At 35.9% G+C, this 288,358-nt stretch overlaps 1 protein-coding gene across 2 annotated transcripts; it reads left to right on the plus strand.

The window, feature by feature from the left end:
• The first annotated feature begins 2,234 nt into the window (after positions 1-2,234).
• Positions 2,235-220,613, plus strand: LOC150094024 (V-type proton ATPase catalytic subunit A). Of its 2 annotated transcripts, none has more exons than XM_090413195.1 (14): positions 2,235-2,308; positions 26,397-26,479; positions 44,615-44,743; positions 57,123-57,334; positions 62,030-62,167; positions 67,900-68,051; positions 80,682-80,844; positions 101,265-101,373; positions 104,018-104,140; positions 120,199-120,313; positions 130,997-131,204; positions 141,043-141,102; positions 152,187-152,453; positions 219,834-220,613. In XM_090413195.1, the coding sequence occupies exons 2-14, from the start codon at positions 26,404-26,406 to the stop codon at positions 219,924-219,926; spliced, it is 1,845 nt and encodes a 614-aa protein (XP_090269321.1). In that variant the 5' UTR covers positions 2,235-2,308; positions 26,397-26,403; the 3' UTR covers positions 219,927-220,613. The 2 variants fall into 2 exon arrangements, with proteins under 2 accessions (XP_090269321.1, XP_090269323.1); XM_090413197.1 differs by lacking the exon at positions 2,235-2,308 and adding an exon at positions 2,424-2,446.
• The last annotated feature ends 67,745 nt before the right edge of the window (positions 220,614-288,358 follow it).

The following is a 288,358-nucleotide window of genomic DNA, read 5'->3' on the forward strand; positions in this document are numbered from 1 at the left end:
TTTCCCACCAACTCAGCAGTACTGCAGTTTTGCTATTGTCCTTCTTCATGTACATAAATGATCTTCTCTTACTGACCTGAAATTATATTCTGGGATGATTCTTAAATCGATTCAAGATATAAGATGAATGCATTAGTCTGATCACATTGACTGTCTTTTGTGGGATGAGGAAAACCTCATTAACTTTAATGTTACCAGAGGAGTCCAGTTCGATCTCTTACAGATATTTAAGTTATCTGTCTTTTTCTTTGACAATATTCAGATCTAGGCCAAAATCACAACCCTCTATTTGACTGCTTGATACAATCCAGAAGAGAGGAAAATACAGTTAATAGATGGCTCATTTCTCAGACTCTCTCTCCAACTTTCTCACAGCTGTTCTGTTTCAGGTCTGATACCTTTTCCACAGTTATATCTAGAAGCAATCTTCTCTCTTTTATCCACTTGCTAACTTTGATGCATTGTAAATGATGCCAGACAGTAAGACATGGGTTCAAATCCTGTCTAAAACAAAAAGAATCGTTAACCATTCATACAGAGACGTTTTTTCCCACCTCTCTTCGGGAAACCCGTATTTTTCATATCGGAAAATAAGTAATCGCCCACAAAAACACACACCAATAAAAAGATATAATTAATTTACTTCACAGCCTTAGTTGATTCTGCCATAATTGAAAATAACCCTAACTCTTGCCCGTCATCTTCCTCTAACTCGTCATGAGTTTAATTTTAGCTGACTTTGCGAAAATTCTCGGATCTTACGAAACAGGTCTATTCCAGATTTGATCGAAAGTGGTGGGATGGATATTGTGGCCTGTTGAGGTGCTAGCCTGTTTGACACAATGACTAATTTCCGCACTACAACCAACAAGTGGACCAGTGTCTTTTGCATTCTAATATGCAGGTAACCGAGTGGATAGTGTCTATTTTCTAAGGAAAAGGAGGAGAGTTCTGATTTCATTGTAGGAATGGATATTTCTGAAAGCCTAGGGTGGTAGCTTATTGCAGTAGAAGTAACTTGAAAAAGTTCCTGCTGGGTCTTAGAGCAGATATTTCGGATTATCCAACTCTTACCACACTACGGTATTAACGTATTATAAGCTTATAACTTTTCATAGTGTAATGGGCATAAAAAAAGCAACCTGATCTCCAACTCTCTTTTCCTTCATTTGAGTGGATTGAGGTACAGTTTTCAAAAAATAAAATAAAATAAAATAAATAAATCAGCTAACGCTTCTCGTTCCCTAATAGTCCTTATCCTTATAAGGACTTGCTTAAAGGGGCAAAGCAGTTATTAAAGCTCTGATCAAGGCAGGAGGGTAACAGCAATAGCCGAACCTCAGTTAAAACTTCATTGGCTACAGCATTGCCATCCATTACCCTCCAAGGGTATTAATCACCGCATTTCACGGTCGATTTAATCGACCGTGAAATGCGGGACCGAGTGGGCAGTTCAATCCCCCCCCCCCCCCAGTAGCCAATCAGAGATAACTGGCTCATGTCTATCACTAATTATAGGCGGCTACTGATGAAGAGACCAGCAAACAAGTGCTGTCATATCTTGGTGCCTAGCCCTAACAATATGTTATTGTCTGAAATAATGTGGGTACTACGGTCGTTTTTCTTGAGTTTACTGGACGAAAAACCCGACTTTCCGGGAGGAAAAACCCACTTGCCCGTGCCAGAGATCGACTAACTCGGGAACCGGACGAAGATATTCTTAGAAAAGTTCCTCTAGTCGGCGACTAGACCTAGGTCTAACTTAGAGCGGCCAAGCGCAGAGGACGCAAGCGTTACTTCCACTGAGCTACACAGGCCTTAGTACAGTTTTCAGGAAAGCATAAATAATCGATTGAATAGTGAAATCTGTAAGGTCGTTTTCGATCAAGGAGAAGAAAATGACTTTTTTCTCCGGTTTTCGCTATGTTCAAATTATCCTTTTTCTAATATTAATTAGATTTAATACTTCAAATTTGGAAACTTTGTCTAACATGAGTAATGGAATGATGAAATTCAATTTTAAAAGTTACAGCAGCTTGGATTCGGAATTCTGTAGTTCTTGATCATTACGCTTCTTTCAATTAACGATGGAGCCCATTACGAAATGGAAAATTTGTCTAATAAGAGTTGGATAAAATTCAACTTTGAAAGTTACGGAAGTTCGATTCGGATTCCTGTAGTCCTCGATCATTGTCCTCCTTTTAATTTAACATTTTGCTTTGCGAAAGAAATATTTTTAAAGCGCCTTCTAGAAAACTATAGTGTGAGTAAAGGTATCACATGATTGTAGGTTGTCTTCTCTAGCGTGGTGAGTTTAACGTATTTGAAGTTTATTATAATGATCTGGTTTTAAGTGAATTGTATGGAAAACCTATAATCGGTTTGTGTTTTCATTACATATATCTTAATAGGAAGTGCTTTTTGGAAAAAATTAAGTTTACTACAGGTGGTATATCTATTTCTTGTTGACCGGCTATGTACGCCTTCAAGATCTGTCAACATTCTGAGGCGTAAACTCTCAGATCGCATGCAACTCGTGTATATAACTTTAGCAGTATTGATAACGTTTAGTAGTAGTCTCTCTTGACGTAGATAATTCAGTTTTAAATAACGTTTTTACAGAGATTTTAGCATTTCATTTACTATTGGTTTACAAATTTTTATTTCTGTTTTATGTTTGCTTTAATTTTTTTTATACTGAACAGTGTTTATACCATTGGCGTATCGAATTATAGAAAAATCGCGTAATTAAGCGAGTAATAGGACTTACAGGACCCACATATGTTATTAATTGACAGAACTCTTTGTTGAAACCGGTAATAAAGGTAAGAAATTTATGGCATTGGTGAGACTTGCTTGAGAGAAGCTGATATAGTCGATAGCGTAAGAAATTTTGTTTTCGGAGAAATCATGTAGAAGTATTGATGATGGTTGGAGACAGTGAATTTGAAACTTTCTAGAGTGAGATACAGGTCAACAAGGCGACATATATAGTCGGTTGATGCCATAGGCTTGGGGGTGCAAAATGTATGTAAATGGTATGTGTTGGCAAATTATTTCAGTGAGCATAGGAGCCTGCAATAGAAGGATGTTAGCACATGGTCAAGGGATGCTTGAAGAAAGAAGTATCAGATTGCATACCGAAGCTTAGGATGGATGAATAGCATTGTTGTTAAGTGCGACTTGTAAATAAAGATCTTGTGGGGGGGGGGAGGGAGATGAAATGTGAGAAGTAACTCATGAACAGTACAAAGCAAAGGCAAGATGGTGTACTGTTCATGATAAGGAAGGCAAAATCAGAACATGAAATTAGAAGAGTATGCCAAACGAAATTTCAGAGTTCTCTCATTGTAAATGTGTATGTAGTTAAATTACTAAGTGATTACTTTGTGAAGTTGTATCATCTGGGTTTAGATAATGCAGTGACATTCATTATTACATAACATCCATCGAGTCCCAGTACTTAATCCAGAAGGCTACTATACACAGCATAGCATTACATGATTTACCACCTATCCATCTACTACCCATCACATAGTATTTTTGTCATATTCTGTAGTATTTTTGTCACATATGCATGTTTTCTTTTGGTAATTTATCTGTTATGTGGGACAGAAAAAAAAACAAAAAAACTTAAGTTTTCAGGGAAGAGAAACTCACTGATTCTGTATGAGAACAGCTAACTCGCCTGTTGTCACAATGAGATAATTGTTCTTATTGTGACAAGTTAAACTCGGGTCATTCCAGTGAACAGCATATCCTATCATCCTTCCAACTGTGCTGTGAATAGCACTAAATATGACAGGCATGGATGTGAGAATAAAGATAGATGAATTGGAGATGCTTAAAATATTATGACTGAATTATAAGAACATGTGAGAGAATTAGCAATGTCACTGATTAGGCTGCTTAAGTCCTGGAACTGGCAGGGCTCCAAGAGAGCAAAAGGAGGATAAGATAGTTCCATTACATAAAGGGAGAATTTAAGACAAGTTGCAAATTATACCAGTAAGCAGGGCTCCAGAAATCCACTTATCAAAGACAAGTGGCGAGTGAATTTTCAGCCTTCTTCTGAATGCATTCAGAATATGTTATTTTCTTTACACATAATTTACACTTTTTGTCATTTTAAGAATCATCTCATTCACTTCGATTATTTGATTACAAGTGACGATGATGATTTATTAAAGCAGTTTAATTTCCAAAGAGTTGGAAATAAAACTTCTGCATCTGAAATCCTTAATTCGAACATTATCGCATTCTTTTCACTCCATGCATGCTTCAGCATTGCGCTTTCCGTTTTCATTTGAGTCATGAAACGAGAAAAATGACCTGCAATTATGTATTATAGTTATGGCTCGTTACCTAAAAATAATAAACCTGGCACACTTCGAGCATACGAGAAAATAAATTTTACAAAACAAGTAAGTTTTCATATCATATATGCATTTAAATTAAATTACAGCTGTCATTTTCAGGAAACTTTTAATCAAATGAATGCATTCATTTCATTCAGTGTTAATCCTGCATGTATACACAACACATTTAATAGACTATATATATATTTTTAAAATCATTATACTTTTCAGACAATATAATTAAAATGAACTGGTAATTATAAATGGAAAAATTAAGATGAATGTCATTAAATACAGGCACAATGTAATTATATATTGGAGTGCACCTATACATCTTATTCTTCCAACATCTTAAACCCTGAAGTAAGTGTGCATTATAATTATAATATGGTCTTGTATTAAACTTTTTATCACAGCTTACAACATGAATTAGCTTAATGTAATTAAATGCTTGAAAATTTTACATAATGCAGATTATTTTTAATACTGTCATTTAAAAAATACAATTATATTCAAAGACAACTCAAATACCAAATCATGCGACTGAATGCATTGTGAAAAGTTAGTTTGGCTTTACGTTGAGTGCTACCCATTATGTTTTCATGAATTTTGTTATATATTTTTCCTGTTAAATTATTCTTCATGGATAATTTATATAAATTCACCTTTCATTATGAACAGTAACCAAAAGAAAGCACAAACTGAGTTGTGATGAGCTGTGATGTGGAGTATGTTTTAAACCTACATTAAATGAAAGCATATTTCTGTATAATTGTGTTGATGTATAGTGAGAATTAAAGAATCTATTACTTTGGTTTGTCAACATAACATTAAAATTTTTTTAAATATCATCTATAACAATATATAAGGTAGACTGAGATTCCTTGGGCTAGTAAGATTTTTCTGTGGCTAGTAGATTTAAATCATATTTCTGGACCCTTCCAATAAGTATCTCAGAAATGGTGGTTAAGGTTTTGGAAAAGTTTGTCAAGGCCAGAATTTAAGATTGGGTAGATAGGAGTATGGTACTCCACTGGGAGTAGCATTGTGAAGAGGAAGTTCGCCTTAGCAGTTGACTAAGGCGAACTTCCTAAAACTCTTTCTAAAATAGTGGCAGTCAAGTTTGATGAGAGAAACAATGGCCATACTGTAATTTTGTTGGACTATGCAAAGGTAATCAATACAATATTGCATGGTAATCTGTTAAGAGAAACTGGAGCAAGTGAGAAGGATGTAAGCTGGAGACTGGGATAGGAGGGGGTTGGCTGACAGACATATCAATGTGAGATGTATGAAAGAGCAGAATTAAGGAGAAAGCAGATGATCAGCAGTGTATTATTAGGCTAGAGTATTTGGTCCATCATTGTGTAATTACATTAATGATATTGGATACATCACTAGAGTCCTATTATTAATATTATCTATTGGTTGTAAAATTACATTGGGAGCAACAACAAGTCTATGTATTATATATATATATATATATCTTCTTCTGCAGTTTCTCCCACTTAAGTGGGGTCACTGTTGATGATGAATCTGCTCCACATCCTTTTGTCTTGGGCTGTCACTACATCCAAGTTCTTCATCCTCAAGTCCTCTTCTACCAGCTCCCTCCATCTCTTCTTTGGCTGCCCACGCTTCCTCCTTCCTTGCACATCCATCTGCATGACCCTTCTTCCCACATATTCGTCCTCCCTCCTCATCACATGACCAAATCATTGCAACCTTGTCTCCTGTATCTTCGCTCCTAAGTTCGTAACTTTCACTGTTGCCCTCACATAGTCATTTCTCAGACGATCCTTTCTGGTCACACTGCACATCCACCTAAGCATTCTCATCTCTGCTACTTCCATCCTGATGATGTTATTTTTCCTTAGGGCCAGAGTTTCTATAGCATACGTCATAGCTGGCCTCACTACTGTCGTATAGATTTTGCCTTTCAGATTGATCGGCACCCTCTTATCACATAACACTCCTGGCTGCTGCTCACTGTGCAACACATATACTCTGTCTTACTTCTGCCCAGTCTCATACCTCTCTCTTCCATTACTTTTCTCCATCTTTCCAGTTTAGTTCCTGCTTCTTCTCTTGAATCTGCACACAGCAAGATGTCATCTGCATACAACATTGTCCAAGGTGCATCTTCTCTCACCTCCTCCGTCACCACCTCCATCACAATGTTAAACAGAAACGGACTTAATGCTGACCCTTGATGCAAGCCAACTGTTACTTGAAAACTTTCTGTCTGTCCCAGACAGGTCCGAACACTTGTCTTCACATTTCTGTACATCTCCTGCACCAATCTGACATATTTCTCTGGAACCTTCTTCTCCCTCAGACACCTCCAGACTTCTTGCCTTGGCACTTTATCATATCTTTTCTCCATAAATGCCAGATGTAGCTCCCATTGTTTCTCTTGAAACTTTTCCATCATCTGCAGTAACCCAAAGTTAGCATCTGTTGTTGATCTACCAGGCATGAAGCCAAATTGTTCCTTTGCAACCTCCATCTCTTCCTCAATCTTCCATCAAGAACCCTTTCTAGGATTTTCATTGTGTGGGACATCAACTTTATTCCTCTGTAATTTTTACAATCTTGTGCATCCCCTTTATCCTCGTAGATGGGGACAAGAGTACACTCACATCCACCTAAGCATTCTCATCTCTGCTACTTCCATCCTGATGATGTTATTTTTCCTTAGGGCCAGAGTTTCTATAGCATACGTCATAGCTGGCCTCACTACTGTCGTATAGATTTTGCCTTTCAGATTGATCGGCACCCTCTTATCACATAACACTCCTGGCTGCTGCTCACTGTGCAACACATATACTCTGTCTTACTTCTGCCCAGTCTCATACCTCTCTCTTCCATTACTTTTCTCCATCTTTCCAGTTTAGTTCCTGCTTCTTCTCTTGAATCTGCACACAGCAAGATGTCATCTGCATACAACATTGTCCAAGGTGCATCTTCTCTCACCTCCTCCGTCACCACCTCCATCACAATGTTAAACAGAAACGGACTTAATGCTGACCCTTGATGCAAGCCAACTGTTACTTGAAAACTTTCTGTCTGTCCCAGACAGGTCCGAACACTTGTCTTCACATTTCTGTACATCTCCTGCACCAATCTGACATATTTCTCTGGAACCTTCTTCTCCCTCAGACACCTCCAGACTTCTTGCCTTGGCACTTTATCATATCTTTTCTCCATAAATGCCAGATGTAGCTCCCATTGTTTCTCTTGAAACTTTTCCATCATCTGCAGTAACCCAAAGATAGCATCTGTTGTTGATCTACCAGGCATGAAGCCAAATTGTTCCTTTGCAACCTCCATCTCTTCCTCAATCTTCCATCAAGAACCCTTTCTAGGATTTTCATTGTGTGGGACATCAACTTTATTCCTCTGTAATTTTTACAATTTTGTGCATCCCCTTTATCCTCGTAGATGGGGACAAGAGTACTCTCACTCCATTTCTCGGGTATATTTTCCTGTTGGCAAACTTTCATGAACAGGTCCCACAGCAGGTCAAGTCTATATATATATATATATATATATATATATATGATTCTACATATAAACCTTATACATATTATATATATTATACATATGCATTTAATTATATATATATATACATATATAAAGATTATACATACAAACACCATGATTATTCATATACATTCCAACCAGTTGGTATGGGATAGTTTCTAATACTAGCTGAAGATTGCCTGGAGTCCTCAAGTATGCTGAATACTAAATATTAAGTAGGCTGAATGTGTGCATTCCAGATTCTTGGAATTTTCATGCCACCATTATTGTTGATATTTGAATTTTGCAGGTTTCCTTAAATTTTCTTTCATACCATTTTTTTGTATGGTGTGAAGAGCAGGTACTTTTCCAGTTGATTTGGTGTAAGGCGTTCAGAGCATGATCTGAGAGGCCTGCTTCACCAAAATGGTTATATTTAATGTGTCTTATGTGTTCTTTCTTACATATAGGGATTGTATGGTAGTTGTCTCCATAATTTTCCAAAATGTATTTGGATCACTGTGTAAGCCTAAAAGAAAGGAAACTTCCAAAGTTTCTACATTTATTTGACTTTGAAATAAAGTTGTATCTTTCATATCCACTGTTTCTATATATGATACTATACTGCCTATAAGGGTACTGCCTAAGCAATATACTCACTCACTCGCTTTAATAAAGTAACATTTGTTTTATGAAGGAAATTACTACACGATGATTCTGCTGGACTTGGAAAGGCATTTGAGGATATCACATGGAACTGTTACATATATTAGCAAAAAAACCTGAGCTGTAGAAAGTTGGAAATGTTCAGATAGAGAGGTATAAAAGTGTTACAGTGACTGCACTTCATAATTCAAACCATATGATCAAATTCCAGATGACTGGAGTAGAATTTTCATAGTACCCACTATATTATTATTTAAGCCTCAATGGAGTCAAGAGACTCATCATGGGAGGTCCTTTTTAGGAAACACAAAGTCCATCATACCACTCCTTGAACTCATTGACTGTTCTTCCTCTCACCACTCTCAGGCAATGCATTCCATGGCTCAACCGCTCTCTACGCAAAGAAACCACTCCTCACCCTCTTACTCACAGCTTCCTTTCGTAACTTCCATGAATGACCTCTTGTCATCGCTCCTTCCTGCTGTTCCAGCAAGCGAAAGAACTCCGCAATGTCCACCCTGGAACTGCCTGCCTCTCAGCAGTTTAAAAGTCTTGATCATATCCTTTTCCTTCTTCTATCCACCAAACTCTGCAGTTCACATTCCCTCAGCCAATCCTCATAACTGATATTGTGCAGTCCTGAAACCATCTTTGTTATCTGCCTCTGTACTCTTTCCACAGTTAATTCCCTTCAAATCCTGGGGACCAGATCTGAGAACAATAGTCAAAGTGTGGTCTGCTCAGAGTCTTATACAATGGAATGATAACTAATAATGATAGTCTCTATAAACATAACTGGAGGGAGACTGTTCCACAATACTTCAGTTGCAGGGATGAAGGAGGAGGAGGAAAAGAAACTTGTCCTGTTTGTTTCTAGGTGTGAAGGGATGTTGAGCAGCAGCTGCACATGTTCCAACGAGCTTAGTACTGAGGGGAGGAATTATTGATGTTATTTCAGATGAGTATTTCCCATGGAAATATTTGTAGAATATACATATTGCAGAAACCACACGTCTGTGCAAAAGTGGGAGGGATGAGTTAGTAAGAGATGGGTCATTAATGTGTCTAATTGCTCTCCTCTGTATTGAGTCAAGCATTTTGAGGGAGCTTTTAGGGGCCCCCCACCCCATATGTGGGAGCAATATTTGATAGCTGGGCAGATTTGTGATTTGTATAATGTTAATAGCTGTTCAGGGGTGAAGTAACATCTTGAGTGAAAGAGAAATCCTAGTTTTTTTTTGAAGCTGAGGATGCAATGGTTGTGAAGTGTTTATGCCAGGAGAGGTTTGATGTCAGGATAATTCCAAGAAGAGAAATCTCAAACTGTCTGAAAATTTGGGTATTGTTAAAAAGAATACTGGAAAAAAAAAGGTTCTCTTTTATGGGAAATAGGACAGAACTGGGTTTTATTAGCATTGAAATGGATGAGGTTATCTGAACCCCATTGGAGGATGGCTTTGAGATCAGAATTGAGGGTGGTGGTGGTTGAGGTGAGTTGTGTAGGGTAAGGTTTATCAAATGAAAGGGAGGAGTGTAATGTGCTGTTGTCTGCAAAGATGTGTATTGGATTGGAGGTCAACTGAAGTAAGTCATTGATATATAGCAGGAAGAGGGTTGGTGAGAGGACAGAATGCTGGGGTTGTGGAACCCCAGCATTAGTTGAATGGTGAGAGGATAGGGAACCATGCACCATCACGCACAGTGTGCATCCAAACAGAAAGCTGGAAATCCAACTACAGAAGTTCTGGGACAGATCAAACGATGGTAGTTTGCTTAGTAAGCCTTTGTGCCAGACACGGTCAAAAGCTTTGGAGATACCGAGTGCAACCACTTGAGATTTACCAAACTTGAGATTTGCCAAACGGAATCCATACTGGCAGTCATTTATTAGGTAGATGCCTTTAAGGTAGCATAGGAGTTGGGGATTGATGATTTTTTTTGTGGATGTGGCATTTGCACACCACTGCACTAGGCCACATGAAGGAAGATTAATTGGTTTCTTATCTATTCAGCAATTAGAGGAAATTTTTCTAAGCCTTTCTTCGACCGGTTCCCGAGTTAGTTGATTTCTAGCAATGGCAAGTAAGTTTTTCCTCCCAGAAACACAGGTTTTGTTCTGTAAGCTCAAGAAATTCGATAGTAGAACCTACACAATTTTAGACATAAGTGTATTGTGTTAGGGACCACGAGATGGCGGCACTTGTTGAGCCGTCTCTTCACTGCATGCTGCTTAATTAGTGCCTTGGGCCAGCTATCTCTGATTGGATACCAGTGGAGATTGAACTGCTCACTCGGTCTCCAAAAGTTAGATAGGGCTGAAACTGCCTTGCTTACTCCCTATACAGGAATAAAAAGCATTAGCTGATTTTTTTCTTCTTTTTTTCTTTTTTTGAAAGCCGAATTGGCAAAGATTAAGCAAGGGATTAAACGTATGAGGAATGAGCTGAGGAGAATTATGGATTTGCATGGGAATGTGAGGAAGAATGGGACGAAAGATTTGAAAGGAATATGGAATGATTTGAAAGTGGTAATGTGTGGAGATTCGATGATGAGAGGTGTGGTGAATGAAAAGGTGCACAAGGTCTGTTTTCTTGGAAGTAGAATGAGCAGGGTGGTTGAAGCAATGATCTGAATGGTAGCAAGAAAAATGTAAAGCAGGGATGTCATGAGGCTGTTCCAGAGAGTGAAAGATAACAGTGTGGTAGGTAAGGTAGTCATAGTGTTGCCTAGGTATGATGATGAGTTGAGAAGGTGAGTGAAGGTTTTGAATGGTATGCCAGCAGGGTTGTATGAGGAGAAAGGACTTCATTTTGTGAATGTGTGGAACTGTATCAACTCTATCAACACTACAATTTCATTGTAGTGTTGATAGAGTTCATTTGCCCAAAAATTGTTGGTATAAGTGAGACATGGTTGAACGAGGATGACATTTGAGGGGGGGGATAGAGCTGTATGAAAGAGAAGGGCTACATCTGAATGAATTTTGTGAGAGTCATTTGGAGAAACTGTTGCTACAAGAGAGAATGACTGAAGTGAGTATAAGACCTGAGGTATTCTGGAAGAGTGGGAGAGTAAGGTAGGCAGGTTTGTGAATGGAGAAGTGAGTGGAGAGAAGGAACACAAAGTTGGCAGGGAAACGGGAGAGATCAGGGTGGACAGGGGAACACTACATGAAAGTGTAGGTGAATGGTTTCAGGAGTAGATGTGTGGGTGTGCAAGAAAGGATCATCTGAGAAATGACTATGTCAGGGGAACAGTGAAAGTTACGAACTTAGGAGCGAAAATACAGGAGGCAAGGTTGAGATGGTTTGGTCATGTGATGAGGAGGGAGGACGAATATGTGGGAAGAAGGGTCATGCAGATGGATGTGCAAGGAAGGCGGAAGCGTGGGCGGCCAAAGAAGAGATGGAGCGAGCTGGTAGAAGAGGACTTGAAGATGAAGAACTTGGATGTGGTGACAGCCCAAGACAGGAAGGTGTGGAGGAGACTCATAAGAAACAGTGACCCCACTTAAGTGGGAGAAGCTGCAGAAGTAGAAGAAGAAGATTACAGAAGCAGAAATGAGCTAGTGTGTATGTTTACAAATGCTAGAAGTATTTGAAACAGGGGGAATGAAATTCATTTGCCCAAAAATTGTTGGTATAAGTGAGACATGGTTGAACGAGAATGACATTCTGACAGGAATAGAGATAGAGGGATATGTAGTCTTTTGCGAAGAGAGCAAAAAAGGGAGGAGGAGGAGTGTTAATGATGCTAGCAGAGGAGTTGTCCATCTAGTGTGGAAATGCCAGGAGAAAATACTGGCAGTGGTTTTGAAGCAGTATGGTGTGAAGTGGAGGTGGACAGGATGAAATGTTTAGTAGGGTGTTGCTATAGACCTGGTATTGTGGAAGGCAGTGAGAAGAAAATGTTTGGACAAATTGGTCTGTCTAATAAGAAAAGGGTAATCATTATGGGCAATTTCAATTATGGTAATATAGCTTGGAAGAAGCAGCATCAGGAACCAAAGAGAATGAATTTATTAAGTTATTACAGGATAATTACCTTAAGAAGTATGTAACAGAGGCCACACGTGGATCGAGGATCTTGGATTTGATTGTCTCATCAGAAGATGTAAATGGTCACATCATCCTCCAGTTGGTGAAAGTGACTATGAAGTGATCACTTGGGTGGTTGTCAGCCATATCAGAACTTATATGAGAAAGAGTTATATGTAGAACTATAAGGTGGGGCAATTATGGCCAACAATTATGGAAGCTTGTAGTAATATCAGAATGAGGAATTGCATGGGAAGGAAATCAATGTTGCTTGGTCTCTACTCAGGAATTATCTGGCAGAGGCAATGACTGAGTGTATTCCAAAGGTCAGGAGATTAAATAAGGTAGGTGTAAAATAGATGACCGAAGAGGTGAAGCATGCAGTCTGAAAGAAAAGGCATTGTGACTGCACAGGATGAGTGGAGATAATCAGTTACACGAGGAGTACAAAGAACAACCAAGGAAGGTGACTCACTGAGTAAGGATAGCAAAAGTGTGATGTGAGCAGCAGTTAACAAATGATGCTAAGGGAAATCCTAGGAAGTTTTTTCGATATGTAGCCAGTAGAAGTAAGAATGATTATGGGAGGATGATGATGTTCAGTGATAATGGGAGAATGATAAACACTGAGCAGGATATTGTAGAGGTTGTAAATGAGGAGTTCATTAAAATATTCCATCCTTGTGATTGTAATATAATGCAGAACTTGAGAGCAGAGGGGGAAGAACCACTGATGGTGAGTGAGCAGGAGGTATATGAGGAATTGAGTAAACTCGATGTCAACGAGGCCATGGGACTTGATGGTATATCACTGTGTATCTTGAGGGAATGTTCCAGGCTGTTAACAATGCCTTTAACACTCATTTTCAACATGAGTCTTAGATTAGCCCAGGTCTCAAAGGAATGAAACGATGGCAAAATTGTTCTGCTTCATAAAAGAGGTGATATCACTAATGCTTCGAATTATAGGCCAGTCTGCTTTGTCTGGAGTTATGGTCAAAATTCAGAACCGGGTGGACAGCAGTAGAATTCTCTTTAATGGACAGCATGAGTTTGCTGAAAGAAAGATCATGTTTTTGCAATCTGCTTACTTATTATAACAAGGTGACAAATACATTGGACAAGTGGAATGCATATACAGTAATATATTTAGATTTTGCAAAGGCTTTCGAAGATTACCACATAACAAACTAGTAGTTAAATTGGAACACATGGGTTGGATAGTAGATTAGTGCATTGATTGGATTGGAGATTGGTTGTCTGATAGGTATCAACAGGTTGTGTATTGGAGGAGTGATGTCCTAGAAGAAGAAAGTCACTAGTAGAGTCTGTTTTGGAGCCATTGTTGTTTAATTTGTATGTAAATGACATTGGAAAGGACTTAAATGGTGATATACAGTTGTTTGCAGATGATGCAAAGTTGGAGAGAGTTATGAGAAGTAGAGTAGATGTAACTTTGCAAGAGGACATAAATAGGCTGTCTGAATGGCCGAGTATATGTGTGTGAAGTGTAAGGTTTTAAAATTTGGGAAGCAAAGATGGGGATACACAGTATAGGATTGGTGGGGATATTTTGGAGGAGGTGGAGCAGATGAAGGATTTGGTGGTTGTGGTGGATAGAGACTTGAAATTTCATGGGCATTTTAGCAAAATATCCATTTTTCTAAAATGGAGAGAACAGTGACATATAGAAGTAAGGATATTTTTATTCCATTGTACAAGACTTTGATCAGGCTGTAGATGGATTACTGTGCAGAAATTTGGTTGTCAAGTTTTCAAAAGAATGATATGTTGGAGAGGTTGCAAAGGGTCCAAAGATGATTGACTAGGTTAATATGAGGACATATTGAGAGAATGCAAATTACAGAGCCTAGTGGATAGAAGGACATGATCGAGACATATAAGTTGGTAAGGGATAATTACCAGATTAACGTGGATGAGATTTTTCATAGAATATCTGGAGATGGGGAAGGGGGAGAAGAGGCTATCCCTGGAAGCTGTATGAGGTGGATATGAGCAATGGGATGAGGGGTAGATTTTATGCATGGAGAGTGGCGGATGATTGGAATACATTGCCTGAGAGTGCAGTTACAGTGAATGCATTTGTCAAGGTAAGATGAGCTGTGTATATGGTAGTGGAACCTCCCACAATGAGTCTCTTGATTCTGTTGACAATAATAATTATAATCTCAGCTCTACTTTATACAGATGATGTTATACTCTTCAATAAATCCAGTATAAGTCTGCAGATTCCTTACCTAAATTGAATAAGTGCTTTAACAAATTTGGTATAAAAATGAATAAAAAGATAGATTATGAAAGGAATTCAGGATGCATCCTGAATCAGGAATCTTGCATAAAAGGTAAAACATTTTAGCTGTTAAAGCATAATTTTAATGAAGAATACAAATTAAATATGGAAATAGAATTATCAGTAGCTGGTATTGGTGGGCCATCAGCTGAATAAATTTATATTGGAATAAAGGAAAGCCTAAACATAAAACCAGCATTATACAAGACTGGATAAACCAGTTTTAAATTATGGATCCGAAAGCTGGATTAGAAATAAAAATGCTTCATTGAAGACTAGAGACTACATATACACTGGTGTCCAAAAGCTAAGAACAAACAACATTTTTACCTGTATGTGAAAATGTAAATGTTGAATATTATAAATTTCATACAAATTAAATTACAATATGTTTTTGGCAAAAAGTTACTAAGGTTGGTTAATATTCTCACTCTCCAGAAGTATCTCCCACTGCTTGTCTACAATGTGATGTCACATTGTCATCCATAAAAATGAATTCTTTGCCTACAGCACCACCAAACAATTGAACATGACGTTGAAGAACTTTGTTGCAATAGCATTCACCAGTTATAGTCCCTTATGCCAGCACTTGTAGCTTGTTCATCCATTAAGGATAATGCCTCCCCCACACCACGACCCCAGCACCACTGTATCTATCCCTGAAATTATATAGTTGGTTTAATCCTTTATCCAAGTGTAAGCGAAACAAAGTTTGTGCCTCAAATATAATCAGGACTGAGGCAACTCGTATATAGAAGCTAATGACTTCACATCTCTTTCCTTAGTATCCTATAATGCAAAACACATATCCCGACGATATGTATAATGCTATGCATTATGGGAAGGGTCACTACCCAGACTTGTTTCGACCTTTATTGAGGTCTTGTCAGTGGGAGCCAGACTCGGAGATGATACTAAGGTTGAAGTAATGCCGAAGTCATATTTTTATATATGAGTAGTCAAAAGGTGTCACACCTTATTATTAAAATACTCTTGATTAGAAATAGTTGGAATTTTTTTCACTTGGTTATACTATAAATTAAAGATACCAAGAAATTATATACTTGGTTTAATCATTTATCCAAGTGTAAGCAAAACAAAGTTTGCACCTGAAATATAATCAGGACTGGAGCAACTTTTATTGGAATCATTAGAAGCTAATGACTTCATATCACTTGCCTTAGTATCCCATAATGCAAAGCACATATCCTTACGGGTATGTATAATGCTGTGCATTATGGGAAGAGTCACTACCCAGACTGGTTTTGACCTTTATTGAGGTCTCGTCAGTGGGAGCCAGACCCAGAGGTGATACTAAGGTTGAGGTTGAAGTAATGCCGAAGTTGAAGGTTGAAGTAATGTCGAGTTGCCCTTTCAAGAACATTCTTGTGATAGTAAGTAGTACCACATTCGCACAAGATCAAGTGTCGTCTCGAATCAGAGGAACAAATGAAATGACTCATCTGTGAAGAGTATCAGCACATTGATGTCTTATCCAACTTTTATGGATACAGCACCACTGAAAATGCTCTATGATGAGCTGTGGATAAAGGAACACAGACTACAGGCCTTTGGGCACATAGGCCTACTTGTTGCAGATGTCTTGCCACAGTTTGTCAAGATATCTGTGTAACTCTGCGTGAATGGGGCTGACTTGCAAGCTGACCTGTCGTGGTGTGCTGATTTTGTTTTGCTGTTATAACTACAAATCTGTCTTCATGCTTTGTGGTAGAGTGAGGTTGGCCTCTTAGCAAACAACTGGAACACATTCCATTGGCTTGTTTTCAAAATTTTCCATGTAAATCAAAAGACTCAGCCCCTCTCAAGCCTTCTGTCTGGCTAAGATATGTAAATGATGTGTTCTCTGTTTGGCGTCATGCCCCAGACACATTAGATTTCTTCCTCAGTCACCTCAAATAGTCTACAACCAAGAAGACAAAAATAACAATAGTTTATCCTTCCAAGACACCATAGTAACATGCCTTCCTAATGGTAACCTTTCCTTCACTGTATATAGAAAGTCCACTCACAGGCAGATACATTCATAAACTTTCCCACCACCACCACCCCTCTCAGCAATATGACATTCTTAAAACTTTGACCAATAGAGACTATAATCTTGTTCCAGTGAAACCTCCATTTTAACTGAACTCATGCTCATATACAATCAATGATCACATACACAGCACCTTTCTTTCCAATGGCCTACAGTGATTGCAGAATTAAAAAAATAATCAGTTCCTTCTCCATTCCTTGGCCATCCCATTCATCCATGGCACATCAGAAAAAATAGCCAGGTCTTTAAAAAAGTATAATCTCTACACAACTGGAAACTTGCTACCCTAATTCATTCTATCAATGATCAGCTCCTCCTCTCTCATTGCCTGGAGTATATAAAGTACACTGTTCCAAGTTGGCTTACTTCGGACTGACAGATAGATCAGCACCCATCTATTTAGAACACAAATTGTACATCTGCTATCATGACTATGGACAATCTGTCCTTGCAAACCTTGTATAGATACAACTCACAGGATCTCCCAGAAGAAAACCATCATGCTCTGCCATAGTAAATTTAAAAAGAAAAGACTTTTTAGAATTTACAGCAGCACTCAGAAATCAACCAAATTTAAATAAATGTGGATGCATAAAACTTCTCAAAATTTGGTTAAAAATAATTGTCAGGGGTCTCACTTTACATTCTAGGCCACCTATAAACATCCATTGCGGGCACGCTACCTAGATAGGACTTCAGTCACCCATGTGTTTCATTTAGTATTGCATGTGTGCAGTGGTGTAGCTAGAGCTGTTGCTGCCTGGGGCAGTCCTTGAGTTTGCCGCCCCTCTCAATACACACACCAAAAATACTACAAAAAGTCAAAATGACATATAGGGAAATCAATTAAAACACTATGTTTATTTTTGAAGTAAAATTTTAATTTCAACATTTTAAAATGTTATTTTTCTTGCTTTTCTGTTAGCAAAATTGTTGATGATATTGTAGGTAATTCTTAATCAAATTTTATTTAGATAAACGCCTCTAAATTTTCCTCACAACACTTACAGCAGTTGTGAGGAAAATTCGCAGTAGTATTACAATATTTGGAACCGAGTTCTCCAGACTGTATTTTAGAATTAACTGCAAAAGTTCAAAAAGATTCAAAGTGTTGTCCGGGGTAGACTGCCTCCTCTGACCTCCTCCCCCAGCTACGCCACTGTGTGTGTGTGTGTGTGTGTGTGTGTGTGTGTGTGTGTGTGTGTGTTACAAGTTATTTGTAATCCCTGACGATGTGTCAGTGACTGAAATGAAATATTGGAAGCACTAAAAGTAGTTTATAATCTTTTCTTAGTGCTGTAAATCTTCCATATACCTCCAGCATGATGTCCTCCTAGCACTTAAGCCTTAACACGAGGTTTCATAAGACTTCAACAGACACACTCACAGACTTTGCCAGAAATCATCCATGAAATATACCTCTACCTGCTTTCCAAAAGATGGATTCTAAAACATATGAATACCTGAAGTGCCTTTTTTTTATTTCATCCATGATATATACCTCTACCTGCTTTCCAAAAGATTGATTATAAAACATACGAATACCTGAAGTGCCTTTTTTTATTACAGCCTATTATGAAGCTAAATTCAATAAACCAACTTCAAAAACTTGGATGCCCAGTAGCATAACAGTATCAAAATGACATAAATTGTAAATAATTTGTGTCAGTTAAGATGTCATTAAATGAAATTAGTTCAGAAAAATCAAAGACTCTATTAGTGAGTCTTCTTGGAGATGCTCCTGAACTGAAATTTCAGTTCAGGTGAAACTCATTCAAAATATGAGAGGCATACATTTTTTTAAAATCTGATCCACAAATGAAAGGTCACAAGATCTGTGGCTGATCAGTGCCATGTGTAGGCAGAAGAAATTGCTCGCATGTAGGAGACATAAAAATGAAAGAAGCATTTGTTAACATAATTTTTGCCCAGAATTCATCTGCAGTGTATTTTGAAGCATTAAAAGTAATGGTTAGCAGGCAGTGAAAGAAAAGTAGCCTCTATAACATGCTGGGCCAGTGACAAAAATGAAGAGAGACATGCCAGATTATTGCACATAATTTGAATTTGGCTGTTTTAAATTCTGTTATTAAGGATGTGCATACTGTTTGTTACTTACATTGAAATAGTGATGGGGGAGGCGTGTGTGTATACACACAGACACCTTTTATTTATCACAATTCATACCATGGGCAAGTAAAAAAATTTTTTGTGTTGATTTAAGGGGTATTTCGGAGTCCTATATATATGTGTGGGTGGGTGTGACATAAGTATTAATTTATTATATGTTTAATATCATTAATCATTTAACACAGGTTATCCTTGTAGTACTTCAAAACAAGCAGTAAATAGTATCTGTTTAAATATATGTGATATCGTTACTTGCATACTCTTTTAAATGTTTACTTGCAAGTCTTATAGAAAATTCACAGCTGTGACCTGGAATTCACTTTGTTGCATCAGAACGTGTAGTTGCTTTCCATGAAAACTCCCAGCATGGCTTCTCTGTCTTTAGGATATTAACACCTGTTTATATTTTATTTAATATTAATGCCAAGTTTTAATACTATATATTTCTTGGTAATAATAAAAAAAAAACATAGTGTATATGTGTGGTATTGAGGAAAACATAGTTATTCTTCTCATATGTAGAATTATCTTAAATTAACTGATGAATAATCACAAAGATACTACTTCTGTGGATCAGCAGCCTTTTAGTACTTGGTGGTTGCATTCATATCATTTGGCTTCATAAAGGGATTGAAAGACACTATTACACGTCAGATTATGTGCATGCACATTTTAATCTAACACATAGATACATTTAATCTTATGTACAATTGTATTAAACATTATTGAGCAATCCTGTTAATTTACTAAAAGAAATTGAAATAATGCTAGATCTAATATCCTGCTTATAACATTATATTACAAATCTAATGTCATAATATATTTGTATTCAGGGCCTTTGCCAGATTAAATCGCGCCCTGAGGCAAACAATTAAATACCGCCCCTGATGAATTATAAGACAAAAATATAAGAAAATCTCCAATTGCTGTTTTTGTTTTTATTACAAGAGAAACATTAATGCAGAACAATTACATCATAATATCGATTAAACGTTTGCTCTACAAGGATATCACACAATAAAACTGTTTCTAAGCTCTTCTAAATTTAAATTATAAGCTACATCCACCTTTATCAATATAGTTGCTAGACCAACCAATCTTTCTTGGGTCATTGCTGTTCGGAAATAATTTTTAATCAGTTTAAGCTTGGAAAAACTTCTTTCCGCACTTGCTACGCCAATAGAAATTGTTAACAATATCCTTAGGGTGGTGGTTACGTTGGGATAAATTTCTACAAGATTTTGGTTATATATACATTATAAAATTTGGTAAGGACCACTTTTCCCTTGTATTATTTTTGAGAGAATTTTTAATTTTCAAATAAATCTATTGCATCTACATCAGATGTTGTAAAATATCTTGTTGCCATAATACGGCACCTACCGCAATATGACTGAACAAGCGCCCTTATTAAATGAGGCAGGCTGCCTCTATGCTACATTGACAGTACTGTTTGTATTATATATTCTGCTCTATGCTGCTTATTAAATGGAATTCAAAATCCTCATCAGAATTGAAGATACACATCTGTAATGAAAATGAAATTAATAAAAAATTAATGAAAAGTAAGTGGATATAAGCAGATGGATTCAAGAAACAGAATATTGATATCAGCATTTCATATTTGTTACCTATTAAATCATTCATACTTGCCAGAAACTATTAACTCTTTTCACTTTCCTTGTTTACAGTCTAATATTAATTTTTTAAGAAAATTAATATTAGATTATAATTTTTTTTTTTTTTTAACTACGCATCAAATTAAACATTGGAATGGGTTACACTTAATGGGAACTTTAACTGAAGTGTGTGTTTGTATTCATCCACTTATAAAGTATCTTTCTGATTATGCTTCTAATAATAAGTATGTAAAAGAACCAAGATAAGAATTATTTTTTTAGTGCAGTTTTCGGTAGTATTTTTGTGATGTCCCTTTTCACAGCATCATTTGAATCGAGAGCAGTTTTTACCATGCATATATACAGTTTATTCTCACTTGTAAACTAAAAATTTGTTATTATTTTACACATTTTGATTAATTTTTCCAAAATCTCACAACATAGTGAGATTTAAACTAGAATTGAGGTGAATCAAAAAAATTTTAGAGATTGTGGAAGAAGAGAAAAAAGGAGAGCAAGAGAGTCAAGATTGTAAGTCTGCTGTCATGTATAATACAGGTATGTTAAGGATGGCAAAGAGTGCAAATTACTCAATGCATAGGTTGTACAAATGAAATGGTGTGCTGTATGTAGACTTTAAGACCGAATTTAATGAATGGAATGACTTTTATAATGCTGATGGATGGCACTTAAATAGATTTGGAGTTAGATATCATGAGAATACGGACATGCAGAGTCAGGAAAATTAAAACTATAGGGTGCATACAGTGTGTGTGTGTACGTGCGCACATGTGCAGGCAGGCATGGTGATTGAATCCGTGAATAACCAAAAAATTCATTCATTTCTTTTTTAAACTCTAATCTTAACTGAAATATAACAACTAATTATAAATAGGGCTGTACATAATCCAGGATCTTAACTTTTTGCTAAAATGAAAAATGATCTCTTCAGTGACAAAATTGAATGGTATATCCAGTACAAGGTGTAAAGGTATTTGGTAGCCTAAAAAGATGTTACAGTTTGCATATACCAATGCCAGAACTAACAGGGATAAGGATGAAGAGTTTTTGCCATTGGTTCGTGCAGTCTTGCCAAAAGTTAAGAATTAGTGAGACTTAGTTGACAGAAATGTAGGTATATAATATTATCAGGGAGGTAGAGAATAGGATTAGGAGCTACTGCTGATAATAGCAAATGAATTGTAACCAAGACGGGGATTTGACAGTTCATGTGAGGCAATCTGCTTTAAGATAGAGGCTGATAGGACAAAATATACAGTTGGTTGCTATTGTGGGGGGGCAGGATGTGTGAAAGAGATGATGTGGGAGACATGTAATAGCAGATTAGTGCAATTCCAGATCAGATAATTATTATGGGAGACTTTATGGAAGGAAGATCATGTGACAGGAAGGAAATGGAATTTATTCACATCTAAGAGATAATTAAGCAGCATTCAATGGAAGGGACTCTGGGTTAGAGAGTGCTTGATTTGGTCAGATGTCTCCATAACCCAGGTAACCACATTGTCCTCTGATTGGAGGAAGGTGATCATGTAGTCTTTGCTTGGATGGATGGTTGTCAAACGTGGAATTTTCAGTTAAGAAGGGGTATATGTTGAACTGCAGTACAGATGTATGATACACTTAGGAGGCAGCCTGAAACAGTGCAATGGCATAAGAATCTGCATGGGCAGAATATAATGCCATGGCACTACTTCGGGTTGCTTAAGTAGTAGTGCAAAAGTGATATTCAAAGGATATCTGAAGGAAGCAATATATCCAAGTCAGGAGTATAAATAAGATAAGAGTTAGATGGATGAATAGTATCGTTAATCAGGAGCTGCAAAAAAGAAAGAATGTTGTGGAGGGTATATAAGGAGAAAGGTGATCAGCAAGCTAACAAGCAGTACAAGTCATAGACAAGAAAGTTGTCTAGATGGAAAGGAAGGCCAAATTAGATAATGAGAAGAAATTAATTGAGCATATTAGCAAAAAGTGACTATTGAGTGCTGATCATAGCATGATGACAGAAGCAAATCAAATAGTTAGTGACCACTTTGGGTCTGTCATCCAAGTGAAAAACTGAGTTTGAGAATAGAGATTGATGAATTGGAAGTACTTAGGATATTTTAGAATCTCATTGCATATACTGATATCCCATGGGATATCAGCTCATTTATTATGAGAATATACAAAGTAGTTTATATTGATTCTGTCTAGTCTGTTTAACTTAAGACTCGACTTTGATAAAGTCCTGAGAGGGAGTGGAAAGGGACAAAATAGTTCCATTGCATAACAGTTTACAAGATTGTAGTAGAAAGTTATAGACCAGGCAGCATTTTTTAGGTGTGTTGGTAAAGTTATTGGAAAAGTCAAAAACAGAATTCAAGAATGAATGAGTGAATAAGAATGTTACACTCTACGGGTGCACCATGGCTTTGCAAAAGGGCATGTCATGACTTGGTAATTTAATCACTTATAATAGTGATGGTGGAGTTGGATAAAGGGAGTAATTACAATTATACTTCTGGATTTTGCAAATGTGTTTGACAGGATATCAATTGTAACTGTTATAATTTGAAACAAATGGGGATGGCTATGGTATACTGGTGATATGGATATGAGGCTAGCTGATGGATGGGTACCAAAAAAACAGATCAGGTGGTTGGGCCACTGCTGTTTGTACATAAATGAGCCTTCAAGACTAGGAAATGATGTGTGAGGGTGTGTGTGTAACCACTCACAAAAGGGTGCAATATCTGTAGCACATCAGTGCTAGTTGTGGGGAGAAATCTGTTAATATCTTTTTGAACAGCTGAAGGTTGTAATCTTTGAGGAAGACCAAAGTGAGGGAGGTAGGATCTTCCAAAGAAGAGAGGTGGATGGAATGAAAGAGGAGGCAGAAAAGTTTGTTCAACAAGTTTGGAACTAGAGTGTAAATGGTTGTTGTCCAGTAGGTATTCTTGTTCTTATAGTTCTGGAGAATAGCATTCATGAAAGTGAAACAGGCATTAGGTGCAGGGGCGAATGCTGGTCTTGAAATTCACGCTTGCTCTTGTTATCATTCAGGGAGTGAGAGGTATGATTGAAGTCTGATTAGCGGAATAATAAATTACTGACCATTTAAAACTATATATTTAGAAATTTATATACATTTAATCATACAAATACAATATTTATTTTACAAACGATATTCTATCTTTTTCAATTTAGCTACTTGAATACAAATTCTATCCTACGGTTCTTCTTTATGAACTGGTCATTAACATCGTCATAAAAAGTTGGTTGTAACTTAATTTTCCCAAGCAACACGCACTTGTAAAGGCTGACTGAAGCTCACTGGCTAGAGCTACTTTGACTGCGTATGTCCTTGTGTTTAAGATGACGTGAAGGGAGCGGAAATGGCTATGTGCGTGCATGAAATCACAGTGCTGCAGCGAGGACCTGAAAGCTCCGACAACCGAGCAAGCCAAGGTAGCTTTGACTAGACGAGCAAGCATTGGCCTTCGATACACAACGCAAAGCTCAATTATTGCCGCACAAGCTTCGGACGTCTTTTGTCTACAAAAATAAAAGCCTAAATGGAATGCTCATAAATGCATGCATTTATTAACAACAAATATTACTTCTTTCTCACTTAATGAGCTTGCGCAGCAAGCATGGAGAATTCTCCACTGATTAGGTGGAAGTTGAACATTGTGAGAGGGATTGGAGTGAATCTATGGGAGATGGCTCATCAGTTAACTGAATTGTTTTCTGGATAGCATCAAATGATCTTAGAGAATATTTTGGTTAGCTACCTTAAATGTGTGAGCAGTATTTTATGGTTGGGTAGATTTGGGATTTATAAGTTAGCAGCTGTACAGGTGAGAAGTAATAACTTGAACAAAAAGGTGTGCAGAGTTTTTTTTGCAGCTTCAGAAGCTATGGCTGAAATGTGTTTCTGTCAAGAAAGGCTGAAGACATTGGCTAGTCCAAGAAGGAAACTCATATCATGTTTGGATATTTGAGGATAATCAAAAGTTTGGGGACAGTAAATGTAATATCTTTTTTGTGAGAGATTAGACAAGACTGATACAAGACATGTCCATTCAGAATTTACTACCAAATAAGATAATGTAGAGAAGTCACACATGCATGGTAGCAATAGTGGCTCATTAGCTAGCTGTTGACAATTTTACCTTCATACCATTATTGTTTGTAGTCTTATACAAATAATTTATAATTGCTGTGATAAAAAAAAAATCCCACCAATTGCAAGGTTCATAGTGTGATATGGATTTTGTTAGTGGAAAACAGTACTGCAGAAATTCACCAACAACTGTGTAAGGTTTACAGGTATAATGAATGACAGTAAAGTTAGACAATGGTGCCATTTGTTTAAAGAAGGGTGTAACAGTATTCATGATCAAGAGAGCAGTGACTTGCCAATTGTGGTGACAAATAAGTTGGTGTAAAGAGTGAACACGAAAATTGTGATTCCTTGCTGAAGAAAATCAACAAGGACGATCCCTTTTCTGTCCCAGAAGACATTGATCATCATTTTTTTGACTGACAGTGATGAATTTTTTTTGCTTTCAGGGTTGGTGAATGCTATTAATACGTTGATTGTTTTTTTGACTCAACATTTGTGTATGAAATCCATGTTTTGTCACCAGTCACAATATGAGAAAAAAAGTTTATCTCCTTCATTTTAGTAACACTCCAAATATTTTTGAGCTGATTACACTTTGTTACTGTTTATGTGCATCAGTCAGCATTTTTGGGACACATCTGTCAGTTTCTTATATCCCAGTGTAAAAAATTATAGTTGTCATCTGCACCATTGTAAAATTTTTCTTTCTTATTGTCTGGTATCTTAAATTCAACTGCGCTTTTATTTACCTTATATGTGCTGCACTCCCAGCACCCCGTGTCTATGCTACTTTACTCTTAATTTAACTTTAATCTGCTTAACATATATCTCACTGTTAATCCTACTTAATCTTATTCCCTGTTCCCACTGCCAACAAGCAAACTTTAGGTTATCAGCCTATCTATGATATACAGGTTACCAATTCTCACATTAATCAATTAGAAAAATATATTTTTGTTTAACAACTGCTCCATTCTAATTGAAATTGATATAGTTTGAGAATTAAGGTAAGGAACACAGACAAGATCATACTTAATACGCATAATTTCCTATAGCAAATTGTGGTGATTCTCAATCTAAAGTGCATGCAGGTTTGCTAGTTTTTTTTAAAGATTGGCAATTGATCAGGCAAAGGTAGTAGTAGTAGGCAATGCTCCTACCACTCTCCAAGCAAAAAAACCCTTACTACTTACACTTCCTTCTTGGAGCTCTATTCATCCTCACAGTGACTTCCATGTTGCTAAGTTCGTAGAAGAAAGAATACATAGGTTTGATTCTAGTCACCCAGTAGAGGATTTTGGGAGTTAATGAGAAACACTGAGGAGTGTATAAAGAAATTCTAGTTAGAACTAACAAAACCACCTCTCATGCATGCTGTAGGAATGTACTCAACATCAGTAAAGTTGTCATCATTTCTTCATTTTTGTGCAGAGAAATGACATCCAGTAAGTTGATACTAAAATTAGCCTATTTCTTTTGAGAAATAAAATGTTTTTATGATCTTTGCATGTAGTTTATTAGATATGAAATTATATATTTCAATACTTATTTTATCTAAGGGAAAAAATGTCCAAACTGAACAAAGTACAGGATGTGGAGAAAGAATCACAATACGGTTATGTTTTTGCTGTTTCTGGACCTGGTGAGTTAAAATTTATTAGTTAATTTTTCCTTCCAGTTTTCCAGAAAGATGTTTCAGTTTTAATTGTTTGTTATCCTAAACACATAATCTGCATTTTTTCGTTTGATGTCTATTGACACAGCTGAACGAGAGAATAAAAATCAAGTAAAAAAACTCAGTATGATTAATATTAACATCAAACCTTCATAAGGTAACTCATTGCTGGAGGTACACACACAGTCACACAAAGCTCATCTCATCAAACCATACCTTAAATTCATTAAGTGTGTCTGCATTCGCAACACACTCTGACAATGCATTCCACTTGCAACCACTCTCCAGTGATCAGCATCTAAACAATCCATAGTCATCTTTGAAAATTTTGCATGACTTCAACTAGAATTGCTAAAATTTTTAGCTTGCATTGTTGTTCTGTAGTGTGAGTTTTTTTTTTTTCCTGTAAATAGTATCCTTCAAAAAGTCCTTGAAGGAAATACCCACATTTGAAATATAATTATGGTGGCCATGACTATCCATATCTGAGACATCAGAAATCAATTTGATGTTGCTTATTCTCTAATAGATGCATTGAGAGCACACAGCACTAGTTCTGTCTTGTGTAGTTGAGCCTATCATGTTAGAAAAATGTTCTCTAAAAATATTTTTGCCAGTTCTTTGAATGAATTGTTCTTCAAAGATAGAGCTAAAATCTCTCTCCGCATTCCTCATCCCCCCCCTTTTTTTAATAAGTCCTATTCACGAAAGGTTGAAGATGTATAGCTTACATGAAAATTTTTTTCAACAGTAGCATTTGCTGAAATATCATGCTAAACTCATTTTTTGAGATGCAATAGTATCTTTTGTGTGAATTTTTAGCAGTCCAAACCTGTTTATTTCATTTGTATGGAAATTTGCATGATTAAATTTTTCTCTAAAAACCTCTGAAAGACCTCAAATGTCAGTTCTTTTGTCTTTATTGATATTGCCAGGGAATTGATACATTTGAATGTTGTATTAAAACTGTTTTACATTTACCACCCTGTGGATTGATGATTTTCTAGTATAGTGGTTTATTAAGCTGATTTTTTGGGGCTTAGCATCAATATCTACCAAACATGGACATATTTCAAGTGTTTTAACTATTGTTTGAACATCAACAAACACTCTTGCTGTTCACTAAGGCTTCTGTGAACAGCAAGAGTTTTCAAAGGCTTCTAAGGCTTCAAAACCTGTGTTTACTTCATGCCTGATCAGAGTTCTTTTGCACTTAAATTTCACTTTTTTTTATGATGCAACTCACACCCGTGAAAGGTTGAAAAACAGTACATTAGTACTGTGGAGAAGGGTTTATTTATTTTTATATTTATATTTAATATAAATATATTTATATTTATATCTTTACATAATCCCAAAACTGAACTAACTTTTTCAGGTTTTTCTGATTCGTGAGACAGTGATCTCAAACTGAATAATGGAATTCATCTCCAACATGAAGATATTTCACAAACATACATGCCCATTTTGGGGTGGGGAATAAATTCATACCCACAGCTATTTGTTTGTTGAGCAAGTGTACTAACCACTTGGCCAGTCAGGTCAGCAATTCATGTTGAAATTGAATATCATTTGAATTGTCTGATAACAGTATTTCACTATATACCATGTTGCTCATTTCACTATAACCAGTTGAATTGAAGGTGTGAAATTGCTCGAAAAAAATTCCATGTTTGGTTTCTTAAATAAGGTTTCTAGATCATCTTTCCTTTAATCAACCCTAATACTAATCTACTAAAGGTATACATCCTTTCATGGACAAGATTTCCTTAAAACTGGAGCATCTCTTCCAAAATACTCATACGTTGTTTAATGACAGGTGAATATTTATATATTTTTAACTTATTCTTAATTCTTTATCTATGATATTTTTAGTTAATTTAATGCAGTTGAATATTACCAATATTTTTGTTAAATTATTAACATCAGACCTCCATGGAGTCAGACTCATCGTGTAGGTACACACTATCACATACAAAACTGATCAAACTGTGCTTTAAACTTATTTACTGTGTCTGCATTTACAACACACTCAGGAAATGCATTCTGCTCCTTGTGCTTCAACTTTCTTGGTTTCCTAGAATCTCTCATTACAGATTAAAATAAATGGTTATGAAGTAAATTATATATTTTCTGCTAGTTTGGATTTTATAAGGCATTTTGAAGAAGATACTTTCACCATGATATTGCTGGACATTGCAAAGGTATTTGACAGAATACTGCATAGAAAACTATTACAAAGTTGGAGTAAATGGAAATGGACATGAAGCTGGCAGAATGACTGGGGTGGCTGGGTGGAGTGGAATCTAGGAGAATGAGGGTGACTAGCAGAGGGCCTCCAAGGCCTTATACTAGGACTGCTGCTCTTAATCTGTATATTAATGATTTAGGGAATGATTTGAAGGGAGATATTCAGTTTACTGATGATGCAAAATTGGGGAGGACAGTAGTTGATAAAAATGTTGTAGATATTCTGCAGGATGATTTAAATAAATTGATATTGTGGGCAAAGGATAATGATCGTCAACTTAATGTTGCAAAATGTAAGGTTTTGCACTTCGGGTTAAAAAGGTTACATGTTGTGTATCACATTGATGGTACGGTGTTGCAGGAAATTGATGAGACCAGAAACTTGGGAGTAATGGTGAACAGAGAGATGAAGTTCAGAGGGCATGTTGCAAAAGTTGGCAAAATAGTACAAAGGATTACTTAGATGTTGAAAAACATACTAATACAGTATTGCTCAAAAGTATTTTGACAAGGTAATATTTGAACTTGAATTCTTCAAACAATAAATTTCTCAGTCATAGGGAAGCATATGTTTCAGTACTAAACTATTGAGTTTAGTACTGAAACTCAATTTTTGTTATTTGTTGGGTTTATAAATATTTTAACAAGTTATTAACACATTTTATATACTGAAATATTGTTTCTTTAATACATATAATATTAGTTACTGTGAGTTTGAGAATACTAATTGTTAATAAGTCATTCCTGAGATAAAAGAATACTCTGCAGATGTTAAAGAAGCTGTAATTCATGCTTTGTAAGAAAGACGTGCACAAGCAAATGTTACACATGATGTTGATATATTCAACAACTTGTAAATTTTAGAATTTACTTTATAAGGCGAGAGGAGATGTAAAGAAGCCAATGAATGCCCTTGCCTAATAAAATTAGGCAAAGGCATTCATGAAAAAATGACTGGAGAAGAAAAACTTATTAAAAGGTTATCCAAGCAAGATCCTCAAAAGCCCACTATAGCTATTAACAAAAGAATTACATGAGAATTATGACTAAATATGCATTTTGACTATAAAATATCCAAAAGAACAAGGTTTATTAGGTTGTCAACAAAATTAGAAGCCACTTATATTGCAACAACTTGTAAATGTTTGGAATTGACTTTATAAGGTGAGAGGAGATGTAAAAAAGTGCATGAATGTCCTTGCCTAATTTTATTAGGCAAAGGCATTCATGAAAAACTGACTGGAGAAGAAAAACTTATTAAAAGGTTATCCAAGAACTGATTAAACTTTGCTAAGACTCATTGTAACTGGACACCTACCAAATGGTCTAAGATCTTCTTTAGCATTGAAAGCAAATTTAATTTGATTTCATCGGACAGGATAAAGTATGTTAGATGTCCCAAACATCAAAAGAACAATCTCATATATCAGGTACTTACAGTAAATGGAGGAGGAAACATCATGGTATGGGGATGCTTTTCTCATTAAGGAGTGAGCCCATATGGTGTAATGGGGCCCACTCTTTTATGAGAAAAGCATCCCCATACCATGTAAGTACCTGATATCTCAAAAGGAGTGGCCCATTCACCATATCAAAAGCAATGTGAATTGTTTTGTTTATCATGAAATCTTAGATAAGAAAATGCAACCTTATGCAAAGGAAAATATACCAAAAGAATGGATTTTTCAACAAGATAGTGACCTGAAACACTGATCAAGTTAAATGCAGGATTACTTTCATTAAAAGAATACAGTAGCAAACAAATTAATCTGAACACTCACGTTTTAAGGAAAAATTTTAATTTTGCAAGAAAATACAAAATTTTCTACAAAAATTGAACAACGACTTTACCTAATAATTTATATATGCTCCTCTGTTCCTAATAAGTTCAATAATTCACTTAGGCATGAACTCTACTGATGTAGAAGACATTTTTCTTATTTCTGCATCTCGAAACCATACTTTATAATGGATTATATTAAGTTATCCTTTATCACAATTTAATTTTCCAAGTCTTTTCTTCACTATGGCCCATGAATTTTCTATTGGGTTGATGTCAGGAGAGTTACCTGGTCACTGAAGCAATTCGATGTGATTTTTTGTGGAACTCTTTCACTTTTTTGAAGTGTGGCATAGAGTGAGATCCTGAAAGAGGAGTTCTTTGTCTTTATGGATGTGTGGGACCGCTCTTTTCTCAAATATTTTTATGAATTGGTTACTTTTCATCATACTGTCAACAGGCATAAGTGATTCTAGACCGTTATGTGTAAAACAACCACAGAACATCTTTTCAGCTGAGTGTTTAGGTTTAGGAGCCTTGTGAGAAAATTTCTGCACATCTTGTTGAAGATGTGCAGAAGTTTTCTCAGCCACTGATTTGTGAACATAGGGTACACTCACTCCTTTAACACAGAAATGGTTCTCATCTGAGAATATGACCTCCTTCCACTTCTCAATCGTTGTACACTTTGTCCCATCCCACTGGAGCCTCTTTTTCTGCATAGCTTTTATCAATAACTGTTTCTTTTTTGGTCTGTGGGCTGTCCTCCCTGCTTCTAACAATCTTCAACAGACTGCCATGTCAGAAACACTAATTCCACTAGCTGCCGTCTCTATTTAAGTCAAAGCCAGACAATCTTGGATTCATTTTGCTTTTCCTAACTGGTAAACGATCTTGAGTAAGTGTAGTTTTCCTTTTTCACCCACATTTTCCTTTTCTGTCAGGAGAAAAGCTACCTGTCTCCCTAAACCTCTTTAAAATCGCATTAACAGTACCCAAGCCAACACCATGTTCATTGGTAATTTGTCTTTGAGTCATGGATGTGTGCTGATGAAGGAGTACATATTTTTTAACACTTTCTTGGAGATATATCCATTTTATAGCTACACAATGAATGTCAACTTGTTTACACTATTAAAAATGCACAACACTATTAATAAACATCATAGAGATAGTTAAAACAATTAAAACACGCAGCACTCGCCCAAAATAGTGAACTAAACAAAAATAGTAAACAGAAACCAAAATCAAAATTATTGTTAACTGAAACAAAAATTAAACCAAACATTTGATGAAAATTCATCTTATTCGGATTAATTTGTTTCCTACTGTATAAGACTTTTAGATGTGTCTAGTGAAAGTTCTGACCTGAAACTTATACAGCACTTGTGGGAAGAGCTAGAAAAATGTTGCATGGTATGATGTTGTGAGAACTGATATATTCCATACAGGATGGATATATTCCATACTGAAATTTTTCTCTGCATAGTTTTCTGTAAGCACTATACATTAATTCTTTAACTACGTCCTTAGGAAATTTGTAACTTTTTGCAAACAATACATTGTAATTAATTGGAACAAAATTTTCAACATATTTTTTGTTTTAAATTTTTGTTAAATTTATATATCTTGAACACCAGCACTGGTGTCCAAAAGCTAAGGACGAAGTACTTTATCTGTATATCAAATTTAAATCAAATGTGAACAAGTTTTTCCTTTCCAGCCCACTATCCATACACGATATTACAGTACTATAAGTTGATTAACCAATCTCTTGCATATGGGCGCAACATAAAAATATGAAAAAATTTTCAAGACAACATCTAAATGTGGACATAAATTTATTGCCTGCATATTAATGAGTTATATTACAGAAAAAGTTTGTTATAAATTTTGTATGAATTAATTTAATTATAATGAATTTATTGTAAAAGTTACAAATTTCCTAAGGACGCAGTTGAGGAATTAATGTACAGTGTTTACAGAAAACTATGCGGAGAGACAATTCAGCATGGAATATGTCCAACCTGAACTGCGGTGCATCTCTCACAACATTTTAGCATGCTTACCACCAAGTGATTCAGGAGTTCTTGAGGTAAACTTGTCTACTCCTCTTTCTGAGCAAGGATAAGTCCTTGTTTATTGTTTGGAGGGGAATTTCGAGCAGCAATGCATTTCCCTGTTGTGTCCCAAATGTGTTCTACGGGGGTTGAGATCTGGGGAAAGCATGTTGGCCACTCAGTTTGATTAATATCCTCAGTTTCCAGAAGTATCTCCACTAGTCATGTACAATGTGATGTGGCATTGTCATCCATAAAAATGAATTCTTCGCCTACAGCACACAGAACAATCAAACATAACATTGAAGAACTTCGTTGTAATATCATTCACCAGTCATAGTCCCTTTTTCGAGCATTGTAGAATGGTGCATTCATTAATTATAATGCCATTCTCAAAACCTGATACATGCCGTATCCATCCCTTTCAAGGACATTCTCACAACGGTAAGCAATACCCTTTCATGCCAGATCAGGTGTCACCTCAAATCAAAACGAAAGACTAAAAGGACTCATCTGTAAAGAGTACATTAGCCCATTGGTGTCTTGTCCAATTTTTATCGATTCAAACCTACTGTAATCATGTTCTATGATGAGCTATGGATAAAGGGAGCAGACTACAGTCCTACGGCCATATAGGCCTACTTGTCATGGACATCATGCCACAGTTTGTTGAGATAACCGCACATACCTATGCTTGAATGTAGCTGACTAGCAAGATGACCTGCCATGGTGCATTATGTTTTGCTCCCATGGTAGAACAAGGGTGACCTCTTAGCAAACATCTAGAACACACCATTGGTCTAGAGTCTGGAGACGATACATGAAATTCCAAGCTTTCTGGCAATCTCAGTAACTCTGCGGCCTTCTTCAAACTTTCCAGTAATTCTTTCCCACGTGAAATCATCTAGTGATGCCTTTGAAACATTATAAGATATCCTGTAAAATCTCTCATGATATGTAACTATGTAACTTATCATGTTCACTTTTACATATTTTTTAAGGGGAATGTACTTAGAGAAATGTGAATTTTGTCTGTAATAATCTTGTGTTTGTAATAATTTAACCATGAGCGTTTGTTAAAATAATGTAATACATGACATCATTATGTAACGTTAACTCATGTCCATATGTGGCAACTTCAAAAGATGCACGAAGTATGACTCAAAGTTAATATGTGACTATATATGGAAGTGTCGAGAGACATGCACATGTACAATGGAGGTCCAGGCCTTTATAAGCCAAAACACCGAGAAGGAATTTTCTCTTAGGGTTTCACCTTCTCTTACCTGGTTCCACTGCCACGTGAGGTCCATTGTCAGTAATTGAAAGAGGAGCGTTGCAAGTCTTAGGATTTTCAATCTTCATTTACTTGGGTCCACCATCATGTTAAGGGTCCCAAAAGGCATAGAATAATTGATGACTCAAATGAAGAAATTTGGTGGGAAATCAAGAACAAGCCAGCAATAGTAAAGAGGAACAAAAAGGAGCACTTTTGTGTGAATAAAAGATTCATGTAAAAAGACCACGTGCTGAACGAGAATTGTAAGTACTTGTGCATGTGATAATTCCAAACATGAAGTTATATCAAGTTTGTCTGTTTATGGGTACAATAAGGTAATGTAAATTGATATTGAATTAAGTTTACTCAATGTATGCTTTGGTCAGATTGTGTATATATGACTGGCAGGGTATTCTAGATTGTGAATTAGCTTTAAAGAAGGAAGAAAATTATAACTAAGATTGAATTAGGAAGAAATGAAAATAACAAAAAATTTTAATGCTATTATATATATGTATATATATTAATGTGGATCAGACTGTAAATATTCCTTTTTGATTTAATTTAAATGGTTTGTAAACAACATGTTCGACTGATTCTGTCAGTGCACTATCCAAAATTTCGAAACTGCATAAGATTAAATTTAAGTGATCAATAATCAAGCCACAACTAATTAAAGGTAGAGATTAACATAAACGGGAAATGCAAACAATATCTGCTTTGTCCTTAGTTTAAAATCTTATAATCTTGCACTCAATACATATTCTTACTGGGTGCAGTTGTAAAACAAATAAATTTGTTAGACTATAAAATGTGAGAACATAAGATCTATTAGGAATAAATAAATGGTGGCAGTTGATAGTTAAGACATTCGACCATTTAAGTAAAGAAAATATAGACAAAGCAGGGTTGAGAAATATGTAACAGAAAGATAACAATCCAAGTTTGCAACTTTATTCCTTCATGAAAAGAGTTTTCTTCAATTACAGTTTTCTTAGCACAGTGTTTTATTCTGAGGGCTATTATGTGACCCTTTGTTTGCGATTTGAAAATTTGATTGTGTACCTGCTTTCTACTCAAAATCATCATTAATACAAATTGCCACAATCTGTGATTAGTCTGAATTTGCAGTTGTAATTTTCAGAAATAGTGTTGGTTCTTAGGTTTTGGATACTAGTGTATACACTCTCTAGTCAAAATATTATGCCAACCAACATAGAAGTTCAGTTTTTTCTCATACACTCTTGCTGATAAAACTGTTGCTACACATCATGAAATGGACTCTAAAAGACCTTTGAAAGTTGCAGGAAGTATGATGTACCACACTGTCAGTAATCCTTTCCATAGACATGTGAACATTCAGGGTGGACAATTTCAATGCTAGATTTCTTAACACACATAATCCCTGGAATGTTTTCCATGCTTTAAATCCGGTGAATCTAGCAACCATGGCAACATGTGGATGTTGCTGTCATGTTTGGCAAACCACTCTCAAATGATACTGGAAATGTGGCATAGCATATTATCCTGCTGGAACACACCTCTACCATCTGAGAAGCCAGCCACTATGAAGGGATGTACTTGATTAAGCACAGTATATAGGTACTTAGGCATTCATACTGTCTTTCAGTCTTCTAACTCACTTCTAATTACATCAATATGTCTACATTCTTGGTCTTCCTCTGGAATTTTTTTTTTTTTTTTTGACATGCTAGCATCAAAATTTGTTCTGCTAACCTTTGCTATCCCATTCTGTTTAAATGAATATAGCACTGGATTAGCTGTACTAACATAAGAATGCATTTGATGTTTTTCATGTTTCTGTTTATTTTCATAGTTCTTGGTATTTTATTACCAATTTTCATACCATATTCATATTTGTTACAGCAGATATTCAATTTTGTTAAAAATTTCTGAAGAATTGTACAATTTATTTAAGATTATAACGTCATTGGCATAAAGAGCCTGAGTTTGAATGTATCCAATTTTAATATTAGGTTTACACAATTTCAGGCATGGTCGATTGTAAATAATGAATTATACTGGAGATTGTGAACACCCTTTCCTTATAGTTTGATTTTATAGCAATCTATCTTTCTATACTATACCAAGTTGTATTCATACTACTGACTCATGACTTAAGTATAGATATGTATTATGCTATATAATGTCTATTTACACACTATAAATGCAGCATTTATTATTTTGGGTCTCCATGGAGTCAACTCATTGCATGAGGCTCATGTTAGGCAACACAGTCTATTATACTACTCAAACCCATGTATCGTCTGCACATTCACTACTATCAGGTGACGAATTCCATCATTCAACCATCCTCCACGCAATAAAGATTCTCACTCTCCTACTTGCCACCTCCTTTCACAACTTCAAGGGATGACCTCTTGTCCTTGCTCTTTCCTTTTCCTTGTTTTTCTACATGAAAAATCTTTCCTTTGTCAATGCTTTAAATTTCTCTCAACAGTTTAATACCAATCATATCATCTCTTCATCTTCTATCCACCAAACTGTCATTTGCATGGCCTCCCTAATAATTAACATTATACCATCCTGATATTATTTAGGTTATCCACCTCTGAACCCTTTCCAAGGCTCACTAATTTCTCCAAAATCATAACATCCAGAGAAGAAATACAAACTGGTCTATAGTTTGAACACCTGCATTCTGTCACACTCTTGTGCAATTCATTGGCCACTTTTCTAGTAGCTAGATTTTCATTGAACAGCTAGGAAATCTGTTTGACTTACTTGCAAGGAATTTTCAATATACCTTATTTTCTATGGCTGCCTATTGAATTTTTGTTCTGATTTTTTTTTTCTCTTCTTTCAGACAACTTTATATGCTGCCTATCTGGCTGAATTAGTCAATGTTATCAACGTATCTTCAGATTTTGCCACTGAGGCTTAGAGGTTTGATTCTTATTTTCTAATTGTTTTAAATTTTTATTTTTTCTTGGATACTATCAGTATACTTGGCTACAGTTCACCTCTCAAAGCTTGCTTGACTGATTCTTTCATTCATCACTGATTCATATTAATTTTTATCCTGCTCAAAACTGTGTGGTGATCACTGATATTTCAAATCCTCTATATACCTCTTGTAACCTGAACTAATGTAAGATATCACTATTAATAATGATGTGATATTTTTCATATGCTCTTTCTCTCTCTCTCTCTCTATGTGCAAATTTATGCACTGCTTTATGTTGAAACATAGTATTAGTAATAACTAGTCCATTTTCTGAATAGAAATCTAGCAGGTATTTAACCATCACTGTTAATTTTGCTTGTTACTAAAATTTTCTTAAAACATTTCTATATGTCTAGTATTAATTTTTTAATCTGCTATCTTGAACTCCTCCAATAAGAACCAATTATTCCTTTTTCTTTGTCAAGTGACCTCCCTAATGACTCCAAAAAAAAAAAAAAAATCATTTCTTTCTTCTCTGGGATTATATTTAATCCTGATTGCATTATTCTTGTATCGTATCCACAAATCAGTTTCATGATTTAACTTTCCATTTTGAAATTTGTCCACTTTGTTTACTTCTTCCTTTCACAGGTCACTACCACCCAAATATAACATCTTATTGGTTGTATCAGTTAACACCTTGATATATCTGTAATTCTTTTGTTAGTTCCATTCATTTTCTGTTGGGATTTCTTTCATTTATGGGGCCTATCTTCAATTTTTCCAATGCAGAGTGCGAGTTTGTTCCAGTAGCTGACTTTTTGTTGTTTGTCCTAGTTCCTTGACAAAAACAGCATAATCTTTGTTTATTCAAGTTACATCCTATCCAGCAGGACATTTTGTCATGTTGTACCATCATTTTGCTTTAGTTTAAATCAGTACAAATAATTTGGTCATCTAAGTTCTAGTTACTTGTTGGTTATGGATACATCTTCTGATGCTGTTATTAGATCCAAGGAGAGTCATGATAAATATTGTGCAGATAGTGTAGGTGTGTATCTGTTCTCTCGAGCAGGTTTCTGAATCTGAATAAAAATACCAAAAATAAATATATATATATATATAAAATCAATAAAAATAGAAAAAAAAAACCTTAACCCACCCACAGTATGAATATACTATATGTTCACAAATAAACTTTTCATTGATGAATGCCAGATAAAATAGACATTTACAGGGTATAATGATAATACTGTATGTGAAAAGTTTATGTCATTACGTCAACGATTTTCCTTCAAATTCATCTGTTATCTTTAAAGACTCCAATATCAGATCTTATACTTCGGTCATCTAAGGCAGTGCTTCCCAAACTTCTGGATGTCAGGGGGGCCCCCCCTTTGGAAAAATTAAAATATTTCACAGCCCCCTTGAAAAAAAATCGTAATATAGACATATATTATTATAATATTTATTGTATTTATAATATATATAAATACAATATATATAAATTTTGCAATATACAGCGAATATTGCAAAAATCAAATGCAAATATTACATTTTTAGCATCTTACACACACACATTTGACATGGCACATTATCTTATATTTTTATATAGATAGACAAATTGTTATTGTACATTTTCAGTACAAGCACATGAAACATAAAACGATTAGTAATAAAGAAAGAATTAGAAACAAAAGAAGTTTAATAACAATTTAATGTGATGGATGTGTTTCAATACTGCTACACCATATCAAGTGAAATATTGGTAACTGCAATTCTTAGATTTCTGCTTTGAAATGAAACTTATATGAATAAGCATATATTTACTAATATTCATTAAGCACCAAAATGAGCAGGAAACAAAATTTGTGAACCAATGTGTGATTTTTTCCATTAAAAGATAAAAAAAATAATAAAAATTAAATACATTTCTTTTAAGATAAAAAAATCTACTTAGTCTTAAAACATTTTAGTTTGTTTTCGTATAAATGGGACATTATATTGAGACATTATAATGGGACATTATACCTAAGGCCCCCAAAGGGGCCGCGCCCCACAGTTTGAGAAGCACTGATCTAAGACACTTCTTCTCTATCAATCCATCTAGATCTCGGTCTTATTCGTTTTTTTTTTTTTTTTTTTTTTTTTTCATTCTGGCAAAATACACTTGTTTTGCTAACCTCTCCTCTCTCATTCTGTTTAAGAATGGGAGAGGAGAAGTTAGCACCTGAAATTAGCTCTGCTTAATCATTCCTAAATTGTTATTAATGTCATGTGCCTTCCAGTATCCTCATTTTTAATATGATTATGCCATTGATGCCATGTGTTCACTCCCCTATGAAGTGTATCATTTCTACCCAGCTCTCAGACCAATAATTCATCTGTTATGTATATTTGGACACTGTCTTGTGTATTCTAGTTTGTGTTGATTAATTCCACTCTTATTCCAAATAAATTTATTCATTTGACTTCCTATCAATACCAACTAGAATACACAAGACAGTTGTGTATGTTTATTTCCTTATTAATTTTCCATCTTCATTAAAAATTGTGATAAATAGCTAAAATGATTTACTTCTTCACTAGGTTCTGCATTCAGAATACAGTTGATGTTTTCAGTGTTCCTGAATAGTCTTTTTAAAACTTTTTTTATTGCTGATTTTCATATGATTTTATTACAGCAGTTATTCAAATTTAGTTAGGGAATCCTGCACACTTTTACTGGAATTATTTAGTAGTATAACATTTTATGTATAAAGTAAAGAGCTGAGATTAATCTCTACAAGATACCAGATCTAATGCCAGTTTCCATTATAATGTGGACCATATTGATGAATGATAGTGGAGATAATGTGTGCACCCTTCTCTCGCACACTGGATTTTATGTCAAACCACCTTCCTGTACATCCTTCAATTCTAATAGCTGACTTACAACTCAAATATAGACTATATTTCTCAATATAATGTCCCATTTATGCCATATAATTGTAGCATTTTGAACAGGTCTTCTCTTAGTACCTTGTCACAGGCTTTTTCAGATCTATAGATTTTCTCAGGTTTTCTTAATTATTTATCTTAAAGCAAAAATCTGACCACTGTTTAGCTAGTTTTACATGTTGTTTTGCTTTCTTACATTTTTCTCTGTATTCTCTCAGAGTGCATTCTGATTTGCTTGGTAGGAACTTTTGATTTGCTTTCTTCTTTTCCTTGACTGCCTTCTTAACTTTCTGAGTGCACCATGGAGTTCTGAATTTTTTGTCTTTGCAGAAAACCTCATTATATGGTTCTCTGGCTAAATCAATCAATGTTTTCTTCACAGTCTGCCACTGAATCTTCAGGGTTTGTTTCTTGTTTTCAAACTGTTTCATTTTTTTCTTGAATATTTGTGTATAAAGTGCAATTCACTTCTGAAAGTTGCTTAATTGTCTTTTTTTTTTTAAAAAAAACTTTCTTATACACTTTTCATATTCAGTTTTATCCTGCTTAAAACTAAATGATCATCTTCAGTTTCAAATCCTCTATATAACTGTTGCCCCAAACCAGCATGAACATGTTACTGTCAACAGTAAGGCAGTGAGTCACTGAATTTATCCATATTTTCATGTCCTGAATAGAAATCCAGCAAATACTTATTTTGCTCTTTCTGTATATCTGATATTAATTTCTTCCTTTGCTGTTTAGATCTGCTACAAGGACCAACTTTTTCTTTATGTCAGCTGCCATTTCTAATGGCTTGAACAATTACTTCATTGTTGGACTTTCTGCAGGACCATAGGCACAAACATTTCTTGTTGTCATAAATTAAAGATGCCAAGAAATTATATTCTTGATTTAATCCTTTATCCAAGTGTAAGCAAACAAAGTTTATGCCTGAAGTCATTTCAGGACTGGGAAACTTGTATATAGAAGCTAATGACTTCACATCACTTTCCTTAGTATCCCATAATGCAAAGCACATATCCTTACAGGCATGTGTAATGCTATTCATTATGGGAAAGGTTTCGACACTATCCAGACTGGTTTCGACCTTTATTGAGGTCTCATCAGTGGGAGCCAGACCCAGAGTCCTGAAATTACTTCAGGTGAAAACTTGTTTGCATACATTTCGATAAAGGATTAAATCAAGAATATAATTTCTTGGCATCTTTAATTTATAGTATAACCAAGTGGAAAAACTTCCAAGTCTCGTTGGAAGTTTTTCCACTGGTTCCCTGATGGAAAAAGTGGTGTCCTTATTTATTCAGGCAATGCCTAGCTGTCATGAAATTCCAACATATTGTACTATCATTTTATTTTGGTTTAAGCCATTAAGAATAATACAGTTTGGTTGGCTAAATCCTAAATTGTGAGCCCATCCTCATTTGTTCGGTAGCTAGTTAGATACCTCCTCATTGGGTGCAGTATGAAATGTTTAAGATTAGACATTAGGTCAGTAGTCCAGGTTGACTCTCTACATTCCTTAAAAGGCTACCTGCAGTCCCCTCCCAGTTATCCAGATTTCATCCTTAAGTAATTAAGACCCTTATTTATTTTTAAATAGTTATTTTCTTTATAAAAATACTTAGGTTACCAAGAGGCAAGCTTAATCCAGCATTAGTAAGGTGGGGTCCCACACTAAACTTGTTTGTGCACAACAACAACAGCCTGTCGTCTATGGCGTCGAGTTACCAGAGGGGAAGCTATACTGAGGCATGACTGACTGCCACGCATTGTTAAAAAGTTATAGTCAATTTAAAATCTTTGGAGTCTGACACCCCACCTTACTAATGCTGGGTTAACAAAGCTTTTAAATACTGCATATTAAGTGTAAAGTTATCCATAATGAATACTTTGAATGTGATCATTATCATTTGAAAATTATATATGTTATATGATTTATAAAGGTAAGTTATTCTTCTAAGAATTTTTCTTTATATAGTAATACCTTGCAAAGTGCAATTTTGAACAGCACAAATTTCACTATAGCAAGGTTTATAATATTTAATACTTTAAATTTTTTTAAAAAACAGTTTTTAACAATAGTATGGTACTGTACTGCATTATTGGAGTTCCAACTTTATTAAAACAGTACTGTAGTGATTTAGCATACTGCAGTAACAGCTGTATTGATGCATGTTTTAGTATTATTTCAGCTTTTTTGCAGCAAAGGTCATGGCCACTCTACAAAATTTTTTATTACATATGAATACCCTTTTATATGTAATTATAAGTGAAAGAGGAAATGCAATGAAGCTTATGAACCTAACAAATGTAAATGGTTAATACAAGAAAAGAAACTTGAAATTATAAAACATCATGAAGAAGCATCATATGGTAAAATAGCATGTGACATAGGAATGAACAAGTCGTGTGTATGAACACTAATTAAGAAAAAAGATCAAATCAAAATCATGGAATAACCACAGCATCTTATAGGAAAGTAATCAGTAAACATAGCAGTTCTGCAATAGATAATATGGAATGTCTTTTAATTATATGGATTGAAGACTGCATCAGAAAAAAATTCCATTAAATCAGATGATAATTCAAGCTAAAACAACAAATCTCTGTAAGGCAGTAAAAGAAAATGGAGATGAAAAGGAAACTTTTTCAGTAAGTCGTAGTTGGTTTTATAGCTTTAAAAAGCGTATGGTCTCCATAATGTTTCAATTGTAGATGACAGTGCTAGTGCTGATAATGATACTTCTGCAATTAAGTTAAGGGGGATAATAAATCCCTCAGCATTTCATGCCGAAGAACTAAAGTTCTTCGGCATGAAACTCTTAGATCTTAGATTTCGATCTCCAAGTTTCGTGTTCTTCGGCATGAAACTCTTAGATCTTAGATTTAGATCTCACTTTAAAATAATGAGGGATTTATTATCCCCCTTAACTTAATTTACACCACTGGAAAAAAATAGCCTCTTTACGCTTTATTGATACTTCTGCAAATCAATGAGTTAAAAGAAGTGATTGAGAAAGGAGGCTACAAGGATAGGTTTAACAGAATTAAAGCAATCCTTGTAGGTTTAATTCTGTTAAACCTACCCCATCCTTCTAGGTTAAATTAAACCTTCTTAAACAGACCTAATAGAATAGGTTTGTTTAGGAAAGCAGAAAAGGAAGTCACAGCCAGGATATAAAATTTCAAAACACTGTCTGACACTTCTATTAAGTTGAAATGTTTCTGATAACTTTAAATTAAAGCCTTTGCCTGTTTATTGAGCTGAAATTCCATGGCTTCTTAAGGGGCATGCTAAAAGTTCTCTTCCTATAAAATGGTATTCAAATGAGAAAGCATGAATGACACAACAAATGTTTGAAGAATGGTTTACAACTTATTTTTGTCCCACAGTTGAGCATTACTGCAAAGAAAATTATATGGATTTTAAAATTTTGTTGTTGATAGCCAATGCACCAGGTCATACCATTGCTATTTTTGACTTGCACAAAAATGTTAGAATCCTTTTTCTGCCATCCAGCATATTATTATTGCAGCTAATGGTTGTGTTATTACTATTTAAGGCCTATTATTTGAAATGAACTTTTTCCTCAAGCCATAAAAACAACAACAGGAAATGGAGCCATAACTTTTAACAGATTTTTGGAAGTATTTTAATAGCAGAAATGTTGTTGAAAACATTGGTGAATCATGGCTTGAAGTAACAATATGAGAGCTGTGTGGCAATATGTTCTACTACATTGTGGGAATGGCTTCACTAGTTTTGAATTGCAAATTACAACTGTTTTTGAAGACACTGTGCAGATTTGGAAGAATTTCGAACTTTGGATTCTGAAATGTGTACAAATGCATTAATAAGTTGTATTCAAATGACCTAGATGATGAAACTTATATAGATGGATCAACAATGTTTATATGAGAAGAGGAAGATAAATTAGATGAAACTGTCGTTGAAGTGGCTACGAAAGGTTTCTCATTAAATGAGCTTTCAACTTTTATCATAAAAATGGATGATGCTTCTGATTTCATTATGGGTGCTGATCCTAACTGTTTGATCTCTTATGCTGCAGAAGAATGTTAATAGTGTCTTGGACAGAAAAACTAACAAACAAAAGTATCCCAGAAGAACTGAATATTCACACAAGACTGACAAACATAATTGAGAAGAGAATTGTGCAATATTTTGGACACATATGCAGAAGGGAAGGCAACTACCTGGAAAAAATAATCATCCACTGTAAACTGTGTGGAAAAGGAAAAAGAGGCCCCCTCCTCCAACAGATGGATTGATCAAATATCAAGAATATTTGATCAATTGAACTGGACTTAAACTAGAACAAGCAATAAGAGAAACACAGGGGAGAAAGAAATGGCGAAGCAGCATCAGAAAGGTTACGAGTCCTCAGACATGAGGAGATCCAAGAGAGAGAGAGCTTATCCAAACATTGAATGAAGCATTAAAGTTTGGTAAACAATGCAAAATGTTATTTGATGTTAAAAAGATATGCATACAGAGGGAGAGAGAGATAATGAAGAAAAAACTTATGCAATGCAAATTAAATTGAGTAAATACAAGTTTTTCAAATAAAAACTTCTGTTTGGTTACAATAAAAATATTTACTGTTTTTTGCTTTGTTTTAAGCCTTTTTAATTTTTCTGTGTGCATTAATTAGTGTTTTTGGTGAGTAAACAGGTTGTGTAATTATAATTTTTTGCCAGTACTGTAATTGTTTGGAAAGCATTACACTGTAACACATTATAAAAATTGTTTAAACAGTGCAGTTTACTTAGCATGGAACTGCTCTATACAGGATATTACTGGGCTTTGAAAAATAATTAAAAATGTAAAATTCTTTTGCAGTTGTCACGGCAGAGCGGATGGCAGGGGCAGCCATGTATGAGTTGGTACGAGTTGGACATGCTGCATTGGTTGGAGAAATCATTCGGTTGGAGGGAGATTTAGCAACAATTCAAGTTTATGAAGATACTTGTATCCTTTGAATGTTAAATACTACTCTTGATAACATAGATCAAGATGCAGTCATCCATTTCAGTAAAATTATGGAGATTACGACTGTGTTAGGAATAATTACATTAATTTCCTGATGTTTCAAATTTCGTATTAAGGACTTCATCTGGAGTACACACACACAAAGACAAGTTATATTATATTTCAAACAGTATGCCAAAATGAAAATGATTTGATCAACTGTTGTTCTACTGGCCTGACCTCTAGTGAAAAATAAATAAAACATCAAAGGTATATTCTATTTATAACATCATCAGAGAACAAATTCATATAGATAGTTTAATACAGCAAAAAGTGATGGCCTGATCCATAATTTAACATGAATGTTGTTTTATTACAGTTAAGATCCTGATTACTTAGTCATGATTATTATTATAATTAACTTCTAGACCAAAAGGTTATGTGGATAGAATATGTGCCAACCATATTCTTAGGATTTTTAGACCACCATTATTGTTAAGATTAGGATGGTTGATAAGAATTTCACAGGCCTCCTTAAATTTATGCTCATACCACGTTTTGGTGTGATGTAAACAACAGGTGCCTTTCCAGTGAATTCTATGTGGAGTATTGTGGAGTATTCAGGGCATGATCAGAAAAGATAGATTTACCATAGTTGTTAACTTTACTGAAATGAATGCTGATCACTGTGTTACACTAAGGAAAAGATTCAGTCGATTTATACAAATAGTTTCTGTGAAATAATTATTTTCCTGACCTCCATGGTATCACAAAACTCATCATGGGAAGTCAACACAAAGTATATCATACCACTTCTTAAAATCATCACCCTCTCAGACAGTATATTTCATGCTTCTACCACTCTCCATATAAAAAACTTACTTCTTACCCTTTTGCTCACCACCTCCTTTTGAAACTTCCAGGGATGGCCACTTGTCCTTGCTCCTTTCCCCTCGTTCTATATGAAAAATTTCCTCAGTGTTAATACAATAATTAACCTCTCAATAGTTTAAATGTCTTGATCATATTCCCCTTTACCTTCTATTCACCAAACTCTGCAGTCGGCATGTCTTCCGTCTATTCTCATTATCAATGTTATACAGTCCTGGTATAATTTTTGTTATCCATCTCTGCACCTTCTCCAAGGTTACTTCATTCCCTTCGAATCTGAGCACAAAAATCCAGATGTGGTCCGATCAAAGCTTCATACAATGGGACCGGCACACTTTTATCTCTCGTGGTCAGTGTTCTCCTCAACATTGTTGCATTTCTCTGAGATAACCTTTGCAGTATTTCGTCAGAACTTCAAATCTCTATCTTTGATTCATTAAGGTTGTTACTGTTTGGTTCTATATGTGTTAAGTTATTAATTCAAATCTCTATCGCCAATCATCAAAAGATCCCCTGCTTCTTTCACTTATTTCAGTATATCCACCGAGTATGAAGCATACATCTGTGAATCCCAAATTTTGAAACCTTTAGAACAACATTTAGTTGCATTAAAATGACATCCTCATTCATTTACCCACCCTTCCAGCTTATTTAAATCCTCTTGAAGAGCCAAAACATCAGCACTATTACTAATAGCCCTCCAAGCTTCACATCATTTGCAAACAATTGAACATCTCCCTGTAGTCCTGTGGCAATATCATTAACCACCTACTGGCCAGGATTTATACATGTCCAACAAAACCTGGATGTGATTCATACTACCTGTGGAAAGAACATGAATAAGAAGTGCAATTTGGCAATCATGTCCATTAGAAGGCATGATAATCCTTCATGCCGAGAAAACACTTAATTAGATAGCAAATGGCAATCTAAAATTCCAACTTAGATTGCCATTTGCTCGGCAATCTTAGTTGGAATCTTAGTTATATTAGACTAAATATTTACAAGTTATATTTGTTTTTTCTACTTCTTTTATCATATAATTATAGTTTTTAATGCTAGTGCAAAATAAGAGATCCTTTCATACTTTCTTCACTTAAATATTGTATCATTTTGGAAGACCAATGTTATCGATTTTATTCCTAATTATCTTAGTTGCCAATACATTTTATTCTCCCAGAACTTGAGTCAAGATTATTATTTTTGTCAAACAATTCTTTTATAAATTAATTAAAATTTGAATCGTTAAACAAAAATACAGCCCTCATCTGTTCCAAATTAAGTTTTCTTTTGTTTTTCTTTTTTTTATTATTCATAATCTTAGTTCACAGATTGTGTGAAGGTTCACACTTTTACGGTTTTGCTTTATAGAGAACTATACATAAATCTTGAATCATATTACATAATGAATAATCTTTATAACGTAATATGTGGTTCTTTACATTTTCTTGGATTCTCCAAAATGCTCATTACAAATTGAAATAGACTCTGTTTTGTACATATTTTTTGCTATTTTATATATTATGTGGCAGTTTTAAAGTAGCATACTTTCCATATAGTTTGTCATTCAAAACGTGTATAGGTGCATGTATCAAAAGTGAAATTTCATTTCCAAATTTTTCATAATAGAATTAAAATTGTATTTCTCCTTTCATAGCTGACCCCTCCCCCTCCCCAAACTATCACATGCACAAAACTGCTTGGTAACATAATTGCACTTTTTGTTTGAATTTATTTTTCCATAGTAATTGTAACAGATAGCTTTTAATTTTCCAATACTGAAATTAAATTATGATTATTATAAGTAAGCAAATTTCATATATTTTCTCATTTATATTATTTCCTGATTATAATAAACCAGAAGGGGTGCTTAAGGGTCAAAGCTGTATAACTGAGAGGAGACCTCCACATAGCCTTTAAAGAAATGCGGAGAACCGACCAGGGCTTCTGACCTAATATCCAATCCTCACCTTCTCGTGGTGCACCATGTTAGATATCTACCTGGATACTGAACGAACGACGATGGGCTGGCAATTTGGGATTTAGCCGAACAAATTGTATTCTTATTAGTTAAACCAAAATAAAAAATGATGGTACAACATGACAAAATTTCATGCCGGCTGGTGTGCCGCCCTGTTAAACAAGGCCCCTGTTGTTTTCACCACAAAACCAGGGCAAACAGCGAAAAGTCAGCTACTGGAACAAATCTGAAAACACACCCCAACTCAACATCACCAGAGTTAAAGATTGGTACTATCAACAAAAGAAGCCTGAATGGCAAAGAAATGGAGCTAGCTGAGGAATTAGATAAGTACCAGATCGACATAAAAGGGGTGACTGAAACAAAAAATACAAAACCTGGTGATATCTTTCTGGGCAATAAATACAAAATGTTATATTCAAGCAATGACAATCAAGGAAAAGAAGCAGTAGCTATTGTATTCAACACACAATACGAAGCTAATCTTCTTGAATGGCAGGCAGTCTCAAGTAGAGTGATGTGGACAAATATGAGAATGGGGAACTGGACAAAGAGACTTATTTGTGCCTATGGCCCTACAGAAGGTTCTACTAAGGTAAAAGTGAAAGAATTTTTTGATGCTTTAGAAAAAGTAACTGACACAATGAAAAAGTAAAAGTTGGTCCTTGTTGGGGATCTAAATAGCAGAGTAGGAAATGATTGTGAGATATACAAAAATATTTTGGGAAAATTTGGAGAAAAGAGCAAAGCTAATAATAATGCAAATACCTGTTGGATTTCTGCTCAGGACATGGACTGGATTTATTACTAACACCATGTTCCAACATAAAAACGTGCACAAATTCACATGGAGAGAAGAGGAAAGGAATAAGAAAAGTCTCATTGACCATGTTATTGTTGATAGTGCAGTTTTCTCCCTGGTGCAAGACACCAGAGTGTACAGAGGATTTGAAATTGGAAGCGATCACTAATCACTATTTAGTCTTGAGCAGGATAAAATTGAATTTCATATTGAAAAGAATAACATGTAAGAAAGTTTTAAAGCGAATAAAAGTTGAGCAGTCTCAGATGTGAACTGTAGACTAAAATACACAAAGATTATTGAAAAAAAAATTTAAAGAGTTTGAGAACAGGAACCAAACCCTGGAGATTCAGTGGCAAGCCTTGTACAAAACCCTTATTGATTCAGCCAGAGAGGCATATGGTGAGGTTGTCTGCAAAGATAGAAAAATCTGGACTCCATGGTGGACACAGGAAGTTAAAGAGGCAGTGAAGGAGAAGAAGAAATCATATCAAAAGTTCCTGGCAGATAAATCAGCTTTTGCTGTTAGAGAATACAGAGACAAATGTAAGAAAGTGAAACACTATGTAAAACTAGCTAAACAAAAGTCATGAAAGGACTTTGGCAAGAACATAGAAAATAAATATCAAGAAGATGGTAAGATATTCTGGAGGTTGTTGAAGCTTAGAAATGGAGGAAAGAGTGCTGTAAAAGGAGTTAGAGATGATAAAGGTGACATGAAAACAGATATTCTTGAAGTATGGAGTAATTACTTCGAAAAATTGCTAAATGAAACAAGCAGTGATAGCACAGTGGTAAAAAACACTCAATAGGCATACAGTCAGGAATACATATCCATACTTGAAGTGGATAAAACCATCAAAGGCTTGAAATGTGGAAAGGCAGCAGGAGTAGATGATATTCGACCAGAAATGCTGAAGTATGGTGATATAAAAGTCTTACAGTGGCTGCACTTTATAGTTCAGAAAGCCTGGACAGAGGGACTAATTCCCGATGATTGAAGTAGAGCTCTAATAGTACCCATATATAAAAAGGGAAATAAAACTGAATGTGAGAATTACAGAGGTATTTCCCTACTCAGTGTTCCTGGCAAGATCTATGCAAGTATACTTGAGAAATGGTTAAGAAAAATTGTGAAAGAAAAGCTTAGTAAAGAACAAGCTGGATTCAGTCCAAATAGAGGCTGTCAGGATCAGATCTTCATTTTACGACAAATAGTCGAGAAAGCATGGGAATATAACAAAGATCTGTATTTAAGTTTTGTCGATCTGGAAAAGGCATATGACAAGGTTCCAAGAGAGAAGCTATTCAATATGCTACAGTTATATGGTGTCAATGGGGCATTATATCAAGCAATACTTAGTCTTTATTTGAGTTGTAAGTCAGCAGTTAGAATTGAAGGAAGTACAGGGAGATGGTATAATGTTAAATCTGGTGTGAGACAAGGATGTACATTATCCCCTCTGTTATTCATTATCTGTATGGATCACATTATGAAGGAAAGTAGTATTAAACATGATATCAATATTGGAGATGTTAATGTTAGCTCTTTGCTTTATGCAGACGATGTTATACTTCTAAATAAATCCACTACAAGTTTGCAAGATTCCATGACTAAATTGAATAACTGCTGTAATAGATATGGTATGAAGGTCAGCAATAAAAAGACAAAGACAATGAAAATAGGCAGAATCATTGAAAATGTCAACTGTGTTGTGAATGGACAACCTGTGGAACAAGTAAAACATTTCAGCTACTTAGGCACGATGTTTACTGAAGATGGTAAATTAAATATGGAAATCGACACCGGAGTCATCAAAGCTGGTATAGTAGGAAGTCAATTGAATAAATTCATATGGAATAAGAGAGAAATTAGTCGCAACACTAAATTAGCTGTATACAAGACAGTGCTCAAACCAATTTTAACTTATGGATCTGAGAGCTTAGTCAGAAGTAAAACACTTGACCAAAGACTAGAGACCGCAGATATGAGAGTCCTGAGAAAGATTAGAGGCATGAACAGATGGGATCAATGGCAATATCATATTATAAATGAGGATATTAGGAAAAAACTTGACATTGTCGGCATCCAGGAATGCATTAGCAGAGCTAATCTCAGGTGGTATGGTCACTTAAACAGAATGGGCGAGGAAAGATTAGCAAAACAAGTGTTCTCTGCCAGGTTGGCAGGAAAATGACCCAGAGTAAGATCAAGATATAGGTGGAGTGATATGGTATAATGTCCTTAGACGATAGAAATATAAGATCTGATAATGATAATATTGGAGTCTTGACAAGTAATAGACTGATTTGGAGGAAAATTGTAGATAGGAAGTTAGTAATGGTGTAAATTTTTCATGTAGTACTATCGTATCCTGTACACCCCTTGAGGTTTCATGTCAGGAATTTGATGATGATGAATAAATCAGAAAATGATGTGATGTTGGATAATTGGGGAAACTAATATTTAAAAAACAGTGTCATCCTATAAACGCAATCATACAACAACAACCATTGGTTCAAAGCTCATAGGTGTCTGTTGCCATCTTGATGTGATTCCTCCATTGCATTCTATTTTGTGCAAGATGACTTTGTGTACAGAGTTTCCTTATCATTTGACAATGTCATCACCCCGTTCTCTGTTTGGTCTTCCTCTTTTGTTCTTTCCTTCAATCATCCCAAAGAGTAGCATTTTTAATTTCTTCTCATTATTTATTCTACCTATAGGCCAAATAGATGCAGTTTCTTTTTGATTATTTTCTGAATCAGTTTTCTTTTGGTTGTATTTGTCTATATATTTCCTTATTGTTCACTTTCTGGATCAGCTTATTCTCAAGATCTTTCTATAGCATTTCCTCATGAATGCTAATATTCTCTTTTCAGATTCTCTCAGGAGTACCCAGTCATCCATAGAGCATGAAGATACAGGTTTCCACAGTATGCAATTTAGTGTGTATCTTTATAGCTTGGCTCTTCCATATTTTGTCCATGGCTTTTAAGATAGCTGTTGCTCTGTCTATTCTAATTTTTACCTTTTCTTTGGGTCTAAGTCATGTGGCATCCAAGATATGTGAAGTGTTCCACATTTTCCAGTTGAAATCCTTCTATGATAACTTTGTTCAATAACTTCTGTTGCCTGAATATCATTGTTTTATATAAGTAAAGTGGATATTAGATCAACATTATTTAAAGCTGAATGTAGAAACCATGAAAGTTTCATAAAAATAAGTTGACCAGAGAGCTTACTGGAATACATTCACGAGTTGCTGTAGCACAGACTACTTTGAAAATATCGCTTCTCAAGCATCTATGTATTCACTTTCTATTAGTCTATTTTGATAAGGTTTCACTGGCCTGAAAGCTGTTTTGAACTGGTATCTCTTCAGAGACCAGACAGAAACCTCAAGAGAGCAAAAACTCTTGTTCAGTACTAAGGAACTTGAAATGTCAAAGAGGTTATTTTTTATAAGCTTGGGCAGTGTTTATATTTTCTAAGTAGTCCATGCTAAGGCAACTTGTGAATGATGGTGAGTATATTCCTGTAAGCTCTTTGATCAACTTGTTTTTATGAAACTTTCATAGTTTCTACATTCGGCTTTGAAATAATGTTGATCTAATATCCACTTATATAATTTTGCATTGCCAAACTGAAGCCTTTGGCTCTTTGTTTTAGTAAATCATTGTTTTAGTTTTTTCAAAATTGACATTTAGCCCATATCTTTTTCCTTCTGCGTATAGTGTTTGCAGTGTCCGTTCCAGCCTTGCTGCATCTTCTTCAATTAGGACTGTATCATTTGCAAAGCAGAGATAGTTTATCCTCATGCCATTTATTGAAATGCCTATACCTCCTTTAATCTTTTCTAATGTTCTTCCTAGATGTGTGATGCAGATGATTGGTTATGTTGGGTCCCCTTGTCTTGTGCCTTGAACAGTGGCAAACCAATCTCTAGTCACACCTGCTATCCTGACTATTGCTTCTGCTTGGCTCTTTATATCTTTCAACAGGCGGATCAATTTATTGTCCACGCCATAGGATTCCAAGACTGCCCGTGTTATATTTTGTTCAATATTATCAGACTTTTTTGGAAGTCCATGAAACAGCAGTATATCTTTTTGTTCTTTCTTTGAGCTTTCTCTGCTATTAGTTTAGACTAAAGCAGAGAAATTAGTCTAGAACCTGCCTGCACAACTTGATTGTCTTTGAGGGCCCAACCCAACTTGAACCACGTGACCAAGGGCCAGATCACTTCGGACCTTGAATCTTAGACTAGTCCACTGCAGCTAAACTTAAGTAAATTTGTTAGTAGGTCTACAATAAATACTAATTAATATGCATATTTAAATTATTTAGAGAGTTACAATTAAATTATAATCAAAATTATTTACAAACAGATATAGCTGCAAAATTTCTCAATAAAAACCACTTAAACATAAACACAAAGTTTACTAATAATTTCACTGAGAATATCACACTTATTCTCAATGAAATATCAGTGACTGAATGTCACATTGTGACATTCAGAATGTCACAATGTGACACATTGCATTTCTTTGTTGCCACTATTTTATCAAAGTTTGATGTTATGTTTGAAGTGACCATTCTTAATATGGCCTCTAAATTGATATCACTTAAAGATGAATGCTGTTTGGTTTTGTTCAAGTTAATGACCGAAAATGTTTGCTCACAAATATATGTGCTCCCAAACATGCACAATACCTGGTAGGCAGTATCCAACAAACTTTTAAATTTATCCTGATCCAGAATAGAATAAAACTCTTGTAAAGTACTCTCCCTATGCTTGACCCGATAGTTTTCAGAACACTGGAGATGAATAACTTCCATCTGGAGGTCGACAAGTAGATTTCCTGCTTCGACAGAAAATGTATCCTCAATCATTTTTATGTGGACTTCGTCTTCATTACTCAATGGCATTCTTTTCTGAAACTCCTCAGTTAGAAGTGATATGTGCTTCTTATATTTTCCACCCACCATTGAATGATGTTCTGATGGAATATTCTGTCGACAAGTTAAGAAATGTGACATATCCCCCTTAGCAAGTTGATTTTCAAACAAACTTAATTTCATTTTGAATGCCTTTATAAGAGACATTAACTGAAAAACAAACTTATTTTTTTCTTGAAGTTGTAAGTTAAGGTCATTCAAGTGACCCGAAATGTCACACAAGAAAAATAAATCTTGATTCCATTCTTCATCCATTATTTCTGGGAATTTTTCCATATCTTCTTGTGATTCCAAAAATTCAACTAGTTCATTTTTTAGAGCGACGAAGCGTGACAAAACTTTACTGTGGCTCGACCAACGTACATCAGTGTGGTATGGTAGATCCCCATACTCAGCATCATTTTCTTTTAGAAACGCCTGAAACATTCTGTGTTTCAAACCCCGAGCTCGAATATAGTTGACCAAAGCAAATACTACTTTAATCACATGATCAAACTGCAAAACCTTTGAACATAACACCTGCTGATGAATTAGGGAGTGAAATTTTGTCAATGGTTTACTTGCATACTGTTCAATAAATGTTACAGCACCAACATTTTATCCACACATAGATGGGGCACCATCAGTGCAAACTGCTACTAAATTCTTGAAATTTAAGGGATTCGTAAGAAAAGGATGATATGGAAGGAATGCTGTTTGCATATGGATGATGTCCGTTATGAATGTTATAAGCACTAGGCTAGAATAGTCACAACTGTTGTGTGGAAAGCAAAGTCTGATTATGAAAAGAAACTGGCTCTGCATGCTAAAGACAACCCACAAGAATTCTATCGATATGCTGCAAGTACAAGAAAGAATGAATATGAAAGAATAACTCTTCTAAATCTAGATGGTGTAAGGGTTACAGATGCCGAAGAGGTTGTTCAGTTAATGAGTGTTATAAACATCTTTACATTTTCTGCGATCTCCTTTCCTGTTGTTCTTCCTTTCATTGAATACAAACCAGCAAGTTCCTTTGTCACATCAAAATTCTTATTAACGCCTCTTACATATATTAAAAGCTGTGTAGTATCTTTCACATCAGTACTTTTATCCATAGCAAGCAAATAATAGATAAATTCACTAGCCGATTTTTGCAGATTCTCTTTAAGATCCTTGGCAATATCAGCCACCCTGTGCTGAACAGTTAACGGGACAAACGGATATTTTCAAAATTATTTTTATCAGGACACAATTCAGAAATGGTAATCATCAGACACTTCTTTATCAACTCTCCCTCAGTAAATGATTTGCCAGCACAGACTATTTCTTGTGATATTTTTATGCTTACCTTTGTTGCAACTTAATTTGCAGATGTCACTTTTTTAAAGGCTTGTTGCTCACTTCTAAGGACTTTCGGTAACTTTGCTGCTTTTATTTGCTTTTCACTTGTGTCCAACTTGCCAAGGTTAGGATGTTTCGATTCAAAATGACGTCTCAGATTGTACTGTTTGGGCACAGCGATAGGCAAACAATGCACACTATTTTGTCCTTTAACAATGTAAAAAAAATTTGTTTGTCCACTCATTGTTAAATGCTCGATGTTCCAAATCTATTTTATGATTTTTACTTAAGCTCATTGTGTCGAGATTGACAATATTAATTACAAAAAACTAATGATGAAAAACTCACAATAATGCAAGTTATGATAACAGTTATGTAATGTATTGCTCCAGCTACAACCAACCACTACACTGCCAAAGTCAGTCAAGGCACGGCCAACTTTGTGTAATACAATTCGCTCTCGTTCGTAGACATCAAGTTGTTATCACAGAGATGTAACTTTGAATTTCCCTGCAGCGACACTAGCACTAACAAAACCTCGAAGCGATTGTAATAATTTGTTATTAAATACGGCAGTGGGAATAACTCCAAATGCAATTTATTGTCAAGTTGAAAGAAACATGATTGTGACATTAATCGCATGAACGTAAACATGCAGAGGCTTAGTAAAAATTTAATTCAATGCTAGGAAAAAATCGTCTAATTTCATATTCTCCCATATGATTAAATAATTTCAATCAGGCAGATGGGCCAAAATAAATAGCATTGTGGGACATATCTGGCCTGTGGGCCGTATGTTGTGCAGGCCTGGTCTAGACTAAATTAGTCTAGACTGCTATTAGACAAGGCCGACCTGGGCCCCCTAAACCCTTCCCCAAAAATGTTTCTATTTTCAGCCCCTCTTTTATCTCTTTCCCACCCTACAAAAAAAAAACACTCTGCTCACTCTTAAAAATAATATATATATATATATATATTATATAAAAAAACCTTTTTTTTTTTTTCAAATTAATTCTCCCACATTATATAAAACCCCCACTTCCCTTTTAACACCATAACAGCAGCAGAAGTATGCACATCACAGAAAGAAGACAGGCAACAACATCCAAGAAAAGGTATGTGCAATTTTGCTTCTATCATGCTACATATATTTGTCCCTAAAATACATCTGCAATACTCTAAGAATTCTTGAGTAAAAAGCCAATGACATTAAAAAAAAAAGGGGCACTCCTAAATGAAAGCAGGCAATACTGTAAAAATAATAGTTTTTAAGAGGAGTAACATGGGAGTTTTCCCAGAAACCTATAAATGTTAGGATTTACAGGGTGTTCGGGATAAATTTGACATATTTATAATTAATTATATTTTTCCGTAAGTTACATGTATTAACACACACTTCTCTTCATTTAAAAGTTTGGACCCTTCTTCATTCATATACAAGATGTCAGAAAGGATGGATAGCTGGAACCCACCTGAATCATGGAAGAGAATAACTTGTATCATGATGATTCGTGCCCGCCATCAAAATAAGGATATTACGACTGCTGCCCAATGCTCCCTGAATACAGTAAAAACAATCAAGCATGAACTAGAGACTTGCAATGGTGACTACGAGGATGTAGCAAGAAGAAAGATCCCTAGCAGACGATCTGATTGCGTTCGTACAGCAGAATTCCTCGCAAATCTGCAGGAACAGGTGTTGAAGAACCCTGGCATTGGAATTCGGGCTTTGTTCGTGGAGTTGCTAACTGTAGTCAAGCCCTGGATAACAAGGGTAGCCAATGGTAGGCCGTATGTATGGCAGCAGGATTCGGCCCCTTGCCACACCTCTGGGAAAAGTCAAAAATGGTTGTCTGAAAATTTCTACGACTTCACCAGTCCAAATGTTTGGCCTCCAAACTCTCCAGACCTTAACCCCATGGATTATTTTGTATGCGGCGCAGTTGAAAAAGACACCAATCGCACTTCCAGTAATACAAAAGCCCAGTTAATGGATAAAATTAAAACAGTTTTTGCGGCCCTTCCCAGGGAGACTGTAGCATCAGCTTGTTCGAGGTTCCGAAGCAGAATTGAAGCTGTGATCGATGCTAATGGTGGTTATTTTGAGTAAATCTTGTTGATAGTATTGTAATCAACTCTGCCTGTAATGTTTTTTTGTCAATTCATTAAATTTAATAGATACAAAGAAGATTTTCTTTTTCCTTACGAAACTGTCAAATTTATCCCGAACACCCTGTATAGTATTTGGCTATAGTTCTTATGCAGTTTCTAATTTCTTAATTGGTCTGAGAAACTATGAGCATATCAGGGACAGTCCTTTCATTGGTAAGTAACACAATATTGTATATTTTATATCTGATATTTCTTGCATTTTTCTATTGTTATAATCATCAGATTTTTGCTTAAAATTGTAACACAGCTGGGGTAACTGTTGGTGATCCTGTGTTAAGGACAGGTAAACCACTTTCTGTAGAATTGGGTCCTGGAATTATGGGAAGTATCTTTGATGGCATTCAGCGGCCTTTGAAGGATATTAATGAATTAACACAAAGTATCTATATACCTAAAGGTGTAAATGTTCCTGCTTTGAGTCGAGATGCTTCATGGGAATTTTTACCTATTAATGTTAAGGTTTGTATATAAGATAATTTTATTTTCTTTCCCGTGATAATTTCTAATTTCTTTTTCATATACTTGTGTAGTCCGAAATGTTCTCAGCCTCAATCATAAATGGCAACACTATCGGCAAGATTTTTTCTTTTTTCTAAGTTGGTACATCTGTCATAAGCATCCATGTGAAATTGCAAGTCATTCTATCAAGTAGTTTTTTTTTATACAGCTGTTGGAAGCCAAAGTGTTGCTTGTATCCCTTAAAATGATTAAATTGAGTATCGTGCGGTTATAAAATTCTTTGTAAAAGAAGGTTTAACGGCAAAAGAAATTGATTTGAATTCCTTTTGGCACTCTTCTCCTTCATTTTCAACAATTAAGAAAATGGGCTGCCGAGTTTAAAATGGCTGTACCAGCCTTGAAGATGATCTACGGGAAGGACTTCCAAAAAGTGTAACAACACCAGAGATCATTAATCGGTGAACAATGTGGTATTGGATGACCGACGACTCAAATTGCGTGTAATTGCTGAGACTGTAGGCATTTCAAAAGAACATGTAGGATACATTTTGCATGAAGAATTGCAAATGAAAAAGCTTTGTGCAAGATGGGTGCCATGCAGATCAAAAATGCACTCGCATGAAAATCTCTGAACAGTGATTTTGTGCGTCGATTTATTACTGTGAATGAGACTTGGATTCACCAGTACACAACAGAATCCAAACAGCAGTCAAAACAGTGGACAGAAGCTGGTTGTTCAGTGCCAAAGAATACAAGGTCATGGCATCGGTGTTTTGGGATGCTAAAGGCGTTTTGTTTATTAATTATCTTGAAAGGGTAAAACAATACCTGGGGAATATTATTCCGATCTTTTAACCAGATGATACGAAAAAATTCGTGAGAAAAGACCTGGTTTGCAGAAGGAAAAAAAATCATCTTTCATCAGGACAATGCACCTGCCCACAAAAGTGTTTTGGCAATGGGAAATTTAAGGGATCTGCACTATGAATTGTTGGAACATCCACCCTATTCCCCAAATTTACTCCCTCTGACTTCTATCTCTTCCCAAAACTAAAACACTTCCTTGCTGGTCAGCGTTTTTCTTCGAATCAAGAGGCGATTGCAGCTGTAGAGGGGTATTTTGCAGATCTTACTGAGAACCACTACAGGGAATAAATGTATTAGTCTTAAGGAAGATTATGTTGAAAAATAAAAATAATTTTGAAATTATAAATTTGTTTTTTCATTGTTAGGCCAAGAATTTTTCAGACCACCCATGTATATATGTATGTGTGTGGAGAAATCGTTTAATTTCTTATTTTCATTTTAAAAAATAAAAGTATGTTATCAGACATTATTATTATTATTATTACCACGGGCTACTCCAGGAGTCCTTAGACTCATCGAGGGAGGCCCTAAACATCATGTTCACACAGCTGTTCAACATTCTCACAGTATCTATCATACCTTGCCTTGAACTCGCTCACTGTCATAGCACCCACAACAGACTCTGGCAGCTTATTCCACTCATTTACCACTCTAAAAGTAAAGAACCCAGCTCTAACACCCCTGCTAACCACGCTCTTGCCCAGCTTCCATGTGTGTCCCCTAGTTCTCCCACCACCAGTCCTGATCTCAAAAATATCATCTGAATTAATCCTATAGAATCCTTTTAGCAATTTGAATGTCTCAATAATATCTCCCCTTTTCCGCCTATCAACTAGTTTCTGCAACCCACAAATCTTCAACCTGTTCTCATATGGTTCATTCCATAGACCTGTTATCATCTTAGTCACTCGCCTCTGGATCCTCTCAACCTCCTCTCCATCAAGAAGGAACCGAGGTGACCAAATCTGGGCACAGTAGTCGAGATGAGGTCTTATCAGGGCTCGGTACAGAGGTACAATAACTTGTTTTTCTCTGCTCGTCAAGGTATTTTTCAACAACCAAGTGAGTTGATGAGCTGATTTAGCTACTTTCGCAATGTGTCCCCTAAACTTCATCTCCCTATCCACCAACACTCCCAAGTCCCTGGCCTCATCAATCTCTTGGAGTACAGTTGCACCAATGTGGTATACTGCTGCTAATCTTTTCACTCCGAAATGCATAACCTTACATTTTGTCACATTAAATTGACATCCATTCTCCTTAGTCCAGAACTCCAATCTATCTAAGTCATCTTGCAAGACTTTGACATCTTCTGCATTCACTATCGCCCTACCCAACTTTGCATCATCAGCGAACAAATGAACTGTCCCACTTAGACCCTTCCCTATATCGTTAATGAACAGATTAAACAGCAGTGGTCCAAGAACAGAACCCTGTGGCACACCACTAGTCACAGGCCGTTTTTTGGACTCTACTCCTGAATAAACTACTCTTTGATATCTCTCCATCAACCACCCAGCTATCCATCTCACCAACCCTATATCCATTCCCATATGTTGTAGTTTACGGATTAGAATTCAATGTGGTATCCTGTCAAACGCCTTTGCCAGGTCCAGCAGTATCACTGTAAACCCATTTCCCTTATCCAGTTCAGCCGTCACCTTGTTATAAAACTTGAGCAAGTTACTGAGGCATGATCTACCCTTCACAAAGCCATGCTGTCCTCTGTACAGTATCTCATTTTCATCAATCCATTCCTGTATTTTTCCCTTGACTACTTTCTCCAAGACCTTGACAACGACTCCTGATATGCTGATCGGTCGGTAATTTGCAACCATAGTCTTGGATCCTCCTTTATGCAGTGAAACTATTTTCCCCTCTTTCCATGCCTTCAGGACTAAGCCAGAGCTGAAACTCAGATTAAACAACATGGTCAAGGGCACAGATAATTCATTAGCCGCTTCATGCAAGACCCGTGCCGGTATACCATCCAATCCCACAGATGTATTCACATTAAGGTTCTGTAATAGACTATTCACCTCCACTTCATTCATCACAATTCCCATATAAATTAGTGGTTCCTTCATTTTTTCAACGTCACCACCTGGATGATATACTTTTGCAAAGTGCGCGCTCAGTAACTCCACTATATCGACTGGTTCAGTGAACTCTTTACCATCGTCATTCCTTAAAATCATTTTGCCATGTACAGTTTTTTTCTTGCTTGCAGCATATTGAAAGAACTGTTTGGGATTCTCTTTTGCTTGCATAGCTAGTTTCCTTTCATAATCGGCTTTTGCTGTTTTTACCACACTCGTTACCCTTCTGGCCTGTACTTTATACCGTTCGTGTGTCTGCAGGTCACCCCTTTCTTTAAATTCCCTCCATAGTTGTTTCTTTTTTTGCAGCTCAAGCTTACTGGTGTTATTCATCCATTTAACCCCTCCTTGTTTCACTATTCGGACCTTAGGTATACAATCAGCCATAACCTCCTGTAAATGCTCTTTGATCACTTCCCATGCTCTATCGACGTCCAGCCCTTGCAGTTGTACATGCCATGGCACTGATCCAAGCAATCTCCTAAGCTTGTCATACTTGCCAGCACGGTAATTCCACATATACCCTGTCTTAATCACAAATTTCACACCTTTAGCCACCTCCCAGGTCAAGACCTTATGATCACTCTCACCAATAGGTGGCAACATGGTCATATTCATTACAGTCAAATTCTCAGATACTATTACCAGGTCAAGCACTCTCACACCCCTAGTATTTTCCATTACATGCTGTTTCAGATAGTTATCCCTTAATAATTGAATAAAATCCATTTCCTTCCTTACATGTGTCCTCTCCTCCTTCCAATCAATATTACCATAGTTGAAATCCCCCATAATAATTACCCTCCTTCCACTCATTTCATCAATTTGTTTATACATACCATCTCCACCATCTATTCCATCACCTGGTCTATAGCAGCACCCAACTGTATATTTTATTCTGCCAGTATCAATCTCACACCAAATAGCCTCAAATGAGCTCCTTTCACTATCCTGCAATACTTCAATTCTCCTTGGCTGCAGTTCATCAGCTATCATCAATAACACTCCTCCCCCAATTTTATTCTCTCTGTCCCTCCTAAACATACTATAACCTACACATTCTATCCCATTAACTATATCATCTTCCGTCAGCCATGTTTCACTAATGCCAATAACCTGTGGCCAGGAAGAGCCAATCAAGGCCAAAAATTCTTCCTTCTTGTTCCTAATACTCCTGGCATTAGTATACATGAATTGCAGTGTTCCCTTTGTCCCACCCCTATCTTGATGCGTTATTCTAAATATCCCATTCCCATTTTTTGTCCTTATTGCTGGCTCAGGTACATTATATACATTTTTACACTCAACTGTCTCACTGATGTCTGGATATCCACTTCCCCCCCTCCTTGGTAGTTCTAGTTTCCCTGGTTCTGCACATCCATTTTCACTTCATTCAGCAACACTTTTTCCAGTCTCCGCACACCAAGTCCATTCAAATGCAGGCCATCCATCTTGTATAAGTCCTTTCGCCCATCAAACTCATTCCACACGTCCACAAATTCCACACCACACCGTCCGCATAACCTGCGCATAATATTCATATGTTCATAATGTTCATAAAGGATGTGTATGTATTATGAAAACTTCATTTTTCATAATACATGCATATCAATTAATCAGATTCAGTTACTTTTACTTTCCTTTAATTTTTTGGAAATATAAAATTGAATACTTAATTTTTGTCTCAAGTTTTTCACATTCTTAAATGCTAATTTAAATCGCACTTTAGGTTGGCAGTCATATTACTGGAGGTGACATTTATGGCATTGTGCATGAAAACACTCTGATTAACCACAAAGTCATGTTACCTCCAAGAGCCAGAGGAAAGGTTGTTTATATTGCAGAGCCTGGAAACTATGATGTTACAGTATGTATTATATTTTTCTAATTTGATATAATTAAATCTGCTTGTGGAAAGAAATTTAATTTTAAGTTGCTTGAAAGAAGCGTATTTAAGTGAAGAAAAAGCTAATAAATAAATATTTAAATGATGTAATAATTTATAAATATATATTTAAATAAAGTTAATGGTAGAACATCTACCATTAAAAGATTAGTAGCTCATCCTCATAACTTTAACTCTTCCATTTAGTGTTTTTCTATTTAGGTTTCTAAGTTATATGAAATCCAAATAAACAGAGTAGAATGGATTATTTCAATTTAAGTCAACATATGATTTTCTTGACATTACAATAATATGTCAGGAAAATTGCACGTTTCAAGAAGAATTACTCTAATATACTGTTAGTTCAGAAGAAATTAATTATAAGTAAAAATGCACGTAAAAAGAGAGAGAGAGAAAACAGTAATGTTGATATTTAAATACAGTTTATGGAGCACTGCTTCACAGCCTCATCAAGTTTCCATTAAGAGATGGTCATTATTATTATATGGGTATCTCCATGGAGTCAGAAGACTCATCGCAGGAGACCCAAGCTATCAAAACAATATCTATCATACCTCTTCTTGAACTCATTTACAGACGAAGCACTCACAACTGAGTCAAGCAATGCATTCCATTCATTAACCACTCTCCAAGCAAAAAATCTAGTTCTCACACCCCTGTTAACCACACTTTTCCTTAAACTTTTCCACACTTTTCTTTTCCTTAGTTGTGCATAATTTTTTCATTTGGTTCCAAAATAAATTATATTTGAGAAATTCTTGTTTGTAAGCGAACTTTACATACACTTTATAAGCAAACAGAGTGCATGCGAAATGTTTTCACAAATAGGCTTCTTGTATATAGAGGTTGTTGACTTCATATTGTTTGCATTATTATCCCATAATGCCTTTCTTTTATGGGAAACGCTACTACCCAGGCCAATTTTGATCTTTGTTGAGGTCTCATCACTGGGTCTCATTCTCATCAGACTCAAGAAGATATCAAGGTTGAATTAATGTATGTCATATTCTCCAAATTTCCATATATAAGTAGTAAAAAGGTCCTTATTATTAAAATACTCTGGATCAGAGGTAGTTGTAGAAAGTTTGTTTATTTGGGTACAAAATAAATTATATTTAGAAAGAAAATTATATTATTAAAAAAAACTGTATAAAGAAATTATACAACCAAATAAATTCTGGTACTAAAGTTTATATGTTGTCTCTTCATAAATACTTCTTAACGACATTACCACATATTTCTGAATATTAATTACAATAACGTTAATTAATGTTAAAGATTGAGAAAGTGTTTAGATATGGAGAATGTCACAGTACTATGGCAGATTCCAGAAATAGTCTCTCAAATTTATATCTGCTTCTGTATTGAAGGAAGATTCTCCCCTCATTGGGAGAATCTTCTTTCAATTGGGAGAGCTGTTCTTTGGACAACTGTTCAAAGTATTTTAGTCTGTAGGAGCAGTCACCTAGCACCCAGCTGATCTAGATGATAGAGAGGATCTTTTGGTGAAGTAGATAAGGATAGCTAATTTTTGGCATGTGTTATTTTTTATTTTATTTCTTAATTTGGGGGAGGGGATGTTGGCATTTTTTTAGTCAATTTCCCTTCACAAAATCAGCAGAACTCTCTGCTCTGGCTATCTCCTAACTCCCCTACCTCTACACAAATAATCCATTGCCATCCCTTACATCTGATGTGATGCACATAAAAAAATGGCACATATCTTGAAACCCAACATACAAACCTTACCAAAAATTGGCTGCCCTTTTCTACTCACAAAAAAGATCCTCTCTATCAAGATCATCCTAGTGCCTACAGTATCCCTTGCTCCTGCAAACTAACATATGAGGTGGGTCTGGAAAGTTCTGATAAACACCTGGAACAAAAATCATATTTGAAGCAACTGATATAACTACAAGGATACAAGAATACCCTAAATACAAGGATATAGGAACATAAGTTACTTTCATTAACTCTGCTACTAGTATGTTCTTTTTTGTGGCTATATCAGTGTTGCTTAATATTATTTTTGTCTAGGTATTTATCAGAACATTTCAGATCCCTCCCTCCCTCATAAACTTTACACAAACTGGAAAAACAGTTAATATCTAAAAGAACAAACTCTTCTTTTAGATATGTTCTGTGTTGCCAGACATGCCATGGATTCAGATCACCAAATCCAGTGGAAATATTCTGTATAAAAGCAAGGTATTTCCATCTGCCACACCACTACAACATTCTCCAAATTGAAACAGTTTGGAGAATGCCCAGGAGACCATCATTTTTAGACACCTTCAGTAAGAGCACACCCAGAGAAGGTGCCAGTTAGGATTGCAGGAACCTGCCTTTTTATACTCAGTCTGTGTTTACCTTGCTGCTGCTTGATGTGTCTGCAAGCACATGCTTAGTGTATTTCTTTGTGCCCCAGTTATTACACTAATATTTCACCTTATTGAAATATCGGTGTAATAATTTAGTAATTAAATAAATGTTTATTATCCTTAGACATGTTTACTTCTTTACACATAAAGTGTGATGAACAGCATGTAAGTATCCATACTTGATTAGTGTTTAGTGTTCTTTTACACATGTTTTTATTTATGCATGTGCATGCATACTCCTAGAATTATTGATGTGAAATATCAGCAGTTTAATAAATTATATTTATTTTGTTTGTGTGGTGTTGAGTTGTGTTCAGTTCTTTGGAAATTATTCATTTTGATGATGTAATATCCTCTGCTTGCTTTGTATTTAAACTACACTCATATTTTAAACACTGGAGAAATCTTCCTTTTCACTTTATTAATAATGGAAAGAAAGAGAAATTTTTATTAAAAAAATAAATACCAAATGCTCTCAAAGAACTGCCCCTTCCAATTTGCAGTACAGAAAGATTATTATTGTGCAGGAACCTCCATAAAGTCCAAAGACTCATCACAGGAGATGCATACCTCTCCTTGAACTCAACTGACTGACAGAGAACTCGCAACACACTCTGGCAATTCATTCTGTTTATTCACCTTTCTCCATGCAAAAATATAGTCCTTACATCCTTGCTAACCACACGTTTACTCAATTTCCAGTGATACCACTTGTTCTTCTCCACTAACCAAGTGCAGAAATTTCTTCTGCATCAACCTATAAAACAATTTAATAAGTTAAATGTTTCTTTCATATCAATCCATTCAGTCATTAGGGAGCTCATAGAATTACATTACTTAGTTATTGATGAACACATTAACAAGCAGAAATAAGCAACTGATCTTTTCTCTTTATAAGGTCTTGATAAGCCCACATCTGGATGTGCTCAGGTCTTGATTGCCTGAGTTTCTTAAAGATGAAAAAGTAGTGGAGTGGAATCAGAGGTGAGTGGCATGTAGAATGACTTCTGCAACCTCACTCTATCACTATAGAAGATATTCTACATACCACTCACATCTGATTCATCTACACTACTTATAAAGAGAAAAGATCAGTTGCCTATTTCTGCTTGTTAATGTGTTCATCAATTACCAAGTAGTTCTATGAGCTACCTTGGCCACCTTGCAGTGTGTCCTCTGAACTTTTACTTCCTATCCACCAATACTCAAATTTCTAGCATTATCAGTTTTCTGGACTACAGTTCCAGTAGTGTGGTAGTATAAAGCTTGTAATTTGTTTATCCCATGCACATAACTTTGCCCTTCTCCACATTAAACTGACACCTTCATGTAGGTACACCTGAGGCAACTCATGGTAAAGGTGGACCAAGCTGTCATCACTCTTTGTCTCTATCTCCCATAATGCAAAACACATCTCCTTGCAGACATGTATAATGCTATGCATTAAGAGAAGGACCACCACCCAGTCCGGTTTCGACCTTTATTGAGGTGTCGTCAGAGGGAGCCAGACCCAGAAGTGGCGATACTAAAGCAGAAGCAATGGGGAGATCATATTTACTTATAAGAGTTGCCAAAAGGTGTACCACCTTATTATTAAATTACTCTGGATTTAGAGAAAGATGTTGGAAGTTTATTTTCCACTTGGTTAGACTAAGTGGAAAAACTATAATAAATTTAGTTTAATCCTTTATCCAAGTGTAAGCAAACAAAGTTTGCACCTGAAGTATCTTTAGGACTGAGGCAACTCGTGGTAAAGGTGGACCAAGCTTACATCATTCCTTGTCGATATTAGGCATATCTGCAAGGAGATATGTTTTGCCTTATGGGAGATACTGAGATAGGAGTGATGTTAGCTTGCTCCACCTTAGCAACGAGTTGCCCGGTGTTGTACCACCTTACCCCAGTCCTGAAGATACTTTCAGGCGCAAACTTTGTTTGCTCACACTTGGATAAAGGATTAAACTAAATTTATTATAGTCTAACCAAGTGAAATATAAACTTTCAACATCCACCTTTGCAATGAGTTTCCCAGTGTTGTACCACCTCACCCCAGTCCTGAAGATACTTTCAGGTGCAAATTTTGTTTGCTCACACTTGGATAAAGGATTAAACTAAATTTATTATGAGACAAGGAGTGATGAGAGCTTGGTCCACCTTTACCAAGAGTTGCCTCAGTCCTGAAGATACTTCAGGTGAAAACTTTGTTTGCTTACACTTGAATAAAGGATTAAGATAAATTTATTATAGTCTAAGTGGAAAATAAATTTCCCAAAACTGACACCCATTATCTTTTGCCCTGTTTAAATCATTTTGCAAATACTCTTCGTTGCCTTGATTAACTATTAAACTTCCCAATTTTTCATCATCAGCAAATTAACTGATAATGTGAAACATTTGAATATTTCCCTTCAAATCATTTCCTATATCATTGGTTATCATTTATGAAATTAATTCAGGGACGATTGAGTGCTGACTCAGAAACATAAGCTTGGAAATGCAGTTAATGTATTTTTATGAAAATATTTTGATTTTCAAATGTAAAATGTAATTTCAATAGCTTATTATTGTATATGTCTTCATATTTTTAGCACATTCTTATGGGAAGCCTGGTTTTCTTCAGCATTGTTTATATATTTCCAAGGAATAATGATGTAGATATTTTTCAGAAATGTCCATTTATTTGAAAAATTTTTGTTTCTTATAGCAAAATGAATTAAGTTTTAAAGATATATCCAGTTAAGAAAAGCTTTCTCTATGCACTTTTGAGTGAGAATGTTTATTTCTTATTTTTCCTATATTGTACCTACTTTGTTTGTATTTAGTGTGTCAGTTAAATTCCAGTCAGCCAGAATAAAATTATTCTAATTTTGAATTGTTTTCCCCCTAAAAATGACCAGATTGAAACTAAGAAATGGTTTGACATATTTTAGCAGATCATAAATATTAAGGTTAAATCCATCCAGCAGGAGTGAGTATTCAAGGTTATTTTGAACTGAAAACACGAAAAAATGACTATACTGTTAAGTTACAGTTTGGAGTTATTTTCGACTTTTAACACAAAAATGCTCTGAATCAGAGTGCATCATGCTTATTTAAGCAATTTTCGTTAGTTAATTGTTTACCATAACACTTTAAACAGAACACAGCAATATTAGTATGCATGAATTTAATGTTGTAACGTGCATTAATTCTGGTAGATGAACATCTGGCATTTTTTTATTAATTTGCATATTAATAGGTTGTGCATTTCACGTTCTGTACCTAAAGATGTTAGAACATTCAGAAATATAAGATTTTTATTTTTTTGCTTAGGATGTTATTCTTGAAACAGAATTTGATGGTGAGAAATCTCAGTTCACGATGCTGCAAGTGTGGCCCGTACGTCAGATGAGACCCGTTACTGAGAAACTGGCAGCCAATCACCCATTGTTGACAGGTCAAAGGGTTTTGGATGCTTTATTTCCGTAAGTAACATTTTATTTAATCCTGGTATTCTAATTTGAAATAAATCTTGAAGTTAAATACAATATGTGATCATATCTTTGAACAATAATAGTACTGTTGTTATATATATATATTTTATAATGCGACTCCCACCCACAAAAGGTTGCAAATTGTTTTTGGTTAAGGAGTTTATTTTTTCAAATAATTTTATTTTTTAATGTTTCATTTATTTTCTTACATAATCCAGATCTCTCTCTCTCTCTTCCCCCTCAATATATAGCCAAACATAGAACTTTATCTTCAATAAAAAAAAAAATAAAAAAAAAATCAGCAGTCTAAACATTGGACAATGAAATTCATCATCATCAAATTCTTGACATGTACCCTCAAGGGGTGTACAGGATATGGTAGTACTACATGAAAAATTTACATCATTACTAACTTCCTATCTACAATTTTCCTCCAAATCAGTCTGTTACTTGTTAAGACTCCAACGTTATCAGGTCTTATATTTCTATCATTAAAGGCACTTTGTACCGTATCAATCCACCTATATCTTGGTCTTCCTCCGGGTCGTTTCCCTGCCAACCTGGCAGAGAACACTTATTTTGATAATCTTTCCTCCCCATTCTGTTTAAGTGACCATACCACCTGAGATTAGTTCTGCTAACACTTTCCTGGATGCTGACAATGTCAAGTTCATTCCTAATATCCTCGTTTTCAATATGATATTGCCATTGATGCCATCTGTTCATGCCTCTAATCATTCTCAGGACTCTCATATCAGCGATCTCTAGTCTTTGGTCAAGTGTTTTACTTCTGACCCAGTTATCAGATCCATAAGTTAAAACTGGTTTGAACACTGTCTTGTATACAGCTAATTTAGTGTTCCAACTCATTTCTCTCTTATTCCATATGAATTTATTCAATTGACTTCCTACCATACCAGCTTTGATGACTCTGTTGTCTATTTCCATATTTAATTTACCATCTTCAGTAAAAATTATGCTCAAGTAGCTGAAATGTTTTACTTGTTCCACAGGTTCCCTGTTCACAACACAGTTGACATTTTTAACAATTCTACCTATTTTCATTGTCTTCGTTCTTTTTAATGCTGACCTTCATACCACATATATTACAACAGTTATTCAATTTAGTGAGGGAATCTTGCAAACTTGTAGCGGATTTATTTAGAAGTGTAATTTATTCAATTGACTTCCTACCATACTAGCTTTGTTGATTCTGTTGTCTATTTCCATATTTAATTTACATAAAGCAAAGAGTTGACATTAACATCTCCAAATCTGATATCAGGCCTTCCTTCATAATGTGATCCATATAGATAATGAATAACAGAGGGGATAATGTACATCCTTGTCTTCCATCAGATTTAACATTAAACCATCTTCCTCTACTTCCTTCAATTCTAACTGCTGACTTACAACTCAAATAAAGACTAAGTATTGCTTGATATAATGCCCCATTGACACCATATAACTGTAGCGTATTGAATAGCTTCTCTCTTGGCACCTTGTCATATGCCTTTTCCAAATCGACAAAACTTAACTACAGATTTTTGTTATATTCCCATGCTTTCTCGACTATTTGTCATAAAATGAAGATCTGATCCTGACAGCCTTTATTTGGCCTAAATCCAGCTTGTTCTTCACCAAGCTTTTCTTTCACAATTCTTCTCAACCGTTTTTCAAGTATACTTGCATAGATCTTGCCAGGAACACTCAGTAGGGAAATACCTCTGTAATTCTCACATTGTTTTATTTCCCTTTTTATATATAGGTACTATTAGAGCTCTACTCCAATCATCGGGAATTCATCCCTCTGTCGAGGCTTTCTGAACTATGCAGTGTAGACACTGTAAGACTTTTATACCACCATACTTTAGCATTTCTGGTCGAATATCAACTACTCCTGCTGCTTTTCCACATTTCAAGCCTTTGATGGCTTTTTCTACTTCAAGTATGGATATGTATTCCTGACTGTATGCCAGTTGCATGTTTTTTACCACTGTGCTATCACTGCTTGTTTCGTTTAGCAATTTTTCGATGCAATTACTCCATACTTCAAGGATATCTTTTTCTCTCGTTTTCATGTCACCTTTGACATCTCTAACTCCTTTTACAGCACTCTTTCCTTCATTTCTAAGCTTCTTCAACCACCTCCAGAATATCTCTTGATATTTATTTTCTATGTTCTTGCCAAAGTCCTCCCATGACTTTTGTTTAGCTAGTTTTACACAGTGTTTCGCTTTCTTATGTTTGTCTCTGTATTCTCTAAGAGCAAAAGCTGACTTATTTGCCAGGAACTTTTGATATGCTTTCTACTTCTCCTTTACTGCCTCTTTAACTTCCTCTGTCCACCATGGGGTTCTGATTTTTCTATCCTTGCATACAAAATCACCACATGCTTCTCTGGCTGAATCAATCAGGGTTTTCTTCAAAGCTTGCCACTGAATATCCAAGGTTTGATTCCTGTTCTCAAACTCTTTCATTTTTTCTTCAATAATCTTTACGTATTTTAGTCTACAGTTCACATCTGAGACTGCTCAACTTTTATTCGCTTTAAAACTTTCTTACATGTTATTCTTTTCAATATGAAATTCAATTTTATCCTGCTCAAGACTAAATAGTGATCACTTTCAATTTCAAATCCTCTGTACACTTTGGTATCCTGCACTAGGGAGAAAACATCACTATCAACAATAACATAGTCAGTGAGACTTTTCTTATTTCTTGCTTCTTCTCTCCATGTGAATTTGTGCACATTTTTCTGTTGGAACATGGTATTAGTAATAACCATTCCTGCCCTGAGCAGAAATCCAACAGGTATTTGCCTTTATTATTAGCCTTGTTCTTTTCTTGAAATTTTTCAAAATATTTTTGTATGTCTGACAATCATTTCCTAGTCTGCTATTTAGATCCCAACAAGGACCAAGTTTTCCTTTTTCATTGTGTCAGTTGCTTTTTCTAAAGCATAAAAAAATTCCTCAACTTCTACCTTAGGTGAACCTCTGTGGTAGCATAGACACAAATAAGTCTCATTGTCCAATTCCCCATTCTGATATTAGCCCACATCACTCTACTTGAGACTGCCTGCCATTCAAGAAGATTAGCTTCGTATTTTGTGTTGAATACTATGGCTACTCCTTGTTTTCATTGATTGTCATTTCCTGAATATAACCTTTTTGTATTTATTGCTCAGAAAGATCTCACCGGTTTTGTCTTTTTAGTTTCAGTCCCCCCTTTTTGTCGATCTGATACTTATGTAATTCTTCAGTAGCTCCATTTCTTTGCCATTCAGGCTTCTTATGTTGATAGTACTGATCTTTAACTCTGGTGATGTTGAGTTGGGGTGTGCTTTCAGATTTGTTTCAATACTGACTTTTCGCTGTTCACCCTTGTTCCCTGGCAAAAAAAACAGGGACCTTGTATAACCGGGCGACGGCCTAGCTGGCATGAAATTTTGTCATGTTGTACCATCATTTTGTGTATTGGTTTAAGCCAATAAGAATACAATTTGGTCAGCTAAATCCCAAATTACCAGCCCATTCTCGTTCGTTCAATATCCAGATAGATGCTCAGCTGGGTGCACCACGAGAAGGTGAGGATTGGACGTTAGATCAGAAGCCCTGGTCGATTCTCTGCATTGCTTTAAAGGCTATGTGGAGGTCTCCTCTGAGTTATATAGCTTTGACCCTTAAGCACCCATGAAATGAAATTCATCTCTCACCTTAAAGACAATCACAAATATCCATGCCCATGGTGGGATGTAAACCTGCAGTCTGCTGGTTGGAGAATGGATGATTTGCCTACTTTTTTTTTTTTTTCAGTTTGTCTAATTAATTTTTATTTTACCAGCGTTCAAATTACTTCTTATTACTGTTATTGTTTTCTCTGTAAAGATGATGTAAAAGCAAAACTTTGTTATTATTCTTAATTGTATGAATATGAAAACTGGTACAAAAATTAATAACTTTGATTTTATATCATGAATCTGATGTAATTGGTACATTTATCCTGTTATTACACTGCACATATCTTTTAAACATTTAAGCTAAAATGAGGTGATGTTTATAAATTTTGGTGCAGAGTGCACCTATCTCTATATGTATCAACACATTTGAAACAAAGTGGCATTAGGTCTGATATTAATCTTAGGTCACTACTGTATGCAGATGATATCCTCTTAAATAAATAACACAAGTCTGAAGGATTCCTTAACTAAGTTGACTAACTTCTGTAAACGAAAAAAAGATTATGAAAAAAATTCCCATTCTGAATGAGAAACCTGTAGATATAATCTTGTGGGAATTCATTATTTAAACAAAATACATATGCGACAGTAAAATAAATATTATTTACTAATTAGAAATATTTCATTTTATGTTTTGTAAACTGAAGAACAGTAATAGAAATCTGAATAAATACCAAAAAAAAAAAAACATACATTATAGTAGAATTCTTCTAAACATGTAGTCAGAGTAGCTAGGATAAACGCAGCATGGGAACCACCTCTGGAGCACAGACCTTTAGGACGATAGAAGGAATGCTATCATAGAGCAAAAAAAATTTGAGCAAAATTCTTCTGATCTATTTTTGGTGAAAGGACACACTGAGCATTGAGTATAGAGTGCATGGCATGGTTGTGGTTGGGAGGATACTTACCAAAATCATTATTAAGAATTGGTGGAGAAGTAGGAAGCTAGGAGATTGGCTTTTTCTGTGGATGATGCTGCTATAGAGCCATCAGGATGCAACAGTGTTGAGCAAAAGTTGTGACCAGTGACTTTGACTGAGAGACCAAAATGCATACAGGATGCAAATTTCCTGCTTTTAGCTCTTACAAAGTCATTTCTTGATGTGTGGATAGTTTTCTTGCAACTGTTCTGGGCTTTGGTATAGATGGATGGACTTTTGGATGCAAGCCAGTTATAGTATGCTAAATTCTCCTTTTCTACAGCTTTGGCATACCTGTGGGAGAATTAAAGCTTAGATAAGGGAAACTTAGGGTGGAATGGGGAATAAATGTTTCCATGCCAATAAGAATTACTTTGGTGATATGTTCAGCATATATGTTTAGGTCGGATGGCTGGAAGCATTAATCAGTCCAAGGAAATGTGGCATAATAGTTACATAGATCAACCCATATGGCCTTTCTTGTAATGCCATACAATGCATGGATATAGGAGAAGAGATCAGCATGAGATTGTGATCTGTGCTACAAGAGGGACACACTGCATTAACAGTGTATTTGAATGGGTCACTAGTGAGAAAGAGGTCTAAGGTATTTGGAAAGTGGTAGGGGTTGTCTGATGGGCAGGCATGTGTACTATTTGTGTAAAGTCATTGGTGATGACCATTGACCGAGCCTCTCTACCTACTTGATCTGTGTAATTGGAGTAGGAGAGCCAGATAGTGTTGTGAACATTAGTCTCCATGGAAAATGGCTTTACTGTTAGGAAAACTGGATTGAGGAATATCGACTTTAAACGGAAGGAAATCAAAAAGTTCAGAATGGTTTGTGGCATTAGGAAAGGTGGTAGAGACAACAAATGAATTTGATGGAATGGGGTACAGAGATTTTTTAGCCAGAGAAGTTCAAAATTGAGAGATTTCAGATTCGACACTCTTTGACATGGTATGGCAGAGCAAACATATGCACAAACCACACCTTTGGAGTGAAAGGAGGCAAAGTGTGTGTAACTGGAAGAGTTGAGGTGAGTAGAAATTTTGAGTTTCATGTGGTTTTATAGATTCGAAATGGACATCATTGAGCTTTGAATGGAGGCCACTTATATTGGTGTAGCATATTAGGAAGGTTCTGCAAGGTTTGTTGTTGACTGCATTTGTCACACATGTTCCTTATGCAGTGATAGTTTGAGTTTCCGAGCTGGCTGGTGGTAGGACTGGATTTTTGCATTAGTACTTCTTTTTTTATATAGTTAATTGTCCATGCATTGTCTCCACTCTTTAGCTTTTCTTCAAGTTGTTGGCATAATTTTCTATTTTGTTCCCATTATGTGTAGGGGAAATCTGGCCAAGCTTGTATATGTAAATGGCAGTGCACCTTCTGACATGTTGTTCACAGTGTTTATGAACACCGGTCTGCTCTCTGGTGTATGCAAGTCACTTTGACTAAATGCGAGAGATTCATCTCATCACTCTGTGTGTTTGTGGTACCAAACTGGTGATACCTGACGATTTTCTTAGAGTAAAATCTGCAACATTCAGCTAGCTTGTAAGTGCCTAATTTAACATTGCATCTGTTTTGGAATGAAAGTTCATTGCAGTGGCATTATATTTTTTATTCTCTGCCTCCATAGTGTCTTGGAGTGACATGGCATACAATTGTCTTAAGATCTGCAGTTCTTTTACATATACTGCCGCACTGATCTTTAGGATGTAAAATTGGGTATTTCACTTTAAATAGCAGCTAAGTTAGAGAGCACAAGATCTAACCAGCATAGGTCAGAATTTGACACAGGGGTTAACTTGCCCACGAAAAAAAAACCAGAGGTGCATAAAATCCCACTGCTCTTGTGGCATTTGCTACATAAGCCAGACAGGACATTCTAGAGAGATCTGCTTATCAGAACATATCAAAGATGTTGAAAAGAAATGAAAACACAGATTGTGATTAACCTTACAGCTATCACCAGTCAGCAGATACTATGGGACAAATAGAAATGCCTTATGTTGATCACTTTGCTTGTTCTTCTAGTACATCTCAGAGGATTAGCATCGATCACCAAAGTGTAATCCGCTAGGTTCATTTCACATAGTGCAATGTGTATATGCATCTTATTAGATTTATTTTATTCATTTGACTGGAAGTTGTCCTAAAACATTTCTGGATGGATTTTGTTGAAATTTTATTTTTAGAATGCTTAAAAAAATTAGTCATTCAGACCATTTGATATATTGTACAGTAATAGCTCTCCTCTGACTGGATGGAGTACAATAAAATTTTGGTTTTATTTCAATAATTTTTTTTGACAAAATTATTCAAACACATTAGTGGTTCATATTATTATTACGTTGGAGTCAGTAGACTCATCGCAGGAGACCCGAACTATCAAAACAATATCTATCATATCTGTTCTTGAATTCATTAACAGACGAACTCACAACTGAATCAGGCAATGCATTTCACTCATTCACCACCCTCCAGGCGAAAAACCTCGTTCTCACACCCTTGTTAACCACACTTTTCTTTAATTTCCAGGGAGGACCTCTTGTTCTTCCATCACTATCACATAGCTGAAACATTTCCCCTGCATCAATCTTATAAAATCCTTTTAGTAATTTAAATGTTTTTATCATATCCCCTCTTCTTCACCTATCAACCAACCTCTGCAATCCACAAGCTCTCAATCTATTAATGTAGGGAGCATTTTTTACATCACTCACCAACTTAGTCACTCTCCTCTGAACCCTTTCCACAACCTCCTCATCTCCAAGGAATCCAGATAACCAGACCTGAGCACAGTAATCCAAATGTGGAAGTATCAATGCTTTATAAAGGGGAATAATAACCTCTTTATCTCTGGATGTTAGTGTGTTCCTCAATAACCAAGTAATGCTATGTGCAATCTTGAATACCTTAACAATGTGTCCCCTGAACTTCATCTCCCTATATACCAACACCCCTAAGTCCCTAGTCTCATCAATCTCTTGGAGTACCGTTCCATCAATGTAGTACACAGCTGGTAATCTTTTAATCCCAAAATGCATGACTTTACACTTTTCCACATTGAACTGATATCCATTTCCTTTTGTCCATTTTACCAGCTTATTTAAATCATCCTGCAAACTCTCAACATCAACTTGATTTTTTATTGCGCTACTACCCAACTTTGCATCATCAGCAAACACCTGAATATCTCCCTTTAAGCCATTTCCTATATCATTTATGTACAAATTAAACAACAATGGGCCCAAGCTCAGAGCCCTGAGGCACACCACTGCTCACCTGCCTCATCCTGAACTCTGTTTCTCCATACACCACCTTCTGGTATCTCTCCCTGAGCCATTCTCCTATCCATATCACCAGTTTAGTATCCATCCCCATCTGCTCCAATTTGCACAACAGTATTCCATGGGATATCCTGTCAAAAGCCTTAGCAAAATCCAGAAGTACCACTGTGTAGCCATTTCCTTTGTCCAACTCAGATGTCATTCTGTTATACTGCTAAGGCAGGATAGACCTTTAACAAAACCGTGTTGGCCCCTATAGAGTATCATATCCCGATCCACCCATTCTTGAATTTTGTCTTGAACCAACTTTTCCAATACTTTTACCACCACTCCTGAGATGGTGATTGGTATGTAATTAACTACTGCAGTTTTAGAGCCACCTTTATGCAAAGGAACTACTTTGCTTTCCTTCCACTTTCTAGGGACCATACCAGAGTTCAAACTTAAGTTAAATAACCAAGTAAGAGGCGTTGACAATTCCTTTCCACATTCACGCAACACCTGAGCTGATATTCCATCTAAACCTACAGCAGTGTTTGCATTTAAATTTTGCAATATACTAAGTACCTCTGATTTCTTAACTTCAATTCTCACATTAGTTATTTCTACAGGTACAGAGATATTCTCACTTGGATGATAGACTTTTGAAAAGTGATCACTCAGTAACTCTACTATTACATCTGAATTGGTCACCTCGATACCATCAGCGCCCACTAAGGTTTTCCTTCCGAAGTCGTTCTCCCTTTTACTTGCCACATAGCGGAAGAACTCTTTGGGATTACCCTTGATCTCCTTGGCTAAGATCTTCTCATAATCTGATTTAGCTTTTCTTACTATGCTGGTAACCTTCCTAGCTTGAACCTTGTACTGCTCATGGGTGTACTGATTGCCTTTCTCCTTGTAAATTCTCCATAACATTTTCTTTTTTTAGCAGATCAAGCTTGATACTACTACTACTACTACTCATCCATCTAACGCCTACCTTGTTTGTCTTCCTGACCATGGGGACGCCATCTGATATTGCCTTCCTCAGATACCTGCTGATTTTATTCCATGCACTGCTAACATCTTTCCCCTGCAATATGTTCTGCTATGGGACTGCTGCAAGCTCAGTCCAAAGCTTGCTGTAGTTCCGTATAAACCCCTTCTTAAGAGAGAAATCCACAAATTTTGCAACCTCCCAACTCAATACCACATGATTGCTCTCACCAATTGGAGGTAACGAGGACACCTTACTTATGCATATATTCTCTGAACCAATGACCAGGTCCAGCACACTCTCACACCACTTATCCCTTCAGTTGTGTGCTGTTTCAAGTAATATTAATGATTAATAAATTTTAATGAAGTGTCATCATTTAGGAGCACTGTTTAAAATTCAGTATCATATCATCCTTGGATGGCAGAGATGTTGGAGACCAAGATAGAGAGAGAATGGAAAGTCAATAAAAAATAAGGAGTATTAATTAAAAGGAAATCAAACTGGCAGAAAAATTGGAAAAGTACCAAATAGACATAATTGTACACCCTCTGTCCAAAAAGAAACCGAACTTTTCGAAAATAGAAGAAACTAGTGGCACCACTTGTTGTATCTTTTTGTTGCCGAAAGAAGCAACCTTCATTAGTGTTGTGTCAACTGTTTATGACATTTGTTTCATTAGAAGCCGAGTTATAGTGCCAAGAGTGACAGCTTGTTTTGACAAACAGTCGGAAAATGAGTTTCAAACAGAGAGCTACGATTGACTTTTGTGTTAAATTTGGTAAACGTTTTACAGAAACTCATCAAATGCTTCAGAAAGCAGACAGTGATGAATGCTTATCCTGTACTCAAGTTTAAAAGTAGTTTAAGCGATTTCAAAGTGGCCGTGAGACACTTGAGGATGATGAAATGCCAGGACGTCCAGAAACTGGTCTGAGTGAAGTTAACATCCAAAAAGTGCATGATTTCATCAAAGAAAACCTGAAATTGTCCATGAGATTGATTGAAGATCAATTGGGGATTCCAAAATGAACTGTGCACAACATTTTGACCGAGAGTTTAGGCCTTCGTAAATCGAATTCACGATTTGTTCCCCACAAGTTGAACAATGACCAAAAAATGTATCGCATTGAACACTGCATGGACCACATTAAAACCGCTTGTAAGGACTCAAACTTCCTTGAAGAGAGGCCACTACCAGAATTAATGCACGTTATAACATTAAATTCATGCATACTAATATTGCTGTGTTCTGTTTAAAATGTTATGGTAAATAATTAACTAACGAAAATTGCTTAAATAAGCATGATGCACTCTGATTCAGAGCATTTTTGTGTTAAAAGTCGAAAATAACTCCAAACTGTAACTTAACAGTATAGTCATTTTTTCGTGTTTTCAGTTAAAAAAAAACCTTGAATACTCATTCCTACTGGATATAAATATTATATCCAGTAGGAGCTCATAATATTTACCGGAACACCAGTTTATCGTTAATCCGTAATCAATTTAAAGCCTGCCAAACGTGATCTTGCTCTTCACAGTCATCATATTTCTGATCTTCGCACCTATATTTCCACAAACTTGGATCCACATCTTTCATACATAGTTCTAAATGTGGCTAAATGTTCTTCTCATTGCATTATTAGATACTAAGGCAACTGATGTGAAGTCATTAGCCTCTTTTTTTTGAGACATGTGGTGCGCAGACTTTTTGTGAGTGTATCTGCCAGTAAATGTGGGTTTTCAAAAGACGCTTGTAAATAAGGTACCAGAAGACATTCTAGTAAGGAGGATGTCCAAAAATGGTAAAGTACCAGAGTTTTCTTTTTCCATAGTGAATTGAATACTATGTTCTCATCCATTCATCCTCAACCATCTCTTTGGTACCGTTACGTCAATGATGTTTTTGCTGTTTGGCCACACACTGAAGATGAACTTTCCACTTTTCTACAATGGATAAATAACCTTCACCCATGCATCCAATTCACTATGGAAAAAGAAAACTCTGGTACTTGACCATTTTTGGACATCCTCCTTACTAGAACGTCTTCTGGTACCTTATCTACAAGCGTCGTTCGAAAATCAACATTTACTGGCAGATACATTCACAAAACATCTGCACACCACATGTCTCAAAAATTTGGCATTCTTAAATCTCTAATTCATAGAGCACATAAAGTTTGCTCTCTCCCAATAATCTTACAACAAGAACTTTCCATCATTTAAAAGTTAATGGAATCAAATGATTACAACTCCAATCAAATCCAAGAGATACTTGACTCTTATGTTCCAATACCTACAGTTTCTTCGACAGTCTGCAGAGTTCCTATTCCATACATTCCAGGAATCTCAGACCCTATAGGTAGAATTCTGAAAAAGTATCAATTGATTCCAACATATATTCCTATCAACAAATAGGAATTTGTTGATAGGAATATATGTTCTTCTTCTTTATTACCTTCTACAAAGGATAAACTGTCTTCTCTATCTTTGGCTGGCGTTTACCAAATACCTTGCGAATGCTATGTCTCTTATTTTGGACAAACTGGCCATTCTTTGGAAAGAAGAATAAAAGAACATCAATATAATGATATTGATTATAACAAACCTCTGAAGTCCAGTCTAGCACAGCACAGTATTGATTTAACATGGAATTTAATCAAGGGATAAGTGGCAATGTTTCTAAGACCACAATCAAACATAATATCCTCCTCCTCCTCCTCCATATCAGTCTCCAAAGTAGGTTAAATAATAAAGAAACACGTAAAAACAACAGTGATATCTTTAATTAGTAAAAGGACATATATTTCGTACTAAAATTAATAATATGTCTTCAGTGTCTGTTACAGTAATAGGAATGGAATACAAGCAAAATGTTCAGTGGATCACCTATTAAAATACAATTGTTGCTGCGTACTAGGAAATAATAGAAAATAACAAATTTAATCTATTAAGATAAAGGGTTTTTTACATAAGATAAAAGTCTCCCAGATCTTTGAGAGAGAAAGACCGTCATTTCTATTTAAATTCAGTCAGTGTAAGATAGTTTCACAACTTTCTTTTAATAAGCATTCATATTTGAATCTGCATCTGTGGAGGAGAACAGCTTTATCCCACTGGACACTATGAGTAGAATATGAATGCTTGTCGTTAGACTTAGCTTACAATGCATGAAATTTGTTGGGTTTGAATTGCTTATTTTTAATAAACTCCTTATTTATATTAAAATGTGGTCTCAATGTAAAATTTCCTACAGAACTGCTTAACCACAGAAACATACATGTACATTTCTCCACTTGTTTCAAGTTACAATAGCAGTCTCAACTTTTAGTGGCGAAAGGACATGAAAGTGAACCGCACATTAGCAGTGATTGCAAAGTTTCTTGTTTTGTACAGTTAATGTGTCCATGAATCTTATATTTTATAATATTGTGGTGATATTGTAAAATATAAAATTCGAAGGTTTACCAGAAGTCTTCTTCAAGAGGTAACCAAGTTATTCATCATTACTGCATCATCTATATGTTCAGAATACTTTTAGCTATTATGACACATTTCCAATATTATGAATGCAGTGTAACTATGCAAATTTGTTTAGTATTAGATTTTTTTAATAAAAATTAAGGGTAACTGAATGCCATGCACATATGATGATTATATCTGATTTTTTTTTATAGGTGTGTGCAAGGTGGAACAACTGCAATTCCTGGTGCTTTTGGTTGTGGCAAGACTGTGATTTCTCAATCTCTTTCCAAATATTCCAATAGTGATGTTATTGTTTATGTAGGCTGTGGAGAAAGAGGAAATGAAATGTCTGAAGTATTGAGGGACTTCCCTGAGGTAATTATATCTGGTAACATACAGTATATCTTTTTTATATGCATTCATTTGCATTTTTAATAAATGTAAGTAAAGATAAAAAAATTTCCTGGTAACAGGAAGATTTTTACAGAATAGGCTGAAATTGTGGGCATGGGAAAATGGATGTCAGTTCAATGTCAGTAAATGTTAAGCCATTCAGTTTGGCATGATTTAGATATCCAATGTCTTATTATATTGGTGGGATTATGTTAGAAGAAACTGAGGCTAAGGATCTTGGAATGGTAGCATATAGAAAGTTGAAGTTTAGGTGCCATGTAGCAAATATTGAAAATACAACTCAAAAGATAATTTCAATGCTGAAATGAACATTCACTTGTAAAGATAAGGATGTCATTTTTTGCCTCTTTACAAGGTGTTGATACGACCTCACTTGGACTATTGTGCGCAGGTCTGGTCTCCTGATTTCCATTGTGATTCTGATATAGTAGAGAGGGTGCAAAGGAGAGTATTAAAAATAATATCAGGGTTGTGGAATGCTGATTATGAAGATAGATGGAGAATTTGTAGACTGCAGACACTTGCAAACAGGAGAAAGAGGAGTGATATCATTGAGACTTACAAACTTCTGAAAGAGTCGTACAGGATTTCAATTGATGGAATTTTTCAATTTATGAAGGGTGAGGAAAGGACAAGAGGGCATCCTTAGAAGCTGAGAATGAATGCCTCTAAGAAGAGGGTGAGGGCTAGATTTTTCTCTCATAGGATGGAGTATGATTGGAATGAAATGCCATGGGATCCTGTTAGTGCAAGCATTGTGAATGATTTCAAGAATAAGTATGATTACTGGTACATGTAGTATGTGACCTCCCTCGATAACTCCCTGACTCCTTGGAGGTCTCTCTTAATAATGATATTCTATAGAGAGTTGCTGCTGCTGCTGTCTTCGTATTGAGGCAAACTCAAAACTGCCAGTATTAATACAAAACAAGTGATAATATTTCTTAAAGCATTGTGCAGTTATCTAATTTACACTCTATCCAAAAATAAATGAACTTTTGATAGAAAATAAAACACAGGCCAATTACAATTATTCAAATCATTTATTTCAATCAATATGCTCTCCATCAGCTTTGATACAGCGTTTGGCAGAGTCAATTAATTCGTTAAATGAGTTTTTAATATCGGTTTTTCGGATACTGTTGAGGGTCGTGATTACTGCCGCTTGAACGTTTTCAGTGGTCGTATTGCTTTCCTTTCATCAGCAAATGAAGTCGGGGGAAGAGAAAGAAGTCAAAGGGTGCTAAATCAGATGAATAAGGTGAGTGATCCAATGCACAAACTTGGTTTTTGCTCAAAAACTGTCTCACAGTGTTCGAATGATGAGATGGTGCATTGGTTAAGGGGATAAAAATCCCTTATTGTTTTTCAGCCAGTAAGCAAAACTAAGATCGAAAACTACGATCTGAACGTTTCATGCTGACGAACTGTCAGCGTATCCAAGCATAAGTGACCACTTGGTAGTGCCACACCACGGCAACTCGTTGCAAAGGTGGAGCAAGCTCCCTCACTGTTCTTGATATTTTCTCATAATGTGAAAACACACAGCTCTTAGGAGATGTAGTACTGTTTTACATTATGAGGTGAGGTCACTACCCAGACCGGTTTCAACCTTTTTTTGAGGTCTCATCGGTGAGTAGCTAGACCTAGAATATCAGAGTTTAAGTGAAAAGAACTTACATACTTTTGCTATACGATTGCCAGAAAGGTGTGTCACTATATTATAACATAGTATAACTAAGATGAAAAGCCAAACGGCTATTTTTCTGGCGAGGTTCTCGCCAGAAAAATAGCCGTTTGGCTTTTCATCTTAGTTATAGAGATGGTGCATTATCATGCAAAAGTGACCAGCTGCCGGCGTCACGATTTTTGAATAAAGATCAAGGTGATATACTTTTGTATATCAGAAAAAATATACAGAAAGTGTGAAGCATGAATGTTGAGAGTGTAAATTCGGACACTACAATCAATAACACAATGGGTGACAGGGAATTCTTTAGAACCATCAACCCTCACCTCGTCATCCCGCAATTCTCTGGAGAAGACAACGATGATGTGTTGTCCTTCTTCAACTTTGTAGAAGAGTTAAGAAATATTGGTAATTGATTGGACTTCCAACTCCTAATTTTACTGCGGAATAAATTGGTCAGAAGGGCCAAGAACTTTTTGCATTCCTCTCCAATTCTGCAAGACACTTTGGAATACAATAAGCTGAAGGATACCCTGATATCCTAATATCAGGATATTTTCTCCTGGGTGCATCTTTGTAACCTGTGGAGGTTACAAAGATGCACCCAGGAGAAAAAGGAAACCATCACTGATTTCTATAATAGAATACTAATGCTAGCAAACAGCCTGAGCATCTTCAAAGAAGACAGGAACCATCTTGACTGGGCAGTTCTCAATCGGCTCAGATTGGGAGTGAAAGAGAGGTGTTCAAAAAACTGCATAAAGAAAGAAAATCAACAATTTGGAAGAATGCTACAATTGCAGTAAAGGAAAAGGAAGATAGATTAAGAGAAATTTCACTCCTCTGCTTTTAGGCAAGAGAGAGATGCCTAGATCCAGTGAGAGCTTCGTTGAACACCATAAGCGTTGGAAACAAAGCTACAAACGGAATTTGAGTACAAGAAAGTTCTGGTGGGGTGCAGACTTCACGACAAAAGATCCTAAACAAAAATCAGGAAAACTTGTCAACCTTGAGCATATGAAAAACCTGATTAAAATGGAAATGAAACTTCATAAGGATGAAATGTTGGAAAGATTAGAACAAATGATGGAGTTATTAAGGATATATAAAAAAAAAGAAGGGGGGGGAGGCTTATAAAAGAAAGAGGTGGAATTGATTCAAAGGGGAAGTGCAAACTTGCTAACCTGACTACCTGTGGTAGGACGAAGGGGACCCATGCAGCAAAACCAAGGCAGTATAAAATGCTAAGTGTTGCTGGGGTGACTAGGGAGCAAGAAGATTCTTTACAACCGTGCAAGACCTGATAAACGATGGTCCCTGTGAGGTTCTCCTAGACACAGGAGCTCATGTGTCGGTTATCTCTTGGTCGCTATTTTTAAAATTAAGGAGCCCAACAAAGTTTTTGAACTAACGTGTCCAATCAAACTCATGGGGGTTCCATACACAGAGCTCCACACCACTACAAAGATAAGTGTAATCCTCACTCTGCCTTGTTTTCCAGTGAACCTGTCACATGAATTGATTGTCCTCCCTGAGACCACAGGCACAACCAATCATGTGATCTTGGGCCTTGACCTTCTAAAAAAATATCAATTCGCATGTAGTCTCAGATCTAGGGAGCAAAAACATGAGACGGGAGGTGAGGCGTTAGAGATTGACGTGGCAAAGTCGACAAAGGAAAGTCCCAATTAGAAGGAGGAATTGATAAACAATGCTGCTAGCCAAACTACTTCTGTTGAAGAAGGGAGGATGATAGAATAGTTCACACAGTATTCCAAAGGTTCAATGGGGTTTTTACAGAGGAGGTCACCTTCTTTTCCTGTATGGACTTAGTGGAACATACTGTTCAAATCACCACATCTACTTTCATCCATGTTAAGCAGTACCAGACACCCATAAAGCAAATGGAGAAATTGCAAGCATTGTTACAAAAATACGAATTGACAGGGATCATTGAGAAATCTAACTCTCAGTGGAACAGCCCATACATACTAGTAGAGAAGCCCAATGGAAGTTTGAGATTCGTACTCGATTTAAGGAAAGCAAATAAGGTTACCAAACCCATTGACTTTCCATTATGTAAAATAGAACTGTTGATAGGGTTGGAAAATGCCAAATTCTTCTCAAAGCTAGACTTGAATTCGGGCTACTTTCAAATCCCTTTAAGGAAGGAGGACAGAAAATATTTTGCCTTTACAACTAGGTGGCAAAAGTACCAACTGTGTAGGCTTCCACAAGGTGCAAGAAACTCTGCCATGTCCTTTCAGTCTCTGATGAACACATTTCTTGCTGACATTCTTTGTAAAGAAGTCATTTGTTTTCAAGATGACCTATTAATATATTTGTGAGATTTGCACGCCCACAAAGAGATCTTAACAGCTGTATTAATGAGATTGAACCAGGCCAAGCTTGCATTAAAATACTCAAAATTTCAGTTTTTATGAGAGCATATTTTTGAGAGAAGTCGAATATTTAGGCCACTGAGTTAGTGAAAATGGAATAATCCCCACTCAAACAAAAACAAACATAAGTGCTATTCTTGAAGCAAGGATTCCAAAACTGTGAAGCAAGTCCAGCGATACATTGGTATGATTAATTTTTATAGAAAATTTATTCCCAACTGTTCTATGTTGATGGAACCTATTGTTAGACTTACAAAGAAGGGAATGAAATTTAACTGAGGAAGTGAGCAACAAAGTACTTATGATTCCCTAAATTTGGCCCTAACGAGATCCCCTGTTCTCACTTATCCTAAATTCAGGTGAACATTTTTCCTCTCTGCAGATGCCTCACATGACACCATAGCCTCAGTGTTAGAGCAAAAGCACGGGGGCGATTTCCACTCAATAGCCTTCATTAGCAGAAAGCTCTCGTCCTCCAAGCTCAACTATTCGGTTATAGAGAAGGAAGCCCTAGCAATTGTCTTCTCCTTTAGAAAACTCAGATATCTGTTATTAGGACAACACATAATCCTGAGGTCAGATCACCAGCCGCTGTCCTTCCTGTCCTCCATGAAGGATAAAAATCAAAGAATAATTAGATGGACCCTGGAACTTCATGAGTATAACATTAATGTCCAGTACATCCCAGGAAAGAGGAATGTAGTAGCTGACTACTTATCAAGGTCGTTGAACACGAGCAATGAAGAAAATCAGCCTATTAATAGAGACAACAGTTCTGCCATCATTCATAAGATCGAGAAATTAGAAGCAAACAAAAATAAACCCTCCCACCTTCAATCTTGGGAAATGCCTCTCATTATTGAAGCTCAGCAGAGAGATCCTATGTGGAGTGGATTATATGACAAAATTGAGAAAGGGGAGCCTCTTCCTGACAATTTTCATTTCTGAGGACCCTACATATGGATGATGATGGGCTTCTGCTCTCCAAGCAGGAAGTAATGGGAAGATGTAGAGACAGGATACTGATCCCAGCAGTCATGATCCCATGAGTGCTTTATACATTCATTCCATGATTCTGACCTGGCAGAGCATCAGGGGTTTGATCAAACATGGCAACGCATATCTGATAGATATCTATGGAAGGGTATGAGAGGGGATGTGCTCACGTGTCCTTTTGCCATATGTGCCAAAAGAAATCCGCCTTTAGGGGAAAGGCCCCAGTGCAGCCATTTCCCATCCCTATCTGACCTTTCCTGGCAGTGGCCATAGATATAGTAGGGCCCTTACCCGCTACACAGAAAGGAAATAGGTACATACTCATTGCCATAGATATGTTCACAAGATTTCCTGAGGCGACAGCCATGAAAGATCAAACTGCATGAACGGTAGCTAATAAATTCCTCAAATTAGTGATATCCAGGTATAGGACACCTCAAACCCTTCTGTCTGATTAGGGTGCTAACATTACAGCGGAAATTATATTGCAACTGTGCAGGGTACTCAAAATAAAGAAGTTGTTCACTACTCCATATCATTCCTCCCCAAGGAAATGGGATGTGAGCGATGAATAAAACCCTGAAACACATACTGGCCAAGCTAGCTGACAGTAAAGTGATGAATTGGGATGCATGCTTGCCACGGACATTATTTGCTTGCAGGACTGCCATTCATTCTGCAGTCAGAGAAAGCAAGCCCCGCAGTTATCCTCCATGGGTTCGAGCCGAATTTTCCTTGTGATCTGAAATACTTTCACATCAACACCTGTTTCGTGGACATAGATGAGTACTTATAGAGAACAATATAGTTGATTGCAACAAGTTGACTCATGAGATAATAGCAGAATTCAGCAGATGTAGCTCGCAAAGAACAAGAACGTATATCAACAAGCTCAGAAAATATAAGAATTTAAATCCTGGAAACCTGGTTCTCCTTGGACAAAAGTCAATCCAGAAGAAAGGGGGAAGTTTGGGAGGAGTGCACTAGGTCCTTACGAGATTCTGGAAGAACATTCTCCAGTAAATTACAAAATTTGGGACGTGAAGGACCCTGGAAAGTTCATAATAGTGCACTCTGACAGGATAAAACTGTACAACAAAAAGAATGACAGACTTGTGTGTTTGGGTGATTCTTTAGAATCAATATTGGAAAAAAGATCTTCTAATCTTCATCAGAAGAAGAGGAATGCAAGAACTTATAATAACAACCTGGGAAGAAGGGGTAACTCTACACTAGAAGAAGAAGCAGCCAAGTACCATAGGTTCGTGAACCAGGATGTAAATGAACTCAACGAGATCCCGAGGGAGAACTGTATTGAGGTTGATGATGCAAAGAATAGGCAGCACGTTCAGACGCGGTATAATTTAAGATAGAAATAACATAGGATGGATGCCTTTGAAAACAGGTAACATATGATACAAAAAAAAAAAAAATTCATCCACATTCTTGGCTAAATTTTTTTTCATGAAGGGGTGGTCTTTGTAAAATTCGATGCAGTAGGATTTTTTGTCTTTTTGCATCAATTTTACAGAGGTCACAACTCATAAACATGCTAAACAATTTTTGTATTAACGTTGTAAATATTATAAAAGCCCATGTATTTGACTCCAAGAAATTATCATACAAGTTTACGCAAAACAGTAAATGTTTAAATTGTAAGATTCAAGGACAAAGCCTTGGAAATCAGCGCAGTATTGATGTAGGAATTGTATACAATGTAAGTGATTTTTAATGTGCTCAGAGTCAGCCAGATACCAGATTCAAGGACAGTGATGAAAGGCAGTTTAGCTCTGAAGCAGTTCTGCTTTTTGAAAACAGGATTATGTGTGTGTATCCCATGAGTAAACATGAAGGTTAAGACAGTTTGTGCGGGATTGTTTGGGGCCTCGACCCTCAGTTCAGGGACTTGAGAAATCGTATAAAGGAGGTCATCTAAGAAAAAAGGGAGAGGAGAAGAGAGAACTTCAGATCCAGTCCATTCGCCGTGCGTCATCGACCTGTTGAAGCCGCGAAGGATAGCCACGGGAACCGTGAAGCCACCAAAGTAGAAGAGAAGCAGGACCAGCATGCATTGAGGACAGTTTGAAGGTTTGTGGGTTGATAAACTTTAGTTGATAAAGTTACAAAGTTTAGTTGATAAGTGAAAAGAAGCGACATGATAGAAACTTTTAAGATATTAAAGGGGATTTATAAAATTGATGCAAAAGAAATTTTTCAATATATGACAAATATTCAGAGATCTAGGGCCATCTGTGGAAGTTGTAAGAGTGTGGTTAGTAGGGGTGTGCAGAATTTTTTGGAGAGTGGTGAATGAGTGGAATGGATTGCCAGAATTAGTTCTGAGTTCCCTGACAGTGAATGAATTTAAGGAGAGGTATGATAGATTTTGTGTGTATTGAAAGTTTATTTTTAACTTGGTTAGACTATAATAAATTTAGTTTAATCCTTTATCCAAGTGTGATTAAACAAAGTTTGCACCTGAAAGTATCTTCAGGACTGGGGGCCTCGACCCAGTCCTGAAGGTAGTACAACATCGGGCAACTCGTTGCAAAGGTGGAGCAAGCTAACATCACTCCTATCTCAGTATCTCCCATAATGCACAACACATCTCCTTGCGGATATGTCTAATGTTATGCATTAAGGGAAGGGCCACTATCCAGACTAGTTTCGACCTTTATTGAGGTCTCTTCAGTGGGAGCTAGGCCCAAACGTGGAGATACCAGGCAGAAGCAATGGCAGGTCATCTTTACCTATAGGAGTTGCCAAACGGTGTGCCACCTTTTTATTAAATTACTCTGGATTTAGAGAAAGATGTTGAAAGTTTATTTTTCACTTGATTAGACTATAATAAATTTAGTTTAATCCTTTATCCAAGTGTGAGCAAACAAAGTTTGTGCCTGAAAGTATCTTCAGGACTGGGATAAGGTAGTACAACACCAGGCAACTCGTTGCAAAGGTGGAGCAAGCTAACATCTCTCCTATCTCAGTATCCCTCATAATGCATAACACATCTCCTTGTGGATATGTATAATGTTATGCATTAAGGGGAGGGCCACTTGTGCATTATGGGAGATACTGAGATAGGAGTGATGTTAACTTGCTCCACCTTTGCAACGAGTTGCCCGGTGTTGTGCTACCTTACCCCAGTCCTGAAGATTTTGTGTGTATAATGGTTAGTTTGGGTCTCCCACGATGTCTCCAGACTCCATGGAGGTATCATATAATAATAATACAGATCCATGGAGATCTGTATAATCTCCAAAGCTTATTGTGAGAGAGGACATTAATCTTTCTACACACAATACCTATTTCCTCTCCATAACTTATTCACTGTCAGGCACTCATAACTACTTCTGGCAACCCATTCCACTCATACACCTTCTAAGCAAAAATTGTAACCTGTGCACCTTACTAACCACATTCTTACACAATTTCGAAGGGTGATTCTAGTTTTCTGTTTATCATTTATTAAAAAATTTCCTTTGTGTCAGTCTTATAGAACCCCTTTAGTAATTTGTAAGTTTTTCATGTTCCTTCTTTTCCCACGCACCGTCAGTCTATCTTCATGGGGAACATTTTATAGACCTGACATGAGCTTGGTCACTTGTCTTTATATCCTCTTTGCCACCTGATTCCCAAGAAGTTCAATGAACCAATAGTCTAGATGTGGTGAAATCATTGCCATATTAAGAATGATAATAGCCTCTCTGTATTAGCGTGTTTTTAACATCTAAGTAATCCTTCAACTCTTTGTTTAGCAGTAGCCATAAATCCCCAACCTCATTGATTTCTTGCAACCCAGTACCATCAGTGTGATACACAGTATGCAATCTTTTAATCTCAAGGTGCATAACCTTGTATTTTGCAACATTAAATGACAACCATTATCCTTTGTCTACAATGTCAATTTATTTAAACCATCCTATGGGATATCTACACAACCTTTATCAATTATTGCCCTCCCTGTTTTGCTTCATCAGCAAACAGTTGAATATGTCCCCTTAAATCATAAGGCAGTTTAGGTTTTCACTTTATTTACTTTATATCAACAACTGGACTGTTACATCGTAAACTGTCCTGTATATGATAAATTTTTATATTAAGACTAAATATTCTGCGTTTGTTATAAATCTCCCAATAACTCTTCAATCACTTGAGGAGGTTGACATTGATCTTGATTTTAACAGGATAAGGTGGTCAGCTGCTTCCTTTAGTCTATTTTGAATATGTAATTTTTATTAAAAAAACATGCCCTCTGAGTAATTGACTTATTTTACAATACATTACTTATTTTTTAGAAGTGAGGTTGCAAAACTCATTACTTATGGATATGTTGATATGCCAGTTTGACAGAAGGAAAACAAAAAGTGAGAAAACATGAATTCTTCCAGAAAGAATCCTGTTGTTTCTGTGTAAGTTGGTAAACATAGGCCTGCCTGAAAAAGTTGTTTTTATGATCACAGACAGGACTTTAAAATTTGAGCCTTTTAAGAAGTAATGTGTTTTGCTTATTATTGCAACATTATTTCTAAAAAAAAAAAAAAGTAATGTGTCCCTGAGTAATTAAAACATTTCAATTATTCAGGGGCATGTTTTTTCTGAAAAAATTACTTATTCTGTATTATTTATAGAAGGTGGCATCTAAACTTAGTGCTTCCATAGTACAAGGTCCGTTCAGAATTTACCACCAAATAAGATATGGGAGAGGGATTGTTCATGCATGGTAGCATAGTGACTCATTAGATCATGATCAGAAAAATTCTTAATACATCTCCTGCAACTCCCTTACTTTAGATTTCAAGAATATCATGCTGCCTTACATCAAGAATGTCACAGACAAAGTGGCTGCGTTGCTCTACAAGTACAATGTTAAAGTGGCTTTTTTTTTACCTTTACAAAAAATATGAAGATTCTTACATCCACCAAAACCTTCACATCACCCCATGAAAAAAACCAGGCATCTATGAGATTTGTTTCTCTTGTGGCATTTTTTATGTAAGCCAGACAGGAAGGTCGGAAGAGAACCACATCTGAACACATAAAAGATGTGAAAAAAGAAGAGAGCATAAATCAGTCCTGGCATTCCACACAACCACTACTGGCAATCAAGTAATTTGGCAATGAATGAAAATCTCATATATTGATCATAACTGTTTTACAAGAAAATTTAAAGAAGCCTCGCAAATGCTTAGCATCCCTACACGATGCAATAAAAATCGAAGCTTAATTTTACATAGAGTATTGTCTACTTTCATCAAAAATTTAACTGCCATAGACCTAGGATATACCATGCGTGATATCACAGAACATGTTAGCAATGTTCCAACACGCATACAGTAACGAATTTACCATTCGTATACTGATTTATCAATGATATTTAACAGTTGTGAAGTTATCAAAAAACATCTAATATGTGTAATTAATTGTTAATAGGCGTTTGTTGTGTAAAATCTTTATGTATACCACTGATGATTTAAGTTATGACTTATGAAACTTGTCAAGTTTTAGTTGCTTATTTTTGATTAAACTCTTTATATTATAATGTGGTATAACTACCGAAAACTTCCAACAGAACTGCTAAACCACAGAAAATTACATTTGGAAAATTCTTTTTTTGATTAATTAGACATACATATTCATAGTAATATAATAATTTTATTACTGCAAATATTTTGACCAGAAACTAACTGTCATCATCAGTGCATCAGCATAATCACAAGGTCAACCTAAAACCTTGCGATTCTAGCTTCACCTTAAGAGAAGTAGCGTATGTGGTTGGTTTCATTTCCAACTAAAGGTGTTTTGCTTATAATGTTAGTTTTATGCATCATTCTATAGTTTAAGTTGCAAGTCATTGTTCTCATCCTCAATTTCCTGATATGTACCCCATTGTTTTACAGGATATGACAGTACTATATAGCTAAGTTTACATATATCAGCAGTTAGAATTGAAGGATGGAAAGAAAAATATGATTTATTTAGCATAATGGTAAATATACAAGAAATTAATGAGCAAAACTATATACTGATTGACAGTTCAGTTAACTAGTTGATGGCACTATTTGGGAGTAAATGCAGGTTCCTGAGGCCTTCAAGAAAGGAGAGTGAGTGTGTGTGTGTGTGGTACAGTCAGCTCCTTCCTCATTTGAAAAATCCTGTAGTACTCATCATCATCATCAAATTCCTGCCATGTACCCTCAAGGGGTGTACAGGATATGATAGTATTACATGAAAAAAACTACATCATTACTAACTTCCTATCTACAATTTTCCTCCAAATCAGTCTGTTACTTATCAAGACTCCAACATTATCAGATCTTATATTTCTTTCGTCTAAGGCACTTTGTACCATATCAATCCACCTATATCTTGGTCTTCCTCTGGATCGTTTTCCTGCCAATCTGGCAGAGAACACTTGATTTGCTAATCTTTCCTCGCCCATTCTGTTTAAGTGACCATACCACCTGAGATTAGCTCTGCTAACACATTCCTGGATGCTGACAATGTCAAGTTCTTTCCTAATATCCTCGTTTTTACTATGATATTGCCATTGATGCCATCTGTTTACGCCTATAATCTTTCTCAGGACTCTCATATCTGTGGTCTCTAGTCTTTGGTCAAGTGTTTTACTTCTGACCCAGCTCTCAGATCAATAAGTTAAAACTGGTTTAAACACTGTCTTGTATACAGCTAATTTAGTGTTCCGACTAATTTCTCTCTTATTCCATATGAATTTATTCAATTGACTTCCCACCATACCAGCTTTGTTGATTCTGTTGTCTATTTCTATATTTAATTTACCATCTTCAGTAAAAATCGTGCCTAAGTAGCTGAAATGTTTTACTTGTTCCACAGGTTCTCCATTCACAACACAGTTGATATTTTCAATGATTCTTCCTATTTTCATTGTCTTTGTCTTTTTATTGCTGACCTTCATACCATATCTATTACAACAGCTATTCAATTTAGTCAGAGAATCTTGCAGACTTGTAGTGGATTTATTTAGAAGTATAACATCATCCGTATAAAGCAAAGTGCTGACATTAACATCTCCAATTTTGATATCATGTTTAATACCACTTTCCTTCATAATGTGATCCATATAGATAATGAATAACAGAGGGGATAAAGCACATCCTTGTCTCACACCAGATTTAACATTAAACCATCTTCCTGTACTTCCTTCAATTCTAACTGCTGACTTACAACTCAAATAAAGACTAAGTATTGCTTGATATAATGCCCCATTGACACCATATAACTGCAGCATATTGAATAGCTTTTCTCTTGGCACCTTGTCATATGCCTTTTCTAGATCTACAAAACTTAAATACAGATCTTTGTTATATTCCCATGCTTTCTCGACTATTTGTCGTAAAGTGAAGATCTGATCCTGACAGCCTCTATTTGGTCTGAATCCAGCTTGTTCTTCACCAAGCTTTTTTCCCACAATTCTTCTCAACCATTTCTCAAGTATACTTGCATAGATCTTGCCAGGAGCACTCAGTAGGGAATTACCTCTGTAATTCTCACATTCAGTTTTATTTCCCTTTTTATATATGGGTACTATGAGAGCTCTACTCCAATCATCGAGAATTCGTCCCTCTGTCCAGGCTTTCTCAACTATTCAGTGCAGCCACTGTAACACTCTTATACCACCATACTTCAGCATTTCTGTTCGAATATCATCTACTCCTGCTGCCTTTCCACATTTCAAGCCTTTGATGGATTTTTCTACTTCAAGTATGGATATGTATTCCTCACTGCATGCCTGGTCAGTGTTTTTTACCACTGTGCTATTGTCACTGCTTGTTTCATTTAGCAGTTTTTCAAAGTAATTACTCCATACTTCAAGGATATCTTTTTCTCCCGTTTTCATGTCACCTTTATCATCTCTAACTCCTTTTACAGCACTCTTTCATCCATTCCTAAGCTTTTTCAACAACCTCTAGAATATTTTGCCACCTTCTTGATATTTATTTTCTATATTCTTGCCAAAGTCCTCCCATGACTTTTGTTTAGGTAGTTTTACACAGTGTTTAGCATTCTTGCATTTGTCTCTATATTCTCTAAGAGCACAAGCTGACTTATTTGACAGGAACTTTTAATATGCTTTCTTCTTTTCCTTCACTGCCTCTTTAACTTCCTGTGTCCACCAGGGAGTTCTGATTTTTTTATCCTTGCAGACAACCTCACCACATGCCATTCTGGCAGAATCAATCAATGTTTTCTTCAGAGTTTGCCACTGAATCTCTAAGATTTGATTCCTGTTCTCAAACTCTTTCATTTTTTTCCCAATAATTTTTGTGTATTTTAGTCTACAGTTCACATTTGAGAGCTGCTCAACTTTTATTCGCTTTAAAACTTTCTTACATGTTATTCGTTTCAATATTTTCAGAAGTGATCACTTCCAATTTTCTCCGTTCTCAAAACTGAACGAAATAACATCTGTGTTGCAAATGTTAGTGACCAATCAGCAAGAAAGTATAAAGAAAATTTTTCCACTGAAATTGAAGATCAAGGTAGTCTGTATCCGGTTCTCAAATCGATTATTACTGAATAATTTTTTTCGCAAGTTCGTATTGCAGTGTGTAAGTGCTTGTTCTGAAACCAGAGTGCTGTGATTTTTTTAAAAGTAATAGGAATACAGAGTTAAAATCTGATATGAATAAGAGACAAGGCACTTTGTTTAATTTTGGTATTGAGAAATCTCTTATTGAAGGTGTTTGTGACGGAACAGATAGTGAGTCATCCACCTGAAGCCTACAGAGATCTCCAGGATGTACAAAAGGAGTAAAAAACTACCAGCACACAGGAGAAATAGTCTGCATTCACTCGTACGTACTTATAATAATATTATAAATATATTTCGTGATCAGAATGGGAAATGTAAAGGAAAATCAGCACAATTAATTTAATGATGTTTGCCTGAATAAACTACGATGTGCTACAACATTTCATTAGTCCAGTGATTGATAACTAATTTAAATGTAATTTATATTTGTCAACATTCCACACTGTATACATAAGTGTACTAATACTCTTTATGATTATGCCATAATTAATTATTAATACTAATGTTAATGTATGAACTTTAACAAAATTTGAAATGGTATTTACGAGTGAATTTGTTGGGACCGGGCCCTCGGGAAAAAAAAATCAGCTAACTCCTTTTTATTCCCGTATATAGGGAGTAGGCGAGGTGACTTTTAAAAAAAAAGAATTCTTCTTACTCTTTTAACTAAATTTATAATTAATATCTGATTTATTTCGAACTGTTTAATTTTTGTTACTGAACATTTTATCAAATCATTCTTATTAAAATTGCTTTTACATCATTTCATACGGTTTAGTACTTTTCTTACAAGTATTGTTACAATTCATATTTACTTTTGTGTGTTGCAGTCTTTTTTTTTACTATTTTACATTATTCATTTACTTTTATATTATTCGACATTTCTTATTTATAATCTTATTGTTTTTCATACTAAAGTTACCTTTACAACAAAATTCTATTTGTTTTTATTATAGCTCTGACAAATATTGGAATTTGAATATCATTGAAAAAATACCCATGGATTCTTGTTTAAAGACAGAAACTTGAACACAAGGAGGAGCAAGTTATTTTGCTGACACATCTACTCATATGATTGGAGAAGATATGGAATTGCAAACTGTGGTTTCTTCAAAAGCTAATATTAAAGAACAAGAGTCATCTAAGAACAGACCAAAATGGAAGTACCATGAAAGTTATTTAAATTATGGATTTACGTGTATTGGCAATACACATGCTCCTGATGTTTTATGTAATAAAATACTAGCAAACAGTTCTTTGGCTCCAGCTAAATTTCGTAGGCACTTCGAAATGAAACACACTGATTACAAGGGAAAATATATACATTTTTTTTAAGAGATGATGTGACTTGCTAGAAAAATCTAAACTTCAAATGGCTACAATTGCTACAACTGAAAATGCTACAAAGGCGCCTTTTCACGTGAGTTACCGCATTGCACTTCATGGTGAAGCTCATACAATTGGTGAGACGCTCATTAAGCCTTGTGTGTAAGACATTGTATCATGCATGTTAAACGAGCAGGTTGCTAAAAAAATAGATGCAGTGCAATTATCAAATGATACTGTTTCATGCCGCATCAAAGATCTTTCTGTTGACATAGAAAAAGAGCTAATTCATCGACTTAGATTGCAGTGAATATTCATTGCAAATGGATGAATCTACAGATGTCGCAGGACTCGCTGTATTACTAGTGTTTGTTCGTTACATATTTGATAAAAGTATTGACAAAGATTTATTCATGTTCGAATATCATCAAGAAAAAACTACCTGAGAAGATATATTCAACTGTATTAATAATTATATTGCAAAACAGGAAATCGGTTGGGAGAAGTATTGATATTTGTACAGATGGTGCTCAAGCAATAGTAGGAAAGAGGAAGGGAGTTGTAACACGTATCCTGCAAGTAGCTACAAGAGCCACCAAAAGGCATTGTGTTTTGCATAGACAAGCACTAGTAACAAAAATAATTCGTACATATTTAAAAACTATTTTGGATGAAGCCGAAAAAATGATCAACTATGTAAAATCTCGACCACTTCAATCCAGATTATTTAAAATTTTGTGCGATGAAATGGGTAGTGCACATAACGCACTTTTATTACATATCGAAGTGAGATGGCTATCCAGAGGAAAAGCATTATTGAGGCTTTTTGAACTTCGTGGTGCGTTAATGGTCTTCTTGATGTCATATAATTTAGGACAAAATTTTATTGAATTATTAAGAAATTCTTTGTGGTTGATGAGTCTTGTGTATCTGGCAGATATTTTTACAAAGTGCAATGAAATTAACTTATCATTACAAGGAAAGAATATTACAATTTTTAATACAAGAGATAAAATTGCATCTTTTGATAGGAAGTTGCAATTCTGGATTTCTACAGTTGAACAGAATAAATTAGATTGTTTTCCCACCTTGCATGAATTTTTGACTGAAATAAATTCTAAAGTAAATGAAGAAGCATCTAATGTAATTTTAGAACACTTGCATGACTTGCAATCAACCCTTTTGCAATATTTTCCAAAATCCAGTGAGGCCAATTCCTGGGTTCTGAATCCATTTACAGTGACAGCTAAGCCAGCAGGCTTCAGCGCAAGTGACTATGAAAATCTAATTGATTTAATTAGTGACTCTGATTTAAAACAAAAATACAAGGAACTGCCAATAAATGATTTCTGGCGTGTCAAAACTAGCTATTTTTGTTTTACTTCCTTTTACAACGACATATTTATGCAGGCAGGATTTTCATATTATGCTGCAACCAAATCAAAGTCCAGGAACAGATTCGACGCTACACCAAATATGAGAATTCAACTTTCTAATATTGTACCTGATATCAAAAGAATCTAATTCAAAGACCGAAAAACATCAGAGTCATTAAGAACTTAATTTGCAATATACTTTTACTATTTTTCTGTGTTTTGTTTTTACTAATTAACATTTGACAATAAATGATTGTTTATTCTTAACGCTTAGATTTACTCATTTATTTTATTTATATTTACCTAACCTACAAAACCAGCACACAGGAGAAAAAGTCTGCATTCACTAAATTTTTGGTGATCAGAATGGGATATTTTAATGAAAATCAGCACAAATTAATTTAATGTTGGTTTAATTGATGTTTAATTAATTAATAATTAAAAATTAATTAGCAATTATTAATTAACAATAAAATAAGCTAAATTACCAATTAATTATTAATTAATACATTACAAACTAATCAAGGTGTTCCGTGAACATTTCAGGATTTGTGAAGTGTTCCATCGTAGAAAAAGTTTGAGAAACCCTGTTCTAAAGCCTCAAAAAATTCCTCCACTTCTACCTTAGTAGAACCTTCTGTGGGACCATAGGCACAAATAAGTCTCATTGTCCAGTTCCCCATTCTCATATTTGCCCACATTACTCTACTTGAGACTGACTGCCATTCAAGAAGATTAGCCTCGTATTTTGTGTTGAATACTATGGCTATTCCTTCTTTTCCTTGATTGTCATTGCCTGAATATAACATTTTGTATTTATTGCTCAGAAAGATCTCACCAGTTTTTGTCTTTTTTGTTTCAGTCACCCCTATTATGTCGATCTGGTACTTATCTAATTCCTCAGCTAGCTCCATTTCTTTGCCATTCAGGCTTTTTATGTTGGTAGTACCGATCTTTAACTCTGGTGATGTCGGGTTGGGGTTTGTTTTCAGATTTGTCCCAGTAGCTGACTTTTCGCCGTTCGCCCTGGTTCCCTGGCGAAAACAACAGGGGCCTTGTTTAACCTGGCAATGCCCTAGCCGGCATGAAATTTTGTCATGTCGTACCATCATTTTTTTTTTTTTTTTTTTTTTTTTTTTTTTTTTTTTTTTTTTTTTTTTGGTTTAACCAATAAGAATACAATTTGGTCGGCTAAATCCCAAATTGCCAGTCCATCCTCGTTCGTTCAGTATCTAAGTAGATACCCAACAGGGTGCACCATGAGAAGGTGAGGATTGGACATTAGGTCAGAACCCCTGGTTGGTTCTCCGCACCCCTCCGATGCGTTCATTGCCAATCACGCGATATCGCGTGATACACGTTCTCACCGCTCGGCCGATCACACATTATCGCGTGGACATCACTATCAAGTAAAAAAAATTTGCCCACCACACGAAATTCCAATTTTCAGCTTGGCAATGAACGTGTTAAAGGCTATGTGGAGGTCTCCTCTCAGTTATACAGCTTTGACCCTTAAGCACCCCCTCCCTGTAGTACTCAAGTGATATAAACCTCAAGATCTTCCATATTAATGACTTAAACACTGATCTCCTCAACATCCTCAAATGTGGTGAAGATAACTTCGTAAAGCTCAATAACATAAAAACTCAGGCTTGCTTGCCTTATTACCTGCAAGAAATATCCTATCTCCTTCCTTATTACTTTTGATAATGTTCCAATTTCCACAGAAGAGGACAATCTGCGTAATAAACCTTTTCCTCATAAACTCCCTTTAGTCACTTTGCCATAGTCACTCTGTTTCTGCACTGTGCCTTTTGTATGCCTTCATGGTCACTGTCCCTTTGAAATGCCCATTATCTTCTAACCATGTATTAACTAGAGCAGCTACTGGCCAGCACCCATATACTGTCCAACTTCAAACATAACAAATTTCTCAACATCTTTGTTCATTCCATCAACCTTTATTCTTTGGAATAATCTCCCCCATGCTGTTTTTCCCAATTAGTACAAACCTCTAACTCTTTAAGAAACATCAGTAGGTTACTTCTTTCTCTTTAATCACTTACCCACACATGGCACTAGTCTTATAGGTCCTATGATGTTTCATGTGTGGAGTCATAAAAAAAGTTGTCCAGTTGTACTTAGTTTTTTTTTAAAATGTTGTTGGTATGTGAAGCTGTGACCAAGTGTGACACCAAGGTAGCAAGGGTTATTTCATGGACTAGAATCCTATTATAGAAGTTTATTTTTAGTTTTCTTGGGCCTCTTGGTTATTTAGGTGGAAAGCTGAAACTGGCGAACTTTTTTGAGAGTAGTCAATTCTAAGTGAAGAAATGGGTTTTTTTCTGCCAAATAAGCAAACTGTGGAACTTAAATTTCCTGATATAGCACACAAAATGTCCCACTGATAACTGTTTCCTGCTTTGTAGATATGTTAAAAAAATGAATAAAAAACAATACAGGTATATTATTCTCATAAGAAGTGCTTGCCTAATAGAAGAGTTTGGAAAGTGTGATGTATAATATTAATGATAAAGAAGTATACTACATTGACTTTAATATATTTCTTAGCTCAATTTGTTGAATTCCATTTAATGTCTTTAAATTGATAGAAAACTGTTAACTGTTCTGTTTTGGTTTACAGATTATCAGTTGTATATCATGCTGTTGTAATTGACTATTAATTATTGAGATAAAGAATTTTTTAGTGACACAACCTAACATTTTTCCTTATATCTTCCAGTAAAGTTTGTGAATCCCATCAGTGGATGGTTATAAACATATATCACGCATTGGTATTAGTTCAGTAGATGAGCTAAGGGCTATATAATTCAGAAAATCTGGAGATCATACACAAAACATTTTTAAGCCATTTCATGCCTTTAATAAGCAGGATGATGATTTCACCGTCTTACTTATCTACATCTAAAAAGACATTCACATAACATCCATGTCCACAGTAGGATTTTAACCCATAACCTATTGGGTAGAAAGCAGATATGTTAACCACTTGGCCAACTTGATGTGTTGTGGTGCTGGAAGGATGATTATTATTATTATTTGACACCTCCAGGGAGTTCAAAGACTCATCGAGGGAGGGCACCTGCTGTACAACTCTGTCTCCACCACTCAATCCATTAACTACGCCAATGCCATCTACCGCTGACCACCACCACTAGTATTTCCACAGACAATTACAAACATCCATGCCTATGGTGGGATTCGAACCCGCAGCCTTTTGGCTAGAGAGCGGATACGCTAACCACTCGGCCAGCCAGACTGGCCTAATGGAATAATGGTTCAGGTTTTTTTGGGACTTTCATATTTTAGCGGTGGTAAATACTAGAATGCAGTTTTATTGTGATTGTGACTTGTTTTGGCTGGATGGATAGTCTTGCTTTGCATCCTGTGTGGGTATGAATCACACTTTGACATGGATGTTTAGTTGTGGATGATTTTCATTGCACGGTGTTAAAAATACCCTTTTGCTTTTCAGAAGCCTGAAGTGACTTGTTTTAAATCAGGGCCTTGTTTAATTTCTATAGCAGAGTTCCTAGATAAGGTTGTAGCATGTTAAAAGTACTGAACTTTAAAAATGATGTTGCAAGGTTAAACAACTGCTTTTCAGGAATGTCTCTTGTTGAATAGGAAATCTGTGTACTGAAATTTGTGAAAGACGACTAATTCTCTTTATTTCAACTTTCTTTTAACTCAGTTTTAGGAAATCTTCAATTTTATTTTCTGTATGTAGAAATATTATCTAAATAAGTATAATTTTTGATTCAGTAGTAGTATAAACATAAATTGTCATGTGTTACATGTTAATTTAGGAGTCAACTCACAAAAAAGAGCTTCACATCCAAGATTAGATGTATCATTTTCATTTAGGAGGTTGAATCTTAATCTAAGGATAGTATCAGAAGAGTAATTATCTTAAGTTTTGGAAAGTAATTAAGAACTCTTAATTACTTTCAGTGATATGAAGTTTATAAATTAAGGAAAAAATATCCTTTCAGCTAAAAGTTGAAATTGAAAACAACGTAGAATCCATCATGAAGCGCACAGCCCTTGTAGCTAACACATCCAATATGCCTGTTGCAGCAAGAGAAGCTTCCATTTATACAGGTATTTTAACATTTCACACTATGGTTATTTTTTAAGGTTTTTTTTTTTATTATTTTTGTTTATTTAATGATAATTTAAGATAATGAAAACATTTATACATTATTGTTGAATACTATGTTCAGCGAAATCTAAAAGATTTATGCAGATGAGTATTTTCAGAGAATTTCAGTGAAGTGTTCTTTAAACGTTTTTAAATCATTATTTTATTGGATTATGAGAGATACAGTACACATCACTGATCACCTTGTTTTAGAGATGGTTATTTTGAGTTATTAATACCTGACATACTGAAAAGAAAAATGTATAAAAGTTTTCAAAAGAATCAAAGTCAAATAGCTTTCAGAAGTGAATGGGCTTAAATATATAAGCGTTATCTGCTAAATCCTGTAATGTCTTTTATTTTTCAAAGAGAGTAGATAAAGCTACTTTAATCCTGACTAATATTTGAAGACTAGTTGGCAGCCAGTCTCTATCTTTCAAGTGTTTGCTTATAGCAAGCCCAAACATTACTGAAGGTTAGAGATAGTTGTTGGAAGTTTTTCCACTTGGTTATACTATAAATTAAGGATACCGAGAAATTATATACTTGGTTTAATCCTTTATCCAATTGTAAGCAAACAAAGTTTGCGCCTGAAGTATTTTCAGGACTGGGGCAACTCATATATAGAAGCTAATAACTTCATATCACTTGCCTTAGTATCCCATAATGCAAAGCACATATCCTTATAGGTATGTATAATGCTGTGCATTATGTGAAGGGTCACTACCCAGAGCGGTTTTGACCTTTATTGAGGTCTCATCAGTGGGAGCCAGACCCAGAGGTGATACTAAAGTTGAAGTAATGCAGAAGTCATATTTCCAACATTACTGAAGAGTATGTGTTTGGCAAAGGGGGAGGGGGGGGATGAGCGCTTGCAAACAAGAACCAGACTTTAGAGTCTCAGTAGCAAAATATGAAGAATACATTAATTCAGCAAGTGAGACTAGAAAAAGAATAATTATATTGAAAGTTCCTGGCAGGTAAAGAATATAGAGAAAAATATAAGCAAGCTAAGTTATATATAAAGCTAGATGAACAAAAGTCTTAATGACTTTAGTAAGAATATGGCAAAATGTTCTGGAGGTTGTTGAAAAAGCTTAGAAATGGAGCGGGGAAGTGTGTTGCAGAAGTGAACAGGATAAAGATGGAATAAAACAATCAATACCTTTCATAGCACGGTTAATGTGTGTGAAAAGAGTTCTGTGTTGTGCAAACCTCACTGTTTAAAATAACATTATTATAATGTGTTACTGCAAGCTCGTCATTAATGATAAGCCTGAGCATGTGTGCTAATTAATGTACAGGATTAAAATAAAATGAAAAAATAAGTTTTTTTTGTTGTTGTTGTTGATAATTGAACATGAGTTTTTATTTGGAACAATTGTGTTTATTATGAAAATGTTTATATGAGATAAACTGTGACATAACTGTGATGGAAAACATTCAAGAGAAATGCTTTAAGGAACACATCAATACCTGATGTGCAAAAAAGCCATCACAAATTAGGAAATATGGAATAGATGATAGTCAACTAACAGTGCCTAAATATGAAGGAATCTTACCACCTAAAGATGTAGATGAATTTTATTGCCTGGTATGAGACTTTGGCTTCACTTATTAGAGGCCTGATATCGAGCAATAGTTTCATGCTCTCTACATTAGGGTTTCTGGACTATGTAAAAAATAATCTAAAAAAAATAAAGTGTCCAAAAACTAAGGATGAACTACATTTTTACCTGTATATGAAAAAATTTTCATGGTACAGCCAAATGTGGACATAAATTTATTGCCAGCATACTATGTATTATAAATTTCATACAAATTAAATTGCAATACATTTTTGGCATAAGTGACAAATTTCCTAAGGACAAAGTTAAGGAATTAATGTACAGTGCTTGCAGAAAACTATATGCAGAAACAGTTCAGTATGGAATATGTCCACCTTGAATTGCGATGTAGCTCTCACAACATCATACCATGCTTAGCACCAAGTGATTCAGAACCAATTTAGTTCTGAATGTTATGTTAGAGTTTTAAACTTGTCTCACTATTAGTCATATTATAATAATCTCCATGGAGTCATAAGACTCATTGTGGGTGACCCATTATTCACAAAATACCTATCATACCTCTCCTTAAACTCATTCACTGACGAAGCACTCACAACTACATCTATCAGACCATTCCCCACCTTTCAAGCAAAAAATCTGCACTTGTTGGTTGCTCCTGTATACTACTGTATCTAGGGCATACCTGGACTGGATAACTGCTGATCCTCCTCCACAGAATGAGCGTGAACTGATGGAGTTGCTGCAGCAGACATGGGTTAAGTTATGCATGGAGAATGTTAGACACTTTGTGGAATCTGTTCCCAGGCATCTGAGAGCCATGATTTCAAAGAGAGGTGGACTAATGTGTTATTAGGTGGGTATTCCTACTGCAAAGCTAACTCTGTGTGTGTCAGTTTTTCTAATTTAAATTGAAAGTTAGCAGGTATGTGTTTTTTAACAACTTTCCCATAGTCTTTAATTGCTAAATATCTTATATCAAAACTTTTATAGTTGTATTATTGCACATTGTTTTACCAATCGTTTATTTCATTAGGTATTACCTTAGCCGAATATTTTCGTGATATGGGATATAATGTTTCTATGATGGCTGATTCAACTTCCAGATGGGCAGAAGCTTTAAGAGAGATCTCAGGACGTTTAGCAGAAATGCCAGCTGGTAAGCATTACTATAATGTCTCGAATTCATTAATTTTTCTTTGTAAACAAGGAACATTTTATAATGTAATTTCTTAAAGGAAGATGGTTTATGATGGTACAGGAAGATGGTTTAATGTTAAATCTGGTATGAGACAAGGATGTACATTATCCCCGCTGTTATTCATTATCTATATGGATCACATTATGAAGGAAAGTGGTATTAAACATGATATCAAAATTGGAGATGTTAATGTCAGCTCTTTGCTTTATGCGGATGATATTATACTTCTAAATAAATCTGCTACAAGTCTGCAAGATTCTCTGGCTAAATTGAATAGCTGTTGTAATAGATATGGTATGAAGGTCAGCAATAAAAAGACAAAGACAATGAAAATACGCAGAATCATTGAAAATGTCAACTGTGTTGTGAATGGAGAACCTGTGGAACAAGTAAAACATTTCAGCTATTTAGGCACGATTTTTACTGAAGATGGTAAATTAAATATAGAAATAGACAACAGAATCAACAAAGCTGGTATGGTGGGAAGTCAATTGAATAAATTCATATGGAATAAGAGAGAAATTAGTCGGAACACTAAATTAGCTGTATACAAGACAGTATTCAAACTAGTTTTAACTTATGAATCTGAGAGCTGGGTCAGAAGTAAAACACTTGACCAAAGACTAGAGACCACAGATATGAGAGTCCTGAGAAAGATTATAGGCATGAACAGATGGCATCAAAGGCAATATCATATTAAAAACGAGGATATTAGGAAAGAACTTGACATTGTCAGCATCCAGGAATGCGTTAGCAGAGCTAATCTCAGGTGGTATGGTCACTTAAACAGAATGGGCGAGGAAAGATTAGCAAAACAAGTGTTCTCTGCCAGGTTGGCAGCAAAACGACCCAGAGGAAGACCAAGATATATTTGGATTGATACAGTACAAAGTGCTTTAGACGATAGAAATATAAGATCTGATAATCTTGGAGTCTTGACAAGTAACAGACTGATTTGGAGGAAAATTGTAGATAGAAAATTAATGATGTAATTTTTTTCATGTAGTACTATCATATCCTGTACACCCCTTGAGGGTACATGGCAGGAATATGATGATGACGATTTCTTAAAGAATCCCACGCTTCTGTCTGAAAACTTTAACCTATGTTTTAATACTCAAATTCAGGCTGTCTGTAGTACCTAAAGTTTAACTTCAGAATAGATCTTGCATTAATTAATTGGTTAAATGCAATAGCAAATGAATCTAGAGATCATTCAAATTTCCTCAGCTTTTCTTTTTACATGGGCAGTGTTCTCTTTCAAATAAAACACAAACAATGAAAGATATAAAGAAAAAATGAGGAAAAAAGTTGCAACATTACTATTTTCAGGTCAGACAGGTAATGTAACTATGGTATTAGAATATGACAAACTGTGAAAATGTCTGCCATGTTAGAATATCAAAATACATAAGTGGATTGATTTTGGACAGACATGGGAAATACACCAGGACTTACACAAAATAATTGGTGAACTGGACAAAAGAGCAGAAGTGAAAGCTTTGATTTTGCACCCTGTTGGTGTGTTTTCAAGCCAAATTTGATTACCTATAAGAATAGTGTGCTTAATTTTGTAATTTTCAGAGGTTTACTTTTTTTGTTTTATATGATGTGCATCATGGTACCAATGTGCAAAACAACGGTAAGTGATTTTAATGTGTGTGTGATTTTGTTTACTGCAGCATGTACGAAATGTAGGCAATTTGTATAGAACGGGAGATTTATGGAAGGAGAACAAAACTGGAGAATATGGGTAATCGTGTTTCCTGAACAAATGTTGAGAAGTGCAAAGAGAGTAAGAATGACAGTGGTGAGTTGAAGGATGAAATGCATGATAATGTGATTGGCAAGGTTGGTGTTACAAGCAGTATGAGTGGCTGTGTGAATGATGTCGTGGAAAATATAGAGAATTGAGCACACATGGAGTTCTCCACAGAACAAAATGTAAGATTGAGTGGTTGGACAAATGTCTGGTAGATGGTATGACACAAAGCAAAGGAGGGGGGGATGCAAGGGGAGAGTATGAGAATATGAAATATAAAAAGCATGAAAATAAGGATCAATTTTGTATGGCGATTTTTGATAAGAGGAGTACTTCAAGCGAGTTGGATGAAATCATGTTTTCCTAGTGCTAAGATTTAAGGATGTTAGTGATGCTGTAACGATGCAGAGAGCGAAGGTTAAATGGATGTTTATTTTGGCTGGTAGATATGATTTAGTAAGTGACAAGTGTGGTATGCAAGAACACATGAAAGAGTTGCCAGTGCATGATGAGAAATGAAAAGTTGTGAGTCTGTAGCCATGGTATGATAGAGGTGAGCAGAAACAGAGATATGATATATAGCACTCCAGGTTCTTAACTTTAGTGGGCAAAGCAACATATGTTGTTGCTTTATCCATTCAAGGTAGGTTTGGGGATGAAAGGGGTATTGCAGTTTATGTACACTAATGCCAGAAATATTCAGGTTAGCTCAACTTGGCCAAAAGTTATAGGCATTAGTGAGACTTGATTAACTGAAGATGATATAATCATATGAAGAGAATGCAAGGGATATGGTGTCTTCAGAGAGGACAGAAGGAAAAGAAAGGTGGGGGATTTCTAATGATTGCAGAGGAACTGAAGCCAAAAAAGAGTAGAAGTACATTAGGGGACTGAGAATCAAAGGGCAGTTCATTTGAGGCTATCTAGGTTACCAAGACGAAATATATAATTAGCTGCTTCTATAATCCAGAATGTATGAGGAAGAATATAGATGATTAGCATCATGAGTTCAGGTCAAGTAATTATTTAGGATTTCAACTTTAGAAATAAATAGGAAGATGACTGGTCACAGGGAGGGGAGGAAATGGAATTTACAGCTGCTGAGAGATAATTTCCTAAAGCTGCATATAATGTAGGGAACACAAGGTTGAGAGTACTGGATCTGATCATAGCATCAGAGAACTTAACAGTAACCAATCTAGCTATACCACCTTTGCTTGAGGAAAGTTATCATGTAGTCTTGACCTGGGAGATTTGCCAGACATGCAGAATTTTCTGTTAGGAAGGGATATATGTGGAATTATGCAGCAGGTGATTATGACAACCTGAGGAGACAGCTTTTAGCAATGCCATAGTGTAAGAATTTGGTGGGACAAGAGATGGTGGTAGTGCATGGGAGGTGGCTGAGAGTGTTTGAAGAAAGGATTATCAGAATGTATATCCAGAGTCAGATGGATGAATAGCTTCATTAAGCAAGAATTGCACACAAAGAAACGGTTGAGGAGAGAATTGAAAAAAAAGGTGATTAGCATCTCCATTGGCAGTAAAAGGCTCAGACAAGAAGGGTGACTGATATGGTAAGGAAAGCCAAAGCTCATTATGAGGCAGAGCTAACTGATAAAGCCAAAAGAAATCCTAAAAGGAGGAGTGTTGATAGTGGGGAAGTAACAGAAGCAAACCATATATTTGAATTATTGAGTGAGCATGCAGGTGGTGTACACCCTAGATAGTACATCCCTGGGTGGCGACATTGCAATTACAATGCCTGATGTGACATTGGCTGATGGGAATATAGAGATTAAAGAAATTGAGGTGCTTAAAATATTGTAGAACCTCAATGTGAATACAGCCATTTGATTAGATGACATATTGGCCTGCGTATTAAGAGAATGTTAAGGGAATTATTAGCTTCTCTGACCAAGCTGTTTAATTTAAGCTTCAGTACTGGAAAGGCCAATGCAGTGAAAAGAGAACCAAATATCCTACTGCATAAAAGAGGCTCCAAGAGAGAAGTAGCAAATAATAAGCCAATCAGCATCTCAAGATGTGGTTTCGGTATTGTGGAACTTGATGAAAGACAGAATTTGGACGGTTCATAGCAATATAATACTCTTTAAGGAACAACATAGTTTTGTTGAATGGTAAGTCTTGCCTTAGTAATTTGCATGCTTATTATAAAGTGACAATGGATTTGGATAAGGGAAATGGCTATTCAGTAATATTGCTAGACTTAGCAAATTCATTTGCCAGGATTCCAGATACAACTTTGTTACATAAATTGGAGAAGATGAGGATGGATATGAATCTGGTTATTTGGATTAAAGGGTGGCTAATGGACAGATATCAAAGAGTGATTTATGGAGGAGTTGAGTCCATGAGAAGGCAAGTGTGACTCTTGGGGTGTACTACAAGACTCAGTAATTAGTCCTTTGTTGTTTTGATTTGTATATCAGTGATATATAGGTAATGAACTGACAGTAAATATTCAGTTGTTTGCTGATGATGCTAAATTGGAAAGGGCAATGATAAATGAAGGTGATGTAGAAATTTTGCAGCAAGACTTACATAGACTATCAGTGTGGGCAAAGTCAAATGGCTGTTAATTTAATGTGTCCAAGTGTCAGGTGATGCAGTTTGGAAAAAAATAACAAGCTGTATACTATATTGACTGGACTGAACTGCTTGAAACTGATAAGTCCATGGATGATGATTAGAAACAGGGAGTTTAAGTTTAGAGGACATTGTGAAAATAGCTAAAACTGTTCATGAGAGCACATGTTGTTGAAGAACACACAGAAGAAGAGATAGAGAGGTTATTGTTCCTTTATGTAAGGCTTTGATACAGCTACATGTGGACTACTGTGTGCAGATCTGGATACCCAGAGTCCATGGTAATGAAGTGGTAGAGAGGATCCAGAGCCAAGTGACAAAGATAGTAGTTCTATGTTATTATTTGTGTGTGTGTGTCCAATAGACCATCTATCTATTCTCACAGGAAGCATTCCATGGATCTACTATCTTTGTCATATGAGTTATATAAGTCATATAAGTTATTAAAGAAGTTTTATAGGATTAATACTGAAGACTTTTTTTTTCCAAGACTTCTGACCTGATGGGCAATCCTCACCTTCTTGTGGTGCACCCTGTTAGGTATCTACCTGGATACTGAATGAACAAGGATGTGTTGGTAATTTAGGATTTAGCTGATCAAATTGTATTCTTATTGTCTTAAACCACAACTCAAAATGATTGAACAAGATGGAATTTTGCCAGCTAGAACATTGCCTGGTTAAATAAGGTGCTCATTGTTTTCATCAGGAAACCAGGGTAAACAGCATAGAATCAGCTATTGGAATAAACCTTAACTCACCGTCAGAAGAGATTAGGAGTAGCACCATCAACATAAGAAGCATCAATGGAAATGGAACTAGCAGAAGAATTGGATAAGCATTGAATTAACATAACAGGTGTTACCCAAAGGGGTGCTTAAGGGTCAAAGCTGTATAACTGAAAGGAGACCTCCACGAATGCGGAGAACCGACCAGGGCTTCTGACCTAATGTCCAATCCTCACCTTCTCGTGGTGCACCCTGTTGGGTATCTACTTGGATACTGAACGAACGAGGATGGGCTGGCAATTTGGGATTTAGCCGACCAGATTGTATTCTTATTGGTTAAACCAAAAAAAAAATAATGGTACGACATGACAAAATTTCATGCCGGCTAGGGCATTGCCAGGTTAAAGAAGGCCCCCGTTGTTTTCACCAGGAAACCAGGGCGAACAGCGAAAAGTCAGCTACTGGAACAAATCTGAAAACAAACCCCAACTCAACATCACCAGAGTTAAAGATCGGTACTATCAACATAAGAAGCCTGAATGGCAAAGTAATGGAACTAGCTGAGGAATTAGATAAGTACCAGATCGACATAATAGAGGTGACTGAAACAAAAAAGACAAAAACTGGCGAGATCTTTCTGAGCAATAAATACAAAATATTATATTCAGATAATGACAATCAAGGAAAAGAAGGAGTAGCCATAGTATTCAACACAAAATACAAGGCTAATCTTCTTGAATGGCAGTCAGTCTCAAGTAGAGTAATGTGGGCAAATATGAGAATGGGGAACTGGACAATGAGACTTATTTGTGCCTATGGTCCCACATAAGGTTCTACTAAGGTAGAAGTGGAGGAATTCTTTGAGGCTTTAGAAAAAGCAACTGACACAATGAAAAAGGAAAAGTTGGTCCTTATTGGGGATCTAAATAGCAGAGTAAGAAATGATTGTGAGATATAAAAAAATATTTCGGGAAAATTTGGAGAAAAGAGCAAAGCTAATAATAATGGCAAATATCTGTTGGATTTCTGCTCAGGACATGGACTGGTAATTACTAACACCATGTTCCAACATAAAAATGTGCACAAATTAACATGGAGAGAAGAGGCAAGGAATAAGAAAAGTCTCATTGACTATGTTATTGTTGATAGTGATGTTTTCTCCCTGGGGCAGGACACCAGAGTGTACAAAGGATTTGAAATTGGAAGTGATCACTATTTAGTCCTGAGCAGGGTAAAATTGAATTTCATATTGAAAAGAATAACATGTAAGAAAGTTTTAAAGCGAATAAAAGTTGAGCAGCTCTCAGATGTGAACTGTAGACTAAAATACACAAAGATTATTGGAAAAAAAATGAAAGAGTTTGAGAACAGGAATCAAACCTTGGAGATTCAGTGGCAAACTCTGAAGAAAACATTGATTGATTCTGCCAGAGAGGCATGTGGTGGGGTTGTCTGCAAGGATAAAAAAATCAGAACTCCCTGGTGGACACAAGAAGTTAAAGAGGCAGTGAAGGAAAAGAAGAAAGCATATCAAAAGTTCCTGTCAATTAAGTCAGCTTGTGCTCTTAGAGAAGATAGAGACAAATGCAAGAATGCTGAACACTGTGTAAAACTAGCTAAACAAAAGTCATGGGAGGACTTGGGCAAGAATATAGAAAATAAATATCAAGAAGGTGGCAAAATATTCTAGAGATTGTTGAAGAAGCTTAGGAATGGAGGAAAGAGTACTGTAAAAGGAGTTAGAGATGATAAAAGTGACATGAAAATGGGAGAAAAAGATATCCTTGAAGTATGGATTAATTACTTTGAAAAACTGCTAAATGAAACAAGCAGTGATGACAGCACAGTGTTAAAAAAACACTGACCAGGCATGCAGTCAGGAATACATATCCATAGAAAAAAGCCATTAAAGGCTTGAAATGTGGAAAGGCAGCAGGAGCAGATGATATTCGACAAGAAATGCTGAAGTGTGGTGGTATAAAAGTCTTACAGTGGATGCACTGCATAGTTCAGAAAGCCTGGAGAAAGGGATGAATTCCCGATGATTGGAGTAGAGCTCTCATAGTACCCATATATAAAAAGGGAAATAAAATTGAATGTGAGAATTACAGACGTATTTCCCTACTGAGCATTACTGGCAAGATCTATGTAAGTATACTTGAGAAACGGTTGAGAAGAATTGTGGAAGAAAAGCTTGGAGAAGAACAAGCTGGATTCAGTCCAAATAGAGGCTGTCAGGATCAGATCTTCACTTTACGACAAATAGTCAACAAAGCATGGGAATATAACAGAGATCTGTATTTAAGTTTTGTCGATTTGGAAAAGGCATATGACAAGGTGCCAAGAGAGAAGCTATTCAATACGCTACAGTTATATGGTGTCGATCGGGCATTATATCAAGCAATACTTAGTCTTTATTTGAGTTGTAAGTCAGCAGTTAGAACTGAATGTAGTACAGGAAGATGGTTTAATGTGAAATCTGGTGTGAGATAAGGATGTATATTACCCCCCCCCTGTTATTCATTATCTATATGGATCACATTATGAAGGAAAGTGGTATTAAACATAATATCAAAATTGGAGATGTTAATGTCAGCTCTTTGCTTTATGTGGATGATGTTATACTTCTAAATAAATCCGCTACAAGTCTGCAAGATTCTCTGACTAAATTGAATAGCTGTTGTAATAGATATGGTATGAAGGTCAGTAATAAAAAGACAAAGACAATGAAAATAGGCAGAATCATTGAAAGTGTCAACTGTGGTTGTGAATGGAGAACCTGTGGAACAAGTGAAACATTTCAGCTACTTAGGCACGATTTTTACTGAAGATGGTAAATTAAATATAGAAATAGACAACAGAATCAGCAAAGCTGGTATGGTAGGAAGTCAATTGAATAAATTCATATGGAATAAGAGAGAAATTAGTCGGAACACTAAAGCTGTATACAAGACAGCGTTCAAACCAGTTTTAACTTATGGATCTGAGAGCTAGGTCAGAAGTAAAACACTTGACCAAAGACTAGAGACCGCAGATATGAGAATCCTGAGAAAGATTATAGGCATAAACAGATGGCATCAATGGCAATATCATATTAAAAACGAGGATATTAGGAAAGAACTTGATATTGTCAACATCCAGGAATGCGTTAACAGAGCTAATCTCAGGTGGTATGGTCACTTAAACAGAATGGGTGAAGAAAGATTAGCAAAACAAGTGTTCTCTGCCAGGTTGGCAGCCAAACGACCCAGAAAAAGACCAAGATATAGGTGGATTGATACAGTACAAAGTGCTTTAGACGATAGAAATATAAGATCTGATAATGTTGGAGTCTTGACAAGTAACAGACTGATTTGGAGGAAAATTGTAGATAGAAAATTAATGATGTAATTTTTTTCATGTAGTACTATCATATCCCGTACACCCCTTGAGGGTACATGGGAAGAATTTGATGATGATGGTGTTACCAAAACAAAGAACAGGCAAAATCTCTCTAAGAAACAAATGCTAGATGTTATATTCATTGACTTATTTCTGCTTATTGTCCCACAGAAGGCGCTACTAATGAAGAAGTGATGGAGGCTATTAAATATTCTGGAGGCAATTTTTTAAGGCATTACAGAAGACAGCTGACATAAAGGAAAAGTTAGTCCTTGTTGGAGATATAAACAACAGAGTAGGAAATGATTACCAGACATATCAGAATGTTTTGAGAAAATTTGGAGAAAAGATCAAAGTTAATAATAATGGTAAGTACCTGCTATATTTCTGCTCAGGACATGCACTAGTTATTACTAACATCATGTTCCAACATATGGACATATTCATGTGGAAAAGCGATGCATGGAATAAGAAAAGTCTCATTGACTATGTTATTGTTGACAGTGACATTTCTTACTGGATCAGGACACAAGAGTATACAGAGGATTTGAAATAAGAAATGATCACCATTTAGTGTTGCGTAGGATACAGTTGAACTTCATAATGAAAAGAAGAGTTTGTGAGAAAGTTTTGAAATGAATCAAAGTTGAACAGCTATCATATGTGAACTGTAGACTCCAAATACTCAAACTTTATTCAAGAGAAACTGAAAGAGTTTGAAAACAAGAACCGAACTTTCATGATACAGTGGCAGACCCTAAAGAAAACTTTGGTTCAGCCAGAGAGGCATGTGGTGAGGTAATCTGTAAAGATAGAATAATCAGAATCCGTGATGAGCTTAGGAAGTTAACACGTTCATTGCCGATATCGCGTGATGCGAGTTCTCACTGAACGGCCGATTTAATCTACTGTCCAATTTGAAGGAACATCAAAAGTTAGAGGCACTTCATCCATATTCGCAATTTGATTAAGCTCAAAGTTAAATTTCCTTCTCACTGATATGACAAATCTATGGAATTCTATAATTTTAGCTTCATAGTCAGCTGCCATTTTTTGGGCTAGAGTGGCTTTTGTACGCACGCATAACCTGTGTCTTTTCATAAATCTAAAGCACTGAGATGGTGATCTGGTGAAATCTAAAATTCCATTAGCAGTTGCCCATCATTTCGCTTCAAAAATTATCATTTTCGTAGAAACAGATATTCCCATGTTTCGATGATTTGCTACCCAATTTTTCATTTGTACTTCTAATTCTGGCCATTTTTCTAGGTGCAAACGGAATGTTTTCTTGTGTTTACATAGCAGTTTTAATTGTTTCTCTTTTTTTTTTTTTTCACTCATGAACCATTTTTTCTGTTGGTGGACCAAAATGTCTTTCTGCTGCTCTGTTTCCATATTGTTTTGCATAATTTATCACATTTAATTTATAACTCACGTTATATGAAAGTCTTTTTTTGTTTTGCACTCATTTTTCTAATTTTAAGATAAAAATTTTAATGACTTATAAAAAATAATTCAAACGAATCATACAAAAGTGCATATGTTTACACACTAATGACTATTGACGTTCTAAATCGGATAACTTAGGTACCTACCTTCAGTGGCGTACTTACTAATTTTAGTAACATGTTACACAAGTAATTGAATTTCGGTACCAGCTTCGGTACAGTGTAATGATTTGTATTTTAATGTTACCTTCGGACCATAAGACGCACCCCAATTTTCAGTCGATTTTTCTATGTAAAAAGGTGCATCTTATGGTCCAAAAAATATGGTAATTACTTTGAAAGATTGCTAAATGAAACAAGCAGTGACAGCATGGTGGTAGAAACACTCAACAGGAATGCCATTTGGAATATATACACTCGGGTCTCTTTTTATGCGGTGCACGCCCACAGATACGAGACCTTTCGACACTTCTGCGCGTGTCAACAGAAGGAGAATCCATTCCGGTAATAGGGTAATCCAGCGTATCCCAAACTTTTCCTACGATGGAAACACTTCACAAATCCTGAAATTTTCATGGAACACCTTGGTTATTTTGTAATATATTCATTAATAATTAATAGTTAATTTTGCTGATTTTTTAATATTAATTAATAATTGATCATTAATTAATAATTAATTAAATTTGGCTCAATGGAGGAAAAAAGCACCGAAGGAAAGCAATTTCTTTGGAAATGAAAATTGCAATATTAGATCGCTTACCAAAAGGAGAGGGCAATTGGTAAACATTTTAATTTAAGCGAATCTACTATAAAAGCAATTAAAAAGAATGAAGTCGCAATAAGAAAATCTGTCATTTCTGGCACAAAACTAAGTGCCAAATTATCATTGTACTCAAGAGATGGTTTATTAGAAAACATGGAATGAGCGCTCATAATTTGGATTGAAGAATTAACTCAAAGGGGAATTCCTATAAGTGGTTATTTAATTAAAGAAAAAGCTCTTCGGTTTTATGAACAGATGAAGCAATTGGATCCGTCTACTTCCGCTTCCCAGGCTGATAAAGAATTTTCAGCTAGCAAAGAAGGGTAAACCAGGTTTTTAAAAAGGAATGCACTTCATAAACATGAAGATTACAGGCGAGGTTGCAGCAGCAGATGAAGACGCAGCCAAAATTTTTAAGAGAAGTTAGCCCAAATTATTGAAGATGGTGGATATTGTCCCGATCAAGTGTTTAACGCTGATGAAACAGGATTGTTTTAGAAGAAAATGCCTAGTCGAACTTACATCGCAAAGTCTGAGAAAAAAAGCAAGTGAGTTTAAAGCAAGCAAAGATCGAGTAACATTGTTACTTTGTAGCGATGCATCAGGAGATCGGATGTTGAAACCCCTCCTAGTAAATCAATTTCTAAGACCACGTGCTCTAAAAGGCAAAGATCTAAAACTGCTGCCAGTACATTGGATGGCTAATACAAAGGCCTGGGTAACAACTGCTGTATTTACTGCATGGTTCGATAATTGCTTTGTAACAGAAGTGGAAACATACATGAAGCAAAAAGCTCTTGATTTTAAAGTTTTATTAATTGTTGGCAATGCACCAAGTCATCTGCATTTTGGGCATCCAAATGTGCAGGTAGTGTTTTTTCCACCCAATACAACAAGCATTATTCAGCCATTAGATCAAGGCATAATTGCTACTTTTAAAAAAATATTACGTTAAGCACACTTTTCAATTTATATTGAATAAACTAGAAAATGAATCATTAACAGTAACTGACGTTTGGAAAAAATTTTCTATTTTGGACTGCTTAAATCATTTTGCATCTTCTATCGCTGAAATAAGACCACAAAAATGCTTGCTGGAAAGCAGCTTGGACTGGATGTATTGCAAACAGTGCAACGATGACATTATTGAATATTGATTAACTTTAGATATCATCGAATATCCAGAAAACGATAGTGAAGCAGATGAAAAACCTGTCCCCCTCACTGCAAATATAATGCGAGACGGTCTTCAACTGTGCAGTAAATTGGAAAATCATTTTCTTGTTAATGACACAAATTCTGAACAAGCCTTTAAATTCCAACGTGAGCTGAAGACCTGCATGTCTGGATACCGCGAGCTGTATAAAAAATTAGTGAAATCAACATCGCAAAGTTTAATCACTGATTACATTGTCAGATGGAAAAAATCAGCACAGAACGAGAGTGAAGCTAATTCTTTTTGTGAAGAACCATTGCCTTTTACCATACTGATGCACTGACTATCTCTTCTGGTGATGAAAGGGAGTTTGAACCAGTTCGCAAACGTTGCCGAATATTATCTAATAGCGGTGATAATTCTATTGACAAAATGTTAAAAAAAAATTTTTACTTTTCAATAAAATTAAATGAATAAAACTTTAAAACAAGCTTAATCATCATCATCAAATTCCTGACATGCACCCTTAATGGGTGTACAAGATGTGATAGTACTACATGAAAAATTTACATCATTACTAACTTCCTATCTACAATTTTCCTCCAAATCAGTCTGTTACTTGTCAAGACTCCAACATTATCAGATCTTATATTTCTTTTGTCTAAGGCACTTTGTACCGTATCAATCCACCTATATCTTGGTCTTCCTCTGAGTCGTTTTCCTGCCAACCTGGCAGAGAACAATTGTTTTGCTAATCTTTCCTCGCCATTCTGTTTAAGTGACCATACCATCTGAGATTAGCTCTGTTAATGCATTCCTGGATGTTGACAATGGCAAGTTCTTTATTAATATCCTCGTTTTTAATATCATACTGCCATTAATGCCATCTGTTCATGCCTATAATCTTTCTCAGGAATCTCATATCTGTGGTCTCTGGTCTTTGGTCAAGTGTTTTACTTCTGACCCAGCTCTCCGATCCACAAGTTAAAACTGGTTTGAACACTGTCTTGTATACATCTAATTTAGTGTTCCGACTAATTTCTCTCTTATTCCATATGAATTTATTCAATTGACTGCCTACCATACCAGCTTTGTTGTTTCTGTTGTCTATTTCCATATTTAATTTATCATCTTCACTAAAAATCGTGCCTAAGTAGATGAAATGTTTTACTTGTTTCACAGGTTCCCCGTTCACAACACAGTTGACATTTTCAACAATTCTACCTATTTTCATTGTCTTTGTCTTTTTAATGCTGGCCTTCATACCATATCTATTACAACAGTTATTCAGTTTAGTCAGGGAATCTTGCAAACTTGTAGTGGATTTATTTAGAAGTATAATATTGTCTGCATAAAGCAAAGAGCTGACATTAACATCTCCAATTCTGATATCATGTTTAATACCACTTTCCTTCATAATGTGATCCATATAGATAATGAATAACAGAATGGATAATGTATATCTTTGTCTTACACCAGATTTAACATTAAACCATCTTCCTATACTTCCTTCAATTCTAACTGCTGACTTACAACTCAAATAAAGACTAAGTATTGCTTGGTATAATGCCCCATTGACACCATATAACTAAAGTATTGAATAGCTTCTCTCTTGGCACCTTGTCTTATGGATTTTCCAGATCGACAAAACTTAAATACAAATTTTTGTTATATTCCCATTCTTTCTCAAGTATTTGTCGTAAAGTGAAGATCTGATCCTGACAGCCTCTATTTGGCCTGAATCCAGCTTGTTCTTCATCAAGCTTTTCTTCCACAATTCTTCTCAACCGTTTCTCAAGTATACTTGCATAGATCTTGCCAGGAACACTCAGTAGGGAAATACCTCTGTAATTCTCACATTCAGTTTTATTTCCCTTTTTATATATGGATACTATTAGAGTTCTCCTCCAATCATTGGGAATTCGTCCCTCTGTCCAGGCTTTCTGAACTATGCAGTGCAGCCACTGCAAGACTTTTATACCACCATACTTCAGCATTTCTGGTCGAATATCATCTACTCCTGCTGCCTTTCCACATTTCAAGCCTTTGATGGCTTTTTCTACTTCAAATATGGATATGTATTCCTCTGACTGTATGCCTATTGAGTGTTTTTTTACCACTGTGTTCTCACTGCTTGTTTCATTTATCAATGTTTCGAAGTAATTACTCCATACTTCAAGGATATCTTTTTCTCCTGTTTTCATGTCACCTTTATCATCTCTAACTCCTTTTACAGCACTCTTTCCTCCATTTCTAAGCTTCTTCAACAATATCTTACCACCTATTTGATATTTATTTTCTATGTTCTTACCAAAGTCCTCCCAACTTTTGTTTAGCTAGTTTTACACAGTGTTTCACTTTCTTACATTTGTCTCTGTAATCTCAAAGAGCAAAAACTCACTTATTTGTCATGAACTTTTGATATTCTTTTACTTCACTGCCTTTTTAACTTCCTGTGTCCACCATGGAGTTCTGATTTTTCTATTCTTGCAGACAAAATCACCACGCCTCTCTTGCTGACTCAATCAGGGTTTTCTTCAAGGCTTGCCACTGAATCTCCAAGGTTTGGTTCTTGCTCTCAAACTCTTTAATTTTTTCTTCAATAATCTTTGTGTATTTTAGTCTACAGTTCACATCTGAGAGCTGCTCAACTTTTATTCACTTTAAAACTTTCTTACATGTGATTCTTTTCAATATGAAATTCAATTTTATCCTGCTCAATACTAAATAGTGATCGCTTCCAATTTCAAATCCTCTGTACGCTCTGGTATCCTGCACTAGGGAGAAAACATCACTATCAACAATAACATAGTCACTGAGACTTTTCTTATTCCTTGCCTCTTCTCTCCATGTGAATTTGTGGACACTTTTATGTTGGAACATGATGTTAGTAATAACCAGTGTATGTCCTAAGCAGAAAAAAAACAAACTTGGGCATTTTTATTTTCCTGAATTTTCATAAATTTTTTTGTATACGATTTTTGATTTATTTTAATTAAATGCTTCGGTTTTATGCGGTTTTAGAAAATTATGGAACATATCCCTGATTTTTCAACATAAGTTAGGCCTTTCTTGTGTGATTATTTTATATGCAGTTTTGTGTGGAACGTATATACCACATAAAAAAGAGACCCGAGTGTATCTGAACTTGAAGTAGAAAAAACTATCACAAAGTGGAAATGTGGAATTTCTGGTTTGTGATATTTGACTCTCTGACCAAAAGGCCTGCTCAGAGAGTCAAATTCTGAATGATTGGAATTAGAGTGTTCATAGTACTCATCTGTAAAAAGGGAATAAAGCTGAATGTGAGCATTATAGAAGAATTCCTCTATTGAGTATCCCTGGTAAGATTTGTGCAAGTATTCTTGAGAAACAGCTAAGAAAAATTGTGAGGAGAAGCTTGAAGAAGAACAAGCTGAATGCAGGCAGAAAAAAAAACAGATTTTCATTTTAAGACAAATTGTTGAGAAATAATGGGAATGTCATGAGGATCTGTATTGTAGAAAAGGCATGTGACCAGGTGCCAAGAGGAAAACTGTTCAAAACGCTCCACTGTAAATGGGAAGGAGGTACAGGAAGATGGTTTGATGTTACGTGGGGTGTACAACAAGGATGTACATTGTCTCCACTGTTATTGATCATCTGTATGGATTACATTATGAAGGATAGCTGTATTAAACCTGATATCAAAATTGGAGATGTTAATCTTAGCTCTTTAACTTTATGCAGATGATGTTATACTCCTAAATAAATCCAGGACAAGCCTGAACAAATTGAATAACTGGTATGATAAATTTGGTATGAAAATAAGCATTAAAAAGTCAAAGACAATGAAAATAAGTGGAAACATTGAAAACATGTACTGCATCCTGAATGGAAAACCTATGGAACAAATAAAACATTTCAGCTATTTAGGCAATTTTAAATTTGTACCTAAATTAAATTTGTAAACAGCAGAATTAGCAAATCTGGTATAGTAGTAAGTCAGCTGAATATATTTATATGGAATAAGAGAGATAAGTCAAAATGCTAAACATGAAAGATATGAATTCATTCTACTCTAAGAATGAGAAATCATCATTTTTAATTTTATATTCAAGATGTTTTTTTTTTTTTTTGTATTGTTGGTATTGAATATGTTAGATTTTGTTTCTTAACTCTTATTGCAGATTCTGGCTATCCTGCCTATCTTGGTGCTCGTTTAGCTTCTTTCTATGAAAGAGCTGGCCGTGTAAAGTGTCTAGGTAATCCTGAAAGAGAAGGGAGTGTAACTATTGTTGGAGCGTAAGTATTTTTCTTTTTTTTTGATACACATTTATTATTGGACTTTAAATTACTCTAAGTTTATTTGAATATCTCCTTTTTCTGCACTATGCTTTCAATTAAGATTTGGAATGCTAAGCAGGATACTCGTTGCTTATCTCATTCCATATATTCACTGGAGTTGTTGTTTATGTAACTAAGAAGAAATATATAGATTAATTATTATTATTATTATTATTACCACGGGCTACTCCAGGAGTCCTTAGACTCATCGAGGGAGGCCCTAAACATCATGTTCACACAGCTGTTCAACATTCTCACAGTATCTATCATACCTTGCCTTGAACTCGCTCACTGTCATAGCATCCACAACAGACTCTGGCAGCTTATTCCACTCATTTACCACTCTAAAAGTAAAGAACCCAGCTCTAACACCCCTGCTAACCACGCTCTTGCCCAGCTTCCATGGGTGTCCCCTAGTTCTCCCACCACCAGTCCTGATCTCAAAAATATCATCTGAATTAATCCTATAGAATCCTTTTAGCAATTTGAATGTCTCAATCATATCTCCCCTTTTTCGCCTATCAACTAGTTTCTGCAACCCACAAATCTTCAATCTGTTCTCATATGGTGCATTCCATAGACCTGTTATCATCTTAGTCACTCGCCTCTGGATTAACCATGCTACCAGCCAAGACATCTATAGACGTCAAGGTTATCATGGATGTGAAGTGCATATTAAAATTGTAATACCATTGATATTACATTGAAATATTTGATGGATACGAGGCATATGAGGATGCATATTTTATCCATAGTGGCTGGTTACGTGGTTAATGTAGACTGTCACAAGAGTTTTAGTGTTGAAGTTGCCTTCCTTTTCTGGTACTAATATATTATAAGTTCCCATCTTTTGAATGGGATTAAAAAAAATGAATAAAAAATTTCAGATGCTCTCAATTTTTTAGAAGCTGGAGTTAGAACTTATAAAACGGATTGTATGTCGATTGTGGTGGGGAAGAATAAAGAAAGATAGTGATAATAATCTCGGTATTCTAATTTTTTTTCTGTCTTAGGAAGTCAGAATAACTGCTCATAGAGTAGTTGTTGTTGTTGTTGCAAATGTCGCTGAAGATCATTCCAGTTCAATTAAGGACCAAAAGAAGTATTGAAAAATCATCTCCTTGTTAGTTTTCAGCAGGCTACTTAAACTTAATTGTTTGGCCTGCTTCTGGTGAAACAATTTTTTTATATAATGCACAAGTTCTTGGTGGATGGTAATAGCATTTGTAGTGTGTCATGTAGAAGTCATGTATGGCCATTGCCATTTGCACATATATTTTACACTTGGAATATATGAACCATACTTAAATCTGCAAGAACCCCACAAGTATTGTTTGTTTCTCTAAGTTATGATAAGAGGAAGCTTATATAAATATGTTAGTCCTAGCTCTTAGTTTAGAATTGCTTGTTGGGACACATACTAGTTTCTTATCAGAAGATTTCTTCCCAAGTTTTCCTGCCTGTCTTCTATTGCTGATTTTCATACCACATTTCTTACAGAATTTACTTAATTCAGCTGAAGACTTGAGGGTGATTTATTTATAAGTGGTAACATTATTTGAATAGAGTAAACAATTAAGCTTAATATACCTTATTAGTATATCATGTTTAATAACACTTACCACCAAATCTAGAACTCAAATAAGCAGTTAACACAAGTAACAGATTTCAGTATTTAGGTTGGGATACAACATTTCACATAGATAACAAATGCATAGAGATTATGGAACTTCTAGATTTCATGTAGAAACAAATTTCAGTTTTTAAGTTTTTAAGCAGTTTGTGGTACTATAAGGTGAATAACAAAAGATAAAACAAGAAAGGAAACAAAATTAAAGTCATGGTAATATCAACAATTTTATATGGTTCAAAAAGATGAATAGAGTGGGGGGCGGCGGGGAATTGGGAAAGATAAAAGTGTAATACAAGTAGCTGAAATGAAATTCCTTAGACTATATATTATTATTTATATGGGTATCTCCATGGAGTTAAGAGTCATTGCAGGAGACCCCAAACTAACCATTTGGGACACTCACAACACCTCTGTAAACCATTCCACTCATTCACTACTTTCCATCAAAGAACCTAGTCTGCACACCCTTACTAACCACACTCTTAGACAACTTCTAGATGTGACCCCTCACCCCTCATGTATTGAAATATTTCTTTTGTTTCAATCTTATAGAATCCCTTTAGTAACTTATCTATCCTCATAGGGAGCATTCCATAGACTTGTCACCAGCTTGGTCACTCATCTCTGAATTTTCTTCCCTTCTTCCTGATCCCCAAAAAACCGAGGTGACCAAAATCTGTGCACAGTAGTCAACATGTAGCCAAATCATAGCCTTATAAAGAGGGATAACCTCCTATTTTTTATTGAAAGTTTATATTCAGTAAATCCAGAGTAATTTAATAAAAAGGTGGCACACCTTTTGCAACTCCTATAGGTAAAGCTGACCTCGGCATTGCTTCTGCCTGGTATCTCCACTTCTGGGCCTGGCTCCCACTGAAGAGACCTCAATAAGGGTCGAAACTAGTCTGGGTAGTGGCCCCCCGCTTAATGCACAACATTATACATATCTGCAAGGAGATGTGTTTTGCATTATGGGAGATACTGAGATAGGAGAGATGTTAGCTTGGTCCACCTTTGCTACGAGTTGCCCAGTGTTGTACTACCTTACCCTAGCCCTGAAGATATTTTCAGGTGCAAACTTTGTTTGCTCACACTTGGATAAAGGATTAAACTAAATTTATTAGAAACTCCTATTTTTTACTTGTCAGTGTGTTCAACATCCAAGTAATCCTCTGAGCTATTTTTCAACTCTTGCAATATATCCTCTGAATTTCAAATCTCTGTTCACCATCACTCCCAGATCCCTAGCCTCATCAATTTCCTGTAATCCAGTACCATCAATATGATACAAAGTATGTAATCTTTTCATGCTAAAGTATACTATCTTACATTTTCCAACATTAAATTGACAACTGTTGCTCTTTGTCCACACTGCCAATTTATTTAAATCATCCTGCAGCATATCTGCATCACCTTTATCAACTATTGCCTTCCTTGCATTTCTGAATATAAGCTCTAACCAACTTTTACAAAATCTTCACTGCCACCACTCCTGAGATACCGATTAGTCGATAGTTGGATACATCGGTCTTTGCACTACCCTTGTGCAATGGAACTATCATGCATTCTTTTCATTCCTGCAGAATCTTCCCTGTTCTGAGATTCAAGTATACAGCCTGGTCAAAAGAATAGCCAGTTCATCTGAATACTCTTTTATCACCCTTTCTGGTATCTCATCGTCCACTATTATCGAATTCTTATTCAGTTGTGCAACAGTTCTAATACCTCCTCATACACTTGAGTTTCTTCATCCAGTGAAGAGGTAGCAGCGAGCTCAATGTTGCATAACACCAGGTGGATAGCTTTTAACAAAATGGACACTCATTAGTTGGACAACCTCTTCTGCATCTGTAACCTTCACACCATCTGCAACAGTTATTATTTCATATTAATTATTTCTTTTACTTGCAACATATCGATAGAATTCTTGTGGATTTAGCATGCAGAGCCAGTGTCTTTTCATACTTAGACTTTGTTTTCAATACAACAACTGACTATTTTATTCTGCTGCTTATAATTTTCATAACGGACATCATCCTTATGCTCACAGTATTTCTTCCACATCATCCTTTTCTCACGAATCTGTTGCTTAATAAAATTACACATCCATTTGAATCCTGCCCTATTTATTCTTCGAACTCTCGAGACACATTCTGATATCTCATCATTTAAGTATTGTTTAAATGCTTCCCATGCACTGTCAATATTTTTCCTATCCGTCAACCAATCCCATTCCACCGAACTCAGTATACTCTTCAGTTGGTCATAATTTCCTGCTTTGTAGTTCAGCATGTAACCTTTTTTGAATGGAACATTCATAAACCTAGTCATTCCTAAGTCAGTACTGCATGATCACTATCACCAACCGGAGGGAGAATAGTTATGTCTTTGGTATATTTGTTATATTTATTATCAAATTATATTTGTATAGTTGAGAAAGCAACTCAACTTTAATTCTTTTAAAGACCTTCTTACATACTGTTCTTTTCAGTGTGATGTTCATTTTTATCTTACTTAAGGCAGCAGAAAATAAATAGCATATCACATTTGACTTGACATCTAAGAACCCCAGTTTCATGCTCTGCTTACATTGCAGCTTCAAACAGCTTCCGAAAGACCATCACTAAACCAAATTCAACTATGAGAGGGACAAGTGCTGAAAACTTGGTTCTTACCTCAGACGATAATTGAACCTTCTTGTCTCTCACCAGGGTTATTTGGTGCATCTTCTGCCCTTCCACTTCACCAGTTCTTTTCTTATTTCCAAATATTGCTACCATAATCTATCCCCAAAATTAAGTTGACCCTCCTCTATATAATTTTTTGGATGCCTCACGGGTGCCTCTTCTGATCTTTTTTTTTCAGGAAACATTAAAAGAATCCCTAAGTGCTGTAATAATTGGTGCTGTTCTTTCTTCCTCCATTGTGCTCCAGAATTAATGCATTCTTTGTTATCTTTATAAGTTATTATTTAGTTGACAGCATGGAAGAATGTCTATATTTAACCCATTAAACAAACAAAAAAAACTGGCTATCAAGAACTGCCTTTATAATTGCTGTTACATCTTTACTCTTGATCATCATTCGGCTCCTTTACAACCTGGTGACCAATTAGTAACCATCAATAATTGATTTTGCCACTCAATCCACAATTCATTCCCAAGCCAACATTTGAAGTTGGTTAGGAGATACTTTTGATTTTGATCTTATGGTTTGTGACCTTTGGCCACAAGCCATAATATTTATAAAAGTATATATAGATTCCATAGACGAGCAGCCAAAGGACCTATGAGCACATTAGTGCTGTCACTGAGCCAGGTTTTCACTAAAGCATCATTTATAAGTGTCACTTGATTTGAAAAACAGCCTAAAATTTTCCATGCTATTTTGTAATTTAAATTATAAAAGAAAAATTGAAAATAAGCAAAGAGAGTTTTGCTTTCTCAGCAATGAAATAAACACCCTTCCTCAGCCACTAAACAACCAACATAAATGTATATAATTCCATGGAAACTGAAAAGTGGAATGCACTTCCATTTCTTGGAAGTTTCTTATTTATCTATTTATTATTTTTTTTAATGTTGGGGCCCATACATGAGAAGATGGTTGATCAGCCTACAGCACATCATTAATACTGTGTATGGGAAGAGCTTTGAGAAAGGAGGAATTTGTTCACATCTGAATTTGAAGGTCTGTGCATTGTATTCATTGGGAAGCATGTGGGATGGGAGGCTGTTCCAGTATACAGCAGCAGGAATGAAGGATGAGAAAGAGAAAATTGTTCTATGAGTATGGAATGGAGTTGGATTCTGAAGGGGTGTTGGGTGGCAACTACACTTATTTCAATGGATTTTGTAGAAAGAGGATAAAATATTGATGACAATTCTGATGAACAGTTACCATAGAAATATTTATAGAAGATGCATGCAGTAGATACTAAATACCTGTGCAAGAGTGGTTGAGTGAGTTTATAAGAGATGAGTCATTTATCAGTCTAATTGCACTCTTCTGTATTGCATTGAGAATTTTTAGGAAGCTCTAGGGGTGCACCATCCCAGATGTGAGCAATACTCAATGGATGGGCAAATTTTTGATTTATGCAGGATTAATAGCTGTTCAGAGGTAATGTCTTCAGTGAAAGAGGCATCCTAATTTTTTGGATGCTGAGGAGGCAATGGTTATAATGCCGCTTATGCCAGGAGAATCTTGATGTCGAAGTAATCCCAAGGAGAGAGAGATCATCTTGCTGAAATATTTGGGTGTTGTCAAAGGTAAGACTGGGAGAATATGGGTCTTTTTTTTTGAGGTGGGGGGAAATAAGGCAGAACTGTATTTAAATAATAAAGCATTGAAATCGACAAGGTTATCCAAGCCACATTGAGGAATGGTTTGGAGATCAGAATTTTGGTTTGCAGGTGACATAGATGAGCAGATCTCCTGTTGAACATCATTGGTGGAATCCACACTAAAAATCAAAAAAAAAAAAAAATCAGCTAACACCTTTTTATTCCCGTATATAGGGAGTAGGCGAGGCCATTTTTAGCCCTATCTAACTTTTGGAGACTGAGTGGGCAGTTAAATCTCCACTGGTACCCAATCAGAGATATCTGGCCCAAGGCTATCACTAATTAAGTGGCATGTAGTGAAGAGAGATGGCTCAACAAGTGCCGCCATCTCATGGTCCCTAACCCTAACACTCGTATTTAATGTCTGAAATAATGTGGGTTCTACGGTCGATTTTCTTGAGTTTACGGGATGATAAACCCGAGTTTCCAGGAGGAAAACCCGCTTGCCCATGCCAGAGATAGACTAACTCTGGAACCGGTCAAAAAAAGGCTTAGAAAAATTTCCTCTTGTCACAGACTAGACTCGAAATCAAGTCTTCCTTCGTGCGGCCAAGGGCTGTGGTTTACAAACGCCACATCCACTGAGCTACACAGGCTCTTGGAATCCATACTAGTGATTGTTTATTAGTTGAGTGCTTTCAAGGTAGCATAGGAGTTGTGTATTGATGGTTCTCTCCATTACTTTAAAGAAGACTGAGGTGAGAGAGATTGGGTGGTAGTTTGATGCTAAAGATTTGTCACCTTTTTGGGAATAGTTTGGGAAGGGGTTAATTCCCATGGTGTAGTGTAGATGCCAGTAGAGACCATAAAGAGGTGACATGGAATAGGAGTCAGCTATGGATCACAAAACTTCAGGACAACTGGAGGAATGCAGCAGGGGCCATGGGCATTTTTGGGGATAGACAGGATTTTTCTGATCATTTTCTGGTGAAAGATAAGTGGTGGCATTTGGTGTTTGAAATGGTTAGGGGACACTTACCAAAATCATCTATGCAGGTATTTGAGGAAAAGGACACAGTTTGATAATCATCAAACTGTGTCTTTTTTTTTTTTTCACTTCTTGATCCTCTTCCCATAATCTTTCCTTCTAAAACTGCTAGTGTTCTCTATCCTGCTTATCTCCTCAATACATGTCCTGCCAGTCTCATCATTCTCTGGATCTTTCCTGCAGTGAAGATTTCTGTGTTTTCATTCTCTGCATTTGTCACGTACTCTGTCCATGAGATTTTCAGGGGGCTTCTGTAGCATCACATTTCAAAGGCTTCTATCTGTTGTTTTACTCTCTTCTTGAATACTTCCATATGTGAAAACTGGCCAAACTAATGTTCTTATCATTCTTTTCTCTGTCTCTATACCCACCGAACTTCTGAGCAGATCTTTATATTTCTAGAATGCATCTTTAGCTAGGTCATCCCACTTAATATTCTTATAATGCCAGATGACTCTTAGTTGGAAATGGCTGTGTCTGTTGCTCAGTGAGAGAAGAGATAAGTGCAAGGTTGTGGTCAAAATTACCTGTGGTAGACACAACCTTTCTTTATCTATCAAGATCTGTTTTTACATCATACTGGGAAGATGGAAATTCACACTTAACCATTTAAGCAATTAAGTTCACCAAATTCATATTTGGTCAGTATTTTGGCTCTGAGGGCTACAACTGGTTCGATTAGTTACTGTAAAGGGCTGCAGAGCAAATTTTATCTCTTCAGCACTCATAATTCGTATCCACAGAACAACATCGGTCATCTCCACCATCTGTTTCCTCCCTTCTCTCAATATTTGTCACTGTAATCTTTAGAATTTAGGTCGTAGGTCTCTCTACATGTTACAATGAGCTCTGTTATATGATGCTTTGGAATCCATGGCCAGCTTAATAATTTTAATTAGAGAGTTTAGATGTTAATTCCTCATTTTATTGTCTTCTTATCCCTAAAAGGTTCTTAAAAAGCTGTTTTTTGTCAACAGGATTTTATAACGGTCTTTTTTGCTTTAATATCCATATCTGTAACCCATATTTGAGAGAGAGAGAGAAGAGGACTATATTTAATTTCACTTTTGGTTTTTATTCTTACTTTTTTTTTTTCTGGGAAACATTTTGTTTAGTGGGGTGCTTAAGGGTCGAAGCTATATAACTGAGAGGAGACCTCCACATAGCCTTCAAAGGAATGTGGAGAACCAACCAGGACTTCTGACCTAATGTCCAGTTGTCACCTTCTCATGGTGCACCCTGTTTGGTATCCCAGGATACTGAACGATCAAGGATAGGATGGCAATTTGGGATTAGCCTAAAGCACAAGTAAAATGATGGTCCAGCATGACAGAATTTCATGCTGGCTGGGGCATCACCAGGTTAAACAAGGTCCCCATTGTTTTTGTCAGGGAACGAGGGCAAACAGCATAAAGTCAGCTACTAAAACAAATCCCAGAACACATCCCAACTCAACATCAGCAGTGCTCAAGATTGGTACTATCAACGTAAGAAGCATCAATGGAAAACTAGCAAAAGAATTGGATAAGTAGCAGATTGTCATGATAGGTTTGATGAAACAAAGAAGACAAAAACTGGTGGGATCTTTCTGTGCAACAAATACAAATAATAAAATTCGTTTAATCCTTTTTCCAAGTGTGAGCAAACAAAGTTTGCGCCTGAAAGTATCTTCAGGACTGGGGTAAGGTGGTACAACACCAGGGCAACTCGTTGCAAAGGTGGAGCAAGATACCAACACTCCTATCTCAGTATCTCCTATAATGCAAAACACATCTCCTTGCGGATATGTCTAATGTTATGCATTAAGGGAAGGGCCACTACCCAGACCTTTATTGAGGTCTCTTCAGTGGGAGCCAGGCCCAAGTGGAGATACCAGGCAGAAGCATTGTCATCTCTACCTATAGGAGTTGCCAAATGGTGTGCCACCCTTTTTTAATAAATTACTCTGGACTTAGAGAAAGATGTTGAAAGTTTACTAATGCTTCTGCCTGGTATCTCCACTTGGGCCTGGCTACCACTGAAGAGACCTCAATAAAGGTCGAAACTAGTCTGGGTAGTGGCCCTTCCCTTAATGCATAACATTAGACATATCCACAAGGAGATGTGTTTTGCATTATAGGAGATACTGAGATAGGAGTGTTGGTAGCTTGTACCACCTTACCCCAGTCCTGAAGATACTTTCAGGCGCAAACTTTGTTTGCTCACACTTGGAAAAAGGATTAAACTAATTTTATTTTACTCTAACCAAGTGAAAAATAAACTTTCAACAACAAATACAAAATGTTATATTTAGGCAATAACAATCAGGGAAAACAGGGAGTAGCTATAGTATTCAACACTACTAATCTTATTTAATGGCAGGCAATATCAAGTAGAGTGATGTGGGCAAATATCAGAATAGGAAAGTGGACAATGAGACTTATTTGTGTTATTTCTTATATGGTCATACAGAAGGTTCTACGAAGGAAGAAATGGAGGAATTTTTTCAGGCATTAGAGAGGGTAGTTGGCACAATGAAAAAGGAAAAGTTGGTTCTTGTTGGAGATTGATCTAAACAGCAGAGTAGGAAATGATTATCAGACATATAGAAATGTTTTAGGAAAATTTGGAGAAAAGCGCAAAGCTAATAATAATATACTTGGTTTAATCCTTTATCCAAGTGTAAGCAAACAAGTTTGCATCTGAACTATTTTCAGGACTGAGGCAACCCGTGGTAAAGGTGTATGACTTCATATCACTTGCCTTAGTATCCTATAATGCAAAGCACATATCCTTATGGGTATGTATAATGCTATGCATTATGGGAAGGGTCACTATCCAGACCAGTTTCGACCTTTATTGAGGGCTCATCAGTGGGAGCCAGGCCCAGAGGTGATTACCAAGGTTGAAGTAATGTAGAAGTCATATTTTTACATATGAGTTGCCAAAAGGTGTTACACCTTATTATTAAAATACTCTGGATTACAGATAGTTGTTGAAAGTGTCATTTAATTAGTGATCCACTACCTCAGCATAGCAGCCAAATCAAAACTGTTCACTGTTCAACCATAGTTGAACATGTGGGATCCAAATCCACTGTCTGTGGATTTGGATCCCACAACTGTTTATTTTTAATGACAATCCATCTGCAAAGGGTGGATTGTCATTAATAAGCAGGATTGTAGTTCTCACACAAACAAAAATTTCACTACAGATAAGCATTTATGCTACTGTGGAATCTGAATCCACTGTCTGTTGGTTGGAGAGTGTGAACAGTTTTGATTTGGCTGCTATTTTTAGGATATGTTACTAATTTGATTTTGCCTTGATTGTGTGCTTCTTCATTAATATGCCAGTGTGGCTGAATGGATAGCTCCATACATAATCAGCTACTGTATAATGGCTGTCTTTATTGATCCTTCTGTGGCATTTGTTTTTGAATGGCTTCAGATGGTAAATGATTTTCATTGCCAGTGTCAGATCACTGCTCTGTTTTTTCGAAGGCCTTGAAAAATGTTTGGTTTCTAGAGGTAGGATTCTTGGATTTTCTAACACTTGGTACTTAGTGTACTTTAAGTTTCCAACTTTCCATGAGTTGGGTTACATTAAAACAAAACAAGAAAAAATTGCAATTAATCATATTTGCATAAATTAGTAATGAGAAAAAATAATACTAACCCTCCCTCTCTTTTTAGTGTATCTCCACCTGGTGGTGATTTCTCAGATCCAGTAACATCTGCAACTCTAGGCATTGTACAAGTATTTTGGGGTTTGGACAAGAAACTTGCTCAGAGAAAACATTTTCCATCTATTAATTGGTTGATATCTTACAGTAAATATACTCGTGCACTAGATGAGTTTTATGAGAAAAACTATGGAGAATTTGTGGCCTTGAGAACAAAGGTAGGCTTTGTTTTGAGATATTTCTTCCTCCTATTTTATGCTTGTTGCAGTAATGTAAATATGGAGTAAACATCATTAATGTTAATAGATGCTGTAGCAGTATATGTGATGCTATAATTTTGAAATGTTTCTTGTTATTCTGTTTGTAACAATATATTATACTTGAAAACCTGTAGTAGGAGAGAAAAGCTTATTTTTATCATATACTGCAATGTATCCTCAGAGTAACCCTAAATAAGTATAAATTCTTAGTCTCAACCTTATTTGGTCTGCTATTCTCAAATCTCATCATGTCTAAGGACCTGCTGGAATATAGATTTTACAACCAGTAAACAAATTCTGTTAAAATGGAATTTAATAAACATTTTTGTGTTGGGCAGCCATTTTTTAGGGCCTTTCGAGTCATCAGAATTCAAGGAGAACCGGCCTACCAGTTCGGAACTCGGGGGAGTTGGGCACCGTAGGCATCGTGGTGGTGGAGCCCCCTAGTGTGTGTGTGTGTGTGTGTGTGTGTGTATATATATATTCAAATCTGCATTCAAAATGGAAGAATATAAAGATTAGAATAGACAAGAATATACAAGCTTAGAAATGGGGGAAAGAGTACTGTAAAAGGAATCTGAGATGATAATAGTGACATGGAAACTGAAGATAAAGATATTCTAGATATCTGAAGTAATTACTTTGAAAGATTGCCAAATGAAACAAGCAGTGTCAACACAACGATAGAAAACTTCCAACAGGAATGTAGTCAGGAATACATATCCATACTTGAAGTAGAAAAAGCCACCACAAACCTGAAATTTGGAAAAGCAGCTGGAGTAGATGAAATTCAACCAGAAATGCTCAAATATGGAAGTACAGAAATTTTACAATGGCTGCACTGCATAATTCAGAAGGCCTGGTCAGAGGGTCAAATTCTGGATGATTTTAGTAGAGCTCTCATGGTAGCTATCTGTAAAAATGGAAATAAAACTGAATGTAAGTTTTCCCTACTATGTTCCTGGTAAGACTTATGCAGGTATACTTGAGAATTGGCTAAGAAAAATTGTGGAAGGGAAACTTGGTGAAGGACAAGTTGGATTCAGACCAAATAGAGATTGCCAGGATGAGATTTTCAATTTAAGACAAATAGTTGAGAAATCCTGGGAATATAACAAGGATTTATATTTAAGTTTGGTAGATCTGGAAAAGGCATGACAAGGTACCAAGAGGAAAGCTCTTTCAAATTCTATAGTTATATCGTGTACATGGGACATTATAATAATAAAAAATATATATATATATATATTATAAAAGGACACAGAGGAAGACCATGATGCATGTGGATTGATACAGTAAAAAGTGCCATAAGAAAGAAATATAATATCAGATATAATATGATATCTGATAATGTTAAGAGTCTTGATGGATAACAGATTAATTTTTGGGGGAAATTGTTTATTGAAAGTTAGTAATGGTGTAACTTTTTCATGTAGTACTATCTTAATATCCTCCTGAGGGTATATATCGAAATTTGATGATGAATATACAAGATAGTGGGTTTGTTAAATGTGCAAAACATATGCTGTCTCTGCTGTTATTTATAATGTATTTATAATGTATCATTAAGGAAAATGATGTTAAATTGGATATTCAATATTCAGCTGTATTTAGCTGAATATGGTTTAATATGGTTTTCTTAATTAATTCCTGAGCTTAATATTCAAATAGAGGATTTAAGTTTAGCCGTTATATTTTATGCATATGATGTTATCCTTTTAAACACATCGAATATGAAATTTGACATGATATGAAAATTGGCAATAAAAAAATAAAAGAAAATAGATAGCAAACAAAAGATTCTTCAACTGCACTCACAGTAGAGAGAACATTAGAAAAGCTTATACATTTTAGTTATTTGAGCTCACTTTTCAGTGAATATAGCAAGTTAAATATGGAAAGCATCTACAAAAGCAAAGAGCTGAATTGATTATATAATATTTCAATAAAGGTTTAATATAGCTTTCCTTTATGATGTAATTCATATAAATGATGAATAACAGTGAGACAATATGCAACTTTTCATTTAAAAAGTGGTATATCTGGATTTGTAAGGTGAGTGATTATGGATATTCTGTAGTAGTTAACTTCAGGAATGTGTTAGTAGATAATACCATAAGCACATTAATACCATGAGATTAAACTGCAAGAAAAAGTTGATAATGCTTCTTGGGAATTGATACATCCAACATCAAGTTAAAACTGGCTGTACATCTGTATCCCAAGGTGTGAAATGGATTAGCAAATTAACAGAATAATTGGACAAGCAGTATGGGGAAAAGTCATTATGGAAGAGATTTGTAATGCAGTGAGAAGAGGAAGACTAATTATAGGAGAGCAGGTTAAGATTGATAAGTGGTAGCAAATTATCCATGCGAAAAATACAGTAGAATTATTTAATGAGCACTTTGTTAATGTAGCACTATGCTCATGTATAAATGATACTGTACAAGCTCCAGAAAGGAGACATACGATAGTGATTAGATGTGAATGATTGGCTATGTGCTACTAAGGCTGTGGGATATATTATTATTTAGGAATCTCCAGATGTTCAAGACTGTGGCAACTATAGAGGGATCAAGCTGATGTCACACACATCGAAGATATGGGAAAGAATAATTGAAGGGAGGATACGGCAGGAAACCAAAATTGGTGAGAAGCAGTTTGGATTTATGCCAGGAAGAGGGACAACGGATGCGATATTTGCGCTAAAGCGATTGATGGAGAAATATAGAGAGATGCAAGTGGAGCTGCACATGGTGTTTATAGACCTGGAAAAGGCATACGACAGAGTGGCCAGGCAGGAGGTATGGAGGTGTATGAGGAAGAAGGGGGTGTTGGAGAAGTATGTGAGGTTGGTGAAGAAGATGTATGAGGGAACAGAAACTCAGGTCAGGTCTAGTGTCGGCATGACAGAAGGGTTCCCCATTGTCATAGGGCTACACCAAGGGTCAGTTCTGAGCCCCTACCTCTTTGACCTGGTCATGGATGTACTAGTGGAGGATGTCAAGAAGGAGGCACCATGGAGCATGCTATTTGCCGACGACATTGTTCTATGCGAATCATCCCGAGAGAAGCTTGAAAATACTCTGGAAGAGTGGAGAAAGGTATTGGAGGAGAGAGGCATGAAAATTAACTGGGAGAAGACTGAATATATGTCAACGGGGAGTGACGAGAATATGATCATACGACTTCAGGGTGAAAGGCTAATTTCAGGGAAGAAATTCAAGTACCTTGGGTCGGTCGTCGAGAGGAATGGTGACCTGGATGAGGAAATACAGCACAATAACATGCGGCTGGATGAACTGGAGGAAGATGAGCGGGGTCCTGTGCTACAAGAGAGTGAGTTGTAAGAGGAAAGGAAAGCTCTATAAGATGGTGGTGAGGCTGGCGATGCTTCATGGCACAGAGATGTGGCCTATAACAAAGGCACAGGAGAGGAAGATGGAGGTAGCAGAGATGCGGATGTCGAGATGGATGAGTGGTGTGACAAAGAAGGACAGGATAAGGAATGACTACATCAGAGGGATGGTTAAGGTGAGACCAATTGGCAAGAAGATACAAGAAAGTAGGCTGAGGTGGTTCGAACATGTAGAGAGGAAGGGTGGGGAGTATGTTGGTAAATGAGTGGAGTATATGGAGTTGGAGGGAAGGAGGAAAAGAGGCAGGCCCAAGCTCAGGTGGAGGGATAAGGTGACAGAGGATCTTAGGGAGAAAGGATGGAGTCCGAAGGACGCCCTGGACCGGAGAACTTGGAAGAGGAAGGTTAAAGATCGGTACACCTACCCCGTTTAACATGGGATGAGGCATAGTGAAAGAAGAATCTCCAGAGTCCACAGAATCCCCACAAAGACTACCATTGTTCACATAATATTTGTTATCTCTGTCCTTAAACCTATTCACTGACAAAGCACTCATGACTTTCTCTGGTAATCCATTCCACTAATTCACTACTCCATAAGAAAAAAAATTACTCCTTATTAACCACACTTTTACACAACTTTCAGGGATCACTTCTTATTCTCTCCTATCCCATTATCACATATTGGAAAATTTCTTCAGCAGCTGCTATATAAAATCCCTTTAGTAACTTAGGTTTCTATAATATCCCCTCTTTTCTGCCTGTCAAATACTTCGTAACACACTAACCAGATCTGCACTGTAGTCCAGATGTGGTATCAGAGCTTTATAAGGAGGGATAATAACATCCTCATGTCTACTTGTATGTTCTTCACTATCCAAGTGATCATTTGAGCTATTTTATCCACTTTGGCAATTTTCCCTCTTAACTTCAAATCCCTGTCTACCAATCACTGCCAAATTCCTAGCCTTTTAGGATTTTTTTTGCTTGGTTATTAAGTCAATTATAATGAACAAGAAATTATATTCTTGTTTTAATCCTTTTGCTTATGCTTGGGTACAGTGAAGTATCTATGAAGTATCTTCATGATGGGCTACTTGCATATAGGGGCTGACTGGTTTCAGCCTTTAATGATGTCTCCTCAGTGGAAGCTTCAACCAGGAAGATATCTTCTTCTTCTCTCCCATAGTCCTAAATGGACCGTTGGGTCATTCATGGCTGGTAGATGATGTTCTTTGTTATCCTCCTCCAATCATCTCGGTCTTTTGTTCTTGATGTCAGTTGAGAAAGGGAGGAATTTGTCCATTTTTTGATGTTGTCCGTCCATTTTAATCGAGGTCGGCCTCGATTGGAACGATTTCTTCTAGTGTTTGCTTTGGAATGCCATTAGCCCTCTCCCATGTCCGAATCATTTCATCTGTCTTCTTCTGATGACAGACAGAACATTTTCCCTTTTTTTCCCCATCTATTAAATTAATCAATTTCCAAACATTTTCATTGGTTTCGTGAGCAGTATAGGGAATTCTCAAGAGTCTTCTGTAAGTTTTCATTTCAAAAGACAGGAGTCTCCTCTCATCTTCCCTCAATAAAGTCCTGGCCTCACAACCATACAAGAGGATAGAATTCACCAAAGCATCAATTAGTCTTAGTTTGGTTGCGATTGCTATCTCTCCACAATGGTTTTAACTTTTGTAGGGCCACAGTTGCCTTAGCAATTCGGTATATAATGTCTGTTTTGGAGCGAAGATATACTGAGGGCTAAACAATACAAAAGTTGTATATTTCCCATATACAAGTGGTAAAATTGATGCATCACCATATCTTTAAAATATTCTGGATCAGAGATACTTGCAGGAATTTTTTATTTTTTATTTTTTTTGCTTAGTTATTAAGTTAATTATAGTAGGCAAATTCTTATTTTAATCCTATACCCAAAATATGCAAACAAAATTTGCGTGAGAAGTATCTTCACAACTAAGCTTACTTGTATGTAGAGGCTGTTACATACACCAAAACAAGACAAATTGATGTGAAGTCAACAGCCTCTATATGCAAGTAGCTCAGTTGTGAAGACCTTTTGCACAAACTTTGTTTGCTTATGCTTAGGTATAGAATTAAAGCAAGAATATACACAGTCTAACCATAAATACTGTTACAACATGAACAGTGCATAAACCTTTAATCTATCAGTAAATCATTTATAGATTTCAGCACATAAAATTGTGGAAGGGAAAAAACTTGGTGAAGGACAAGTTGAATTCAGACCAAATAAAGATCGTCAGAATGAGATTTTCAATTTAAGACAAATAGTTGAGAAATCCTGGGAATATAACAAGGATTTATATTTAAGTTTGGTAGATCTGGAAAAGGCTTTTAAAACCACATTTATAAAGTGCATATAGCAGCACTCAATGTACAAAATGTCCCCCTTTTGCCTTCACGCATGCCCGAAGTCTGTGAAGCCACATGACAGTAAGCTGCCATGTGGCTTCACAGTAAGCTGCCACTGCTTACTTGAAATCCACCTTTAGGCTGGAGATGCTGGGGGTATCGTTTCTTGCAGGCTACTCTCTCTCTCTCTCTCTCTCAAGCTTTGACCACAGTTTGAAATCCAACATATTCAGATCAGGACTTCCATTTGGCCAGTCAGAGGCGTTTTTGAAGGTCCACTGCTTGCTGTGAAACAAGGTGTTGTTCAGGGGCCATACTACAGGTTCCAGCACAGTGTCTTGATACACGTTGGCAGAGGTTTTGACCCCTTTCTCGCAGAAATGCAACTTGGATACCTTCTGATACATCACTCACACCAAACCATTACTGATGGGTGATGACCTTTCTGAATCCTGGGTGCTATCGCATGTGCTGGGTGACCATCTAGGACATATACCTGATTGTTTTGGCAGTTAAATAACTCTTCAATGGTGAAATTCTTCTCATCTCTGAAGATGATATATCTGTATCTGTTATTTGAGTACTGCCAGAGAAGTGCCTTTAATTTTATCCCCCTCTGAATGAGATTTGTCCAGAAGTGTCCAGCATAATGATGATAGGCTCACCTCCATGTCATCAGTTAGTACATGTGACATCGTTCTCTTCAAAGCATTCATCTCTTTCAACATCACTTTCTGCGATCTCACAGGATTATGCAGAAGCATTCCATCACTGCCCTCATAAGCTGTTTTGTCCTAACGCAGCATAGTCAACCTGTTCTTTGGCAGTCAGATATATCTTCTGCATCATTATAATGGTTAATAGTCTGTTACACAAACATCATACTGATCCCGAGTGTTTTTAATGTGTTGAAAATAACAGGTAGCTGCATTCCAACCTTGTGAAGTGCTATTACAGCTACATGATTCTCACAATTTCTCCACTCATGTTAACTCATATAGCTGATCAACTCTCCCTGTACTGATAAACACACAAATGTTGGCTGCATACAGTGCAGCTAACAGAGCTGGGCCTCGTGCAATTCTGTGGGTTTACGGAAGATGTAACAGTATTTATGGCAAGACTAGGTAAATCCCTAGCCTTTTAATTTTCTGCAGTCCTGTTTCAGAAGTGTAATTTATATCTTATAATCTTTTCATCCCAAAGCGCATAATGCTACTTGCTTATGCACTTAAAACTATTATCTTTTAACTATACTGTCAGTATTTAAATCATTCTGCAGGATAGCTATATTGTTATTATTAATTATTGTCTTCTTGAATTTTGCATCAGCAAAAACTTGATAGGTTAGTTGACATGTTGCTACATATTTCTAGGAAAAGAGTTGACTCTTTCCATATTTCTTTTCAAACATGTTTCTACATATTTCTAGGAAATATGTAGAAACAACCTTGACTTGGTTGTTTAATGAGTATCTCAATAGGAAGGGTCCCAGAGAATTGAAAGGAGAGCAAAATAGTGTCGCTTTTCAAAAGTGATGTTACAGCAGATGTTTCCAGTTATAAACAAGGCTGTGGGTTTGCAGTTGTCAGCTATCGGAGAGATTGCTTTGGAATGGAATATATAACTGAGTTGATAGATACAGGATTATCTACAGTGATCAGCATTGGGGTGGGATTTGGTTTATAAAAACATAGATCATACTTTAACAGTCTACTTACTTTCATTTTATGAAAAAGTAATAAATGTCTTATAAGGGAGGATTGTATATAGTGATACTTGGGAATTTTGTAAAGGCTTTTGAAAAAAGTGCTGCACGACACATTGTGCAAGTTTAAGAGCTGGAAGTTGATAATAGTCTGATGGATAGAAGATTTGCTGTTGTTGTTTTAACAATAAAAGCAAGTTGGGTGGTGTGTATGCGTGCTATTTTAGTGACATGTTGCTAGAGTGAAAATGCATGCACTTGAGGAATGGGGGGTGGGCACCATTCCAAAAAAAGTGAGTGTGGTAATTGGCATGCCAGTAGGCTCTTCTTTTGTTCTATTTATCTTATTTGTGAATGATTTGTTTGCTGATGATGAAAAGTTGGAATGAAAAAGTTTTAAAGGGTGACAGTGATATTATCTCATCAGGAAAAAAATTTAAATGACTTGGCTTGGATTGATTGTTGGGGTTTCTTTTGTAGTATTAATAAGTGTAATATGTTATACTTCAAAACACAGACGTTGAGTACTTTATTTGGAACTACCGTACTTCAGGATGGGAATCCATTTGAAGATCTGGTAAGGTGGAGACCTGAAGTTAGAAGGACATGTTGCTAGAGTGAAAAGACTATACAATAGATTGTTACTGTGATAAGGAGATCATTGACAAGTAGAAATGGGTGGTAATACCACTGCACAAGACTTGATCGGACCTGTTTGCTGGATGTATTTACCTAGTTTCCAGTGTGATGAAGAAATTGGATAGAGCCTAGAAACAAGTGACTGACGTTTGCTGATTTTTCATCCTTTTTTTCCCTTCAACTTTTCCTATGAACTAGCTTATGTCATTTGTCCTTTCTTATCATCTGGTCCAATGAATTCTACTTCTTCACTTTTGGCAAAATAGTGTCACTGTTTTGCCAAATTCAGTGGGTTTTCTGCTATGACATACAAGCATGGGTTTAAATCCCACTATGGAATGCAGGTTTCTTAATGCTTTAGGTGTAGATAATTTTCTTAGCCCAATATGAAATTCTTAATTTGTTATTGGAAATTTAAAGTGGATTGGATAAATTTTAGTGGCATGTTTGGTTTCAAGAGCAGGGTACTTTGATTTTCTATTCTAATCTTCTTTTTTGGCATTACAGCCCCATGTAGGGCCTTGGCCTCCCATTTTTGGGTTTCATAACTCACTACAAGGTGAGGTTGTTATCCCCTGCTCAACCATGTGTAATTGTCTCTGAAGCATTGTGTTCTTAAGACTGGTGCCTGCTTTGTGGGAGGAAAAACCCCAGATAAGCTGGGGAGAAAAACCCCATAGTTCACGCCCAAGACTAACTTGGGCGTGAACTATGGGGCTAACTTGGCTAACTTGGCTATGTTTGAGAAAGATCTTTAGCTCCTCACATCAGTGATGAGAATTGAACACAGGACACTCCTTTCCCAGGCATATGGTTGCGGAGCGCGTAACCTTGGCTAATCACGCAGACTTTTCTATGCTAATAATACATTTAAATACAATTAAAATACATTAAAAAAATGTATTTTCCAATTTCCCAGTTTGAATTTTGTCCCCATCAGTATGCTTACCAGTGCCTCCAGTTCATGAAATTGACCTTTGTGTTTGGTGTTAACTACAGCTACTTTTTACTTTCCCTGATTGATTTCATGAACTGGAGGCAATGGTTAACCTTTTAGTGGTTGGAACACTAAAAGGTTGGAAATTTATTGAATTAATTTGAATCATATTTATTATTTAAAAAGAAATCTAAATGTAGAAGGATATCGTCTGTTTTAGTCCTTTGTCCTATATCAACTCCATGTCCATATGGTATTTCTGTAATTCTTTAACTATTTCTGCCACTTTTCCATTGATGCCTCCTAATGATTCATATTTTCAATTCTTTTGAAGTTGTTTCAGTAGCTGCCTTATTATTGTTCACCCTGCTTTCCTAATAAATATAATGGTAGTCTTTTTAAGTGGATGATACCAAACATATTTGATTGTGGTACCGTCATAATGTATATGTGACTTAATCCATTACAGACTGCAGTTTAGTTGTCTGTTTTAAACTGGTAAGTCATTCTTATTCAGCATTCAAATGAATATCTCTGGCATTTGAAGAATAATTTAAACATCAAACTATAATTTATAGTTATAGTTTGATGTTTAAATCAGTTATAATCTGTAAAAATACAAATAACAGACATCAGGTCAACTTTCATATATGAAGTCAGATATAATGTATTTCTGTGTGTGTGTGTGTGTGTGTGTGTAGATGATGTAGTTTGAAAATTTTAATTTTATTCATAGAAATTTTCCTATTAAACTTTTTAGTGTCTCCAGATACTCCAGGAAGAAGAAGATCTGTCAGAAATTGTGCAATTAGTTGGCAAGGTAAGATTGAAATAATTTTCATTGTATTTTATAAAATGCAGTATTTTATTTTAGCATAGTATAAATTTACCATCACTGGTTTAATTCTTTAACAAAAGCCTCAACATGAAAAAGCTAAGGAATGCAAGTTAATTAGTGCTGCTTCACAAGAATAGTCACTGTCAGTGAGGTGTCTATGTAAGACACCTGACTGAAAGTCTATGTACTTCTTGGAGTGAACGTGATGAATAAATTGATTAGGACAGATATATAAAATTGAATTAATAGATACATAATTTTCTTTGGTCAACATGGAAATTCCATAGTCAACATGAAAATAGTGATATTTTTATATTTCTTGTAAACCGTAGAATTTCTTGATAAAAAGTTAGGAACAGATTTTTAAAAGTACATACTTTCAGAAAATAATATTAAAAAATCGATTTTTTTGATCCTCTAAATAGTACTGCCTCCTTAAAACTATCAAAAACTTACAAATTAGCAAAAACAAAATGCCATAGAGGAAAAACCTGACGTGATAGAGAAAAATGGGTTTGATATTTGAAATCAGTGCACCCAAATTGGTAAAAAAACAAGTCTCATATAAAAGCCAGCAAAAATTGTGTTGGATTGTGTAATTAATAATTCGGGAACTAGTTTCTTTCACGTATGTAAACAAACCTGCACTTCAGCACATTATTAAAGCAGCTCTTCCCATTATTTGGAAGTCAAATTTAAGTGATTGGGTCACACTTGCCATGTTTGAAGATTGGTTCTTGAACTGTTTTATTCCTGCTGTGGAACATTACTGTTCGTAAAAAAAATTCCCTTTAAAATTCAGATTTTTCTTGGACAATGCTTCTGGACATCCAATATCTTTAGATGAGCTTCACCCTAATCTAAAGATTGTATTTTTACCACCCAACACTACATCGTTACTGCAGTCAGTGGACCAGAGAGTCATTTCTGCATTTAAGACTTATTACTTACGACATGCATTCCCACAAGCAGTCAAGGCAGATGATGTGATTGACCGTGAGAGAGTTCTGAAAGAATAATAACATCCCTGATGCTATCAAAAATATTGCTGATTCTTGGGAGGAAGTGAAGCAATCAACAATTAAAGGGATGTGAAACAAACTGCCCTCAATTCTGTGATGATTTTTGTGGCTTCACAGAAGACATTGCCGAATCCAGAAAAGCTGTGGTGGATAATGATGCACTACAATTGGACATCAATGAAAATGATATCATTGACTTACTAGAGTCCCATTCACAAGAATCAGCCAATGAGGACCTTATGGAGATAGAGAAGCAGCTGAGAGAAACACACGAACACAAAGAATTTCTCCTATCTAAACTTTTTGTATCAACTTGTTTTTAAGTTCTGTTTGGGAAAAAAAAAAAAAAAAACTGATACAAAAAGTAAGTTTAGATAGGAGAAATTCTTTGTGTTCGTGTGTTTCTGTCAGCTGCTTCTCTATCTCCATAAGGTCTTCATTAGCTAATTCTTGTGAATGGGACTCTAGTAAGTCAATGATATCATTTTCATTGATGTCCAGTTGCTGTGCATCATTATCCACCACAGCTTTTCTGGCTTCGGCAATGTCTTCTGTGAAGCCACAAAAATCATCACAGAATTGAGGGCAGTTTGTTCCTATAATTTCTGTAACTTATTACTACAGTACAGGAGTATTATTATTATTATTTCAGTATTACACAGTATTATCATTGCTATATATGAGCGATTATGGCATCATCATCAAATTCCTGCCATGTACCCTCAAGGGGTGTACAGGATAAGATAGTACTACATGAAAAAAATTACATCATTGTTAATTTCCTATCTACAATTTTCCTCCAAATCAGTCTGTTACTTGTCAAGACTCCAACATTATCAGATCTTATATTTCTATCGTCTAAGGCACTTTGTACCATATCAATCCACCTATATCTTGGTCTTCTTCTGGGTTGTTTTGCTGCCAACCTGGCAGAGAACACTTGTTTTGCTAATCTTTCCTCACCCATTCTGTTTAAGTGACCATACCACCTGAGATTAGCTCTGCTAACGCATTCCTGGATGCTGGCAATGTCAAGTTCTTTCCTAATATCCTCGTTTTTAATATGATATTGCCATTGATGCCATCTGTTCATGCCTATAATCTTTCTCAGGACTCTCATATCTGTGGTCTCTAGTCTTTGGTCAAGTATTTTACTTCTGATCCAGCTCTCAGATCCATAAGTTAAAACTGGTTTGAACACTGTCTTGTATACAGCTAATTTAGTGTTCCGACTAATTTCTCTCTTTTTCCATATGAATTTATTCAATTGACTTCCCACCATACAAGCTTTGCTGATTCTGTTGTCTATTTCTATATTTAATTTACCATCTTCAGTAAAAATCGTGCCTAAGTAGCTGAAATATTTTACTTGTTCCACAGGTTCTCCATTCACAACACAGTTGACATTTTCAATGATTCTGCCTATTTTCATTGTCTATGTCTTTTTATTGCTGACCTTCATACCATATCTATTACAACAGCTATTCAATTTAGTCAGAGAATCTTGCAGACTTGTAGCGGATTTATTTAGAAGGATAACATCATCCGCATAAAGCAGAGAGCTGACATTAACATCTCCAATTTTGATATCATGTTTAATACCACTTTCCTTCATAATGTGATCCATATAGATAATGAATAACAGAGGGGATAATGTACATCCTTGTCTCACACCAGATTTAACATTAAACCATCTTCCTGTACTTCCTTCAATTCTAACTGCTGACTTACAACTCAAATAAAGACTAAGTATTGCTTGATATAATGCTCCATTGACATCATATAACTGTAGCTTATTGAATAGCTTCTCTCTTGGAACCTTGTCATATGCCTTTTCCAGATCGACAAAACTTAAATACAGATCTTTGTTATATTCCCATGCTTTCTCGACTTTTTGTTGTAAAGTGAAGATCTGATCCTGACAGCCTTTATTTGGCCTGAATCCAACTTGTTCTTCACCAAGTTTTTCTTCCACAATTCTTCTCAACCATTTCTCAAGTATACTTGCATAGATCTTGCCAGGAACACTCAGTAGGGAAATACCTCTGTAATTCTCACATTCTGTTTTATTTCCCTTTTTATATATGGGTACTATGAGAGCTCTACTCCAATCATCGGGAATTCGTCCCTCTGTCCAGGCTTTCTGAACTATGCAGCGCAATAGTTCAGAATGCACTGTAAGACTCTTATACCACTCCTTATGGTATTGCCATTATGGTATTGTTATTATTATTATATTATCCTGTATGCGCTGTTCATCAGGGATCTGAGTTATGTACAAATCTGATTTAAAGATATTCTCAAGAACGTATCGCATTCGTAACCAAGGACTGCCTGTAGTTTCAGTCTTGGATATTGTAGAAACCTGAATGTTTAATGAGAAAAAGGTAAAAATTAGAGCCCTTCTCTTCCCAGTAAGAAAGAAGTGAATTTCTTTCATGTACTTGCCTATCTTATCTTCTGAAATCACTTTCTTGGTATGTGTAATTTCAGAATTTCTGTCTTCTAGAAAATTTAAAACTAACTCTTAAATATTTCAGTTGTACTCTATTAAAAATCAACCAGCTAAATATAGCGTGTGCATGAAACAAAATTTAGATATTACTCTCCAATTTAAAACACATTGTTCTTGAATCATCTTTGACAGGCTTAGTGTTGGATGTTATTCATTACTTATTTTAATGGTCTTACAATGCCAAACAAAATATTAAATTCTAAAAGGACTTTTTATATATTTTTCTTACCCACTCCCTTTTCTTATAAGTTAAATAATTATCTTTAAATATTTACAAATGTCATTTAAAGTAATTGGAAAGGCCACACAGAGGGCTACATGGTGTGTGGTGTTTTCAGAGCTCCTAAAAGCTAAGTATAATTTTGAGTGAAAATTGGAATATTGGTTTAAATTTGAACTTAGTATTGTTTATTTTTGGTAGCTTGTTGTGTCTGTGTGATTTTGGTGTGAATTCCGTTTTATTTAACTTAGTATTTTAACGATACGTTTCATAGAACAGCACATGGTGCCAATGCGACGTTAAATAATGGCATCCAAAACGCCATTATCTTACGCCCTTTGTTCAAAAACTGTAATGTGAGGGAGTTTGTCCAATATGATGTATGCTTTCCCAAAGGAGGTTGGAGTTTGGATGGAAAGTGATAGTGGTGGAAGAATGTGCAGAAAGTGTAAGCAAAGTGAAGAATTGAAGTATGTGTCAGGTCGTGAGATAGTGATGGTTGAAGAAAGCCAGAATGTGAGTGAAAATAGTGGCTTGATAGGGAATCGGTCTCATTGGATCACCGCTCTCATTGCCATCTTGACAGTACAAGATGGCAATGAGAGCGGTAATCAAAGAGAGTGAAAGCAACTACAGAGAGAGAAAGTGGTTTAAATGATGAAAAAAATGAGGAATTATTTGTAGGGAGTGAGATCGCTAGGTTGCGCAGAGTGATATGCAGTGCGCAGCGGCAATTGGAGCACCTGCAAAACTCTTTCCAGAACGCCTTGGCTAATGGAAATAAACAAGTGTTTGAAAGGAAAAATAAGCATAAGAGTGGGAGGGTTTCAGAAATGAAGGAAAGAGTGTTGTATGGCGACTCATTATTGATAGATGGGAGTTTAACTAAATCGTACTTACCGGGTGCAAAATTTAAGGATATAAATGAGAGTGTTAGAACGCAAAAACAGAGGGAGAAAGAATTGATAGTTGTGACAGGTATGAATGAATTGAAAGGAGATAAATTTTTTATGAGAAAGGACTTTAAAGGATTGTTAAAGATAGCGAAAGAAAAGAGTGACAGAGTTAGGATGATGAATCTGTTGCCGTGGTATGAAAGAGAGGGGTTTAGAAGGAGGGCCATAATCGCAAATGACTTTATGCGGGTTACGCAGACGGTGTGGTGTGGAATGAGTTTGATGGGCGAAAGGATTTATACAAGATGGATGGCCTGCATTTGAATGGATTTGGTGTGCGGAGACTGGAAAAAGTGTTGCTGAATGAAGTGAAAATGGATGTGCAGAACCAGGGAAACTAGAACTACCAAGGAGGGGGGGGGGAGTGGATATGTGGACATCAGTGAGACAGTTGAGTATAAGAATGTATATAATGTACCCGAGCCAGTACTAAGGACAAGAAATCGGAATGGGATAGTTAGAATAATGCATCAAGATAGGGGTGGAACAAAGGGACCTCTGCATTTTATGTATACTAATGCCAGGAGTATTAGGAACAAGAAGGAAGAATTTTTGGCCTTGATTGGCTCTTCCTGGCCACAAGTTATTGGCATTAGTGAAACATGGCTGACAGAAGATGATATAGTTAGTGGGATAGAATGTGTAGGATATAGGTGTTTAGGAGGGACAGAGAGAATAAAATGGGGGGAGGAGTATTATTGATGATAACTGATGAACTGCAGCCAAGGAGAATTGAAGTTAGTTTTAAAAGAGGTATACCGTGAGTAGACAATATCGATACAAAATTAATAACGGAAAAAACTCACATACAAAGATTATTTAATAGTATAATTTTCACCTGTGTGTCACAGGCATCTTCAGTACATTAAGCTCAAATTAAACAGTAACTGACAATTCTAAAAAGTAGCTGGTGTAAGATAACTACAAAGTTCAATAAATTTCCTAAAAAAAAAAAAAAAAGTTAGGAAAGATTAGCTGATTTGTAAAGTACTATCTCCCATAAAGGGGATAGACGTAAGCTGTCGGATCTGTTTAAGTTAGGAGAATGAAGTAGAGTTTCACATGTTTCTTTATAAAGGCGTTCCATGAGAAACTGACATTTGTGAAGAACTCCTGTCTTTCTCTAATGAACTCTGTGTCTAGTGAAGATGGCATGTTCTGCAAGACTAGACTTTTCAGGTTTAAAGTATTCAGTATAAGATTGGTGTTCTTCTAGCCAAATAGAGGCAGATCTTCTTCTTTGTTCGAAATAAGATAATCCACAAGAGCACGGAATCTGGTAGACACCTGGATGATTAAGATGTGGAAGCTTAGAAGTGAGAAAGGTGGAGATTTTTCTAAACGGTTGAAAGTATTTTTCTAAAATGCTCTGGAATCTGTTTTAAAGGTTGAAACTTTTAATACTGTAATGCGCATATCTTCGAGTTTTTACCTAAAGGTCTTTAATGATTCTCGTGACAAGCTAAAATGCAATTTTGAATCACTGGTCAGCATACCTAGATCCACTAATAATACTATTGATATAGATAAAGTAGTTATAAATGTTTCTGGACATCCACTAACAGACTGAACGTTTTGTTTTATCAAAAGGACATGATTTCGCTGTTACGCCGAATAAGGTGCCACTTATGGATTTTTTCATAACATAGACAGGGGTATTCGATCCTTATCCCAAAAAACAGCCAACAGATTACGTTTTGAATGTGCACAAATTCTTTTTCATGCCAAGCCTCCTCATCCTAATCTTTCTTACTCTGAGTTTAAAGCATTGAAATCACTGAAGAATAACAATAATTTAATTATTACGAAAGCTGATAAGGGGAAGGCTGTAGTGATTCAAGATAGGAAGGAATATGAGAGAAAAATGTCTCTTTTACTTTGCGACTGTTCAACTTATAGGCCTCTTACATCGGATCCTACCCGGAGTTAATTGAAGAGACTTAATTTTCTTTTAGATAATGTATCTACATGGAATGAAGATCAAAAGAAAAAACTTAACTTTCTTCGGTCGTCCACCTAGATTGTATGGTCTTCCAAAAGTTCATAAACCAGGCATTCTGTTAAGACCAGTCGTAGATTGTATAGGTTGTCCCACTTACAAAATCTCAAAATTTTTATCAAATTTACTCTCCTCTTCAACTAGAAGAACTGATACTTATATAAAAAATACTTTGGATTTCAAAAATAAAATTTCAGATCTTCATTTGGACGTTTCTGATATCATCAGTTTAGATGTTGTTTCTTTATTTACAAATGTGTGTCTTTCGGAAAGCATTGAATTACTACAACAGGAATTTCCTTCAGACATTGTACACGTATTTGATTTTGTAATAAATTCTGGTTATTTTTCCTTTAAAAATAAAGTTGTATCAACAAATTGAAGGAACAGCAATGGATAATCCTCTTTCTCCTGCTATCTCCAATTTCTTTATGGAACATTTTGAACAACGTATCTTTGACAACATTTCTCCTAGACCTACTCATTGGTTCAGATATGTCGATGATATTTTTGCTGTATGGAATGGCTCTTCGGATGAACTTCAACAATTTCTCACTAAGTTAAATGCATTTCATCCTAGGATCAAGTTTACCCTAGAAGTAGAATCAAATAAGCAGTTAGCCTTTTTAGATCTTCTAATTCTTTGCCAATCAGATGGTAACCTACACATCTCAGTTTATACTAAGAAGACTTATACAGGCCATTATATCCATGCAGAATCCCATCACCATCCCAGTCAAAAGGCAGGAGCTATTAAAACACTGGTTCATCGGGCCCACTCCTTTTGTTCTTCAGACGATCTTTTACAGAAAGAACTACAATATATAACTTTTTCCTTTCTATCTAATGGTTATAAGAATTGCTTCATCAAAAGAACTTTGAGTAGTTTTAATATGTCTTCCTCTTCAAACACAGAAGAAATAACACGCATTACTATCCCTTATGTACAAGGCATCAGTGAACGTATAGCAAAAGTTTTAAAACCACTGAATATTTTTGTTGCCTTTCGACCGTTTAGAAAAATCTCCACCTTTCTCACTTCTCCTAAGGACAAGCTTCCACATCTTAATCATCCAGGTGTCTGCCAGATTCCGTTCTCTTGTGGATTATCTTATTTCGGACAAACAGGAAGATCTGTCTCTATTCGGCTAGAAGAACACCAATCTTATATTGAATACTTTTAACCTGAAAAGTCTGGACTTGCAGAACATGCCATCTTCACTAGACATAGAGTTCATTGGAGAAAGACAAGAGTTCTTCACAAAAGTCAGTTTCTCATGGAAAGCCTTTATAAAGAAACATGCAAAACTCTACTTCATTCTCCTAACTTAAACAGATCCGACGGCTTACGTCTATCCCCTTTATGGTAGATAGTACTTTACAAATCAGCTAATCTTTCCTAACTTTTTATTGTATTAATTTTGTATTTTTAGGAAATTTATTGACCTCTTTAGTTATCTTACACCAGCTACTTAGGTGGTGCATTTTGGAATTGTCAGTTATTGTTTAATTTGAGCTTAATGTACTGAAGATGCCTGTGACACACAGGTGAAAATTATACTATTAAATAATCTTTGTACATGAGTTTTTTTCGTTATTAATTTTGTATAGAATTGAAGTTGTATTGCAGGATAGTGAAAAGAGCTCATTTGAAGCTATTTGGTGTGAGATTGAAACTGGCAGAACAAAATATACAGTTGGGTGCTGCTATAGACTAGGTGATGGAATAGACGGTGGAGATAGTATGCATAAACAAATAGATGAAATGAGTGGAAGGAGGGTAATTATTATTGGGGATTTCAACTATGGTAACATTGATTTGAAGGAGGAGAGGACACATGTGAGGAAGGAAATGGATTTTATTCAATTAGTAAGGGATAACTATCTGAAACAGCATGTAATGGAAAATACTAGGGGTGTGAGAGTGCTTGACCTGGTAATAGTATCTGAGAATTTGACTGTAATGAATATGACCATGTTGCCACCTATTGGTGAGAGTGATCATAAGGTCTTGACCTGGGAGGTGGCTAAAGGTGTGAAATTTGTGATTAAGACAGGGTATATGTGAAATTACTGTGCTGGCAAGTATGCCAAGCTTAGGAGATTGCTTGGATCAGTGCCATGGCATGTAAAACTGCAAGGGCTGGATCTCGATAGAGAGCATAGGGTGTGGTCAAGGAGCATTTACAGGAGGTTATGGCTGATTGTATACCTAGGGTCTGAATAGTAAAACAAGTAGGAGTTAAAGGGATGAATAACACCATTAAGCTTGAGCTGCAAAAAAAAAAGAAACAACTGTGGAGGGAATTTAAAGAGAAAGGTGACCTGCAGGCACATGAACGGTATAAAGCGCAGGCCAGAAGGGTAATGAGCATGTTAAAAAAAAAAAAAAAAGCAAAAGCGGATTATGAAAGGAAACTAACTATGCAAGCTAAAGAGAATCCCAAACAGTTCTTTCAATATGCTACAAGCAAAAAAAAACTGTACATGGCAGAATGATTTTAAGGAATGCTGATGGTAAGGAGGTCACTAAATCAGTCGATATAGTGGAATTACTGAGCAAGCACTTTGCAAGAGTATATCATCCAGGTGGTAACATTGAAAAAATGAAGGAACCATTAGTTTATATGGGAATTATGATGAATGAAGTGGAGGTGAATAGTCTATTACAGAACCTTAATGTGAATGCACCTGTGGGATTGGATGGTATTCTGGCACGGGTCTTACATGAAGCAGCTAAAGAATTATCAGTGCCCTTGACCATGTTGTTTAAGCTGAGTCTCGGGTCTGGTTTAGTCCTGAAGGTGTGGAAAGAGGGGAAAATAGTTCCACTGCATAAAGGAGGATCCAAGACTACTGTTGCAAATTACCGACCGATCAGCATATCAGGAGTCGTTGTCAAGGTCTTGGAGGGAAGAAGGGAAAAATACAGGAATGGATTGATGAAAATGAGATACTGTACGTGGGACAGCATGGCTTTGTGAAGGGTAGATCATACCTAAGTAACTTGCTCAAGTTTTATAACAGTGATGACTGAACTGGATAAGGGTAATGGGTTTACAGTGATACTGCTGGACCTGGCTAAGGCATTTGACAGGATACCACATGGAATTCTAATCCGTAAACTGCAACATATGGGAATGGATATAGAGTTGGTGAGATGGATAGGTGGGTGGTTGATGGAGAGATATCAGAGAGTAGTTTATTTCGGAGTAGAGTCTAAAAGATGGCATGTACTAGTGGTGTGTCACAGGGTTCTGTTCTTGGACCACTGCTGTTTAATTTGTTCATTAATGATATAGGGAAGGATCTAAGATGAACAGTTCATTTGTTTGCTGATGATGCAAAGTTGGGGAGGGCAATAGTGAATGCAGAAGATGTCAAAATCTTGCAGGACGACTTGGATAGATTGGAGTTCTGGGCTAAGGAGAATGGATGTCAATTTAATGTGACAAAACGTTATTTTATGCATTTTGGGGTGAAAAGATTAGCAGCAGTATACCACATTGTTGGAACTGTACTCCAGAAGATTGATGAGGCCAGGGACTTGGGAGTGTTGGTGGATAGGGAGATGAAGTTGAGGGGGCACATTGCAAAAGTGGCTAAATCAGCTCATCAACTCACTTGGTTGTTGAAAAATACTTTGATGAGCAGAGACGAGCAAGTTATTGTACCTCTGTACCGAGCCTTGATAAGACGTTATCTCAACCACTGTTCCCAGATTTGGTCACCTAGGTTTCTTCTTGGTGGAGAGGAGCTGGAGAGGATCCAGAGGCAAGTGACCAAGATGATAGCAGGTCTATGGAATGAACCATATGAGAACAGGTTGAAGATTTGTGGGTTGCAGAAATTAATTGATAGGCAGAAAAGGGGAGATATGATTGAGATATTCAAATTACTAAGTGGTTTCTGTAGGATTAATTCAGAGGATATTTGTGAGATCAGGACTGGTGGTGGGAGAACTAGGGGACACCTATGGAAGCTGGGCAAGGGTGTTAGAGCTGGGTTCTTTACTTCTAGAGTGGTGAATGAGTGGAATAAGCTGCCAGAGTTTGTTGTGAGTGCTATGACAGTGAGTGAGTTCAAGGCAAGGTATGATAGATACTGTGAGAATGTCGTTTAGTTGTGTGGACATGATGTTTAGGGCCTCCATCGATGAGTCTAAGGACTCCCTGGAGTCGCCTGTAATAATAATAAAAAGCACCTGCAAAAATCAATTTCCTTCACGTTACACGGAATTTTAAGAAATCCAATATATTCTAGAAATAATCAGGTCTTATTAAATTTTATTTATTGAAAATGAGTCAATGTCATTTCACATTCCTTAAATAGATAATATGCTTGTTTCTTTCAGGCATCCTTAGCTGAAAGTGATAAAATTACTCTTGAAGTTGCACGACTAATAAAAGATGACTTCCTACAACAGAATGGATATACTCCATATGATCGTTTCTGTCCATTCTACAAAAGTGTTGGCATGCTAAAAAATATGATTACATTTTATGATCTTTCAATTCATGCAGTATCCTCTACAGCACAATCCGAGAATCATATTACTTGGGCCACAATTAGAGAGGCAATGGGCAATATACTTTATCAACTTAGTAGTATGAAATTTAAGGTAAGAATTTAATTCTTTTTAACTGAAGAAAAGTGACATGCAGTATTTTGCCATGCTGTATGCACTATATATATATATATATATATATTTGATATATTTGAGGGGTGTTTAAGGGTAAAAGCTGTATAACTGAGAGGAGACCTCCACATAGCCTTTAAAGGAATGCGGAGAACCGACCAGGGCTTCTGACCTCCTAATGTCCAATCCTCATCTTCTCGTGGTGCACCCTGTTGGGTATCTACCTGGATGCTGAACAAATGAGGATGGACTGGCAATTTGGGATTTAGCCGACCAAATTGTAATTCTTATTGGCTTAAACCAAATTACAAAATGATGGTACAACATGACAAAATTTCATGCTGGCTGGGGCATCGCCCGGTTAAACAAGGCCCCCATTGTTTTCACCAGGGAACCAGGGTTAACAGCGAAAAGTCAGTTACTGGAACAAATTTAAAAAAATACCTCAACTCAACATCACCAGAGTTAAAGATCGGTACTATCAACATAAGAAGCCTGAATGGCAAGAAATGGAGCTAGCTGAGGAATTAGATAAGTACCAGATCGACATAATAGGGGTGACTGAAACAAAAAAGACAAAAACTGGAGAGATCTTTCTGAGCAATAAATCCAAAATGTTATATTCAGGCAATGACAATTAAGTAAACGAAGGAGTAGCCATTGTATTCAACACTAAATACGAGGCTAATCTTCTTTAATGGTAGGCAGTTTCAAGTAGAGTGATGTGGGCAAATATCAGAATGGGGAACTGAATAATGAGACTTATTTGTGCCTATGGTCCCACAGAAGGTTCTACTAAGCTAGAAGCTGGGGAATTTTTTGAGGATTTAGAAAAGGCAACTGACACAATGAAAAAGGAAAAGTTGGTCCTTGTTGGGGATCTAAATAGCAGAGCATGAAATGATTGTCAGATATACAAAAATATTTTGGGAAAATTTGGAGAAAAGAGCACAGCATAATAATGGCAAATATTTGTTGGATTTCTGCTCAGGACATGGACTGGTTATGTACTAACACCATGTTCCAACATAAAAATGTGCACTAATTCACATGGAGAGAAGAGGCAAGAAATAAGAAAAGTCTCATTGACTATGTTATTATTGATGGTGAAGTTTTCTCCCTGGTGCAGGACACCAGAGTGTACAGAGGATTTGAAATTGGAAGCGGTCACTATTTAGTGTTCAGCAGGATAAAATTGAATTTCATATTGAAAAGAATAACATGTAAGAAAGTTTTAAAGCAAATTAAAGTTGAGCAGCTTTCAGATGTGAACTGTAGACTAAAATACACCAAGATTATTGAAAAAAAAATGAAAGAGTTTGAGAACAGGAACCAAACTTGAGAGATTCAGTGGCAAGCCTTGAAGAAAACCTTGATTGATTCAGCCAGAGAGGCATGTGGTGAGGTTTTCTGCAAGGATAGAAAAATCAGAACTCCATGATGGACAAAGGAAGTTAAAGAGGAAGTGAAGGAAAAGAAGAAAGCATATCAAAAGTTCCTGTCAAATAAGTCAGCTTGTGCTCTTAGACAATACAGAGACAAATGTATGAAAGATTAAACGCTGTGTAAAACTAGCTAAAAAAGTCATGGGAAGACTTTGGCAAGAACATAGAAAATAAATATCAAGAAGGTGGCAAAATATATTGGAGGTTGTTGAAGAAGCTTAGAAATGGAGGAAAGAGTACTGTAAAACGAGTTAGAGATGATAAAGGTGATTTAAAACGTGAGAAAAGGATATCCTTGAAATATGGAGTAATTACTTTGAGAAATTCCTAAACGAAACAAGCAGTGATAGCAGAGTGGTAAAAAACACTCAACAGGCATACAGTCAGAAATACATATCCATACTTGAAGTGGATAAAGCCATCAAAGGGTTGAAATGTGGAAAGGTAGCAGGAGTAGATGATATTCGACCAGAAATGCTGAAGTATGGTGGTATAAAAGTCTTGCAGTGGCTGCACTGCATAGTTCAGATGGCCTGGACAGAGGGACGAATTCCTGATGATTGAAATAAGGCTCTCATAGTACCCATCTATAAAAGGGGAAATAAAACTGAATGTGAGAATTACAGAGGTATTTCCCTACTGAGTGTTCCTGGTAAGATATATGCAAGTATACTTGAGAAACGGTTGAGAAGAATTGTGAAAGAAAAGCTTGGTGAAGAACAAGCTGGATTTAGGCCAAATAGAGGCTGTCAGGATCAGATCCTCACTTTACGCCAGTTAGTCGAGAAAGCATGGGAATATAACAAAGATCTGTATTTAAGTTTTGTCGATCTGGAAAAGGCATATGATACGGTGCCAAGAGAGAAGCTATTCAATACTCTACACTTAAATGGTGTCAATAGGGCATTATATCAAGCAATACTTAGTCTTTATTTGAGTTGTAAGTCAGCAGTTAGAATTGCTGGAAGTACAGGAAGATGGTTTAATGTTAAATCTGGTGTGAGACAAGGATGTACATTATTCCTCCTGTTATTCATTATCTATATGGATCACATTATGAAGGAAAGTGGTATTAAATATGATATCAAAATTGGAGATGTTAATGTCAGCTCTTTGCTTTATGAGAATGATGTTATACTTCTAAATAAATCCGCTACAAGTCTGCAAGATTCGCTGACTAAATTGAATAGCTGTTGTAATAGATATGGTATGAAGGTCAGCAATAAAAAGACAAAGACAATGAAAATAGGCAGAATTGTTGAAAATGTCAATGCATTGTGAATGGAGAACCTGTGGAACAAGTAAAACATTTCACCTACTTAGGCACGATTTTTACTGAAGATGGTAACTTAGATATGGAAATAGACAACAGAATCAATAAAGCTGGTATAGTAGGAAATCAATTGAATAAATTCATATGGAATAATAGAGAAATTGGTCAAATCACTAAATTAGCTGTATACAAGACAGTGTTCAAACCAGTTTTAACTTATGGATCTGAGAGCTGGGTCAGAAGTAAAACACTTGACCAAAGACTAAAGACCACAGATATGAGAGTCCTGAGAAAGATTATAGGCGTGCACAGATGGCATCAATGGCAATATCGTATTAAAAACGAGGATATTAGGAAAGAACTTGACATTGTCAGCATCCAGGAATGCGTTAGCAGAGCTAATCTCAGGTGGTATGGTCATTTAAACAGAATGGGCGAGGAAAGATTGGCAAAACAAGTGTTCTCTGCCAGTTTGGCAGGGAAATGACCCAGAGGAAGACCAAGATATAGGTGGATTGATACGGTACAAAGTGCCTTTGACAACAAAAATATATATACTGTGATAATATTTGTGTCTTCACAAGTAACATACTGATGTGGAGGAAAATTGTAGATACGAAGTTAGTAATGATGTAAATTTTTCATGTAGTACTATCATATCCTGTACACCCCTTGAGGGTATATGGCAGGAATTTGATGATAATGATATATTTGATTAAAGTTTATAAGGCAGAACATGGAATAAGTTGATAACATTTATTTACTTAGTAACACAGCATTTCATCCCAATTGCACAGTATTTCTAAATATACTGTCACCTTTGTTAGTCCTTACAACAGTAAGGACTAACAAAGGTGACAACTGTTATGCAGTTATACAGAAAAGACTGATGTTATTTTTTAAATTATTTCTAATTGTTCATAAGCTCTTGGTTGATCATATGGAGAGGACACACACAAGAAATAAGTCTTAATACTGTATAGTCATTGATAGCAGTAACATTAAGGCTGGATTGGCAGGGAGGGGAGACGTTATGAGAATATACACAAAATTTGAAATAAGAAGCAAACATCATTTAAGCAAAGATAGAATGAGTAGCATGTTGAAATATGTATATGAAATATGGTTTAAAAAGAATAAAAGTTAAGCCTCTTTTTTAGAGATGAACTATGCACTAAAATGTATAATTGGAGAAAATTTGAAAATGAGGAACTTTAAGAGCCAGTGGAAAAATCTGACAAAAACGTTGATTCAGCTGAGAAAAAAATATGAAATTATCTGCAAGGAAAGAAGAACTTCATCTTCATGCAAGGATAGAAGAATCAGAACTTCATAGTGCACTTCAGTCCAATCATGCATATGTAACCACCTTCGAGTACATCATGAAATCATCCACCAGAGGACTTACACTTTCCACAATCCTCTGAATGGGCAGTTCTGTGCCATCATCCCTGAACTACCACATTTTTACAAAGATGGCGAAAAATACAGAACTTCATCACACACTGACAGGATCAACAGAGTCCGCTGTACTAACAGAACCACTGTTTTCAAACAGAAATATAACAAGTCTCATAACTGGCCATCCCTTCCTTTTCCCTACATGGAACTGGGCAGGAATAAGAATCATAGGGGACCTCCTGACCCAGACGCTAAAGTGGAAAACACTCGCATGCCTACCATTGAAAAATCCAAAAATTGAAAAGCAATATCAACTGATGCAAGCTGCTATTATAAAAGTCTTCTCAGATATCGCTACACCTCAGGGAATCTGTATTCCTTCTAGAAACTGCAGGAATAGATGATATTCGACCAGAAATGCTCAAGTATGGAGGTATAAACGTCGTACAGTGGCTGCACTACATAGTTCAGAAGGCCTGAACAGAGGGACGAATTCCAGATGATTGGAGTAGAACTTTCGTAGTACTCATATATAAAAAGGGAAATAAAACTGAATGTGAGAATTACAGATGCATTTCATTACTGAATGTTCCTGGTAAGATATATGCAGGTATACTTGAGAAACGGTTGAGAAGGATTGTGGAAGAGAAGCTTGGTAAGAACAAGCTGGATTCAGGCCAAATAGAGGCTCTCAAGATCAGATTTTCACTTTACGACAGATAGTTGAAAAATCATGGCAATATATAAAAGATCTGTATTTAAGTTTTGTAGATCTGGAAAAGGCATATGACAAGGTGCCAAGAGATAAGCTATTCCAAATGCTACAGTTATATGCTGTTAATGGGGCATTATATCAAGCAATACTTAGTCTTTATTTGAGTTGTAAGTCAGCAGTTAGAATTGAAGGAAATAGAGGAAGATGACTTAATATTAAATCTGGTGTCAGACAAGGATGTACATTATGAAGGAAAGTGGTATTAAACCTGATATCAAATTTGGAGGTGATAATCTCAGCTGTTTGCTTTATGTGGATAATGTTATACTTCTAAATAAATCCACTACAAGTCTACAAGATTCCCTGACTAAATTGAATAACTGTTGTAGTAGATTTGGTATTAAGATCAGCAATAACAAGACAATGAAAATAGGCAGAAACATTGTGAATGGAGAACCTATAGAACAAGTAAAACATTGCAGCTACTTGGACGTTTTTTTAGCGAAGATGGTAAATTAAATATGGAAATAGACAACAGAATGAACTAAACTGTTATGGTAGGAAGTCAACTGAGTAAATTTTTATGGAATAAGAGAGAAATTATCCAAAACACTAAATTAGCTGTATACAAGACAGTGTTCAAACCAATTTTAACTTATGGATCTGAGAGCTGGGTTAGAAGTTAAACACTTGACCAAAAACTAGAGACTGCAGATATGAGAATCCTGAGAAAGATTAGGAGCATGAACAGATGGCATCAATGGCAATATCATATTAAAAATGAGGATATTAGGAAAGAATTCAATATTGTCGGCATCCAGGAATGCATTAGCAGAGCTAATCTCATTTAGTATGGTCACTTAAGTAGAATGGGAGAGGAAAGATTAGCAAAACAAGTGTTTTCTTCCAGTTTGGCAGAAAATAGACCCAGAGGAAGACCAAGATGTAGGTGGATTGATACAGTAAAAAGTGCCTTAGAAGACAGAAATATAAGACCTGATAATATTGGAGTCTTGACAGGTAACAGACTGATTTGGAGGAAAATTGTAAATAGGAACTTAGTAATGGTGTACATTTTTCATGTAGTACTATCATATCCTGTACACCCATTAAGGGTATATATCAGGAATTTGATGATGATGATGATGATGAAAATGAAGAGAATGACCAGATAGTAATGGAAAAGATGCTGCATGTAGGCAGAGTTCTTCTTAGAACAAAACCTGAGATTGAGTGGCACTTTTCTCTTGCACACACTAGTGCATGTGCAAGAGAAGACTGGGAAAGTGAAAGTTGTAAGTCTGTTGCTATAGTATGATAAAGACGAGCTGAGACAGAGAGCTATGATTGCAAATGAGTTAGTGTGCAAACTGTGCAGGAGGAATGGTGTGGATTTGTGGAGTTAGTTTGATTTAAGGAACTGGTTATGTAGGTTGGATGGCTTGCATTTAAATGGATCTGGTGTGAGGCATATTGAGAAAGTGTTGTTCGAGGAAATGTTGGAAGTACAAAGTCAGGGAACCTAGAATATTTGGAAGGATGCAGGGAACCTAGAGGTAACAGTAAGTGATAGAGCGATCACATGATGCAAAATATAGCACCCTAGGTTAACTTTAGTGGGCTAAGAAACATTATAGGGATTAGTGAGACATTGACTAAGGATGATATGATCATAGGAATAGAATGCAAGGGATATAATGTCTTCAGAGAGGTCAAAAGGAACAGGATGGGGGGGGGTTGCTAATCATAGCAGAGTAATTAAAGCCAAAAACAGTGAGTAGAAATACATTAGGGGACACTGATTCAGAGAGCAGTTTATTTGAATTTATGTGGTGTGAAATAGAGGCCAACAGGACTAAATATGTAATTGGCTGCTGTTAATCTAGGGAATATATGGGTGAATGTACATAACATGCACTTGCAAATTAACATAAGTGCAGGTTGAGTAATTATGGAGGATTTCAACTTGGGAGTCATAGATTAGGAGGAGGGATGGTCACAGAAAAGGAAGGAAATGGAATTTATACATCTGGTGAGAGATAATTACCTGAGGCAAAATGTAACGTATGGGACACGAGGTTCAAGGGTGTTGATCTGATCATTGCATCGGAGAACAGTAACCAATCTACCTACACTGCCTCCACTTGGAGAAAGGGATCATGTAGTCTTGATGTGAGATACTGCCAGACATGCAGAATTTTCTATCAAGAAGGGTTATATATGGAACTACGAAGCAGGTGATTATAACAAGCTTGAGAAGACAGCTTTCAACAGAGCAATGGCATAAGAATTTGAAGAGATGGTGATGGTGGTCAAGCAGTATTTGAAGCAAGCAGTATCTGAATGTTTATCTAGAGTCAGAAGGACAAATCAGGTAGGAGTTAACTGGATGAATTGTTTCATTAAGCAAGAGTTGCTCACAAAAAGTTGTGGAGGGATTATAAAGAAAAAGGAGGAGCTCTTTCTCTATGTGGCAAGTAAATGGAAGGATGACTTTAAAAATTGCAGATGGTGGATAGGTAACAGAACTAAACCAAATAGTTGAATTACCGAGTGAGCATTTTGCAGGTGTGTGTGTACCCTCTAGGTGGTGACATTGCAATGCCAGATGTCATATTGACTGATAGGAGAATAGAGGTTGAAGAAATGCAAGTGCTTAAAATATACCGGAACCTCAATACAAATACAGCCATAGGATTAGATGGCATATTGGTCTATGTATTATTTGAATGTGCAAGGGAATTACCAGCTCCTCTGACCAAGCTGTTTAATTTAAGCCTCAGTGGTGGGGAATGTGCTGTTGGAATGGAAAAAGGGCAAAATAATTCAATTACATAAAGGAGACATCAAGACAGAAATAGCAAATTATAGATCCATCCTAGCATCTCAATAGTGGTGGATAAGGTATTGGAGAAATTGAAAGACAAAATTCAGGACTGAGTAGATAGGAATGTGATACCATTCCTGGCATGTGATATGTGATCCTGTGATATCCTGTCCTATTCCTGTGATAAGGGACAACATGGTTTTATGAAGATTAGGTCTTGCCTAAGTAATTTGCTTACTTTTTAAAATCAAATGACAGTGGAGTTGTATTAGGGCAATGGCTGCTCAGTGATATTGCCAGACTTTTCGAAAGTATTTGACAAGATTCCACATAGAACCCTATTGCATAAATTGGAGCAAATCAGGATGGATATAAATCTGGCGATTTGGATTAGAGGATGGTTCATGGACAGATATCAAAGAGTAGTTCATGATGCAGTGGAGTTCAAAAAGGCAAGTGACCAGTGCTGTACCACAGGGCTCAGTACATGGTCTTGTGTTGTTTAATTTATATATCAATGATATAGGAAATAATTTGACAGGAAATATTCAGTTATTTGTATACAATGCTAAACTGAGAAGAGCAGTGGTAAATGAAGGTGATGCAGGAGATTTAGACTAGCATATTGAGCGAAGGTAAATGGCTGCCAGTTTTATGTGCCCAACAGAAGCTGTGTACTGTATTAATGGTACTGAACTGCAGGAAACTGATGAGGCCAGAGACTTAGATGTGATTGTGTATTAAGGCTTTAATAAGGCCACACCTGGACTATTGTGCACAGATTTGGACTCCCAGACTGTGGTGATGAAGCTGTGCAGAGGATCTAGAAGGCAAGTGATGAAGATTATGGGGCACATCTGTATACTGTTCCCTATGAGAATAGATTGACTATCTGTAGGCTTCAAAAATTAGCTGATGTACGACAAAGAGGAGACATGAGAGAGGCATTTAAGTTATTAAAGGGGTTTTATAAGATTGACACTGAATATCTTTTTTTTTCAGTACATGACAAGAAGAGAGAGAACAAGGAGTCACCAGTAGAAGTTGTATAAGAGCGTGGTTAGCAAGGTTGTTTACTAGTTTACGACTAAGTGTTTTGTTTGGAGGGTTGTGAAGGGGTGGAATGGCACAAGATGTGGGTGCTTCCTCAGTGAAAGAGTTTAAGGAGAAGTATGATAGGTATTGCGTGAATGGTGGCTAGTACATGAATAAATGGATCTCCCATGACGAATCTTCTTACTCCATAGAGATACCTGTATAATAATAATAATTATGTTATAATTTAACTATAACATGAAAAGCGTGCATTGGCCTGGTGGCATAGCTAAGTGGGTGCAGAGGGGGCCGTCCGCCCCAGGCTGCGCTTTGAACCTTTCTGAACTTTTGCAGTTAATTCTAAAATACAGTCTCGAGAACTCGGTTCCAAATATTATAATATTACTGCGAATTTTCCTCACAATTGCTGTAAATGTTGTTATGAGAGGAGTTTTTCTAAATAAAATAGATTAAGAATTACCTAGGTTACTATGAAATATACTTTGCTATATCATCGATTTTGCTAACAGAAAAGCAAGAAAAATAACATTTTAGAATGTTGAAGTTAAAGTTTTACTTCAAAAATAAACATAGTGTTTCAATTTATTTCCCTATACATCGTTTTGACTTTTTGTAGTATTTTTGGTGTGTGTTGAGAGGGGCGGCAAACTCAGGAACCGCCCCGGGTGGAAAAGCTCTAGCTATGCCACTGCATTGGCCCCAAGAGTAGTGCTTCCCTACCACACAAGAAGCTTACTTTCAAGTTAACTATCCTTCAACGAACAAATATCGCTTTCTGTGAGGCTGGATAAACAGTATATTACTGTGTGTGTGTGTAACAAAGAAAACTAATTTGTCCTGTGAGTTTTATCTAACATTTAAAATTGTGAAAGTACAAAATATTTTGTATTAAACATCACTGCAACATACTATACTTCCTCAACAAATTTTTAAAAAAAACTGTTGACTAATTTGAAAGTACAGCTTAAAGTATAAGCCGAAGCACTTGTCTCTCTATTTTGATATATGAAAATCAGTTAAGAATTCTTCTGCTTATAAAAATTGAATATACTACATACCTCAATTTATATTCTAAGACTAATATAGGCCTTTAATTCAAAGCTTAAAGTACTAAGATGCATGTAGATATCCAAACATATATTCTAATGTTTATGGGTTATTCTGCCATAATTAACAAAACTTTGAATAAATCATGACAGCAAGCCTTGAGAATGAGTACTCCTGGAATTTATTCGACAGATATACTAGTAGAACATAGGAGATAGGATTTGGTAGGACTGTGTCAAAAATTCAGTGATGCAGTTGTTTGGATAATAAATAATAATCATTATTTCCATTAATTTTTGTATGAAGAAATTGGCACAAATCATTACCATGCATTTCCAGAAACATGTTTGTGAACACTTAAATCCGAAAAAAAATTTATTTGCATCGTCATCATCAGTTTCTTTCTCACTGGGTATATTACAACAGTACTACACGATTAAGTTTATATTATTACTAATTTCCTGTTGACAAATTTTTCTCCAAATTAGCCTGTCCCTTGTCAGTACCCCAATATTGTTGTGTATGTTTCTATCTTCTAGAGTGCTTCTTGGTTACATTAATCTGCTTAGATTTTAAGTTTCCTCTGAATTGTTTTCCTGCCATCTTGCCATGAAATAGCAAAATTTCATGGCAAGATGGCATGAAATATTTTGCTAACTTTTTCCCTACTCATTCTGTATAAATGTGACCACCACATTAAATTAGCACTGCTCATAGATTAATGAATGCCAACAGTGTCAAAATCCTTTCATTTATCTTCATTTTTAATATGATTCTGCCAGTGATGTTGTCTGTTCAGACCGCTAATTTTTCTCCAATTTCTCATATCTTTGGACTCTTATATACCACAAGTTCAGTGTTCTGGCTGATGGCTCTCTTAGTCCATTTAAATTTGACCAGCACTCTACCATACCAGCTTTACTTATTCTGTTGTCTATTCCCATATTTAATTTGTAATCGTCACTTAAAATTGTGTCTAAATATCCAAAATATTTTACTTGTTCTGTAGGGTCTCCATTGAGAATGCAGTTCAAGTATATTCCAGCTTAGTTTCATAGTTTTAGGTCTTTTTTTATTGCTAATTTCCACGCCAAATTCATTACTACTATTATTCAATTTATTTAAAGAATTCTGGAGACTTCTACTGGATATAATTAGGAGTATATTATTTGCATAAAGCAAAGAGCCAATTTTGATATTTCTGATTCTGATAGTTTTAGGTGCACCATTTACTACCACTTTCTTTCATAATGTGATATAGATGATGAAATAGGAGTGGAGATAGATTTTACATTCTGTCTTACATTCTATCTTGGTGTACTTTAATTTTAATTGCAGACTTACAACTTAAATATAGATTGTGTTTGTCAGTTTTTAAAACCCTTTTTTTTTTGGATAAATTTGTAAAATTTGAAAACCGGTTTTAAATTTAAAAAACCGATTTTAGATACTAGAATTAATATGTAAAAATTAATTATTTAATTAAAAATGTGAACATTTTGACTTGAAATCACCTAGGGGAACAAGCATATTGTAGTAAAACTCATCTTCATGAGTCAGGCGAATGTTTGACATGCAAATCCACAAATGCATTCTATTATGCTATTCTATGTGGCAGCCATGGAATCAGAAGATGACTTAGAGTGTGAAGATAACTATGCTGATTTTTTTAATTCTCTTGATCTAGATAATGACTCTTTATTCCCTATGTTGTCTGACAATTACAATCAATCAATTTCCCAAATTAGAAAAATTTGCAACGAAAAATTTTTTTTAGAAAATCTCCCATAAGAGATAGCATCCTTCAGAATTATGTAAAACATAAAAAAAAAAGGAATGGAATTAAGTCTGATTCTTGACTGTCAAATGAGATGGAATAGTTTAGAGGTCATGATTGAAAGATTTATAACATTGAAAGAATGTGTTGTTTTAGTTTTGAATGATATTGGTGATTCTCATGTGAAATGAAGCTCAGTATCCTAAAATCGTGGAGTTTTTTAAAGTGTTGGGACCAGTATATCTAGCAGCTGAGGCCTTAATTGGCAGCGAGATGCCAATTTATTAACAAGTGAAGGCATATTTGAACTTCTGTTAAATGAACTAAAAAATTTAAAGAGTGAAATTAGTTCCAAATTATTAGATGCTTTAGAAGTAAGAATTCAAGAAAGAAGACAGTAACCCTTTTGCTATATTTGCAAAATCCACAAAACATTTCAATAAAGAAATTGAGGGTATTTCCACTAGCTTCAAAACGCAATATTATTAAGTTATCTGGAAAAATATTGTCTAGAATATATCCAAATTCTTGTATGGAAACAGATTCCGATGATGAATATATATTGGAGATGGAGAAATTATTAATCAAAGCAATGCTCTAAAAGAAGCCATAGAAAAAGCAATTCATAGGTTTCTTGAGGAACCTGAAGAAATAATATCAATCAGAAGACACTGAAGGCCGAATTGTCATATTTGAGGCAACCAATAAAAGAACAAAGAATTTAGATTTATTATTTGATGCCCTGAAAACGATAAAACCAAGTTCAGTAGCCAGTGGGAGAGTATTTTCTATTTTAGGAAATTTTGTATCTAGAAAAAGAACAACATTAAGTAATCGTTCAGTGGACATTTTATGCTTTTTGAAATCATATTTCCTGAAGAACAATACTAAATGAAATAAAAATTGATATTTCGTTTTATTTGGTTTTGTATGGAGTATATTTTATTTTATTTTTTTTTAGTTCCATAAATATTAAATAAACTGAAAAATTTTAAAATAAGTATAAATATTTTTTCACTGTTTTAATTATATATATATATATGTGTGTGTGTGTGTGTGTGTGTGTGTATATATATATATATATATATATATATATTTTTTTTTTTTTGTAAAAATTTGAAAACTGGTTTAATCAATTTTTTGGAAATACTGGAATTCAAAAACCAGTTTTTTCAAAAGTTGGTTTTTGTATAAACCATACTCTATGTAATATTATCTCATATAATTACATATAATGTAGGCAATTATATATATGTGTGTGTGTGTGTGTTGAAGATACCAAGCAATTTTATAAACTTGGTTTTAATCCTTTTTCCCAAGTAAGCAAACAGATAAGTAAGTCAAGTTTGCACCTGAACTATGTTCAGGTCTGAGGCAACTCTGGGTCTGGCTCCCACTGACGAGACCTCAATAAAGGTCGAAACCGGTCTGGGTAGTGGCCCTTTCCTTTAATGCATAGCAACGTACATCTCTGCAAGGGGATGTGCTTTGCATTAGGGGAGATACTAAGGGAAAGTGATCAGAGCTCACTCTACCTTTACTATGAGTTGCCTCAGACCGATCATAGTTCAGGAGCAAACTTGATTTACTTATCTGTTTGCTTACTTGGGAAAAAAGGATTAAAATCAAGTTTATAAAATTGCTTGCTATCTTCAACATATAGTATACCCAAGGTAAAAAATTTTCTACATATATTGATCCCATACATGAGAGGTTGAGGGACCTATAGGTACATCGGTGTCGTGTGTGTGTGTATGGGGTGCAGATTAAGATAGAAGGTTTTTTTGAAAGGTTGTAGTTGTTTGGGAATACTTTTTGAGGAAGGCTGTTCCAGAGGTGGATGGAAGAGGAGGATGAATAGAAGCAAGTACATTGTGTTTGCAGTTGTACAGTAAAGGGGTATTTTGCAGTGGCCTCTGGATGACATGAAGGATTTTAAGGGAAGTTTTAGGTGCACCACCTAAAACATGTGAACAGTATTCTAAACTTGGATGGATTTGGAATTGGTATAGTGAAGAGTTGGTTGAGTGTAAAATAGGTTCTTGAATGAAAGAGAATGCCAAGTTCTTGGCATTCTTGGATGCTGAGGAGGCTGCTGATGTAATGTGCTTATGGCAGGAATGACTGTAAATGTTAGTTCATCTGATCTTGTCTGGTGATTTGTGCATTGCATTACTGAGGAGAAGGGAAGATGAACTGGGATCTCTTTTGTATGAGAAAAGGCAAGACTGTGGCATTGAACATATGGTTGTCTTTGTCCCATTGGAGGACAGTATGTTGATCTGTGTTTAAGGTACTAGATTTAATTGGTTTGAACACCGTCCTGTATACTGCTAGTTCAGTATTTTGACTACTTTCTCTGCTATTCAATATAAATTTATTCAGTTGACTTCCTACCACCTGTTTTGCTAATTCTGTTGCATATTTCCATATTTAATTTGCCATCTTCACTTAAAATTATACTTAATAGGTGAAATGTTTTGAGATGGAGTTGATGTTTTTCAATTCCTGCGCCTAGAGGTTTCATAGAATTTTATTGCTGCTTTTCATACCTAATTTAGTAATAGTCCACCAACTAACTCCATGGTGGTGGAGTATTATAAGTGATGAGTTGTGCCCTCTCAGAGTGATGAATTTCAAGGGAATTATCACTAGTGGTTTTGAGAGCTTATGGTGTAGATTGGCAGGATAGGATATTTAGTGAAATGTTGCAATAAGTCAACAAACATAGAGGGTGAAGAGCAGATGTTTAAGCAGTTAAGTTTCATTAGTGGAAAATTGAGTGATCATTATGAAAAATTTAGCTACAGTAGCATAAATGGTAAGAGGAAGCATCATGTATTAGTAAGGGAATGTCTTTAAGTCTTAAGGGACAAATGTCTTTGATAACACAGAGCTCAAGAGTTTTGGATTTGATCCTAGCATCAGAGAATTGATTGTAACTGAGATGTCATCCACGCCATCCCCCCCCTTCCTAGTTGGGGAGAGTGACCACATAGTCTTGGCTTAGGGGATGAATAGACATGTAGAAGTATCAAGGAGAAAGGAATTTATGTGGAATTATAAGGCAAGTGATGATTATAATAATCTTGGAAATCAGCTTAGGGCAGTTCTATGGATGGAAGAATTGAAAGAGCGAGATATCACCAGAAGTATTTGTTAGCAATAGTGGCAAGTTGTATATCTCACATGATAAAAGTAAACATATCAAATGGGAGCTGCGGAAGAAAAGGAATTTATTGGAAAAGTATAAGGAGAGGAGTGGGAGCAGTTGCATGAAGAATGTAATACTCAGATGCAGAACATGATTAGCATGGTAAGGAAGGCAAAGCTTGAGGATGAGAAGAGATTAAACCTGAGATCCAAGGAAAATCTGAAGGGATTCTTTCATTATGTGGTCGGTAGGAAGAGAAATGATTGTTGAAGAATGACAGTGTCAGATGAAAATGGGAGTAGTGGCTGATGCTGAAGATTCTGTTGACTTGGCTTTTACGTTAGAGCCTGGCTATTGGAAATGTGCAGTTAGGGAAGATAGTGCCATTGCAGTAGGGGTGGTGGTGATAGAATGGAGATGTCAAACTATAGACCAGTTTGCATTTCTCCTGTAGGTGTTAATAGAAAATGCAAAACTTTTTTTGATGAACATGATTGCTGGATACAATGAATTGCTTCTGCACATTCTAATCTTGTTTGAGTGCTAGAAAATGTTTAGTGAGAATTTTCAAACTGTAGAAAGAACTTTGTCTTTTTATTGGAAGAAATAAAATGTGATACCGATCTAAGGTATCACATTTTATTTCTCAGTGATGTTGCTGTCCTAAATGATATAGTATTTGATTGCAATGAAAAAGACCAAAATATCTAACATTTTACAATTGTATAGCTGGTAGCAAGTTTCCATTGTTAAAATCAAATAAAAAATGTTTCAACTTACTTCGAATCCTGCAAGGAGCTTTTTAATGAAATGGGAAAACTATAGATTTTAAAGTATGAGTTCCTCAGCTCTACACTCAGAATTTTAATGACTTGTATGAACATTTTGATTATCTTAGACCAATATACATCTGTTCATTAATCCATTGAATGTTGACATTGAAAGCAGAAATACACATTTATCAAATGGAATTATGGAATGAACTTCAAGCAGAAAGATTAAAAAATAAAAATAAAAAAATTTTACAATGTTTAGAAGTACTCATATATTCGAGTCAAAATACAGGAACAGTATGAATGATTACTCTTGAACAAATACTTCGACTTTCAACAGTGATTTCAACACATGGTGCCCACAATGGACATGCAGCAACTTTTATTTGGATAACAAATCGTCCCTAGTGCTCTTATTAAATGCAAGCTGTTGCAAGTTTTTTTTTTTTTTTTTTTCAAAGTTTAAATTTCAGTTGTTCTGATATTAATTAAAACCGCCATCGAACTCCGTTAAAACATTATTATTATTACATGACATATCTAAGGAGTCCAAAGGCTCATCGAGGGACGGCACCTACTCTAAAATTCTGTCTCCACCAACTACAGCAAACCGCAACTACACCAACGCCATCTATCACCACTTGTATTTTCACAGACAATCACAAACATCCATGCCCACGGCAGGATTCGAACCCGGAGCCTTTTGGCTGGAGAGCAGATACTCTAACCGCTCGGCCAACCGGGGGGGGGGGGCATCGGGCTTTATAGCTGTTGGAATGAAAAACGAAAAAAATCCGATATTTTTTGTTATTTATGTATCAGTAAAAGCTATGTTCAAGGCTTTTATGTTCCACTTATTTATTAAGAATATGTTCCACTTATTTATTAAGAATGTATCTTGGCTGAATGGTTTGCAACATGCTAAGTCGCCTGGAAAAAAGAGACCTGGGTTCATGGAAATACTTGTCTACTTTGGTAGGCAAATCTAAATTGGTCGATTTTAGACAGACAGAAGGGTTTGTTTTACAACAAATAAATCCTCTAGAATACATGCATCTCAGACAGCAGATTGTGTTTAGGTTGTATCACTTTATCCAGTGGCGATGAGGTAGTAAGGTTTGTCTCCCTGAAACTCCTTTTATTATTTTATAATTTAAATTATTTTTATAATTTAAATCAATAATATAATTATTGATTTCCACCAGAAAACATATGCAGTTAATAGATAGTGAATTATGTAGTGTTGGATGGCAGAAGACTTAGTGTTAATAGGGGCTTGTATAAACATAGATGGTTAATGAAGTAATGTAGACATTGGGTACAGTACCCTTCCTTCTGCGACGAGTTCTTGGGCTCCTTAAGTAATAATACTTAATAATGAAATATAGGTCCCTCAGTACCGGACTGGTACTAATAAGAACAATTTAATTAAATTAACTAAAATTTTTTCGTAACATGTGGCAGAACAAGAGAGATTTCCATCGCATTTCTTAAATGTTTTATCAAAATAAATTTTCGGGATTGTTAACGCTTAAAACATAAGTTAGTCTTTAGAATAAGGTGGGTATTAACTCATCTTTCATGCTAAAATAATCGAAGTGATGCTTTCATTTTTCTCCTTTATATGTGCTTTTTTCAAAATCACTAAAACTCATAGCAGTAGTTTATTTATTTTTTAATAATTTAGTTTTGAATTATTGATGAATAATTCCACGATTAAATTTTGACCCCCACTTTACGTGCAAAATGGGTACTTAAAGAGAATGAAAATTGGCGTGATAAATGAGACGAAACATGCACAGTAAGGATTTTTCCTGGAATGTTTAGATAATCAAAACTGTCTTAGATATGGAATTGATTAAAGGACAGATTAACTATCCGGAAAGTTTAAATTACTTTGAACTTGTGATTTATGTCGTGTGACAAGCTGACACGGTGGTGACTTTTAAACGAGTCTAAACACAGGACAAACATTTCCAGTCTCTCTCTCCAAGGTAGTGGCAATTTGATGCGGGTATAATTGCAGGCGGAAGCTTGGAATTTCTCATTATTTGAAGTTGCTGATGCATTCCCGCTACCCAGGTACGAGGAGCATCTGCCATTGACACAGTCACACAAAGCAGAAATGACAAAAGGAGGCAAGGGCATGTAGCTCAACTCACGTGGAAATTTGCATTTGTACTAATGAGAAAATTGCCGAATATTACAAGTTGTTAATTGCTTTAACTTGGAAAAGTAAGAAGTCAAGGTTTGCTTCACCGAGCAACCAGATGCAGATCGTAATGAGTGTTCTCCTTTAGAAATGGCAGACATTCAGTATAATTGAGCTGCTTTGAGTTTTTCCTCTGCGCTTACGGTCCAATAATTTCTCAAGACAAATGTGGTTACTGAGCGGCCACATTTTGAAACGATTGTGAAATGTTTTCACTGCACAAAATGATGTTCTTACAGCTTTCATCAGTGCTTTGTGTACTTTTCCGCTTGCATATGGAGTGAAGTGAAAGGCTTATGCACTCAAGATAACGAGATGTCTGCACTAGTTTCATAATTTTTGGTGGCATCAAACTTATATTCTAGTCAGAAATGTTTTCATATTTGTTGTTTCATTTTCATTGTTGTTTTCATTTGAAGGTGTTCACAAGCGCTTATTGAATTTTAGCTATCAGGTTTTTCTACTTCGTCCTCATAATGATGAACTTACAGAGTATTCGATCCCCAGTGCTCAGTGCTAAGGACACTAACCGACCTAACCTGCTTTTGGAATTTTTTTTTTTCCTTTTTTAGCCTACACATTTTGTTTGTCAATGATTAGCCTCATTGTCCTATCAAACTATAAGAAGTAAAAAATATATGGCCAAAATTTGCACGTCATCAGCTTTTTGAGTTAGCTAAAACTGTCACATTCCCATCTCTAAAGAAAGTGTGGTTTTGGGAATGTGATGTTTTTGACATCGTTCCAGATAAACCTGGCAAAGTACATCCAGAATGATGTCACAGTATTTTCGTAGAAAACTTGATATCCCCCCCCCCCCCCATCTTCCAAATGCTACCTTCTCATCTAAAAATCGGTAAGAATAATTCGAAAAATTGAGCAGAATGTTGTTTATTGATTTATCTATGATTTCAAAGTACGGTAGTTTAGCTATTATATCTGTTTTGTTGAAATCACCAAACAGCAACTAATTTATCTGAAAAATTTTCAAGATAAACGCATTACTGACACCTTTAGAAAAAGATTCTAGCACGAACAAATCTCATCCATAGCCTCTTCAGTATCCGAAATTATTTTCCGTTATCCTTTTTCCGTTTCAGAAACTACTACTTACCTGTACACTGCTAACACTATACATATGGTAAGTCTGCCCAACCTTACCGACTATTCTCAGGTTTCGGGTGATACACCAAAAACTTCTCTAAAAATGTTTAATGCTATCCAGAAGATGACGTGCTTAGTTTGAATTACAGCCGAAACAAGTAGGGTTTGGGATTAATATATATGTTAATTTTGGCCCTTCTTGCCGGTTTGTCTGTTCTGCGTGATGGAAAATCCGAAATTCCAGGTGTAAAAATCTACTTTACCCTGAGACCAACAAACTCATCTTCAGTTGAAAAGCCTTATAAAATTTCTTTGGGTTCTAAATGAGATGTGAACTTGGATCTTTCCGACTAAAGCACCTGTTGGCTCTCAAAAGAGGGACAGAGTCCATGTACGTCTAGGAGAGAATGAATCTGCTCTCACACCCACTTTAGTCATTCTCTCCTAGACGTACATGGACTCTGTCCCACCAAACTTACTGCCACAATCCTCTATTTTAAGTTTGTTAAAACATGAGCAGGCGCCGGTCAATATCGCTACATAGTTCAACTTTTCACGGGTTTCTTTTCATCCATTGAAAAATGTATTAGATTCATCACCTAGTTCAGGGCTTGAGCTGTTCAAGGCACCACCCGCGGGCAGGATGCAGCCCACGATGCGATTTTGTGCGGCCCGCCTGTGGGTTTTGATTTTCACGAACGAAAAAATAAAATAATCTGAATCAAATGCGTATTAGATATTTTAATTCTATCACTAATCGATAATCTCGATGTTGATAACTTTATTTGGTGTTTTTACATCACTATATACCACGTGTTTTTCAAATATTAGAAGTGTAAAAGAAGCGTTCTTGCACTGTTGTTCCAACCCGCATGCTCCGGGCGCTCGCGGGGAACGTGAGCGCGCGATTAGTGATGTTCGTTTGTTCAGCTTTCGAGGTTGTGTCGCTGCTGTCACCAAATTACTAGATACGTATTACGATGCGTCCCTCGGATTACCTAAGGTTGGATATCCCTGGCCTAGTTCATGAACGCTGTGAAGTTCATTCATTCTGTATCATGTTTTCCTGATAAGCAATAATTACCATAATTTATTTACTTTTTTTTTTTTTTTTTTCAGGTATTGCACATTTAAGCTTTCTTTTTCGTGTTGCTCGATGGACAACTTATGTACACTCGATGCAACTTTTCTCTTATTAAATGGCTGAGAACAGAATGCAATATTTTAGAATAAAAGAAAAAGATATTTCAATTAGGAATGAGGGGAGGAATCAAAGTTATAAAACCGTTTAAATACACCTCACATTTTTTCCTATAACGAAAATTATTCATTGCTTATTTTTTTTTCTTATAATATGTATATCAGTCATTAATAAGCGTTCATTTTTGATAAAACTGAAACAACTTAAGTGGGGAAAAAACGAAAAATAAAAACATATACAAAACATGTTTCTGGATACTTTATAGGATTGCATTATGGGTCACTAGTTTGTATATGACATTGTTTATTTCTTTTTAATTTATTTAATATCAACCTATAGCATTTTCAGTTGAGATCCGTGGGTTGCTACTACTCATAACTACTTGCAATAATGATCTGAAGCTTTTACATGAAATTCTTGACAAAGCAGGATAACTCGTTTCGTGTTTAATATAGAAAAAGATGTTTGGGTTGAAGAATATGATATGATTTAGGTTCATATATTAAGAGAGAATTTTCTTCTTTGCTGATGACGTGTGAAGCATATATAAGGCCGAGGAGTCAGTTTGGGTGATGATAAAATATTGAAAAGAGTAAACAGGGAAGTGGAGTTTAAAATTTAATATAAACAGTTTTATGGATATATGTTGAATGGACAGCCTTTAGGGAAGAGGTACTGAATGCAAGAATTTGGGTTAAGAGGGAATTTAAGTCCCTGAATAAGACGAGTAAGGCATGAAAGACTGTTAATTGCAAGAAGATTCACTTATAGAAGGAAGGAAGTTTGTTACAATTATACAAGTTACTAGTCAAGCCGGGTTTTTAATTTAATGTCAAGAGAACAAGCAGTATTCAAAGAAGATTCACAAGTGAGTTGAGTGATTGTATCATCGTAATTGGGAAAGTCAATTGGTTTGTTAGAATGTGAATTAGCTAAAGAAGAACAGATGAAATTTTCACTGAATTTATATACGTTGCTTCAGGGTATATATAAGGCCAGTGGGATTGCTGGTCTGGTTGGCCGAGTGCATAGCGTGTCCTCTTTCCAACCTGCGGGTTGGAAATCACCGTGCAATGAGTATCTGAAAGTCTTAAGATGGTAAATGATTTTCATCTCTGGCATGGAGATGAAAATCATTAATTTTTATTTAAAAAATAATGTTTTGCTGTCATTATTATTAATGTGAAATGGCCTTTATATATTACAGATTAATAATTTTAGCAATGAACCAAGAAATGAACAAAAACAGGAAATGGCAAGAGTGTAATATAATAAAACATTAAATTTTAGAATTAATGCGAATATAAAAATGTATAACAAGTCCAAGAACTAAAACCGTATAATATACGTGATGAGCCAGCAGTATTAAGAGAAAAACTAGTTATGAGGTTGCCTTGAGGAAGATTGACAAGATCAATCATAATAAAGCCTAGGCTAAATAATAATATAAAAAATCCTTGAAGTTCTGTATGTATCATCATTACTTTTAAGACTATTCACACACACTGCTTTTCATAAATTAAGGAACAAAGAAAAATCAAAACTCAAACTGTTATGCAATTCGGCGAAAAGTGTGATATTGAAGTGTAAAAGAAACACCCCTACGAAAATTGTAAATGAATACTTTAATTCAGTAACAAATGGGTACACAAAGACAATGGCCTAAAACAAGAAGTCAAAATGAGATTGCCAAAGTAGTACGTCAGTAAGGAATATGGTTATTCCTCAGCAATATAGCGGTCACAACGATATTTCGTACTGTTTATATAATGTTATCCAGGATCTCAGTTGGTAATAACAACCATTGCTACTGCAAAGCTCCTGTCCCTCAAGGGTTTCAGGAGGGTGATTGAGGCCATGGAACACGTCTGTCTAGAGCATCCCAGACATGCTCAATAGGATTAAAGTCAGGAGACTTGGCTGGCCAGTCCACGAGCTTCGCTCGATGAGGATGACCATTAACCTCTTGTAGTATAAATGTCTCCCCTATCGTATCCGCATAGGGTCAGGACCTTGTCTAAAGTTGCAGCATTCATGCTTCCGCTAAGAAGCACATATAGGTTGGTGCATCCGCTCAACGAGATGCATCCCACAAACCAACACTAATTACACCATAAGTGTCTCTTTCACGGATATTAGAAGGATGATAACGTGTCCTTGGTTATCTCCGGATCAGAATTCTCCTGGTGTCGCTTTGTAGAGTAAATTGAACACTCGTCTGTAAGCTGCCGATCCTCGTTGGTCTTGGGTCCAGCTGACATGGAGCCTGGCCCATTTCAAACGCTCTCTCCTGTAGTGTGGGAATAGGGATACGCAGACTACTGGTCGCCTGGCATATACACCTTGAAGCCGGCTACGCCCAGTAGAAGCAGATACCAGTGTTCTGTAGATGATTCGGGGGTAGCGCTCTTCTTTCAGTGAGCAGATAATTGGATATATCGATATCATCCACTGGCGTGGTAGCCCCCCCCCCCGTTCCTTCACTATATCTCCATGATACTTGTTGGAATTTGGTCCATATTGTACGAACCACTTAAGGACTCATGCAACCATCTGGCTACCTCCTCCTAATGGCCTGTCTCTAGTCTTACGATGGCGCTTGCCACCTGAATTCTTAGGTTATGCGATGTCTTACAGCCATATCCAATACTTTTCCTATCACCAAGTGGAAAACCGCCGCCCTAAAACGCCTGCTTTTATGCAGTGGCTGATTTTCATATATCGCTGACAGTACCATTCATTTTTATACTATAACCAAACTTTAGTCACTTACATAATATACCCGACTTTCATGTTTTTTTTTTCCCCCTCATCCCGACTATCGCAATTTTTGTCTTTTTGTTAATTTATGGAAACCAGTGTGTGTGTGTGTATATATATAAATAGGTATTCTTTCCAAAATCAGTACTTATCTGTAATTTTAGGTTAGCTCATCTGTTAGCTTAGAGAGTTTTGTTGGAGCTGTTAAATGTATTTTATTGCTTCAGAGCTGATACTTTATATTGCAGAGTAATTACAAAATGTATATTTTTGTTGATTTTGAAAGAAAGTGAAGAGAATAGCGAAACCGAAATTAAATTCATTTCTGATAACTAGAACCAGCATTCCAAGGAATGCTGATTATAGTTATCAGAAATGAATTTAAAAGGAAAACTTGAACCGAGTATCCCCCCAAGTTTTTTAAGGAGGAAAAAATGTCAGCTCTCTGAAAGGCTATTAGGATTAAAATTTAATATTTTAAAATATTTATTTTGATGTGTATTATATTTAACGTATGATAATTATATTTAACATATACTGTATACCTTTTTCCTTGACCAGTGGTCTCCAAACCTTTTTGATTGCGTATCCCCAAGACAGAAAAAATAAATAGCGCGTACCCCCAATTGATTGAGCAAAAACCTATTGTAATAAGTATTATAAAGAGGAAATATGCCTTGTATTATCATATAATAATTAAAAATGCTAGATATTTTACACATTATTTTTATTATTAACAGTTTACAAACATATTTATTACAATATTTAATGTGAACAGTGGCCTTGCATTTCTTTCATAATTTCTTGAAATTCTGGTTTGATGGCTTCTGATATTGTGATACGAAGGTCTGGTTCCGAGTTTAATTTATTTCGATATTTAGTTTTAATACCTGTCATTGCAGAAAATGATACCTCACTTAAATAAGTAGAACCAAACGGTAGGAGTGCATCATTTGCTGTGTTTACTAAATTGCTATACTCTGACTTCAGTCCCATCCACCAATTGTGAAGAGATTTCTGTTGAAATTCGTTTTTCAAGTTGTGTTGTATCTAATGTCAAATAATTTATTATAATATTAATTCACTATTTCTAGTGTAAACGTAAGCACAAAAAGGCGTTGGAATTGCATAGAAACAATATATACTAAAAAAAATCGTTTAACTTACTACTAATAGCAAATAATTAATACAACTGTGGTATCATCTGTAGATAGCAGGATAACTAAGCAATTTTCCTTCTCTAGTTGGGCTTGTCAACACTAGGATGCTCTACAAACAATGGCAATGATATGAAGTAAGAGATTTACTCCCTAGTTTTAAAAAACATGACAGCTTTGCCACGGACGATTGTGTGCACAGTCGCCCAATGTGCGCTACTCGCAAATTTAAGTTTACAGGATCTTTATAACGTCTTTGGCAAATTAGATATATGTTTAATTGAAAGAAAGTAATATTCTTTATCTTTAGTTAATTACTTAATTTTTTTCCTATCAATATAAAACTTTTTGTGACGTATCCCCACGTATCGACTCGCGTACCCCACTTTGGAGACTACTGTTCTAGACTAAGAATAACTGAAATAGAAATAGTATACATTTTAGTCACTAGATGTCGCCAGATGTATTTGACATTTACTGAAATGAAAAGCAAAAGAATGAGTCCTTTAGTTTTCAGAATATTCGTAATTAATGGTTTTTTATTATTATTATTATTATTATTTCCAAAAATTTTCTTTCTTTTGAAAATTTCTCCCCTCTTCTTAATCTCGATTATTATCGTTTGCAAAAAATCGAATATGTGCAGTTCTCTCATTGTATCAAGCAACGGAGTTTGTCGCAGCGCTTCTTGAGAAATCCAGCAAAGTAGTGCATGGACTATATTGCAATACAGGATTTATTAGTGGTAATTAGTAGAACAACTTTGTGGATTTCAGATATTACATTTGTGCTCACTCATGAAGCGATAATTTAGTCATTATTTTTAAGTACACCAACTGCTGGTTGCATTAACCATAGTTATATATATATAAGGAAATAAATTCAAAGCTATTCAAGTCAGCTTCAGCTGATAGAAATGCTAACTGCGTTTTCATATTTCACCTCGACTGTCGTCAGGACTCCTAATGTTTACGCAAATCTCTTTCGTAACCTTTCTTTTCGCTTAATGCGCTCTGCTACTGTGTATTACGATTGTCGTTAAATGTGTAAATTCTTTTTCCTCAGTAGGTAATGGGTTCGATTTGGAAACTTGCGCGATTTTCTAAGACCATTTAAACGTTAGTAGGATCTGAAACCATCTGACCTTTGCTCTTTCGGTATTTTTTATTGTAATGCCAGCTGTTGTCGACTCTTATAATGCGGTCGTGGAAGGCACATTTCATTTAGAAATTTTCAAAATTAATGCTGATTTCTCATATCTTAGTTGCGTTTTAGTCTTTGGTTATAGTTCATGATCGTAAAGCGAACTCGTGTTAAATGAGAATAGATGGTTATTTTGGCAGAAAGTCACGAATTTTATTAAGTGCAGTTATTTTATTTGTCTCTGACGAAAATGACACGTGTTTTGTGGGGTAAATTCGTGTACTGATTTAGTTTTAGGCAGTTTGAGGTAATTCTTTGAATCATTTGTTTTTATTTTGCTTTGTGAATGGAATCAAGTCAAGAACGTAAATGTTTAAAATGTTAGATAACCCATTCAGATGGCTTGCTTTACCTTTTAAAATCATAATCCTACTAAAATTCTGTTGGGTCTAAAATTTATTTTATTTCGAAACATGATTTGCATAACTTATAACTTGCAGAATGATTTGAATAATAGGCTGCAGTTTTGGCCATGTGAAAATGGCTGTTCCATTAAATGTAAAGTTATGTACACTTTAGTGTGTTGCGATGTCCAGTGGCGTATTTATATTGGCGGGTTTATGCTAGAAGAAACTGACCGGGCTAGATCTTGGAGGGTTTTTTTTAGTAGATATGAAGTTAGAGTTCAGGGATCATATAGCAAAGATTGCAAATACAACTCAGATGATAATTGCAATGCTGAAACGAACCTTGACATGGAAAGATCAGGAAGTTATTTTGCCTCTTTACAAGTCTTTGATATGACCTCATTTGGACCACTGCGCGCACATTCGGTCTCCTGGTTTCTGAGATGTTACAGATACACGGGAGAGGATGCAAAAGAAAGTGTTAGAGATTATATCAGGACTATTCAATGTAAATCACGAGGACAGATTGAGAATGTAGGCCATTTCAGTGCCGAAGCGTAGTTTATCGCAAGAGTCCTATTTCCCCTCTGCATACAAACTGGCCGGTGAACTCACAAATGAGAGCTATAATACACTCTTCCCATGGCCTTGTTCGTTCATTTTAAATCATAACTCAGAAGGCTTGTTGTCCCTCAGTTATGTTTTATTCTATTTCATCTTTAAGTAATTTAGAGAGTCAAAATTACAACATACCTTTTAGTACTTTGTAATTTAGTCTACATTATTAGAAAATTTTGCTTAACAGAGGTTGAGAGTTGGGGAGGTATTCCTGTCTAAGACTGGCTAACTTTTGTCGTAATAAGCTGCATGAAACTTCATATGCGAATTTGTGCTTAATCTTTAATCAGTAATCCTGTCTGTGGCTAAGCTGTGTGCATGCACACCAGTCAGAAAGGAGTGCGCACAAAAATAATTTCGGGTTTACAGTCAATTTTGCATGCGCTATAAAAGCAAATTATAGGATATTTGTCGCTTATTTTTTTTTAATTTCTCCAATGTTGCCATTGCAATATTACTCCAGCCCATTCCAACTTAATACACTCTAATTAGTTATTTTTAGTCAAAATTAAAATGCGCCATGTGGACTAACTGATATGACACCAAGTTGCAGAGGCATATTTGTTTAGAGCATGGGTGCCATGCTCGTTTGGCGTGCTGGATTGAAGCATAAACTAGATCTCACGAGCTGACAATTATTGGTACATAATAATTTGACAAAAAGAAAAATTTCTTTAGATATGGCTTTTTCTGACTTTATTTTAGTAATTAGTATTTTAGGTATCTTTTATGCTGACAAAAATAAATGAAATTATCTTTAGCGAAAGCAGTACACTATCACTGACAAGTGTGTGTGTGTTCATTCCGTGGCGTAAACACAGCTCCGCAGCAAAAGGTTAAGCCTTAAACAGTGTATCTTTAACCGTTAAGGGCTAAAGATAAACTGTTTTATAACTTCTATAGGTTATAAAAATAGATTATATACTAACAGAATAATTTAAAATTAATTTTTTAAATAAAATTGAGCCGCGGACCGTATTGAACATGACCGTTTGCTGGATTCGGGCCGTATGTTTGACACCCGTGCTTTAGAGCAGCGTTTCTCAACCTTTCTAAGTCCAAGGACCAGTAAGATGCCTAAAACAATTCTACAGACTACTAAGTTACACAGCCATAACTTGGGGGGGGGGGTCCACCCCGGGAGGCACTTTTTTTGACGTTTAAGAAATCTTGCCATACTGTCTATGGCAATAAAACTATATTGTTGTTCACTTCACCCCTCTTTTATTATTCGTCATTTTGCCGCTACAAATTTAGCGGCAGAGTGACGAATAATAAAAGAGGGGTGAAGTGAACAACAATATAGTTTTATTGCTTCTGCCTTTGAACATTCTGATGACGCTATTTGTTGGTTTTTTTAAGTCTCCATTTGATTTCAATAATTTTGACTTACTTATTCAATTTTAATTTGTTTTGTTTGGATAATTAAAAATATATATTTATTTAATTAAGTCTACCTGCAGACCACCTGTCCCATCATCGCAGACACAGGTTGAGAAACACTGATTTAGAGCGTCTACTGTCTAGACAGTACAGTCACTTGAACTCAAAACGTTGATGGATTTTTGTATCTGCCCAGATTTAAGCGAATGAATTTAGTGCTCGCAATTTTATAGGTTATAGCTAGACGAAAAAAAATAATACGTTAGTAGTTTTCAAGTGCGCTAAAGCCTCGAAATTAAAGCGGAAAAGAATAGCAAATTTGTTTATAAACTGCATGTATGCGCAGTATTTAAATAACTGAAGGATGTGCATGTGGATTGTTCTTTTAAAAATATTTAATATGAAACGTACAAGATGTTGTTACCCAATTTTAGGCATATCAAATTAAGAGTTTGTGGTTTGTCACTTTCACTATTGGGAGCACAGACTACCACGCACACATTGAATCTGAACTGGAAATTTGGCCCCGAAATGTTTTTCATACGCACACGGGACCGGCAACAATTGGAGGGAAATATATTTCTAGAGCGCAGACGGAATTTGTCAGCGGGTTTTTTCTTTCCTATATGACGTCTAGCGAAACCAGTCAGCCAGAGGATCATATCTTATATTATAAATTAAGGATGCCAAGAAATTATAGGCTTGGTTTAATCCTTGATCCAAGTATAAGCAAACAATGTTTGTGTGAAGTCATCGGCCTCTATATACAAGTGGCCCAGTCATGAAGATACTTCACGCGCAAACACTGTTTCCTTACACTTGTATAAAGGATTAAACCAAGAATATAATTTCTCTTATCTTTAATTTATAGTAACCAAGTGAAAAAACTTTCAGTACCTTGTATTAATTTATATATGGTACTTTATTTTAGGTTTTCATTATATTATGTTTACCTTTCAACGTATATTTTAATAGCAATATTTTTTAATGTGACTTATTGTTTTACATCAAGGATGCTCATTACACCGCTCTTCGGAATTCATGAACCACGGATGCGTTTATTTCTTTTTTATATATTATAAATATTAAAAAAAAAAATCCATTTAAAAGTCAGTTTCCATCTGTTGGAAAAGTTTCGATATTATCAAGTATTTATGAAATATAATATATTCTTTGCATTTATTTCTGTGTTTGCTTATTAACAGGTTCTTGCAATACGTAAGTTTAAAAACTAAACGAGCTCCTTGCTGACCTTCGCAATTTTTTTTTTTACTTGATTCTCAGTACCTGTTCAGGAAAACATTTGATTTTTCAGCTGATTTAAGCATTATTATTATTTTTTATTTATATAAATATTTTTATTTCGGAGTAGTTAAATATATACACAGGATGTGTGTGCGCGCGCGCGCTAATTTGTTTATAATGTAAATATGAAATTAATGGGAAAACATTTAAAAATTAATTGAAGGCAAGAAAATACAAAAACATAGTTAATACAAAAATAAGCTAAATTAATACAAATAATATAAAAAAAATCAACCGAAACTGTTAAACCTTGATGAAATTTTATATTGTCAAAAGCACCTTCATCTGAACTGATAAATCCTCTTCCTCCCTGTATGCTTACTTCTGGATGTATGGATATCCTGTAAATCCGCTATCGGCTCAGTTAATTCACTTCTGTTTTATTTTCATGACGGTTGATTCGGTTTCAGAACGGAAATTAAAAAAAAAAACACTTTTTTTTTTTAATTGAATAAATTAACAGTATAGTTTCTGGAGGTAATCTAGGTCACTTTCGAAACGTATAGTTTCAAAGGCAAATATTGTTCCTACTTAGTATAAAAGCAATACATGAATATTTATTATCCTTTTTAGGGATGTTTTTTTCTTTATTGCTTTTATTTTTTCCACGCTCTGTTTAGGCTTGGCTTTTGAATTCGATTCTTCTGTAGTACTTTAAGTAAATAAATTTCTGCGCTCGGTATGGACCCATACCCTGCTTATTAGTGACGGGAAAAAGTTTCACATGTAGTCTTCCAGGACAGGGTTTCTGGATTATTAATTAGCCCTAATGTACTAGTTTATGACTTTTTTATGAGGAAAGTGCATTAAAAAGCTTTGATCCTTTTTTATTTTGTCATTTGTTTACAAATTCTGACGATTCGCTGAAATGGAGATTGCTAACTTTTAGTCTTCCTGCAAACGCCCGCAACAAACATTTCATTATGGATTGAATTAAGGCCGAGACATTTTAAACCTCATTCGCAGAAATAATGGGGGTGATTTGTCACATGTAAAACAGGAAGCTATTGTATTGCAATTCCCATAGGGCTGCCGTTTCGGTTCCGTTGTTTAATTACTCTATGAAGGTATATTGTTACACAGAATGCATGGACTCAATTATGATTTCATTTAGTTCATATAACGGTTTATGGCTGGTTTGATTAGCTCATTAACTAAGCCAACTTTCTATTAAATCTCGCTTTAGTATAGTGAATTGTAAACGCTTTGTGTACTCAAGCGGCGGGCTGCGAATTGGGAGATTTCTTGTTTGCCTGGTTTCGAAATATCTGTTTCAGTAAATATTTGCTCCAGCGAAGCAAATTTCCTTAACTTTCCTGATGATTAAGTTCGCTCTTATATGACGTCGCACAAGAGGTATACATGGATAGTACACGTTGTCATTTGCGTTACATGAATTTTCATGCGTACATTGCGCTAAAATATTCTGAAATGAAAAATCTTTCGTAAATCAAGAAAATTATACTTTTCTGCAGAATCTCTTAGTTCGATTGATTAATGAAACATTTGTATAAACGAAAATGGTTTCTTTTTAATGAAATTTATCCGGTCTCATAGTCTTGGAAGTTTTTTTAATCTTAGGAGCTGGGACAAATGTGGGACGTGGACTTAGCGGAAGATAATCAAAGTAAGAATTTGGATTTATGAGCTGATTCCCTGAGAGCTATATATATATATATACAAAGATTGAATAACTTTATCCTCCTATAACATCCATACGATCTCTGCTGTGTATTCTCGATAAATATTTGGATTTAAAAATACCAGCCTTCTTTTGCGTAAAATGTTTTTAGTAAGTGCTTTTGAAAAAAAGATACTTTGAGATTTTGTTCCTGTCTGTTTCAAAGAACTCAATGAATCAGATTCCTCTAAAATTATAGACGTTCCAAAAAGTTTAAATTTTGAAAATTATAGGGAATACTAGTACAGTTTAATGGATTTTATAAAGATTTTTTGCTATTTTCGGAAATCAAAAACCAGAGAAACTGGTCAGAAAATGCAATATGTTCGTCTTATATTCTTAGTTGTTTCTGCCATACTAACCAGATAAACACATTTTTGTTGATCCATTTGTTCTGCAAAGATGTATCGATATATAAAGCATTTTTATATTCTAATTTTAGTTTCAAAAATGTTGAAACTGTTATTAGAAAACCAATCGTGCTCTAGTTCGATATTTCATATATTTTTGTATTCCCGTTGATTGAATCAGTGAGTATCAGTCTGGTATGCATCAACTATGCAGAGGTTACTTGAAACATAAATATGGTTCTAGTAACGGATTAGCAGAATTAGCAAGTGGATCAATTTTTATTTATTTTTACAGAAGTGTTTTCCCAACCAGCAGTTAATGCACTGACACGTATTAATTTTACCATTTAATATTTTGCGCCTTCATATGTCTTAATTTTGAAACTTGTGAGATCTGTTTATTTCAGAAATAGCCAGTTTCGAAGTTTTGTTATTCATTTGTAATTAAGCTAATTTATATAAATTTTCCAAACGATGAAAATAACACAAATTAGACATTTCAAATCTTATATTAACGAAACTGTTGTGGCAGGTTGGACTTCCCAGTTAGAAAGTCGAAATATGCATACTGTTTCCTAAAATTTGTAGGAGCAATCAAGATAATTCAACAACGAACAGAATTACTTGGTAATTTCGTGGGACGTTAATTTATTATAAATAATAAATTAGTGTCTGTTTTAGTAAATATATTACTGAAACAGATGCAAATGTTTCGGCAATTTGGTATTTCAAACTAATCGAAATCATCCTTCAACCAGTTGTATTTATGATACGTAATTTGTGTAATACAAACTGATAAGATTCATCGTCAGTGGTTTCAGTTTTAATTCTTCGAAATTTAAAAATTGTGTTATCAGTGACATGAATACTACAGCGAAATCCCACAACGTCAAATTCTCGACACTTATGAGTCCATCGGAAGAGGCCGAACTAAAGCTTTCAAGAGATGTTGAGAGAGTAGAAATATCAAAGTTGATGCCACTTCATGGCCAAATTATTCAATCCGGTTAACTCAGGTTGCTTATTGGCTTTTATATTTTAATAGTTTATACGTCAGTACATGTAGAAAATAAAAATACAAAAAAAAATGTTTAATAAAAACCAAAAAATCCTTAGCCCACCCAATGTACTAATGTATTGTAGATTTAAAAAAAAAAATTTTTTTTTTTTCGTGTCTGGAATTCATTAAAAAAATTCCGATTTCTTTCTTCCTACCAACGTGGTCACTTCAAAACTTTTGAACCCATACACGACTTCGTTGCCATCATGATCAATAGGTAGTGGGGTCGAATCACACCGCGACATGGATGTTTGTGAACGTCTTTAGGTGAGCTTCATATGTAGGATACTGTGTGACACCATCCTGCATTACTGAAAAGCTATAGTGTTTTCAGCCATCCGTGATTGTCATTTCCAAAGAATGATGATTGAAGATTGCTATTTACCAGTGTTCGGTAGTTAACATGATTATGAATTTATTTGACAGCAGTTTATTTAATTGTAATTTATTAACGAGGATATATATAAAAAAATTTGTTGTGCAAAGTGTACTTTCCATGGCATCAAATTATTCTGTCCTATACAGCATGGTACATCGAACTTTCAAGGTGCTCATTACTGTTTATGGAACACACTTTTCTCTGATGAATCTTTAGTTTTGGAAACTGATTCGTAGCACTACCTTTTCGTGTAGCCATTACTAAACGAAAAGGATTGAGATGATTTAATATAGAGAACCGTATATAAAATTGTGGCGCGGGGGGGTGTGTCTTTCTTTCTCCCTTTTTTCTTATGGAAATATAGGTCCCTTATTTATTTGGTTATTTTTCTTACTTGTTTTTGGATTATCGGCCACTAAAATCAACTCTCTTATAAAGCTTTATATTATATAATTGATATAAATAATCTGTACTGCCCTATCTTTCTTTTTCTGTGACAATTGCATTTCGGAGTATAACTCTTTATTCGCTATGTTTTGGACGTGTCTACCGACTACCTTATTTCTATAATATTGTATAAACAGTTCACGTATCTCTGCACTACTTGTCATGGTCTTAACACGTGTGCAACGCCTGTTACCATCAATTATACATGTATGTAAAACAGAGTCACTGTGATGGAATTGGATATTAACGAAATGTAGTATTCAAGATCCTTACTGTGTTAGCCATCGCATTCAATTTTCAGTTAAGTTGACAGTTTGTATACGCTACTCCGCACATTAAATTCTATTGTACAAAACGAAATTTAGTATAATGCTCATCTTTGTATCGAGTCACGGAAGTGACAGAAGCCAAGTAGAGTAGCGAGTTACTGACTTCTCTTATTATAAGAATCATTAAAGCCTGATTTCGGCTTGCTTTAACTTCAGTTGAATATTATCGATTCGCCACTTTTATTTGACAAAGGAATTCAACAAGACACAACCGACAAAAAAGCATTAAATCTGCTTAAAGAAAAAACTATAGAACTTTCGAAATAGTGAGACACGTTCGGAAATTTTTTTTCTTCTCTTTCCCCGTCTCTTCCCCCTCCTGCAGACACCTTACGGATCGCGTCGTTCAGCTCCATGTCAGGCAAATCTATCCTATATATATCAAATGATAAGCCTTTTTATGTCACGTTTTTTGAAACGTTTTGAAACTCAGAGGCTACCCTGAGTGTCGAGTCATCAGAATTCAAGGAGAACCGACTTACCAGTCCGGAACTCGGGAGGTTGGGCGCCAGGGGGCGTAGCCCCCCCCCTCTAGTTTTCAGTTTATTTTCTTAAATTTCAGCGAAAGTTCTTTGAAAAAGTCAGCCTAATCGGAATGAAATAGAGATGGTGGTCTACCTTCCCGTCTTCAACTGATTTCGACAAAATTCGGAATATGACTGTTTTCGACATAAACTATTCTAAAATTTCTACACAGTGGACTAAAATGAATAGAAAGAAATCGCTTCTTTCGCGAAATCGAAGACTAGAAATGTGATTTGTAGAAATCGAAACTTCTACAAATCACATCATCCAACGGCCTTGAATCGAAACCAGAATAGAAGGTGTTTTGAATGTTGCTTGAAGTCAAAAATTCAGTCCAATCAGACAAGCAAGTGAAAAGGGGAGAGTGTTGTTTCCTTATCAGACAATTGTATAGGTTACATTTTCCACAAAATTTGGAATCTAGTTGTTTCTTATGTTGTTATTACAATTTCGCTACGGCTGGACGAAAATATATAGCGGAATTGTAAAGTACGGGGGGGGGTGGGGAAAGTTCTGTAGACATGCTATGATGCATCATTGAAACGACAACCTCTGCTTGTTCCTTAGAATGTTTTAACTACCTCACGTAAAATAAGTGATCTCTGAATGTGTGTAGAAAAAGTGAGCCAAATACTGAGGAAGTAGGAGCTTGGGTAATTGTTTTAATTGTGGAGAAATTGAATTATTCACTTAAATTGATCAATCAAGCTCTTATGATGCATTACCATAGCACCTTGATCAGCAAATACTATTATTAAAATTGACTGCAAAGTGGATGCTTCTAAATTGCAGTCAACCTCAGTACTCAGTTTTTTTGAGACTGCAAGTCATTTTTATGGAAAAAAAAAAGCTTGAGAAAAAAGCTGGTTGTGAAGTGTTATGCAAATAATTTAGTATTTCCACACTTTGCTCATAAGTTATATTATACTTCTTCCCCAATTTATGGCTGATTCTTAAATATAAAAATCTGTTCAACAGAATACAAAAACTGCTTAGCAGTGTTATTATTATTAAAGTCATTTCTGTTTTATTCGATTATTTTATTCTAGTGAAGTGCTTCATTTTGACTTCAGTACGAAATTTTTCCAGGGTTTACGAACGAGTACTTTATCTGCCGTACTTCAGAAATTGTGGGTTTCCACACTTTATGAAGAGGATTTCACCAACATCGACGCTGTTGTGGATTCAAATTTCTGGTTTCTTCTGGTATTTTTGACTGACTACGTTAACATAAACAAGAATTTTGTGATTAGTTAGTTCAAATCATAATTGCATTTTTCAACATGTTTTTCAATAGACAGCTTTGAAATTTCAGTTTAACGGAAAAAGTTTTTGTGGAGGATTGGCTAAGTTTCGAATTTAAGATTCATTCATTTATTCTCTCTCCCACTTTTTTTTTTTTTTAAGCAGAACTTGGTCATTGTGGGCGAGTTACTTTTAACCTGTTCTTAAAACTTCCATTGACGTGATTTAAGGTGTACCGTTTCTGCCTAGCAATGAGGATATCAGATATTCTGAAGTAGCGATGTAGCGCAGTTTTCCTTTCATATTTAACGACCATGGTTCGTGAAAAGTGTGGGAAGTGAACAGAGCTTTAAAGTAGACTTCTTCCTAGATGACTGCTGTAATTCTGTTCCGAATTTCTTAAGGTAGCCGTCTCACGATTTTTTTAATGTGCAACATGCACTTTTATTACTCTGAAGCGACCTTTAACTTCTTCCCCTTCCCCAATACTTCTTACGCTTACCAGAAGACGAACCAACTTCCGACACATTCCTAAGAAGTCGCCATTAGTCTTTCGTTACCAATTTCCTGTGTGCCGCCTGTGAGAGAAGCGACATTACGGCATGCAACGAAGTACCCTTCAGCGTCTCTCTAGCGGCGACTGGAGTGTTGTTTCTTAGATCTCCTGGGTTTAGCTTCCACTTCCGAATGCCGTCTATCTCTCTAGGAAAGTAACGAAGTTCTGCAAAGAGATCTCCAAGGAACAGGGTGGCAGATGGAGTGAACTGTATACATAATGAATATCTCTATTACGTGTTGAATTCCATCTCTTGCTTGTCTTTTCTTGAAATTAGGTCTTTTGGTCATAATTAAAAGTGATTTAGTAAGATGAGGTGTAAAATATGCATGGTTTGTAGTTTTCTCTGTTGAAAATACCAATAAAACAAATTATCTAATTTGTTTTATTGGTGAATAATTAGTGAATAATCAGCTTTAAATTACCAGCGATAAAGCAAATTGTAGTCTTCTAGAGTGAGCATCGTGGGGACTTAATTTTACGATGCTCACTCTAGAATACTACAATTTGCTTTATTGTAGACCTGAGACCAAAAATACCTACGCAACACCAGTTTTCAAATGAGATCAGATTTGTCGTTCGCAGACATGAGCAAGCGTTCTTCTGTATTTAATTTTTTAATTAATGTAAATGCAAAGCAGTTTCGTATTGTAATGAGATATTTTGAGTAGGATGAATTGGTTATAGTCGGAACCATAGCATAGATTCACCTCTGGTATTGACTGTTGTGAAACCCAGCGTTTAGAATATCTTATTGGTTGAATCCAAGCTTCGTGGTTTGCATCGAGCGTCAATTGTAAAGAACATACGGGGGAACCCAGAAGTAATAAGGCAATTGCCAGAACTATAGTCACTGTTTCATATATTATTTTATTATTATTATTTTAATATTGATTTTTGTTCCTTGCTATTTTCTGAATGTCCTAACTACTTCTTGGCCGTCAGTGATCATAATTAATTGTCGTGAGTAGTTCATTTCTTTCTTTCTTTTTTTTTTCTTCTTTTTAGATGACAGTGTGAATATTTATGCACGTGAAATCTTCCTTTCTCCCTAAAGGATCCATTATTATAATTCCTTAATTATTTTTACATGTATCTGAATACACAGATGCAATTTCCCCCATTCTCAGTCTACGTTGACGTAACAGCATGCAAGATGCTGGTGGGCATTAGTCGTTGCAGTTCGCTAGAATAAATCCTTAGGTAGCACTGAATCGCGATATCTGTCAAAATAGGTTTTATCTATTACCTCTTTAGGGTTAATGCATTAATCCTAACTCTCTTAATCTCATGTGTGCGCTTGTCATTACAGAGGTGTAGCAAGGGGGGGACATGCAGTCGAGACTGACGTCATTATCCACTTTCACCGCAGTGATTCCTAGTCGCCTTGACGTCCGGGAAATCCCGTCATTGTCGACCTCCCATGAACTTCTAACACCCTTAGAACTGTCGGCGGCCTCGCGGTATTCCGCAGCCGACCGAATTCGACATATCAGCTGCTGCCGGCTCTTTTCACGCGTGGTAAATCTCTTTCGCGTTGCGTGAACTTCTGCTGTGTAATCGCTACCCAGATAAGCACACTTCAGCAAGCTCGACTTTGAAACATTCATCGCAGGCAAAATGCTGATCCGCGAATTTCGAGGCATGATAGTTATTTGTTTCCGTACCTTCATTTTATGCTTGCCGATTCCATGCCGTGTTTACACATGATTTGGCTCATTGTGAAACCTTGCCCAGCTGCTCCTCTGATTTATTTGAGAACACCGGAAGGAATCGATTATCGATGAGTTCATCCTGTGGAATTATTTCCTTAAAATCAGGTGTTTGAAGTACTTAATGAAGAAGTTAACTTATACACCCCCCTTTTTTTTTCCTAAAAAAATAACGTTGAAAGCAGAAACAGTTTCAGCGTTCAATTCAATAACTAAAGATGATAAAGGATCGCACTCTTTACTCTAATGAAGATAACCGGTTAGCTTATAGAACATTCAGTTATTCTCTCGAAATGTTTAGAATGAACAGCTTTATGATTTTGAAATTTACTGTACCGTCTAGAACAATGTTTTTTTAAGCATGAACAGGGGCGAGTTACGTGTATATGAACGAAGAGCAATTGTACTCGTAGATCATTTTGTGACATTAATCCTAATGCCACAAAGTGTGAGTGGTAGCTTTCTTGTACTGTAGACGGAAACAATTATTTCTTCCATCCCTTAGGATAGAGCCCCCTTATTAGGAGTTACGGCATTTTAATGTAGCAGGTATACCACTTCTTAGTTACATCACCTAAGGGTGAATATTTTATACGAGTACCTGTAGATGTGTTCACTTGCCTTTGCTTTTTTGAGTGATGAAAATCCTGAGTTTCTGGGAGTCCACCACTGTATGAGATTGGCTAACTACTTTAATTGAAAATCCCTGAAAAAGATTCTTGGCGTCGTGACTCGAATCCAGGTCTTTCCAGCCAAAGGATTTCGTCGAAATCGACTGAGCCACGGAGGCTCCCAATGATAAAGATTATTATTTTTTTTCATTTGTTTTTGTAATGATTTCTTGAATCGAAAATGCAGGCTTTTTTATTTTTCGGGCTTTATTCAGCATGTTAATAAGTATAAAACAAACATAGGAATTGAAATAAAATTGAAGTGTTTTCTGCGCAGGCTATTATTCGAATAAAATAGCGCTATTTCAGTCAAAATTTAAAAAAAAATCGAAGAGATTATGGATTTTTTACCCCCCCCCCCCCAAGTGCGTGCGATTAATTCTAAACGAACAAAAGCTAACATACACAAAAATACTTAGGCTTCATGGCTTACCCAGTGTCTCCTTTGTCCCAAGTGTGCTTAATTACCATTCACCGGCAGAAAAAGATCTAGCTAGTATGAATATCAAGCAACAATAGAACTACATTTCAGCTTGCGGAGAATAATTTCGAAAAGAAAGGATAATTAGTAACGCCTCTGCTTTACACTTTGTGGAATTCTGTACCCAATTAAGTCTCAGGACTGTTATCAGTATTCCTTGACTAAGCTGACATTCGAAAACATTTTATTCTCACTTTTTTATAAGACACAGTTCTGTGTCGAAGATCATGGCAGTTAATATTCTTGGTCAGATTTTTAGTGTACAGTTGGAAATGACCTATATTGCATTAGTACTTATCACCCGCGAGATTTCCAGCGATTTTGGGACCTCTCGCTTTAGGCCTATGCCACCCGTACATGCGTTATTTATCTATTTTTAGAATGATTGTTCATGTTTACTAGTTGTGCCTCAAAGAACTCATAATAGTAGACATCGGGTACCACTGACCAGGAACTTTGTGCTCATTGGATGAGAATCCGATCTATGGAACACTAAACGCTTCACTGTCTGTAGCCACAATTTAGTAAACATAGCGATGTTGCCAATTAAATATCTTTGTTCACACTAAGATCCTTAAAATCCTTATTGACAAAGCCTGATTGTCATAAGATCAATTAGCTGACAGGTTTGTCAGCTAATTGACAAACCTGTTAAACATACACGTAGCTTTAAATACGTAAAATCATTCAGTAATGCGAATTTAAGCGTAAAAGCATCATTCATCTAGTTGCAACACGACCAAAATACTTGTCATCAACTGTAGGCGTTCGCTGATAAAATTAATTTCAACGATGTAGAAAGAGAAGTCTTTAAGATATTCCTTATTCCCTTAATTCGTTTCCCTTGTAGTCATTATGACTGTATATAAATGTTGAAAACCGACAGTTCGAGTAATTTTTCAAAGATATATTAATTTTTTCTTCAAAGAAAATTTATATTCGCCGTTTAACTATCTTATGGAATGAGAACGTAATTTTTTTTACGCCTCTAACCTACTTGTTTTTGACCCATAATTGTCAGTTGTCCTTGTCCCATTCCAGCATCCCGTTATCTGTTGCAAATTACTGAATGGAATAGTTCAGTAACTGCTTTTCTAGTTTGTGTGTGTCCCTTAGCTAATTATCATGTCGTTTTATCTGTTACAGGATATGGTGAAGGAAAGCAAATATTTAACATTCACCTCTCTGTCTACTGTTTGTATAATTATTTAAAAAAAATGGGGTGGGGTAAAAACTTTTCGCAACTTGGGACGCTATAATGCGCGTGGGCTCACGTAATTAACTCGTGCCATCAGCTGCCGAAGGAAATGAAGAGAACAAACACTGGATCTTTGCAGCTCTCTAGTTATCGCTAATGACATCTGATCGAGTGTCGTCTGTTGTCTCCAAGACTTTCTCATTGTTTTCCTTATCTTTAGCGTTTCACTTGCCTTCTCTTTTTGCTGGCGTTAATCTGTCTTTTGTTACCCAACTTGGTTTTCCGAGTTTTTTTTTTTTTTTTTTTCCTCCTCCTCCTCTCTCTCTTTTGTTCAGTTGCTGCCGACTGCCAGTCACGTTCAGCTGGCGGCTCTTTGAGAAATAATTTACACATTTTTTTACACATCTCTTCTTTCCTTAAGCGTTTTTCCTCATTTTAATATTGTTGATATGCATACACTATTGAAAGCTTTACTAATATTTGATCATGAAGGATTATAATGTATTTAGAGTGCGGAGGCTGTCTCCTGCCGCACACAATGCTGCTTATATACTGAGGCAAGAAATCATTTCAAATTTATTTTCTTTTCCTGTTCTGTTCCTAGAAGCATCTGTAACTTTTAATACCTGTCGAAATTTTCTCAAAACTGAACATGCGATATTAATTATTGGTTGCATTAATTGGACTTGCCAAGCTGTAATTAATGCATTCGTTGTATTGATGGTTAGTTTGTTCGTTATAGAGATTCATTTCCAGTAATCGATATTTGGTTTCAGTTTTGTGTGCAAGCCAATGACGACCAATCTGATCTGACGTACAGCGAAGATACTTGATATACGATCTGGAGAAATAATGACTGTCGGGCTTTCTTGAATTCAGGCGCATTTCTTCTGTACACTTCTTGATATCAGAATCGTCTAACAGCGATGTCATCCACATAAGGCAACTCCTAAACCAAATACTTTAAGAACTCACTTCCTTCGAAATTCAGATGAGCAGTAGTATTCGGCATCGTTTCGATCACAAGTTTTGTGGCTCTTATATCTTATTTAATCCCCCTTTCATTATTAATATCTTAACTACAACGGAAATAGATTGCAAGCTGGGTGACCTGTGTAATATCAAAAATGCAAGAACGTGACAAATCTAATTTACTGACCGTAGTATATGTATCGGTAAGTACCCGTTAGCATGTTGGACAGCTGTTTTGTCTATATTTATTCGTACACACACACACACAATTACTAACCTGGCAAATTTTGATGAAATTTTGTTTATTTACTGAAGTTGATTTACTTTGATCAACTTTAAATCGGACATTATAGAAGACACTTTGTTTCTTAGATCATATCATCTCCATTTCGTTATTATGATCCTTAGTAGTATGTCGGTTTCTGTTGCAATTATTTTCCCATTTTGATCGGTGAAAATCATGTATATTTGGATTTTACAAGGGCTACAACAGGTGTAGAACATTGATTCAGTTGACATCAACTGTCTTTATATATTGCAGTAGTATTTTTAAACAAGTTTTGGAGGAAACAAGAAGAGAGTGTACTCTTTAAATGGCATATACGTTTAAGAAGTGTTCGTTACTATAAATGATATGCTAGTATTCATATTGTATAAATATGATACAATTGTATCACATAAGATGCAAGTATGAGTTCTTTATTCATTCTTGTAGCAAAAGCCTTTTTCTTCAAGTCCCATTGCCTCTCGTAAAAAATAGTTTATTAGGTTAAAGTAGTGCGGTTCACAGTACGAGACGCATTTCCTGTTTTCATATAAACGGATTAACGCCTTATCAATAAAATTGGCTAATTGTTGCAATGTTTTATTAACGAAACGATTAAATAATTAACAGAAACAAGGCTTTCTAATCGTAATGGGTCTGCGAAATTGGTAGAATTTCGTTCTTGTGGACCTCTCTGTTCTTAGCCCCATCACATTCCGATATTCTCTTCTCTAGTAATAAGATTCAACGTTTTATATTTCATAGTTGCAATATCGAACGTTTTGCCACATTTTCTAGCATTGTCATTCCATTAATTTTTTTTTTTCGTTAATGCTTGAGAATTGTGCTCTATTCATGATCGTTTATTATATCTTGGTTTAGCAACTTCTTTTAGAAGTTTCTAAAACCAGACGCAACTGTTTTAGCGAATAGAACAACAGTTGGAATTGATAGATTGAACATATGACTGATGAACCAGAAAATGTCCTTATGAATTCATATTTGAGACTTCTTTTCTTATATTTGGCAACACGTTTCTTTTCCACAGCTTTCTCTCCTGAGCGGATAAAATACTAAATCGTACTTTAAATACTTATTTTATCCGTTCTACTTTCGCTCTCTTTGGTTAACATTATGGTAAAATTGACATGTTTATTAATCTTTACAATTAACTCTTTACCAGAGTTAATTGTAAAGATTAATATTTTTTCATCAATAAACCCAAGTGCTGCATTATTAAATCACCCCCTCCGTTAATCACTGATTAAAAAGCTATAGTCATTCGCAATTACAGTGTACGCACACAAATCCGACCAGTAGTGAAACCAAACTACTCCAATCTATATAAAATGGTAGATCAAATTGCCGAATTTGAACTAGAAATTTTGGCTACCAGTCTTCTAATATCAAAATCTATTACGCCGTTTTATAAAGAGAAAACTGACGAACACTTTATTTCTTCTTAGGCATTTCTGTTGCTCTGAGTATTGCTGGAAAACAACACCAGAAATGTTAGGTGTTTTGTTTATATCCATTGTACTGATTTCGATTGCTTATTTCTCACTTAATTTTGTGTTATTACTTATATAGGGAAGGGAGACATTCGAAACTTGTATTGCCCGAGTTAGTGTATTTTTGGGACAGGTAAGTGAGGGATTCATCCCGTAAAGTCGTGGTTTTAACCCCCACATAAATCGACCGTAGCGCTCTTTATTCCATACATAATATATAACCTTTAAGGTTTAGGGCTACAAAATAATGACACTTGTTTGTCGTAATCATATTTAAATATTTTGCGATAATTGGGAATGATGAAGATTTGGGTTATATAGTTTTCTTCTTTTATGCCACAAGATGAGACCAGTTTAATAATGGAGATATAGAATACTCAGGCCATCGTTAATAACTCCAACATTTCATTTTGTAACAGTTCTTTATGGAGTTTAAAAAAAAAACTTTTTCCATGCTTGAAAAATTTTCCGAACATGGACAAATTTTTTTTTTTTTTTAATCATATTGCGTTTTGTAGACGAAGAACGACAACATCATAAAATTTGAATTATATTAAAACAACTTATCTGTTATTGTTTGATATTGAACTTCCCTTGTGCTAATACCATCTGTATACCAAAGAAAGTTTGTTTAATAACGAAATTTGTCATTTTTGTTTTTCCTTTTCAAATATATTTGTTCTCATCATTTTGCGTAATTAGCTTTTTTTTCCCCCTTTACGTAACTTGTTTACAAAAACGTAAAAAAATATTTCTAGGAATGCACACGCCATCAACTGGGAAATGATATAGTTTCCACGCAACACTGGTGTTATTGGTAATTAGGCGTCTATGTGGTGTATGTGACATAAAATAAACAAACGACGACGTCTTTCGACCTTTTCTGTGTAACATTCTTTTAGGAGACTTGCAGTTTTCAGTCACCTTAATATCATCCTTCTTTCTTTTTAAGATGCTCGAAACACGTACACAACCAGACATCGTAATCACACAAAGCACCTGATTAGTCTCGTTTAAATTCGTGTTGTCCTAGTAAAGTGTCTGTCTTGAGGACAGACGAGAGAAACTAGCGCATGTATCTGTCTTGTCTACTTCTTCGTTTCACTTCCAGAATTACCAACTACGTGCTAACGAGGATGACTTCACGTGAGTTGCATTGGCTAGTTGTCGGAGACAGTCACGATGATTAAATTGTATGGAGATCACGATTCTAGCAGCTTTCAGTGAATGACGGAGTGGTACAAGTTTCCGGGTAGTGATAGTTAATTCTTTGCCTCTGCTGGGCCACTGATTCATTACTCGAATGAGCTCATAACGTTGGCAGCGCTGTGGATCATTTATAACTAACACGCAAATTATTCCGTCGTGGCAAACAGGGATTTGTTTCGCTGTCTTCATTTGTGCTATGTTCATTTACTTCACTTTATTCATACTATAGACAGAAAATGTTGCTTTCCCTACTCTGTAGCAACGCGGTTGCTACAGAGTAGGAAAATTTATGTTCCATTTAGCACTATCTCCTATCTGTACATGTATACAACCTTAACCAGCACATTCCCTAATAACAGATAAACATTCAGCTACAGTACACCAAAACTGTTCCCGCTTCACCTTTAAAGTGCAGTTAATTTAGTTTTCTCTTAGAAAGCCTCATATTTCAGAACTTAGTGCTAACTTTCTTGTTGTTGTTCGGATTACTTTATGGTCATCTGTCTTGTATAACATCCCATTGCCGCGGCAACTCAAATCGGGTTCCCTTCATTTGCTCGCATTCAGTGTGTTGATAAGAAAAATCAAAACTGTTATTTTATTATTATTTTTTCCCCGCAGACGCTAAGTAATCGCTTAGAGATAATTTATACTTCAGTAAGTGGATGTAATAAAAAAAAAAATCTTCCACCGTTTCTGTCATCCACAGCGGTGTATTGCTTTTTACGGTGCCTTCTTTTCACTTTATTATTGTTTTTGCTGTTCTTTCTCCCCCACTTTCCCGTTGGATCTCCACAGTCGCACTTGATGCTTTTTCTTGAGATTAGTTGTGAAGAGTATGGAAAAATTTATGCTTCGAACACATTTTGATTCGGTTCGTAGTTTTTTAATTTTTATTTTCAACGAGATTTTTAGTTTATTTTAAGAAACTTTGGAAGGTGCGGGGGGGGGGGTTAAGAAACGCTGAACTATTTGCACGCGAATTGCAACCGACGGTTTCAGACACTTGGACGTGTATTGATTGGTGACATTAGAAGAAAGCCATCGTTGTAGCCGAGAACAATTTGAGTTGTTTGAGATGATGCGGGAAGAGGGGAACTTTTACAAAATGGACGTCACCTACAGAACTGTTCGCAAAATTTCTACCGTGCTCTGAGTTCAGAGGCTAGTTTGACATCCTGGCTGTGATGGCAGTATTTGATATAAATCCTATACTCAGACTTCAAGAAGTGCCTAGTTAGGCTTTTCAGGGGAAATAAAAAAAAAATGCATTTCATCCTCCTAGAAATCCAAGGTTTTTTGAAAAACTACATACTACCAGTATGTAGGTTTTTTTTTTTTTGAAGCTGCTGTTTTACCCAAAGTTGCCTCTATGTGATTCATTTGTATAATAAAGTTTACAGACGATGCACAGCAGTGGCTGCTTTTTGAAAGTTTGTAGACTAGATGTTATCGATAGTTCTGCGATTTATATTATCCCCTGGTTTATTCTGTGTGTATGTATTAGCATGAAAGACTGCAGCACCAACATCAAGTAGTAGTTTACTTGGTATTTTCGCCATGGCAATGGGTAAAAGCCACTTAGTAGATTATGAGCACTGCTATGTTTATAATTTACTAAGTTGGGGAATCATAACAGGTGTATGGTTTTGGTTGGGTGTGTATAAGCAGCTGTGTCTGCAGTTTACTACTGTAAGAGTGGCTCATGGATAACAACAGGCAGTTATCGAAACTCGTGATTTAAAACGTCAGTTAATTTCTAAAAAAAAAAAGTGTATGAGAAACATGTTATTGATCGAACAGACATGTCTCGAATAACAGGAAAATTGCTATAAACAGCAGAGGCCGTATAAATTTTAGGTCGCCTGAATTTTATTCCCTACATTTTCTCCCCCCAAGCCTTTGTGAATTTGCAGATAGTTAATTAAAATAATTAGAATGGCTCGTCAAATTTTGTAAGCATTCCAAATACCAAGTTTCATTAAAATCCGTCTAGCCAGAGTCCTGAATAACTTTTGTATACAAAAGAACAGAACGTATCATGCGCAAATACTTTTTTTTTTCAAATAACTGAAAAAAAAAAAAAAAAACTTAAAACAATTGTAATGGATTGTTTCAATAATGAAGGCTCAATATTTATATAATAATGCATTTTTTTAAAAAAATTAGGGAGCGTGGTCATTGGTTACAAAGTGAGGGTAACCTTCAGGGTTTACAGCTGCTTTGGAATCTTTATTAAATTTAAAATACCATTGCATTGCAGCGAAAAGGCGATTGCTGATGTAAAACGTATTCTCCATATGCATTCATACATAAATGTATTTCAGAGCTACCGGATAGCTGTGGAATTATAGAACATCGCTGCACGCGCCTGTTGATACAATAAAAATAATTCTTCTGTATCCGGTCAGGTTTACGAAGTGACCAAAAATAAACTTCTTTTTTTTATTTTATTTATTTATTTTTTTGATTTTTGTTGATGTTTTAGCAATCAGAAACAAAAAAGGTACCATCTGGAAAACCCAGTTATCTTTGTGTACAATAAAGTAATGATAACTTCATTTGATATAAATGATTATAAAATGATTTAAATTTCTTATAGTCAGCAGATTTTCTAAGAAGGCGCAAGAATTTTTTTTTTTTATAATGAATATTTAGTAAAAGCCTGAAATACAACGAAGGAATCCTCGCTGTGAGATCGCAAATTAGGTATTCGTTAGTCACCTCAAAGTTAACCATGTTTTCAGAAATCGTGAACAGCGAATTGGAATTTCTACTGAGTTATTGTTAAAAAAAAAAAAAAAAACTGGTTGCTAAGGGAGCTAAAGTGTAATGTGTTTACTCCTTGAAGAAATGAAGGTTAAAATCTCAACAGCATTGCACGAACTTAAATTTTACGCCATTTAATGCGTTTTTTTTTTTAATTTAACTCATTAAATGGTCCCTGGTTAATACTTCGACAGATAATCCCATTGAGATGCAATATGATCTGCAAACACAAACTGATATTAAGAAATTAAATTATTGGAGAGCTTTTGCTGAATACAGTTCCTAAAATAACTATTCATTAATATGTTGACTATTTGTTTGCCTCTTGATTGAGAGGATGGAAGGCCTACTATTGCAATAGCTTTGTGTGTTTGCTTGGCGGTCATAATGCTGAATTCTTCCAATTCGTTTGTTTGGTTTCCATTGCTATAATTAGCTAGAAAGTGAGTTATCACGACTTGGCTCTCTTTCCATCACGTTCTTACGTTGGAGAGGTGGGGACAAGGGGTTGTTTTTCGTTGTTGGAAGTTTGTTGAGTTAATTTGCATGCCTTTTATCGCCCCAGCAAGGCTTATTGCAGCTAATTTCCTTGTTCGGCGTGGGTAATTACCGTCTCCCTTCTCCTGAGAACTTGGTTTGAAAGTTGTAATTAAACAGCTCCTTCCTGCAGCGTTCCATGTTTCAGTAAAATCTCCAGTCGTGAAATAACTGGGTTTCAGGCCAACGATTTCGACGAAGTTTCGTGTCTTTCGTTCCCTACTGATTTGGAATTCACAATTGAATTGTAACCGGTGAATAACTGCCTCCTTCCTTCAGGTTCGTTTTGCAGGAAATTAGCCTTTTTCCTGCTCTGGTAATTAAGTTTTAGCTAAAAGGTGGCTGGGGAACATTGCCAAGGGATTACAAAGGAGGCGACACGGAAGTGTGTGAACTGTAGGAAATGGATACGGTAGCTGCATAAGGCCGAGTTTTCGGTACTTCTGTAGACTTCGGCAAGCGAAAAGGAGGAAAAGAAAAAAGTTGCAGGCAGTAGTCAAAAATACATTTCAGTTGTCAAGCTTAATACATTAATTGAAATGAATTTTTGCCTCATGAGTGAGAATTAATTTTATGTACGACTGATTTGATTTGCTGCAGTGCCATCGGCATGCGGGAATGATTATTGTGATAGGGTCAAATGCAAAGAAAATACTTATTGAAACAAATGGATTTTTCGAAAGATCTGAATATGTCGATTCGTGTGAAATGGATAGACGATGTCGCCGTTCGCATGAAGGAGAAAAACTGGTCAAGTGCTGTAGGGTGAAAGACATCAGCAAATCAATACAGGTGCGATTTTTCAGTTAGTGCACGTCTTCGAGGGAGTACCTTGAATCCATAAATAAAATATGAAGGAAGTTGAGATACAATAATACATTTTGCATATAAGGAGTTGTATTTACTGCAAATGGTTCGCTCACAGGAAAAAAAATCTCGATGTGTTGCTTGGTTTATAAAGCTCATGATTTCATGCCTCATGGGGGTTTTATGAGCCCCCAAATCCTAATGCTATGTCTGCTCACCATCTGAGAAACTAGAAAGTTTCCTTCCCTGAGAAAGGGAACACGTCGCGGTATCATCAAACATTGTGCTCTTTCCTGGCGACGTCACGTTATAGATGATTCCTTCGAAAGAAAATATAATAATAATAAAAAAATAACGTTACGGTATTTTTTTATTATTGTATTTTCCCCATACACCATCGTCTCTCCCGACTTTTTTTTTTTTTCGCATGGTTTTCCTGCAATTAGAAAAACGAAATCTAATCAATAATGATAATAAAAAGAATTGATTCCAATAGAAAAAAAAATGTTTTACTTAGCGTGGAGACTCAATGTCTTTCCAACTAGGCTTCTACATTTATGCACCTCCTGCCACTGCTAATCTTTGAAATTCAGTTTTTGATATTGCTGAACGCTCTTGTTGATTATTTACTTGTAAATCTTATCATCATATATTTATTTTGTCTTTCAAAACTTCTTTTTTAAATTGAGGAGAAAAATCACGCGCAGCTGTTTCCGATTAGTGCTGAGGATGTCTCACTATTTGCGATACGGTGATTTGATTGAGCGTGCAGGAGCATCATACGATGACAATTCCATTTGTCGGATGTCCACTTTTTGAATACACCTCTTCAATTATTTAACTTATAGATAGTGTTCTGTTGTTTTCCCACTGAATTGCACATTTTAGCCACCAATCCTCATTTTTGGCTGCTTTATGAACATCAAATGCAGTAACACATTTTTCCCGACTTTGCCACGCGCCGTAGCAGCATACAATTTCAGTTTTAAATTTTCTAGAGTGTAGTTACACAGTAAAAACTGCAAACGCGATGCTTTCATTAATTTGCAGCATTGATCTTTGTTAATAGGCACAAAGATGCGATTATTCCCCTGTATAATAATAATCAGTCTTCATTTAGTTTCCTTCCGGAAACTCGGGTTTTTCGTCCCTCAGAGTGTTGAAGCAAACAGGCCAGAAGACACGCAACTAATACACATAATATACTTACTTCATAGTCTTAGTTGCGTCGGCCGTAATTCCAAACGGCTTCATTTAGAATATTGTATTTAAGTTTGAAGTCCCTGTTCTGAGAAAGGGCAATGGATAGCACTGAGATTGAAACCTTCGATTTTTTAAATAGGTTGTGGATCTTAGAGATGAGAGGTAACTTGGAGTTTATAAAGCTGAGGATGTGGATGGGTTGAATTTAGATAAAAATTTTGCATTTCACTATGAATTGCGTACAACGGGGAATCACTCGAAATTAATACAAGGACGCTGTAGACTTGATAAAATATTCTTTTTGTAAAAACGATACTTAAATTTTCAATGATTTTTATTAAAATGTGAGGGACATTTTGCTCTTGAGACTTCTGTGTGTGTTCTGACATTGTATAATATTTGCTTTCTTCTCCTAATCGGATTCGTACAAACTGAAGTGTAATTGAGAGCTGACTTAGTCTGAGCAGCAACTGTTGCAATCACTGCGTATACTAGAGCCGCGTGGTTTGCCGGAGAAAGTGTCTCGATACTTTAATTAGACCTTGTATGATTAAGGACTTCAGTGTGAAACATAAAGTACTGTATATTACTTCTTGCGGATTTCTGTAAAAGAATTATTCAGTTTTTCTCTTCATTCTTGGACTTTCATTCTGTTGTCACGACTGATGGCAGTTTTCGATTATCTGATTCCCTTGAGTTGATCAGTGATTTTGTAATCTATATCTGAGGTTCTGACATAGCTATTAGGTATGTCATGATGATTAATCTGACACACGATGACCGAAATAAGAGTTCAGCAATCGGGATCAATTATTAAAATCGGTGTACTAGTTAATGAAATCGAGAAATAGTTCTGTTCCAAATGTAAGAAACGTTTTGATTCGGCTTTCGTGATTTTCACCTCAAGTATTTTCAGAGAGGAATTGAATTTCCATCTCACAACTTTATCATTCTGCGTTTAAATTAGCTATCAAGGAACAGCTGTAACGTTGTTGACAACTATACTGAAGCGAGTGATAGGACTTTTTTGTGACGCAGTTCGTTTTCATAGTATAAGGAGACGTCAGATCCACTGCTCTGTCTTGGTGAGAGTAAATTAGTAATGAAATCCTTTTTGAAAGGATTGATTTATTTATATTCGAAAGCGTGAAATCATAGAATGAACATATCGACTGAATAATATTGCCATCGTCTCTGTTGATAATACCAGCGATTTAATATGCCGTGATCTTGAGTCACTGTTAAATATTATTAACGTTAACGATATAAAGGCTTCATTGCTGGTGATATACGCATTGTACTTGATAGAGTGGGAACGGTGGCTTTTTAGTGAGTTTTTCTTATCCCCCTTTCTCCTTCCACAGTAGGAATGATGTTATGAAGTATTCAGCCGAACTTATACTTTTCATAAAGAAAAAGTGGCGTGAGTATAAGCTTCTCTGATGTGATGCTGACATTGTGATTTAGATACGGAACAAAAGAGCAGAATGCGAAAGCAAGGTTTCGTTGTCATTATGGCCCTGTCGTACATCGCGGTAATGGGATACGCATGGTGTGGATATCCATTCAAACGACTGCTTCCCTCTTTTTCCACCCATTTGCTTCTGACAATAGGTGTCTTGCTATTGAGTGATGCTGAAAGGACATTAGCACCTCGCATGGTTACGATACTTAGCTTGCGCCATTGGTAACAGATGGGAACTGTGTTCGCGATTTATCTACAGTCACTACTTTACCTGATCACGTACGCTACTGTCAAAAATATGCCACTTATCCCTCTGTAGTGCTCTCGAATTTCAGGCTAGTGTATAGCCACAATATTTCTGCGTGCTTTCAGTATAGCGTTATAGAAAAGCAAAATCACAACAATTTTGGCAGTTCATTCATTAATGTGTTCGGTAAGAAATGTAGAAATCAAAGCAAATTATCGCAGAGATACGTTCATTTATAGATTCAGAACCTCATGTAACAAGAAAAACACTCTTTTCTTTATCCTAGAATTTGTTTGGAAAGGCCTAGGTTTGGATTTCCGTCATAGTACGAAAGGAATACTTAGTATGGTTTTCAAGGCAAGGAGTTTTCTTTCTGTACGTAATATAAATTCTCACAATAAATTTAATATCAGTTTTTTTGCTCTACCGTAACGATAATTTGTTTTTAAGACAGCATTATAGAACCCACGCCTTTTCACAATGGTTAGACCTGTTTCTGCTGCAAGTCAAAACGTCACCTCCAGCTCAGCACTTTTCAAAGGATTCAATAAACTCGTTCTCATATTTCGTATGGTTTCTAACAGAAATCAACGACATGCATTTGCCATACCGATTAAATATACAAGTAGCTCAGACGTGAATATATTTCACGCGCAAAACTTTGTTTTGCTTACTTGGGAAAAGGATTGAAACCAAGTATAAAATTTCTTGGTATCTTTAACGTATATTACTATCAAAGTAAAAATACTTTTCAACATATATGTATATATATAACAAATCAAGTATCATAAGGTTGTGGATTGAATACATTAAATTAATACTATTCTCGTATAGGGTTAATCAGTGCTGTTATATAAATCCTTAATTTTTGTCAAAATTAAGCTGGAAATTAAAATTTTTCAGGAGACTTAAATCTCCATCGATCACTCATTTTCATTTGCAAGTTGCGTTGTTTAATTATTAATTATTCAGCTTAATCATCATTGTTAGAGTTCATAATATAAAATGTAAAGGAAAATGGAAAGGGATCAGCAGTCATTGTAATAAATGTGTTAGAAATTTAAGAAGAATGCATAAGAAGGAAAGTGAGATTGTAAAGATCATTGCAGGTTTAAGCTCGGTGGTTTCCAGATTTCGAAATATAAAACGACTAAAAATGACAACTCCAAATAATATAGATATACGACAAAATAACTCTGAAGTATGCCTATGGTCTTGTTTACTCGTAAATTGTTAGAATCTGCTTAAAATAAGCTCAGTTTACACATAGAATGCTGTTATCTTTGTATATAAAAAAGAATACGTTTTTTATATTTGCATAACTGGGAACTTTTTGAAAGCAGTAAACTTAATAGCGAACCTGTGAACACTCAACAGTTCAAATCCCGATGTGAGACCACCTTGTTTACAATAGAAGATTAAGCTTAAAAGAGTACTTTGTTTGGTCTCAGAGCAGCGAAACCGAATAATCCAACCATAGCCCACCCACGGTACTTTAAAAATGTACGGTGGTTTTATAACTTTCGTGGGTTGGATTTTGAGATAGCAGGTTTTTCTCCTCCCAGCAGGCCAGAAGAACATACGCTTTGACAGATATAATACATTGGTCTGAAAATGCCTTAGTTGCTTCGACAGTAATTCTAAATAGAAACTTATTCTGGCTTATTCTCATATTTATTTTACCGTAATTGTACTAAAAAAAGAATGAAAGCTTAACATTTTTCATTCTCTCGGACATCATTTCCTCTCCATGCACATGCATATGCAGTTGAAGACAGTGAAACATCTCGAGGATTTCACAAATGCGGTTAAACATGCGTTATTATTTGTAATATTGTAATAATCGTGATTATTACAAAATTCTAATTTTCTTTTGCAAGTCATCATTGTTAGAGTTAAATCCTTGATACGCATGATGGTGATGAAACTTATTTCATCACCATCATGCGTATCAAAGATTTAGGCCTAGCCTGGCCTGTTCCGGCCTTAGAAGTCATCGTTTAAGAGGACGTCCTGGTTTTCTTTTTTCTAATGGCTTGTACTTTAAGGCTTGCTTTGGTAATCTTTCTATTTTCATTCTTTGAACGTGTTCCATCCATTTATGTTTATATTTTTATTTTTTTCTATTACTGATTCTTGTTTTAATTCTTATTTAAAGCAAAAATTTTAAAACAGAACTTATTTATCTAACTGAAAAATCACTTCGCAAGGGAAGTTCAGTTTCTTTACTTTTTAACGACTGTATTTTGTGCTTTCTCCTGCTACAGCATGAAGCTAGTTTATCTTTATTTTTCAAGCAGCTACAAGAGTTGAGGATTTTTTCCGTCAACTATTCTTGTAATAATCGTTTTACAACTTTGTGTAGAATATTTTCTAGTAGTTTAAGGTTTGGAGTTGCTAATGCTGCTGTTCATTTCGTAATAGTCGAAAGATCGCGACACACTAATGGCGTAGCTAGAGCTATTTCCGCCCCTCTCAGTACACACCAAAAACACTACAAAAAGTCAAAACAATGTATAGGGAAATAAATTAAACACTATGTTTATTTTTGAAGTAAAACTTTAATTTCAACATTCTAAAATGTTATTTTTCTTGCTTTTCTGTTAGCAAAATCGTCGACGACATTGGCGAAATCTATTTCATAGTAATGTAGGTAATTCTTAATCAGATTTTATTTAGAAAAACTCCTCTCACAACTAGCAACACTTACAGCAATTGTGAGGAAAATTCGCAGTAGTATTACAATATTTGGAACTAAGTTCTCGAGACTGTATTTTAGAATCAACTGCAAAAGTTCAAAAAGGTTCAAAGTGCCACCCGGGGTGGACCGCCCCCCCCCCCCCCTAGCTACGCCACTGCGACACACACTTATATATATAATTGCTGCAGCGCGAAAATATATCAATCTGCAACCGTAACTTCCGGTGACGCCATACATTTAAAATTGGATTGTATTTCGATCTCTTTCGTTCCTTGAAAAGAGTTTGTTCAAGCAGTTCTTTTTTGAATTGGACTTAGACCGAACTTTTTTTTTTTTTTTATCAGATGGAGAATCTTCGCAAATGTGTCTCAGCGAATTCACCTTAATCACGAGGTAATTGAAAGTTGTGGGTTGCTTAACGACCTATGACATCGCGTCACTTCCAGAATCCTTCATAGTTGAGACTTAGGGACATTTATTAGATTCTACCTAACTACACCCTTGGGAAGTGTTCATAGGCTTAAACGCAACACTTACACACTCTTCCTTCTGCTCATAGCACGTACTTGCTAATGGAGGGGGGGTGCATTACTAACTTAATCTGCTAATTGCTTCGTGATCCTGCCGATAGAGCACGTCATGCATCAATTGTTTTTCGCCATGTCCTTAATTACCGTGAACAACATATGGTAAGAGGTGCTTAGGCTTTAGATAGCTTTACAGCGTTAAGTTGCAGTTGGTTGAGCCTGAGATGTGCTGAAGCGTTTCTTTGGAATGGGAGATTATTCGATGGCCTTACTTCAGTGTTTTTAAAAGTCTGTATCATGTGTGCGATAAATACCCTCGGGTTAATCCTATCTCGTTGGAGTATTCTAATTTAGTTTAATATAAATCCTCTTTCATTTTGAGTCTCGAGTCTTTTAGTCCAGTGGACTTCGCTTATATTCATAAATATTAAATCAGAAATCGGGATCAGAAATGCTCTATTGTTTTACAGTCAAATAATAAAACAATATTTGACTTAAGACTTAGTTTCGAAAGTGACCGAGAGCTTACGAGAATACTGCCTTTGGCATGAGAGTATTACCTCTCATGCCAAAGGCAGTATATATTGACCTTTCATTCGTCGTATTTTAAGTACCGCTACTTCCATGCCGAAATTTTTATTCTTGTAAGCGCTAAGTAACTTGCGAAATATTAAGTTTTAAAGCAAACATATTTTTGGCCATTTGGTATAAAACTCGTAAATGTTATTTATTAACCTTTCTATTGGTACTTTGTAATGGTACACGAATCCTTTTTTAGCTCTTTCTTTTATATTCATGAATGATTCACCTCGATGCGTAGGATATTGTAGTTCTTTTAAAGCATAACTTTGTTGTTAATTATCTTAGACCTAAATTTATCTGTAGAGAAGTGCTCAACAGAACTGTTTTACCTCATATCTGACTGTTTTTTTAATGAACACATAATTTCACTTTTTTTTTTAAAGTAGATGGTGTAAACATTTGTTTAACTATTCTTTCCAGTCTCATATCAGAGGCAGTACTATACTACTTCTTTCCTTCTGCTTTATATCTGTTATTTCCTTGAAGAAATAGGCCCCAAACTAAAGTTCCTCCTTCTTTTATCTATTGGTGATGAGTTCTAAGCCGTTGCTGGCTTTCCAGTGCAAGTAATGCGCGCCATGTCCAGATAAATTGTCAGTGAAGTGGAAAGACCGGCTACAATACAATTTCACGGCCCCGCTGCGACTGGATGCTCAGATGATTCTATCTGATGTAGGAATTCTATTTATGCGAGTAACATACGAAAGTTGCGAGGAAAATGGTTCTGACCATTGGAGAAATACTTCGTTAAAGGCCAAACAGCGTATAATTGCGCACTTTCTCTGCACTTAAACGATCTGGATACGAATGAAATTCTAACATGGATGGCTCTAAACGCAACGAAATTGATATCATGGGCAAACTGATCGAAATGTTTACCTTCGAGGGATATTAAAATGTTTCAGTGGCCAGGTTGCTTATATTGTGTTTTGTCAAAATTTCATTTCAACCTCTTAGCTTATTTTAACTGAAGAGGAGAAAATGTTTTTGAGAAAAAATATTGTTGGAATAAAATTGAATTATGAATGATGAACAGATCATATTTGAGTAATATATAATTCATAGCAGACAATTTCTAGATGAATTTGTTTATTTAAGTTTTATTTATTATCGAAATAGTTCAGTTTTTTTATTATTTATTTTAGGGAAGTACTAACGGGTCATTCACTGCAAAAAACATTTGAAAATCGTCCATTACAATAATCGGATGTTAAAATCGTCAAGTGGCTTTTTTCCCCCTTTCCCACCCTTCGAGTTTCGAGTTCAGTGAAACATTTGTACTTTGTTGGTTATTTTAATTATTTGTAAGTTTCATGATTTGGGTTCACTATTCGCCCTCTGTGTCTGAGTGGTCTTTCAAGAGAACTAAACTGAAATTGTTTAGGCAATTTTCCTAGCGTAAAACAGAAAGATGATCGGAAAAGAATACACGGTTAAAGGGCCTACCGATAAGAGTCATTTCAACAATAATTCTTAGGACTCAATAACTAACATTTGTAATAATCTGTAAAACAGGATTAGTAAGAGTACTGAATTTAAAAAGATTATCTTTCACCATAGAAGAGAATATTCTACCGGTTGTCATGCACTGGTAATATAGTGCATGACTTGTAGGCGGTCTCCAGTCTGATCTCCCTTAATGTTATCACTGGGGTGGGGGACTGGAGAAAGGCATGTTACAAATTTCATCTAAAATAATTTGGCAAGATCATTAGAGACCATTTTGTATTAGACAGTGTTACTATATGAAGTATATGTGAATTGGATGAACCTGAAATAAATTGATTCCTAAGTAACTTCTAAAACGAAAGGCATAGTCTTTTGGAAAGTGTATTCATCTTGACAAGAAGCTTAAACGAACGTTTTTTTTTTTTTTAAATAAAATTAAGAATTTCTGAAGTGAAAACATTTTCATTGTTTTGCTTTGCATGATTATTTTGTAATTCCACTGATAGATGGTAGACACCATGTAGTATACAGAGCGATATGAAGGCAGGAAAAGGAATGAAAGAATCTGGCAGAATATAAAATAAGAAAACAGGGGTCTCCCGAATGTCGGGAAAAAAAAGTACACATTGTATTATTGCAATAGGGGGGGAAAATGCTAAAACACTGTTTATGATATGAACTTCTTACAAGCCGCACACCCGTTGATCTATGGATGGGAAACGAGCTACTGAAAATTAATCTATATAAAGATAATTGAAATGATCCCGGTTGGTTCGGATATCACAGAAACTGCTGAATCTGATCCTAACTGAAATGTGAATATATTTAGTGGTCTTGGATATCTCTTAGTTCATTATCTCGTCCAAAGTTTGTGATATTACGAATCAAACCGAGCTCTTGACTTTGTGACCGTGTCGAAGAACAGGTGTTTATGCTAGTAAAGAAAAAGAGGAATAGCCGCAGTTGAATCTCATACTTGAAGCATGAGATTCAACTTCCCACAAACATCGATGCTGGTTTACTAAACTATCCTCTGAAAGTGTACTCATAAACATTGTCCTACGAGAATTGAATTAGCAGCCGGAAGATATTGGGAAAAAAATCGACTACTGGGATGATTCCCATTGGAAACGAAAGAAGTGTACACACAGGAAAAGAAAGGCCAGTTTGACGACGTACTCTGGGGACATGCACCGAAATATTTTCGTCCTCTCTTTCTATTGATCTTATGGTGAGATCAATAGCAAGCACGAAAAAACATCTGGCAGCTGTCATTGATATAAGAGTTAGTTGCTGCACGCATGAAAAAAAATTATAACGAGTTATTAATTTAAATAGCACCGCAGTATAAATTTGCGGACGTTTTAATTGACTAGCAAGAATTTTAAAGTCAGGCATTGTAAAATTCTAGTTGGAGTAACAACTTCCCTAGTCTGCATTCATTAATTTATTGAACTTTCATCTGAAATTTCTATTTATCATTTTTAAAAAAATGGAAGAAGATGCTGTAGAGGACTTCTTTTTGTGGACAATGTAGTATGATTTGGTTGGAAGTGGTATTTTTAATCATGAGGGAATGTGAAAAATGCTGACGACTTGAAAGAGAACGACAGAATATATGTATATCAGGAAAACCTCGCTTAACGCGATCAATAAATGCGCGCTAAGCGAAATCGCGTTAAGCGAATACAATAAACAATAGAAATAATGTTGATTCATCCATCAGTTGGCGTAAATTTGGGAGAAAAATTATATAAGCTATATTAGAAGATAAAATCATTCAAGTTAATAAAAATCAATTGCTTAAATTTTTATTTTGTCTAAACATTTGATTGAGCTACTTTTTTAGAAAAAAATTAAGCAAAGATGTTTGGATCGTGCTCGACTTTTTCATCTTGTCATGCAATTTGCGATAACTGGCGATCGCTTTATCAAGATTTCAGTGGACTTCGAAGCTTCGTTCCATATCAGGATCAGCATCGAGCAAAATCTCAGTATACTCATTGTGATTGAAAACAAAACTACCTCGAGTTCTTTTGCAGTTAGCTTCTTAGTCGTAACATTCTCTTGTTCGCACTCCTTAACTGTCCTTAATGGGAATCGAGCAAGTTTTTCACATCTTCATTATCCAGTTCATCAAATCCAAGTTCTTTTCCAATTGTGCTGATTTCTTCAATAATGTTAGATCTTGGATTTTGCGCGCGATAAACAAACATAGGCTTGATTTTAAAGTCGCCTTCTGCATTGCTTCCTGATAAAAGCGTAAGACGATCTTTAGATACTTTGTATTCTGGCTGAGATGCTTCACTTTTAGCTAGGAAAGTTTTTGTCATACGCTTCCAAAAGAGAGCAATTTCGTCGGCGTTGAATATTTGCCGATCGTCATAATCACCCTCCTGAATTATCCTTTGCAATTCTTCACGAAACTTGGCTGCAGAATCTTTATCAGCAGTACCAGATTTTCTAATTATTCTTACGATCGATTTTTAAAAATCGAATCTGGAGAGTCCAGTTCGATTTTTAAAACGGTCAAACCATCCTAAATTCTCAGTAAAGTTTTCACATTCCTCTTGAAATTTGGTCTCTTTCAATGAGGCAAAATATTGGGAGCTTTTGCCTGAATAAAGATTATAACCAAAAAAAGAATACTAAGAAGTTTTTTTTTTTTTTTTTTTTTGGTTATAATCCTCAATCTAGTGTGACAGAAGATGCTCCATTCCGATCATTAAATAGCTTCTATTTCGGGTGATTGGCATGCTTAAAGAAGCAGTAACAATTTTTCCTTGATCTTCGTATTCTTTGCTCTTATTTAATATAGTACAAACTATAGACTCTCTGTATCCCAGGTATCGCACAATCATTGTATTACTAGCGCTACTCTCATGTTTCTTAATGACTTCCAGCTTTTCCGCTCGCTGCAGATTGGCGACAAAAAATTTCGCATAACGTAAAAAATCGTGTTAACTGATTAATGACTCACTTAAAGCGGGAAATATTATCATTTCACTCAGTCGCGCTAACTGGTTATCGTGCGTATCAAATTCACGTTAAGTGAGGTTTTCCTGTGTGTGTGTGTGTGTGTGTATATATATATATAGCAAATTAGCGGAAGAATTCAGGAGACGAAGCTTAGTGCCTTATTTTAACTTAGCCGGCTCTTAATAAATAATTCAGTCATAAGCTTAGCACGTAATCATTGTTGCTATTATCACGTTTCTTGAAAGATACCTACAGCCTTTAAATTAAACGGTGGATAACTAATGGCCATCTGGTGAATGAAATAGTCCCCATCGTTTTATCAAAGGTGTGGGTAAAAGTAAAATGATGGAATGAATTGACTGCTTATTTCATTAAATTTTTATAACAATTCCACTCATGAAAAGGTTTGGAAACTTTTGATATATTAGTACCGCGTGAAGGCTAGGTTAGATAAACTGAGAACCCTGGTCTAGAGACTATATGTTACGTTTTTAATGTTACTTCAACGGTGGTTTTGCATCGCAATGTCTTCTATTATTACTTGAATAACAGATGGCTGTAGTTTATTACGTGTAGTTAAATGTAATAAACTGTGGCCGGCTGTGATGCCGTGCCTCACGAAACGAAATGTGTTCTGTTGAATTGAACGATTCTCATTTACATCAACAAAAAAGCATTCTAGCTTTAAGTAACTAAAGTCATTATATGAAATAATTAATATTAATCTTAAAATCTTCCATGAAACCGAAGAATACTTCTATGATAAAGCTAAGATATCAGGAAAATTAACCGAGATAAGAGCTAAGAAGTTCAACTAACATAGACTGACAGCTTGTGGCATTCTCGTAATGCAACACGCTGATAAACTGTTGCAGTAATGTTAATAATAAATAAAAATTAAAACATGAAATAATGAGAGGACAAAGAAAAATTTGCGAATGAAGAAAATGTTAAACGGTTTGAATGAGAAGAAAACTTGCCATCATTGATATTTTATTATTCAAATCATACGGCGGAAATCGAAAAAAAAATAGTAATAAACGTTTAGCTTTACAGATAGTGAAACTCAATTAAATTATTTAATCCCATGAAATTCCTAAATTCTATTTTTGTTATGATATCCAGATGAATCTAAATTTCACTAAAGTTCACAGATTCACCTGAAAGGGATGAGGGACCAAAACAGACATGGAGTCCTGCCTTAAATATCAGGTGTCAATCCCAGTTACTCGTTTGAGCACTACATTCTGATCGTTCACCTATGATTTGAGAAAATCACTTCTAACCCCTCCCCCCAAATTTCTTATCCAACTTCTAGATATATTTATATAACTTGCTACTCGCACTCTTTCAGCTGTTTGAAATTATTCTTTTTGTAACACGTTTCTGTACCCTCTCAAACATTTTCTCATCGCATTGAAACCGGAGTTCTAATCTCGATATAGTAATCAAAATGGAACGACTGTTTACAAATCACTTTTATCGATGTTCTCATCAGATCTTTAACAATGTTCTTTGAGAACTAAATGATTATCCATGCATTTCGACAAAATCGTTGGATGCGTGTCATGAAGTTTCCTATCACCGAACGTTCACCTTTGGTGCATGTTGCATCATGGGAGACAACTCAAAACTTCGAACCTATTTGCAGTACCTTTAGTTCCTCCGTTACTGCTTCCTGCAATTTACTTACTCTTTCCCATGATTCGTAATACGCTATTTCTGCTTTGCTCTGCTCTCAGTTCTTCTGTGTTTCGTATTCCTGCCGAGCTCTTATGACTTTGCTTCATGTCACTGGTATGAGATTACGTTCTCATTTGATTTAACATGTTCGGGCTTCTGAATGGAAAGAATTCAGAAGCCCAAATATGCGCATATTTGTGCTTCAGTGCAATTTTCAACTCCGATTGTTTTAAATTCCGAATAGTGACGATGTTTCACTCTCTCTCCCGCTTACAATGTTTATCATTTGATGTATTTTTGTGGCAAACATTTAAATAACAATTTCGTGTTTTTTCCCAATGCGTATTCACTTTTTTAAACTTACATTTTTTTTTTTAAAAAGCTTTCTTATTCCTGGTGTAATTCTCTCGCTTTCTAAATAATCGATACTATTCCGTCTGCATGCCTTTTCTCTCTACGTATCTTTTCCGAAAACACAAATGAAAAGATGGACTTTTCTAATGAGATCAAGTGGTTAGGATGCTTCCTTGTCACCGTCTGCAACTCATCTAATAGTGGATGTTGCATCTTTATCCATTTGAGTTTTCTCCGTTTGGTAAATCACCAGTTAACCTGAATTCATTGTGCTTTCATACAATTCGAATCGTTTTTAGCTGCTGAGATCCTAGTATAATGTCCATTGTCAAGTCATGATATAGCTGACAATATAGTAACAGTAATATAATGCTGCACAAAATATAGAGAAAAAAGTTTTCGAATAATAATAATAGCTCAAAATGGTGTATTCATTAAAACTAGGAACCTGGAATGCCAGAACGAAGCAGGTAAGCTATCCAGGAAATAAAAAGACTTGAAATTGGGATTTTAGGAATGAGTGAAGTTAGGTGTCCAGGATCAGGCAAAATTCAAGTTAATGACATGACAATGTATCACTCTGGAAGTAGTGAAAACAACCATCAAAATGGAGTTGGAATAATATTAAACAAAGATGTCAATTAGTCAGTGTTGAGCGTTGTCCCCTACTCAGATAGGATGTTATTAAAACTGAAAGGTCAACCACTAGATGTTAATCTTATACAGGTCTATGCCCATACTGGTGACAAGAGTGATACCGAGATCCAAGAATTTTATGATTAATTAAAAGAACTAATGAAAAACACACAAAAAAAACGATATTAATATCATGGGTGATTTCAATGCTTTGGTAGAAGTTGAGATGTAGTTGGCCAACATGGACTGGGAACAAGAAATTAGAGAGGAAATAAATAAAGACTCGTATGCATATTGTTTTGTATGCTACTGTTAAATGGTGAAAGCATACCCTCGTGTGTGTATGTGTGTGTGAGAGAGAAAGGAAAAACTTGGGACTTTTGAACTAAAACATGAAAAATGACACCTTAAGTGAAGATCGTTTTTTTTTTTTTTTTTTTTTTCATCATACACTCAGTATTTTGAGGAAGAAATTTGATAATACTTATCTATTGAAAAATGTGAGAGTTCTGGATTTTGGACCGTCATTCACTAGCGAAGAACGTTACAACATGCTAAATTGCATTGGTGCTGTTCAAATAATTTTGGAGATTCGCGAATCAAAATAATAACAACATTGAGCGATATGTTCGGTAAATAAACAAGTGCGATCATACTTTATATGAAGGGTGATTTAACCAAACGAAATAGTGATTACTGGGATTGGCAAACAATGAGTAGTGTAATGAATAGTGATTACTGGGATTGGCAAACAATGAGTAGTGTAATGAATAGTGATTACTGGGATTGGCAAACAATGAGTAGTGTAAGCAATTGGCCTTGAATATTACATTTCAAGCATACATTAATTGATCATTTGATCACAGCGTTAATTAAAGATTAAATTTAGAAAACCCTATAACCGACCCCTCTCGTCCTGATCCAAAAATTGAAAACTGCTAAGTGACTTTTTTTTTTTATCAAGTGTTCTGATTTCTTGTTTTTCCTTACATCTGTATACTTGGCTTTCTGTACAGCACCTTGTCCTATAAAAAAAATAAAATAAAAAAATAAATAAATTTCAGATAGTATACCGTAATTCTTGCCAGTTCAGAAATTCCATTACATCTGTCACCCACTTGAGAAGCACTGGTGAATGCTTACTGTTAAGGTCGATGTTATTTAACTTGCTGAAAGACTGCGTTGCTATTTGGAACCACCATTTATTTATTCGCGCACGGTACATAAAAGAGAGAGTGTAGAACACCTGCGGACATTGCGCATCCCGCTATAAACACATAAAAATATATTACGCTATAACATCGAACGTGTATTGTAGATTAAAAAAAATGCCACTCGAATTTTTAATGCGTGGCCTAACATTTGACTGTTTTTTTTTTTTTTGTTGAGAAGTCACTTGACACAATTCCTGGCATGCAGTTGTTATCCTTGGGGAAGAACTCTGACGTTAGTGTCTTCCCGAATGGCACGTCGCATTCTTTTAGGGATCAGAAAGCTTTTAAGTAAATTCTGTTTCAATTTCTATTCGAAATTAGTATACTTTAGTACCTAACGTCTTCATCTTAACTACTACTTCTGTAATTAAGAACCGAAAATAAAAGCATATTCCAAATTATAGAAATTGTGTAAGCAAGAATAATGATGTACTCAGGAGCAGTTAAAGAGGATTTTGCGAGTACAATAAAATAAAAAATAAATCGACTTCTGCTGCAAATACAAATTTGCAGCAGATTACTGTTTTTTATGCATGGCTGTATTTAAACCAACGCGGCACAACGTGTCTTTTCTTACCCGTTGAAAAAAAATAGCTGAGGTATCGCTGTTCAACTTAATAATCTAGCGTCGGTCGTCTTAAGTGGCTTTATTACTTTACCAGTTATATAAAAAGAGCTTTATTCCAAGTCGCCGTAATACTTGTAATACGTTACATACTTACACTTTCGCATTTCTTCCTAATGCATTGCCAGCTTTCTTTACACATTAACTGCGATGAGTATTTCGCGTCAGGTACAGGTAGTTTTAAACGAATCGTATTTAAATTTCATAATAAATTTAGGTGCCAAATTCATCAATTCCGTCTCGTTATTGATCAGATTTAGTATTTTTGTTATATGAAGTGTAAGAAAAATAAAAATCCAGTAGCGGCTTTTATTCCCAACAGGACTAAGTAGCCCTTTTAGACTTTTTGGAAGATGACAGGCAGTTGGTCTCCATGCTTTTCTGTCACTACACCTGAGCTCAAGGCTATAAATGATTTCACAGTCTATAAGGTGTGTCAAGTTTAAATAGTGTGAATTCTACTGTCGTTTTCCTTTCTGTGGATTCGGAAATGCGAGTTTCTGCGATAGACCATCTCTCCTGCGTCAGAAACCGACTAACTCGGAAACCTGAAAAATAAGCCTATAAAAAGATCGTGTGGTCGGCAATTAAAATACGTAAATCTTTGTTCGGCCGATCTAGCGCTACAGAGGCAAGCATTATTTCCATAGACATCCTGTAAGAGTAATAAGATCATATGTACTTATTAAAAACTTAAGTTATTAACTGACTGCTGGGGAACGACATTTGTTTTCGGACGTGGATATTTCTTGAACATATGAGGTTTCCTTCAGCATTTCTCTGCGCTGCGTTTGCATGTCAACAGCACTTATAAGCTTTGTCGTATCCTGCATGAAACAACTCTGGAACGAGTGAGCCGATTTGGACCAAACTTAAATTATTAAGGTTTTGAGAAAGAATCATTGAGCTGTTTTAATTTCATTAAAATTAGATACTAATAACTACCCTTTGCGTATGAAATCCCTACTGCATTTTTCACTCTGGCAGTGGCCTTGAATAACTTCACTAAAGTGATGCATTTATCAGTTAAAATCAGGATATTTCTAAATGTCATTTTAATAGCTTTCGAGATTGACTCTTATGAATAATGTACGTGACCAGTCTATATATCAAACACATGGTTTCTTGTTCTAGTATCACGCATGATTGTTAATTACTGACGGGTTATCGAGTTGAAATTAGCGCCTTCGGCTCTTAAGGTAATTGTCGGCTTGTGGTTTATTTCATCACATGATTGTCTCTGACCGATACTGTCTATGTTGTTTGCCATTGGAATTAAAGAAAGAGTGGTCTTAGATATCTGCTCTCTCTCCCACATCTAGCATGTGTGTGTGTGTGTTGCTCCTCCTCTCTGGTGACGAAACACTGTTCAGGAGAAAATTTTGTCATATATATATATATATATATATATATATATATGCGCGATGCGTTCGCCAATTGCATAAACATATGTTTAACTCTTGCGGAATACAACGAAAAGTGCACGTGAATGTTTTAAATCTTAAAAACGACACAACAAAATAAAAAGTGGAACGAAAATTTTCCCGACATTTACATCTGTTTTAAGCATAACCTCAGTAAGAACTGCAACATACTGTGGTCATTTTTGGTCACCGTATTTTTTCAGAAGATGAATTCGACTTTATTAGCGTTCTCTCCACTTGTCCAAGCTTTCGTTCTTTTTTTCTCCGCTGACCGGTCGTGGTCTTGTGAAGTTCGATCAGTTGTGTCTATTAGATTTCCGTTCTAAAAAGGAATGGGTGCAGGAGGAAGGGAAGCACACATTTCCAATTCAAGAAAGAACTCTCTCGAGTTCTTTCTTGAATGGCATTTCCAAAACAGTTTTGTATTTGGAATATTTGAGGCAGGATTTCCGTTTCCATTCAGTTGGTCGTCACGTTTGTTTTTTTTTTCACCAGAAGTATTTTTAAAGAAGCCTCGATCGTTCCGGATTTACGTCTTACCGCTTTGTTTCAGTGTAACGAAGGTTTTTGTTCTTTTTATTATTTTGTATGTCTTTCTTTTGATACTGAATAATTGCAAACGTGTTGTCTGGTTGTCATTAAGCCACTCGCATAAAAAGATCTGGAGTTACTGGAATAGCTGACTTTATTTCTCCTATTGGGTTTCGAGGTAGTTGATCATCTGTTTTTATTTCACTTTTTAAAAAAATCTCTGTTTTTGAATTCATTATTTGGATGACAATTTAGTTTTTTTTTTTATGCATTCATTAACTTCGACTTCGTGACATAGGGAAAAAAATTATACTTGATTTCATTAAGTAATTTCTTTAGGGTGTGTATGCAATTAAAAGAAAAAGTATTTTTCGTTGCAGATTGGTAATCTACTGTTTAATTCATAACGCCAGCATTAACTTTATGCATATAATTGATATTTGTTTTTGTTATTCGAAATAGATCGGTTCTAGCCTCGTGTAAATAAAGATTTGACTGAGAACTGAAATAAACGGTTCATTGTTTTAAAACGTTCTTTTAAATTTATAGTTTTTGAAGTATAAATACACTATGAATGAAATAATTTTTTTCATTCTTATATTGCTGCATAATTGGAATTGTGAAAGTAACATGAAATTGCAACTGTGAATGGAGATAGAAAATATTAATACTGTAACTTAGTTAGGATTAAAATTTTACAGCAACCTAAGCTGAAAACCACATAATTTAGAGAAGTATGCAACAGGGTACGGTTTATGCTGTCGAAGATTTCCTTTAAAAAATATTAACTGTGCTCATTCATATTCCCATCATTCTTCTTAGTAGCCACATCTCCTGGGCCAGCAGTCTTTCTTTTTTTTTTTTTTTTTTTTTCAAACAACCCATATTTGTGCGTACGTTAATCGGGGCATAGTGCACAATTATTATAAGCGGTATAAATCAGGTGAATTCTTATATATATGTTGACTTAGCTGATAGTTATTACTTTCGTTTCTTATTAAGAAGTCACAATAGTGTAATTGGTGTCTAAGCTAACTTATATGCGTGTATTTTTCTCTTGTACATTGTTGACTTTTTATGCACTGTACTATTATGCTTTATATGTTGATGTGTGTAATCTTTTATACATTATGTATAAAAGGATACACACCAAGAGCATAAATCCGGTTGAGCTCATGCCCTTGGTTTATATATATATATATATATATATATATATGGTGTCATGTTTTTCTCCAAAAAGTATACATTTTGGGTGAACAAATTAAAATATAATTTATAATTTAATCTTTACACATATCTGATCTTTCCATAGTTTATAATCATGATTCAAACTGTTTTTTTTTTATTTAGTAATAAACTATGTATGACATAGGAACAATGAGCATTATTAATACTGGATTCAACATTTGACAGAACTGTTTGCAAGGATGTAAATGTACTGCTATTTAATGAGAAGTTTACTAAAAACACTGTTCACAATGTACCAAGTTGTGGTGGACTTCATAAACAAAAGAGTACTTTTTTAAATTTATTATCTCTAATATCTAAATGTTTTTGACATTTTCTTCTAGGGATCCAACAGAACTTGTTCTCATAAAAAGATTGGAAGAATTCATGTAAGATATTTTTTAAAACGCTTTAGGAAACAATCTGACTTCAGGACATTTGAAACTGTTTCACTCTGTCGTCTATTGCTGAAAAGACTGGCCATGTTGGTTCTTGTAGCACCTTAACTATCGAAACATTCTGTCGTCCTGTAAGCCGAAGCCTTTTATCATTTCTGCTACACGTACTTATTATTTCAGTTAAAGGAAGTCCCTTCTCTTTAACTGTATCGAAAACTTTGGTAGTAGGAACTGGGCTTCTGTCGGTGCTTTTAGCGTGAAGCTACCGTCCTCATTTAATCCGCGAATCTGGTCGCATTCTGGCTTATCATTGACGCTGCAAAAGATTCACGTAGCAAAGTTGTTATTTCTTAAGAGCCGACTGCGGAAGTTGAGTTGGATGCGAGAGTACGTGGGAGCACTCAAGATAACAAGTCTGCCTTCCTCTCTCTCTCTCTTCTCGCCCGCGCGCAGCATTCGGGCTAGGATGAATATGATTTACGCCGAATCTATTCTCACACAATAACTATTTTCTCTTCAAAAGTTTTAGTGTACAGTTGGAGAGGGAAAAATTATCCTCAAAGGGTTTTACAAGTACATTCAAATTTGGGTTGTGATTTATTATTAATTGTAAGAATTATAGTTAATCTGTATTGTTTGTATTTCTCTTTTGAAGGATCCAGCTAAAGATGGTGAGAAGAAGATTAAGCAGGACTTCGAAGAATTATACGAAAATATGCAGCAGGCCTTCCGCAGCCTAGAAGATTAAAGAGCTGAGTTAATTTAAGTGTAGCCCAATTTGCACCTATAGAAACGTCATAAAAAAAGTATTGGTCACCTAGTCATTTGTCCGAACTGTGTGACCATAAGATTCATTCCAATCAATGTTGATGGACGTGATTTTTTTTTTTTCTTTCTTTTGGTGATGTGTATTGATTTCATTGTTCTATCCATTATCAGGTGCCCCCGATAAATTTAAATATTTTAATAGAATAGAATTGTGTAAATTTCCTGTGTTCATTGTAACATATATATGTACTGTAATATGTGGAATAATTAGAAAAGATTCATTTAGTTAGTGTCAGGGGTAAAAAATAGGAATGGCTGTTAAGAACCGAATATCTCTCGGCTTGACTGTATTCCATCGAAGTAATCATTGCACAATTGGTAATACCCATCACGAAAAGATTCAATAGAAATCTTAAAATAGTTGATTTTTTCCCATTCGACCGAGTAATTCTCATTCCAGCACGAACATTTGAACTGTAAGAATTTCCTATTGTTTTCAAGTGTGAACTAGGAGGGAAAAAAATTAAAGAAACTCATGATTTGCTGTAAATAATCACAATATATTAATTCTATGATTGATTAATAGTGATGGTAAGAATGTCAAAGTTTTTCAACTGAATTACTTATTCTTTCTCATTTTTGGAAGCAATAAACTTTTAAAAAAGTACTTATTTTTATTTATCTCTGTTATCAAAGTGTTTGACATCCAGTCCTTTAGGGATCCGTTTAAATCTGTTTGAATCATTTTATAAAACGACAGGTATTGCGGAGTGGACGTCCGTTTTTATTTCCGAGGTTGTCAAGATTTTAACTATTTTCTTACGAGTTGTTTTTGGAGTTTAAAAACCTTGCCAACAGAGTTGCGATTTAATGTTATTCTAGAATATATCTTAAGATATTTTGATTTTTCATTAAATATATTTTGTATAGATTATATAGAGATGAGCTGTTGTATCAGTATATATAAAATATATGTAAATGAGTAATATATAACTGTTATAGCTTTGCGCAGTTTTTAATGATTGACTTTTTGCCTGTTTTATCATCAGTGCTGTTTTATTAGTAGTAAAGATCTGTGAAACAGAGTAAAAACCCATTTCATTAATTTAAATGCATAAAACAAAAGCAAACACATGAGAGTTCAAGGGAAATAAGTCGACTTGTTTCGGTGATTGATTTGTATTGTTCTATTGTTTCTCTAGTAATTATAAGTTGCTTGGAGAGACGAAGATGTTTCTTTCGTCATTTTTTCTTACAAAGTAGAAATTCCTGCTGATGCTGCCATCTGCTACTTATGGGTTCGGATTTACTTTGACGCGCACGATATAACAACACTGCCACTGTTGAGTTTACTGTGATTTTCTTGACCAAATGTTGTGTATTATTAAACGAATGTAACTTTGCAATATCACTATATGATATCGGGATGTTATCGTCATTCCGAGCAGTTTTTTTTTTTTTTTTTTTTCCATTAACGAATCTTCCGTATAGGTCTTATTATTTTTTACAAATTCTTCTTAATATGCAGTCTTTAAGAATTATTATTTTTGTGCTTATATCCACTTATTGCTTATTTCCTGAAATCAAAATTCCAAACGAATGAAATATCAACTGAAGATTCAAGAAATACGGGTATTTTTGAAATAGATCAAAAGTCTGTAACTGTTTTGCTTGTCTCATTTGGATTCATGTTTTGAATAGTCGATTCTAATATTTACATACCTGTTTTTTTTTTTAAATTAACTATTTGTCGCAGTTTCTTTGATTGTAACAAACTTTTCAGAAAACGACCATTATAAGTTTTTTTTTTTTTTTAAATTTGTCCTCGTTTAGTGCAAATAAACAAAAAGAAAGAAAAACTCTTATCAATTTTTAAGCAGTAGATATAGTGACATTTGGATGCATTGTAAAGAAAAAGCATGGTTTCTAGAAACGAGGAACTGTTAATCTCCATGACAACGAAAAACGTCACGTTTACTTTGTAAAGATTTTAAAACGATTAAAAATAAAAAATGATGGATATAGCAGAAACATTTGCTTTTTTCCTCTCTCGATGAAACAGTTCCGTAATATTTGGATTGAAGTAGTCATGTCATAAATCAACTCCATTATTTTAAAACTAGCAATAAAATAGTAATCTAAGGAATTTTTCTTTGCCATTTTTTTGAGTAGTTGACGTTATTAAACTATTGTCAACTGAAGAGAGGTATTCTTTCAATTATATACGGTTTTTCTTTAGAATTTGCAAGACAAATTCCAGAAGTGGGAATTTGCTTATAGTTTTGAAGACTTAATGTTGTTGTGAAAAAGTTTTACGTAAATAACACTAGTCGTGAATCATGTTCACGAATTTCATACCGTAAACATTTTCACATTATAATGCTTTGCATGGTATGCGGGGTTTACTTACGTTGGTTTATTTATTTGAAATAAGTTACTGGTAGTTATATGGACGATAACGTTCATCTTTGTGACATTTTTTGTACATTCATTCCATGAAATACATTAAGTACGATTTTAGTGGTATTAAATTATATCACGCGACTTATTACGTACTCACTCATTTGTATGTAATAATAGACATTGAAATATGACCATATATTTTATTTTATATTTTTTTTATATTCAAAACTGAAATACTTAGTTAATGCAGGTTCTCACCCCCCACTTTCTGACTTTTAAAAACACGAACTAATAAAAATTAAATGCATGTGGGTGTAAATCACAGATCTTCAGAACATCTGAATTGCCTGATAACACTCAATAGAAAAGAAATCCATTTAAATGTGAAGGCAAAAATTAAATCGTTATGGAAACACTAAGATATTTAGGAATACAATTTGTGTTGTCTACATTGAAAAAACTTGTGGCGACAGCAGTGATTGTTTTTGTTTTGTTTATATTTTGTAGTTCTCATTATTTATTTCGTTTGCGAACTACAGAAAATGTAAGAACATACATATAAATGATTAAAATCTTGCATTTAAAGAAATAGACATTAAAAGAATTGGGATTAAAATCATACATTAAAAGACAAAAATGCCATTTGCATAAAATATTAAGCAAAAACATAAAATGTCAAATTTCACTCATCCAGTGACTAATATACTTTAAAGCTGTTTCATTACACTGCATTAAATCTTCTCGGGTACATATATTAATGTCTTAGGCAGCATTGCAGAAGATGATCCATGGTTTGTGTTTTACCACATGAGCAGCTGTCATTGTCTGTGTAGCCCCATCTGGCCATATTCTGCTTTGATTTGCCCATTCCGGAACGAAGCCTATTCAATGTCTTCCATCTTTGCCAGTCTATATGTAAGCTGGAAGGAAGAGGTTAGTTTAAGTTCAGAGCCTCTGGAGATTGTTCTTGCCACATTGTTGACATTGTAGCTTTTATGGAATCAACCAACGGTTCCACTGAGTGAATAAAACATTTTCTTGATCTTAGCCTCTTTATGTACTGCAACATGTCCATACAAAGGATGCCGTTCATCATTTAGTTGTTTTTTCTGCTCATATCTACTCTGTTTAGTCATGATGTGAGGAGGTGCAATACCAGAATGTCAGTATAGATGATCAATTTTTGTAGGCTTAAGGCAGCCGGTAATGTGCCAACATGTTTCATTAAGAACCTTATCAATAATTTTGACACGTGATGATCTTTTCCAAACAGGACTAGCATATTCGACTGTCGAAAAGCAGAGGTGTGCAGTACTTGTAGTTCTCGTGTAAGTACTTGGTGATAAATCGTGTTAAAAGTCGAGAAAATAGGACATTCTCCGCATTTGAAAGTGGACAAATAGATGCTGCTCGTTTAGTCAGCATCAGTGAGAAAAACTTTCACGTTATTAAGTGTCGAATTCGACAGTTTCTAAGGTTATGTCGGAATACACAAATCATGGCAAGACAACATCATCGAAGAGAAACAGTAGGTGAAAATCATAACTGACAGAAAGAGATCGTCGGACATGGAGAAGGATTGTTTTTAAAAATCACAGAACTTCTGTAGTATTGGTAACAGCAGAACTTGTTTCCACAAAAAAAGTGTCCGACATGAGCCTCATAAATCCAATATTCACGATAAAGTTGCAATCGCTAAACCTCTGATTACTGAAGAAGAATGCGCAGATATGTAAAAAATGGTGTCGACCGTCAGTCCTGGACATTACAAAACCTCAAACGTGCAATATTGTCATAGGAATCCACCCTCACTTTGTTTCCCACATTAGAACGAGTTTTCATTATGCACGATATCCAAGGAAGCCTACAATCTGCAATGTGTGGTTCCAGCAGGAAGGCATGGAGACGATTCTGTGATCGTCTGAGCAGCAATATCGTTATTCCGTTGGGCTCGTTGCTCTTGATAGCAGAATTACTGCCAGTGATTATTTGGACATTTTGGGTAATCAATTGTGTCTCGTGGTCCAAATGTTATTTCTAAACAGTTGCAGTATCCCAAGACGAGAGTGCCCTCATTCATACAGCTTGGGCAGTACAGTCGTGGCTTGAAGAGCATGAAGATGAACTTCATCTTTCCTGGTCAGCACATTCACCCGATTTGAACATTACTGAACCACTGTGATCAGTTTTGGAGACTAGAATAAGTAACAGATTCGCACCTCAAACGTCTTTAAAACAACATGATGGTTTTTGGTAAGAATGGTATTCCACTCGAAGTTAATCGAAATAATCAAAACTTATTTGATTAGCTTCGAGTGACTGTACTGAAGGTAAAAGGTGGTCTAACACCATATTAATAAAGAGATATGTATAACAAGTGTTTCCATTATTTTGTCTAACCCCTGCATGTAGCACGCCATTATTTTGTGTACATATAGCAAGTCTTCTGTAGGATTTCTGTAATTATCACCTTCAACACAACACCGAAACAATCCTCAGTAGCAATGGGGCAACAAATGTTGATGAATACCATATATATATATATATATATATATATATGTATATGTAGAAAGTATTTTTACCTTGGGTATAAATATGTTAAAGATACCAAGCAATTTTAAACCTGGTTTTACTCCATTTCCCAAGTAAGCAAACAGACTAAAAGTCAAGTTTGCGCCTGCAATTGATGCAAGTCTAACTGATCCCACAGGTAGTGCAGGATCAGGGCAACTCGTGGCAAAGGTGGAACAAGCTCCGATCACTAATCTTAATATTTACCCTTATTTACCCTTAATGCCAAAACACATCTCCAAGAAGGGGATGTATGATGTTTTGTATTAAAGGCAAGGGGCCACTACCCAGACCGGTTTCGACCTTAATTGAGGTCTCGTCAGTGGGAGCTAGGCTAGAAATAACAAGATTTAGTAATACTGAGCTTGTAAGTATTTCGCCAAAACAAGTTACCATAAGGTGTTTTAACCTTATTAAATAAAAATCTCTGGAGGAGATATAAATGTAGAAAGTATTTTTACCTTGGGTATAAATATGTTAAAGATACCAAGCAATTTTAAACCTGGTTTTACTCCATTTCCCAAGTAAGCAAACAGACTAAAAGTCAAGTTTGCGCCTGCAATTGATGCAAGTCTAACTGATCCCACAGGTAGTGCAGGATCAGGGCAACTCGTGGCAAAGGTGGAACAAGCTCCGATCACTAATCTTAATATTTACCCTTAATGCCAAAACACATCTCCAAGAAGGGGATGTATGATGAAATACTTACAAGCTCAGTATTACTAAATCTTGTTATTTCTAGCCTAGCTCCCACTGACGAGACCTCAATTAAGGTCGAAACCGGTCTGGGTAGTGGCCCCTTGCCTTTAATACAAAACATCATACATCCCCTTCTTGGAGATGTGTTTTGGCATTAAGGGTAAATATTAAGATTAGTGATCGGAGCTTGTTCCACCTTTGCCACGAGTTGCCCTGATCCTGCACTACCTGTGGGATCAGTTAGACTTGCATCAATTGCAGGCGCAAACTTGACTTTTAGTCTGTTTGCTTACTTGGGAAATGGAGTAAAACCAGGTTTAAAATTGCTTGGTATCTTTAACATATATATATATATATATATCTTTTTTTTCATATATTTATTTCAGCTTTAATGGCTTATACTGAGAGATAAAAAGATGACGTGATATATTTGAAAAGATACTACTAGTTTCGTTGAATTGATCAACATCAGGTATCACAATCAAAGAAGTATATAAAGAATTACAGAGACTTAAAATTGTAATAACAGAAAAAGTACAAAAAGACAGTAGCGTGTTTGAAAACAAAATGCGAGCTTGAGTTCCAAACAAACGTATACTACGCGCTGTCGCGAGTGCGCCAGTACTGAAGAGGCAAGGTGTGCGTCAGAGAGATTAAAACTCAGGCTGTTGTTGATATGAGAGGAATCTAGAGAAATTTCCCTAGATTCGACAATCTTTCTCTCGAGTTCATCATAGCACACATGGATGTTAGAAGTTTCAGTCCAGTTCACAATGTGTTGGCGGCCTTCGTCTGAGTTAGCTGAAAAGAGAACATGGCTAGAGAGAGAGAGCGCTAGCTCTAGTCCTGTTATATGAGATGTCTCGACGATGTTCTTCCAAACGTAGAAGGATGGATTTAGTAGTCTGGCCATAGTATGGCTTTCCACAATCACATAAAATCTTGTACACTCCTGGAAAATGTTTCTCTTTAAATTTGCTAAGTAATGAACGAAGTTTTGGAAGCGTAGTGAAGCAAGTTTTGAAGTTAAACTTCTTGAGAAGCTTTGACAGTTTTGGTGAAATAGAGCTGATGTAAGGCAAAGAGATGAATGCTCTTGGGGAAGAGGGATCTTCAGAAGTAGTTGAGTGACTGGGGAAAAGAAATTTGTCAATTTTCTTAAGAGAGAAACCATTATTAATAAAAGTTAAGAAAAAGGAGTTCATTTTCAATTTCTTCTGTAAGTAATGATTTGGCTCGGTAAGCTAAGGTGGAAATAATACCAAATTTTTGTGGAGGATAGTGATGGAAGGAAGCATGAAGGTATTTATCAGTATGAGTAGGCTTTCTAAAAACCGAGATTTTAATACTCTCAGCACATCTGGTAAGTTTCAGGTCTAAAAAGGGGAGGAAGTCATCTGATTCCAGTTCGAAGGTAAAAGAGATTTTTCCATGGCACTTGTTTAGGTGGTCTAAAAATAAATTGACGTTGTTGACACCATCTTCCCAGATGAGGAAAATATCATCAGTATAGCGATACCAGAATTTTGGTTTAAGATGAAAGGAGTTAATAGTTTTTTCTTCAAAATCGTTGAGAAATATATCTGCGAGAATCGGAGAGAGCAGGCTGCCCATGGCCAGACTTGAGTTTTGTAAGTATATCTTATTGTCATATTTGAAGTATCTTGACTTTATGCAATGGGATAGAAGATCAAAGAGTTTTTTTGATAATTTGTTCTTCAGAAGATCGAGGACTTCTTGAGCAGGTACATTTGTAAAGAGAAACAATATCGAAACTGGCCATTATTTTTAGACCACCTAAACAAGTGCCATGGAAAAATCTCTTTTACCTTCGAACTGGAATCAGATGACTGCCTCCCCTTTTTAGACCTGAAACTTACCAGATGTGCTGAGAGTATTAAAATCTCAATTTTTAGAACGCCTACTCATACTGATAGATACCTTCATGCTTTCTCCCATCACTTTCCCCCACAAAAATTTGGTATTATTTCCACCTTAGCTCACCGAGCCAAATCATTACTCACAGAAGAAATTGAAAATGAACTCCTTTTTCTTAACTTTTATTAATAATGGTTTCTCCCTTAAGAAAATTGACAAATTTCTTTTCCCCAGTCACTCAACTCTTGGGGAAGATCCCTCGTCCCCAAGAGCCTTCATCTCTTTGCCTTACATCAGCTCTATTTCACCAAAACGGTCAAAGATTCTCAAGAAGTTTAACTTCAAAACTTGCTTCACTACGCTTCCAAAACTTCGTTCAATACTTAGCAAATTTAAAGAGAAACATTTTCCAACTCAGTTTCCAGGAGTGTACAAAATTTTATGTGATTGTGAAAAGCCATACTATGGCCAGACTGCTAAATCCATCCTTCTACGTTTGGAAGAACATCGCCGAGACATCTCATATAACAGGACTAGAACTAGCGCTCTCTCTCTCTAGCCACGTTCTCTTTTCAGCTAACTCAGACGAAGGCTGCCAACACATTGTGAACTGGACTGAAACTTCTAACATCCATGTGTGCTATGATGAACTCGAGAGAAAGATTGTCGAATCTAGGGAAATTTCTCTAGATTCCTCTCATATCAACAACAGCCTGAGTTTTAATCTCTCTGACGCACACCTTGCCTCTTCAGTACTGGCGCACTCGCGACAGCGCGTAGTATACGTTTGTTTGGAACTCAAGCTCGCATTTTGTTTTCAAACACGCTACTGTCTTTTTGTACTTTTTCTGTTATTACAATTTTAAGTCTCTGTAATTCTTTATATACTTCTTTGATTGTGATACCTGAAGATGTTGATGAATTCAACGAAACTAGTGTACTAGTAGTATCTTTTCAAATATATCATGTCATCTTTTTATCTCTCGGTATCAGTCATTAAAGCTTTTTCATAATACTCCAACCGCGTAAAAATGAATTCTGAAAAAAAAAAAAAAAAAAAAAATATATATATATATATAGGGAGCTCGGTTGATCGGGTTAATACCGTAACAACACCGGTTATCAGATCTTAAATGTTTATGATTGTCCTCATTCTATGTGTAAAGAAAGTCTGTGATCCTACCACTTCTTCCAGCAAAGACGCTTCATTCCCAAAGCCCTGTGGCCGTGCGAAATATGACTTCAAAAATACAACGAAAAATGAGTAACATCTGTTGATGAACTTTATATGCAAAGTGCAGCTCATATTCTTTCTTGAATTGAGAGTGAATGCACGTTTCACTCAGTTCGGCGTTGTCCATAGATCTACGGAACAACCTCCAATTTTATATGGTTACCAAATGACGGGTATAATGTGATTTGAAAGGCTCAGTGCTGGTTAAGCAAATACTGAAGCGCATGACCACACGAGATGAGATGCTCAGATATGAGGGAAGCTATGTCATTGGTACATGCAAGCGTCACATGAGGTGATAACGTACCCTCTACCTGCATGTCCTGAGGCGATCTTGAATAAAAGTGTAATTCAACACTGCCTATCAAATGAGGTTTTCAAAAGCAACCTGTGGATGTTAATTTAATATTCAGCATATATAATTACTTTGAAATATGTTTTTACTGAAGGACAATTTCAGTGTTGTACATGATCTAATTTTTGATCTCAATTTCAAAAGAAACAAGTTGCGTGATAGAGCGAAACATTTACATACAATATTTATTTTGCAAGAATATATAACTTCATGAACCATAAAAATCAACGAGAGCAACCTTTACTCTCGTATCGTACAGTTCGGGAATGAATGTACCTCAAAGAGCGGGTCATCTGATTCCAAGTAACAGCTGGTTTTCATTAGGAACAAATGTCATGAAATGCAGCCCGTATTCCAGTAAGATGCTATTTCCATGGATACAAGAGCGAGGTCTTGCAGTCCGTTACATTTAAAGAATAATGATGTCAGTTGCAGGCTATAGACCCCTTAATAGTGTTTGAAGCCAATCAAGGGCATTTTTTTCCCATTGAAGATTTCCTATTTTATACACAGTAAATGTGTTAGTATTCTGCGATGAAGAATTTCCCTGTTGTTCCTCATATTTCCTTTGCAAATAACAGGAGAACTATGTAATTTTGTCTTCTTTTAAAAACATGATTAAATAATCGTTTACAATAAATAACGATGAATACGAGTGGCCTGAGCGTTTCAAAAAAAAAAAAAAAAAGTCGATTCAGAAAACATGTACTGAGTGAAAAAAAATTCCATTGGAAGGTTTGACTTATTTTTATTTATTTTTCATAGAATAGTAGAAATTATCCTTAATTTCTACGTTCGATTAGTAGACGCTTTTTTTTTTTTTTTTTTTTTTTTTACCTGGTGATTTTATCTCCTTGTTTATCTTCTAACCAAAATAAACTTTAGGTTATTTTGGTTAGAAGATAATTTGATGCAAATGACATCCTTACGGTTTTCATTTGCATCAAAATGTAATAATTGTCATTTGGAGATACAAATAAACAGTTTAACCATAGTGGTTCTCGGCTAACCCATTCCTTTGATTTCTGAGGACTGCGCAAAAGAACCAAACATCAACTGTTCTGTTGGCCTGAACTTTTCCTTTTGCAGATGCAGCTGAAATCTCGAAATCGACCGTGACTTTCAAATATAATTCGTTTCTTCACAGTTCTTCAGAATTTGAGAAAAATAGCATAACAGTAAACACAGAAAGAAAACCATTGAGCAAAGAAAGAACAATATTCTCGCTTCTCCTCCCATAGAACTAGCTGGAGCACAATTTATTTGTTCGGGAAAAGTAAATAAAATTCATTGATTTCTTTTACCTTGCATTTAGTTTCATAGAAATCTGGATGTCTAGTGATGCTGTATTTTGTGAATTGAGTCATACTTTTTATGAGATTTTGTTACTCATCGAGTAACAAAATCCTTACTCAAAAGTTACTCATTTTGATAACCCGATTACCGAAATGTATGTATATATATATTTATTATTATTATTTTTAATTATTATTATTTTTTTTTTTTTTGCACCTTTAACAAACTGCTACATAAATTATTTATTATGGCGACTACTACCATGTTGAAGTAATAAGTTTCAAATAACCCTAACAATTGGTCGCCGTTTCGTCCTTCAAAATCGGTCGTCATCTGGAGTACACACGAAGAAAAACGAGCTGTATTAGAATATACGCAGTATATTGCTAATTTGGTTAACTGTTGGACCCCATTAGCTAACAACAGTGGATATTGTGATTTTTTTTGGTTTAAAAAAATCACAATATCCACTGGTCTGATGGTCTAAATTGTAAAGTACAGTATTTATATCCAGAAGTTATACGTGGGTGATCCATATTGAAGTTTTTATGCCATTGTTGCAGTTAATGGGAATCTCTCAGACGTTTTACGTTTGTGTTTGTACTACTAGGTGTTCTTGCGATGTAAGGAACACGTACCTTTCATTCAGTTCTGTGGAGGGTATTCAGTGCATGATCAGAAAGGCCAGATTTCCAATAATTATTAAATTTCATGTCTTTTGTATTCCTCCCCTTTTTAAAAATTGGAATTGTCATATTTTATACCTGTATGTACAGGAAGTTGTGCATATGATTCAGTACATATCAGGTGGGAAAGGTAAATAAAATTTATCCTTGGATGAATTAAACAACTTTTTTTTTTATTTTTGTGTCGGTGTAAAGCTGATATTAAGGTTGTACAGTAATCCCTCGATTAATGCGCCCCGATTAGTGCGTCATTTTTTTTTCGTTACCCATATTCGATTAGTGCGCCTATATATACATCTTAAAAATAAATGTTACAGATTTTTAAAAATTTCTATCTATACATTTTTATGGCTAACTATTTTAAAAAAGCACTCACTAGAATGAAATAATTTAGTTACCGATTTAAAACATTTTACAAAGTTATTTTTCATGGCATACTACATTACTTCCATGTATACTATGTTCCAAAGTTTTATCGCCAAAATTTGTCGTCTGCTATAGTACGCCCATAGATTCGAGACCCTTCGACACTTCTGCGTATGTCACAAAAAGGAGAATCCATTCCGATAATAGGGTAATAAATCCGTCTTTTGAGATGAGTTGTTTATTATTACATGTCGGAAAATTAACTTCTGTTTTGTGATCATTGCACTTTTTAAAGTGGTAACTATTTTGCTTGTATAACAGTTGGGAAATTTTATCTATAAAGCACGTGATTTCGCGTGTTGGCGACCAATTCGTACGTCCTTCATTTCTTTCTCCCCTTCAGCATCAATCGACTATTCTTGGCACCACGCGAAGCTCTACAAAGTGTGGAACGAATTATATTTTTTCCCATAGGTTATTATATTCGATTAGTGGGTTTCGATTAATGCGCTCTTTAAAACAGACGCATTAATCGAGGGATTGCTGTATTTATGTGGCATTCCTTTTTATTTTATATTTTGGGATATCCTTATAATGTATAGAATGGTTATGGCTTTACTGTAATCCTTTTTTGTCTCCCTCCCCAAATTAATTTCTTTCATAACACACGGATGAAATCATTTTGCATTTTTTAACATAGCAAGTATAAAAATGTACTTCATATGCTTTTTTTTTTTAAGTGTCTTTCAGTAGTGCTTGGTTCAGCCCAATGCAACAAACTCCTTATCTTTATTACCTTAACTAATAAACTTCATTTGTATCCCCTTTTGACGGATGCGTTCATCAAATTACAATTAATCAACTAATTTTCATGCATCTCATGATATAATTCTTCCGCACACAGTCAATATTTTCCAAGATAGACTAAATGCGCGGATATCAAATGACTATTTTAAACTTCATTTTTCTTTTTTCTGCTGTACTAAAGTTAAATTGTTGCGATAATCTACACTCCGAAGTTGGTTTAAAACTGCCATAAGCAAGGAAAATGCATCCTTTAATTCAATAATTGCAACAAATTAGCAGGAATCATCTGTCCCAAAAATCATTACTCAAAATCATAGGACCACATAAATTATGTTAAATCTCCATTAATCACGAATTAGTTTAGAGACCTCATCAGAATGGAATCCTGTTGAGGATAGGGAGAGATGCTTTGAACTTAAAGATCAGAGAGTGACAATTATAAAGCCCATTCTCCAATAAGTAGGTATAGTAAGCGGTTCGTACCATTAATATGCATGGGTCTCCAACTTATGTGAAATGAGGTATCTGATCTTCTCCAGTTCTAAATTTCAAATCTGAGATGTTTTAAATACCAGAAACATGGATATGTCTAATATTCGTACTTTTTCACTAAGAACACGAAAATGAAGTGCTCTGCAAAAAAAAAGAAAAAGAAATAAATTAATCTAATGCAGAATATCACATCTCGGAAGGTAGGAGAATCTAATAAATATTTAGTGGAAAGCCGTGTTATGCTTAGCAAATATATTTCGAAGGATCCAAATAATTGTTCAACCATCTTGCGCTGAAGGAACACCCTCACACGGAGTTGACAGGGATTTTTATTCGGTGAAACGGGAAAATCAGCAGATAACTGCATTAGTCTCATAATCTTATTTGCCCTAGTACGATCTTGTACACCGCTCTAAAAACCTACTGCTCTTGAGAGCAGTGATTCATTAGAATTCATCAAATACTTTTGCTACACCTAAAACGATTCCCTAAACGAGAAAAGTATAGAAAAACATAAAAGACAGTCAAATTAAATCCTCGGTCTTATTTCTCAAGAGAGCAGACTGAACTCCTTTAGTTTTCACTAACTTTTAGAAACTGGTAGATCATCGTTACCTATGATTAGGTAACGTTGATCAACGTTATCGATGACTTACAGAAACCTGTAAGTCATGTTTCTAAATCTAACGTGTATTATTGTCTGAAAAAGTTATACTGTCGATTTTTCTGTTTGCAGGTTATGAACTTGGAAATATTAGGAAGAAGTATAATCTAACTAGACTTGAACTCATAACGGTCTTTCTTTGGCGGCCAGCATAATGGAAGCTACTACTATCTCACAGGCATCATAAGTTAGCTACATTCACTAAACATAAACAACCGTGACTACAATGAATTGCTCTGGTTCCTACCAAAACATCGACAAGCAACAGTAATGTTCTGCAGAAGCAATAAGCTCGTTTGTTTTTGTCTGCTAGCTGCATGCCTATAACCAGATGAGGACTCTTCTTATGACACTTCATCTAGGTGATGAGGGATGAATTCTGAGAAACCTAATCCATATATCTACCTGCGCAATCTCTACCAATTATTTATCTCTCTGCTTCTGCTCAAGTGGAAAGAAGGGGAAAAAACTATGAGAACGTTAATTTTCTTATAACACCCAATGATTTCTTTTCATTTTAAACTATACCTCCAGAAGAAATATAATGAAATATTGATCTCACTGATTTCAATGCCATCTCCTTTCTATCGGAGTTTCATTCAGCAAGAGTCGACGTGTATAAACAAGCAACCACTATTCTAAACTCTTTCGTTTTCTATTCTTCTCCAAACCAATGTAGGCTGCTGAATGTAACTGCCAAAAAGATTTATTAATGAAATATTTTCCAACGAAGCTTGGGCGATCTTACATCGATTTCCCCCACCACAAAAACACAATTTCTAGACTGATGTTCATATTTGCGATGTGGAAACCAGCACGCAAAATCACAAATAGCTAGTTTGTATGCTTTTAAGTACGTTACTTGAGGGCAACAGCATTAAGTCTTGATATATATTATATTATATAACGGCGTTAACTTGCAATAAATGGTATCAATGTAGAGGACTTAAAACAGAAAAGTGTTCTATGCTGATATAGTTATCTCTTGTAATAAACATTGTTCTTGTGATATCAAGTGCAGTAGTTTAATATCATTCTTCCTAAAGAAGTGTACTAAAAGTACACAAAACTAGTAGAGATTTTTACTAATATAATAATATATTAGTAAAAATCTCTACTAGTTTTGTGAATTCAGTGTTTGTGAGATGATAACCAACGGACCTAGTGCATGCCACTCTCAAGACTATAACAACCTCCACTGGCCAGTTGAATCGTGGTACAGCAGGAAATAGGACTCATCACTCCAGATGACCTCCTTCCATATGTTGAGGGTCTACAATGCGAGGTAATGTTTGCAATGCCTGGCCATCTTCATCGGTACCCTTGATGGTCTCTGGCTGTGGAATCCCAGGGAAAGCAAAATATGATGCATGTGGAAATGATCAAACTTCCCTGCTATTGTAGTGGTGGGTGAGCTGTGTAACTGTTGCACATCAATGCTGAGAAACTAGTCATGACACCCGACGCTCACCTCTAGGATCAATCATGCATGGCTGACCAATGTGAGACCATGTGGCTGTTTCCCAAATATTGACACCTGCCCCAACTATCTGTCTGCGGTCAAATTGGTTTGCATCACCATGTTTCCCTATTACTGGTAAACATTTATCGATTACATACAGAGGATAGGCATGTCCATTTATAGTAGCCGCACGTGACGTTTTTATCACGTGGTACTTCGCGATCGTGCCGAATATTCAGAGGAGTGTTCCTAATGCAAAGCTAACTAATGTATACTAGTCATACACTAGGTCCTATAGCATAATGGATGCAAACTGCTAATCCCAAAGTAACTGCAGGACAGAATGTTGCAACATCTTCCAGAATTTCTGGTCTTCGAGCAACACCATAAAGCGTCTATTGTGAGATGTTAAAATCACTTCCACTGATTAATTGCCCATGGTTTTATAGAATATTTCTTGAGGATCAGTTTTGTGTTCCTGGCAAAGGGTAATTTTCATAGTCATCTTATAGCTAAGTAAGGTTATCGAAAATTCAGCTCAGTTCAGTCATGATAGGTCTTGCATTTATGATCCATGATGCATTTATCTTAAAACATAGAGAAATGTAGACAATTCATTAGAAACACACACGCACACATAACCTTTATTTATAACGTAAATTAGGATTCAAAAACCTTTGATTGATACAAGCCACAATTGATATAGCAAAAAAATCAACTAACGTCTTTTATTCCCTTATAGGAAGTAGGCGAGACCATTTTAGCCATAACTTTTGGAGACTTAGTTGGCAGTTCAATCTCTACTATCACTAAATTAGTGCCAACCGATGAAGAAACAGGCAAACAAGTGTAGCCATGTCGTAGTCCCTAACAGGATATGTTATTGTCTGAAATAGTGTAGGTACTACGATCGAGTTTCTTGAATTTAGGGAACGAAAAACCCGTTTCCTGGAGAGAAAAAACCCGCTTTCACTTGACAGAGATCGACTAACGCGGGTCGAAGAAATGCTTAGGAAAAGTTCGTGTAGTCGGTGATTAGATTTGAACTTAAGTGTATTTTTGGTTGTCTGCCTCACACAGAGGATACAAACGTTACTTTTGCTGGCGCTACACAGGCTTTTATCAACTGATTTCTATATTATATTATATTAACAATCACCCAGTTATGCCAATATAAGCATTTTTCAGGACTTTAAAAAGTACTTTAATATCCGTACTAAATAAATTATATTTTACAAGAAAACTGTTATTTTTTAACATTTTTATGCGACTTCCGTATTTGTAATTTTTTTAAATTTATGAATAAATATCGAATTTGGACCTTGTTAAGCCACTTTTAGTCAATTCATGTCCCAACTAAAGAAAATCTCAAACATCCATGCCCACAGCACAAATCAAACCAGCAGCCAGATCGTTTAATAATGGCTACTCAACCAACCAGGCTAGCGAAAAATAAACCTACTTTTATCGTAAGAAAGTCTACAAACTTTATCTCAAATAAACATTTTCTCGAAAATCGGAAATGAGGGAGCCTTAATATTTTAGTCTTTTAAATGACAATTACAGAGTAAAACAAGATTACAGCTTACTCATATCTTTATTTAACATATATTCGACATAAGACTATGGAAAAACAATACTGGCATTAAGCTGAATTCTAGAATTTTTGTAGTGTAGGGTTTTTATATTGTAGATGATCAAACAATAATGCAGGAAAAGGGTAAATATGTTTTTTAATGCCAATATTGCAAAGACTGTTATATAAAATTTTGAAATTTTAAATCTAAAGGAGTAGGTTTTATCCGAAAATTCACAATTTTCTTATTGTGAACTTGAACTTGTGCCACATTTCTATTATGGATTCAACATTAAATTATATGATGAAATTGATACAGACAAAAAAAAATTGAATGGATTTCATTTGTGGTACAGTAAGAAAAACAAATTTAGCACTTTAATTTATATGACAAAAATAACTCGGAACCATTAAGATCTAAACCGTAGGCATAATTCCAAAGTCCTAAGTTACAAGATTAAATTATATCAGAAATGAAGATATATGAGAAAAGAATTGAATGAACACATCCTAAATATATAGCAGAGTACAGAAAAAGAAAATGAAATGCCATGTGGAAAGAATAACAGAAGGAAGATAACCAACTGATATGTTATTTTTCAGAAAAGCCAGATTGTGGGAGGCTAAACGACGAAGGGACTCAATTTTTAATCTAGAAAAGCCATGCTTCCTATCTATAACAGATCAAAATTATTTCCCAGTTGCGCTAACTACCTGTCAGTTGCAGAATCTTGGTAGCTAATAGTCACCTCTCCTTTATGGATTTTTGAGAACCATAATAAGTTGGACGATTGGTAGAGCCTCTGCAACTAATGGTTCATGCAAAAAGTTAAGCAAGTTGAGCGTGGTTAGTAGTTGGAATGAGACTCAATCGTTCGATGCTGTTGGCATACTCTCCCTCGATGAATCTTTGGACTTCGTGGAGGTATCACATAATAATAATAATAATAATAGTAATCACTTTTCAAGACAGCTTCAAGCTTAGAAGACATAATTCAACATTCGCTCATCTAAATCCACTGGAACCATCCATTGAAATGTTTTTCCCGTTTTTTGAGGAGCGTTTGTTATCCGTTTCCTTTGAAATGAAAGTGGTGTCATCTTGTAGGTTTGAAATAAAAAACCTACTACTTTGTTCAAAGAATATACCTCTCGTGAGTCTGAGTGGAATCCATTCTTTGTAAACTTTTTTTTTACTGAGAGGAGAAAATTGGTCCCATGATAAATGATATGCTGATGTCTGTCAAAGTTAGCTCAAAGCAAAATCAATGGCTTCCAATAACCATGAGAAGTGACTTCTATATTGATGACTTTTCCATTCCTTTGTCATTCGTGTAAAACGTGGATTATAAAATGACAGCTGTTTGGAATTACGACCGAAGCAAGCAAGTCTGTGAAGCGAATTGAATGCTGGCTACAGCAAGACATTGACGATCTTTCTGTGTGGGCTCTTGTGCATTCAGGTTTTCAACCCAGAGAACGTTTGAATGCACTTTTGCTGCAAACGAAGTCGTCATCCTGACGCAAAACTAAGACAAATAATTTTCCTAATTGCGACAGAGAAAAAGTTATTGGGCGTCTTATCTACAAAAAAAAAAAAAAATTGAAAAAAAATTAAAAATTGAAAAAAAAAATTAAAAAAAAAAACACTTTACTACATTTACTTTAGCCTAAAGGATAAGTGAAGGAAGAGGTTGAACATTATTCTTACCTTCAGCCGTACTTATGTTAAGGAAGCTAATAGATGTTCTTTGCTCTCTCTCTCTCTCTCTATAATATATATATTGTACACTCATCCAGTCCAAACTTTATTATGAGTCACACGTGCATGGCTTTTCCCGAAACGGTACAATCCAAAAGTTCAATGCTACCAACTTTCAACTCCTCTAGTCTATAACTGTTACATTTAGAACACCACTTGTTCCTAGTCATTACGTTGAATCGAATGAACCATCTACAGTATATTGTTTTGATGTCAGTCGTTCTCTTTGGTATGTGGTTATCATAAAGTGCCTACCTATGTAGACAAGTACCTATGTAGACAAGAATATTTTGCCAATTTTGAGGAAATGTGTAGCTCAGTGGAAGTGGTGTTTGCACTCAGTACTAAGCTGCCCGAAGATAGACTTAATTCAAGTCTAGTCGCCGACCAGAGGAACTTTTTCTTAGCTTTTATTCGACCGTTTCCCGAGTTAGTCGATCTCTGGCACAGGCAAAGGGGTTTTCTTCCCGGAAAAACCTTCATCGACCCGTACAATCCACACTATTTCAGACATTAAAAATATTGTGTTAGGATTAGAGACCACGAGATGGCGGCACTTATTGAGCCGTCTTTTCACTGCGGACTGCTTAAATTAGTAATAGCCTTAGGGCAGCTATCGCTGATTGGCTACCAGTGGAGATTGAACTGCTTACTCGGTCTCCAAAAGTAGGGCTAAAGCGACCAGCCTACTCCATATACGGAAAAGAAAGGCTTTAGCTGATTTTTTTTTATTTGATTTGAGGAAATCTGTATCACGTGTCTTATTGTCACTCGCCTGTTTATTTTCTGTAGTACATTATTTATTTCTGTAGTATGGATATCATTGCAGCTAATGCTGAAAGCACGTCAAATCCACAAATTTCCGCTTTGGAATGCTTATATTTTGCTAATGGTGTTATTTTTCATAGGTATTTGTAAAGGTGAGTTAACCTGCCTGATACGGTTGTAGGGTTTTTTAACCCGAAACTCTATGATTTGTCTTCCAGAAGAGGCAAACCGGTCCCGTGAACAAACACGAATTTACAGCCATGTAAATTCGTGTGTGTAAATACCTACGACAGTATGTGGAAGAGAGGGTCCTCACCACTTGTCTTAACGCTCGTACTTAACCATGAGTCACATCATGGTAGTCAACCTCCGAAATAGGAGATGGCACTTGAATAAGATGAACTATTTTCATACAGCTTATGGGAACACTATCGCTCTCCTCTACTGGCAGTTTTTCAATGTTCACCAAGCTAAATTCTTCCGATCTACATAGACAATTCAAAATCAGAGTCATTAGTGGGATCCGTTCATGTCTTCTCAGGAAGTATATTATATGATCGCACTTGAATGCAACAACTATACCACTGAGTAATCTACGCTCAGCATTTTGTCGAATCTATCACATGTTACATTAACTAAGGAGGAACCACTACTACTGTACAGAAGATAATGACTTGGCTTGTCTTACTATATATTTTATAACGAACACAACCTGCAGGCCTTCAATGCTTCTTTTTTAACCCTTCACTTTCTCTCTATCCACGGCACTAATGTACTGCAGTTAAACAACCAATAGTTTTCTGAATGAGTTCCATTAAATCGGAAAAAAAGTTCTCTCCTTTCCCGGTAATAATGTTTATGGTCTTACTGTAAGTTATTGGACATCCTTATTGTATTAGTACATATCTCATCCATTTATCATGAAGAGCGGAGAGTTTGTTTTGGCCTCTGTCTTGTACCGTGAAAAATGAACATTGACCTGACATTTTGTTGGAAGTCTTTGTTGCATTGCGTGCAAGACGCTGGGTGCACCAAATGGTATGGTTTTAGCGATAATGCACCGTTTGTATTTAATGTACATAACTCATGACGAAAGAACCTTAAAAGACTCCGTTTTCCATTGAAATTTATACAAAAATATCTTATAGCCAAAAGGGCACAGTTAATATTTGTGTGGTTGAAATTTCGAACGACGTTTCGAAACGTAATCGATAATATGCGGCGTAGATAGCGTCTCTGTTGTTTAACGACAGTCTCTTCCAGACAATGACAAACCGATCTGAAAAAGTTAATGCACTGGTCTCATAGCCTTAGTTGCTACAGTTGTTGGACCGAATACCACTCTTGCGTGAATACATTTAAAGTCTTGAGATAAATAATCTTCTAATACATTGTTCCTCAAAGGGGGTAGGTAGAACTCGTTTAGCCCAATTTTTGGAAATCGGTGAGCAGCCAGTCGGTCGTCATCGATAGCTGTTCTCATGCTGCCAATGATTTTGATTTTATCTGGGTGAGAAAATAGAGAAAATTGCTGCCATCTAGTGATCTCATTCTATGCTCTAAATTGTACCGTTGTCTGAAATGGTATGAATTTTATGGTCCATTTTTCTGTACCGAGAAGTTTAAAGCTCTAGTTTCAACGTGTTGAGCAATATCCTGATAGAGTTGGTTATGAAATAACTATTTCAAAATCAAAGTAAATTTGGAGTATGAATCCCCTCTCCCTTTGCACAACACTTCGAGGATTTTTTTTCTTGTGTAACGTGTAAACAGGAAAACTAACCATAAAGAGAAACAGGATTCCGTTTAGAATGTGATATTATAACCAAATCTGCTTTTATTTGCAAGTTTCAGGAGCTTAAGAGATTTCTCATCCGTAATTGATATCTACGACTAAAACTCTTTTTTTTCGCCTCTGCAAAACGCAGATCCCATAACATGCAAACTAGTTCGTTCCTACAAAGGATGACAAAAGGTTTTAGTCTAATTATGGATACATTGCCTTCTTAATTTCCCCCCCCTAAATCAATGAAAAATTGCCAATCAACAATAGATTTCTTCATTAACTGAAAACCACCAAACGGATTATCTCATTACCTACCTTTAGATGTGTACCACAAAAACATTGCTAGAAATTCATAGAATTACTCTTGGTCTTTCAAAAACATCTACGGGGGGGGTCTGGAAATTTCTAATAAACACCTGGAACAAAAATGATATTAAAGCAACTGATCTAACCAAAAAAGAACATACGAGGATATAAGAATATAAGAACATAAGTTATCTTCATAACTCTTCTACTAGTATGTTCTTTCTTGTGGTTATATCTTCTTTGGCACTACAGCCTTGGCCTCCCATTTTAGGTTTTCATAACTCACCACGAGGTGGGGTCGTTACCCTCACGCTCAACCATGTGTAATTGTCCGTGAAGAGTTGTGATCTTAAGACCGGTTTGCCTGCTTTGCGAAAGGAAAAACCCAAGATAAACTGGGGAGAAAAACCCTTCTGTTCAGGCCCAAGACCATGTAACCATTGTCTTTGCGGACCACGTAACCACTCGGCTAACTGTGCGGACCGTGGTTATACAGTTGTTTAGAAATCATTTGTGTCTAGGTGTTTATCAGAACTTTCTAACCCCCCCCCCCCTTCGTAATTAACTCTAACACAAGAACTTCTCAGCAAATGACCACCACATGGTTCTCCATCACTTGCACTTGGATAGCTACTTTTCTCTTTGGTCGAGTACTGCGTGTCGTGATGGACGAGTTACTCCATCAGATAAGGTCAGATTTTTTTTTCTGTGGCTAAAATTTAACGTTTAGCCTTACATAGTATAAACACAAAACATCCAGAGGTTCCTCAGCTCTACAAATATCTTTCACAGAAGCCGCTACTCCTCATCCATGTACAGTAGCATTGTACATGGATGAGGATAATATACTCAAGGTCTTACGTTCTCCTCTGTGCGTGGTTGACATTACATAAAAAAGTGATAGTTATACGACTACAATAATTGTCTTTGACAGGCTATTTTCGCAGAATGCGTAATCAGTGCATACTATTATATTATTGCTTGTTTTTTTCAATCCCATTACGATCTAAATTGCACGTCACAAAGTCATTTGTTGAACACTTGAATATTGTATTGGATAAAAAGGAGAAGGTCATATGGTGATGTCTTTAGGTACTTACAAACATAAGCTTTATCCCCTGACAGACATTCTTGTGATTCCGTGTTTCTCTAAAATGAAAATCTTTTCGAAGGACACGTTCTAAACATAAACAACATAAACAAATTCGGTCCCTTAGGATATTCAGAGCACACTTCTTTACAGATGCAATTTCCTGATTACGGCGCATGTTTTCCAGAGATTATTTAGATGGTTTCTAATTATATAGCAGTAATTTAAGTTACATGGCAATAGAAATCAAAGGAAAAAAAAAACATTGTTTCCTCTACTTTTCTTCACTCCTTGTGTTACAATGTATGTAGCAAGCAGTTCCTTAGAGAAAATCTTCAGTCTTTCAACGATTGTAGAGCGTAGTTTACAGAATGTTTTAACGTTAACACACTCCCATCATGTTCGGTTATTTAATAAACAGTGCAAATGTCACTGGAATAAGCGTGCGATATTCTGGAAGATATTAGTATTTAAACACGGTGTAGGAACGGGTTGTAGTAAGTCAACATAAATTAAATTGTTTCCTTACAGTTTTCTTAAGTTTGAAAACGATTTTTTGTCAACCAAGCCGAGCAAAGTAAGCAGAGATAAAAGTTGAACATAAACTTAGTTAAGGTGAAAAATTGTATTCACAAAAGTTCGTGCTATGGGGAAAACTAATGAGACCAACTTTCTGGGGTCCTTTAAAATAAAGGACCATCACTTCTATTTAATGCACTTGTTCATAGTTGAGATACGTCACGTTGCTTTTCTGCTGCCCAGTACACGTGAATCCCAAGTACACATCTGTTGTTTGGTGCGAATGCAACCAAACACCAGAAGTGTACTTAAGATTCACGTGTAGTTTTTCTTTATAGTTTGTGCGCCCTAACTCAAAAGATAATTCTGTCAAGTATTGCTTCAGAGAGAGAGAGAGAGAGAAGGGGAGAGGGCTTCGTCAGACAACTTGGTATATATCACTGATACAGATGGCACCCAGTGCTGAGAAGAAACATTACCTGTGGGCCCAGTAATCAAGTAGGCAAGCGGTACGTTCTGAATGTCAACCTTACCGCTACAAGTTCTATTAATTACTCAACGAAGTTGGCTCCACTAAGCAGCTTAAGTGGCTGTCTACGTTCTTGAAGGAAAAGTACTTCATAATCACAAATGCGGATGCTAACAGTTTTCCCTAACAGTATTAAACACATTAACGGGCCTAGGGTCATTAATCCTTGCCTCTGCCTACCACCACTCCTTAGATGATAGGTAATCCTTTCGTCTGCCTGGTTGATACCGTTAAATACTCACGTGTGCAGAGTCAGAAGCCTTTATTGAATAATTAATTAGCAGAATTTAATGGTATCACTTCTTGTCGTGGCCTGCTTACTTAGTTTCAAGAAATTTCATTTAAAAATTACGCTTTGTAAGGCTTGGGTTTTATCCACTTTTTTTTAAAACCTGAATAACATTTTAAAGTGCCATAAGAATAGTATGCAAAAATATACGTGTAATATATGTAATGATATATGTAAAATAATATATGTAATGTATATATTAGTTCTCGGTTTGCGTTTCAATATTTTTTGACAGAATGAACTTGAACTTGAACTTAATTGGTTGATGGACTGAGTCCTTGACTCTTTATCCCTTCATCTGGATTTTAGATTGTGGGTGATGAGATTATTGTGGGTAATTTACCCGCTCATTGTGAGCATTGAGGCTGTATCAGCTTTCTCTTGCGATGGAGGATTTCGGTTTTTTATGTTTGAAACGATCTGAGGGCTTGTAGTCCGCTGCCTGTCGAACTAACTGATTTGGGTGATTATCCGTGATTGTGAAGAAATTCTCTGCAATGCTTGTCATGTAGGTCTTAATATCTGGAAGATTGGCTTCTTGATGTAATTGGGTGTTTCTGATGAACCATGGGGCATTAAATGCCATTCTTAGGCATTTATTCTGTATTATCTGAAGTCTGTTGATGTTGCTTTTAGTCGTGTGACCCCAGGTTGGAGAGGCATAAGTTAGTTGCGGTCTGATTACCGATTTGAAAAGTAAGATTTTGTTGCTTATGCTTAGGAAGCTGTTCCTGTTCAAAAGTGGATATAGCTGTGCTATAGTCTGACTTGCCTTAGTGGTAACACTATCCATATGTGACTTGAAGTTTAGACGTCTATCAAGATGAATTCCCAGATATTTGGTAGAATTGCGCCAAGGGATGATTTTACCAAACATTTGTATGCTTGTATTCGGTTCTGCCTTACGTCTGGTGAAAAGTACTGCAGAGCTTTTGTTTGGATTAATTGCGATACGCCACTTGGTGTACCAATCCTCCAATTCATTGACTGCTCTCTGCAGCTTGATTGTGGCCAGGTGTGGACGGAGGGATCTGGCTATAATGATTGTATCGTCGGCATACAGAGCGGTGATAGCTGGAGACAGTTTGGGGAGATCTGCCATGTATATGGAGAAGAGCAGGGGAGATAGTAGAGAGCCTTGAGGTACTCCGGCCGTGATTCTCCTCTCCGTGGATCTGATACCGTTGAGTTTTATTTTAAATTTTCTGTTGTGTAGATATGATTTGATAAGTAGCACTAGTGGCAATGGAATACCAACTTCGTGTAGTTTAAAAATTAGTCCATGATGCCATACTCTATCAAATGCCTGGGTGATGTCTAGAAAAACTGCGCCAGTGTGTTGGTGCCATTCATACCCTTGGGTTATATGTTCGATAACTCTGTAAATTTGTAGCGTTGTGGAGTGATATTTCCTAAAGCCGAATTGTTCATCTTGAATTATATGGTTCATATCTGTTGCCTCTTGAAGCCGTGTGAGAATAGCACGTTCGGCTATCTTACCTATGCATGAAAGAAGGCTGATTGGTCTGTAATTTACAGGAAACTGTGTATTTTTCCCAGGTTTGGGAATTAGGAAAACGTCGGCAATTTTCCATCGTTGTGGGAAATAATTTAGCCGGAAGATGGCATTAATGATGGCTACTAGATGCATAACCCCTTTGCGAGGAAGTAACTTGAGTACCTTATTTGTTATTCCATCTGGACCTGGAGCCTTTTTGTTATTTAGTTTTCTTAAAAACTCATATACTTCTGTTGGTGATACGGATTTGTTATTGGATTGGAATGAGGCATTTTGAGTTATTTTACGCACTTGGGTGTGAATTTTACTTATGAAATTTATATCTGTATTGATATAATTGGGGCTGCATTGTTTTTCTAAACTGTCAGCAAATGCTTCAGCTTTTTCCTCGTCGTTGTAGACAACATTAGATTCACCTTGGATTGGAGGAAATGTAAAACGCTTTGAACGGAGTGATTTCATCATTTTCCATATTGATTGATCCTCTGTGTTTAATTGGAGAATTTTGTTATTCCAGAGTTGGTTACGGTGGTCCTTTAGGGCATATCGAACTTGGTTTGTTGCTCTATTGACTGCTTGTTTATCCGCTGGGTCCATTGTTCTCTGATATTGTCTTCTTAATCTGTTTTTCTCTTGGATAAGACGTTTTATATCCTGTGGAAGTTTATTTGATGGTGTACATTTGGTTATATTTGTTACCTGCGTTATAGCTGTCAGCAGTTGTTTTTCAAGAGTCTTCACTGCTTTTTCTACATCTTTAGCAGATGTTATATGCGGTATTGGACCAAGGTTTTCCTGGAAGGCTGAGGGAAGTTGTTTCCAATTTATAAATGCGGTGGTGTTTTCTGTTATATCTTGTATGGTGCCTAGTTGTAATATGATGGGGTTATGATCAGAACTTAAGTCGTTGATTGCTTGTATCTGATAGCTGTGCGCTATGTTTTTTAATATAGCTATATCTAGTACATCAGGACGACCGGTAGCTCCATAATGTGTGGGTTCAGTGGGTCCTATTACTGTTATATTTCTTGAAGTGGTGTAAGAGTTGAGTATTCTTCCATTAATATTTGAGTTTCTGCTATTCCAGACTGAGTGTTTGGCATTAAGATCTCCGGCTATAATCACTGCTCTGCCTGTATTTAGTATCACCTCTAAGTCAGATTCAAGGAGTTTTTTATTTGGGGGATTGTAGGCTGCATATATCGTAATGCTGCTTGTATTTTCCATATGTATTTCTATTCCTGTAGTTTCCATGTGTTCTGTTTGGGGTTCTGCTATTGAATTATGTTTTATGCTACTTTTCACAAAGATGGCAGTGCCTCCACCTCTAGCAAAGCATCTGTCTGTTCGGTAAGTGCTATAACTATTGATTCTGATTTTGTCACTTGGACGAAGATGTGTTTCATTTATGAGGATGATGTCTGCTTGAGTTTCTGCTGCAAACTCCTGCAGCTCCTGTAATTTGATAGATAAACCATTTGCATTCCATGAAACAATTTGTAATGATTTCGGTTTTCTTTTAGATTTATCCATTAAGAATTTCCATAAAGAGTGATTGTGTATGCCTTAAGATGATATCTTTGGCTTCTTGAGTTGGGTTGGTTTGTTGGAGTTCAGCAAGCATTTCACCTAAGTGACTTGTTATGTTCAGTAGGATAGGCTTGTTGGTTTGCTGTGACTGCTTTGGTTTTGGGTCTTTTTGGAAGGTTGATCTTGTAACTTCAGCATACGATCTTCCATCCGTTGTGGAGACTATGGTTTGATGGGAAGACGCTTGTTCTTGAAGAGGTTTACTGGTTTTGAGTTGTAATTTTTGGTTTTGAGGAAATGCTATACAGCCCCTATAGTTTGCAGGGTGTGGTCCTCCGCAGTTTGCACATTTTGCTGGAAGTGTACGAGGTTTATGGCATTCATTTGATGCATGTTTGCCACCACATTTAACGCAACGAAATTCGGCCTTGCAGCATCGTTGGGCATGCCCAATCTTCTGGCATCTATGGCACTGGGTTGTAGTTGATTTATGTTTCAATGCCTCAACTTTTATGACTAGATCACAGATGGTTTGGAGATTGTATATATGATTTTGGTCTTTGCTTATTTCTACTAGAATTAGGGGATAGGGTGTTTTATCAGCTCTCCGCATTCGGCTGACTTTAACTGGGCTAAATCCCTTAAGTTGGAGGTCTGCAGTGAGGTCTTCTATTTGTAATGTTTCAGTTACTCCCCTTAACACTACTTTTAAATTTTTTTCACTGTTGAGTGCAAAAGTGTGATATGGCAAGTTGTTGTTGTCTAGAAGTTTGGTCATTTTTCTGTAATCTGATGATGTTTTAGGTTGTATGCGAATCCCTTCTTCTGTGTTTGTGGCTTTAATGAAGGTGATATCTGAAGATTTCATTGTGGATGCAACGGACGTCCAGTGCTCCTTGGCCCTTAGGACGACTGGGGGTACCCTTTCTTTAATTACATTATCTGGTTCTATCTCCACTGTTTTGGGTGTATCTGCAGTAGAGGAGATTTTCCTTTTCTTTTTGACTGTTTGAAATTCTGTGTTGGTTTCCACAAACTGCGGAGTATTATCCTGAGATGCAGCATTCTCTGTATTCGTGGAGTGACTTGATTCTGGTTCAGTCAACATACTTCCTTCATTAGAATCATCCATCCTATCTTCTGTGACTGCTGTAGGGGGGAATGTATCTAAGAGCTTTACTTTTCCTGGCCAGTTGTCGCTCAAAAGTTTTCCTAATCTTAGGAATTCTTTGTAAACTTCTTCAAATATGCCTTCATTGAGAGGTTTTGTCATGATTAACAGAAGGCAACAACTCTATTAAAATAAAGTTTGAGAAGTGGGACCTACAGCCCAATGTAAATATCCTGTAGATCAAGTCGATCTACCAGCAAAGGTAGTAAATGTTTCACAGAATGAAGAACACTTACCTCTATATATAAATATCCCGTAGATCAAATCGATCTACCAGCATCAGTAGCAAATATTTTACAAAATAAATAAACTTTTCTTCAGAAAATCATAACGACTATTTAAATCACTGATCACATATATAAACACTTGGCAACCGCCATTACGCCCCGCCGTTTTCACTTCTCACTAATTAACAACACAATGACTACCTACTTTTTTTTTTTAATTCTCTCTTTTGACAGAATAAAATTTACGACGTTTGAGATAAGATTTGCATATAGAAAATATTATGGTGTTTTTTCTATCATCATTGATTATCTTATGTGAGAAGTCTTTTTCCCAAATGTTCGTATCAAATGTTTATTTGATATCTTGATTTGTTTATTTTTTATTAAGTAAATAATTTTTTGAATATTATATTAGTGAAATTTGTAATAGGAGAATTTATTCGAATATCATATTCGGCATTTTCTACTGCTATTTTTAATATGTGTTTTATATTTACATTTGCCTGAAACAGGGGTCGCTGCTGTATTACTGATTCTGTAATTCAATGCATGGAAGAGAAAAAATGTTATTGTAATTATTAATATAAAAAATTGTTATGAATAATTTTAGATAAGATTCTGTTATAAAAATAAAAAAAAACTTAAAAAAAACTAATGAATTTAGAAAAACACCTTTTTTATTTTTAGAAATCGTTTTTAAATAGCTGCTCTTCGTGTAAAGAATATCGATCCTACCGTATGGTGACCGGGATAAGAATAGCGCCACTGTTAGCCCATGCATGTCATAAGAGGCGACTAAAATGGGACGCAGAGTTTCGAGAGTTTCACTCTCTTAGGTTTCTTCCGTAATTTTGCTCCCGGTGAGGGATGGGGTGGGCTTAGATTTCTGGGGGTTTGCCCCTTGAGGGAGCATTTTGAGTCTCTGGAGAGGGTGTTCTCCGGCGTGGGCCGTGAGGGGCCTTGTGGGCTGATACTTTTCCCTGGAATATGAGCGGTTCTGCTCAATGGTAGGGGGGGTCGTCACTGAGTGGAACCAAAGCTGAGTTGGACGATTTTTCGGCCACTCGTAGGGAGTGGTCCCGGGGGATCGCCACTGTAGCCCATGCATGCCGTAAGAGGCGACTAAAATGGGACGCGAGGGTTTCGAGAGTCTCGCTCTCTTAAGGTTGCTTAATTGCTCTCTTAATTGCCTTGGGGAGCAATTTGAGTATCCGGGGAGGGTGTTTTCCGGCGTGGCCCGTGTGGGGTCTTGTCGGTGGACACTTCTCCCTGGAATATGAGAGGCTCTGTTCGGTGGTAGGATGAGCCTGTCACTAAGTGGAGCCAACGCTGAGCTGGACGATCTTTCGGTCTCCATAGTGGTCTAGGGAGCGATCCCTAGACCACTAGTGGTCTAGAGATCGCTCTAATTTTTAGAGAGGACTTTAGTTACATACCTACGCCCATGCATGTCGTACGAGGCGACTAAAATGGGTACCCTGGGAGGGTAATGGATGGCAATGCTGTAGCCAATGAAGTTTTAACTGAGGCTCGGCTATTTCTGTTACCCTCTTGCCATGATCAGAGTTTATAGCCCTATATTACCCCATCCATACATTTTCGTCTACAGATAACGGGAATTTTATGAAAATCATTTTTGCTTCACCCATCTAGCCAAAAAAAAAAAAAGGAATGCCGATAAAAGTTTCTTAAAAATTATATGCCAGTACTAAATTGTATTTTGTAACCATACATTAGAAAGCGTTCGCTAACCTACGTGAACATTGAACAATGCCTCCGATTCGCTATCAACAGATAGCTCGTTAGAATCTCACTATGGAGTGGATGCTGTCACAACATTCGCTCTTGCAAAGAAGTCGATAGAATAAAAGAGGAGAATAAGAAGAGATAGACACTGAATGGATGTTGACCAGCAATTGTTTTTCTGGTTATTGGATTGAAAGAGTGGAGAAGAGATTTTGCAGAAAGAGTACGTCTATAAGAAAGCTACCGGGGTGAATCTGAAACAAAGGGGAGATGGATCACCAGTTAACTGGATCTTCCTCTTTTGGACAGTATCAAGCATTTTTAGAGATTTTGAGAACAATATTCTAAGTAAGGCGGATTTGAGGTTTATACAGTGTACCTGATTTTTGGAAGCGGCGGAGGATATGGATGATGTGATGTGTTTATGCTAGAAGAGCGTAGGACGTTTTTTTTTAATCTCCTCCAGGAGAGCGCATGCAATTAAAAAACGAACATATACATTAGTTCACTCCATCATCTTGCATTGCTATGACCAAACATGAGGGATTCATATTGTCGCCATACCATTGTAGCATGGCGACACGCACACTGAGGCAGGCCATTTATAGCCTGTTGCCAGCTACATATTGTTTGGTCATGTTACTGACGGATTCCATGTAGCATGGGGATCTCTAATACTGTGGCCAACGAGTGTATAAATAACGTCCCAATCCAATACCATCTAATAATGATCAGAGTGTATATTGCAGTTTGTCAACTTACTGACGGGAAAGAAGTGTTTGTTTGATAGACAGCTAAGTTGATGCGCACTTAGTATTGCTGATATATACGGTTTACAAATTGATATCAGAATGGGACATAGAGTCTGCTTTTGTTTAGTACTAATAAACTTTCAGCGCATAGTTTTTTTTTTTTTTTTTTGGTTAAAATGAAAATTTGACAACAGCTAAGGAAAAAAATCATGTGATTACCGGAAACGTTTTTTTTTTTTTTTTTAATCACACCTTTCGTATGAGACGTCTTGTAGCTTGGATACAACAGGAGGATATTGAGCTTATGAATGCCAAAATTTTCATAACCTTCGGAAATCGTCATCGAAATATTACTTTAGCTACTTGATAACAACTAAGGTATATGAGGATAACACTTCCGCCCACTGAAATATTATTTAAAGATTTTTTTTTCCTCAAAGAAGATTAAAAGCCATTGAAGATGATATTTGAACTAGGATCGCCTTCAACATAGATCAACATTGAATTAAATGTGACTCTTGCAGCGCAATAATTCTGTAGCATGCATGTCATTGAAAGCGGAGGATCGGGTAAATCTCGACACTGTGATGATTATGATTTATAGTTTAAATAGCGCAAGGACAGCGAAGGTCATACTACGCAATATCAAAGGTTATAGCAGTATACAAGATAAGACAATCACAAATATCCATGCCCGCAACGGGATTCGAACCCGCGACCTACTGGTTGGAGAGGGCTACACCAACCACTCGACCTGTGGAATGAATATAAATGTACAATGTTGATTAACAAAGGCGAAGCATTGGCTTAAAAATTTTGAATTTTTCGCATTTGAAACACAGCAACGTAATGTATTTTAAAGTACAAATGATACTTTGTAAGAGAGGGAAAATGACTAGTGAATTGTTTTCAGAGGTGTCGACAAAGATGTGACATATTTAAGGATTATTTGTGTCATATTATCTTGTGCAAATATGGTACTATAGGTTGCACTATCCGTGATAACCAAATCTTTTTCTCTGCCATTTTTTCTTCAAAATATGAAGCCACACTTCAAAGATCACGATTTACCAAAGTTGACATTTGAAACAGCCTACGTTTTATAATGCTGAATCCCTTAAATCATACTTATCAATAAATTAATATCGTATGCAATTAAAAGTTTTATAACAAATGTCATTGACTATTTCAATGCTTTTCGTTGTCAGCAATTCAGAGTTGGTTTTACCTTCGTACATCATACTTTCTCCAACTTTAATTATCATACTCTCACTCACTTGTCTATTGTATTCTCATAGTTCTTATTCGCTGACAATTTTAAACCACACTTTCTACTTAGAAAGTCTAAGGAAATTCATTGCTAATTCAATTAAATGCATTAAGGTGTCATTCGCGCATGGTCGCATGAAGACAAAGGAATCTTAGCAATGACTATACCTATTGTTGAAAAGTTGCTAGGGTTTCCTCGAGCCACGTAGAAATCCAAACAATGATCGATTATTATGGGCTGGCCCTTCCTATTTGAAATTGTTAATTTTATGGCTGTCGAGAGCGACTTTATTTTGTTACAAATTAGTGCTTCATCAGAGCAAGTTCCACCTATGATGCAAGGATTAGTTTCTGTGACCACAAAAGGAATTTCTACTTTACAGATATAATGCGGGCTTTAGAAATGCCAATATATGCGGTTCAAGTTTTCAGATAAATTCTTCCTCGTTGATGTAGTGAAAGGTAACTGTTTTAATCCCCGATCCCATGCGAAAATGAAGTAATCGCCAAGGATTTAATAGAACTAAATATTTCCATTAAACTGCCCACATCGAAATACCTTCTCTTATCAACTCTGTCTGAGATCCAATCAACGTTAATCCCTGTATAAGCAGTAAATGAAATTGAATTCTATTTTATGGGTTGGATTGACATCGAAATCAGATTAATAATTATAGTTAATGCCACACAGAGTCGATTTAATCAACTTTTGGGGATGCTGAGAGTCTCTTGTACGAGCTTGTTAGAAGTGAATATATTTAACAGCAAGATACTTATTTTTTGAAAAGGGTTCAGGGACGAAGTTCTATGGCGCATAAAAATTACTTTATTTGAGATAATCGTGTAATTAGCTAGCAGAAGAAAAAAAGTGGAGTGCAGCAGTCAAAAATATTTACAGTCTAAGCGAATAATGTCATATTATAGTATCATTGTTCTGTAAGATGCAGGGTCGTTAAATGTTACACCATCGACTTATTTTTAAGAATAATGAACTTAACTGCATTTATTCAAAGTTAGGTAGCTTAGATGAGCCCTTTTTTTTGTCATAAACTCTGGTTTTCATTCTAAAAGGCCACTTGAAACACACGAAGTTGACTAATAACACACAGCCAGCTGATATCCTCATTTGCTTCGGACACAGAATTCAACAAGAGACCTAGTGTTGAGTCCTCAACACTAGGTCTATTCATGTAGTAATTAAACTATTCCTGTAGTAATTAGCTGCGGAATTACATGTATAAAGTGGGAATTTACATCATAACAACCAACTTGAGATTTAGTTAATGAAATACTGGATCACAGTTATCAATTATTTATAAATTCACCTGTAATCAAGGAAAAATGTAACTTGTGAATGCTTGAATACCTATAAAATTTATATATTTAGTTTCAGCTTGGGATTTAGCTTCATATAAACTATTTCCTTTTCTGAAATCAATACTTTTAGATAAGAAAAAAATTTGGCTCAAAAATTCTCGTCTAAATGATTCCCCAGTCAGTCACTGAAACATTACTTAGTATCCATACTTGACTGTTTTTATGAAAAAGAGAATAATCCTTCAAATATTTTTTCTTTTAAATAAAGTTCACGAAAATAAGTATTTGAATAAAGAATTCAAGGCAAGAAAATGCCTTCCTTATGGAATTGTTTTAAGAAAGTCAATTCTCAAAATATCTCTTGAAGGAATCGGATCTTAGTTTTAAATTCAATTTTTTTTTATTTTCTAAATTAAGTTTTAATCGTTGACGAAAGCTTTAATTCCATTCACTTCAACGAAAATATTTCACGAGGACCACAATAACTTCTCCTTCAACAAACTCTTTTTTTTTTACTTCATGAAAACAGACAAACCAGCCGACGAGCACAGAAAATTGAGCGAATGATTGATAAAAATAGATTTACAAGTGTGAAATCTCTTCTTCGATGAGATCTGAGAAGGTGCCAAATAATAATAATTTAAAAAAGTTTGATATATAGATTACATATATTTGATTACATATGATACATACATTGATTACATATTTTTTTTTTAAAAATTCAATTTTTTTTTTAAAAATTCAATTTTTTTTTTAAAAATTCAATTTTTTTTTTAAAAATTCAATTTTTTTTTTAAAAATTCAATTTTTTTTTATTATTAAAATTATGAACACATATTTACAACAAATAAGATTACATATTTACAACAGGTTTAATTCTGTTTTTTTTTTACAATGAAAATGGTACAGACTTTTCTATCTTTCCTTTTTTTTCTGCATAACGTATTAATAATGATGATACAGCATTTATTCATTTAACAATGAGTTATATATATTTACAATTTTGATTTTAATATATCAAAATTGTTAAGTGTACTACAGCACTTAAATGTGATATATGGATTTTTTTTTCTCCTTTTTTTTATTGATCTTGAATGAGATGTAATTTCTCAGCTTTCATCCTCGAAGCTTATTTGTTGAGCTTATCTGATCTGAGAATGACACCAGTTAATTATTATTTATTGGTTTCTTTGCTGTGTTGGGAAGTAGGCTGCTGTTCAATAGCTTTGATTTCCACTATAGCCGTTGATTGAGAAATTCGCGCACGCACGCACGCACGCACGCACGCACGCACGCACGCGCACGCACGCGCGCACGCACACACACACACACACACACACACACACACACACTACACACACACACACACACACACACACACACACACACACACACACACACACACACACACACACACACACACACACACACACACACACACACACACACACACACACACACACACACACACACACACACACACACACACATGCACACGCACGCACACACGCACGCACACACACAAATTTGATTAGCATATCTGGAATGTAGATGTGTAGCCTTTCCGTAGTGATTATTGTATTTATGTGTGATATAATTAGTTGTCTGAGGTCTTGTTATACGGTATGTAATTCTGACTGTCCTGTACTTGGCATCGAAATAATGTTTTAGCAAAGTTGCATAGTGACATAAGTTTTTTCTGTCAGTATTTTGTGTTCTGACACTGCAGTGTATATAAAGTCGATATTGTCTCTTTGTTACCAAAGCACTATGCCAAAGTATATTTTGGCATAGTGCTTTGTATATTAGTGTTTTTATGCGTGTGGAACTATGTCTTTTAAAACCTGTAGAGTTTGCTAGTTATTGTTCGGAGTTTGTTGTGTAGATGGTTTTTGCAGCTATTCCAGTTCATATCTGTATGGAAGTAAATTCCAAGGTATTGTATTGTTTCAACCTGAGTGATTGTAGTGGTTTTACTGTTCTGTGTGTTTTTTGTGTTGGAAAGTAGATGCTGCATGGTTATATATTTGTTAACAACTGGTCGAGTCAGAGGATTTCTGAATATCATTTCAGAAATGATATTCAGAAATCCTCTTATCTGAGTTTAGGTGTATGGAGTTTTTCGTAAGCCAGTCTATGAGCAGATTTATGTCATGTTGCATATTTGTTTGGGCTATGCTTGCGTTATTATGGATAAATATTATAGCTGTATCGTCTGCGTATTGGAAGATCTTACCTTTGAGATGTAGCTGATTAATATCGTACGTATAGATGTTGAATAGAGTTGGGGAGAGTACAGCTCCCTTGGCACTCCCCAAGTTACTGGTAGCTCTCTACTTCGGTTTGACCCGATACGTGTGATATACTTTCTATTTTGAAGGTAGTTTGTAACCACCTTTATAAAGAGGCCCATCTATTATGGCAGTCTTTAGAACTCTTGGTATATGTCCTGTTTTGAATATTTTATTTATTAATTTTAGTAGGATAGGGCCTAAGCTGGTTGCGTGTTGATTGATATCCTTTGGTCTTATACCATGAATTCCTGGACCTTTGTTTGGTTTCATTTGATGTATTACAGAGAGAAGTTCTGCTTCCTTCATGGTTGGAAAACCAGAATGTCTGTTTTGATTGTGGTCCAAGTGGAGAATCACGTTTTGTGATTGGGAGAATATTTCTGTGCAGTTCTTGGATGGAATCTGCAAAATATTGATTAAAGTCATTTGCTAGATTTTACATGTTTCATGAAGCTGTGATTTACGGTTTCAGAGGCGGTGGTATTGAGAGCATAATCTAGCATCTCGTTGATCAGGTGCCAGGTTTGTTTCATGTTGTTTTGTGCAGAGGTTAATTTTTTTCTGTAGTGGTTTCTTTTTGCATTTCTTATTTGTGTTGTAAGGCGATTCCTTGTTATCTTATATTCGGTTATTAAAGCTGCGTTATTTGGATATCGCTTCAATTCTTTCCCTAGTGCGTCCTTTTTGTGTATTTCTAGGATTAAATTTTGTGTTATCCAAGGATTTTGGGTTGTTCTTGAACGAATTCTGACTTTCTTTGCAGCTTGAGAATGGTTATCGTATATATAAGAATATACGATAACCATTTGGTCACCCTGGCTGGACGAGTGGTTAGCGTATCCGCTCTCCAGCCAAAATGCTGCGGGTTGGAATCCTGCCATGGGCATGGATGTTTGTGATTATCTGTGGAAATACTAATGGTGGTGGTCGGCGGTAGATGGCGCTGGTGGAATCAGCTGGTGGATTCGAGTGGTGAAGACAGAGTTGTAGAGCAGGTGCCCTCCTTCAATGAGTCCTTGGACTCCCTGGAGGTGTCAAATAATAATAATATAATATATTAATAATTTATTTAAAATAATTTTGCCGGCGTGGTTAGCGTATCCGCTCTCCAGCCAAATGGCTGCTGGTTCGAATCCCGCCGTGGGTATAGATAGTTGTAATTGTCTGTGAAAATAATAGTGGTGCGGTGTTTGTGCAGAGGTTAATTTGTCTCTGTAGTAGTTACTCTTTGCATTTCTTCGGAGGTAGATGGCGTTGGTGTAGATGAAGGTAGTTGCGGTTGGTGCATTGGTGGAGATGGAAAGTTGTAGAGAAGGTGCCATCTCTTGATGAGCCCTTGGACTCTCTGGAGGTGTTATGTAATAATAATAATAAAAATTGCCTCCAGTATGAGTTTAATGTTATTGTATAAGATATCTGCTGAATCTGCTATGTTATCAGTCTGTTTTTCTTATTTCGTGGTTGACTATTTCTTTGTCTATTGTTGTTTTCTGTCGCTTTTCTTCTGTGGGACATTGCATGGATATTGTCTTGGTGTGCAGGTTTAGAGCGGTGAAGTAATGGTCTGCTACTTTGCGCTTTATGACTGATGCAGCGTAACGTTTGGTGGTGCTCGGACGTTTATATGATCTAGACAGGAGGCAGTGATAGCATTTCCGATTATTTCTTCTCTAGTACATGATGTTATTATTGGTATTAGGATATACATGGATAGCGTGTCTAGGTATTGTACATGTTGTTCTGGTTTTCATTTGCAATATTTATGTTTATGTCGCCGATTATCATTAGGTATTCGGTTAAGCATATTTCTTGCCATGAAAGCCAGCAATTGATTTCGTGCAAGAATTTTATCATTGGTGGCTTGCAAATAGCATTTAGTATTATGAGATGCTGTCTATTGGTGGTATTAGTGATTTCGAGGCAAAGGGTTTCAGCATGCTCAAACTGATAGGCCGTTTCTTTTGCTATTAATTTTTGTTTGATAAATATTAATATTGCACCCCTCTTTTTGTTTGGCGGCATGATCTATATGTTGTTGGAAGCCTGGAATTTGGAAAGCAGTCCCTTCGCCCTTAGTTATGGACACTTCTGATAGGACCAATATACCAATAACACCGGTGTAATTTCCTAGATATGCCTGTAACAATAACCAATGTTTTCGGATGCTTCTGATGTTAATATGAAGGATGGAGAATCCTCTCGCTTATACTGTGTGTTGTTTCCATACATCAAGCGAATCAAAAGTACAATTGCTGATGTATTCTGGTGTAATTACATCTGTCTGATGGTTCACATTCATTTTTGTTGTGTTGAGGTCGTCTTTTTTGAACTAATTTGGAGTCTTTTGTTTCACTCTGGCAGCCTATCTATATCTTCCGAGCTTTTTATTTGTATCCAGTTTGAAGCCTGTGATTTTCTCAAGAATATCTTGCCGTCTTTGATCCACAAAAATTGATAATTTTTTTCCGTTTTTGCTTTTCTTATTTGGTACAACAAATTCTGATTGAATATTGTTAAATACTCAGATATTATGATTGGTGTATTGTCTTGCGATGCGTTTAAGTGTTTGACAACTGGTTGTTTTTTCAGTCTGATCGCTTTTATGAGATTGTCTTTGTTGGACTTGCTTGTCAGACCAATAACATCTGACACCATGCTCTGTTAATTAGTGTTATTCTTGTTCATCAGATATGAAAGACGGTGGACTTAAGCGAGTTTGACAAAGGCAAATTGTGATGGCCAGACGACTTGGTCGGAGCATTTCCGAAACGACAAGACTGTGGAATGTTCCCAGTCAACTGTGGTGAACATCTAAAAGTGGTCCAAGGAGGGAAAACCACGAACCGCCAGCAAGGTGTGGGCCGATCACGGCTCATCGATGCTCGAGGTGAGCGAAGGCCGATTGTATTCCCGATGGCACGAGCCAACAGATGGGTTCCCGTGGAGCAACTCGCCGGTAATTTGAATGCTGGTGGCGGATGTAATGTGTCACAACACACAGTACATCGAACCACTGCTGAAAATGGGGCGGCATAGCCGCAGGCCGCTCCGAGTACTCACAATAACCTCGATTCTCCGTCGAAAGCGCCTCACATAGATACCCGAGCATCAAAACTAGACTTTGCATGAGTGGAAGGAGGTCGTCTGGTCCGATGAATCTCGTTTTTTTGCATCACGTGCATGGCCATGTTTATTTACCTGGGGAAGTGTTGACAGCAGGATGCGCCGTGGAAGGAAAACAAGATAATGAAAGCAGATGCTTTGGGAGATGTTCTGCTAGTAAACACTGGGTTGTCAATGTGCAGGAAACTATGGCGTCAATACCGTTGCCACCCGTTCGTGGCAACGGTATCCCCCTCTGGGTTCGCGGAACATGAGGAAGACGTCCAGGTATTGCTCTGGTCTCTAAATTCCCCAGACATCAATCCAATCGAGCATCTGTAGTTTGTGTTGGAACAGCACATCCGCTCTGCTGCGACTCAACCACGTAACCTACACGAGGTAAAGGATTTTTTGGTTACGTGTTGGTACCAGATACCACAAAAAAACTTTAGAAATCTTGATGCCTTGCCGGATAAAAGTTATTCTGGCGGCAAGTGGAAGACTAACATCATATTAGGTAGGTGGTAATAATGTTTTGGTTCTTCAGTGTAGATATCCAAGACTTCTTCAAATTTAAAGAATTTCAAAAACTTAAAATAATCATTATGACTTATTTTTTTAATAGCAGATGTTGTCATTAGTTTTAGGGGAACCCATTGCAGTGCCTTCGACCTGTTTATAGAGCTCAACTTTTCACGAAAATTAACCAAGGTCCACAGTATAAAAAATTGAATGAAATTTTATTCTGACTTCAACGGAGATGCCTGATAGAGTAAATGTCGCATTATCTTCATCGATGAAGGACAAACAACACTACAACACTTTAGAAATGTAATTTGAACATATATTTATGTATGATGGAGATGTCACAATGGAATTATATTATTTAATTTCCGATGTCGTAATTTTATATTTTATATGTTTATTCATATGTATATATATATATCTACATTTTTGTCTGTGCATATTTGTATGTATATATATATAATTCTTTTTACATATATTTGTAAGCAGTGAAAGCTATATACAATCAATGTATTTGTTTCCTTTTTTTTTTCCGTATTCAATATATAAATATAAGATCTTCGATGATGATGCTATGTTGAGTCAAGTTTCCTTCCCAGCAAAACACAAGAAATGATATAGGAACTTAGAGGACAGCTTTGAGAGACAGCAGAAGTCTCTGGCTGACAGGTATAAGCCTTGGAAAGTGCAAATAGAGATATTGAGGCAATGGCGATCGCTCAACTAGCTTAATAAATCCCCCTAAGGCGTCCCATGAAATAGAATGGTTCCCTCCTCGCCTCTGTCTCTCCAACGTTGCTTTTACGTCAAAACCCTTGTCTGGCCTCAAACACTAATCACCGCTTTCTACTTCCAGTGTCATTGTACATCCTCCAAATCCTAAGTCTCCGTCCGACCTTCTCTTCTCTACTTTATCTTGTCAAACTTAATGCCGAGTTTGGAGGGCCAAATTCTCATCTAAGATTACCCCTATTGTCACTATTGTCAATCACGTTTCCTTTCTCTAAATCCACCATCGGATACTCCGGTGATGCAGTCGGAAACATCACATCTTCAGAACTTAAGAAATAGCTTTCGTGTCACGCTTTTTTTTTTTTTTTTTTAATCTCTGTGAATTATGTGATAGCTTTAATTGCAAAGCGAAGTATTTTTTTCTTATAAGAGAACTATTTTAAATTAAAGAATTATCATTTCTTTTGTCAATACACATTCAAATGCATAATTTCGGAGCTATTAACTGTTAAACAACTTTAACTATTAAAGGTGTAAATTTAAATCGGATGGAATTCCATTCTCTAAGACTCGTTAGTTTTTGCTTCCTTTTTTGATTTTTTAATAAATGGTTGCAACGCTTAAGGATTTCAAAGTAAAAATAACGAGAATAGTAACGTTTCTTATATTATTCCTGTCCAAAAAATATCATGAAGGGATATCACTAACTAGGAGATAAGTTATTGGATGGTTGTTAGTGGATAAATAACTCATTGTGGTTATTTATGTCCCATTTAGGGAATAGGAACTAAAGTCTCTCTGAGTTAATGCTTCCCGTGATAGTTTGTCGGGTGAGAGGCCCATGAAATCGATTATTGGCGCTTTAAATCCACTCACAATATGGCATTGCTATTATCCCTCTGATAGACGGGAATAACATGGAGAACCTTAACAATTGTGCTGTTCCGAAAAGATCCATTTGCTGAGAGGATCTTGGTTTGATTCCATCACAACATAAGAGGTGCATTATAAGAGATACTCAGTTAAAAGTGGGTTATTCTGTCTCATGCAGAGATGTCAAAGTTTTTCTTCAATGAATCTCTGATTTTTCATCTTGTAAAATACGCAAACAGAGAATGTAAATAAACGCAATCTATAAAAATGCATTCGCTTCCTTATACATACAAAACCGCTGTCAGTCCACTAAATCGCCTAACGAAAGAATAAAAAAGCACCCCCTGCTGGGAAAAGTTTATCTTTTCAGTAGTTCAGTACCAAAGCGACTCTTGGTGAAGTTCTGTAATTTCATAAGATTTGGGTGACCTTCGAAAGATTTTAAACTTCTCAAAGTATAAGCATCACTTGTTTACTGGGCATTCAATATAAAAATCGACATCCTGATAATTTAAAAACAAATAAATAAATATTCTGGAAAGGATAAATGGAATATGTGAGTTTTTAGATCAGACAGGGATTGGAAGTTAAAAAAAATATTAAAAACTCCTTCGACTTAAACCGAAAATAATATCCCCATCCCAGTACCGTCATTTGTCTTTTGATTACAGATGAAACGGAATTCGGTAGTTTATAAAATTAGGCAGTAGAAAACCGTTTTGGTGTTGCTGTTGTTGTTGTGTGGGGTTGCCCCAATTTTCCTCATCCCTCCCTTAGGACAGGTTGAGCCTTCCAATGAGGGATTTCTTAAGTATGTATTTTTGACTGTAGATTCGTATGTGTTCACAGGCCGGTTTGCCTGTTCTGAGTGACGAAAAATCCGAATTTTTGGGTGAAATTGCCCTCTCCTCCTCTCCTTCACCAGATAAAGATTCCTCACATCATGGACGGGAATTGAACTCAGGTCTTTCCGACCAAAGGGTTTCGTTTATACCGACTGAGCTACAGAGGCTCTAAACCATTTGGTAGCAGAAGGAATAGTTTCTTCTGTTATGAAAAGTAATGAATTACAAATAATACATCATCATCATCATCATCATCATCAACAACCATGGGTCCAATGCCCGTAAGTGTCTGATGCCATCTTGATACGATTCTTCCATTGCATTCTATTTTGTGCAAGATGACTTAGTTTGTGTATGGAATTTCCACACCATTTGACAATGCCATCGCCCCATTCTGTGTTTGATCTTCCTCTTTTGTTCTTTCCTTCAATCATTTCAAACAGCAACGTTTTTAATTTTCTCTCAGGATTCATTCTACATATATGGCAAAATAGATGTTGTTTACTTTTGATTATTTTCTGGATCAGGTTTTCTTTTGGTTGTATTCGTCTGTAGATTTCCTCATTGTTCACTTTCTGGATCCAGTTTATTTTCAAGATCTGATCTTTCTATAGTACTTCCTCTCAAATGCTAATATCCTCCTTTCAGATTCTCTCAGGAGTAACCAGGCCTCACATCCATAGAGCATGCTGCTGAAGATACAGGTTTCTACAATGCGCAGTTTAGTTTGCATCTTTATAGCTCGGTTTTTCCATATTTTGTCCATGGCTTTTAAAATAGTTGTTGCTCTGGCTATTCTAATTTTGATCTCTTTTTTGGAGTCCAAGTCATACGTCATGTGGCATCCCAGATATGTGAAGTGTTCCACATTTTCCAGTTGAAATCTGTCTATCGTAACTCTGTTCAGTAACTCCTGTTGTCCGATCATTGCTTTAGTTTTTTCAAAGTTTACATTTAGTCCATATCTTTTTCCTTTTATGTATAGTGTCTGTTCCAGCCTTGCTGCATGTTTTTCAATCAGGACGATGTCATCTGCAAAGCAGAGGTAGTTTATTCTCATGCCATTTATTGAAATGCCTCCACCTTCTTCTTTAATTTTATCAAGTGTTCTTCCTAGATGTGTGATGAAGATGATTGGTGATAGTTGATCCCTTTGTCTTGTGCCTTGACTAGTAGCAAACCAATCTCCTGTCTCACCTGCTATTCTGATTTTTGCTTATGCTTGACTGTTTATATCTTTCAGCAGGCGGATCAATTTATTGTCTACACCAGTGTTTCTCAAGCTTTTTTCGACTACGGAACACTTCACAAATCCTGAAATTTTCACGGAACACCTTGGTTATTTTGTAATGTATAAATTAATAATTAAGTGGTAATTTTATACTATTAATTTTTATTTTTATGATTTTTATTTTTATTTTTTATTAATTATTTAATTAATAGTCGATAATTAATTATTAATCACTAATTAATTAAACATCACTTAAACTATCATTAAATTAATTTGTGCTGACAAATTAATTTAAAAATGACAAATTCCAGAACTTCGCGGAACACCTATTCACCTTCCGCGGAACACCAGTGTTCCGGGGAATACCGGTTAAGAAACACTGGTCTACACCATAGGATTCCAAGACAGCCAATGTTATATTTTGGTCAATATTATCAAATTTCTTTTTGTTGTTTCTTCGAGCTTTCTCTGCTATTAGTCTTGGTGCGAGTATTTGTTGCACTGTACTTCGATCTTTTCGAAATCCGGCTTGCTCATCAGGGTGAAAATGCTGTCTATGGAAGCACATCTTCCTCCATATGACTATATGGAGGAAGATGTGCCTCCATATGGTCATATGGAGGAAGATGTGACCCTTCAGGCGTTCTCTTAGTATTCTCATCAGCATTTTGCCAAGATGACTCATTAATGCAATAGTTCTTTAATTGGTGCATTCTAAAGCACTGCCTTTCTTATGAAGAACAACCAAGACCGATTCGGGGTCTTGGTTGTTTTTCGGGGGTTTGCTTCGCGGGCATACCCTGATCTCCATATTTTATTACATAGCTTATGCATTTATTTTACAACTGATTCTCCCCCATATTTTAGCATCTTGCCTATTATGTTGTCATCTCCAGGACTCTTGTTCTTGAAATGTTTTATAGCCTTATTCGCCTCCTCTTCCAAGATGACATTTTGATAGATATCTGCTGGTGGAGAGATTGCTTTTAGTTCTTTGATTACTTCTGTTGCAGTATTATTTAGTTGATTTTTATATAGTTCATATAAATATATACAAATAATACATAACAACATATAAATAATAAAATAAAAAAATAGGGAATCTTATTTTAATAACCATTGCAATTCCTTTAATTTAATTGAAATTATTAAAAAGCTTAAAATTTTTTGATAAATTCTTTTAAAAAATCATATTTATTATACACCTTTTTCTTTTAAAAAGTAATTTTTATATAAGACTTTCATAATCACATTTTCGTGTGCGAGTAAAATAAATGCAAAACAACATGTTTTGCATTTATTATGTTCTATAATAAAAATTAGTAATAAAAATAAAAATAATCAGCTAATGCCTTTTATTCCCTTATAGGGAATAGGTGATACATTTTTGGAGACTGAATGGGCAGTTCACTACCCATAGCCAATCAGAGAAAGCTGGTCCATGACTATCACTAATTATAAGGGGTAACCGATGAAGAGACGGGAAAACAAGTGCTGCCATCTCTTGGTACCTAACCCGAACAGGATATGTTACTATACAAAATAATGTGAATTCTACGATCGATTTTCGTGAGTTTACGGGAAGAAAAACCTGAGTTTCCGATAGAAAAAATCCGCTTGCCCGTGGCAGAGATCGACTAAGTCGGGAACCGGTTGAAGAAAGGCTTATAAAGCGTTCAAGTTCATAGTTCAAGTCCAGTCGGAGACTAGACTTGAACTATGAGTCTAACCTCGGGAGGTTTGGTGCAGAAGATGCAAACGTCACTTCCTGCACAGGCCTTAATATAAATTAGAAATAATGCATCCTCAGGTGGTGAAGCAATATCCCTGACTACCATCCGTTGGATATCTGGCAGCTCTGTATATAGCGAATAGAGCCATGGAGTTGTTTTGGGATTGGCGATTCCATGTGAAAATATTGCCATTCGCCCATCCACAAGTGGGCGAACGTAGTGAATTATGACTAAATCTTCCAAGATGAGTCAGACAGGAATGAAACAGTCCACATTCCCTGGAGGCCAGATGATTATTACCTATGGCAGCAGGAAGCTAAACATAAAGGCAGAGGTTGCTAAGAATCCACGGCTTACCAGATCACACTGTGAGAGTTATTTCCTCTATAGATATTCTTGGACTGTCTTAAGTTAAACTTAATGATGAAGAAATTCTTCAATATATAACGAAGTCCTTGTACTATAGAGTCAAATATAAGAAAAGAATCAGTGGAGCTGGATTTATGATCAAGAAAAAAATTGAAGAACTACATAATGGAATTTAGTAGTATATACAGTATATCTGATCGAATAGCAAATATTGTTTTCCAGATCTGAAAACGATACTCTTTCACGGTGATCCGAGTCGATGCAATATTAGGTCATACTAATAAAGAAAATAAAGATTTTTATCACGATATATACCAACTTCACAACAATGGAAGATATCATTTCAAAAGTTTAATGGGAGATTTTAATGGCAAAATGGATGCACAGTAATCAGAAGAAAGCACAATGGGAAATTTTGGACATGGCAAGAGAGATCATAGAGGAGCAAGGTTAATAAAACTTTCAGAAAAAGAAAACCTGTGCATCAGGAATTCTTTTCAAGAAAAAAAAACATACGAATACGACATGGTAAAGTCCAAATGGAAAGACTAGAGAAATTGACTTTATCCTCAGGTACAAGAAGTTCTCTCAGGACTGTTCTATCATTCAGACCTACAGCGTGTGATACGCAGTAAAGTGGCAAAAAAGAAAGAAGAAAAATGTTTCGAAGCTCAAAGATAAACATGGATGTATGCAAACTCAACATTAATATTCCAACATGAACTAAGCAACAGATTTAAAAATCTTAATATAGATGACGATGTTGATCCATCAGAAAGTAATGATATTATTACCCAAACCTTTTGCAATGCTCACTTGAACTAGCTGGTACCATAGAACAGAAACAAGACAAAATTTCTGAAGAAGAAAAGAGCTCATGAAAAAACGAAGAGATAAATGAAACAAGCTGATAACCATATATTATTCTGGTAACAGAATTGGATACACTGAATTGTGTAAAATAATCGGGAAACGTATCAAGGAAGAAATAAGAAACTTCAATTGTAAACTTAAACAACAAACAATTGAAGACAACCGTAGTCTCAAAAAAAAAAAGGAGCCAAACAACAATTGATAAACAGATAAACAGCAATAAATAGATGTTTGCAGTCAAACTACAAGATAGGAATATAACAAGAAAGAGATACGCTATAGCAAAAGTAATCGAAGAATTTTATTCAATATATCAGGATGACGAAGCAAATTAAAAAGATATAATTTGAATAAATTATATCTTATTCAAATTAAAAAGAATAACAACGGTGTGTAAACAAATAGAGATAATGAAAGTGTACACCAGACGAGTTATTGATCTTTAAAACCAGAATATTACTCAAGAAAAACAGGCGAGGTTGCAAATGGATATTAATACGGAGAATTCTGGTTTACAGAAAATGGTCGCCAGCCAGGAAACATATTACGAAAATAATTGAAAAATATATGCTTACAATTAACGAGTTGGAAGTCGGAGAAAGATTAAAAATCTGATTCTATAAATCAGAGAGCAGTATTAGAACTCTTACTTCGTAGTTCAGTATGAGGCAAGCATCGATGCACATAGGAACGGTAGATCGGGTTCACGAGCAGAGATTCTCTCGCTTCAGACAAGAATGACCAAATTTCACAGTGCAAACTAAACTAATGAACATTACAAATGTTTCACACGATCCAAATAAGAGATATTTTGAAAGTGTGCATCCATCTTTCCTGGACATCACGGGCAAATGGAAGTAAATGCAAGCAACAATAAAAAATCTTACATTTCGAAAACTTTAGTATCGGCATTTAAGTTCACAGTAATTTTGTATATTTATGTATGTTTAATAAAATGATAAGAACTGGTATTTAGAGTTTATTTCTTTATTTATTCTTAGAATAAATAAAGAAATAAAAGAAGTAAAATCTTGTCTGTTTGACTCGATTTTGCTCTGCTATGTTTCTAGTTTCTTAAAATCTAGTTTCTTAAAACATAGCTCTGCTAGGTTTCTTAAAAGGCCACAAGAAGCCGTTCACTCAGTCGTTTATTTTGTTAATTGTTTATTTTGTATGCACGAAATGTTGTCAGTGACTGTACTGTGCGCAACTAATTCTCATTTTCCTCTGCATCTCATCAACGATGCCTCTGGTTTTATGTATGATATGCACCAAGTAGAGGAAAAAGTTGCGTCAACTTGTAAAAGATTTTGTCTTGTGACGTTATTAAATATTTATAAAACATTTTAATATTCTATTATAGTCTTAAAAACATTGTAAGTAAAGAAATAGATTTTGAAAATTTTAAAATGAACGATAATTGTTAGAACACCTTTTATTTTTATATACTGATTCCTTTATATATTTAAAGGTTAACGTTCCGAAAAAGCTCTGTAGAGATCTCGCCATTTTAATAACATCGCTGTCGCAAGTGATTAATGTCTGTTGAGTTCTGGTTTAGATTCGCAATCAAATAGCAGAAGTATGTTTAAATGTCAAAAACCTCTCAATGAAAGCATATTCGAAGAAGTTTACAGAGAATTTCTAAGATTAGGAAAACTATTGAGCAACAAACTGGCCAGGGAAAGTGAAGCTGTTAGATATATCCCCCCCCCTACAGCAGTCACAGAAGATAAGATGGATGCTTTAAATAATGGAAGTATGTTGATTGAACCAGAATTAGGACACTCCACGAATATAGAGGATGCTGCATCCCTAGATAGTACTCAGCAGTTTTTGGAAACCAACACAGAATTCCAAATAGTCAAAAAGAAAAGGAAAATCTCCTCTACTACAGATACACCCAAAACAGCGGAGATAGAACCAGTTAATGAACTTAAAGAAAGGGTTTTGTTACCCCCAGTCGTCCTAAGGGCCAAGGAGCACTGTACGTCCGCTGCATTCGCACTGAAATCTTCAGATATCACCTTCATGAAAGCCACAAACACAGAAGAAGGGATACGTATACAACCAAAAACATCATCAGGCTACAGAAAAATAACCAAACTTCTAGACAACAACAATTTGCCATACCATACTTTTGCACTCAACAGTGAGAAAAATTTAAAGTAGTATTAAGGGGAGTAACTGAAACATTACAAATAGAAGACCTCACTGCAGACCTCCAATTTAAGAGATTTAGCCCAATTAAAGTCACCCGAATGCGGAGAGCTGATAAAACACCCTATCCCCTAATTCTAGTTGAAATAAGTAAAGACCAAAAACATATATACAATCTCCAAACCATATGTGATCTAGTCATAAAAGTTGAGGCATTGAAACATAAATCAACTACAACCCAGTGCCATAGATGCCAGAAGATTGGGCAAGCACAACGATGCTGCAATGCTGAATTTCGTTGCGTGAAATGAAAGCCAAAAACCCCGCACACTTCCAGCAAAGTGTGCAAACTGCGGAGGACCACACCCTGCAAACTATAGGGGCTGTATATCATTTCCCCAAAACCCAAAAGATACAACTCAAAACCAGTAAACCTATAAAAGAACGCACGTTCTCCCATCAAACCATAGTCTTCACAACGAATGGAAGATCGTATGCTGAAGTTACATGATCAACCTTCCAAAAGGACCCAAAACCAAATCGGTCACAGCAAACCAACAAACCTATCCTACTGAACATAACAAGCCACTTAGGTGAAATGCTTGCTGAACTCCGACAAACCAACCCAACTCAAGAAGCCAAGGATATCATCTTAAGGCACACAGTCACTCCTTGTGGAAATTCTTAATGGATAAGTCTAAAAGAAAACCGAAATCGCTACAAATTGTTTCATGGAATGCTAATGGTTTATCTATCAAATTACAGGAGCTGCAGGAGTTTGCAGCAGAAACCCAAGCAGACATCATCCTCATAACTGAATCGCATCTTCGTTCAAGTGACAAAATCAGAATTAACGGCTATAGCACTTACCGTACAGACAGATGCTTTGCTAGAGGTGGAGCAACTGCCATCTTTGTGAAAAGAAACATAAAACAAATTCAATAGCCAAACTCCAAACAGAGCACATGGAAACTACAGGAATAGAAATACATATGGAAAGTACAAACAGCATTACGATATATGCAGCCTACAACCCGCCCCCCCCAAATAAAAAAAACTCCTTGAATCTGACTTAGATGTGATACTAAATACAGGCAGAGCAGTGATTATAGCCGGAGATTTTAATGCCAAACATTCAATCTGGAATAGCAGAAACTCAAATATTAACGGAAGAATACTCAACTCTTACACAACTTCAAGAAATATAACAGTAATAGGACCCACCGAGCTCACACATTACGGAGCAACCGGACGTTTTGATGTACTAGATATAGCCATATTAAAAAAACATAGCGCACAGCTATCAGATACAAGCAATCAACGACTTAAGTTCTGATCATAACCCCATCATATTACAACTAGGCACCATACAAGATTTAACGGAAAACACCACCACATTTATAAATTGGAAACAACTTCCCTCAACCTTCCAGGAAAACCTGGTCTAATACCGCATATAACATCCACCGAAGATATAGAAAAAGCAGTGAAAACTCTTGAAAAACAACTATTGACAGTAACATAGGTAACAAACAAATATAACCAAATGTGCACCATCAAATAAACTCCCAGAGGATATAAAACGTCTTATCCAAGAGAAAAACAGATTAAGAAGACAATATCAGAGAACAATGGACCCAGCGGATAAACAAGCAGTCAATAGAGCAACAAGCCAGGTTCGATATGCTCTAAAGCATAGGTGGCCAACAGCAGTCCCGCGGGCAGCATGCGACCCGTAACGTGATTTTGTGCGGCCCGCGGCAGGATAAAAACTATATTAAATTATATGTATTATCAATTTAGCTATTAGTTTCGACAGCAGATTTTCTCATTGATATACTAGTTATATTCATTATTTCTGAGGACGGGAACAATTTATATTCTCAACACGGAATAAAAATTGCTTTAAAAGGATTACTCAATTTATAAAACCTACTGCTTCTCTGTGCGAGTTGTAGTAGTGGGAGTGGTAGATTTCTATGCGCGCCAGAGTAACGCATCATTGAAAGTCACTTGCTCTGCTCTCGTTATAGTGATCAGTTTCAGGGACTCAGTTTCAAGTATTTTATATTGTTATCCCAGCAGTAAAATGATTTAACAAATATAGTAATTCAATACATATAACTATTGCCTTGAAAAAATGCGAAGTTTATTTTTATTTAAGTTCTGTCTAAAAGTGTGCGGCCCGTGACACTACTCATCATATATTGACCCTTGTATAGAATGAAGTTGGCCACGCCTGCCCTAAAGGACCACCGCAACCAACTCTGGAATAGCAAAATTCACCAATTAAACATAGGGGATCAATCAATATGGAAAATGATGAAATCTCTACGTTCAAAGCGTTTTACATTTCCTCCAATCCAAGGTGAATAGTCTTGTCTACAATGACGAGGAAAAAGCTGAAGAATTTGTTGACAGCCTAGAAAAACAATGCAGTCCCAATTATATCAATACAGATATAAATTTCATAAGTAAAATCCACACCTAAGTGCGTAAAATACCTCAAAATGTCTCACTCCACTCCAACAACAAATCCGTGTCACCAACAGAAATATATGAGATTTTAAGAAAACTAAATAACAAAAAGGCTCCGGGTCCAGATGGAATAACAAACAAGGTGCTCAAGCTGCAAAGGGGTCATGCATAGCCATCATTAATGGTAGCCATCATTAATGCCATCCTTCGGCGAAATTATTTCCCAGAGCGATGGAAAATTGCCGACGTTTTCCTAATTCCCAAACCTGGAAAAATACACAGTTTCCTGAAAATTACAGACCAATTAGCCTTCTTTCATGCATAGGTAAGATAGCCGAACGTGCTATTCTCGCACGGGTTCAAAAGGCAACAGATATCAACCATGTCATTCAAGATGAACAATTCGGCTTTAGGAAATATCACTCCACAACGCTACAAATTTACAGAATTGTCGAATATATAACCCAAGGGTATAAATGGTATCAACATTCTGGCGCAGTTTTCCTGGACATCACTCAGATATTTGATAGAATGTGGCATCGCGGACTAATTTTTAAACTACACGAAGTTTGTATTCCATTACCACTAGTTCTACTTATCAAACCATATCTAAATAACAGAAAATTTAAAATAAAACTCAACGGGATCAGATCCACAGAGAGGAGAATCACGGCTGGAGTCCCTCAAGATTCTTTGCTATCTTCCCTACTCTTCTCCATATACATGGCAGATCTCCCCAAACTCTCCCCATCTATCACCGCTCTATATGCCGATGACACACTCATTATAGCCAGATCCCTCCGTCCACATCTGGTCACAATCAAGCTGCAGAGAGCAGTCAATGTATTGGAGGATTGGTACATCAAATGGCGTATTATCAAATATACAATCAATCCAAAGAAAAGCTCTGCAGTACTTTTCACCAGACGTAAAGCAGAACCGAATACAAGCATACAAATATTTGGTAAAATCATCCCTTGGCACAATTCTACCAAATATCTAGGAGTTCATCTTGATAGACGTCTAAACTTCAAGTCAAAAATGGATAGTGTTGCCACTAAGGCAAGCCAGACCATAGCACAGCTATATTCACTTTTGAATAGGAACAGCTTCCTAAGCATAAGCAACAAAATCCTCCTTTTCAAATCGGTAATCAGACCGCAACTAACTTACGCCTCTCCAACCTAGGGTCACACGACTAAAAGCAACATCAACAGACTTCAGATAATACAGAATAAATGCCTAAGAATGGCATTTAATGCCTCGTGGTTCATGAGAAACATCCAGTTACATTAAGAAGCCAATCTTCCAGATATCAAGACCTAACATGACAGGCATTGCAGAGAAATTCTTCACAATCACAGATAATCACCCAAATCAGCTAATTCGACAAGCACCGGACTACAAACCCTCAGATCGTTTCAAGCATTAAAAAACCGAAATCCGCCATCCGAAGAGAAAGCTGATACAGCCTCAATGCTCACAATGAGCGGATAAATTACCCACAATAATCTCATCACCCACGAACTAAAATCCAGGTGAAGGGATAAAGAGTCAAGGACTCAGTCCATCAACCGATTAAGTTCAAAGTTCAAAGTTCCAATTTTTGGACCCTGTGTGGTGACCGGGTAAGAGTCGCTCTACTGCAGCCCATGCATTTCGTGCGAGGTGACTAAAATGGGTACACATGGAGGGTAATGGATGGCAATGCTGTAGCCAATGAAGTTCTAACTGAGGCTCGGCTATTGCTGTTATAGTACGCCCACAGATACGACACCTTTCTACACTTCTGCGCATGTCAAAAGAAGCAGAATCCATTCCGATAATAGGGTAATCAATCCGTATTGTGGGATAAGTGTTTAATATTACACGTCGGAAAATTAACTTCTCTTTTATGATCATTATAGTTTTTAAAGTGCTAACTATTTTGTTTGTATAACAGTTGGAAAATTTTACGTATAAAGCACGTGATTTCGCGTGTTGGTGATCGATTCGCACATCGCCTTATTTCTTTTCCCCCTTCAACAAGAATTGACTCTTCTTGGCAGTCTTCCAATGACAGTTCTCGCTTATGTGTCGGACTATACCCTCTTGCCATGATCAGAACTCATAGCTCAATGACACCTTATCATTACATTGTCCTGTACAATATGAAAAGGATTCTTGCTGCGCCCATCTAGCAACAAACAAAACAAAAAAAAAACTTAGCGGTTCCGATTTTTGGGCGTTCAGTTTGATGATGAATTTGACTAGATTGGATTATTACGATTTTGCCATTATTGAGTACTGTATTGAATGAGTTTGTTTTGTGCCCCGTAAGTGTCTTGATCTTTACTTTTATGTTTGCGAAGGTCATTAACTGCTTAACAGGTAATAATTTTATTTAAACTAATAAAAACTTAGATATAGACGTCTTAGTTCAAAATTTAGACAAAACCCACTTGATCTCTTTAAAAAGCTATTGAAGAAATTTGAAGTTGAGTGGCCTGTTTATCTAAATCTATATTGAGTAAGACGCAATGACCCTGAAGATGATGACGCGGGATGAGAAGGTGAAAATATAAACTTTGTGGTCTTCCTCCTAAAGAATTCCAACAATTAGATTCACTGGAGGAACATGTTTGTAAGAAGCGAAGGACTGAGGAGGTTCTCAAAGTTCAAACAATACAATAAAAATTCCGCCTGCTACAATTGGCGATTACCATCAGCTAACTAAATTGGTGGATAACCTCACCTTACAATGGCATACATTCTCCCTAAGTAGTGAAAGAAATTTAAAGGTGGAACTTACAGGAGTCACTGAGGATATCACATCAGAAGAGATTGCAACAGATCCTATCAATCTGGATTTCCTTCCAGTGAAGATGAGTCGGATGTAGCGAGCTGACAAAAGACCGATGACACTTTTGTTAGTGGAGATCCATAACACCAAGAAACACATCTATGAGATAACTTCGAACTGCGGTCTAAGAATTACACCAGAACCCCTGAGAAAAAAGAATGTCAGCAGAGCAATGCCATAGATGTCAGAAATTTGGTCATGCCCAGAGGCTGAACAGGGCTGACTACAGATGTTCGAAGTGGTGTGAAAAGCATCCAACTATGTCCTGTGTCAAGCCGCGAACCTTACCTGCCAATTGCAGTGTCCCTCATCCTGCAATTATAGGGTATGTAATTTTCATCCAAAAAAAAAACCAAATGACAATGAGAAATATTCAAACTCCTTCCCAACCTTTCACGTAAGTAACCTTCCAACTCACCCTCCAATTCAAACAAGCTATAAAATTCAGTAAGGAAGGCTATCCTAACAAAATGTGCGCCAAGTCTGTACGTTCCAAAATTCGACACGCCACGAACAAATAAATTCCAAACTGACTGTGACATGCTACGAGATTTTAGTAAATTCACTGTCCTCTAGAAAAAGATTCCTACAAGAGACACATTCCATTCTAACTGCACTTAGCAAAGAATAGAAACAAAATTCTTCCAAACTCTCTCCTAATCGACGCTTGGAATGTCAATAGCCTCTCCAACAAAATTAATCAACTACAAGAATTTGCATTCGGATACATCCCACCCAGATGTAATAATAATCAGTGAGACGCATTTACGCCCTGCAATCAATCCGAATTTAAGACGATTTCTGATGTACAAAAATGATGGACTTGATTTCATAGGCGGTGGTACTGCCATTTATATTAAAATCTACCTAAACATAACGCCATATCAATCCCGCAAACCGTAAATTTAGAGATTACAGGCAATGAAGTTTACACCAATAATGGTGGTAAACTTAAAATCCCTGCCGCGTACAACTCACCTAGCAAAACTTTACTGTTGACAGATCTAGACGTCATTCTGGGTATTAAGGACTCCATCATCGTTGCTGGGGACTTAAATGCAAAGCACTCAGCTTGGAACAGTAAACTGACCAATAAAAATGGCCGTATATTGAACAACTAGATGGGATCTGACTACATTGCAGTGACTTGTCTGATAGAACCTACTGAACATGGTCCTCTTGGCAGCTCAGATGTTTTAGATATTACTACCCTACGGATCATCAGATACCAGTATCAGTTATAAACGCTGAATAAGCTGTCTTCAGATCACAACCCTATCTTACTCAAATTATGTAATCAGAATCAATTCCCCCCCCCCTCACTCCTTCATAGCTTGGGAAAAATTATCCAATGTAATCCCCGAACACATTGGTCCAGTTCCTATTATACAAAACAAGAAAGAGATGAATGTTGCAGTAGCCAACTTCGCAAATCAAATGAACAAATCATTAGCAGTAGTCACCAAGACTATTGCTCCTTATAAGCCCAACCATCTCCCGGATCACATTATGAATTTAACTAAAGAAAAGAACAAGGCCAGGAGATGATATAACAACATGCGAGCCCCACAGGAACGAAAAATTCTCAATAAAATGAACAATCAAGTTAGAGAAGCTCTCAGAAATCAACAATGGGAAAACAAGTTAACAACTCTTAGTCCTGAAGACCAGACCATTTAGCCCTGAAGACTATTTGCAAACTCTCCGAAAAAACATAAATCTCTCCCACTATAGATGCTGAGAAAGCCAAAGCTATAGTTAGCAATTTGGAAAAACAGCGCAGTCCATCATATGAAAACATAAATATCAACATAGTTTACAAGGTTCACCAACATGGTAGACGAACCTTTAAACAACCAAGTAACAAATGAGAACTGACCAACTCCATCAGAAATAATTAACATAATCAAACCTCTCAACAAGAACAAAAAAATCACCACGTCGGGTGTTTTTTTTCCCCCTCCCACGCAAAGCATCTTGACAAAATTATAAACGCATTTCTACGATTACAATATTTCTCTCCAACCTGGAAAATTGTGGACATTATACTAATTCACAAGCCTCGTAAAGATCCACAGCTACCTCAAACTACCGACCCATCAGCCTGCTGTCAACCTAGGAAAAATTGCGGAAAATTTCATTCTCTCCAGACTGCAAGAATCAACAGACAAATTAAACATCATTGTAAACGAACAATTTGGCTTTCGTCGAAACCATACTACTGTCCAGAAAATCCTTCGACTTGTAGAATAAGTTATTACAAGATTCAACTGGAAACAACACACTGGTGCTCTGTTCCTGGACATTGCAAATGCTTTTGATAAAATCTAGCAACATATGCCTATACAAACTCATTTCGGTAAAGATATCAATGAATACGTCTAATCAAATCATAACTTACCGATAGAAAAAATCAGGTCAAAATTAGTAGAATAAACTGCTTAAACAAAATCCTATCTGGAGCTCCACAATGCTCCTTATTGGTCCCGCTTTTATTCTCAATATACCGGGTGATTATAAAATAACGTCAAGTGTTCAGAGCCCTCTAGCGAGTAATGTATTGGACGAAACACACCAATATTCGGTAGACGTACACAGTGGAACATGGGGATTCGATTTAAAGAAAAAAATAGTACCAAAAGTCGCCAACATGGGAAATTTTGGCGCTGCCAAAGTCACACCTACTAAAATTAATTTTAGTAGGTGTGACTAATGAATGACTAAATGGCAAATGAGAGACAGCACACATCGATTTCATGACGTTTATTGTTAATTACAAATGAGGTTCATTATGACCACCATTCTGATGTTCCAGGAACTGCATACGTGCACGACATTTTCCACAGTGGCTCGCAACATATCGGAATTGATTTGTCTCACATGTAACGTTATTCGATCTTTCAAAGTTGGAATATCGGGTACATGTCCTTGATACACAATACTTTTTAGAAATTCCCACAGCCAAAAGTCACAAGGATTGAGATCAGGCGATCTCGGTGGCCATGGCGTGGGAAATGCACGACTAGTGATTCTTCTGCCAGAGAAATGTTGTCGCAAAACACGCTGTACCTGAAGTCCGATGTGGGGTGGTGCACCATCCTGCATGAAGATGGTCGAATCGAGACATCCTCTTTGCTGCAGTTGTGGAACCACAAAGTTCTGTAGCATATTGGCACCTGTTAGCATTGACGGAACAGGTCACTGGTCCATGGCGATTTTCCTAGTTTCACTGTAAATGAGAGTGGAGATAGCATACATAATGCTTAAATAGAGATCTTGAATATACTCCCTTGATTTATTTACTATTTGTCGTGTGGTAAAGATCTGTTCTTTCTAACCAAACAACGGGGAATATAACAAGCGGTGAGCTTCATCCTGTATAACAGTACTATTGAACGTTAAATGTTCCTGAATCTGAAAAATTAATAGAAGATTGTGCAACAAATTGCTCGCTCAGAATTTTAGAAAAGAAGCAAGGTGGATGTGTTTCGGTGATCGCTTTGCAAGAAACGGGCAATGCCTTTTTTTTGGACATGAAATGTACGAAGTCTAAATATCTTGAGATAATTCAGGAAGCTGAAAAACGAAAAGAAGATGCTTTGGTTCTAAGTGAAACAAAGAAGAAAAGGTAGGTTTTAAAATAGTAAATTAATACATATATGGAGTGGAGTGGAGTGGATAAAAGCAGGTCTGAAGCTGGTGTGTCTATTCTCATAGAAAGTCTGGCTATCCTCATAACTAGATAGGAGCGAATAGCAGTAGTGCAAGATGCGAGAATTCTCAGTGGAGCTGAAGTGGGACATATCATTATATTTTAATAAGTGAGACATTTAATCCTATACATTTATTGATGAGCTGCTCTTTAGAATGGAAAGACTTGAGTTCGAATCTCTTCCATGATAGAAGTAAAATTTTCAGACTTGTTTTTATACATCCTGTTTTTTGATATAAACAGGATCTTCTTAGAATTTATGGAGTCTAAGGCGTCACTGCCAGCAGCATTTAGTGTTCTGATCTCAGTCTGACAAGATGCTTATCTAAACGTTTTTAAATTAGAACTGATGATCGAAGTGCGTAGGAAGATTATCCATTTAGAATTCCATTTAAAATTTTATTTGAAGCAAATTTTGAGAATAAATAGAGTACTTTGGAGTTCAGACTTTTCAACCTCAAAATAAACTGAAGTCTAAGTACTTCATTTTTACTTGGCCTCGTTTGTGTCATCTGAACTGCAATTGGAAAGAAAACTTAAGCACTCTGAGTACGTGATGTATTTTTGCTATGTATTAAATATTTATAACATAACTACAGAAGAATTATTAAAGTAACATATGCAGAAGGAATATAATAATAAAATACAAAATTTACATTTTGGAATATGGAGTAGGAAATAAAAATGTTTGGTAACAATATTCACAGTTGCGCTTTTTTCCAAGTCGACTTCCTTTTCTGATATGAAGCGTAATGAAATCGAATATCCATTGCATAAATACTAACTTTATTACACCACAAAGGTACATAACAACATACTTTTTTAGAATATAAATTTATTTTTTGTTTGGTTTTATAACCTGCTAAAGCTAGTTTTGGACTGTTCGATTCGCTTTTGTAGATCGGCCAGTAGAAGGCACTTCAACAAACCAGTTCCGACCATTCTGAGTGTCTTTGACTATTTTAGCTACGGATCACGTGTTTCTTTTAAAGAAGAGATAGTGAATGCAAAACTGAGATTTCAGAAAGTTAGTACCAAGGCATATTTGAGGCCATCGGATAACATAATCCATATACGCAAGAATTAATACAAATGAATATAAGCTTTAGAGCGTAATCCGGATTGAACTGCACATAATACTAATGTACTTTAGGTTTAGAATCTTTTCTATGCGAATAGAATTCCTGGAGTGGAAGTATTTCAGCATTGCCGATAAACCTATGATATAACGCCAGTAGCGGCTGTCTGTTCACAGTACAACTGCGAATTTACCGAAACACTATTTTCGGTAAATTCGCAGTTGTATGCTTCTCTTTCCTCCTCCTCTTTGTTCAATGTCACTCTGTTTGTGCAACGGCCTTCCTTACCAAGTGTACCCAAGGCATACACCCCTCCAGCTATTAATAGTATCAATAATTCTCTTCTTGATTTCTACAGCACACCTACTTGCACTAGTCGCGACGATACGATAACTACGTTCTGTTAAAAATATAGGTTGGAATCTCGTCTATGGCTTAAAGTACCTAAGAACTTCTCAGTTGAATGTTTCAATCGACATGGCAGTTTTTCATCCGCAAAACAATCAAATCAGCTTGAGAAAACGCTTGTAATTAACAATTATAGGTGTGTTCTCCGTATTAATATGTTACCAATTTCATAGTCTTAGTTTCTTCGACAGTAATTCCAACAAACTAATAAAAATTTAATCCAGATATGCAAGGATTTAAGTTTGATTTGGTGAGCTATAGGTTCTGAAACCTATATGTATAATATAGGTGCTATAGGGAACCCTGTGTAGCTCAGTAGAAGTAGCGCTTGTTTCCTCTACTTCGGTCGCCCGAAGATAGACTTAAGTTCAAGTCTAGTCTCAGACTAGAGGAACTTTTTCTAAGCCTTTTTTCAACTGGTTTCCGAGTTAGTCAATATCTGGCACGGGCAGGCTGGTTATTTGCTGCCGGAAATTCGAGATTTTCGTCCCGTAAATTCAAGAAAATCGACCGCAGAACCCGCATTATTTCAGACAGTAACATATCCTGTTAGGGTTATGTATCAAGAGATGGCAGCACTTTTTTCCCGTCTCTTAATCGGTTGCCGCTTATAATTAGTGATAGTCACGGGCAAGCTATCTCTGATTGGCTACCGGTGGAGAGTGAACTGCCCACTCAGTCTTCAAAAAGCTAAATAAGGTTAAAAGACCTCGCCTTCTTCCTATAAGGAAAAAAAGGCGTTAGCTAATTATTTATTATTTTATTTACAGGTGCTATGAGTTTTATTATATACTGCTTGAAAAGAAGTCAACAGACACCATAGTGTCAGGAACAAACACCCGTGGTGTTTTGTTCCTGACACGTTTTGTTCCCTTTTTGTTCCTCAAAAAGAAATGTGACCCATTTCTACAAAGAGTCATAGCATAAGACAAGAAATAATTCACTGCATAAAACTCAGAGATAAGATGTAAAAGCATTTTAAAAAGCTCCTCATTAGCAACACTACAAGTAGATAGGCACTACAGGAATCAAGTAAATTGCAAATTAAAAAGAAGGAAAAGTGTTGCATAAATGAATTTTTGAAATAGGAACTAATACTTACAACACGACAATAATTCACAACCCCCACCATATTTCTCGCAAGCTCAATAAACTGGAACCCTATAGAAATTATAGGTCATATAATCGTCTCCTATAAGCCGTTCTAAAGTGGTTTCAACTATTTACTGCGTAGATGGCAAATAATGAAAATGAACATACAGTAATGTTGTAAATTTGTAATTGGTCCAAACAATATTATACACATAATGTGAATCCCACCCATGACAGGGTAAATATATACATTTAGTACTATTGGTGAACCAAAGGTTAGCTAATCTAGAGACAAAACACAGAATTTTTTCAAGCTACGTTAGTTAAAGAAATTCACAAAACAACCGTGCCGACGGTAGGATTCGATCCATATCATTGGTTGAAAAGGGATAAGCAATCCAGTTAGCCACTAAAGAACACTAAAGTTCGATTCTAGTTGCCAACTGGAGGAATATTTTCTAGGTCTTTTTCAACCGTTTCCGGAATTAGTCAATCTTTAGCCCAAGCAAATTGAAATTTTCTCTTGAAATACGAGTTTTTAACCTTCCCCAACTCGATAATAGAATCCAAGCTATTTCAGACAATCACAGCAGTTAGGGTAAAGAATATGAGATGGCGGTAGTTCTGTTCTCTCGTCACTTGTAAATCATCGAAATCGTCGGTAGAGGTAAATTCAGCTATCTGATGATGACTAAGGATAGAGACCGACTGTATATCGATTCCGAAAAGTTTAGGCTTAAAGAGCTCCATCTGTTCTCTTCGATAAATGAAAAGTCTTAGAGGGATTATTATTTTTTAAAAATTATTCCTCTACATATTTATTCATCCACATCTACATACTATATTTATTCTTATATAATTCGAATTGTAAAAGTAAATCAAGCTGCAATTGTATGAAGATTGAAAGCGTGAATAATATGATTAATTTAGGATTAACCTAAGGCTGAACCCATACCACTGTCTGCTTTGTGTCAGGATGTAGGGTATTTATGTATAAAAATATACACTGAGTTGTTAGAATTACTAGAAAAGTAATCAAGACTTTAACTTGCACATCAAAACGCATCGCTATTGATTCTCCATCATATCCATACTTGTTTTAATTTACTGACTAAGAACGTTAAAATCGAGTTTGGAGTTAAGATTTTGTTTTCATTATATTTACATTTGGATTTGTTTCAGTAATATTCTCCAACACTTCAGCAGTAGTCAGTGAATGCTTATTTTTATTAATATGTTGTAATGCATTCCGTAAATTGCTTTAGTAAGTGCATTTTTGAAAACTGTTGCTAACTAATGGAGTTATTTATCCTCTTTGGAGCAGTCTTTTTTTTTAACCGCTCGAACCCGTGTATTTTTATGTCACCACCTTTGTTTTCCCAGGTGAGTTCACTCCAAGAAACAAGTTACACAAGTAGCGACACATAGCATTAATTATGATTTTATTTAACAAGCAGACGTACCTCTGACAACCCCAAATTACGGCAACTGTCGTCGCAAGCATCATCTTTCTACCGAGAAGTTTGTCAGCCAAACGATTCGGATCTCATGCTAGCAAGCATTTCTGATTAATAGCGTTTTCCCCTCTGATGGGAGATACTGCGAGACCCTCGCTGCATGTCTTGTCGCACGTTACCGTTATTTATATCCCCATTAAGTCGATCAGGCAGACGAACAACCACCTTTTCCTCTTTGTCAGCGGGAGTACATATCTGCGGATGACAGCTCATGCCAGTTGGATGACTCCGAGCGAGGATGCGGGCGTTCGTTGCCAATTTGACAAGGGAAAACTCGAGTGCTCTTAAACAAGAGTTTTCTGCATGGTCGCCAGGTGGCTCTGAGTGCATGGTTAGTATCATGATATAACGGTTGACTTAACCATCACTGTGCATCAGATCAATGCGTCTTAAAATGTCTGTCTAGATCGCTTCTACATATCGGCGTCTTGCTATGTGCATTGCGCTAACCTAATCTATGGTGGTTATTAATATTAGATAGATGTAATGTTTCTGTTTCTGTATTGGTGTAAAAAAAATAAATAAAATAAGCAACAAAGGTATTCTTAGTAAGTAATGTTATGGTTGTATAGATATACTTTTTTTCCCCCTGTCGCTATTCTGAAGCTGCTGAATAACAGACTACGAAATCTACCGCAGATTCAGCCATTATAACTCAGAAATGTTCTCATCGAACTTATTTCCTCCAGTCACATTTTTCATATATGCCGAAGTATGGGATTATACAAAAGAAAAACAATCATTCTAAATTATTTCAAATATAACTGACGTAATTATTAGATATTTCCGACGTTAACAAGAAGCATAAATTTCAGCAATTTCTGGATTAAAGTCTCCAGATTTCTAAACATTGTGCCTGTGTAATCCTATGGAAATGGCGTTTGCCTGTACAGCTCTAGGCTGTCTAAAGAAAGACAAGGTTCGCTACTGGTCAGCTACTAAGTTTCTCTTGGAGACGTAGTCATTTTCTATAACTGAAAACAAAAGATCGCAGAACTCTCACTATTTCAAACATCTTTAGGATTTAGGGGTATGAGATAGTGACTGTTATGTGCCATACTAAAAAAAAACAGCATTGTTTTATTGTCTTCGAATATTCCCATAGCTAGATGGCGTGGGCAACTGTAAACTCAAAACTCTCCGTTATTTAAGTGAATTAGCTGTCATGGACTAGTTAGTCGCCTTGAAGAATTAGCGACGTCAATGTGACCATTCTGCCTTCTGTGGTGAACGTTCTCCAAACAAGACTGAGGGTGTATCAAGTGCAGCAGTTCATCGAAAATGTAACACAGATTCGCATAATTCAAAAACGAAACATCACACAAGAGTCAATACTGAAGATGGACTATTGTTCAAGAAGTAGACGTATTTGCTCTCACCAATTGAAAGCAACTATCGATGAAATAGCAAACTGACTACAGATTAGTCATGCGATTCTGCACACAGTGGTCCATCATCAGATTTTACTCCCATAAAGTTTCTATAAGATGGATGGTTCCAAGGAACTCTCTTGGACATTCTGTAACCTGCTTTAGCAACGATATTGGTAAGAATATTTGTACCTACTCGAAGTGTACCTTCACTCATGACAAAACATGGATCTATCATTAGAATCGAAAAGAAGATTGGAAGTTGGGAATGTATACTTTGCTGTAAACAGAATTCCAGTTTACTATTGTAAAAATATAATTTTGATTGAAGACCTAGATAAAGTATACTTCATACATCCAAATTCGTGCTAAAATTTGGATGGTTTGGACATGGCTCTCTAACTCTTCAAATCAATTTGAACATGTATGGGCTGACATGAATGACGCAGGAGACATCATCCAGGTGGGGCATATTCAATGGCTGCATGAAATGAAGTTCTGAGTGAAGAATGTCTACTGATTTTAGCACAAATTAGTGAATCGCACATGACAGTAACTGAATACCAGTGGTAGCTCTAAGACATAAAATCACGTATATAGACACATTTATTTGTAATTTTTATGTTCTAAAGATTTTGTACACATAAAACACATTTCTATAAAGAACAGAATTTGATAACAACTCATTCCTAATATGGTCAGGATTCTAATCTTTCGCATTCGTGATTTCATTTTTAGTTTTTCTTTTGAGCGTATTGCCGTTGTATTTGCGATTGTTTAATCAGCAAGCAAAAACAAAAAATAAGAAAGCGACTTCTGTGGAAAGACAGAAAGCGTGCTTTGGCTACAAGATAAATCAATTAGATGAAAAAAGAACCACAAGAAATTTTTCTTCAATGCGCCTTTGAGACCTTTGCGAAGTCATTCTGTCGTCTGATTGCGTTAAAGAAGGATGAAAGAAAATAAATTGGACATGGATTTCCAAGTGTTCTGAAGCTAACGAGTAATCCCGGGTCTCAGAGGAGATTGGGAGAACGGGGAGAAAACAGGTATAAGTGAAATGTGGCGTTTCGATGCCCATTTGTAATCTTCGTAGCAAAAAAACAAACAAAAACAAGTCAGACAACCATTTAATTAGTGGTATTTGTCCCCATTCTTAACCTTACCATTATCTCATTTATCTCAGAGTGTAATGATGGTAAGTTGGTTGCATTACTATCGCGATCTTTGAACTGAAAGGTTAAAATAAGAACGAAACACGACAACTTTGTCCATAAGTTGTAAAATAGGAACAGATTAACAAAATAATTGTTTACAGACAGAAATTAATAAACAGAAGATGAACAAATAGTCATATGAGACATACCGCTAACCAACAGTAATATTACTGTGGAGGGTTATCAGAAAATTCATCGACGATTCGATGACATGATGAAAATGGCATACGAAAATGGGAGATTCATCTCGAACAACTGTTTTATGTTGTTTCACAGAAGATCAGGAATGCTTGTAGATAATGATCACCACAGGTCTCTTAGAGCAGGTGCTTCCCAAACTTATGGATGCCAAGGCCCCCTTTGGAAAAAATTAAAATATTTCACTGCCCCCATCGAAAACAAAATCGTAATATAGACATATATTATCATAATATTTATTGTATTCATATTCAATACAATTTATATTCAAGATTTTTGTTTCTAATATTTTTTTTTGTTTCTTATCAATCCCTTTGAAATGAAACTTATATGAATAAGCGTATATTTACTAATATTCATTAAGCGCCGAAATACGCAGGAAGCAAAATTTGTGAACCAACACCAATGTGTGATTTTTTCCATTAAAATAAAAAAAAGAACAAAAAGAAATAATAAATAATAAAAATTAAACACGTTTCTTTTAAGATTAAAAAGAAAATCTACTTAGTCTTAAAACATTTTAAATTTGTTTTCTTTATTTCACGGTCCCCTCAACAAAACGTACGGCACCCAAGGGGACCGCGGCCCACATTTTGGGGAGCGCTGTCTTAGAGTATCCCTTAAACGTTGTTACCATTTGACGGTTGATAGACATATATCACACTAACCGATTGCTACCTTAGTTCCCTGAAGATAATCCAGTCAAATCCTTAAAAAAAAAAAAATTAAGTTGAGAGGTGAATGGACGCGTTAATGTACACCTTAATGTGCTAAATGAAAAATATCGAAGTACTGATTGTAATAAGAAAAATACAATCAGCATTTTTTTGTAAATTGCGAGAGGCATTTTGGCAAAAGAAAAGGCTGGCAGAAGGTGAGATCATGTTGTATTCTTGCTTCACAGACTTAAAACCAATATGTAGAAGAAACTAGAAAGACATCATTTGTTTCTGCTTTTTCTTCTTTTTTCCCCCGTGTTTCCCATAAAAAAATAGAGATGAGAGAATAGATAATAAATTGAAAGAGAAAAATATAGAACAAATGATACACTGAAGAAAAAAAGATTCAATCGTGAACAGACTGACGGCAAGAAAAAACGGAATGATAATAATCGATTGGAGAAGAGAAATATAGAATATGTAACAGATCGAAGAAGAAAAAATACAGTAGATAATAGATTGAAGGAAAGAGAGACAGAACAGATAAATAACAAAAAAAAAATATACATGGCGAATTGAATTATCTGTGGAAAGTTGGTAGGCCTTAAATACAAAGTTGAAAACTTATCGCAAAGGGCATCAGTGGGGTGGTTGAAGAGCGATGTGGTCTCTAATAGTTTTCCCTAACAAGAAATACTGCGAGGAAATTAGAGGGAAAGTCGTTTTATTTGGCCACAAGAGCTCCGTACTTCTTTGCGCGCGGCATTTTGCCAGGACAATATCTGATGGTAATGGGAAATCTGTGTGGGTCCCGATGATCGCTTTTCCCCTCACGACAAAGGTTTTATTGCATCCATTAAAGAGTAGACGCTGCTACCAGAGTTAAATGATGGGCGGTGTAAAGATAATGACGCCACACTAAATCTGGAAGCGTGTCTGTGTATCGCTTTATGTAAATGTTTCCAGAAGTTGGCGCGTTAGTGTCGGACTGCTTCTGAAAAACCCCCTTCTGAAACCAACCTTATTTTGTGTGCACTTTTTCTCCTTGGACTCACAATAGCGTAGAAATTCCTTGATGTTGGAAGCTCACTGGTGCGTGAACCAAAGTCACACGATGAATAAAAACTATAAACGCGATTAGATCTATAAACAACGAAAAAAAAAAAAGAATCATCTGAGGTAATCCAAATGTTTATTTTTGTGAACACAATAATTCAAACATATCTTATTATTTCTTTTAATAATTTAAATCATCTGACCCAAATAATTCTCCTCAATTAACCACTACATGCATTTATACTAATTCTAAAGCACATGTACACCTAACTAAAGACAGACATATTCAAGAAATAAATCTTAAACATTTAGGCTAATCAGTAGCATAAAAATAAACTTTTATTCAGTTATTTCACTGCCATCCAGAAATTAAAGTTAGTGGTACTTGTAATAATCATGGGGAGCTGGGATTCTAAGCTTCTTTGCTTGATAAGGACGAAACTCCCTGCTATATTTAACACAGTGCGAGTTTAATTAGTTTAAGGTAATTTTGATGATGTTACATAATATTAGATTAAAGTACTTTATAAGTTGATTTATTTTTTGAAAGTTATTATTGGCTCTCGGTTTCGATTAATTTTAGGTTATGTTAAGTCACGTTTCATGTTAGAATGATTATTTTTTAGGAAAAGTAAGATGATGGCACCCCATGGCCACCATTTTACTTACATTGGGACAATGCTTGTCCCCAATACGGCAACCGCGTGGTCCACAATTATACTGTGTGCGTACAGATTTCAAAAGGAACTACCAGAGAGGAATCTTGCACTCCATTTGCAAATGGCTGGAGAGAGACCATAAGATGGTAGATTCGTAAGAAGTCCCGACGCCATAATGCCCTGGAAATATAGAGAGAGAGAGGATTTATCCAAAAACATTTTCATGGTAAGTGTACAAAAATAAGTAAAGGTTTGTTTGCGACAGAGTCAGTTGTAGAAACAACAGGAAGTTGACGGAGTTTACATTGGTGATCAACAATTGACTGATGAATCTCCAGGTTGTGAAGAAGGTGGCCATTAATAAACCTCTCCATTAATTAGTTTGATAGCTGATTTTACATCCCTTCTTTAAAGACACGCTAGATGAAGGCTTTCGTTCATGCTGTTGGGTAGATGTCAGACAAGTATGACAGCTTCTATAACCAATGCTGGATGGATATTAATTTTTAGTAAGCCTGTGTAGCTCAGGCTGTTTCAACAATAGCTTCGAGCAGAAAGATCTGAATTAGAATTCCGTCTAGGACGCAAACAACCTTAATCAGGGATTTTCATCTTTAGATGAGTTATCCGACCCGACAGAGGTAGTGGGATTTGCTCTTTAGGAAAAGTGGGAATTTTCATCCCGTATAACAGACAAACAGGCCAGAAGAACACACTCAGTTTGCAATTTATACACAAAACATTCTATAAGTATAGGACTAACTACCTTATAATGGAAGATAATTGTGAGGAAATCCAACGGTACTTGGAAGATTATAAGCGAGTGAGGACCTACTAAAAAGCCATAGGAAGAAGAGGTTAATTCTTTAGTATAGGAGTACTAAAGAATTAACTCAATAGTCCTAAACTGTCTCCAGGTACTATCTGTGCCTGGAGACAGTTTAGGACTATTGAGGATTTTTTCATCCTTCTCACCTCCTGAAAAAATATCAGAGGAAGAAAGCTGTGACGAGTTATGATATCGTAGATGGTGATTTGTCTTTTTCTGTCTTTCCTTCAACTTCTGTTGGAGGAAAACGCTGACTGCAAGAAATGTGCCTTATACTTGGGTGATGTCATTATAATTCACATACAAGAGGTAGAAAGAAAAAAAGAAGGGCAGAAGTTGCTTCAAGCATCTTGGTGAGAAACCAGAAAGGTTAACTACTGTTTGAACATGAATTTTTTTTGCATTTGTGATTTATGAAGTCTGTTTCGGATTTGTTGATGTATATGCTGAGTGAGAAGCTCGAGGTTTTGTTTGTTGAGCTATGGAATATCATGCTAAGTTTTTATTTCTTGTATTGCTTTAGAACATTTGCTAGAGAACAAGAGCTTGGACACAAGTCGGGAATTTCCAGTGGAATAAAGAACGAAGACCATCGTTCTTTATTCCACTAGGGATTATTTCAGATATTTGGTCAGGGCGGGCGTTTGGATCAGGAGAACTGAAACGGTAATCAGACCATGTTAAAGAGGCATTTATTAAAAATTGTGGTCCTAAGAACTTTCTTTTTCTTCCATCATTAAATTGATTTTTTAATTATATATTCAATTTTTTTCGATTATTTAACTTTGGATGGCAATGAAGAATAGAATGGTGCTTGTTGTTGCTTCCAAAGAGTCTGCCTGAAGCCTGTCTGAAGAAAGACTTGTTTGATTCTAGCCACTAACTTTGTTCTTTAGTCGATCTTTAGCACCACAGGCAAGTCGGGTTTGCCTTGGGGATATTTAGGTTTCTAAATCTGCTGTGCAAATATCGATCGTACAAAAAACTAATGCACACAGAATATACATCATTTAGAGTTTAGGTCCACGAAGTGGAGGTATCCGTCTGCCGTATCTCTTCCCTGGAAGCTTAATTCATTGTTACCTTCAAGCTTAGCTGTTAATGTCGTCTGAAAATCTATATGCAAAAAACATTATTTAGAGCTAAAGGAGCTCCACTGACTCCCTTTGGGAATATGGTTTATTTTGATTTCATTTTGCTTGCTTATTGCTCTCTTCCTGAGTCAAAATAGTTTCTGTTGATTTATTAGGGTAAAAATTTGGCTTAAAAATATATGAGATAAAAATTAAATAATTAGCAATACATATAACTATGAAATTAAATATAAGTAATAATTCAGAATTTTAAGGATGCGTGTAAAATATTTTAAGTACATTTTATGTGAAATCTTAATTAAGGGTGTAGTTTACTTAGAACGTTATGCACTATGCAAGAATATATAGAGAAATTTATTCATACACTTGAACTTAGCAAAGTTATTTCTGAAAACA

This window comes from Typopeltis vanoorti, chromosome 23, assembly GCF_054136105.1.
Source record: "Typopeltis vanoorti isolate ZY-2024b chromosome 23, IOZ_Tvanoo_1.0, whole genome shotgun sequence".
In the NCBI taxonomy this organism is placed as follows: domain Eukaryota; kingdom Metazoa; phylum Arthropoda; class Arachnida; order Uropygi; family Thelyphonidae; genus Typopeltis; species Typopeltis vanoorti.

Excerpts from the sequence above, each read along its gene's own strand:
- LOC150094024 (XM_090413195.1), top strand. The coding sequence starts at position 26,404 with ATGTCCAAACTGAACAAAGTACAGGATGTGGAGAAAGAATCACAATAC. Across the intron at positions 80,845-101,264 it reads TATTGAGGGACTTCCCTGAG|CTAAAAGTTGAAATTGAAAA; the intron begins GTAATTATATCT and ends ATATCCTTTCAG. Across the intron at positions 141,103-152,186 it reads TTGTGCAATTAGTTGGCAAG|GCATCCTTAGCTGAAAGTGA; the intron begins GTAAGATTGAAA and ends TGTTTCTTTCAG.